This window comes from Oikopleura dioica, chromosome 1, assembly GCF_907165135.1.
Source record: "Oikopleura dioica chromosome 1, OKI2018_I68_1.0, whole genome shotgun sequence".
NCBI lineage: Eukaryota > Metazoa > Chordata > Appendicularia > Copelata > Oikopleuridae > Oikopleura > Oikopleura dioica.
Window position 1 is genome coordinate 712,359 of NC_137291.1, and position 251,487 is coordinate 963,845.

At 39.2% G+C, this 251,487-nt stretch overlaps 57 protein-coding genes, 3 long non-coding RNA genes and 1 other non-coding gene across 66 annotated transcripts; 32 read left to right on the plus strand and 29 right to left on the minus strand.

Annotated features, from left to right (window-relative positions):
• Positions 1–75: 75 nt before the first annotated feature.
• On the minus strand, positions 76–955 carry LOC145703961 (uncharacterized). The gene is made up of 3 exons (XM_081781379.1): positions 698–955; positions 306–649; positions 76–260 (listed from the first exon to the last, which is right to left on the minus strand). Exons 1-3 carry the CDS (start codon positions 906–908, stop codon positions 87–89), a joined length of 729 nt encoding a protein of 242 aa, XP_081637505.1. The 5' UTR covers positions 909–955; the 3' UTR covers positions 76–86.
• Positions 956–20,221: 19,266 nt separating this feature from the next.
• On the minus strand, positions 20,222–22,277 carry LOC145703771 (uncharacterized). Its single transcript, XM_081781161.1, has 6 exons — positions 22,115–22,277; positions 21,310–21,531; positions 21,045–21,262; positions 20,745–20,993; positions 20,619–20,682; positions 20,222–20,406 (listed from the first exon to the last, which is right to left on the minus strand). The coding sequence occupies exons 1-6, from the start codon at positions 22,242–22,244 to the stop codon at positions 20,222–20,224; spliced, it is 1,068 nt and encodes a 355-aa protein (XP_081637287.1). The 5' UTR covers positions 22,245–22,277.
• A 360-nt stretch (positions 22,278–22,637) lies between these two features.
• Positions 22,638–23,826, minus strand: LOC145712106 (uncharacterized). Its single transcript, XM_081789796.1, has 3 exons — positions 23,695–23,826; positions 23,017–23,646; positions 22,638–22,974 (listed from the first exon to the last, which is right to left on the minus strand). Exons 1-3 carry the CDS (start codon positions 23,698–23,700, stop codon positions 22,657–22,659), a joined length of 954 nt encoding a protein of 317 aa, XP_081645922.1. The 5' UTR covers positions 23,701–23,826; the 3' UTR covers positions 22,638–22,656.
• A 117-nt stretch (positions 23,827–23,943) lies between these two features.
• LOC145703781 (ketohexokinase-like) lies at positions 23,944–26,025 on the minus strand. The gene is made up of 6 exons (XM_081781172.1): positions 25,829–26,025; positions 25,563–25,662; positions 25,299–25,532; positions 24,824–25,146; positions 24,536–24,630; positions 23,944–24,496 (listed from the first exon to the last, which is right to left on the minus strand). The coding sequence occupies exons 1-6, from the start codon at positions 25,957–25,959 to the stop codon at positions 24,387–24,389; spliced, it is 993 nt and encodes a 330-aa protein (XP_081637298.1). The 5' UTR covers positions 25,960–26,025; the 3' UTR covers positions 23,944–24,386.
• Positions 24,679–24,751, plus strand: TRNAV-AAC (transfer RNA valine (anticodon AAC)). The gene has a single exon. It is a non-coding gene; the product is annotated as a tRNA-Val (tRNA).
• A 598-nt stretch (positions 26,026–26,623) lies between the features above and the next one.
• LOC145703814 (uncharacterized) lies at positions 26,624–29,551 on the plus strand. Its single transcript, XM_081781209.1, has 9 exons — positions 26,624–26,692; positions 26,840–27,576; positions 27,620–27,901; positions 27,944–28,034; positions 28,076–28,242; positions 28,285–28,589; positions 28,634–29,030; positions 29,074–29,339; positions 29,382–29,551. The coding sequence occupies exons 1-9, from the start codon at positions 26,624–26,626 to the stop codon at positions 29,483–29,485; spliced, it is 2,418 nt and encodes an 805-aa protein (XP_081637335.1). The 3' UTR covers positions 29,486–29,551.
• A 28-nt stretch (positions 29,552–29,579) lies between these two features.
• On the minus strand, positions 29,580–31,988 carry LOC145703916 (uncharacterized). Its single transcript, XM_081781328.1, has 5 exons — positions 31,787–31,988; positions 31,316–31,559; positions 30,895–30,989; positions 30,323–30,816; positions 29,580–30,223 (listed from the first exon to the last, which is right to left on the minus strand). The coding sequence occupies exons 1-5, from the start codon at positions 31,834–31,836 to the stop codon at positions 29,799–29,801; spliced, it is 1,308 nt and encodes a 435-aa protein (XP_081637454.1). The 5' UTR covers positions 31,837–31,988; the 3' UTR covers positions 29,580–29,798.
• Positions 31,989–41,011: 9,023 nt separating this feature from the next.
• On the minus strand, positions 41,012–42,226 carry LOC145703871 (uncharacterized). Its single transcript, XM_081781273.1, has 5 exons — positions 42,097–42,226; positions 41,690–42,055; positions 41,271–41,641; positions 41,102–41,227; positions 41,012–41,058 (listed from the first exon to the last, which is right to left on the minus strand). The coding sequence occupies exons 1-5, from the start codon at positions 42,138–42,140 to the stop codon at positions 41,012–41,014; spliced, it is 954 nt and encodes a 317-aa protein (XP_081637399.1). The 5' UTR covers positions 42,141–42,226.
• Positions 42,227–54,311: 12,085 nt separating this feature from the next.
• LOC145699940 (uncharacterized) lies at positions 54,312–56,511 on the minus strand. Of its 2 annotated transcripts, XM_081777217.1 has the most exons (7): positions 56,016–56,502; positions 55,783–55,974; positions 55,365–55,740; positions 54,916–54,991; positions 54,762–54,876; positions 54,592–54,714; positions 54,312–54,550 (listed from the first exon to the last, which is right to left on the minus strand). In XM_081777217.1, the coding sequence occupies exons 4-7, from the start codon at positions 54,981–54,983 to the stop codon at positions 54,395–54,397; spliced, it is 462 nt and encodes a 153-aa protein (XP_081633343.1). In that variant the 5' UTR covers positions 54,984–54,991; positions 55,365–55,740; positions 55,783–55,974; positions 56,016–56,502; the 3' UTR covers positions 54,312–54,394. The 2 variants fall into 2 exon arrangements, with proteins under 2 accessions (XP_081633343.1, XP_081633334.1); XM_081777208.1 differs by lacking the exons at positions 54,312–54,550; positions 54,592–54,714; positions 54,762–54,876; positions 54,916–54,991 and having other exon boundaries at positions 54,999–55,740; positions 56,016–56,511.
• LOC145699955 (uncharacterized) lies at positions 56,475–57,609 on the plus strand. The gene is made up of 3 exons (XM_081777227.1): positions 56,475–56,807; positions 56,854–57,032; positions 57,319–57,609. Exons 1-3 carry the CDS (start codon positions 56,675–56,677, stop codon positions 57,559–57,561), a joined length of 555 nt encoding a protein of 184 aa, XP_081633353.1. The 5' UTR covers positions 56,475–56,674; the 3' UTR covers positions 57,562–57,609.
• Positions 57,596–61,289, minus strand: LOC145699929 (dynein axonemal intermediate chain 4-like). The gene is made up of 12 exons (XM_081777196.1): positions 61,163–61,289; positions 60,678–61,099; positions 60,618–60,636; positions 59,507–59,786; positions 58,993–59,460; positions 58,701–58,954; positions 58,566–58,657; positions 58,296–58,522; positions 58,154–58,255; positions 57,956–58,112; positions 57,744–57,917; positions 57,596–57,703 (listed from the first exon to the last, which is right to left on the minus strand). Exons 1-12 carry the CDS (start codon positions 61,203–61,205, stop codon positions 57,611–57,613), a joined length of 2,331 nt encoding a protein of 776 aa, XP_081633322.1. The 5' UTR covers positions 61,206–61,289; the 3' UTR covers positions 57,596–57,610.
• Positions 61,290–61,521: 232 nt separating this feature from the next.
• On the plus strand, positions 61,522–62,939 carry LOC145703981 (uncharacterized). Its single transcript, XM_081781402.1, has 5 exons — positions 61,522–61,777; positions 61,868–62,135; positions 62,329–62,466; positions 62,511–62,688; positions 62,732–62,939. Exons 1-5 carry the CDS (start codon positions 61,522–61,524, stop codon positions 62,915–62,917), a joined length of 1,026 nt encoding a protein of 341 aa, XP_081637528.1. The 3' UTR covers positions 62,918–62,939.
• Positions 62,940–63,863: 924 nt separating this feature from the next.
• Positions 63,864–66,886, minus strand: LOC145702122 (monocarboxylate transporter 14-like). Its single transcript, XM_081779333.1, has 10 exons — positions 66,456–66,886; positions 65,875–66,136; positions 65,614–65,759; positions 65,409–65,566; positions 65,093–65,357; positions 64,911–65,052; positions 64,758–64,867; positions 64,536–64,704; positions 64,044–64,249; positions 63,864–63,998 (listed from the first exon to the last, which is right to left on the minus strand). The coding sequence occupies exons 3-10, from the start codon at positions 65,720–65,722 to the stop codon at positions 63,946–63,948; spliced, it is 1,212 nt and encodes a 403-aa protein (XP_081635459.1). The 5' UTR covers positions 65,723–65,759; positions 65,875–66,136; positions 66,456–66,886; the 3' UTR covers positions 63,864–63,945.
• LOC145702143 (uncharacterized) lies at positions 64,744–68,270 on the plus strand. Its single transcript, XM_081779355.1, has 8 exons — positions 64,744–64,880; positions 67,244–67,368; positions 67,415–67,501; positions 67,542–67,618; positions 67,659–67,792; positions 67,835–67,914; positions 67,958–68,092; positions 68,143–68,270. The coding sequence occupies exons 2-8, from the start codon at positions 67,326–67,328 to the stop codon at positions 68,232–68,234; spliced, it is 648 nt and encodes a 215-aa protein (XP_081635481.1). The 5' UTR covers positions 64,744–64,880; positions 67,244–67,325; the 3' UTR covers positions 68,235–68,270.
• Positions 68,271–68,294: 24 nt separating this feature from the next.
• LOC145702132 (uncharacterized) lies at positions 68,295–69,925 on the plus strand. Its single transcript, XM_081779343.1, has 8 exons — positions 68,295–68,395; positions 68,445–68,642; positions 68,702–68,823; positions 68,863–68,996; positions 69,042–69,268; positions 69,311–69,439; positions 69,486–69,542; positions 69,618–69,925. Exons 1-8 carry the CDS (start codon positions 68,334–68,336, stop codon positions 69,823–69,825), a joined length of 1,137 nt encoding a protein of 378 aa, XP_081635469.1. The 5' UTR covers positions 68,295–68,333; the 3' UTR covers positions 69,826–69,925.
• A 5,150-nt stretch (positions 69,926–75,075) lies between these two features.
• Positions 75,076–77,020, plus strand: LOC145707741 (uncharacterized). Its single transcript, XM_081785350.1, has one exon. It carries the CDS (start codon positions 75,105–75,107, stop codon positions 76,866–76,868), a length of 1,764 nt encoding a protein of 587 aa, XP_081641476.1. The 5' UTR covers positions 75,076–75,104; the 3' UTR covers positions 76,869–77,020.
• A 4,560-nt stretch (positions 77,021–81,580) lies between these two features.
• LOC145696459 (sodium-coupled monocarboxylate transporter 1-like) lies at positions 81,581–83,943 on the minus strand. The gene is made up of 6 exons (XM_081773505.1): positions 83,820–83,943; positions 83,181–83,779; positions 82,247–82,841; positions 81,996–82,204; positions 81,748–81,953; positions 81,581–81,707 (listed from the first exon to the last, which is right to left on the minus strand). The coding sequence occupies exons 1-6, from the start codon at positions 83,893–83,895 to the stop codon at positions 81,689–81,691; spliced, it is 1,704 nt and encodes a 567-aa protein (XP_081629631.1). The 5' UTR covers positions 83,896–83,943; the 3' UTR covers positions 81,581–81,688.
• An 850-nt stretch (positions 83,944–84,793) lies between these two features.
• On the plus strand, positions 84,794–87,096 carry LOC145698746 (D-alanine--D-alanyl carrier protein ligase-like). The gene is made up of 9 exons (XM_081775967.1): positions 84,794–84,890; positions 85,048–85,129; positions 85,178–85,289; positions 85,433–86,150; positions 86,190–86,295; positions 86,335–86,506; positions 86,555–86,608; positions 86,688–86,773; positions 86,824–87,096. Exons 1-9 carry the CDS (start codon positions 84,836–84,838, stop codon positions 87,077–87,079), a joined length of 1,641 nt encoding a protein of 546 aa, XP_081632093.1. The 5' UTR covers positions 84,794–84,835; the 3' UTR covers positions 87,080–87,096.
• Positions 87,097–87,353: 257 nt separating this feature from the next.
• LOC145704061 (uncharacterized) lies at positions 87,354–88,071 on the plus strand. Its single transcript, XM_081781494.1, has 3 exons — positions 87,354–87,365; positions 87,514–87,883; positions 87,926–88,071. Exons 1-3 carry the CDS (start codon positions 87,354–87,356, stop codon positions 88,069–88,071), a joined length of 528 nt encoding a protein of 175 aa, XP_081637620.1.
• A 54-nt stretch (positions 88,072–88,125) lies between these two features.
• LOC145711397 (uncharacterized) lies at positions 88,126–89,155 on the plus strand. Its single transcript, XM_081789103.1, has 5 exons — positions 88,126–88,174; positions 88,212–88,352; positions 88,391–88,510; positions 88,551–88,654; positions 88,808–89,155. The coding sequence occupies exons 1-5, from the start codon at positions 88,134–88,136 to the stop codon at positions 88,972–88,974; spliced, it is 573 nt and encodes a 190-aa protein (XP_081645229.1). The 5' UTR covers positions 88,126–88,133; the 3' UTR covers positions 88,975–89,155.
• Positions 89,156–89,209: 54 nt separating this feature from the next.
• LOC145695468 (uncharacterized) lies at positions 89,210–89,616 on the plus strand. Its single transcript, XR_014133735.1, has 3 exons — positions 89,210–89,293; positions 89,367–89,437; positions 89,478–89,616. It is a non-coding gene; the product is annotated as an uncharacterized LOC145695468 (long non-coding RNA).
• Positions 89,617–89,865: 249 nt separating this feature from the next.
• LOC145695320 (uncharacterized) lies at positions 89,866–90,482 on the plus strand. Its single transcript, XM_081772319.1, has 3 exons — positions 89,866–90,047; positions 90,156–90,209; positions 90,258–90,482. Exons 1-3 carry the CDS (start codon positions 89,878–89,880, stop codon positions 90,370–90,372), a joined length of 339 nt encoding a protein of 112 aa, XP_081628445.1. The 5' UTR covers positions 89,866–89,877; the 3' UTR covers positions 90,373–90,482.
• A 4,385-nt stretch (positions 90,483–94,867) lies between these two features.
• On the plus strand, positions 94,868–99,182 carry LOC145707159 (uncharacterized). The gene is made up of 6 exons (XM_081784652.1): positions 94,868–96,207; positions 96,268–96,679; positions 97,557–98,092; positions 98,136–98,318; positions 98,525–98,713; positions 98,760–99,182. Exons 1-6 carry the CDS (start codon positions 95,058–95,060, stop codon positions 99,167–99,169), a joined length of 2,880 nt encoding a protein of 959 aa, XP_081640778.1. The 5' UTR covers positions 94,868–95,057; the 3' UTR covers positions 99,170–99,182.
• A 477-nt stretch (positions 99,183–99,659) lies between these two features.
• LOC145706589 (uncharacterized) lies at positions 99,660–102,063 on the plus strand. Its single transcript, XM_081784013.1, has 10 exons — positions 99,660–99,710; positions 99,811–99,876; positions 99,920–100,317; positions 100,359–100,673; positions 100,717–100,927; positions 100,970–101,100; positions 101,142–101,279; positions 101,324–101,410; positions 101,451–101,685; positions 101,732–102,063. The coding sequence occupies exons 4-10, from the start codon at positions 100,516–100,518 to the stop codon at positions 101,810–101,812; spliced, it is 1,041 nt and encodes a 346-aa protein (XP_081640139.1). The 5' UTR covers positions 99,660–99,710; positions 99,811–99,876; positions 99,920–100,317; positions 100,359–100,515; the 3' UTR covers positions 101,813–102,063.
• A 260-nt stretch (positions 102,064–102,323) lies between these two features.
• Positions 102,324–104,874, plus strand: LOC145702688 (uncharacterized). The gene is made up of 6 exons (XM_081779951.1): positions 102,324–102,584; positions 102,662–103,012; positions 103,060–103,581; positions 103,772–104,197; positions 104,256–104,512; positions 104,560–104,874. The coding sequence occupies exons 1-6, from the start codon at positions 102,539–102,541 to the stop codon at positions 104,863–104,865; spliced, it is 1,908 nt and encodes a 635-aa protein (XP_081636077.1). The 5' UTR covers positions 102,324–102,538; the 3' UTR covers positions 104,866–104,874.
• A 200-nt stretch (positions 104,875–105,074) lies between these two features.
• On the plus strand, positions 105,075–107,190 carry LOC145699892 (zinc finger Y-chromosomal protein-like). Its single transcript, XM_081777154.1, has 3 exons — positions 105,075–105,226; positions 106,476–106,868; positions 106,908–107,190. Exons 1-3 carry the CDS (start codon positions 105,107–105,109, stop codon positions 107,142–107,144), a joined length of 750 nt encoding a protein of 249 aa, XP_081633280.1. The 5' UTR covers positions 105,075–105,106; the 3' UTR covers positions 107,145–107,190.
• Positions 106,911–109,187, minus strand: LOC145699887 (rhomboid-related protein 2-like). Its single transcript, XM_081777139.1, has 5 exons — positions 108,920–109,187; positions 108,183–108,326; positions 107,914–108,112; positions 107,519–107,868; positions 106,911–107,466 (listed from the first exon to the last, which is right to left on the minus strand). Exons 1-5 carry the CDS (start codon positions 109,050–109,052, stop codon positions 107,255–107,257), a joined length of 1,038 nt encoding a protein of 345 aa, XP_081633265.1. The 5' UTR covers positions 109,053–109,187; the 3' UTR covers positions 106,911–107,254.
• Positions 109,188–109,389: 202 nt separating this feature from the next.
• Positions 109,390–110,160, minus strand: LOC145704092 (calcium-binding protein LPS1-alpha-like). The gene is made up of 3 exons (XM_081781530.1): positions 109,681–110,160; positions 109,561–109,635; positions 109,390–109,517 (listed from the first exon to the last, which is right to left on the minus strand). Exons 1-3 carry the CDS (start codon positions 109,874–109,876, stop codon positions 109,390–109,392), a joined length of 399 nt encoding a protein of 132 aa, XP_081637656.1. The 5' UTR covers positions 109,877–110,160.
• A 3,743-nt stretch (positions 110,161–113,903) lies between these two features.
• Positions 113,904–116,750, minus strand: LOC145700259 (inositol-trisphosphate 3-kinase C-like). Of its 2 annotated transcripts, none has more exons than XM_081777517.1 (5): positions 116,642–116,750; positions 114,819–114,900; positions 114,606–114,782; positions 114,144–114,536; positions 113,904–114,099 (listed from the first exon to the last, which is right to left on the minus strand). In XM_081777517.1, exons 2-5 carry the CDS (start codon positions 114,897–114,899, stop codon positions 113,944–113,946), a joined length of 807 nt encoding a protein of 268 aa, XP_081633643.1. In that variant the 5' UTR covers position 114,900; positions 116,642–116,750; the 3' UTR covers positions 113,904–113,943. The 2 variants fall into 2 exon arrangements, with proteins under 2 accessions (XP_081633643.1, XP_081633637.1); XM_081777511.1 differs by lacking the exon at positions 116,642–116,750 and adding an exon at positions 115,115–115,346.
• Positions 116,751–118,675: 1,925 nt separating this feature from the next.
• Positions 118,676–122,153, minus strand: LOC145710965 (ly6/PLAUR domain-containing protein 6-like). The gene is made up of 4 exons (XM_081788676.1): positions 121,968–122,153; positions 121,034–121,132; positions 120,275–120,411; positions 118,676–118,876 (listed from the first exon to the last, which is right to left on the minus strand). The coding sequence occupies exons 1-4, from the start codon at positions 122,047–122,049 to the stop codon at positions 118,721–118,723; spliced, it is 474 nt and encodes a 157-aa protein (XP_081644802.1). The 5' UTR covers positions 122,050–122,153; the 3' UTR covers positions 118,676–118,720.
• A 7,381-nt stretch (positions 122,154–129,534) lies between these two features.
• Positions 129,535–130,020, minus strand: LOC145695238 (uncharacterized). The gene is made up of 3 exons (XR_014133671.1): positions 129,818–130,020; positions 129,683–129,773; positions 129,535–129,644 (listed from the first exon to the last, which is right to left on the minus strand). It is a non-coding gene; the product is annotated as an uncharacterized LOC145695238 (long non-coding RNA).
• An 804-nt stretch (positions 130,021–130,824) lies between these two features.
• LOC145704730 (uncharacterized) lies at positions 130,825–132,371 on the plus strand. Its single transcript, XM_081782202.1, has 7 exons — positions 130,825–130,903; positions 130,961–131,152; positions 131,197–131,272; positions 131,316–131,839; positions 131,883–131,963; positions 132,007–132,089; positions 132,133–132,371. Exons 1-7 carry the CDS (start codon positions 130,887–130,889, stop codon positions 132,330–132,332), a joined length of 1,173 nt encoding a protein of 390 aa, XP_081638328.1. The 5' UTR covers positions 130,825–130,886; the 3' UTR covers positions 132,333–132,371.
• A 202-nt stretch (positions 132,372–132,573) lies between these two features.
• On the plus strand, positions 132,574–133,613 carry LOC145704132 (uncharacterized). The gene is made up of 5 exons (XM_081781573.1): positions 132,574–132,602; positions 132,675–133,125; positions 133,161–133,271; positions 133,309–133,418; positions 133,457–133,613. Exons 1-5 carry the CDS (start codon positions 132,574–132,576, stop codon positions 133,611–133,613), a joined length of 858 nt encoding a protein of 285 aa, XP_081637699.1.
• A 33-nt stretch (positions 133,614–133,646) lies between these two features.
• On the plus strand, positions 133,647–133,995 carry LOC145695569 (uncharacterized). Its single transcript, XR_014133750.1, has 3 exons — positions 133,647–133,720; positions 133,761–133,865; positions 133,907–133,995. It is a non-coding gene; the product is annotated as an uncharacterized LOC145695569 (long non-coding RNA).
• A 1,571-nt stretch (positions 133,996–135,566) lies between these two features.
• Positions 135,567–136,551, plus strand: LOC145704177 (uncharacterized). Its single transcript, XM_081781619.1, has 5 exons — positions 135,567–135,648; positions 135,690–135,745; positions 135,784–135,979; positions 136,019–136,141; positions 136,357–136,551. The coding sequence occupies exons 1-5, from the start codon at positions 135,567–135,569 to the stop codon at positions 136,497–136,499; spliced, it is 600 nt and encodes a 199-aa protein (XP_081637745.1). The 3' UTR covers positions 136,500–136,551.
• A 76-nt stretch (positions 136,552–136,627) lies between these two features.
• Positions 136,628–138,227, plus strand: LOC145710063 (long-chain specific acyl-CoA dehydrogenase, mitochondrial-like). The gene is made up of 6 exons (XM_081787752.1): positions 136,628–136,839; positions 136,883–137,388; positions 137,467–137,643; positions 137,682–137,779; positions 137,826–137,908; positions 137,954–138,227. The coding sequence occupies exons 1-6, from the start codon at positions 136,684–136,686 to the stop codon at positions 138,188–138,190; spliced, it is 1,257 nt and encodes a 418-aa protein (XP_081643878.1). The 5' UTR covers positions 136,628–136,683; the 3' UTR covers positions 138,191–138,227.
• A 191-nt stretch (positions 138,228–138,418) lies between these two features.
• LOC145704188 (uncharacterized) lies at positions 138,419–140,024 on the plus strand. Its single transcript, XM_081781630.1, has 5 exons — positions 138,419–138,506; positions 138,564–139,174; positions 139,215–139,524; positions 139,572–139,878; positions 139,925–140,024. The coding sequence occupies exons 1-5, from the start codon at positions 138,446–138,448 to the stop codon at positions 140,022–140,024; spliced, it is 1,389 nt and encodes a 462-aa protein (XP_081637756.1). The 5' UTR covers positions 138,419–138,445.
• An 828-nt stretch (positions 140,025–140,852) lies between these two features.
• Positions 140,853–152,703, minus strand: LOC145711069 (pleckstrin homology domain-containing family G member 3-like). Its single transcript, XM_081788798.1, has 12 exons — positions 152,556–152,703; positions 147,034–147,195; positions 146,080–146,358; positions 145,051–145,120; positions 144,802–144,999; positions 144,260–144,383; positions 143,965–144,101; positions 143,802–143,921; positions 143,638–143,758; positions 142,183–142,275; positions 141,234–142,095; positions 140,853–141,188 (listed from the first exon to the last, which is right to left on the minus strand). The coding sequence occupies exons 2-11, from the start codon at positions 147,186–147,188 to the stop codon at positions 141,776–141,778; spliced, it is 1,617 nt and encodes a 538-aa protein (XP_081644924.1). The 5' UTR covers positions 147,189–147,195; positions 152,556–152,703; the 3' UTR covers positions 140,853–141,188; positions 141,234–141,775.
• Positions 152,704–157,412: 4,709 nt separating this feature from the next.
• Positions 157,413–158,421, plus strand: LOC145697188 (uncharacterized). The gene is made up of 5 exons (XM_081774355.1): positions 157,413–157,502; positions 157,550–157,737; positions 157,779–157,973; positions 158,057–158,176; positions 158,222–158,421. Exons 1-5 carry the CDS (start codon positions 157,468–157,470, stop codon positions 158,365–158,367), a joined length of 684 nt encoding a protein of 227 aa, XP_081630481.1. The 5' UTR covers positions 157,413–157,467; the 3' UTR covers positions 158,368–158,421.
• LOC145697177 (guanine deaminase-like) lies at positions 158,370–159,827 on the minus strand. The gene is made up of 7 exons (XM_081774346.1): positions 159,548–159,827; positions 159,402–159,487; positions 159,146–159,361; positions 159,037–159,109; positions 158,845–158,994; positions 158,537–158,806; positions 158,370–158,493 (listed from the first exon to the last, which is right to left on the minus strand). Exons 1-7 carry the CDS (start codon positions 159,777–159,779, stop codon positions 158,405–158,407), a joined length of 1,116 nt encoding a protein of 371 aa, XP_081630472.1. The 5' UTR covers positions 159,780–159,827; the 3' UTR covers positions 158,370–158,404.
• Positions 159,828–160,664: 837 nt separating this feature from the next.
• Positions 160,665–161,639, minus strand: LOC145711336 (uncharacterized). Of its 2 annotated transcripts, XM_081789054.1 has the most exons (5): positions 161,620–161,639; positions 161,365–161,577; positions 161,147–161,320; positions 161,048–161,105; positions 160,665–160,861 (listed from the first exon to the last, which is right to left on the minus strand). In XM_081789054.1, the coding sequence occupies exons 2-5, from the start codon at positions 161,422–161,424 to the stop codon at positions 160,746–160,748; spliced, it is 408 nt and encodes a 135-aa protein (XP_081645180.1). In that variant the 5' UTR covers positions 161,425–161,577; positions 161,620–161,639; the 3' UTR covers positions 160,665–160,745. The 2 variants fall into 2 exon arrangements, with proteins under 2 accessions (XP_081645180.1, XP_081645181.1); XM_081789055.1 differs by lacking the exon at positions 161,620–161,639 and having other exon boundaries at positions 161,365–161,601.
• A 134-nt stretch (positions 161,640–161,773) lies between these two features.
• LOC145704392 (uncharacterized) lies at positions 161,774–162,424 on the minus strand. The gene is made up of 4 exons (XM_081781843.1): positions 162,409–162,424; positions 162,286–162,365; positions 162,158–162,213; positions 161,774–162,116 (listed from the first exon to the last, which is right to left on the minus strand). Exons 1-4 carry the CDS (start codon positions 162,422–162,424, stop codon positions 161,906–161,908), a joined length of 363 nt encoding a protein of 120 aa, XP_081637969.1. The 3' UTR covers positions 161,774–161,905.
• A 4,324-nt stretch (positions 162,425–166,748) lies between these two features.
• Positions 166,749–169,282, minus strand: LOC145712172 (kunitz-type serine protease inhibitor bitisilin-3-like). Of its 2 annotated transcripts, XM_081789869.1 has the most exons (4): positions 168,322–169,281; positions 167,208–168,282; positions 166,897–167,004; positions 166,749–166,855 (listed from the first exon to the last, which is right to left on the minus strand). In XM_081789869.1, exons 2-4 carry the CDS (start codon positions 167,437–167,439, stop codon positions 166,818–166,820), a joined length of 378 nt encoding a protein of 125 aa, XP_081645995.1. In that variant the 5' UTR covers positions 167,440–168,282; positions 168,322–169,281; the 3' UTR covers positions 166,749–166,817. The 2 variants fall into 2 exon arrangements, with proteins under 2 accessions (XP_081645995.1, XP_081645987.1); XM_081789861.1 differs by lacking the exons at positions 166,749–166,855; positions 166,897–167,004 and having other exon boundaries at positions 167,450–168,282; positions 168,322–169,282.
• Positions 169,283–171,897: 2,615 nt separating this feature from the next.
• On the minus strand, positions 171,898–172,672 carry LOC145704403 (uncharacterized). The gene is made up of 3 exons (XM_081781853.1): positions 172,482–172,672; positions 172,269–172,443; positions 171,898–172,009 (listed from the first exon to the last, which is right to left on the minus strand). The coding sequence occupies exons 1-3, from the start codon at positions 172,555–172,557 to the stop codon at positions 171,898–171,900; spliced, it is 363 nt and encodes a 120-aa protein (XP_081637979.1). The 5' UTR covers positions 172,558–172,672.
• Positions 172,673–176,098: 3,426 nt separating this feature from the next.
• LOC145695807 (uncharacterized) lies at positions 176,099–178,868 on the plus strand. The gene is made up of 5 exons (XM_081772838.1): positions 176,099–176,254; positions 176,494–176,595; positions 176,727–176,829; positions 177,394–177,600; positions 177,669–178,868. The coding sequence occupies exons 2-4, from the start codon at positions 176,494–176,496 to the stop codon at positions 177,534–177,536; spliced, it is 348 nt and encodes a 115-aa protein (XP_081628964.1). The 5' UTR covers positions 176,099–176,254; the 3' UTR covers positions 177,537–177,600; positions 177,669–178,868.
• A 71-nt stretch (positions 178,869–178,939) lies between these two features.
• On the minus strand, positions 178,940–180,199 carry LOC145695644 (uncharacterized). The gene is made up of 4 exons (XM_081772649.1): positions 179,864–180,199; positions 179,723–179,824; positions 179,258–179,683; positions 178,940–179,196 (listed from the first exon to the last, which is right to left on the minus strand). The coding sequence occupies exons 1-4, from the start codon at positions 180,126–180,128 to the stop codon at positions 178,994–178,996; spliced, it is 996 nt and encodes a 331-aa protein (XP_081628775.1). The 5' UTR covers positions 180,129–180,199; the 3' UTR covers positions 178,940–178,993.
• Positions 180,200–182,542: 2,343 nt separating this feature from the next.
• On the minus strand, positions 182,543–183,400 carry LOC145704420 (uncharacterized). The gene is made up of 4 exons (XM_081781878.1): positions 183,270–183,400; positions 182,924–183,051; positions 182,773–182,876; positions 182,543–182,735 (listed from the first exon to the last, which is right to left on the minus strand). The coding sequence occupies exons 1-4, from the start codon at positions 183,334–183,336 to the stop codon at positions 182,543–182,545; spliced, it is 492 nt and encodes a 163-aa protein (XP_081638004.1). The 5' UTR covers positions 183,337–183,400.
• Positions 183,401–186,390: 2,990 nt separating this feature from the next.
• Positions 186,391–188,385, plus strand: LOC145704451 (synaptotagmin-7-like). The gene is made up of 10 exons (XM_081781911.1): positions 186,391–186,425; positions 186,469–186,631; positions 186,842–186,988; positions 187,029–187,122; positions 187,162–187,250; positions 187,303–187,383; positions 187,432–187,546; positions 187,592–187,791; positions 188,179–188,240; positions 188,331–188,385. Exons 1-10 carry the CDS (start codon positions 186,391–186,393, stop codon positions 188,383–188,385), a joined length of 1,041 nt encoding a protein of 346 aa, XP_081638037.1.
• Positions 188,386–193,686: 5,301 nt separating this feature from the next.
• On the plus strand, positions 193,687–194,925 carry LOC145704474 (uncharacterized). The gene is made up of 4 exons (XM_081781929.1): positions 193,687–193,815; positions 193,856–194,171; positions 194,209–194,520; positions 194,558–194,925. Exons 1-4 carry the CDS (start codon positions 193,705–193,707, stop codon positions 194,923–194,925), a joined length of 1,107 nt encoding a protein of 368 aa, XP_081638055.1. The 5' UTR covers positions 193,687–193,704.
• A 26-nt stretch (positions 194,926–194,951) lies between these two features.
• Positions 194,952–195,610, plus strand: LOC145695768 (chymotrypsinogen B-like). Its single transcript, XM_081772789.1, has 2 exons — positions 194,952–195,221; positions 195,262–195,610. The coding sequence occupies exons 1-2, from the start codon at positions 194,957–194,959 to the stop codon at positions 195,459–195,461; spliced, it is 465 nt and encodes a 154-aa protein (XP_081628915.1). The 5' UTR covers positions 194,952–194,956; the 3' UTR covers positions 195,462–195,610.
• Positions 195,493–197,653, minus strand: LOC145695704 (uncharacterized). The gene is made up of 4 exons (XM_081772707.1): positions 197,314–197,653; positions 196,274–196,538; positions 195,707–196,009; positions 195,493–195,665 (listed from the first exon to the last, which is right to left on the minus strand). The coding sequence occupies exons 1-4, from the start codon at positions 197,373–197,375 to the stop codon at positions 195,537–195,539; spliced, it is 759 nt and encodes a 252-aa protein (XP_081628833.1). The 5' UTR covers positions 197,376–197,653; the 3' UTR covers positions 195,493–195,536.
• Positions 197,654–202,822: 5,169 nt separating this feature from the next.
• Positions 202,823–205,713, plus strand: LOC145695719 (sperm axonemal maintenance protein CFAP97D1-like). The gene is made up of 8 exons (XM_081772731.1): positions 202,823–202,993; positions 203,379–203,465; positions 203,836–203,912; positions 204,413–204,460; positions 204,507–204,694; positions 204,735–204,816; positions 204,858–204,922; positions 205,524–205,713. Exons 2-8 carry the CDS (start codon positions 203,388–203,390, stop codon positions 205,601–205,603), a joined length of 618 nt encoding a protein of 205 aa, XP_081628857.1. The 5' UTR covers positions 202,823–202,993; positions 203,379–203,387; the 3' UTR covers positions 205,604–205,713.
• Positions 205,714–205,729: 16 nt separating this feature from the next.
• LOC145695606 (uncharacterized) lies at positions 205,730–210,191 on the minus strand. Of its 2 annotated transcripts, none has more exons than XM_081772600.1 (9): positions 209,977–210,191; positions 209,065–209,205; positions 208,045–208,256; positions 207,186–207,322; positions 207,008–207,092; positions 206,397–206,621; positions 206,226–206,353; positions 205,945–206,183; positions 205,730–205,899 (listed from the first exon to the last, which is right to left on the minus strand). In XM_081772600.1, exons 1-9 carry the CDS (start codon positions 210,188–210,190, stop codon positions 205,742–205,744), a joined length of 1,539 nt encoding a protein of 512 aa, XP_081628726.1. In that variant the 5' UTR covers position 210,191; the 3' UTR covers positions 205,730–205,741. The 2 variants fall into 2 exon arrangements, with proteins under 2 accessions (XP_081628726.1, XP_081628734.1); XM_081772608.1 differs by lacking the exon at positions 209,977–210,191 and adding an exon at positions 209,414–209,513.
• Positions 210,192–210,989: 798 nt separating this feature from the next.
• Positions 210,990–212,753, minus strand: LOC145704496 (uncharacterized). The gene is made up of 8 exons (XM_081781952.1): positions 212,644–212,753; positions 211,942–212,129; positions 211,821–211,900; positions 211,760–211,779; positions 211,560–211,625; positions 211,435–211,521; positions 211,168–211,384; positions 210,990–211,125 (listed from the first exon to the last, which is right to left on the minus strand). The coding sequence occupies exons 1-8, from the start codon at positions 212,693–212,695 to the stop codon at positions 211,002–211,004; spliced, it is 834 nt and encodes a 277-aa protein (XP_081638078.1). The 5' UTR covers positions 212,696–212,753; the 3' UTR covers positions 210,990–211,001.
• A 2,021-nt stretch (positions 212,754–214,774) lies between these two features.
• Positions 214,775–216,160, minus strand: LOC145695655 (uncharacterized). The gene is made up of 5 exons (XM_081772659.1): positions 215,943–216,160; positions 215,631–215,856; positions 215,439–215,552; positions 215,102–215,398; positions 214,775–215,057 (listed from the first exon to the last, which is right to left on the minus strand). The coding sequence occupies exons 1-5, from the start codon at positions 216,114–216,116 to the stop codon at positions 214,885–214,887; spliced, it is 984 nt and encodes a 327-aa protein (XP_081628785.1). The 5' UTR covers positions 216,117–216,160; the 3' UTR covers positions 214,775–214,884.
• Positions 216,161–224,959: 8,799 nt separating this feature from the next.
• On the plus strand, positions 224,960–228,317 carry LOC145695587 (cGMP-dependent protein kinase 1-like). Its single transcript, XM_081772579.1, has 14 exons — positions 224,960–225,278; positions 225,511–225,618; positions 225,768–225,930; positions 226,037–226,191; positions 226,243–226,378; positions 226,566–226,726; positions 226,769–226,994; positions 227,043–227,137; positions 227,183–227,320; positions 227,359–227,480; positions 227,522–227,638; positions 227,680–227,848; positions 227,889–228,048; positions 228,089–228,317. The coding sequence occupies exons 1-14, from the start codon at positions 225,163–225,165 to the stop codon at positions 228,251–228,253; spliced, it is 2,031 nt and encodes a 676-aa protein (XP_081628705.1). The 5' UTR covers positions 224,960–225,162; the 3' UTR covers positions 228,254–228,317.
• Positions 228,318–228,468: 151 nt separating this feature from the next.
• Positions 228,469–230,940, plus strand: LOC145704528 (uncharacterized). Its single transcript, XM_081781985.1, has 6 exons — positions 228,469–228,561; positions 228,605–228,686; positions 228,726–228,838; positions 228,877–229,671; positions 229,713–230,776; positions 230,818–230,940. The coding sequence occupies exons 1-6, from the start codon at positions 228,477–228,479 to the stop codon at positions 230,938–230,940; spliced, it is 2,262 nt and encodes a 753-aa protein (XP_081638111.1). The 5' UTR covers positions 228,469–228,476.
• Positions 230,941–231,894: 954 nt separating this feature from the next.
• LOC145695598 (uncharacterized) lies at positions 231,895–233,720 on the plus strand. Its single transcript, XM_081772588.1, has 3 exons — positions 231,895–232,390; positions 232,432–233,396; positions 233,438–233,720. The coding sequence occupies exons 1-3, from the start codon at positions 231,910–231,912 to the stop codon at positions 233,639–233,641; spliced, it is 1,650 nt and encodes a 549-aa protein (XP_081628714.1). The 5' UTR covers positions 231,895–231,909; the 3' UTR covers positions 233,642–233,720.
• A 203-nt stretch (positions 233,721–233,923) lies between these two features.
• LOC145695748 (uncharacterized) lies at positions 233,924–236,338 on the minus strand. The gene is made up of 7 exons (XM_081772767.1): positions 236,163–236,338; positions 235,464–235,547; positions 235,301–235,417; positions 235,020–235,119; positions 234,583–234,644; positions 234,344–234,475; positions 233,924–234,298 (listed from the first exon to the last, which is right to left on the minus strand). Exons 3-7 carry the CDS (start codon positions 235,412–235,414, stop codon positions 234,134–234,136), a joined length of 573 nt encoding a protein of 190 aa, XP_081628893.1. The 5' UTR covers positions 235,415–235,417; positions 235,464–235,547; positions 236,163–236,338; the 3' UTR covers positions 233,924–234,133.
• Positions 236,339–243,085: 6,747 nt separating this feature from the next.
• On the plus strand, positions 243,086–244,744 carry LOC145695797 (uncharacterized). The gene is made up of 2 exons (XM_081772825.1): positions 243,086–244,050; positions 244,218–244,744. Exons 1-2 carry the CDS (start codon positions 244,008–244,010, stop codon positions 244,565–244,567), a joined length of 393 nt encoding a protein of 130 aa, XP_081628951.1. The 5' UTR covers positions 243,086–244,007; the 3' UTR covers positions 244,568–244,744.
• Positions 244,745–248,166: 3,422 nt separating this feature from the next.
• Positions 248,167–248,707, minus strand: LOC145695815 (uncharacterized). Its single transcript, XM_081772849.1, has 2 exons — positions 248,339–248,707; positions 248,167–248,295 (listed from the first exon to the last, which is right to left on the minus strand). The coding sequence occupies exons 1-2, from the start codon at positions 248,601–248,603 to the stop codon at positions 248,255–248,257; spliced, it is 306 nt and encodes a 101-aa protein (XP_081628975.1). The 5' UTR covers positions 248,604–248,707; the 3' UTR covers positions 248,167–248,254.
• Positions 248,708–251,487: the final 2,780 nt, after the last annotated feature.

The following is a 251,487-nucleotide window of genomic DNA, read 5'->3' on the forward strand; positions in this document are numbered from 1 at the left end:
CAATAAATAAGAAAAAGATTTTTAAAAGAAATCTGACGATTCAATACAAAATATTTATTAAAAAGAACAGAATTATGATTTTGCATTCAGTAAGGTGGATAATAGTCGTACGAGTCCGAATCTAGAGAGCCCCATCGATAGGGTACTAGTTTCGCGACTTCAATTGGGCATTGTCCGATCGGTTTTACCAGTCCATTGCTGCAGCATTCCTTCGTCCGTTCATTATAGATACTTGCGGGGCCAGCTCGGGAATTGCAGCACTAGAAATATTTTTTTTTAATTGGAGAAACAGCAAAATTTACAACCTTGGGTATCATCTGACCACGTTTTTTTCCGAAAGCACAATCTGTTTTTGGATCCCATCCAGAAGTTGAGGAAGAAATATTGAAAAAATCATTGAACTGATGAAGACTATCGGCATGCTTTGCGGCAAACATCGCATCGCACTCGCAAACTGCTCGAACGCAAGTTCCAGGTCGATCGCGACACTTTTTTCTGTCAATATTCACATTGTAGTTTTTGATATCATCGATGCAGGATTCACCGTGAATTTCTCGAGCACACTTGAGGCAGTCTCTGTACAACTTACAGGCGTTGTCAAGATCATCAACAGGAGTTCCCTTTCCACGCTTGACGATCACACCGTCATCTAAAGGATAGAAGAGTGTTTGTTTATATTTTAAGTTTTCTCGTTTACCCGATCCTTGAATAAAGCAATTGCAACCATAGTTCCAGTATTTTTCTGGCGTAAAACTCGGATTGTAAAATTGCATCCATCCAACGAGACCTATATTCTCTATTCTATCCTGCCCGAGAAGTTTTCGATAAGGGTCATGTTTCTTCTTGTTTTTCACAGGTCTTTGGATTCCAGCACTGAGGGAAATCAATGTAGCCGACAGAACTTTCATTTCCAAAAAAGGTTATGATTAAAAGCGTGTTAACTATTCTAGGTCAAATTTTATTTTCAAAGAAAACTGATTGATTTTTTGACGGATCTTCATTTATAAAATAAAAACATAAACAGCGGAATGGAGGGCGCACAAGAGTTCAGCTCCTCCACCGTAATTTACGGATCAAGATTATCCTTTCGAATTTTCAAACACAATTTCGAGGGTGAAGAATTTTTTATCATAGAATGGATTCTCAGGGGTCAAAATTTTGAATTTTCGAAAATCTTTTTTTCGAAAAATCTTGACGAGGGGAGGGGGCCATAAATTCTCAAAAAAAACGGTTCGGTGACTACCAGTACAAATTTCGGTACTATCAGCACCAATTTGAAAACTTCGAGTGAAAACGCAAGATTTAAGACGGGATAATAAAAATGTATCTTTCCCAAATCACTAATTTGTCGGAACTAGAGTGGTACTGGCAGTACCAACTGGTACCGGGAGTCTTCCGTTTTCCTCAGATACAACAGAGCGTCATTCTGGATTTTGATAAGCTTCAGCAGGTTGCCCCTTTGGTAGAGGCCATCTGGTATGGTTATTTAATCTTGATCTTTAAATTATAGTTTTCGACTGAACATTTCAATACGACACTTGAAATTGTTAGAACGATGGCTCCAATACGATTCCCGTAATCTTGCGTAAGCGAGCAATTTTATTTTTAGAGCATCGATTTACGAGCGGGATCTTCTGAACGAGTCAATAATTACTGAAACAGCATCCCCGTAAATCTCTCGCGCCGTAAAATAAATATGGCATCATTTGTACAGAATGAATAGGGTAAGTCACTAATTATTAAGCTTCTCTTCTAGCTTAGTAAGGTGGGAGTAAAATACAGCTTTAGAATCTCTAGAAGCTGGGGATCATTTTGACTATTGATAGTGGGGGGTGATCGCGTATTCTGAGGGCATTAAGGTTCCTCTGAAGTCCTAAAATCAGGCCAATTTCAGAAATGCGAATTGCCAGATCTTAGGACTTCAGAGCCTCTGAATCAGAGGTATCTAAATGCCCTTAGGGCACGAGATCACCCCCCCCCCACTATCAATAGTCAAAATGATCCCCAGCTTCAGGAGATTCTAAGACTGTATTATACTCCCACCTTACTTAGCTAGAAAAAAAAGTTTAATTATTAGTGATTTACCCTAAGAATGAATTAAAGGTCCAGAACTTGAGTTCGGCGGTCGGGTTTTCATATAATTCAACTGAGGTCGGCATTTGACTGGTGCTTTCGATGACTAAGTCAAACTTATCTCTTGGCCCGAAGGAATTATGAGCGTCGATTTCAATCTGTCCGGTTATTGAAAAGGACAGAATAGAACAGTTTTTTTGGAGGTCATTTACTTTCGGAGCAAATATTCTTGAGCAAGTCAAACTCATTTGAACTTATTTCCGCCAGCGCATTAATTTTCTTTTCAGTCTTATCGCGTGCTTAGTATAATATTGAAAAGTCGTAAATTTGAATGGATAAGATCAGCAGAGTGATGAATTTTTCATATCGCTTTACGAACAAATGACCCCTCTTTCTCGATGTCGTTGATCAATGATCGTGGCTTAGGGATTAATATCCCGGGATTTCGCATTTTCTCATCTTCATTTTTATTGAGTTTCGAATTTAATCGTCACAATAGGAGACAATAATCGGATAAAATGCAAGTTATGAATCCTTAATAAAGATATTCTAGATAAAGTGTTGCAAAGTCGATGGACTTCTCATTCGATAAAATGCGAATATCAATCTTAAACTTATTTTTTTATTGTGATTCTTTCAAAGTCTCCTATAAAATTCCAGTCGAACAATATCCTGAGCCCCATTCAATCGGTACAAATTTAGAAGAAATCAGTGAAGAGACATACCCTCTGCCAGTCAAAAGAGCCCTGTCTGCTAAGCAATCAGCTGAACAAGATGTGCGCAGGGAAATCTTCGCTGGATATAATCGTTACAGTGCTCCACCACAAGAGCCAGTAGAGGTTGAGGTCTCGGTTGAGCTTGAATTTTTAGCAAAAATTGATTTTCGAAACAGTGCGATGAAATCGCTGATGCTGCTCCATACAAGTTGGCTTGGTAAGTGATATATCGTATTTGCTTTATTATAAAGTTTATGAAATATCCGTATTTTCGAGTTCCTTGATTGAAAGGTTTACAAGAATTCCATGAAACCAAATTGATGATTAGGGTAAGGGTGTCAAGGTCGATTTTAGGCTAGCTTATTAACCGGTCTAAGATTCTTTCTACTCACATTATTAGGGGGGTATTTTTCCGGAACGCCGAAGTTTTATTATAAAAATCTTTATGAAAGAATTGTTCTATAGGAGACAAGCTTAAGAATCGCTTAAATTGGTTAAGGGGGTGTTGGTCGAGAACTATAAAATGATTTTTAATTTTCAACCATAACTTACAGTTATTCAATAAAAAACAATTCTTCAACAGATTCTCAATTCTTAAGAGGTAGATATCAAGAATCGGGATTTTCTGGCACGAACTAAAATAGGGAAGTTATAAGCTAGGAAGTGACAGCGTAGGAGCGAACAAGAAAGTATCATACACGAAAGGATCAAATAAGAAAGTATCATACATGAAAGTATCAAATTAAATAGGATCATGCATTAAAGGATCGAATTTTTTTGGAACCAATAAGATTGCCGTATAAGGCCTACCGGCCTATAAGAAACCCATCCTCAATCATTTTCAAATGTATGCCCGATCCAATCTTCCACGATACTGGCTTGGATCTTCCATTATAATTTGATCCTTTCGTGTATGATACTTTCTTGTTCGCTCCTACGCTGTCACTTCCTAGCTTATTACTTCCTTATTTTGGTTCGGCCCGATTTTCTGGCAGACTTTTCTCCCAATCCTAACATAGTGACCGATGATTTTTTTTTGTTTTAATAAAGAGTTGAGGCCCTTATCTCGTGCCTATGGGAGGCCGATTTTTTAATTTCCAGAAAAAAATCGTAAAAAATGGCGTTGAAAACTCGGAAATCGCTAAAAATGACCATTTTCTTGGCAGACTTTCCTCGAAACCCTTATATAGGGCGGAATTTATTTTCTTCTGAGAAGTAAGATAAGACCCTTGTCTAGATCCTATGGAGGCCAGAATTTAAAATTTCAAAAATTTTTTTAACAAAAAAATCGATTTCCTGTTTTTCACGATTTTCAACGAAAATATATAATTTTGAATTTTTATTCAGTAGTATTAAAATCATTCTATAAATGTTCCCAGGGGTTTCTGTTAATGTTTTTTGGACGAAAACTAAGTAATAACTTATCTAATTACTAATAATTGGTCGATCTATCATAAAATGTGCAAATTTTCGAGATTTTAGAGGCGATTTTGTGAAAAATCACGTGGTCCAATCGAAAAATTTTTGCTTACAAGTTTTCTCCTTGACCTCGGAACTATACGTAGAAAAAGTTTGAGGCGAAAAAATGGAAAATTTTTTTTGATATCTACCTCCTTAAGGAGGTAGTACCCGGTTTTAAGAAAATCGGAATTTTCTTAACATATTTGGAAAGCCCGATAAACTTAAAACCTTGTGCTGATCATTTTATCTAAATATACGAGGATAGCCCCAAAAACCGCCGGTTGAAAAGTTAATTTGAGATGAAAAATCTCAAAAACTGTTGATTTTTGTCTTTTTTATCCAAAGTTATAGCTTTATTTCGAGATGACCTCGAGATTATGTGAATAGTTTTTCAAAAGTCTTTAATAAAGATTTTTAAAGATCAATCTTCTCTAAAAATAGATTGTCAGTGTTGACCTCTCATAATGATTTGATCCGTAATTTATTTGGGGTACGCGTTTCGGCGACTATTGTGCCTTCATCAGCCCCTAGTACAGATATAAATTTCACAGCTCAGAAAAAAGAAAGAATACTCTCACCTAGAGTTGGACAATTTCGAATGAGATTGAAAGTTGAAAACAAAAGATGAAAACTCGCTTTCGCGGCAGATGTAATGGAGCGCCAGAGAAAGCGAGTTTCACTTTCGAGCGGTTTTCACTGGTGCGAGGTGCGACAGTATTGGCCGCAGAATGCGTGCTATTCTCAAGAAAGTAACTCCAAAATTCTTTCTAAGACTCTGTTGGAAAACAGTGAGAATAGAACAATGTCTGCATCCAACCTGGAAGCGTCCGGTCCCGATTGAGCAAAAGAGTGGGGTCGTTTACCACTATAAATGCCCTTGTGGCAAAAATGATTATCAGGGTGAAACAAAGAGGCAGCTTGGAACAAGAATTCAGGAGCATTTTGAGCCCAGATATCGTAGCCCTATGTTCTTCCATACTTTGAGGTGTCCAAAATTCAGGGAACTTTTTGACACATATTTAAATGAGCCAGACACTCCTAAATACAAACGACTTCTAGAGCTAGAATCAAAACCAATTTCTGCTTCAAACACAAACTCGTTTCTGTTATCTCCAATCAACCGTACTACAAAGACCGTTTTCTTTGTGAAGCGTTTGCAATGAAATTAAGGGGGTGGTGGTCGAGAAATTTTTTTTCGGCTTTTAAAAATTTTGATATTATTTTTAGATTCCTTGATAAAAAAGGAACATATTTGGTCTCTAGCTTTTTTTGATTGGACCAACTTTATTTAAGAAAATTCTCGATTTTATGCTATGAAATCGCCATTTTCGGGAATTTTGAAACGCTTTTTTCGTACGAAGACTAATTTTAAATTGATTTTTTATTGCGAAGTAATGGTTTTTGATCATATTTTTATTATAAAAATCTAAAAAATTATAAATGATAAGGGGATAGAGTTTTTTAGGTCAAGAGATGGGTCGACTTTGAAGAAATTTTTCATCATTTTTTCCGAAAAAATATTTTTTTCAAATATAGCCGCCCACATTAATTGGACCCTTTTTAACTTATTTTTAATTATAGAAAAAAAAATTTTTTTGAAAAAATTTGAGTTTTTTAGGTAGAAAAAAGTCTTAGTCTCGACCACCACCCCCTTAAAAGATCCAAGCTTAAGGAGGGGGTCGACGAGAAAATTTTTCTCGCTTTTTCAAAATTTTGGTTATATTTTTGGATTCCTTAATAAAAAAGGAGCATTTTTGGTCTCCAGCTTTTTATGCATTGGTTAACTTTTTTTAACAAAATTTACGATTTTGTGTCTGGAATTCGAGATTTTACAAAATTTAAAAGTTGATTATTTCACCCAAAAACAATCTTAATCCGATTTTTTTTTACTAGATACTGTTTATGAATGGTTTTATTATTATTTTCAGTATAAAATTCCGAGTCTCGGCGCTTTTGGTGAAATTCTCCGTGAAAAATCGCATATTTTTAGTCAAAAGAAAAATTTTTTTTAATAAAAGCAGCCCGTTATATATTGTCGCCGCTGTATTTTTAAGGGTTTCAACTTACTATTTATTTAATTTGACAAAGAAAAAAAAATCCCGTTTTCGAGATTTTTTGGTTACGAGTAACCCCCACTTTGACCCAATTTATTGAAAAATTTTCCAAAAATTTTTTTCTAGTTTTCGCCGCTGTTTTTTTCAAACACTTTTCTTTCTACCTGAAAAGTCAGAATTTGCCTATCTAAGCAGGTTTTTCCGGATTTTTGGTTACAGAAATCCCGATTCTCGTCGACCTCCCCCTTAAATAAGCAGATCAAGTTCGCTGAAGTTAAATTTCTGTAATGGAGCATTTGAAACTCGTTTTCTCTGGCGCTCCATTACATCTGCCGCGAAAGCGAGTTTTCATCTTTTGTTTTCAACTTTCAATCTCATTCGAAATTGTCCAACTCTAGGTGAGAGTATTCTTTCTTTTTTCTGAGCTGTGAAATTTATATCTGTACTAGGGGCTGATGAAGGCACAATAGTCGCCGAAACGCGTAACCCAAATAAATTACGGATCAAATTCTCTAAAAATCTCATTTTTCATGATTTTAAGACCCCAGCCTGGGGACCCCAGGTTTAATCGATGGTTTTACAGAATGATTTTTTGAATTTTTTTTTCGCTCAATTCAAACTTAGAAGAAGGAACAGTTAGTTTCCAAATTTCCGGAGTCCGAATTTCCGGACATTTTTCAGATTTTAAGGCATGTAAGTGGGACAATTCAAAATCGACCATTGTCCAAATTTCCGGACTTTTTTCAGATTTTATTGATAAGCCATCATTTTCTCTAAATAAAAAATCACTCTACGGTTAAATTAACTTCTTTTTGGGCGCAAGCTGAGCTTGTTCGCGAGGTTGAAGAAAGGGAGTAAAACTTAGGGTCGTTTAGTGGTTTTTCTTTCATAATCTCTTTGTATTGAGCCCGTACCAACGTTTTTTAACGCCGGAACGCATATCGACCCGTTTTTGGGTAATGCGCTCTTTAGACCCTTATAACTCAACTTTTCCTTTGTATAAGAAAAAATGAACCCCTGTTTATGGAGCTACATTTCGATGAGGAAGTCAATTCTAGTTTCAGAAAAAAATAATTTCAAAAATTATAGATTTTAGCTATTGAATGAAATTTGATAGTCCCATGAAATTAGTGTATTTTAACGATAATTTATTCAACGGCATTTTTTTCGCGTTCGGAAGAAGGCATATTACTCAAAGCATATTTTATCATATCCATATCCAATCAGTTCTATATTGTAGTTTAGAGCCTAGTGATCAATTTTCTATAAAATTTAATCTCTTATACAGTGTGCATATGGCGTAAAAGGTGCTTACCCAAAAATGGGTCAATATGCGTTCCGGGAGAAAAAATTTTTATGCGATCCTGATTTTTGTTATGTGAGCAAAGATGGCTAAAACGAACCAATTTGTGAAATTTTGAAAATTTTCTCAAAAGCGGTGGCATTTTTCACCGGATTTATCTTTCACTCTGTAGTTGAAAATCCAAAAAGTGTTTTTAAAAATTAATTGTAAATTTTTATAGGTGAGTGTTCAAGCTTTCCAACGATATTTATTGTAACTTTTTTCCTTGCCGGAAACGCAAGTTTGAGCTAAAAGTCTTGAGCGCTCTTTATCACACTCCGAATTTTGCGCGCCGCGCGGGGCTGAATAATGCATTGTGGTCCCCTCACCCGACCCCGTGTTTTGAGCGCTTAGTCGCGCGCCCGTGTATTGAGAAGTTAAGAATACTTGGTGGGACATACAATTTTTTCCTGTGACTCAAATTTCCGGACATTTTTTTCGAAACCAGGGGACAAAATTAGTCAGGAAATTAGGAAACCAACTGTATGATTTTTCGAAAAATAGAATTGGATTGAATTTTTGAAACAACCTCTTGATTTTAGGCGCGTTTCAAAATCGGGCCGACACTGACTCAGGGTTCGAAATTTGCTTTTCACTCAGAGTGAACAGAGATATTTATCAATGAGAATTCTTCCTTCAGATTATATATGAGTCATAAAATATGATTAAATCGTGCATTCTTTAAAAAATTTCAGACTCTCGTTTTGTTTGGAACCCGGAGGATCATAATAATATTACAAGTGTATCAATTTCCAGAAAATACATTTATGATATTATTCCAGAAATCATCAATATAATTGGAGGTTACAGGGGTTATATTCATGCGTCATCTGTGGACTTCAGGTTTGCAATAACGATGGAGAGAGTAATTTATTATCAGGGGCATTATTAAAACTGTGACACGAATTGATGTCATTACTCGATGCAGCATGAATCCTTATCTTTACCCTTTTGACTTACAACAATGCTATATTGATCTTGCATTCCCTGATTTGCCAACGGAAAAAAGTCAAGGCTCAAAAAGTTTATATCGCCTAAAAGTCGACAATATACATTAATTACTTGTTTTGAGCTTTCTGACAGAATCCTTAAAATAGATAAGTGGAAAGAAGCGAACAATATAACAAACATTCCTGATGATAAGATTGAGTACAAAGGGAAGTTATTATTTTGCCGTTATATTAAATTAATTCCCTGTACTAAAGAAAAAAGATAAAACTTTATTTTATCTTAATCAAGTCGCAGATCGTGTCTGTATTAGCCCAGATAAGCTGTTTTTCAATCAAAATTTACCTAGGTTTTCCCCGCAAAACCAAAAGCTGGGCTAACCCTTATCAATTATAATGTTTATCACATTTTCTTGTAGCTCTTGAGATGCTTATTCGGAATCACGAATAAATATTTTCTTGGCAATGGAAATTTATATGAGATAGCTATATATGTCGAAAGTACACCGGAAGTCCGGTTAAGGGACCACCCGCACCGAGCTTTCATAAGCGCAGAAGTATCCCTTATCTTCCTCAATTTTTTATAAATTTATCAGATCAAGTGTAGTTTTTCCTCCTCTTTCATCTCCAAATCCCTTTTTTTATATCATGATTTTTGAATTCAGGAGAAAGAAAAAGTGAGGCTCAACTTCAAAAGGCATCAGCTCCTTAACTACTTCTTAGTTGAAGTTATAAATACCCTCATCGAAAAGCGCATTAAATTTTGACCAGGTCTACGTTCGCGTGGTCTTCGAATTTCGCTTATATCCGGTCAAAATCAGGGGATTAGTACAGTCACTCAATATTGCAAATTCCCGGCCGCGCGAAGGGTGTTCTTTGATAAATCCCCGATTACGATCGTATACAAACAAAATTTGAAGACCACGCGAACGTAGACCTAGTCAAAATTGAATGCGATTTTCGATGATGGTATTTATAACTTAAACTGACAAGTAGTTTAGGAGCTAATGCCTTTGAAGTTGAGCTTCACTTTTTCTCTCCCCGAATTCAAAAATCATGATATAAAAAATCGAATAGGAGATGAAAGAGGAGGAAAACTACACTTGATCTGATAAATTTATAAAACTTCTGCGCTTTTGAAAAGCGGCGCGAGCTCGGTGCGGGTGGTTCGTTAAGGATATAGCCTATGAAATTGAACTTTCATAGCGCCTAAATGCGACGTCGGATCAATTTTTTCAAAAGCAATCCTACCTGAAAATGTACGCAGAACTCGATTCTGGTACTTTTTTAAAAACTTTTATTTGAATGTTTCTCTGTAGAGCGTTTTGAAATCTTACGATCGCGATTTCTCGAAATTTTTCGCTAAAACAAAACCTATCACTGCAATATTAAAATGCTAAACTAGAATATTGTGGCTGAAAAATTATCAAATTCGGCTAAATTTTCATTCTAGTGCTTTCCTCTTTCTTGCTACTGTTTTTCTTCCATGCGCGCTTTTTTGGGTCCAACCAATCAGAGCGCTCGTTCAAACGCGCGCACTCTCTCGGGAAAGAGGAGTCGAGAGATTGAGCACCCAACGCAGCGCCTTTTACACTATTCATGCGCGCTGATTGGTTGGACCTAAAAAAGCGAGCATGAAAGAAAAACAGGAGCAAGAAAGAGGAAAACACTTGAATAAAAATTTGGCCAAGTTTGATAATTTTTCAGCCACAATATTCTAGTTTAGCATTTTGCTAATGCAGTCATTGGTTTAGTTTAAGCGACTTAATGTAAAAATTTCGAGAAATCGCGATCGTAAGATTTCAAAACGCTCTACAGAGAAAATTCAGATGAAAATTTTTAAAAAAGTACCAGAATCGAGTTCTGCGTACATTTCTTGATAGGATTGCCTTTCATAGGCTATATCCTTAATCGAGATTATTTGCAAGCTGGCTCGCGCCCCTCTTCGCGGCGCTGTCAAAAATCTCATGCTTTCGGGAAATTAATCAAAGTTGGCATGTCTGTCAAGCAAAGCCTTTCAAATTTACTCTCACTTTTAGAATTTTTCTATGACCACTTCAAAAAAGTTGCAGCGCCGAGAGAAAGTGCTGTTATAAAAATCTGCCCAGCTCAAACGGCTCTTCGCACGAAGAAAAAAATAGCCTTTTAGAAAAACTAGTGTTTTTCTTACTAAAGTTACATCTGCGCATATCAAAATTTTGATCAGGCTTGGTTTGCTAAGCAAATATGTCAGAATTTCCTGTCGCGCTGGGCCATCTCAAGCTGATTTACCGCCTTTTCGCGCGAGCGCAGCGGGATTTTTACCCTTAATCTGATAATTAGGACTTATCAGTTCTAAATTCCAAAAATGCGCCTTTGATAAAAAGACTACGACCTTTCCAGTGAGACTACTTATGTCTTTCTCCTATGAGCCATTTGAGCTAGGCAGATTTTCGTAACCGCACTTCCTCTCAGCGCCGCATTTTTTTGGAGTGGTCAAAGAAAAATTCTGAAAGTGAGAATATATTCGAAAGGCTTTGCTTGATAAATTTGCCACTTTTCATATATTTCCCAAAAGCAAGAGATTTTTGACAGCGCGGTGAAAAGGGGCGCGAGCCAGCAATTGTTTACGCGGAAAGCCTAAATATACGGAATATAATATACCCTTTGGGGGTGAAAGAGTCAAGATAGACGTCTTTTGTCCTTTTACGAAGGACAAGAATCCATTTCCGAGGTTCAAAAAATTTTATTTAGGAATTTTTTTTCTTAGAGCTTTGCGGAAATGGCTGTATTTCATGGGTAAATCCCAGCTTGTGGAGATGAAGCTTTTTGGGAAGTGAAGCCTACTCAATGGTTCGCCATTCAAATTTACTTGAAAAAATGAAATTTTTTGTCGGGATTTTTTGTCGATTGAAAGACACCTCCCAATAAAACGGCTTTTCGATATTCCCTCGCAAAGATACCAATATTTCCACATTGTTTGCTATGTTTTATGGTGAAAGTGATGAATGGAACCTTGTCGGAGTCAAATTCGGAAGCTCTTTCGTCGAAAATAATCAGGGGGCGAATTTTTCTTTGGTTCGAGTTGATTTTGCCCTGAATCGGAAAACAGCGAAATATGGTTTGACGTTGCTTTTCCCTATTATCTGCCTAAATGTTTTGGTTTGTGTGGGGATGTGGATGCCTGTGTCAGGTGGAGAGAGTATTGGATTTCAGATTACAGTGCTCCTCTCAATGATTGTTTACCTGGATGTTCTCTCTAGAACAGAGTTGCAAATTTGCTGTGCTGAGTGAGCTGAGCTAGCTAAGTCAGGTAAGAGTGTCGCCCAGCTCAGCTCAGCTTAAGTATTTTCAAAAATGATCTGGTCTGCTCAGCTCAGCTCGAACAATAATCACTCATTTCAGCTCAGCTCAATCATTTTTGGACATGATCTTTTCTGCTCAGCTCAATCAGCTTAGTTTTGCTCCTAAAAGGGTCTGCTCAGCTTAACTACCTCAAGAAAATGTCTGCTCAGCTCAGCTCAGCTCGACGACTTCTACAGTGATGTGTGGAATCGCTGCACCCTTAGCGAGTGCTGCGTTGCTGCACCCCTGACTCGCATTTTTTCTATTGTTTTCTTCTAGAAGTAGCAAAAGTGAGTGCTGCGTTTCTGCACCTTTAACCCGGAGTCTAGGGGTGCAGCAACTCCACACACCACTGTAAGAAAGGGAAACGCTCGGTTCGTGTACCAATAGGTATTCGAATACCAAATCTCCTCAAAAATTCAAAATTTGCTGCACCCAAAGAGTGCCTATGTGCTTCGCGCCTGTTAAAATTTTGTTAAACGAATCGAGCGTCCCCGCTAAGCAGAGTCTGAGTGACTAGACAAACAGGGCCGCCCACGCAATTTCCGCTCGTTCGGACAAATTTTGCATTGTAAAATGTCCAAACGACTTGAGACTAAGTCAGTCAGGAATGATAATCGCGGTAGTAGGGTAGTAACGTAGTAATGTAGTAAATTACTACATTTTACTACATCATGTGGTAGTAATGGTAGTATGTAGTAGCATTCTCAGAAGTATGTAGTAATGTAGTAATACTACATTACTACATGCAGTTCTAGAGATAAATTTATTTTTGGGAAATATGCCATTTTTCGCATTATTCTATCCAAGAGAGACGTCTAATTTTTTCTCACGTTATCTATGTTTCTTTTCATTTTTTAAAAGTGTTAATTAATATACAACTAATCTAATTTGACTTCAAAAATTTTCAATTTAAGTTATTTTGTTGGTAGTAAATGGTAGCAAACTCGTTACTACATACTACTTACTACAATTTTTTGTAGTAATGGTAGTATGTAGTAGCCGTTTTTGGAAACCGAGGTAGTAATGAAGTAATGTAGTAGGGGTATTATTGAGCGCTGTATTCTGGTGGTAGTAATGGTAGTATGTAGTAGCAACATGTTACTACATTTCTTACTCTGCCGCTAAGAAAGCCTCGCTCAACTCAGCTCAGCTCAGCAAAAAAAAGCAAAATTTGCAACTCTGCTCAAGAAAGGGACAAGATATAAATGAGATAAAGATATAAATATAAAAGATATAAAAATAAAGGTATAAGCTTTTTGGCAAAAGCTATCAAAAATATACCCTTAAAAAGATCGATGCCCGTCTTTGACAATCTTGAAGTCGCTCCTCGAATTCTTTATTTATTTCTTATCAGTGTCATTGGAAGCGTATGCGCACATTTAATCATAAGTGAGTCCCTTCTCATGATTCTATGCAATAAATTCATTAAGCACGAACATTGTGGTATTACGACGGAAGAAACGAAATCGTCAAAAGCTTTTGTACTCGTCGGAGTAGATTTGCTTACAACCTGGCCAGATTTTTCCAAATTTTCAAAACTGACAATTATGAAATCCCAAAGCTTATTCGTTTGAAGGCAGATCCAGTTAAAAATCAAGATATCAAAGGTTTTTGAAAATCAATGCTCAGTTAAATACGATTATGAGATTATAAGATGAAAAAGAAACACTACAATGCTGCGTGGCAATTCTACGGCAAGATGATCGCGAATTTGTGGGGAGTTATTTTGACTGTTGGCATTTTGACATCCACGATTTGGATTTTGATCGATATTCGGCTGGAGAGTGACCGTGTCACCGAGGAGATAATGAATGAATGAAAATTTCACCTTGTCGGCAACTACAATTTTAATTTTAGCCAGAGTTGCAAATTTACTGAGCTGAGCTGAGTGAGCTGAGCTAGCTGAGTGACTGCTCAGCTCAGCTCAGGGATTTTTGAAAGTGATATGATCTGCACAGCTCAGCTCAGACAATCTTCACTTTGCTTAGCTCAGCTCAGCTTTATTATTTTTAACACAATTAAACAACTCAAGGACCCCCCCGTCAACAATTTTCCTCAAAAAATCGAAAATTTCAAAAAAGCCATATTTCGGCTTCTGAGTGTGCCTGGAAGTTTCATACATCATAAAACCTGTTCGGAGCTCTTCTTGACCAATAAAATTCAAAAATTTTTAGCAAAATTGGGACTTTTCAGTCATTTTTCGCCAAAAAGTCCAATTTTCAAACGCGATTTTGAGGGTGTTAGAGTCGAGATAGACCCCCAAAAAATGAAGCCTCAAAATCGTTTTTTGACCCGTAGAATTCATTTCCGGGGTCAAAATTTTAAAATTCCGAAAATCAATTTTTCGAAAACTGTTGACGGGGGGGTCCTTAAACCACAATAAATATAGCTCAGCTAAGCTGAGCTCGGTCAGCTCAGCTCCAGTTAGGGTTTGCTCAGCTCAGCTTAGCTCAACTACAAAAAAAACTTCTCGGCTCAGCTCCGCTCAATGATCTCTGAAAAAGACCAGCTCAGCTCAGCTCACCTCAAAGAAATTATTACTAAGGCGGACTCGTCTCAGCAAAAATAAAGCGAAATTTGTAACTCTGATTTTAGATGAAATTTGAATGTGATCCTTGTTAAATTGCATGATTTGAATAAAAATAAATAATCAAACATTGACTCCTTGAAATTGAAATTATAATCAATAAGATGATTTTCCGTGTTTAATCAAATGAATATTCAGAATGAAGAATTTTGTTCTTTGTGCTGAGAAATAAATATGGCATCATTTGTACAGATTGAACGGGTTGAAGGTTCAGAACTTGAGTTCGGCGGTCGGGTTTTTATATGTTTCAACTGAGGTCGGCATTTGACTGGTGTTTTCGATGACTGAGTCGGACTTATCTCCTGGCCTGAAGGAATTATCAGCATCGATTGCAAATTGCAATATGTCCGCAAATTGAAAAGGGCGGAATAGAACACTCATTTTTAAGGCAATTTACTTACGGAGTAAATAACCTTGAGCAAGTTAGACTCATTTGTATTTCTTTTCGCCAGCGCATTAATTTTCTTTTCAGTCTCATCGCGTGCTTAATATCATTTGATTCATATTGATAGGGTGTTAATTTTAATGAATGAAATCAGAAATCGGAGCACTGAATTTTTAATATGGCTATACATTCTGAGTACCCCTGCTTCTTTAGGGAGATGTCCTTGATCGTGACTTAGGGGTTAATTTCTCGTTGGAAGTACCTCTCGATTCGTGTAATAAATAACCGGGTTCACAGCGGAATTCAGCCAGCCAAGCCAAATTGAGAAGCCGAAGCATTTGTCGAACAGGGCAGACTCAATCTCGATCCCCGACGTTAGGTAGACTGATCTGACAGTACTTATTCCAGGTTTTTTGTCATAAGTATCTCCGGCATTTTTAATATTTAGGTCAGACGTCAAAGTCTCCTCCTTGATTTTGATTATTAAAAAACCTGGCTTAGAACAACAAAGGGAACCCAACAGACGACAAAGGCGAGACTAAGTTTGACGCAAGTCATCGTCAATTTTATTTCGCGAGATTTTGCGTATTCTGCTCTTCTTCTTCATTTAGTTTCAAAATACCAGCTTTCAGTCGATTCTGATGAGATTTGAAACATTCCTGACACTTTTTCGAACATCTTTGCCCTCGACTTTCGGCTGTCTTTTGATCGTGTTCTCTCTCAATCTCAGTCCAGTCTTTGCTATGCCAACATTCGCCAAGATAATTATTATTCCAGGGAGAATGAATGAAACGGCCGTCGAGGAAATTGTCATGATTGGGTTGAATGATGCAATGCACATGGTTGTTCCATTATTTTCTGCTTCTGAAAACACTGTTTTTATTAATAAAGTATCGTTTATTCGGCTAGGTGCGAAAACAAGGGATAAATAAAAAATTGAAGTGATTTTACGAATCAGGCTTTTGATTGGCCGGAAGGCAAGAAACAGCAATCTTATTGGCGAATCCAAAAATTTACTTCCATTTTTTGTTTTAGTGAGAAAATTAAGCCGATTTTCATAAAAATTTCTAGCCAATCAGATATCCGCATTCGGCCAGTAGGCCGATCAGATTTCAGTAAAAATTCATGCCTTTTTTATTCATTTTCTAGGTCAAAATTGACAACCTAAACTTGACAGATTTTCAGCAGTCATTAAGAAAATGTTGTCAGTACAAAGCCTCATTCAAAAAACACCAGCTACAAAATGAGTGAACTCCAAATGGAAATGTCAACCTCTTTTTTAAAAAGAGACCTTTTTGAATAATCATAAGCAAAATTGGACAAAATCAAATATCCATCTAGTTTTTTTACAGTTGCTCAATTATTGCTGCCGTTTCGGAGGGTTTCTTTTTATTTGGAAAGATACAGTTTTTCGTTTGATTGAGTCAACTGTACTCTTTTTGACTGGAGGGGATTGAAAGATTAATGGATCTACCTTTTATATCGACAGAAATGAGCGAAATCGGACTGAGCGTCACCAAGGCCAAAACGATTGAGATGAGCCACATGAAGCTTATGATCAATACTGAGAACGAGTCGTTGTACCATGAGGGCGGAATAGGCTTTACGCACATAAACCAGCGGTCTGAAAAGAGCTGAATTATTCACCCGTTCGCAGCGTACTTTCCAGAAAAAAAGGGGAAACCGTAAGAACTCAGATGAACTTCAGTACTTACCAAGCGAAATGACCATAAGCGACAAGCAGGAAACCGTGCAACATGTCACATCAGTTCCAACCCAGGAAAGACTTATTTCGGGCTCTACTCATCCTCGAAAAAGAACAGTAATGCAACAGTTATGAGCTCTGATGAGCGAGCCCGTGACATGGAACGTTCGTCGGCCAGCCCCAAATATGCTGGTACAGTGCAATCGGGGTGATGAACACTCCAATTAACATGTCGGCAACCGAATTGCTTAAAATAAGCTTTTGAAGGACAAATGACGCCAACAAAGATAAATTAACAAAAGGATGGTTGAACCCTTATTTTTGAGAGTCAAAATAAAAGTTCGACCGAAAAATAAAAATAGACACTTTTAATTTTGGCAGGTGTTAGGAACAGACAAAAAAATTCGACAAATTAAGCATTGAAATTTTTAACCAATCAAAAGCCTGAATAAACCGGCGAATCATCAGCCAACAATCCGCCCACGCAAAATTTATCGAAATTTTTTGTCGGTTCCCGATGCCACCTCCTTAATTTTTCCTTTTTCATGACTCATTAATTACGATTCATGAATCATGATATATAAATTATGAGTCATTATTCTTTTTTTCAAATTAAAAGATCGAACTTAACGATAAATATCTGTTCATTTTGTACCTGAGTAAATAATTGAAAGTAATGCGTTTTCGCTTCTCAGACGTAACAAAGGATATTGCATGCTTTGGCCGACTGTATATTAGCCCAAGGATCGTGATTGTATTTCCCATTATAATCCAGCTGATCAGGATAACTTTAAGCCGGATCAAACGAAGCAAAGAGAGAAATCAGATCGCTCTCGACAGAGCTCGTTCTTTTAGCGGTTAATTTTTATTGCCGATCCGGTTCCTGCAGCGGAAATGCCGAAAAGAAAGCTGGGCGAAGTCTGGTTTGCCATTTGAAAGGACTCTTAAAATGCAAACTCTCTTTTTTGAAACCTTCTTTCAACCTTCATTATTTCAATTTTCGCTGCTTTCTCAAAAGTGGGTTCAATTTAATAAGCATAATTGCTTTTTTTCGCTCTGTTTTTAATTTTTCCTGTTTTCTTATTTTTTCAAAGGCGCAAGGAGGTAACTGTATCATTTGTAAATGCGCGACCGAATTCAGAAGCAGGATGAATATTTAAAAAAGGAGAAATGGAATATTTACAAATTCAAGATCGAAATTTCTTTTTTTATGAAAATTTAAATGAAAAAACTGATAAAAATGAACGTTTTATTGGTCTTATCTAAAAATTTGAGAATTTTGACAAATATTTTTGGTGCCCTCAACCGACAAAGAAAAATTCGACAAATTTTGCCTGGGTGGCTTCTCGGCTGCTGATTGGCCTATGAGCCGAATTCAGGCATCTGATTGGTTAAAAATCTCAATCTAAAATTTCTCGAAATTTTTTGGTTGGTTCCAGACACCCATATTTTTGGGGATGTAAAGACCATAAGATGTTTTAATTTGGGGGGAGGGGGGAGGTGTCAGGAACCGACGAAAAATTCCGACGAATTTTGCGTGGAAAATCAACCAATCAGAAGCCTGGATTCGGTCAACTAGCCAATCAGCAGCCGCATATCCCCCAAACTCAAAATTTGTCGAGATTTTTTCGTCGATTTATGACACCACCCGGATTTGGCCAAAAATTCATTTTTTTGAGATAAGAACATATTCTGAAAGCCCAAGTCAAAATTAGTCGATTCCTAAATTTCTAGGGCTCAATGACGTCATTATGACGTCATTTATGATGAATTAATGTCCGAAAAGGCTCCAAGTTCATGAAACTTTGGAACGCTTTTTGAGGCGGTTTTTGCTTGGAATAGATTTTTCTATTGGTGGCATTTTGTTCGCCATGAAAAACTACGTAGGGACCCGAGGTTTATTTTTCGAACCGACCGGTTTCAAAAATTGAACTGGTCGGTAATGGTTGATATTCAATGGTTTGATCCCGGGTCCCTACGTCGTTTTTCATGGAAAATCCGAATCCGTCAAGAAAAATAAAATCAGAAAACGTTTTCGGCTCGAAAAAGCGTTCCAAAGACAAAATTTTCAAATCAGCCTGATGACGTCATAATGTCGTCATCTGACCCTAGAATTTTGTGATTCTGTATAACTTTTAACGGGCTTTTAGAATATACCAATATCTCAAAAAAAATTTTTTTGCCCGAAAAATTCTTATAGTAATTCATCTTTCATAAAAAAACATATTCATTTTGATATATCTTGGTAAAAAGTCAAAAATTCAAATCAAAAAACCCAGGCGCAAAATCCACAGAAAAAATCGAGATTTCGGAAAAGACAGTATCGACTTACGCAGAGCCCCGTCATAATGCTGTAACATCTTTTCAATTTCTTGTCAATGCTGTCTGCCTCTAACTGTCTCTTTTATTCAATACAGGCTCGGTTATTTCCGAATCGACTGTTCTATCGATAATTAACGATCAAGTTCATCTTTCTCAAAAAAAAAAAATTACGAAAGATTTCTTTCGAAAAAGACTTTTCTTTTTTCAACAAGCGGCTACAACATTAGCGGACAGCTCAGTGGCACCACAACTTGTCAAAGATTTATAACGCGCCCTAGACCACTGGTGAGCGGCGCAGGATAAACCACAAAAGCTGAATACAATTATGCAACGCCGATTCGACGTGACAATATGATTCTGCTGAAAATGGACTGAAACAGAAAAGCTGTCGCAATCGCTTCTTGACCTACAGTAGTAACAAAATAATCAAGTTGAAAAAATGCTAGCCAAATACAGAAATCTTATTGGTCTAAAATTTTTGCGGAATTTTTTTGTCAAAATTGTCCCGAAAATTTCGAAAAATTATGCAGGGAAATTTTCAACCAATCAGAAGCCTTGATAGGGCTAACCGGCCAATCAGCAGCCTAACCCCTTTTTTACTCGAGTGTAATCCCGGAAAATGCCGATATAAAATAAGGGTGTCAATATGATGTCTATCGCTTAAAAATTATAAAAGATATTTTTGAACACGGGAATTATGAGAACTTGATTCTGATTCACTTACATTTTCGCACTCTTTTTGCTTTAAAAAATAAACTGAAAACGCTTGATAAAGATTCTCTTTGTCAGTTTTGGGGTATCGAAGACTGCGATGAACTATTTTAGCTAAAATAAAGACTGACGGTTCAATAAAAAGTCATTTTTTCAGACGTAAGGAGGATCACTCCTTCGCGTCTTAACCTCTGCTCAGAAAAGTTACTTACTTTCGGAAAAGTCATTAAGCAAAGAATAAAGCCTTTTATCCCTTCTTTTAATGAGCATAAGTTTTCTCCAAGGGTTAAATTAGAACGCCCCTACTCACCATCTTTCAGCTCCATAAATCTTCTTTCCTTCTTGCTTTCAAAAAAAGTCAGACTTTGACAAGAATCTGAATAGCCAGTTACTCTTTTGAGCGAGGTTAAACCCAGCGAGCCGTAATCACCTGATGCTAAGAATAAGAAGCCTTCTGGACAATTGCTTCATTTCCAAGGACAATTACAGGCTCATCAGAGTCTGATGATCAGACCCAGTTTTCTTTTTCTGCAAATAAGCAAACCTGATTCTCAGAAAAAAATTAAGACAGACTTTCAGTGATTTTAATTTTTATTGCTTTTTGGACATTTCAGAAAGGAGCTTTTCAACTTTTGCGAGGCCAATTTTAACAGCTTCTCTTTTTGCATCATTGTGGAAAACAGCTCGAATGAAGCCTCCGGAAACAATCAAAATCTTCACTTGAACTCCTTCACTATCATCTCCGCATCGCTTGATGAATTCTTCCTGAGAATGACCTAGATATTTTCGGTCAGTTCTGAAAATGTCACGAACGTCACGAATATCGCGAATGTCGCGAATGTCACGATTTTGCTGAAAATGTCACGAAAATAGAAGGATGTTTTCGTAATATTCGTGACATTCGTGCCATTCGTGACATTGATGACATTTTCAGCATTGTCGATATTTATATTATTATTTTCAGATCCTGGCGCGAAGAGGAGGTTACCTTTGAGCTTGAATCGAACGATATTTGAGTGGACCATTTTTACATCGATTTCGACAAAATCAAACTTTAAAAAGAGGGTGACCCGGGTTTCCGAAAATTGAAATGAGAAATAGTCATCCCTTTTTCCTTCGAAACGACATTCGCCAAAGCTTTCGCGTTCTCCGTATCTTCATGAATTCTTTTCGACATTTCTGTGAGTCCATAGAGCGATGCTGCTGCAATAATTCCCGCCTGGCGCATTCCTCCGCCAAGAGCTTTTCGTACTCGGTGACATCGCTTTATCGTGGCTGCGTCAGAAACAAGAAGAGATCCGACCGGTGCACCGAGGCCCTTTGAAGTGCAGATGGAAACGCTATCAGCAAAGGCGCACAATTCCTGAAAAAGAAAAACGAGTTTAATTTGTTCCAAGGCATTTATTGGGGTTACCTTGATCCCAATGCCCAGATGTTGAAGAGCATTAAAAGCTCTGGCGCCGTCCATATGAACTCTGAGCTTGTGTTTGTTTGCGAACTCGCGAACTTTGCACAGCCACTCGAGGGACGGAACAGAACCACCCATCATGTTGTGCGTGACTTCGACGACGATCGCCTTTGCTCGTGGAAAATGAGGGTCGTCGACGGTATGGATCAGCGTTTCAAGATAATCTTAAACAAAAATTTTAAAAATCGAAAATTTTTTTTTTGGTTCAAACCAAGATCAAAGCTCCCATCATCGTTATTCGGCACTGTCCTGACCATGACTCCTCCCATTTGCGAAACATTTCCCTGCTCGTACAGCGCGATATGGGATTTGTCGCCAATGAAGATTTCCGCGCCACGCTCCCAGCAAGTTCCGAGGATTCCGCAAAGATTGCTCATTGTCGTTGAAGCAAGATACAGGCCCTTTTCTTTTCCGGTCATTTGAGCAGCGGTTTCTGAAAAGTAAAGCTTGATATGATATTTTTTATTGATTCATATCCTCAATGTTTTCCAAAAGAAAATAAACAGGAAACGCTGCCAAAAACATCTGAGAAAAAAAAAATCATCAAAATTAATCTTATTTTTTTTCATTTCGATGGCTGATAGCGAGGATTTTCATCGTTCCTCGCCTTCTGATCAGAATAACGCGAAAGAAAGAGCGCATAGAGATTCAATTGACAATATCAATGCAGCTGAAGAGCAGTACAACTGGATTCTAAAAGACAGCACTGACTACCGCCCTGGTACTGTCGCCTTGAGAGACAACGACGCAGAGAAGCCTGAAGGATCATGAGGTGTCCGAGAAAGATGCGACCTTGTTTACTCTCTGATCAATAAACTGGGCTTTGATTGACCTTTTTGAATCCTGTCATGGAAAATTGTCTCGATCGTCTATTACTAACAGTAGACAATAAACATGTTAGTCAGGCGAATAAGAGAAGATTCTCATAATATCTGATAGACAGTTAATAAGAGAAAATCATTAGCAGTTATCTTTTGACGCAAAACAAAGCTATTAGCAAAGCCCTCAATTTTTACCTTGCAAAAGATTCACTGTCGGATCTTCTCCAAAAACATCGTCGCCAACTTCAGCTTCGGCCATGAGTTTCCTCATCTCCGGCGTCGGCTTCGTAAAGGTATCAGATCGTAAATCCAATATCATCACCATTTTTTCTCTGTTTTTTTTCAATCAAATTTGCGGCAAATTTGAATTGCGCGAGAAAAATAATGAGCCGCAAGGCAAATACGACAAAGCAAATAAAAATTGATGAAATCATGGAAGATCAGAAAATTATTCTAGAAAGCGTTGTCGTTCAATGTCACCCAATGTCGAATTGGTTGATAAAAGATTGAAGAAGCTTTTTGGCTTCCGACAAGTGACCACGTATCCTCGACCACTTGTCGGCTGAATTATTCAAAAGGCTGAAGCTCGATGCTTTCCGCGAGGGTTGATTAATTTTCAATCATTATTTATTTGTGTTTGTCCGAAGATAACTGTCATTTCTGCAATTTTGACTCCAAAGGAAGTGAAGAAAATTTGCGGTTTTGAAAATTGATTTTTGAATATTTTTTTGTTTATTTCAACAGTCGTTTGCAGAGTTGTAGAAATTTCTGATCTTTCTCGCAGCTCGAATGATTTGGCGATAGACCTTGCCTCGACCGACACAGGCGTTGTTTCTAGCCCAGCTGTTGAGCGCTGCGTTCACTTGAGAATTCAAAGTGCACGTATTGCTCTCGTGGAAAACTTGAACATCGTCAGAAGTGTCACTCGCTCCGAAGCCGTTTTCTTCGTAGCAGTTTTCGCCAGTCGCGGAAGATCGGGCCTTTGCGAGGATTTTATGGAATCGGTTCACAAATCGGTTAAATTTTCTCTCGTCTATGATATTGCCGGCGATTTTCTATGATTATAAATAAATGACAGTTTCTTTGGTTTTTCTTACCCCAAAGTAATATTCAATAATATCAAGTCGATCGGCTTCCACGAGCTCGAACTCGAAACCGGCGAATCGATTCCAATTTCCGTCGAGATCTACTCCGTTGGTAAAGTCGGTTGTCATGCTCACAGTGGCATCGCCACCCAAGACGAACATTTTCTTGAAGCCGTCTTCGCTGGCATTGACAAGATCTGGTGTCCATTTTCCTCCTTCTTCCTTTGTGCCTTTTCCAGCCTCTGATGCTACACCTAAATTGGTTCCGCAGAAATTGCTCTCGACGCCGTTGGCGATCACCTTGACATGATCGAATGCGCAGTTGGGCTTAGGACCATGGTCAGGGAGATCATAGCCTTGGCCGTCGTGCCAAAAGCCAATCGACTCGATGTCAAATGTTTTTGGCACGATCCAGAAGCCAGCAACGCCGCGAAGGGAAATGTCCCAGGTGCAGCTCAGGTAGTTTTGGTAGCTACCAGAAGCGAAGTCTGGGGACGAGAAGGTCTTTGGCCTTCTGATGGTGCCACCACAGTTGGTTATTCGATCGGGGGTGGTCCAAGGCTCGCTGTTCATTGTCGACATCGTGTATGCTTCAGTCGTCTCGTAAGAGGAGGCAGCAGCGCCAGCAACGAGGGAGAAAAACTTAGGACAATTCAGGTTATGGACAAATCTCTATCTCTTGGACTTTACCTTCATTTCGCAGTTTTAAATCAAACTGTGTGATAATAAAAAGGAGCACCAAGAGCTCCTTCCTTATCAACGGCTTTCCCTGACCTTTCCTCTAGGTGGCGATGCGAATTAAAACTCGATTATATCATATAACTTCTATTGAAAACAAGAAAACACGATTGTCGTTTGGTGTCCAAAAAGGTTATGAATAAGCAAAGCCGATGTAATAAACGATTGAGCAAATGTTTTACGACAACATTCTCACAAGACAACTAAAATATATTTCGAGAAATGCGATGACGGAAACATGTTTTTCCTCAAGCTAAGATGAGGGCTCTAATTTGAGCGAATTTCCAATATCAAGTGATTTTTTTGCATGAATTTGTTCTAATTTTTTGATTTCTAAAGAATGAAGCAGGAGAAAGAGTGCAATTAGAATTCGTACAGGACCAATTCTTCTATAATAAAGCTAGAATTGGTATGATACGAAACCTTTTCTCGGTTAGGGGTTAGGGAAAGGGGGCCGGAAAGTGCCGTCTTTGGGGGTGCCGGGGCGGGGGCGAAGTGAGGCTTTAGGGTTAGGGTGATCATACCAATTCTAGCCAAATTGAAGAAGAATTGGTCCTGTACCATTTTTAATTGCATACTTCCAAACAGGAAAGATCACCGATTCAGACTATATAATATAGTCTATATTTGATTCAGAAAACACATTATTTCGGAAAAGGAACATCTTTGAGTCCCATTATTCCGCACTTGGCGCCGGCGTATTTGCAGGAAAACTCGATCGTGTCTTTCAAGGACATTCCCTCGCTCAATTTCGCTTAAAAATCATTATCCAAATGTCCATCATGGGTCCTACCAATCGTAGCTCCAACAAAAGAATCGCCAGCGCCGATCGTATCCACCACCTTTTCCGGGCTAAAAACTGGCGAGGAGTAAGTTCCATGTGCATCACTAGAATTTGTGGTCAGATTTATAAACGACTCATGAAAGCAACTTCAAGTTTCCGTAGTGTAGTGGTTATCACGTTCGCCTAACACGCGAAAGGTCCCCGGTTCGAGCCCGGGCGGAAACAAGTTTTTTTTTGCGGGCCAAAAATGAAAGTCGGTCCGAAGGTCTGTTTACCTGGCAAACGCTCCCTTATCTCCCCAGGGACAAATAAGCATCGCATCTTTTACAATCTTCTCTCTTCAAAAAAGATCCAAAATCATCCATTTCTCTTGCCAAAGTGCTCGATTTCGACCTCTTCCTGAATTTCTTGACCATTTCATCGCCACTTTCGCACCCAAATTTGCCGGTAAACTCTTTGCTGACAAAGACCACATCAGCTTCTGTCCCGAGTCCTTCAACTCCTTCGTATGTTTTTTCAAGCTCAACAGAAACTTTGAAATCAAGAGCGGGGTTTTTCTTCCGTTCTTGAAGAGCATGAGCGATCATTTCTGAAACATCTGGTCTTTCTCCTGATTTTGTCTATTTTCGGTTCGAGTTCTTTTTTCCTTATTTGTAATTTTGGCAATTCATCTATAAAAAATATTAAAAGAGACGTTTAAAAAATTATCGAGTCGAAAAAACGTCTCTTCTAGGAAAAAAACGATGATGTCCATAGTTTTTTTATCCCGAACCCGTGCCCGTCCTTCAAAATGAATCCATTTGTACTTCGTCAAATCGAGTTTTTTGAAATCTTCAGTTGTTATTTCCGGCATTCCGCCCCGATGATGCACAATCGTTCTTGTCCCATTTTCGTTGTTCAGCAGGATAATCGAGCTCGGAAGAGGGTGGGGAAATCGAACGCAGTTTTCAAACGCGATTTCGAGGGATGAAAGATCTTGTTCCGCGAATTTTGATGCGACGTCGTTGTCTTCCTTGATTTCAAAAAAACGAGTTGGATGAAGATTTTTTGCTCGATTTTGAAATTTTCCTAAAGAACTCATGGCGCCGAAGAATTCACAGGATTTTTGGAGATTTCGAAGAGTTGTACAGTTATTGCTAAAAGAAGGTTTTTATAGCGAGCCTATCATTTGTCACAGGGGAAACAAACTTTGAGTGATCGAAATTTGAAGGCTCAGCTTTTCTTCATCAGATTCTTCCTGTCCGATAAAATCGTCAGATGAAATCAGATGAATTATTTCAGATATTTAGATCAATTTTTTACCTGGCATTCCCGCCTCTTCGCCAGCTCATCCCGGCTGATCGTTGGTCCGTATCTTCTTTTGGAAATCCAGCGACTTCCGTAACTATATCCAGGCAAGTTAAGCCAACGCATAAGATCCGCTTTTCCTCCATTTTCTCTTTCACTTTCAAAAATATGGCGATTTCTATCCGTGACGAGCGCTTATCTTGCGGCGAGCACTCAGCTTGGAGAGTCAGCTCTTCATTTTTTATATTTTACTACGGTTGATTAGGAGGCTAGCATTAAATTTTATTTGAGGAAGGAAGGGTCTTTTGATGGTCTAGAAAATATCAATAAGGATTCGGCGACTAAATAAATAAAAAAATGAAATATATTAAAATATTTAAATCATTATTATATTTGTATTAGATAATATATTTTTTTTTTAATTTTGTAATTATATTATATATTTTTTTTATTATATTTATATAATATTTAGATTATATTTTATTATTTATTTTAAATAATAATATGATAAAAAATATTATATCAATAAATAATTTTTAATTAAAAAATATTTCATTTTATGACAAATCTAGACAGAGAAAGTGACCTTGACCAGAATCCAACTTGTCAAAAAATAATGCTTTACATAGCGAAAAACTTCTATTTGCGCCGCAGTCGCCGGGAAAAAAACGATTTGGTCTGTTTGTTCACTTCATCTTTGGAGCTTTATCTGGACTTGGCAAAAACGCAGCACAAACAAACAAATTAATAATTACCCTTTGCCGGTAGAAGGTGCTTTATTTTGCTCCAAAAAGCACATTCCAGTTCGAGATGAGATTGTTGCTGCAGCTCGCGCTGGCGCTCAGCGTCGCTGACGCGAAGATTCACAGACGAAAGAGGGTTAACAGCAATCCGAGAAGCAGTGTTGGAGGATGGTCCTATGAGTTGCAGGAATGGTTGAAATTTTTCATTTTGACTTTTTCCGAAATTAAAAGTTTTTTTTCTCAGAAATTGATAAATAGAAATAGAAATTTCGACCTCTGAAAGGCCGACGAAGCCGATGTCCGCGGCCCTCGACCAAACCCAGTTTCCTACAACTGCGATGCCAACACCGCCCTTGGAGTTCCAGTCAATTCCTGGTGCAAGTGCAACGAAGTCAGCTGCCTGCCCCTCCAGACCTGCGTCGTCGTCATCGTCCAACTCGGCTGCGACATCCGAAACGAAATCGGTGCCATCGCCAAGACCATCCGAACCGTCGTCGATGAAGTCCACGATGCGGGCGTCATTCCTGGAACCCTCAAGCTCGGTTTGATCCGATACGGTGTCAAGCGCAACATCAAGATCGACCTCACCCTCATCGATGGAATCAACTACTTCGAAGATGTCATCTCCGACGTTGTCCTCCGATCCGTCGACGACATCCAGCCAATGAACAACGCCCATTTCATCCCTGCTTTCTACAAGGCCTTCGACATGTTCGAGGAGTACCGTCAATTCGCGCAAAACCAGCACGATGACCAGTTCGCCCAGTGCGAGGAGAAACTCGTCTACTACATCACCAACGGTCATTTGCAGTGCGAGGATTGCATTTGCATCTCCGAGTTCGAAACACCCCTTTCCGATCGAAGCGAAGTCAGCAAGTTCAACGATTATATCGACCCCAAAAAAGTGGAAATTCTGAAGAAATGGCGAGGAACTGCCGGCGGCGATTTCTTGGAAAATATTTGCTCTGACTATTTGACTGAGCAGAGAAACAAGTGCTGCTTGGACTTGTCTTCTCCTTCGTAAGTTAGCTTTCTTTCTGGCAGTTTTGACCTCCATTTCTAGATGCGTACACACCGTACAATGCTCCCAAAGACAAATCGTCAGCTGCTCAGATGCAAAAACTCTCGAGGAGTTCATTCGCCGAGATGTCCTCCAGCCCCTTCCATGCCACAGTATGACTCCGACTGTTTGCGTCATGCGAAACAAGGTCATCTCCATGTTCAAATTGATGGAAATCCAGTGCAAAAACCAAGATGTCAAGCTTCTCGTCCAGAGCCCCAACCAAGTTCCCTGCTCGTATTCGAAGCATCCCTTTGAAAATCGACGAATTCTCACTGACAACAGGTAAAACACTGCTCTAGAAATTTTTTTAACTTTTTTTTCTAGATTTGAGGATTGCTACAATCCAACTGTCGTCGATGTCTTGAAGAACTGGCAACGAGGAATCACTTTCGAGAAATGCCGAGATATTCAAGCTGTAAGCACTTTTTCTCATTATAATTTCAAACAACGATTCAGCTCATGATCGAAAACGGAATGGAAGTCCGAGACGCCTCCCTCTTCACCCGATTCCAGGGACGACAACCAAAGTGCTCCGCCTACGATCAAGCCTCCAACCGAGATTCTTCCGTCAAAAACCAGGCTGTCACTGACTCCATCGCCGACTGTCTTGTCCATTACTCTAGGTAAAGAAGATTTCTGAATTGCTTACTCAACCCTTTTTATAGCAACAACAAGATCGAAAACTGCGGAAGCCGACGATGCGATTGCGACATCTGGCTCAAAGTCGCCGCCTGCGACTTCCAAGACCCCAACATTTGCACCAAGCGACCTGAGTGCTGCTCGAAATCTGGCTGCTGCGGACCCCGAGGTCTCCCTGGCCCCCGTGGTCTTCCTGGTCCAAATGGTCCGCGAGGAGCAGCTGGCTCTCCTGGTGGAATTGGTGCTCAAGGCGAATGCGGTCCTGCCGGTCCCAAGGGTCAGCCCGGACCAGTCGGTCTTCCAGGCGCGAATGGTCCTCAAGGACAAGCTGGTAAGAGAATCCCTTGTGTTCTTTTACTAAAAAAATGACCAAAGGTGCTCCTGGCAAAAATGGCCTCCCTGGACGACCCGGAAGCCCTGGCGCCCCCGGAAATCCCGGAAAACAAGGTGACCGTGGACAAGCTGGCGCTTCTGGCGAGCCTGGTGATGCTGGCCTTCCCGGAATCGGCGGACAACGAGGACCACCCGGTCCACGTGGACCTCCAGGACCACGAGGTGCTCAAGGACCTTCTGGTGGACCCGGACGAGGAATCGAAACTGAGGAATACTACCGAGCGTACGTCAGGAAGCTCCGAGAGACTGTCATGACAAAGCTCCGCTCTTGCCAGCAAAATGGATATGCTTGCAACGATCCTTTGGTCAAGAAGCTCGAGGGAATTCTTCAAGGCGCTATCAATGAAGTCTGCAAGTGCAACTGCCAGTTGGACTCAAGGTTAAAAAAAGTATTGAAAAAATGACCTCCATTCCAATTCTAGCTCCGGTTTCTGCCCCAGCCTACCCGACCGAGGATACGCTCCAGTTCGAAATCCCATCAACGATCAATGCCCAAGCTACGGCACGAACTATCCGGCACCAACTTTCGCGCCTACTTACCGACCACCAGTAGTCCCCAGCTGGGCACCTCAGCCAACCTGGAAGTCAGTTGTCAGCGCAGTTCCCTTCTACGAGCCATCTGATTCCGATGATAGCGTTATCAGCTTCAACCAGAGTGGAGAGCCAGAACCGGACAGCTCTATCTCAGGTGAAAATTATTTCTAGAGAGAAACTTTAACAATTCTTTCAGACTCTGACTACGACTATGCAAGCAGTTCGGATGACGATCTCTTCGGCGAGGAAAAATGGGCTCAATTCGACCGAATGCGTCGAAGAAAACGAGTTCATCAATAACAATGCTGAAAAATCCTGACTATATTACTAGTTCAAATTTCAAATAAACAATTATTCGGCCTAAGATTTTTTATCAAAATTGAAAAGCGAGATAAAATTTTTTTGAACTTTTATTTCATAAATAAAAAAATTGTACAGTTTTTAAAATAATAAATATTAACAGTGATAAAACCGTCCAAAATAGCCCATTTTGAACAAGGTGAAAAGCGATTCACATAATTTTTGTACTTTTTCGCATCAGAAAGGGGATAGATTCTAGAAGTTCGCTTCAGGCAGGAATTGACAGTTAATAAGGGGCAGTTTACAGTTAGATTTAACAAGGTTTTCCGGACTTGGCAACCATAAATAAAAGCTTTTTAGCAGCAGATATCGTGCTGGAAGCCAGAATCCGAAGAAATATTTCGCAGAGCAATATCAGCAAGTTTTTGGCGAAGTCGAGCCTTTTCGGCTTCGGAGAGGCTTCGGGGTCGACGGTGAGCGCTCGTCGCAAGTCCTCGTCGTTGACAACGATGTTGATGCTGTGGCCGGAGGCGGCGCCGCTGTCATCGCTGGTGTTTCCAGCGCTGTGGCAGGGCGAGGCTGATGGGTCGGAGGAATGGGCGTCCTCGGAGATGTGATCGTCGGAGATGACGTCGACTTCTTCATCGACCTCGGGGCAGTCGATTCGGACGGTGTCGTCTTCCGATTCGCTGTCCTCGCCGACCAAGGCGGAGATGGAGAAAGAGTGTTTCTTCGGCTCTGAAAAGAAAGAATTAAGAATTTTTTCGATGAAAATATTTAAAATTTGGAGTTTTATTATATAAATTTTTGTTGACTGAATTTGTTCTGTATATTTACTGTTAGTTTGTGGCGCATCGGAGATCATGCTGGCGATGCTGTGGTTGGTCGACTTGACAACAGGTTTTGGCTGAGCGAGGCTGTGCTGGCTCATCGAGCGGATGAGCTGTTGCTGCCAGGCGGCTTGTTGCTGTTGCTGCTGGGCTTGGAGCTGGTATTGCTGCTGGAGCTGCATTTGGCGAACGTAGTTGAGATTGTTCATTGCTGGGTTGTGGTGAGCAGCGGCCATTTGTCGCATCTCGAGGACGGACTTCAATGCGGCTCTGTTGGCCAGATTGGCTGGTGGATAGGCGGGGTAGGGAGTGGCTGGGGCACCGGAGGCAGCGGGGAAGCCACGGCCAGGAGTGGGGATCATGTCAGCTCCGCGAGGAGAAGCGTCCACCTCGGCAGGGGTCTTTCGGTGCACTTGACGCTGGTGGCGGCGGAGTGAGTTGATGTGGCGGAACTTTTTGAGGCAGATTCGGCACTCGTAGGGTTTTTCGCCGGTGTGGATTCTAGAGAACAGGTTAATAAATGAGTCGCGGAAAGGGAAAAGGAAAATGTTTTCTTCCTTGATTTCGATGATTTCTTACCTCATGTGGACAGTCAAGGAGCCGAGTTGACTGAATGTGACATCGCAGTAAGTACATTTGTAGGGTTTCTCGCCAGTGTGAACTCTCTCGTGCACCTAAACAGAGGCTGTTTATTACGGAAAAGGGTTTAGTGTCTCTTTAGACGGGGTTTTTACTAAGGTGCGGTGGTGCTGTGTGCTCGCGTGGTGTAGTAAAAACGTAATTAATCAATTGACATTTGTCAACGTGCGGGGCAACGTGGTGCACCGCACCGAGTTACCACACCACCGCCAAAGCGCGCTCCACCAAGGGAAAATTGCTTAGACGAAGTTGCGAAATTTGAGCTTTTTCAAGCGGAAAAAGTCAAGTTTCTTCAAGTTCAAAAGCATTTTCTTTGATTTAAAATTAAAAATTTTCTTAAGGGTCTCACTTCGATATTTACCTTAAGGTGACAGAGGTAGCAGAAGGTTCGGTCGCAGTATCGGCATTTGTAAAGGTCTTCTTTTCGCTTTCCGTTTTCGTCGAGCTCGACATTTTCGCCATCGAGGTTCATGTTTTCGATTTCTTCCAAGTTTTCGCATTTTGGATGGGTCGGAGAACCAGTTCGGTTGGATTCGCCATCGGAGCCAGAATGGCCGAGGCCTTCGTCCGATTCTTCGGAAGTGCAGCGTCTCTCCATTTGAAGTCTAAAAATCGTAATTAGAAAAAATTTTTTGAGAAAAGGGGTTGAAAAACTAAGGGTTGCCCTAAGGGTATCTTTGGTGGTGCTTGGCGCGAGGCCAAGGTTGGCGCAGGGCCGACCTTGGCCAGGTACCAAGGGCAATTCCACGAATTTACCCCGGCGTTTTTCGCGAATTGGCACATTTTGTACCACTCGGTTCAGAGGGGTTAAAAATTTTTATTTGATGCTTACCGAGCAGCTTCGTACTGTCGAAGATATTCTTTATGGTCGTCGTTGCACATTGTGTTTTTTAAGGGTCTCTCTTCGTATTCTGCTGTTTTTTCAGAATTAAGGGTGTCGTCTTCGTTAAATCTCTGTTTTTTTTGAAAAATTGGTTCTTTTGAAATTGGTAGTGTTATGTAAGACTATTTGCAAAGTGTGTTCACTGGTTCTTGCAAAGTGAGGATCTGACTGTCGCAGGGCTCGTCACAAGAAGAACATTCGGTTGGGGAGGGCGCGCGCGCTAAGGTGAGGGCGCCGCTCCATGCTCGCGCAACGCGCGCTTTCGCGGAAGCCTCCCCGAAATGAACATGTCGCTGCCAGCACATTGAGCTCGTTCTGATAAGCTCACGTTATGCAATCGCCTGACGCACTAGAAAATGAGTTCAACACTTGTTATCGAAGTGATATTACGATTAAGGGCTTCCGTAAGGGGCTTTTTAGACGTAAAAAAGCTCAACTCTCCCTACTTTTAGCTCTTTTTTTCAAAAGAAATAGACAAAAATCATTTTTTTTTAAATTCAAGATTTTCCTGCATAAAACCGCTGCTTTTTTTGAATAAAAGATAAAAAAGGATTTAATTTTTTGAAAATTAAAAAAAAAATTTTCAAAACCCAACTTTTTAAGTTTTTTTTAATAATTTCTTCTTTTTGGCAGATTTTTTTTGAGATAACATGGTGACACCCTTATTTGCACCCTTAATTTTGAGAAAAAGAGAAATTTTGTCTTGCTGTTTTTCTTTTTGTTCCGCGATGCGTTAGTTTCACTCAATGGAACCTTGATTTTTCGGCGAAAGGCGTTTCTGGTGTTTGATTTTGGAAGCTCAATTCTGAAAAATTTGCGCTTGACGATGCGCGCTAGGGCCGCCGCTTTAGAGGTCAGCGCGCGCTCGGCCGAGACCGAGTCCTCTGATTTACAGCAGCCCGGTTCCATGAAGAAACAACTCTTCTGTAAACCCCAGACTAAACAATGAGCTCGATTTGGGGGGCAATAATTTAAGGGTTTTTGACACTGCTCAAAATCGAGGGAATTTTCTTTTTATCTGATTCATAAAAGATGCTCAATATTGACCGTAATTTTTCGATCAATTATCATGGAGATACCCTTATTCTATCGAAAAATTATTTTATGAAATTTTTGGCAAGAATTTATCTGTTTCGTGTACAGAAAAAATAAGGGTATATCCAAGCTAGAAGCTTCAGAAAAATCGTTCTGAAATCTGAATTTAATGCTGGTCACCCCCTTAATATTAGGAAAATACTTAACATTTTGAGAAAATTTGAAAAATAAAGGTGGTTAAAAATTTAGGGTGTCACTTTGTTAACCCTTAAAAAATCCGAAAAAATAGGGAGAAATCAAATTTCTTGTTCCAAAATGAGCTTTATCGGCGAAAAAAATTATTGCCAATGCGATAAGGGGCGCTCATAATATCGGTGTTCTATTTGTCGACTCTAAACGGAGCCTGTTTAGGCAACGCAATGTTCCACGAAGTCGGCGCTGACACGGTGAGCGGCAACGTGAGGCCGCGCAACTCGGCCCCGGTCTCGTCGGTCTGGTGCAGTGTGGTGCTCAACTTAGACGCGCAAAACACACGTTAATTACCACACTGCACCACCACCATTGCCAGGACACTTCCTGGAGCTAAATCCTCGACACCAGAGCACCTTGCAATAATTCGCGCAAAATGGAACTACCAAAGACGCTTTTCATCGAATTAACAACATAAACAACTCGCTGGAAGAAATTTAATCAAATTTCATCTTTAGGCTCATGAAATCTTTTTTCGGGATGTTAGGCGAACCGATATAAATTCTGCATGAAAAATCAAAATTTTCGGATAGTTGTTTTCTGAAACCTGATTGGCCTAAAAACTTTATCCTGAAATTTTAGGGGTGGTAACGATTAGGATTAGGAATTTGGTCTAATTTTATTGTCGAATTTTGGGGAGCTGTCAAGAATCGAAAAAAAAATTTCGGTGAATTTCGCGGGGGCGGCTTCTCGGCTGCTGATTGGTCGGCGAGCTGAATCGAGGCTTCTGATTGGCAGAAAATTTCCACGCAGAATTTTTTGAAATTTTTTTGTCGGTCTCTGAGTCAGAGTCTGACACCTTCTCCAAATTCGACTCTTCAATTTGACCAAATTTACGGTCAAAACATTTTTACCGACTACTTTTTTTTATAAGCTTTTAGCCAGCTTTGAAATTTGAGTCCCCTGACACAAATTAAAGTAATCGACATTTATCAAAATAATTATCTTGCGTCAAGATTCTTGACTCTTTGGAATTGTCTTTTTGACAAAATGAGTTTTATCTTTTTTAATACAAAATAATTGTATTTGATATCGAATCATGAGGATCGTTTTCGAACGTTTTCGTTTATTTAAAACATCATCAGGAGGCTTTTTGGCCTCCTTTGCGCTCGACTAACTTTCGCTTGTATTCCTTTTTCACTTGTTTTCTGCTTTTGAAAATTTTGATTCAGTTAGCTATCTGTCCAGCTTTTTCACACACCAAGTTAGTTTTCTTTCTTTTTACTGTCGTAACAGTTTTTAGTTTTCCTGATGATGTTTTAAATAAACGAAAACGTTCGAAAACGATTCTCATGATTCAATATTAACGCAGTCAATCTCAACAATAAATCAGGGTGGGGAATGTCTTAAGAAAATTTAACGGCACCGGCACGGCACGGCACACCAAAAATTCCTGTGCCGTGGCACGGCACGGCACGGCACGGCAAAAAATTTAAGAACGCGTGCCGGGACACGGCACAGCACGGCATGGCACAGTTTTTTTCTTTTTTTCTCGTAAAAAACACTCAAAAATTTTTGAATGTAATTTTATTTAATCAATTCGTCTGCAACGTAGGTATCGACCGAGAAATTTCGTGAAAAATTATTTTCGAAAAATTTTGAATTTGTTTTTGAAATCTGAATAAAAACCATAATTTGAATTAAAACCTGGATAAATTGTATTTTAACAGTTAATGGGGGTGGGTGGGATTTGGGAAGTAACTGAAATTGATCACCTCAGAGTTCCCTGCCATTGTCAAGCCCCTTAAATTTAAAAATCAAGGAACGGGGCTGAAACGGCCCGAAGGGCCGTCAAGCCCCTTAAATTTAAAAATCAAGGAACGGGGCTGAAACGGCCCGAAGGGCCGTCAAGCCCCTTAAATTTAAAAATCAAGGAACGGGGCTTCGCCTAACCCTAACCCCAGTGCCGCGGCACCGTGCCGTGTCCAAACTGAAATTCACTGAATGGAACGGCACGGCACGGCACGTGCCGTGCCGTGTCCGTGCCGCAGTGCCGTGCCGTGCCGTGCCGTAGACCTTTCCCCACCCTGCAATAAATAATTGTATTTGATGGTTTTTATCGAGATGATAAATTTTTACAGAAAACTTTATTCTCAAACAGAATTTAGAATCTTCGCTCAAACCTTTTTATTCCTTCTTCTTTTCAGAGAGTCGCAGATTTCCGATTTGCAAATTGAAAGAAAGAGAGTCATTGAAATTAGTTTTGAAAAGTGGTTTGAGTAGGCCTCGCTGGTTCCGTGTTAATTGCGTCAAAGCTAAATTTTTGACGAGGAACTTCCCAAATCCCTGCTTGGCGATTAATATTCACCCGCGATTTCCTTCTTTTTTGGAAAAGCTCACAACTATCGTCGGTTTTCAATAATTCAAGAGCACGTGGCCGGCCACGATAGCCCGTCCGGAGTTCTCAATTTTTAAAAGGCGAAAACGTTCGACGCTTGTGAATTTTTCAAGCTACAGGCCAAAACCATTTCCACTTTGAGCAGAAATATCTATTATTCAAGCAGAGCTTATCATTTGCATCCTTTTTGGGTACAGACCCAAAAATCTGGATCAAATGCAGTTATTGCTAAAAATAGGGTTTGCGGTTGGTTAGGGTTAGGGTTAGGCTTCACCAAAGTGACTCTTTTGGGCGAAAAGAGACTCTTGGGGGTTAGGGTCAGGGTTAGGGTAAGGGGTATCATTATGTTAGTTAGTAAGTATTTTTTTTTTAATTTATATACTGATCCCCTAATTTTATTTCTCAAAAAGACAAAACGAATTTTTTTCTTTGAAAAAGCTTTTACACAAGAATTAAGGGGGTAGAACTAGGTTTTTCCAAAATAGCAAATTCTAGACCGACGCTCAAAGCCAGGCAAACTTAGATATTCAAATTCTCTCTTCGGCTAAAGATAGAGTAAGCGTAGACATTTCTCTTAAAAAATTTTTTCGTCAATAGATTTTTGCGGAAGAAAGCGGAACGTCAACCCATCTCTTCAAAAATAGGCTTTTTTAAATAGCGATTTTAGCTAATTTTCGTCCTCAAATTTCTCGAGTCACGTGACTAGCAAATTTTTTAAATTCCATTTTAAAATAGTTCAACCCTTTTTTCTAGCAACATCCATGAGGAAATTTCCTTATTATAAGTAATAAAGAGATTTTCTTATTTAAAATTGCTCTCGAAAATTATTTATACTCGAAAAATCTAGTTCTACCCCTTTAATATTATGACACCCTTATTTTAATCAGCCAAAATGGAGACTTGTTTTTGCAATATAAGCTGCTCATTTTTTTTGAATCATCAATCATCATATAAAGATATGTCGAAACGAGCTCCAGAGTCTACGAGACGAGCAATGCTACCCCAAAATATCAAGTAATTAAACCCCGTTTCAACGATAATAAACAAAAATTATCAATTTTACCATCTTCCCTCATAACAAACTACGATCAATATATTTTACCAATGCAAAGTTTTACTTGACGCAAAATAAGACTTATAATTTGATCATAAAAGTCCAGAGAGAAGAGATAGAGAGAAACTATCTTTGATGAACTTTTGTTAGTCTCAATTTGTGAAATTACTGTTTTGTCCTTTCAGAAAGCGCCAAAAGACGATTGGCATTTCGCGGCTGCAGAGCTATTTCACGCTTAAAAAGTGCAGGTGAAGTACTTTTTCTCGAGGAAAAATCGACAAATCTAACTCGGATATATTTAATTTTTTTTTCGATAAAAAATATAAGGGTGTTACTATGTAAACTTCGATTGAGAAGCAGGGTTCGGCAATATCAGTCTAATACTTGAATACAAGCTTTTCTCAGGCCCTGAGTCAGGTTTTGGACAGAGGTTGTTAACGCCGAAACGCAGGGCGACCAATTAATTGGTACAAGGCCCTTTAATGCCTCATAAATCAACTTTTACTTTACGCTAGAAAAAAATGAACCCCCACTTTTGGAGCTACTTTTTATCGAAGAATTTGATTCCGGTGTCAAAAAATATTTTTTTTTTGAAAATTTTTGATTTTAGCTATTGAACGAAATTTTGTACTCGGATATTTGTTTATTCTTTCAACAATAAATTGTCATTACATCGTCATTCGACACATTTGGAAATAGGCATATTTAGTCATATTTATGTTATGATATGGGTATAATATGGGGATGAAATTGAAGCTTAGCGTCTGAGAATTATTTATCTCTATCATTTATTCAGTAGACTTATCAGTTTCATAGTTAAAAAGGGGTAAAAGGTGCATACCAATTAATTGGTAGATCTGCGTTCAACCTTGAAAAAATTTTATGCGTTCCGGCGTTAAGGGTACTACCTTCGAGTTCCATTAGGTGTTGGGAAAATCGCAGGTTGTACCCTTAGGTCAGAAAAAATGCAGAAAAGCTCGATTTTTTAAAAATTCTACGAGCTTGAAAATTGCAATCGAAAGTTTTTACACTAAACGCGTCAATTTGCAAAGATCCATTTTTCGAAAATGTCAAATCTATCTTTGTCCCGACAGGTGCATATTTATTCTTTATGAAACGCAGCTAAACAGCGCCACGTTCACGATAATCGCCAAAAGTCATGGCCAATTATTCATTATTTTCAATTTTCAATTAATGATTGTTTTCCTGCGCGCGAAAACCGCATCTCCGGCGAGCACCTTTTGGCCCCACGTTGTTTCTTGACTTGTGCAAGTGCCCGGGGCTGCGACTCGGTGAGCACGAGAGGATCCTGTTCATCGAAATTTCCAAGCACTTTCCAGAACTCATGCGCGCGCGCCAACCCTGCCCCCTCTCTTTTCGCCAATTTGTTATATAAACTAGCGATTTTTTTAGTTTTTACCTGAATCATATTTTTAAAAAGGATTTGTTTTGACGACATAAATATGAAACAGATAAAGAAATAGAGAATCATAATATGAAAATACAAGGATTTTTAAAATACGATTTTAATTGATAAATTTAGTAATTTAATTATGATAAAATATTAAATAATTCTATATAAAAGAATAATTTTTTTTTTAATAATAAATTTAAATTAGATAATAAAAAATCATATTATTTATTCATTTAATAAAAATAAATTTTTCTAACAATTTTTTTTAACTTCTCAAAAAACAAATGTCATTTTTTTTTGATGATCTTGAAGAAAAACATTCTGGCCAAAAATTGAATCACATGTTTGGCCGTAAAAACGCTTGGAGTAAACAAAACGCGCTCCATCAGATAAAATTCAATAAATCAGAGCACCGCTTTATCGCCGAATATTTCTTCGATACAGGGTCGCCATCGAGGTCCTTAAATTTTGAGGAGACGAGCAGTTGACGTGCCGAATTGAACCTTCCGGCTTATTCGTTGCGCGCTGATTTGGGCGATCTTACAATTTTTTCTCATAGAACAAAAGAGAGACGAAAATAAGTCGGTTTAAGGAAGTGAGACCCTTAATATTTTCTACTCAAATGAAGCGTTAGTACCTTCGTCTCATTTTTGAGCCGACTTTGAAAAGATGAAATAAGGGTGTCCCCATGATAATTCTTGATTTTCGAAGCAAAAATTGAGAGCCCCATATTTTTTTCTTTCTATTTTTCGGCGCGCAACAGGTTGATCCCTTCTTTTCACGTCTTTGCCCCTCGTGTCTAAAAGTGTTTAACTAAGAGTACAGTACTCGCTCGTGAACACGAAAGAGAGCGAGTCATCCCGCTCTTCTTGCAGTTCGCTCTCTTTTTCTCTTAGAGCGCGCGAGCGGGTGGGGTAATTGGCGAGTGTGGTGGAGCTGAGCTGGTGGCGGGTACTTATCATAACAGCGTAAACGAAAAACGCGTGCTCCACCACCGCCGCGTTCGCAGAATGACGCAAATTGAAATTACGCTCCGTTCACGTTACTCAAGCCGCCACCGTAACGCAACACCTTTGCACGAATTCCCTTCGCCTTACTAGGAATTCTTCTTAGGCCAAACTCCAAAGGGCGAGTGAATTGACCCCTTTACACGGATTTATTCAATAATAAATGATTTTTATGACGGAGGAGGGTGGAAAAAAATTTCAAATCATATTCTTTAAGGATGCATGGTGTCTGAAACCGACAAAAAAATTTCGACAAATTTTGCGTAGGCGGCTAATCGGCTGCTGATTGGCCGCTAAGCCTAATCCAGGCTTCTGATTGGTTAAAAATTTCCACGCAAAATTTGTCGAAATCTTTTTGTCTGCTCCAAAATTGAAAATGGGGGGGGGGGGTCCTTAAAAAATTAACATTTTCAGTTTGTTTTATAAAAATTTTTATAGAAAAAATGTTCGTATTCTCATTTCTCGAATGTATTTTCGGAGAAATCTTGAGAAAAATCCCATCTGCTTTTTCCTTCTACGAATCTCGCAAATTCCAGGATTCAGAATAAAAAGCGGAAAAGATGACTATCGAGTTTTTCAAGAATTTTCTCATTCAGGTAACTCCGAAAATAAATAAATAGAATTGATCGTTCTTTAGATTCTTCGAGTTCCATCGACCGTCTTTTTAGACAATTTCACGCTGATGTTTTGAAAAAAAAATCAAATCTGCCGAAATAAAAGAAAAACTCGAAATTTTTTTGGCGAAAATTGTTAACCTCAAAAATCAGGTTAATAAATTTCCTCTTTTCTTCGAAAACCATTGTCCTTGTCGGCCAAAAAAGAGGAGTTTAAAATAATGAGCGTCGTGTTAACGAGACAGGAGAGTTATTATCTTATCAGTTCTGGGCTATTATCGCCCTGGCCGTGAACTTTTCGACTCTGATTTTTTCGGCTAATCACTGAGACTCTCGGCAAGTGACTTGGTGGAATGAAACACCGCCAACGCCACCGCCAAGCCGCGATTTTTTTTTCACTACACCAGGAAGTCGATTTTTAAGCGTGACGGGCGGAAATGCTTATCGTGATTTTCGCGTTATTTTTGGTTCTTTTATTGCAGGAAATTTATTTTTCGCAGCAGGCTGATCCAGTTTTCGATGTCTTTCTTACTGGTCTTTTTTGCGAGGCTGATAAGAGCAAGGGTTCGGGGCCCGAAAGGTCTTTTCTTTGGGTTAGGGTTTGAGATTGAGCCAGGGTTACGGTTAAGGGGGTAGATATCAAGAATTGACTTTCCTTGCAGTCTTTTTTTCCATTTTTTTACCATAGTAACCCCCTTATTTTTTCTGCTCAAAATTCATTTCAGTTAATAACTTATTTGCTTTGTAAAATTTAGATTTCTTGAGATTTCAGGGTGCCGAAATACAAATTTGGCACTTTCGATTGTTGTCAAAATGAGACTTTAAGCAAAGTTGAAATCTTTGATGATGAATTCTGTGAAAAAAAATTTTGAAAATTTTAATTTTGGTTTCGATCGGAAAAAGATAAAGTTCTTAATTTTAAGTTTCCGGAGAAAAATAAGGGTGTCATTATGTTAAATTTTGGAGAAAAAGCTGCAATGGCGATTTCTGATATCTACCACCTTCAGGTAGTTTTTTATGGAATTTCTGGACATCAAATTTCTGGACATTTTTCGAATTTTAAGGGGTTTAATTGGGACACTTTTAAAAAGCAAAAGAATCAAATTTCTGGACATTTTTTCTCAAAAAAGATTTTCGACTCCGAAATTTATAGTCAAATTTGAGTTATGAAAGGTTATTCTATTTACGAAGAAGACTTTTTCTTGTAGAATCTTAGTATTTTAAGCAAAATTCGCTGCTTCATCGCACTTTATTATTGTTTTTAATCAATTTTTTGAAAAAAAAACGTTTATTTTTCCTCCGTGAAAAATTTTAAGCAATTGTGGTGGGATATTTTTCTCAAGGTTATGTATCAAATTTCTGGACATTTTTGTGAAAAGTGTGCGACAAAAAATGTCCAGAAATTCCATAATTAACTGTATTTAGTTAGGGTTCGGGTTCGGGATCGCACATTTTCTTTATTTTCAGCCTCGATCCTCGTGATGGTAAATGTAACAAAAGAGAATTTGCTCTGAAAGGCGTTATTAAGATTATTGATGAAGATGTTTGATTACCTATGAGAAGATAAGGAGCAAATACATTTACTTGAGCACGTATCTGATCGAAGAAAGCGATTGGATCGGATGTGTTGATGTAGGATGAGTACTTGCGTAAGAAATAATTACTTTCTTCCGGTTCATCTTAATTCTCAATTGTTTCAAATAGAAAAGAGCTGTATTTTACCCAAAGACTGATTATGAAGAAGAAAATAGCAAAGATCCCAAGCTCGGAATCCCCAATCGGCATCTCCAAAGTCAATAACATACAGCTCATCCCCTTTTTGAATCAAATTATCGCCCCAAATGTCATTATGGCAGAAGCAAATGTCATTTTGGTCCACATCTTCAAGAATTTTCAGCAATTTTTCGATCGTTTCTTCTTTTTGGATGTTCACAGTTTTCTCTAGAAATTGCCAGGAGGGGTTGAAGTCGGGGTGTTCAAGATGAGCCCGGAAATAGGGGCAATTGATGTTGGTTCCAGTGATTTTTGAGAGAGCTTCCCAGCGGGATTTATCGAGTTCTACGGGGGTTGACTGGTGGATGAGGGCCATTTGCCTGAATTTTGAAGAAAATAAGGGTGTCACTTTGTTATCTGGAGTTTACCTTGCGATTTTGTCGAGCCGTTCTTTTGTATGAACCCCTTTTGGGACTGATTCTCCCTCTAGAAAATTCTCGATTTCGACCGGCACAAAGCATTTTCCTTCAGGATAAAAATTTCTATTCGAATATTCATAAAGTCTTCGACCAAGCTGATCCTCGAGAACTGCCTTTCGAATTTTATAAGAGCGCTCGTCATATTTTCCGGCTTTGAGAATTTTTATCGCTCTATCGCCAAATTTGTAGCAAAGGGTGTCGAATCCTTCCCCGACGAGTTTTGGGGGAGAGTTTTGGGGAGGAAGACGGGAGGAGATTGAGAGAGCTACTTTGTCAAAGTCTGTTTCCTCTTTATTACAGAAAACTTCGCCAGGTCTGAAATGATTCAAACGCTTTCTTTTTAATATTTCGATTACCGCAGATGAAAAGTTGAAGCCGCCTGTTTCGCAAAATTTCGCATTTTCTCTTTCAAAAAATATTTGTCTCTTTTCTAAGCGAAAATGGTGTCGATGATGGTAAATTTACTCAATTCTTTCAAATGCAAACAGTGACTTTAAGCAATCTGAAATCATAGACGAGAAAGCAAGCTTTTTTTAGGGGCGGATCTAGAATGATGATTCAGGTCTATTTTATGACCAAATTTTTCCTTTTAAAAGTCTTTTTGCAAATAGAAAAGTCAAAGAGGCCATCTTAGATAAAAGGGCAAGCCGTGAAACAGAATTTTATCACCATTGCTTTATCTGGTACAACGTAAGTAATAATAATAATGATTATAAAGGGAAAGTTTCCGTGATTGCTTCCTTGATCGGTCGACTCAATTTTTTTTAAATTCGTTTCAAAATTTAAATCGAGAAAATGCGAGATCCAAACACAGAATCAGATGTGTATCTTTTTCTGAAAGCAATAGCAGCGAGGAGAAAAACTGTCAATGTCAAAATCGATTTTACCTCGACAGAAATCTACAAAACAGATGACCAAAAAATGCATCAAATGTTTCAATACCCAATTACTTATAACAGCTGGAGTGTTCAATTTTATATAACTCAGAACATGACACAAATCGACGGGGGGTACTGAATTGTGCCGCCCTGCGCCGCCCTGTGCCGCTCGGTCCGGGACCAATCGACTCTCATTCGACCAAACCATGACCTAGGAAAGAGTTCTGAACAAGAGCGAGAGTTGGGCCCCGCCAACCCAATGAGTTCTCTACCAGAAAATGCACGCGTAAGGGCCTTTGGCACGTCACGTGCTCAATAAATCAGTGATTTTATGCAAGATCATAATTTGATTGAGAACTACGCTACTACCTCGGGTACCTGATTTAGTGTCGCTTTTTTGGTCCTGAAATTCCGAAAAAAACGACACTAAATTGGAATCGAATGGTTGCCGATATGAAATTCGAATTTGTAATTACTCCATATTTTTTCTAGTATCTTTAGATATGTTTCTGGTTACTGGCACCAATTTTGAGCCTTATAACTCAGAATAAAGCGCCTCTTAAATTTATTTGGTAGAAACTTCGCAAAATAGTCGTTTTTGCTTATCAAAATGAATTTTGAAGTGACTCATAATACTTATAGAGAGGAGTTTATAGAACATGCTGTTTTGGGTTTTTAAAATTTAAAAAATTGCAATTCTAGCGAAATAAGGTGGCACAAACAGTGTTGTTCGAAAAAGCGACACTAAATTAGAATTTGCGGGTTCCCGGTTTTTGAAAAAAATGACACTAAATTGGGCGACACTAAATCGGGTACCTGAGGTACCACCCTTAATTATAGGTTCTACTTATTTTAACATTTTGACTACATAAATAAGTGAGAATAACTAAGTTGACATAAAAAGCTTAAATTGTGGCCTTTGAAAGACCAAATATCTTCAAACCCGGTGAGGCTGGGCGGCACAGGGCGGCGCAGGGCGGCACAATTCAGTGTCTCCCAAATCGACTATCCTGAAGGAAAGACATAGCTGAAGTTGGTCTCTGTAGGTAGAGTTGGAAACAAAGCGACAGCATGCAAAGTCTCGGAACTTCCGAGTCGGAAGGGTGAAACTGATCAGCTGCAATGAAAATTCCTTTCTATAATTTTCCAAAACAAGGCGTAGAAATCAACAAAAGATGAATAACCATAAGAATTTTTTGGCCGAATATTTTTTTTTCTGAGATTATGGTATATAATTTACCGTAAATCCTTAAAGCCCTTAAAAATTTAGCCAAGTTGACCAAATTCTAGGGCCAAATGAGGGAATGACGACTAGGTTCGTGAGGACTAGGTTCGTGTGACTAGGTTCGTGGTGGGTTCTGCCAGAGTATTGAAATGGGCCTATATTTTGGGGCAGTAAGGGAAATGGGTTGATGACTAGGTTCGTGTGACTAGGTTCGTGAAATTTTAAATAGAAAAATTTTTGGGGCAGTAAAGGAAATGGCTTGATGACTAGGTTCGTGTGACTAGGTTCGTGAAATTCTATATAGAAAAAATTGTTGGGGCAGTAAAGGAAATGGCTTGATGACTAGGTTCGTGAAATTTTATATAGAAAAATTTTGGGGCAGTAAAGGAAATGGCTTGATGACTAGGTTCGTGTGACTAGGTTCGTGAAATTCTATATAGAAAAATTTTGGGGCAGTAAAGGAAATGGCTTGATGACTAGGTTCGTGAAATTTTATATAGAAAAATTTTGGGGCAGTAAAGGAAATGGCTTGATGACTAGGTTCGTGTGACTAGGTTCGTGAAATTTAAAATAGAGAAAATGTGGGACTATATTTGCCAAATGAGTAGCCCACCCCCAACCCCCCCCCCCCCGTATGAGCCGCTAGGCTTAACACGCAGCATAACATTCTAAAAGTAAATAAAATTAAGTTCTATAATAATCTTTATTCAATAAATTCGAATCAAGTAAGAATCATTCGTCTCTCTCGTTGTTCCTTAAACAAATGAGTTTCTGTAATAATTAAAATTTGTACTCTATTAAAATCCAAATTTCACGAATTAGTCACACGAACCTAGTCATCACGAACCTAGTCTTCACGAACCTAGTCCCACGAACCTAGTCTTCACGAACCTAGTCTTACGAACCTAGTCATCACGAACCTAGTCATAAACCCGTTTCCCTTACTGCCCCAAAATTTTTTATATTTAAAATTTCACGAACCTAGTCACACGAACCTAGTCATCAACCCATTTCCCTTACTGCCCGAAAATGCTGAAAATACAAAAATACATATAAAAATCCAAATTCCACGAACCTAGTCACACGAACCTAGTCATCACGAACCTAGTCTTCACGAACCTAGTCACACGAACCTAGTCTCCACGAACCTAGTCTTCACGAACCTAGTCACACGAACCTAGTCATCAATTCGTTTCCCTTACTGCCCCAAAATTTTTCTATTAAAAATTTCACGAACCTAGTCATCAACCCGTTTCCCTTACTGCCCCAAAATTTTTTCTATATAAAATTTCACGAACCTAGTCACACGAACCTAGTCATCAACCCATTTCCCTTACTGCCCCAAAATGGAGAAGATACAAAAAATACATATAAAAATCCAAATTTCACGAACCTAGTCACACGAACCATTTTTTCCAACATGGCACCCACGAACCTAGTCACACGAACCTAGTCCTCACGAACCTAGTCATCGGTCTCAAATGAGGGAATGACGACTAGGTTCGTGAGGACTAGGTTCGTGTGACTAGGTTCGTGGTGGGTTCTGCCAGAGTATTGAAATGGGCCTATATTTTGGGGCAGTAAGGGAAATGGGTTGATGACTAGGTTCGTGTGACTAGGTTCGTGAAATTTTAAATAGAAAAATTTTTGGGGCAGTAAAGGAAATGGCTTGATGACTAGGTTCGTGTGACTAGGTTCGTGAAATTCTATATAGAAAAAATTTTGGGGCAGTAAAGGAAATGGCTTGATGACTAGGTTCGTGAAATTTTATATAGAAAAAATTTTGGGGCAGTAAAGGAAATGGCTTGATGACTAGGTTCGTGTGACTAGGTTCGTGAAATTCTATATAGAAAAAATTTTGGGGCAGTAAAGGAAATGGCTTGATGACTAGGTTCGTGAAATTTTATATAGAAAAAATTTTGGGGCAGTAAAGGAAATGGCTTGATGACTAGGTTCGTGTGACTAGGTTCGTGAAATTCTATATAGAAAAAATTTTGGGGCAGTAAAGGAAATGGCTTGATGACTAGGTTCGTGAAATTTTATATAGAAAAAATTTTGGGGCAGTAAAGGAAATGGCTTGATGACTAGGTTCGTGTGACTAGGTTCGTGAAATTTAAAATAGAGAAAATGTGGGACTATATTTGCCAAATGAGTAGCCCACCCCAACCCCCGTATGAGCCGCTAGGCTTAACACGCAGCATAACATTCTAAAAGTAAATAAAATTAAGTTCTATAATAATCTTTATTCAATAAATTCGAATCAAGTAAGAATCATTCGTCTCTCTCGTTGTTCCTTAAACAAATGAGTTTCTGTAATAATTAAAATTTGTACTCTATTAAAATCCAAATTTCACGAATTAGTCACACGAACCTAGTCATCACGAACCTAGTCTTCACGAACCTAGTCCCACGAACCTAGTCTTCACGAACCTAGTCTTACGAACCTAGTCATCACGAACCTAGTCATAAACCCGTTTCCCTTACTGCCCCAAAATTTTTTATATTTAAAATTTCACGAACCTAGTCACACGAACCTAGTCATCAACCCATTTCCCTTACTGCCCGAAAATGCTGAAAATACAAAAAATACATATAAAAATCCAAATTCCACGAACCTAGTCACACGAACCTAGTCATCACGAACCTAGTCTTCACGAACCTAGTCACACGAACCTAGTCTCCACGAACCTAGTCTTCACGAACCTAGTCACACGAACCTAGTCATCAATTCGTTTCCCTTACTGCCCCAAAATTTTTCTATTAAAAATTTCACGAACCTAGTCATCAACCCGTTTCCCTTACTGCCCCAAAATTTTTTCTATATAAAATTTCACGAACCTAGTCACACGAACCTAGTCATCAACCCATTTCCCTTACTGCCCCAAAATGGAGAAGATACAAAAAATACATATAAAAATCCAAATTTCACGAACCTAGTCACACGAACCATTTTTTCCAACATGGCACCCACGAACCTAGTCACACGAACCTAGTCCTCACGAACCTAGTCATCGGTCTCCCAAATGACGTCATTATGACGTCATCAGGCTCATTTGAAAATTTTGTCTTTGGAACGCTTTTCAGAGCCGAAAACGTTTTTGAATTATTTTTTCTTGGCGGATTCGAATTCCTCATAAAAAACTACGTAAAGACCCGGGATCAAACAATCACTACCAATCGGTTCCAGACAACGGTAATTTTTGAAACTGGTCGGTTCGAGAAATTAACCTCGGGTCCCTACGTAGTTTTTGATGCCTTACAATAGGGTCGGAAATTTCAGGGCCATGATCACGGTAGGTGCCGATATTTTTTTGGGTGAACCAATGGGAGGTACTCTTCCAGAAAATACACATGGCCCTCGCTTAACCCAACATCGACAAGCAAAATTTAACCTTTTTTTGAAAATTGCTTTTTTCACAAAAATTATCTATTTAAATTATTTTTTAAGATTTTTTATGCGTGTTAAATCAAATAAATAAAGTCAAAAATAATAATTAACCTATTTTCGACAGGGATGATTTTCGAAAAATTTTTTCAAGCCAAAAAATCACTTTTTAACTGTTAGTGCCATCTTCTCCGCCGTAAAAATTCGAGTCGACTCATATAGGTTCGGGTCGGTAATTCTAGAGTTTTAGGTACTTCCGGTCGATTTAAAAAAAAAACGTAATTCCGCTGCCGTTTTTGATACAGTTATGCTGTAAAGGCATGTAATATATCAAAATGATCCTCATGAAACAAGGAATGTAGGGGTACCAAAAAAACGTACTTAAGTTAAGAAAAGTACCAAAAAAATTTTTTTTTCATTTTAAAGTTTTTCATTTTGATTAATTCTAACAGCGTTCCTGCTTGAATTTATTATTTTGTTCGATAAATTTATTAAAAAAATCTTTTCTCCCACTTCCGGCCATTTTTTAAAAACCGGAAGTTCCTTTTATATAGTTTGCATAACATTATGCATATCAAAATGAAGGAAAATTTATTTTAAACTCGTTTTTCAAATTCAAAATCGAATAAATCTTCATATCAACTAATTAAATTTTATAAAATCTTTTGACAATGAATCTTAGAATTAAGCCACTTTACGAGTATATTTAACTTGTAGGTTTAATTTGATCATAGATTCGAAATGTTTAATCGGTAAAACCTTTAAACGTCAAAGAATAAGTCATTTCAGATCTCTTAAAATCAAAATAAATTTTCGTCGTACAAAATAAATAAAATTTTATTGGGACCCTCAATTTTTTACATCCTCTCATAAAAAAGGTTGAATTAGAGTTATTCGAATTTTAGAAGGCTCCTTTTGTACTTCAAATGGACAAGATTTTTGTAAATTAGCGCAGCATTTTCTTATTTAAGCATTGAGGTACCTAAATAATAAAATTGGAAATTTGCATATTTTTTTCATTAAAAACTTTGGTTTGCTCTTTTTTTATTATAATTTTAATGAATTGAAAATAAAAATATAGAAATTTGCCTTTAATTCGGCTGATAAAATATTTAAGGAGCCGTCCTCCTTAAGTCTGTGGACAAAAAACTCTTAAAAAGGGAACGGTCGTTGCTTATGGCCTTAACTTTATGCTGAAAAATTAAAAAATTAAGGGAATACCCCAACTAAAAACCCAAAAAAACCTGCACTAAGCAACCTTACTTTTAAGGGCCTGTATAACCTTAAGTTTGATATCGAGAGATAATTAGAAGGGGAAAGGTTGCAGGCAAGGGCTTGATCTAAAAGTAGCAATTGAAAGTAAGGGTTTGCCTCAGATAGTTTTTGAGAAAAATGTTCACTGAACCAAATTTTCACGATTCTTGATGGGGGGGGCGTCCTTAACCGTTAAAACGTAAAAGTTTCAGCTCTTTGAAACCATCTGACGTCATTTTTGACGTCATTCTCTAGAAAATAACGAATACGATTTTGTCGAATCGACTCAAAATTGATCAGGCTTTCTAATTGGCTGTAAATCTGACCAATACAGTATTTGTACCAACAAATTTTTTAAAATCATCATGATTAAATCATGATACAAAATTGAAAAAATTAAAAAAAAAAATTTTTTTTGGTACTTTACTATAGTAAGGTACTTTTTTTTGGTACCCCTACATTCCTCGTTTCATGAGGATCATTTTGATATATAGCATGCCTATTGATGTGAGTGACATGATGTCCTCAATCGGTCTCCCGTCGAGCTTAGATAGATAAGGCCGTTTCCGCCGAGAATCAACTGTTCTCACTTCCTATCAGCTGTTTTCCCTCAACCTTTCTGTGCACGATCCGCAAGGATCACTCACTCATGCAATAGTTTCTCTACAAAACACACACTCAAGCAAAGCCCAGTGTTTTACCCACTGTGTAATAAATACGCTACAGTCACATCGAGTCCAGTACATTGAGCACGGCAAAACTCATGTCACTGGTGACTGTACGGGTAAAGAGCCCCGCCACGCCCCGAAGAACCGACTGAAAAAATAGCCTGGAAAGAGAGATCATTTCGACTTCGATGGACAACGTCAACGACGCGCAGTAACGACGACTCCGGACCCTCGTTGTAACTTCACTCGTCAATGATGACCTGAATGAACATGGGAAGGCGCTCACCCTGTTCCTAGACCCAACCAAAACGAATTGCATCTGCTTGTTTATCAACCAACAAAAAAAAATAACCTGGAAAGTCGACAAAACAAAACCTGGAAAAGAGAGAACCCTTCAAGTTGGAAAAATCAAATACGCGCAGCAACTGGAATACAGAAGCCTCGGAGCAGCTTCACGCGTCAAAGATGATCAGGGATGGCGGCAGATCCCCGACGAACACGACATGGCACGAGTCCTGTTCTTCATCTGGAACGATCCGAATGTGCGCTCCTCTTCTCATCAACAGTTCTAAGTGAAAATTCTTAACTTTCACTGAGGATTCGTTTTATGATGGGCTCATAGATAAATAATTGTAGGAAAAGAAGTTCTCGATAGATAGGTCTAAATAATTTTCGTCCTCAAAGCCATAATCAAAGCCTGACATTTAATTGCTACGGCCATGGGGTTGCGTCATGGGGTGGCTTTAAATATCGTCTTTTTGTTGTGATCTAGTACGCTAAGACCGTTGATATAATCGGCACCGAAGTTTCACCTATTTTGGCTTAATGAATTTTGAGTTTTAGAGGTCATAAAAATGGACAAAGGATATGAGAGCCATGTAATTAGGGAATTATTAGACCTGATTTTGAAAGAATTGCTTTATTCATTTGAATAGTAAATGAAGGCTAACCTATTCATAATGTTAATTTTTCCATGCTTTATCTGTAAGCGAACCAATCCTATGATGAACTTATGATTGATGTTAATGATTCTGATTTTTCTATCCTTCTGTCATGAAAAGGGGGAGGAAGAATTCTTGAGACAAAGAATCTGACTTTCACGAAATAAGTCATTTTGTCCTCTGACCTACCCCAAATATTCTCTCCACATTTCAGTGTTAACTTTTATTACATATCCGATATCCTTAATTACCGCTTATGCCAGTCAATACCAGATCCAGAAAAATCTTGTGTATAACCTCTTAAACCTATTTTACCTGTGCACAACCTAAGAAAGCTGGGGGTGGGTGATGTGAGTGACATGATGTCCTCAATCGGTCTCCCGTCGAGCTTAGATAGATAAGGCCGTTTCCGCCGAGAATCAACTGTTCTCACTTCCTATCAGCTGTTTTCCCTCAACCTTTCTGTGCACGATCCGCAAGGATCACTCACTCATGCAATAGTTTCTCTACAAAACACACACTCAAGCAAAGCCCAGTGTTTTACCCACTGTGTAATAAATACGCTACAGTCACATCGAGTCCAGTACATTGAGCACGGCAAAACTCATGTCACTATATTGCATTACTGTATCAAAAACGGCAGCGGAATTACGTTTTTTTTTGAAATCGACCGGAAGTACCTAAAACTCTAGAATTACCGACCCGAACCTATATGAGTCGACTCGAATTTTTACGGCGGAGAAGATGGCACTAACAGTTAAAAAGTGATTTTTTGGCCTGAAAAAATTTTTCGAAAATCATCAGGGTAAAATTAACCAATTTTCAAAAAAAAAAATTTTTTTCTTTAAAAAATGATAAATTTATATTAAAAAATGCATTTTATCCATAACTATTCAATATAAAAAATAACACGCCCTTTCACGGGCAAAAATATCAGTAATATTTATTCTAATTAAAATAAAATTTGCCCCGCGAGTTCATGGGAATATAAATCAAAGAATTGAAAAAAAAGGGCCGTCAAGCCCCTTAAATTCAAAAATCAAGGAACGGGGCTGAGGCGGCCCGCATTAATTATAAGTTTTAATAGTTAAAACATGATTTTTGCGAATTATAACAAATTTTTCCAAAAACAGGTTAAATTTTTACCGCCGATTATGGGTTAAAAATATATTTTTGAAAAAATTTCTGATTTTTACGCATAAAAAAGGGGAATTAACAGTGAAAATACATAAATTTTGTGTAAAAAGGCCATTTTCAAAAACAGGTTAAATTTTGCTTGTCGATGTTGGGTTAAGCGAGGGCCATGTGTATTTTCTGGAAGAGTACCTTTCATTGGTTCACCCAAAAAAATATCGGCGCCTACCGTGATCATGGCCCTAAAATTTCCGACCCTACCTTACAACCTCCCATAAGCAGAAAAATGTATAACCTGCAAAAACCGCCTCAAAAAGCGTTCCAAAGTTTTGTTATTCAGGACCCTTTTTGAACGTTAAATCATCATTAATGACGTCATAATAACGTCATTTAGCGCTGGAAATATGAGGTTTGCTTTATTTTGATACGGGCTACCAGAATACACCATGTATACCATAATCTCAAAAAAAAATTTTCGGACAAAAAATTCTCATGGTAATTAATCAAAAATTCTGCATCGCTTTATGCTTATTTTCCAACTCTTGAAGGTGCTGAGCAAAAATATGAGAATAATTTTTCTTACAAAATGGTCCTGAAATCTCCTAAAAGAAGAAAATTTGAGATTCTTCCGCAGTGTTCTGACCCTGCAGAGGAACTATTGGCAATAGTCTATTGCAAAAGTCTTCCATGCACGAGGAAAACGAATTCGGCGAAAAAATTTGTGTTCACGAAAACACTGTCTTCGGCCAAAAGACGACACGCATTTGGATAACAAAAGGCACGAACTAAAATAGGGAAGTAATAAGCTAGGAAGTGACAGCGTAGGAGCGAACAAGAAAGTATCATACACGAAAGGATCAAATAAGAAAGTATCATACATGAAAGTATCAAATTAAATAGGATCATGCATTAAAGGATCGAATTTTTTGGAACCAATAAGATTGCCGTATAAGGCCTACCGGCCTATAAGAAACCCATCCTCAATCATTTTCAAATGTATGCCCGATCCAATCTTGCACGATACTGGCTTGGATCTTCCATTATAATTTGATCCTTTCGTGTATGATACTTTCTTGTTCGCTCCTACGCTGTCACTTCCTAGCTTATTACTTCCTTATTTTGGTTCGGCCCTAACAAAAGACGCGTCAGCGGATCCAAAGGGACCTGGTATCAAATCATTTCCAAAGCTACCAATCACGTGGACAATCATACAAAGACCTTCCGAAAATTGACTTCTTTAAAAACGATTCAAATTGTTCGGTCAGATAATACGTATGAATCTCCTGAAACATCAAAATAAAGTTGACAAAGTTTAATCTCGTGAATAAGCAAAATTGGTCGATGAAAGGAGGAAGAAATGAGACTGTCGATTTTAAGATTGTTTCAAGCGGTAGCGAAAGAGTGCTCCGAGGTAGATGGTGATTTCGATCGAGGAGGAGGACGAGTCGGTTACAGACTAGCGTCATGCGTAGTTTTCTCCAGCGCTTGGTTCATTTCCGAAGAAGCAGTTTTGATTTGTGCTCTCTCGTCTGCAGCTAAAAAAGAATTTAAAAAGGGATAGCGGCGGGAATCGACAATTTTTGGCCGACAATTTTGGCATAAATTTTGAGATTTTTATCTGAAATCTGATAGCTCTTCCGGCGGAATGCGGAAATCTGATTGGCCAAAATTTTTTTTTAAATTTAACTCAAAATTGTCGGCTGAAAATTGTCGATTCGAGCCGCTATCCCTTTAAAAAAGGATCTTTGTTGGCGCTTACCCTTTCAAGAGTCTTGAATCAAGACGCAAATGCAGTGAACTATACTTGTTTTGAATAATTTTTGTTTGTTCAATTATTGCTTTGTTTTTGCTTTCAAGAAAGCCCTTTCGTTTTAATAATCGTTTTTCATTTTTTTCCAGAAATTTTTCAAATTATGGAAAGCCTTTTTATGAGTCTGTTTTACTCAAAAGGGCAAGCTATGAAAACAATTTTATTACCATTGTCGTCGTTCTTTTCTTTACGATTTTAAAGGGAAAACTTACGTGATCAGGCGTCTTTTATTCAATTATTTTCTGAAATCTTCAAAAATGACAGAACAAGATGCCGATAATGAATCCTTCAAAACTTGTGACGAAAAAACATATATGTCAGAGAGTGAAATAACTTATACCCACGAGACTTATGCATCAGAAGAAAATCGTCCAATGAGCCACATTATGAGATTACAGAGTACTATCGCATCTCTACAAGAGAGAGTACAGCAGCTAGAGTTGCAGAAAAGAAGTGATTTAACTCAAGACGATGTTCAAACTTTGTCTACGAAGAATATGCTTCAAAAAATCGATACTTATGAGCAGGGGTGACGCAATTTATGTTTTTAATAGTTATGAATCATAACTAATGATCCTTAAGTCTAAAGTTGAACCATTTTTCATAAGTCATCCTTAATATTGATTCAAGAGAATCGAGTACGAGCACAGATGTCTTCCTCTTCCTAAAGGCACTTGCAGCTGGTAAGAAGGTTGTCAATGTGAAAATCGACTTTTCATCTCCAGAAATTTATCGTTCAAATTTACCATCAACATATCAAATTTTTCGATATCCCATTACCTACAACGATTGGAATGTTCAGTTCTTCATAACTGAAAATGTGGCCGAAATCGAGTTTCCAGAAGGAAAAACTTGGTATCATTGGATTCTGCGGGGTGTTGAGCGAAAGTATGAGAATACCTTTGCATATAAAATGATTCTAAAATCTCCTGAAAATCGATCTTTTGAGATTGTAGCGCGATCTTCAGACCCTCTCTTAGGAGGGCCTGTAGAACAATTGGAACAAGAAACTATTACTTATGAAGAAATTGAGTTTGGCGAAAAAATATATGTTCACGAAAATAATGCGATTGGGCGTAAAAATCGAATGGTTTACAAACAATCATATCTTCAAGCACTCGGATCACCTGACATTAATTGTTTTCCAAGATTACCAATCACCTGGACAATCATTCAACTGCCTTCTTAATTCAAAATCACCAAAGAAAATAGCGAATACCATGCGAATAAATTATTATAAAAAATTGCATGCTTATTTATCATTGCCTTCTAAACTATGCTTTGAAATTTAATCTCATGATTGAGCAGAATTAGTTGATGAGAGAAGGAAGAAATGAGACTGTCGATTTTAAGATTGTTTCAAGCGGTAACGAAAGAGTGCTCCGAGGTAGATGGTGATTTTGATCGAGGAGGAGGACGAGTTGGTTTCAGACTGTAAGCGTCATGCGTAGTTTTTTCCAGCGCCTGGTTCATTTCCGAAAGAAGCAGTTTTGATTTGTGCTCCCTCGTCTGCAGCTAAAAATAATTTCAGAAAAAGGATCTTTGTTGGTACGAACCTCTTCAAGACGCGAATGAAGTGAACTATACTTGTTTTGAATCATTTTAGAATGTTCCATTATTGCTTCGTTTTTGCCTTTTAGAAAGCCGGTTTCGTATTCATAATCAATTTTCATCTTTTTCTTAAAAAATTAATACATAGAAAGGGCTAAAAATCAGGTTATTTTACCTTTTCTTGCTTCAATTTTGAAATTTCTTGCCTCAGCAAATCCAATTCTTTGTTTTTCTCGATGTTCTTTGAAATTCCATTTTCTTCTTTTAAATTTATCTGGCAAGTTGCATCCCTAAAAATGACGAAAACGATGATAAAGAAGTCGATTTACTTTTCTGATCGTTGTTTTTTCTCTTTTCTGGCTTTATCTGCGGCGAGCGACATTTTCGGTATTTCCATATAAATGGCTGAAAGAAAAGTTTTTGCAAATAAACGCAGCACAAAGCAAACAAGAGAAGATAATTTACTCCTGAGCCAATTCACGAGCTTAGTCAGATGCTCTCTCTCTCTTTTGTTAACGCGGCCAGATAGAGGAAGTATTACTAGTCGAGCCATTGTTTTATTTTCTTTCAAAAATGATTTACTTTCACTTAATAAAATTATAATTATTTGATTTAAACCCTAAAATAAGGGGTTAAAGCAAAATATGGAAATGATTTGAGTGATCAGGGTCTTGATTGGCCGATAGGCGAAATACAAAAATCTTATTGGTTATCGAAAAATAAACGTCCATTTTATGGTTTCGTCAAAGATAAGTAACTTTTAGGAGGTTTCTTATACCTAAATCCTCCTTGATATCAAGCTCCAAATCTTTGAACACATTTTCTGATCCTCTATCAATGACTTTATCTGATTCTCAAAACAAGGAGCTCCTTAATTATCATCTGTTTAAAGAAAGAACCATATTCTGTAGCGATAAAATCAACTTCCTCAGCGATTTTGTCCCGCAACCGTTCTTTCGATCGGATTCTCTTGCCATTTAGGAGGATGATTCGATCTCCCTTGTTGATTCCATCTGATGATTCTTCGAAGCGAAGATTGCTATCCAGCTGATTTCTGAAGGCCTCGAAAGGGAAATCGTCCGTGAGCTGAATTCTGATATTTCGAGGGGCTCCAAAAGGTGACCAAGCTTTCCAGACATGATGGACAGGAAGATCTTAATAAATATGAAAAAATAAGGAATAAATACTGTTCTTACCGTCAAGTTTGTTGAAGTCAATTTGATTGAGGAAGTCGCAAGAAAACGTAACAAATATAACATGATATCGAAACATCTTGACAAGGCTGACAATTGATTTATTGCGTAGACCGATCGCAGAAACACCATTTATTTCGATGATGAAATCTCCTTCTTCAAGCCCAGCAGACTCGGCAGGCGAGTTCTGGTCAACTGAAAAAGATGATGATGAAAAAACTTATCATCATCATTACCTGAGCTAACCATGGTCAAGTACCCCCTCTTGGTCTTCTGCGATCTGATATGAAAGCCAAACTCGATCTCGTCATTTCTGAGCAGTCTGGACGCCTTCAAGTAGAGCCCCTCCATTTCGGCCCTCTCTTCTTCTTTGTAAAAAGTGTCAAACTCGAGCTACTCGACAAAGCATGAGTATTTTATCTTCTCTCACTTCCACGCGTCTTTGTGTCTTTTATCGTTTCGGTTTTACTCTAAGTGGCAAGCTCTAAATGTAAACAAACCATGGCAGAAGATGACAGACATGTTTGCCATGTTAACGCGCGAAATATGGGATCTTCAAGAGCATCCAAGATCGCGGATCACAGAAATTTAATATCATTAAACAAATTATTTATCCTTCTCGTGTATTTAATTTTTTCAAATTACCCCCATCCTCCCCGAGTTAAGGTTTTCTTGCTTTTCGAACCAAAATTCGCTTTATCATCGATCATCCCTCATTCATGCCCTGGGGTATCTCGCTTCGCCCCAATGGCCAAGATCAAGTCATCTCTAAACTGGTGAGTCACTTAGGCGTCTCACTCGCTTTTGTTCAATTTTGCGAGTTTACCTAATCAATAAAAAATCGGCTGACTACTCATCCAGTTTTTAAAACCGTCTGAAAAGAGAAAGAGAAAAAATGGGAAAAGATAAAAATCCCCAAAAAGAAAAAGCTTTTGTGCACAAAATCGATGACGCAGTGGAAACGACTGGAAAGGCTGTTGGAGGCGTTGGAGGAGGTCTTACTGGGGCTGGGGCCGGTGCAATCATAGGTAGAGATATTTCGACTAAACAAGGGTTTTCATGATTTTCTTAAAGGAACGGTCATTTGCCCCGGAATCGGAACAGCCATTGGAGCCGCTGCAGGAGCCGTCGGTGGCGGCGCTGGCGGAGCTGCTCTTGGAAAATTGACTGGAAAAGTCGTCACGGGAGTGCGAAAAGTCGGAAGTGGAGCGCTTCGAGGAGTCACTGGACAGAAAAAGACAACCAAACAAGAGGTACGATTCACAATAGTTTTTTATTCATTTGCTCGGTTGAGGCGAGAGAAAGCCAGTAAATCTGTTTTAAAATTTTGATTTCTGATTCGCGTTTTTCGAGATAATCATTGATGAACTTCTCGTTCTTCAGTGCTATAAATTTGATTGGGGCAGCTTTTCGCCGTAAAAGCTCACTCCGCTCATTTTCGATCGTCTTTATTTCGGCAGTTTTATGATGAACATGATCATGAAATGCATTCTCTTTTCGGGTCATCGAGAAAAAAATGAATTTAACGTATTGTTAAAGCCCGGAGACCAGCGTCAACTCATCGAAGCTTCTGCCCCTGATCTTGAAGAACCACCATCTCGACCACCCCAACCAGCCGTTGTTTACCCCGCCCACGCTCAGCAACCACATCAATCGACTCCTTACCCAACAGCTGCTGATCCAAATGCACCACCGCCATACGCTGTACATGACGATTTCTCCTCCCCTCCACCATATCCCGCCAACTCCGCAACATCTGGCCTTTACCCAAGCTTGCAATAATCATAACATGTGATAAAATAAAGAAAGAATGAAGAATAAATATACGCGTTTATTTTGAAACATCTTTTTGGCTCTTGAAAGTATTTTGAACAAGTTCGAGAAAGACCTTTTCCGCGTCTTCTGCGCTTCTGATTCCAACCGTCTAAAAACTAGAAAAACAGAAAACAAAGCATAAGAAATACCTTTTTAACAAAAACTTTTCCATCAGAATCGCCCAAAAATATCGAATCAGAATGAGGCGCAAAATTAATTGATTTCGATGGCGAATTTAAGGTCGTTGAAGAAATCGGGTCCAAAATCGACTTTGAATAGTCCCAAATTTCTAGCGTTCGATCATTTACCGACAATAGTTTCGTCTAAAAATAAGAAAAATTGAAATAGAAAAGGCATGAACCTGAGCATAAGGAGACCAGCAAATGTCAAAAACAGGTCTTTGCCCGGCGGTGAGGAGGATGGCAAGGGGGTTTTCGTGTTTTTGATCCCAAATTCGAATGCTCCAGTCTTCAGACGCACTTGCGAAGAGTCGATCTACAGTTGGATGCCACTCGATACTAAAATAGAAATAAAATATCTGGAGAAAAAGTTGAATCACCTGTAAATAGGCCCACCGTGACCCTTGTATGTATCCAATGTCTGTTCATTGTACGCGCAGCTGCATCGATGAATCAACCCTTCTTCCGTTCCAACAAGATAACTTTAATGAATGAAGATAAATATTTCAAAACTCTTCTTACGTTTGGTCGTTTTTTGGCGAAAACGCAAGCGCCGTGTTTGGAGAAAAGTGCGATATCTTCGTATTCGAGCTTTTTTTCTCCCTCGTTTTTCGCGTTTTTGGCTGAGAGCGCTTGACCTTCATCAAATCGAGGAATTCAAGACCTTTTCTGATGGTCCATTGGACGACTCTGCCGTCTCCAGCGGCTGAGACAAGGACTTCTTGCTTTTCGTCTCCGCCTCTCTCTCTCTACAATGAAGAGATTGAGGGAGAGATCCTTAATAAACCATACCTTGATCCATTGAAGCCCCCAAACAGGGCCCATATGTTTTCCCTGAGAATCAACTGTGTTCAACATCGAATCCTTTGCTTTGATATTTATCACTAGAAACACATTTTTTTCTGCTTGAAAGAGAAGATTCTTGACCTGAGATTTCTCCACTGTACAGTCCAACAGCGAGATAATTCTGCAATTCAGCAAATGAAACTTTGCAAACTGGCGAGTTGAAGGAAAATAATCGGGTTGGATGCTCGAGATTGGCGATCGTCCAGCAGGCGACGAGACCACGTGATCGAGATTGATCTTCTTCATCGAGAAAACCGTACGCGACTGCGATCAGATCCGGGTCTGTTGGATGCCAGGTCACGTGGTTGACGACCAACCCGCTTGTTTCCGCACAACTAAGGGATGATAATGGTTCGATAAGACGATAACCCACCTGTATTCCCAGAGAGTATGAAATCCAACTTCATTCGGCAAGCTCCAGTTTTCTCCCATGATATCCAAAGCGCTTGAATTTCTGAAAGTTCCGACTTGCGCGTTGTGAATATTTTGCGAAAGGACTCTTTCCACCAACTTCAGTGAATTCGAAAATTGAGAGGACGAGAGAATATTTTTGAAGTTTTTCTCTTGCTCGATCTTCGCCGCTTTGTTTCTGGTACTGATGACCGCTGATTTTGAACTGGCCATGGAAGCGGAAGCGGTCGACATCATCATTGATCCGACTTTGCCGCTTGATTTTGTCAGGTCTTCCTCGTTGATTCGATCAGGCGAGGAGAGTAGCGGCGTTGGGTTTTCTGAGGATGACTCGTTGATGTTTTCAAGGAGATAGTCGGACACTTGGGAGCCGGCCTCGGCGAAGGTGATTTTGTCGGTTTGGATTTTTTGTTTGATTTCCGTCGATGCCCTTAAATTGACGGTTTTCTAATTTATTCAGCGAGCAGGATTTTTACCTGACTCCAGGAAGCGGCTTCATCATCGGATTAAAAGTCTGCATCCCTCTCTCCATAAATTTATCCTCATTTCCTTCTTTGCTCTTCAATAATTTTTCATACGCATGATTGACTTCTCCAATCAGCTCAATATTTTCAACCTCATCATTTGCGACATCTCCTTCATGGCGGAAATAGAAGATAGTTTCGGTTTCCACGAGCTTTACGGAAGTCATTATTTCTAGCTCGGAAGGAGTAAGTTCGATGGGTTTTGGGGGAGATTTTGGTCGCCAAACTTCATCAAATGCGTAGGCTTACCGGACTAAATTTCGGCACATTTTTCTGGCTTAATTTGGGGGTCATATCACATATATTTAGAAAGCCCATGTCCTGAGCTTTCATTTGGGCACAGAATCAAGGGGTCTGAGTCATGCCCCCAAGGCAATCTATGGGACCGGAAGTCCCAATATAGGCACTAGAAGTCTTCAATCAATTTTTTCGGTCCGTTTAGGAGCTCCTGAGCCTTTAAGAACGGCTGGAATAGGAAGCTCAGACTCTGAGCTTTCTGTAGAGCCCATAAAATCTAGCTGCCCTTTGGTCTAGCGGCCTCTAGTGGTCAAAGAAGGTGAGAATATGGGTATTTTTCGACAGGAACCCGAAAGGAAATTGAAAAAAAACCTTCCGGTTCTACCGCGGTTCAATTACTAAAGACTGATATATTGTCTATAATTGTTTTATAAATATAACAAGAAAGTTAAGAAGTCGGAAATTCGACTCGAAACTTGAAGATTCTCGACTTAAGCAATCATGAAGTCAACTTCTAGGGCCACAAGAGGGCGCTAGACCCGATGGCAGCTAGATTTTATGGGCTTTACAGAAAGCTTAGAGTCTGAGCTTTCTATCCGAACCGCTCCTCAAGGCTCTTGAGCTCCTAAATACATCGATAAATCGATTGAAGAGTTCAAGTGCCTATTTTGGAACTTCCGGTCACATAATTTGCCTTGGGGGCATGACCTAGACCTCTTGATATTGTGCCCAAATGAAAGCTCAGCTTCTGGGCTTTCTAAAACTGTATCATAAGACCCCCCAACTAAGCTAGAAAAATCGGCTAAAAATCAGTCCGGTAAGCCTACAAATGCGACGGATCGGGACTGAAAAATAGGTTCAACAGGGAAAAGAATGAGTCATCAACCTGATTTTGCTGAAAGGGAGAAGCAACATCCTCGTCCTCGGGCGCTTCCGACCTGAGCAAATCCGTATCAATTCCTGATTTAGTCGATCTCTCCAAAAACGACCGCCCAAGCGTCACAGATGTTCCTCTTGTTGTTGCCCCCAAATTTCCGCCAAAAGTGCCAGTCATCGAAGTCATCATCGACTGAAAGTTCGGGACAGTTTTTCCATCCTCCAATCGCAGCCGAGGATGTGTGCTGGAAGCGTCGATGAGAAAGAGGGGCTTTGGGGTAATTTCTTTTCCATTTTCGTAAATTGGTTTGATGCGAGGGTTGATTTTCTGCTCAGTCGGGGGTTTCGGCACTCGAGAGCCTTGAGCTGATCCGAGAAGGGTGCTCCGAGACTGGCTGCGGGTTAGGCTCTGGGATGATTTGTCGATTGGAGCTTGAAAATTTAGATGTAAAAATAGAAAATTGCAAGAAATGAAATCCTTAAAACAAAACTTACACAAAAATTTTGAGTTTCTCCGACTCTTCTTAACTTCCACCATTTTCACCAAAGTTCGTTACAGTTCTCTTTTCATCCTTCAGCTTTTAGAATTGAGCGATCAGTAAATGATAGTTCCTTTTTTTTGTTGAATTGCTCGATTCGTCACCTTCGTGTTTCCATAGATACGCGCTCTCGCTGACCGAGGTAAAATAATCGCTTGCCATGATAATGGGTAAACGGGAGATTTTGTCCATGTCAAAATCATTTTGGTAAATTATTTTACAACAATATTGTCAAAAATTTGAGCTTTTTCAAACTTTTTCTAGAAAGAAACTATATTTTTGTTTGAATTTCGGAAGTCAAATTAGTTTTGAAAAATGTCTTATCCCGGAAATGAGGGATCTCAAGATCCTTGGGGGGCATCTGCCGCATCTCCATTTGGAAGTGCTCCTTCATATTCCTTCGGAGAACAATCTATTTATCCTGCTGAAGATCCGGTAGCAGGGTCTCCTTCATGGCAAGCTCCGTTGACTCCATCGTATGCGGAGCCTGCACCAGCTTACGCTCTTCCACCTGTTGCGCCGCAAGCTACTTCTCTTCGGGATCCAAAACCAATTAAGCCTGTCCTTAAGCGTAAGTCAGTGATCAAAAAGACAATTTAATTCTTTAATCATGATTCATTGCTTTAAATTTGAATTTGGATTTTTTGATATTTCGTTTTAGCGAAAAAAAGAAGACGGGAAAGGGAACATAGGTCCAATGATCACGATGATGACGACGAGTGGTGCTGTCATCCTTTTCTTATTGTTATGTGCATGGGCTTCACTTTCCTTGGCAGCACGATTATCTACGGAGTAACAACTGCTAATGACTATGTCCCACCTCAACTTGGCGATTGCGTTCCTGCATATGATGGATATGATTACGACTACGGGGGACCCCCTAATTACTATGGAGGCTACGGTGGATCACCCTCTTATTATGACTCTGGGTAAGGGTTCGAATTCTCTCTCATTCTATAAAACTATCAAGTCACCCTACAAGGGGGTCTTTCAACAACGACCGGGCTGATTTCCATGATTGACCAATCAGAGCACCGAAAAATGCTTCATGATGGGAATCGCCCCGGCCGTTGTTGAATGACCCCCTTGTAGATAAGTGAGTGTTTCAAACCCTTTTGTTAGCTATACTAGCTACTACCTAAACAATGTTCCTTTTGACTTTGCTACAAGTCTAACTAACCAGAGCTCATTGGATTCCCAGACTGTTGGACTTTGCGATGGAGATTACGAATACTCTGTGTCAACAAGTGGAACCTTTCAGTGAGTGAATTTTTTCGGCAGAATTCGCAATAAAGAAAATTAAGGTCTCCAAATTATCCAAACAACTACGGCCCATGTTCTCGATGCACAAATAGATTTGCTTCTTCTTCTGATGGTATAACTTTTGACTTGATTGCTTTTCAACTGGAAGCGTGTTGCGACGCCCTCGTGTTTCGAAATGAGTATGGAGCAGAATTTATGTTGACAGGACACAAACAGACGGTATGACTTTCATCTCATCTACTTCTTACCAATGAATTTCAAGCAAACTCGATTTTCGTTCGAAAGCGCATTCGTTGATGTTTATTTTCATTCCGATTCGAGCCGGTCGAGAAGTGGCTTTTCCATCGACGTTTTTGATGGATACGAATCAAACAACGATATCAACAGCGTTTATCCAAGCCTCAAGTTTACCGGAGAAATTCCGAAGAAAAAAATTCACCGAAATTAATAATTAAATAAACAAGAATAAATTTCTGCGAAAAAAGGCATCTTTTTAAGGACCCCCGTCAGCTTTTTCCTTCAAAAAATGGAAATTTTTAAAAATACCACATTTTTGGTTTTGCGTCCTGAGGTTCAACTTCCTTCAAAAACTTGATAGGAGGAATTTTTGACCAAGAAAAATCAATATTTATGCCAAAATTAGAGCAAATTCGTCATTTTTCGTGAAAAAGTCCAATTTTCAAATGCGATTTTGAGGGTGTTAGAGTCGAGATAGACCCCCAAAAAATGAAACCTCAAAATCGTTTTTTGACCCGTAGAATCCATTTCCGGGGTCAAAATTTTAAAATTCCGAAATTTGATTTTTCGAAAAAAGCTGACGGGGGGGTCCTTAATTCTTGATTTCTAGAACAAAGGAGATTAGGGGTATTTATCCACGTACCCACTTTAGTTAATTAAATGTCTTATTGGGGAAACGAAGAACAAGACGATCCGTGGAAGTCCTACGGTAATAACCCTTCATATTCTTTCGGAGATCCGCACGCACAAACGGCTTCTTCATTGAATCCTTGTCAAACTCCGGTATCACAGAGTCCTTCATGGAACGCTCCCACAACACCAGCGCCACCACTTACACCAACAACACAAGCTTTTCCGGCTGCTACTTTGGGAGCACCTACGGCCATTCAACCCTCTCTCTCTCAACAAGGATTTTGTAAGTTCTTTCAATTTTTAGTCGTCAATCGAAGAATTTTTTAGCAGCACCATCACCACACGTGCCGTATCAAGCAGCAGATAGAAGCGGTGAGCAGCTGAAAGGAATAGCTGTCCTCATAATCATCATCGTGGTTATATTGGTGAATGTTATCCGAGCAATAACTACAGTTCAGCAGCAGTGAGAACATGGGACAAATTATGTTTCAAAAAATATTCAAATAAATTCAAGAATCATCAAATAATATTCTGTCTTTTATTGTAAGTCGAGGCAAAAATGGATGAGCACATGTTTGCAATTTCAAATTTCAAAATTTCTATAATTTATAAGTCTAGAGATCTTCTTTGAGCCCGCATTATCGGAAGCAACAGCAGCGCTAGAAATTTCAACTCAAGATCATCCTTCTTTCACTCATTCTTACCAGAGAGGACCAAAACAGCGCCAGAAAGATAGAACGCCAAATTGTAGCTTCCAAAAGCATCATTTGCTTTTCCAGCTAGAGGCGATCCTGCAATCACGCCGACGGCTTCAATAAAGAGGAGCATTCCGTAAGCAGCGTGGAACTTTTCCTCGCCAAGGGCATCTTGAGTGATCACCATCATCAGCGCATAGCAGCCAGAAAGAAAGCTGAAATTTCAAAGTTTATTCAAAGAAAATAAAAGAAATTGAAGGTGTTGGATATGTCACGAATATCACGAAATGTCACGAAATGTCACGAATGTCACGAAATGTCATGAATGTCACGAAATAACGAAATGTCACGAAATGTCTCGAAATGTCGCGAAATGTCTCGAAATGTCGCGAAATCTCATGAAATGTCACGAATTTCTCTGTTTTCGTGACATTTTTAGCAAAACGGTGACATTTGTGATATTCGTGACATTTTCAGTACTGACCGAAAAAATTTCATTACCCGAAAGAAATGGCAAACAGAATCAACGATCCATACGTCGCGCAAAAGGGCGCAAGCAAAATACTGACGCCAAAGAGAATCTGAGCGATGATAAACACATTTGTTGATGACAATTTGGTTCGCGTGACGATCATGCCGAAAAATATTTTTCCCGCCGCGGCGAACAAACCTAAATGGGTTGTGGTTAGGTTTTCAGACGACGCTTTTATGTGGGGGTGTTACCGAGACTGGAGACTAAATTTGCGCCTTGTCCGTCTGCGAAATCGAGCTGAGAGGCCATTGTTGGCAGGTGGTGGTAGGGAGTGAGTTGGACAAGCCAGGAGAGAAAATCGCTGAAGACGAAAGGTTAGGAAGGAAAGTCTGTTTCGTACGAACCTGAGGACGAGGAGCAAAAATCGCCAGTCGCACCAAAGACTTCCATAGAGTCTCATATTTTCCGCGAAGCTCATTTTCTCACTTTCTGAAATTTCTGAATCCGGTGTTTTCAGCGGAGCCCTGCTTGAATCTCGCGAAATTGCTAAAAAATAAAAGAATGATCGCCTCCGATTTTCCCATACTTGAAGAATCGCCGCTAGAATAACTGACATCATGATCCGGTTTTTTCTTCAGCCCTTGCTGCAAGAAAATTCCCAATTTCAGCGGCTCGACAAAGAGGACACCGCAAATGCAGAGGTTTGCGCTGATTCCGCCCATCACCAGCATCGCGCCCCGCCAACTCAGCTCGTCGAGAAGGTATCGCTCGACCTTGGCCATGATGAAACCGCCGAATCCGCAGCCCGCAGAGCCGATTCCTTGCGCCAGAGCAAGTTGCGCATCGAAATACTGAAAGTCAAAAATATGCAAACTTGTAAATTTGCTTTTTCAAAAACGTACCTTTGGGATGATAACGACACCGGCTAAATTTACGATTCCACTGCCAGCACCAGCCATAACCAGGGCCGCTCCAAGCTGCAAAATTGAAACGGCAAATCTTGCCGCAACAAATCCGGCTACTGAAATTATCGAACCAATCACCACGGACCATCGGCATCCTAAAATTTTCCACATTTCCACGAACAACTCCATCCTTATGGCATACCTAGTCGTTCAATGACAACACTAGCGACCGGACCAACAAGGAGAATGACACCAGTGGCGCTAGAGAGCACCATCGAAGCGGTAAAGTCGTCTACTCCGAAGTCGGACATCCATGTCGTTTTAAAAATACCCAGCGATCAGGAAAAGCTTTATATTTTTCATTTCAAACGATTCTATTGTTTGGCCGGCTTTTTTAACCTTGACCGCTGCTTCTACTTCCTAGTGCTATCAAAACAAGAATATAAAGCCGTGCCGAAAAGACGGTTCCAAAAGTCACGACTCTGCAAATGAACGAAGCGAAAAGGATCACCCATCTGTACCAATGTCGATCGCGCACTTCTTCGGCCATGATTTTTTTTCTCTTGAAGTTCTCGTTCTTGAGTTCGTGGGTGAAACTCGCTGACTGGCCAAATATTTGAACTTGTTGAATTGCCCTTTTCTTCGTTTTTCTTGATATTTCTCGGATTTTAGTTCTGGTGTAGTAAAATTCGTCAGAGCACTATTTTTGTATGTTTGGCCCTAGGCTAAACGTAACATTCTCAGACCGGAAATATTTGAGCAACTTAGAATATCGTAAAATGGCGCAGAAATAAGGGTGTCATTCTGTTAACTGCTCAAAAACTCTTGAGATGTTGAACTTTAGTTTTCTTAAGCAATTTTTAGGAGTTAACGGAATGACGCCCTTATTTCTGCGGCATTTAACGATATTCTTTCTTGAAGAATTAAGGGTATCACTCCGTTATTTCCGAGAAAATCGCAAAGTTCAATCTCTAAACAATATTTTGGAGTTAACGGAATGACACCCTTATTTTTTTAACTCATAGAATTAATTATTTTTTTTACCTTTTGTTCTTTTTACAAATTTTAATCTAGGTCAGATTTGAACTACTCTTTTTCTTAAAAAGCAAATATAATTTTTCTCTTTGAAAACAATTGTCAATTCAGAAGTCAAGTTTTTTCGTTTGGCGGAAAATTCACAGACACATCAGCATTGAGACATAGGTCTCAAAGTAAAAAATGCGGAAATTGATTGATTTTTACAACCTGGGTGGATGAAAAGGAAGATTATATATTTTGTAATATCAAAATTGGGCAGGATTTAAAATAAAGCTTACGTAATAAAATTGATTGTGGGAGGATTAGCCGGTGGAATTTTATCGACGGCGAAAAATTAATATTAGGCCGGTTTTGAGAAATAATTAGTTTTAAAGATTTTTTAAAAGAAAAAGAAAAAAAATATTTAAATTAAAATTTATTAAAAGCCTTTTATTATTTTTTCACGAAAATATTTCATCAAAAAACATTTCAAAATGAAGAGAAAAAGCCCCAAAAAGTCAGACAACCAAAAATAACTCGAGATCTCAAGACTCAATTCTTACCTTTTTCCCAGACTTTGCGACAAAGTAAAAAGCGACAGTTTAAAATCTTTTCTCAATAAAGCGATCAGAAAACGTAAATGAAAAATGTCTCAATGTATAAAACTTTGCCACCCCCATTTCATAATCGCGCGGCGAAATCGTAAATCCAATGAATTAATAATCGACCCATTTTCATTATTTCAATACCTGGCGGTTTTGGCTTGTCTCCGAAAAGTCGACCAGCTCATCACTTTCTTTCCTCGATGTTTTTAGAGGCCCCCAACCGGCGCTCGTCCCTCATTATTAACCTTCGACAAGCAAATATTCACACACTTCCAGGCTTTTTCGACAAGAGATGCGGCGGCTTTTTCTTCTGTTTTTCGTGTTTTCTAGAGCTGGTACGATCGTTTTCAAGTAGAATTTTTTTTTTCTCATTTTTTTTAGAAATTTGCGAGAATTATGACTCGTACAAAGGAAGAACCCAGCTGACAAAGATCATGAGCGAAGTTTCTCGGACCAAGGCGTACCAAGGTCTTATTAACGAAAAGAAAAAAAAATGAAAATTTTTAAGGTTCACGTTGCTGGCCTCGTTTTTCGAATTTTGTCTGCGAGACCCCTTCTTCGCAATTCAACTCGGCGGGGGACGAGGTATGAGCTTTATAAAGACATGCGAAAAATGATTTTAAAGTTGTCGCGAAAAAATTGCAGAATGACGATTTCGAGCCATCAAAACTACCTTGGAGAATATCTCGAGACGAGTGGCCCGCTCAAGGAGTGTTTTCTCGAGGCATCCATAAGGACTTATGTTCCAGCTGATAAGAAGTTAGCGATAAGAAGAGCAACATCCTCATAACTTGATTTTAGGAAGAAGAAGAGAAAGATCATCGAAGAATTCAACCACTTTTGCGAAATCATCGTCAACGCCCCTGGCAGCATCTTTTCAGGCTTTTTAATTCTTCAAATTTTAGCGCATAACTCAATTTACAGATTGCGATGATATTTCAACCCAACAAAGTGAAAAACGATCAAGTTGCTTCAGGAAAAAAATCGAGAACCTCTCGACTTCCAGCGAATCGCAAAATGAAATCATAGAAGACCTACTCGACCGCCTCGATTTACTCGGTAAAATTATTAAAATTTTTTTCTCTTCAAAATGAAAAAAATATTTTCAGGGTCTGAATTTGAATCCCTCCATGAAAGCTTCTACACCCGCCTTGAAAAACTAGAAACAGAAAAGAAAAATCTTTTGATTTCCTGTCAATAAAGCCCCTAAAAACTGGCAAACTAAAAATTTTCTCTAGAAACTCTTTTTTGTTTTTCAAATTTTGAAGGCCAAAGCGTCATTTAAAAAAAAGACTTCAAAATGCGCGGACGACTTCGCAGCAAGAAGATTTTTTCCCCTCTCAAGCTGATTTTATTTCTCGTGTAAGTTGAAAATGATCGAAAAAATAAATTCAGAAAAAAAATTTTTTAGTGTATTTTCATTTCTCTCGAATCTCTTCCCTTCCGAACTGATCAACCCCTCCTACGAGCGTCGGACTTTCAAGACCTTTACCTGGCTGAGTGTCAAAAACTCAAGAAAAGGAATTTTCGATCAAGCCAGAGAGTACGTCGTGGAAAGCGTTGGCACTGATGTCTTCTACGTTCTCTTCAATCTTGGCCGTCTCATCTTAGGAAAAAGGGCTAGAGCGCATTCTAGCATTTTTCAGGAAGAAAATTCTAGCCCGGAAAAGCCATGGTTTTAAAAGACTACATCGCGGACCAAATTCCATATTTGAAGACAAAAACGGTTGGTCAGAAACTCGTCAAGACAATGCAAATGCAACTCAATGAAGAATCTTCCGATGAAGATGGTGAGTAACCGTTGTCGTCTTCGGTCATTTATTCTTCAGTTTCCGGCCGGAGAATAACAGAGGTAGAATTCGCCAAGCAGAAGAAGGCTCTTGGAGCAACAGGAGCAGCTGCGGCGACAGGAGCTTCAGCAGTCGCCGTCAATTTGGTTGGATTTGTCAAGAACATCATCAGCGTAGGAATTTGTTTAATTGAAAACTTGTTAAAAAGAAAATTCTAGACGACAAAGATGATGGCGAAGTTCATCTACTACATCCTCCGAATGGTTCTCATGGCTGTCTTCATGGTCCTCAATCTCCCTCGACAAATTCTTCTCGGAACGCTGACCGGCCTGAGCGCGGCTGGAGTTATTCCCGAAGAATCGAACTTCCACCGCATTGTGCGAAATACGACTTTCAAGGAGATCTTTGTCGATGGCGTTGCTGAAATGTTCCATGTCTCCGACTCGTAGGTTTATTCAGTTTTGCTGTTTTCTAGAAAGAGTTCTAGTGATTTGACGTCGGAAGATTTGATGGTCATTGGAGCACGTGACTCGCAAATTGGACTGAACGATTGGGACTCGTCGGATTCCGAGGATCATAAATGCGCTGATGGAACATGTCAAGTCTGCGAACAAACGTTAGCTACAGTAACTCGATGTATGAAAACAAAATTTTTAATTCAGGAGACCAAGAAGTATTGTTCAATCAGGTGACTCATCGACAGTTTTGAATAAAAATCTAGGAAAGCTTCAAAATATAAACACACAACATCAAAACCGAGTTTTCGGAAAAACTCACTTTTCTGAAGCTTCAAAAGGCCCCTCCGCGGGATTCAAACGAATTTCCCCGAAACGAAATTCCCGCGCCTCTTCCCGCGCTTCTCCGACCGCTCAAGCTCGGCGAGAAACCGTGGTTAGTCCTCGATCCGTCGCTGGAACTTCCTTTGTCACTGCACGAGACATGACCGAGGATCAAGAAATGAATGATCTGCTCGAGTGGGCGCATCAGCACTTCAAGCAATAATTCGAAGATTCGACTTTATTGAAGAATTATTTAAAATAAGGAGCCACTGAACTGCCTAGTCATGTGTTAATCGAATCTGATTTTTTGTAATAAAACTTTTTATTTAAAAAAATTCTCACTTTATTTTTCAGTTCAAGAAATGCCGCCATTTTGAATGCCTTTTGTACCAGCGCAATATATTTCGAGTTGTAAAATAATAACTCGTTGTTGGCTGGAAATATGGCGTTGAGGTTGTCCAGGTTGTGCTTTCTTGGGAAGTGGTTTCGGCCTCCGTTGTCGTTGGCGCCGGTTTGGAGGGCGATGTTGAAAATGATTCGGTGCTGGTTGGATGAATTTCTTTCGTTAGAATTTTCTTTGGAGCGGATCTTGTCCAAAACGTTGTTGTCGTTTGCTGACTTGGAGAGTCTGTTGTGGTGTTTTCTGTTTCTGGCTGCGTTCTTGTTTGAAATTCTGTTGTCGCCATTATTTTTGTCGTTATTGTTGTCTTCATATCGTTTGTTGTCGAAGCCGAAGGATTTTGGATCGATTTTGTTGTGGTGGCTTCTGTCGTTGTTGCCGAAGAAGTGAGACCTTCTGTAGTCGACTTTTCTCTACAATTGCACAGAAGAGTCTCTTCAATCCAGGGCATTCCTCCGTTCAGTTTCATAAAAATCTTTCCTGCATTCTCATACTCGTCTGCTAGACAGACTCGTAGAGCAGTTTGCAATTCCGATTGGTCCAAAATGTACCCATTCTTGATTCCACCCTTGACTCCCAGCGGCTCAAGATTTCCGGAAAGATACAGCTCTAGAAACCAGTTACTGTCGATTCCCCAGCCATCTTAATTATGATGTTTTTGGGGAAAACAAATGGAATTGCTTACTTGGGAATTTGATGTCAATCACGTGATCTCCGTCGAGCAAATGATCCGAAAACTGAGCGAAATTGCTAACAGCAGTGCAAAATCGACTCTTGCAGAATCCACACTTCACATCGGTCAAATCGTCGAACCAAGTCGTTGTTTCAAAAGTGGTCGTTGGCTCGGCAGTTGTCGTCGTCGATGTAGTTGTGGTGGTGGTGGTTTTTGAAGTTGAAGTTGTGGTTGACGAGAGAGTTGATGTCTCATTACCCATTTTCGAGAAGCGATAAGAAGACCAAAAAGACCGCGGTTGAAAACTCGGTTCTTTTCAAATTTTCGCAAATTTATTCTAAATTTAAATTCGGGTGTTTTGAAAATTTCCTGCTCGCTTACTGCTCACTTCGCGATTTTTACCAAAACCATATGTTTTCGAACCCCAAATGCTATTTGTTCCAGGTCGCGCTCGCTGAGCCTCAATTCTTGGGTGGAAACGATTCTCTAAAAACAATATCTCTCTTATAAAAAAGAAGATTGGCTTACTTCCCCATAACATTTTTGCTTCGATTGATAATTTTTGACTGAAATGAGCGTACAAAAAAGACGGATAAGTCTTTTTAAGTTTTATATTTGTTTTGGTTTAACTGACGCGATGTCACTTTGTAAATCATAAGATAATTAAATGGTTATTTTCATCATAAATATGCCCTACTTTTTACCACGTTACATTTTTTTAGACTTTTTCGAGACTTGACTAAGAAAAGATGACTTCTGAAAATAATATTTTTGCTTTCTTTCAGACAAAGATAACTTTATTATTTATAAGCTTCAAAAATGTTGTATTGCTGGCGCTGAAATCTTCCGGACACGATTCTTTCGCAAATTCGTACATGCTAAAATTTTTTTTCCAACAAAATATTTCGCCGAGACCTACCTGTTTTCGTCCCGATCATAAAATGAATGGAAAAAATTGGCAAAAGCGTGATCTTTGCCGTTATTTCCGTCGGTTAAATCTGCTTTACTCCAGTCAAAGCTGGTGTAGAAATCCGGTAGATCCTTGAAGCCAATGAAGAGAGTAAGTATGTCTCCGAAGCAATCAGGAACATAAATTTGCGTTGGCGTTTCTTCTAGAGCACTGAGCCATGTTTCTTGAGGATCGTAGCTAAATTTTTTTGCTGATCATTTCTGATTCCTGTTTTTCAAACCAGCACTTGGCAGTTGGAACATTTTTCTTCCCAATCGAGAATCCTTTGAGTTTTGTCTCGAAAATCTGTGTAACGTCGTCGGAAAGATTTAAAAATACTTTGTCAAGGGCGATTTCGAAGAAGCTTGAAACATTTTTCGTACGAAATGTCATTTTTTGTTCTGAAAATTTGCGAAGTTTTATTTTTTCAATACCAAACCTTTTGAAATATCATTGTTTGTACGGATAAAAGAGCTGTTAATCGGCGAGTATGAGTGGTCTTTATTTGGTTATTTAAGGACCCCCGTCAACAATTTTCGAAAAATCTTTTTTCGGAATTTCAAAATTTTGACCCCGGAAATAGATTCTACAGCTCAAAAAACGATTTTATGGCTTTATTTTTTGGGGGTCTATCTCGTCTCTAACACCCTCAAAATCGTGTTTGAAAATTGGACTTTTAGCCGAAAATTGGCGAAAAAGTCCATATTTCGGTAAAATTTTAGATTTTTATTGGTCTAAAATTGCTCCGGACAAGTTTTCTTACTCTATTAAGCTTCCAGGGACACTAAGAAGCCGAAATATGGCTGTTTTGAAATTTTCGATTTTTTTGGAAAAATAGTTGACGGGGGTGGGTCCTTAATGATTGTAGTCGGAAATAAAGATAAGAATAAGGATATTTCTATGTTTTAATAACCCTCCCTTCATTCACCAAAAAGACACAGCCAAGATTGATGCCGACGCCAATTATGCCTTAAAATTTTTTTTTTGACAAACAATCGTTAAACTGATCAGCTTAATATATTTTGTCGAGAAGAAACGGCCAGCGCGGCCAAAAAGCCGGAGCAATTAATTTCATTACTTAACGAACCCAGACTATAAAAACTATAAAACAGATGTTCCCAAAGTTAAGGTGAGCATCAAAGCGCCCTTTTGCTAAGGTCAGTTGAGGCTATTGGCTTACATTCGCCGGGATCTCCATCGAATTCCTTCTCATCAAAAGTAAATTTTCTCCGGACTTCTGAGTCTTCAGCATCAAATTTGAGATTTGTCAAATATTCTTGGCAAAGGTCTCTTGTTCTTATTCTTCAATAAAGTTTAATTTAAAAGGACCCTTCCCGAGAATGGCGGCATGGTAAAAGACGAGCAAAAAGTAGGAAACAAATACAATAAGAGCTCCGTAAACCATGTCTCGATTTGGAAAGCACGTACTGAAGGTAAGTCTTTTGGTCAACGGACTGATATACATTTCTTAAAATAGAAGGAAAGAAACAAAAGAAGGTGTTCCATTTTTAGAATTTGCAATAGAAAAGAAAGCCACGTCTTCAATTTGAAAAGAAAAGATAGATAAAAGTCAAGAGTCTTGATTTCAGACGTAAATCAGGTTACGAACGAGTTTCAGAAAAGTCTTATTCTGTGCGCTGTAATATTCCGGACAGGATTCATCTGCGAACTTATTTAGGCTGAATTTCATTATGAAAATAACTGTCAAAGAGGTAGTAGGGTTTATCATTCGAGCTGCGCCTAAGCCGAATCCTAACCAAGCCCCCCCGGGACCCCCCCTAAGGCCTAAGTAAACCAGAGGGCTTCGCCCCCCCCCGGACCCCACTTAACATTTCCCAGTCCCTAAACTTAACCCCTAGCCCAGATTCTTGAGATATTTAATGGCTCAAATGATAGGCTCGAATGATAGCCCCTCTCTACGGTAAAAGAGTCGTACCCGTTTTCTTCTCGAGCAGACAATAAATGAAAGAAGTTCACAAAAGCTTGATCTTTATCGGTAGGTCCATCGAAAACTGCTTTTTCCCAATCATAGCTCGTGTAGAAATCTGGCGGATCCGTGAAGTCGATATAGAGTGTAAGAATATCGCCGAAGCAATCAGGAATATAAATTTTTGTCATTTCCTCTTCCAAAAAACTGCGCTTTATTTCTTCAGGATCATAGCTGAATTTTTATATTGTCTTCGACGAATATTATTTTACAGACCAGCATCTTGCAGCAGAAGTATTCTTCTTTTCAATCGAGAATCCTTTGAGTTTTGTGTCATAAATTTGAGGAATATCGCCAGAATGGTTCAAAAATGCTATGTCGAGGGCGATATTGAAGAAGTTCGAAACGTAATCTGCACGATGGGTCAGGTTTTGCTCTGAAAATAATCTTCTATGTGACATAGACTATGTCACATACAGATTGTGTTTGATGTCTAACCTTTGAGAATATCTTCATCTGCCTGGAAGAACGATCCGTCGATTGGCAAGTAAGAATTGTCTTTATAAGGCTGTGAGAATTCGGTCGCTTATCTGCTAAAAATTTCTAATGAGGGTGTCGTCATTTTATTCTGAAAGGGAATTGTTTCTGATCTTAACATAAACAACCTTTTCTTCATTCACCAAAAATACACAACCAAGATTTATGCCCACTCCAATAATGCCCTAATCTGAGGGTATAGATATTGAAAGCAACTCTCAAATCATTTCAGCCGGAAAATGCTCGTCATAAAAATATCGTCTCTTGAAAGCGGGAGCAATAAATTTTATTGCTACCCAGCTTTTCAAAGGCATTAAATGAGCATTCTCAAGGTCAACCTAAGCATCAAAGCGCCTCTCGAGTCAAGAGTTTGCTTAGGTCAGTTAAGGTCGTTGACTTACATTCGCCCGGATCAGCATCAAATTCTTTCTCGCCAAAAGTGAATTTCATCCTTGTTTCCGAATCATGATCGTCCCTCAACGATGACAAATACTCTTGCTTAGGATCTCTTACAACACTCTAACAGTCAAAATATAATGAGAAGAGACCCTCTTCAAAAATAACCGAATGATAGTAAAGGAGGAAAAAATAGGTAAAAAATACAACAAGAGCTCCGTAAACCATAATCTCGATTCGGAAAGTGACCACTTTTTAAAAAGCCTTACAATTTAAGGCCTATTATTAAAATTCTATAATTAGAAATATAAGAAATATAGCAGGGTTTCTATTAAAGGGACCGCAACCTAAGCGATAAATTATCTACGACAAAAAACATTCCAAAAATATCGAACTCAATAACTAAATAACAAATAAAGCATAAAAAACATAAAAAAGCTGATGAGACGATGGAGCAAGTTCTGACGGCAACGCCTCATAAAAACCATATAAAGGAAACCCATCAACGTTGTGTTTCTCAGTCTGAGTTTTGCTTCGAAAAAGGTAAAAGACAGATTATCTATCATAGATATCTTACAAAAGAGATTTTATTGAAAAGTCTAGATTTTGAAGAAGCCAAAATGGATCGCATCCTTGCGCTGAATGAGAGCTTGGTCAGTTTGCTGAAAACCCTTGGTGTGAATGGAAAAGAGATTGTTGTGACTGATGATGGCAGTATTCATGAACCAGAAAAACTAGAAACAGAGACACTTGAACCAAAAAACGATCCAACACCAGCAACTAAACCTTCAGAAGAAAATGAGTCAACAACGGAGACGTCAACCAAAATTTCTGCTGAAAATCAGCCTACGACCGAAAACGCTCCCGAGACTGAGCCATCGACCGATATTGCTCCTGGGACCGAAGAATCGACCGAAGCGGAGCCTTCGACCGAAACTGCTCCTATGACCGAAGCATCGACCGAAGCGGAGCCATCGACCGAAGCTTCTCTCGAGACTAAGCCTGCGCCCGAAACTGCTCCAGAGTCAGAGCCATCGACCGAAACTGCTCCTATGACCGAAGCATCAACCGAAGCGGAGCCTTCGACCGAAGCTGCTCCTAAGGCAGAGCCTCCGACCGACACTGCTCAAGAGACTGAGCCTGCGACGGAGACTGCTCCAGAATCAGAGCAATCGACCGAAGGTCAGCCATCGACCGAAACTGCTTCTGAGACTCAGCCTGCGACCGAGACTGCTCCGGAGTCAAAGCCATCGACCGAAGCTCAGCCTTCCATCGAAATTGCTCCTGAGACCGAAGCATCGACTGAAGCGGACCCTTCGACCGAATCTCCTCCTGAAACTGAGCCATCGACCGAAGCGGAGCCATCGACCGAAACTGCTTCTGAGACTGAGCCTGCGACCGAGACTGCTCCAGAATCAGAGCCACTGATCGAAACGGAGCCTTGGACCGAAACTGCTCCAGAAACTGAGCCTTCAACCGAAACGGCTCAAGAAACTAAGCCATCGACCGAAGCCGCTCCAGAAACTGAGCCTTCGATCGAAACTGAGCCTTCGACCGAAGCTGCTGAGGAAACTGAGCCTTCGACCGACGCTACTCCAGTGACTGAGCCATCGACGGAAGCTGCTCCAGAAACTGAGCCTACGATCGAAGCTGCTCCAGAAATTAAGACCTCGACCGAAATTGAGCCTTTGACCGAAGCCACTCCGGAAACTGAGCCTTCGACCGACACTACTCCAGTGACTGAGCCATCGACCGAAACTTCTCCCGAAATTGAGCCTACGACCGAAGATGCTCCAGTGACTGAGCCATCGACGGAAGCCGCTCCAGAAACTGAGCCCTCGACCGAAATCAAGCCTTCGACCGAAACTGTGCCTTCTATCGAAACTGTGCCTTCTACCGGAGCCGCTCCGGAGACTGAGCCATCGACCAAAACTGAGCTTTTAACCGAAGCCGCTCCAGTGACTGAGCCTTCGACCGAGGCACAGCCGTCGACGGAAAGCCAGTCATCGACCGCAACTGCTTCAGAGACTGAGCCACCGACTGAAACCGATCCAGAGACTAAGCCATCGAACGAAACTGCTCCAGAGATTGAGCAATCGACCGAAACTCAGCCTTCGACAGAGACAACTCAAAAGACTCAGCCGTCGACCGAAAAAGCGCCAGAAACTCAGACATCAATAGATGCGGCTCAAGAAGCTCAACCGACTGTTGTTACTTCTCAATCAACTTCGAGTGATCCTGTCATTTCATCGGCTGAACCTTCAACGGAATCACCTGCGACATCAACAGATTCATCTCAAGATCCTGCTTCACCATTGCAGCCTGTGTCTGTTCAAGATCCTATTTCTCAGACTCAAAGTGAAAATTCATCCAAAAAACAGTAATTCTCTTGTTATTGGAAAATAAAATAAATATTGCTTTGACGTAACTTATATTTATTCGAAAAGTTATCCTTGAAAGGCAAATATTTCAGAGTCGTTTCTTACATCGTTCGATCTTAAATAAATTTTCAATCTGGATAGTTTGTGATAAGGATTTTTACCTGACTTGTTCTTCATCGACTTCTTATGAAAGAGCTCTTTCGATGCCTAGCTATCTTTTATCGCGAAGAATTAATTCTATTTTATAAGATTAATCTTGAAAATACAAGAGCGCCGATCCTTTTGAGAGCAAAATTCCCTTGAGAACAAGATAAACCACCGCAAAAATCGCCAGCGAAGTAACTCCGAGAATCACTTGAATCATCAGCCTCATTTGCGCCTTGTGCTTTGCATTTTCCTGGCACTTCTTTACTTCTGAATTTTGAGTTTTACAACATCAGATTTCTCTGAAAAAATAAACCGGATGTCGAGCACAATGGCCCGACCTACTCCCGCATGAGGGCGACAGGTGCGCGGAGGACTCTGAATCCTCCGAACTTGGCGAGTCCAGGGAGAGCTGATGAGTTGGCGATAAACCCCAAATACGCTAAGCGAGCGTAACACCTGGGAGTGAGCGCAGCAGGGGCGGACGGGATATTTTTGTTCTACCCATGCTAGTATCAACTTTAGTATCAATTCTAGAGGCGAGTAGGAGTGATGGCGTTGTTTCTATGGGACATATATATATCAGAAGAAAGCTCTTCGCACACAGAACATGGATTTTACGGAATTAAAAGACAAAGTTGATCGTATACCTGAAGATGCGGGAACCAAAGATAAACCTATCATTTTTCACATCGGCCCAGGAGCAAAACCAGAAAGCTACGCTTTTTATCTGCAGTACGGACAGAAGATTGAAGGGAAATACCAAAGGGAAATACTGCAAGTTTGTGACGGAAGGAGTGAAGAACCCGAAGCCAAGGCCGTACTACACGAATCTCAAGTCGAATCTTAAGTCCCTCTTTAGAACAACGGATGTAATTTCGGATGACGTTGGAATTTCTAAGCGACGGGAAAAGTATTCTGTCGCTCAGTTAAGTCGAATTGTCTTGAGATCGCACTCAAGATTGGAGACATTCTCTCTCCTCCAGATCCGTCCAAGCCTTACAAAAAACATCGCACTTTCTCCTCTTTTTCTTTCCCTGTTATTTCCCACTAATTTTCTACTGCTTCTCTACTTTATCTGTGCAAAAAAAAAATTGAAAATAAATGTTATCATCGAAAGTAAGTGTTTTTGACTCTATATTTAGATTCAGCGCGAAATTTCACTCTGGAAAAGTTTTTCTAGTTTATAAATAACTTCATAAAAATATGCGCGAAAAATCAGTCCAGCGAAATTTTGCTCCTACGGGGGGTACTCCGCAGTCAGAAATGATGGCGGTGTTTGAACAGAGATTGACACACTTCACGCTGGGATTAGGCGGCTTCGCGCTCCCTTCCTTACTTGCCCACCCGCTGAGTAATTCATGGATAGGGCTTCCGTATAAAAAAGTGTTTCTGATTCCGTTCATTGTTTCCTTAAATAATTATGGGAGGGATAAATCAATATAAGAAAAGGTTTTCAGGGGCAAAAGAAATAAAAAAAAATAATGTTATATATCAAAATTATATAAATAAAAATGGTGATTTTTCATTTGTGCGTTGTCACTTGTCGATTTTTTTTATTTTTTGATATGTTATAGAGAAACATCAAAAACATAATATTTCTTAAAAAAATTTTTGACTGGCCATTTATATTATCAGAAATAGTAACTTTTAGTAAAAAATTAACTTTGTTATTGTTAAAAAGTCCTCCGGAGGACTTTTGCTGGAAGAAACTTTTTAAAAGAAGACATAGAATTAAATTTTTCAAAAATATATAATATTTCAATATTTAACGCAAAAACCATAATTTGCAAATAAACAAGGACAAATTGAATTTTAATAATCATGGGTGTGGGTGGGGTTGGGGACATAACTGATATTGATCAACTCAGAGTTCCAGGCCTTTGTCAAGCCCCTTGAATTTAAAAATCATGGAACGGGGCTGAAACGGCCCGAAGGGCCGTCAAGCCCCTTAAATTTAAAAATCATGGAACGGGGCTGAAACGGCCCGAAGGGCCGTCAAGCCCCTTAAATTTAAAAATCATGGAACGGGGCTGAAACGGCCCGAAGGGCCGTCAAGCCCTTAAATTTAAAAATCATGGAACGGGGCTGAAACGGCCCGAAGGGCCGTCAAGCCCCTTAAATTTAAAAATCATGGAACGGGGCTGAAACGGCCCGAAGGGCCGTCAAGCCCCTTAAATTTAAAAATCATGGAACGGGGCTGAAACGGCCCGAAGGGCCGTCAAGCCCCTTAAATTTAAAAATCATGGAACGGGGCTGAAACGGCCCGAAGGGCCGTCAAGCCCCTTAAATTTAAAAATCATGGAACGGGGCTGAAACGGCCCGAAGGGCCGTCAAGCCCCTTAAATTTAAAAATCATGGAACGGGGCTGAAACGGCCCGAAGGGCCGTCAAGCCCCTTAAATTTAAAAATCATGGAACGGGGCTGAAACGGCCCGAAGGGCCGTCAAGCCCCTTAAATTTAAAAATCATGGAACGGGGCTGAAACGGCCCGAAGGGCCGTCAAGCCCCTTAAATTTAAAAATCATGGAATGGGGCTGAGACGTAGATTGACATTCTTCTTTATTCTTAATTTTTCTTCTTTATGTCTTCCACCAAAAGTCCTCCGGAGATCTCCCAGAGGTCCTCCGGAGGTCACATGATAGCATTTTGTTTTTATAAATATACATTATTATTGTTGATTGATTTGTTAAATTATTTTTAATTTTTCCATGTCTTCTTCATAAAAGCTTCTTCCAGCAAAAGTCCTCCGGAGGACTTTTTTTAAACAATAAAATCTTAATATCAATATAAAATCTTATTTTAGATGTTTTCTTGCATATGCAATTAATTTTTTTTAGGAAATCTTGGTTTTTGAGTATGCCCTTTCACATATCTAAAAATAAAAAAAATCGACAAGGGACGAGACGAGAAAATCAGTTTTCTCATTTTAACAATCACGTGCGTGGATAAAAATTTTTTTTTCATGATGAAAATTTTTCTCCACTAAAAAAACATTCCCTCCCCGAATTTCAAACAATTCGGTCAGCCCAGTTAAAATTTTGTTTTTTTATACGGAAGCCCTATTCATGGAGGTTCTCCCTTTGCGCTCCTCTGCGCTCTCTCCTCCGGCGCCATGCTCAGAGCGCTCTTCAACCTCATTTCCGCTCTTCCACCTCTTTTTCCGCGCGCCCTCTTGCGGATGTAGGTCGGGCCATTATGCATTACATGTACCCCAATAAACCAAACAAAGAAACAAGGGTAAAAATAGAGAAACATGCGGCAATCTGTGACTTTTAAGCTGATTTCAAACTCTTTCTGAAACCACGTGCGACATTGAGCGAGCTCTAGAGCGAAATTCGCCATCGGATAATTCACGTTCTGAGCCGGAAAAGGAGTATGCTGGGCTGCGAGGGGCGACTGGTGTCAGCTGCGACTATTAGAGCGGATTTCGAGGCGTTTTAAAGCGAAATTAAGAGGGTTCTTTTTCTCAATCCGTTTCATACAAGAAACATTATCTCTTTGATAAGCATTGACATAGAGACTCTCTTTCTCGAGTTTTTCTTCTTCTCCGTCGCTAAAATCAAAATGAAACGAAAAATTCTGGGATGGTGTCTGGAACCGACAAAAAAATTTCGACAAATTTTGCGTGGGCCGCTACTCGGCTGCTGATTGGCTGGTAAGTCGAATCCAGGCTTATGATTGGTTGAAAATTTCAACGCGAAATTTGTCGCAATTTTATGTCGGTTCCAGACACCTCCCCACAATTCTACTCCTTGATTTCAAACCGTAAAAGCTTCTCTTTCGTGGATCCACTATCTTTGTCACTCATTGTCAAAAACGGCAGTTCTTGTTGAAAAAAAGGCAGGAAAAGAGGAAATCTCCGTCGCTCGGATTTAAAATTTATCCGCAAATTAAAAAATAATCGTCGCAATGCAAACATGTCAATCTTTAATTAAGGTCATTTTCTTGATTGTAATACTGTGTTTTAAGTAGCAATGCTTAAACTTAAGTGTGGGTACCTCGATAATTAAAATATGGCCAAGAGTATTTTTTCGATGATTCTTTCTTTTGAATCATTTTCTGTCCGATCCGCTTTCAGCCAGATAAATATTGAGAACTCGTTAATAATCCTATTTATTCCACTCAGATTGGCCACGCTTTCTCTAAGAAAACGGTAACACAGTAGAAACCACAAAATGCGATTTCTCTTCTTCTTCGCTCTATTTTTACTTTTTACAAAAGAAAAATTGGCGGCTTCAAATTTTGCTGCGATTAAGAGAGATGATTTGGCGGATCTTGCGCACCAGCTGTATTTTAATTGCGAAAGAAGTACGTTTTTTAATTTTAAACCCTCAATATATCCGTAAACTCAGATGCAGTTGCTCGTCTGGAGCGAGAGCCAACGCCTCTTGAATATGAAATAATATGCAATCAGTGCGAAGAAGTACCATTGTGAGTCAAATTAACTTGCACCGATCATCCTTGATTTTATTATTTTAGACTTTTTATCAACATGGCGAACACTCCAAGAAGATGGTTCACAAAGAGATAAATTCTTTGTTTATTTATTTTTTAAATAAATGATTCAAATTCAAAGCTTTTCAGTCCTTTCTTCTTGATTTTTGACGGTTTCTTCTTTAGGAATATACTGGGCTCCTCGATATCGTTTTTCCACAAATGGGTGCAAAACGCCTTCATTCAGCCTTTTGGTCGGAGCCTCCAGCGGGTTATAGTCTATTTTGACAACAAAAACATACCTTGGGATAAGAGAAAGTAAACAACCTATGATGACTGTCGTGAAAAAGCCAATAGCTCCGAGCCACATGTAGGAGACTTCGTAGAGACTTGCGATTCCGGGTCGATTATCATCGACTGGAGCGTCGCACCAAGGTACTGACGGAAACTCGCCAGTGTTAGGATCAGCAATGCAGGGCTCATAGTTTGTTATATTGCAGCCAGAAATCTATTGAAATTTTTCATTTTCATAAAGGGTAAAATTGCTCACTTCAAGATGCATTGGTTTAGTAAACTCCGGTCCAGGTGGATAAATTTTTGACCCAATAAAAACCCACACCGCAATTCCGATCCCAAAGAGATATGAAATGACTGCTGTCGCCGAGCCAACCCAAGGGTTGAAAAATGAAAGAACAAAGAGAGCCGTGGTTGGACCCCCAAGCATGGAATTTATCGACATTGCAGCTTGCAAGACTCCGCCTAGAATTCGATGAATCGTGAACTAGAAATCATGATGATTACCAAGGTTATCCGCGATATAAGCAAAAGCGATGCAAAGCAAGCCAATGAGAAGCGCGAAAACTTTCGATAATATCCCCCAAGTTCTTTCGCTCAAACTAAAGTACGGCTGCAAAAAATCGGTGACAAAACAGGTGCTCATCGAATTGATCCCCGAGGAGGCCGTGCTCAATGTTCCGGAAAACGCGCCGGCGACGTAGAGCCCCGCGACTCCCGGATAGTCTTGGAAGATTTCGACCGTCAAATATGGCAGAAGCGAGTCTTTTCGTTCGACGAAACCAGCTTTTTCCGGGTCGCAGCATTTGAAGTACGAAAACGCAACGATCCCGGCAAAGAGGGCAACAACACATTGCATGCTCGTCGCAAAAATCCAGCAAGTATAAATCGCCTTTCGCATGTCTTTTACGTTCTTTGTCGCGAGCATTCTCTGGACAAAAGCCTGAGAAGTGCAAAAACTGTTGCCCCAATTTCCCAATACGCCGCCAATGACAATTGACCAAAAAGTATGGCGAACTCGAGGGTCGAATGAGAAATCGTCCCAAACGTTTCTGCCGCCTTCTCTCCATTCGGTAATCATTTCGTCGTATCCGCCATGAAACTATAAAAGATGATCTTCTCAGTTCTTATATAATATGAGTCATATTATATGACTCATATTATATGACTCATTTATTATGACTCATATTAAATGACTCATATCATACGAATAAAATTATTGACTCATAGTCTATGAGTCATAGAATATGAGTCATATAATATGACTAAAAAGTTTTGGATTAAATTTCCATCTTGGAAATAAAGCGGCTTCGACTCGAAGCCTTCGAGTATAATGAGAAAAATGAGCGCGGCTCAAATTATTTTTTGACTGGAAGCCGCAAGCGCCTTCTCGATTTACAGCTTATTTTTTATAAGAACCCTTATTATAAAAATCACTTACCGAAAATCCTTTGGCAATAATAGCAATAAGGCCTCCAAACATGCACAAAATCTGAAAAGAATCCGTCCAGACGACCGCTTTTAACCCTCCGAGCGCAGTGTAAAAGATGCAAACTCCACCGGTTAGCCAAACTCCTGCCCAGACATTGAGACCACTCACGGCTTCAAGCGCTAGGGCAGGGGTGTAAATAACGACGCCGACGTAGAAGATGGTTTGAACGATGAATTCGGCTGTAGCGACGAGTCGGACGAATCGATTGTATCGGAGCTCCAAATATTCGTACATCGACGTCAGGTTGAATTTCTTGTACATTGGGCCGAAAAACTCCGCGGCCAAAATACAGCAAATCAAATACGTAATCGAAAAGTAGAAAAACATCGTTCCAAAGCGATAAAACTCGATAGGCGTTCCGAGAATCGTGATGGATGAAAAGAAGGTTGTCGCCAAAGAAAGAGCGATTGGATAAGGACTGACTTCCCTGCCGCCCATGAGGTAAACATCGTTGGACTTTTTGCGATCTTTGAAGGCGAAGAAAAGGCCGATGCAGGCGGAGAACGCGAGAACGACTCCGAGGACAACGTAGTCGCCAGTTTGAAAAGCTCGAATTTACATAAGAAAAACCTCCTCAAACAACTTTACCTGAAGTAAACTTCGAAATCGTCCCTTCCTGCCCCTCACAAGAAGCAGGAGCTTGAAAAGGCTCTTCAAGTTCCATCTCTTATAAATCTGGAAAAAATGAGCTCTTCGCTGAAAATGGGCAATTTCATCAAAGCAGGAACTATTTGATCAGCAAATTTTGGATAAGGACTGCCGTTTGCGGTTCCTGTTCATCGGTAAACAGTGCACGCTTTCGTCAATAATCGAGATGAACTCAAGAAATGTCGCTCAGACGGCAGTTGTTACATTTTGCTGGCAAAACGGATCATGTTAAAATGAAGAACAGTTTGTTTTCAAAATTTGGGTCAAAAAAATAGAGTGACATTAATCGAAATTCCGCGACATTCAATGACATTAAGCGACATTCAGCAATACTCGGCAACATTCAGCGATATTAGGCGACATTTCGCGACATTCAGCGACATTCGGCGACATTTGACGACATTCGGCGACATTCAGCGATATTCGGCGACATTCCGAAACATTCAGCGACATTCGGCGACATTTAACGACATTAAGCGACATTCAGCGATATTCGGCGACATTCGGCGACATTTGACGACATTCGGCGACATTCGGCGACATTTGACGACATTCGGCGACTATCCAAGGGCGCCCGAATATCGCTTATAAAAAATATTTTTCTGAGGAATTACTTTTATATTTTCCCGAAAAAAAGAAACAAAAAGCAACTTCGGTAAAAATGTAGGAAACTTTCTATTTCAAGATGAAAAATAAGACAAAATTTCTTCATCAATCATGATTTTTAAAAAAAGTTTGTCAGAAAAATGTCCAGATAAAAGCCTTTTTGACATTAAGTTCCTTCCCCCGATTATGGATGATCATTGATCAATTATCAGGAAAAACCCTGTCGTAAAAAAAAAGATAGAAAATTTTAAATTTGGCGCCAGAGATCAACACCACAAAACCGAAAGAAGCAAAATCAAATCAGCAGATCGATTTCTGATACGAAGGCGAAATATCCCCAATTTTATAAAATGACAGAGAATGATCCGAGAAAGCCGGTGGGAAAGGCCTTTTTGGAAAATATCAAGGGAAGGAGTTTTCTTTTTCTAGAAAAAAAAAGCTGCTCGAATTTATCGCGAAATTTCTAGAAAATTTTATTCTAGAGATTATGTTTTTTGGATTTTTTTAATAAAAATTTCGTTTTTGAAATTTTCAAAAAAAAGGCAAAAGAAAACTCCTTTTTAGGACGAAACTTTTTCGGCCCAAAAAATCAGCTTCGTTTTCCGTGGAAAGCTGAGCCAATACAATCTCGGAGACGTTGACAAGTAGATTCTAAATGAGATTGATTAGGGTAACAATTTCGCATTTTTCAGAGAAGCGGTGAAAATCGCCGCGCACCTCATAAAAAATGGAATCGTGGACCGCGAAGTCGCCTTGGTGGGTGGCTTCACAATTACTTCAACGGCTCTTGTTTTGGCGATGCTGGTACGGCTTTTGTTGTTTTCCCTTTTATTCAAAATCATTTTTGAAAAATGAAAGTTGAACTTTTCTTAAACCGTTTTAATCCGCGCTGACGGTGGTCTTTTTTCCCGAATCGGATTTTTTTTCACGAAAAAAGCCAAAAAAAGATGACAAAAAATCGAATGATCGTCCTTGATTCCGCCGAGCCGGATAGATTCTCCTTCATCGAGCGAATCAACGCCGAAGCCATCTTCCTCGATGAATCATCTCTCCGGTCCGACATCACGCTCAACCACGGCGTCAAGGACATCTTCTCCTTCGGCTCCAGCGAGTTCAAACTCATCTCTGAAGCGAAAGTCACCAAGGTCGAAGCTGAAGAAGACAACGAAGCGAGGGAAAAGATCGAGAAATTCATCGACGAAAACATTGTCTTCAACGACATTGGTTTTTACACAACGACTTCGGGAAGCACGGGAATTCCAAAAATCATCAAAATGAGAAACTCCACGCCTTCTGCGAATCTCGTCTGGGCGACAAATCCAGCTGGCCCGGAAGATATGCCAAAACTCGCAGCGAAATTCGGCGCTGATCTTCCAAACGTCATGGGCCACATCAAAAACGTCGCTGCTTTCGGCAATTTCGTCGGACACATCATGGTCCTTTTGATTAGCATGATGATGGAAGGCCCTCACATGCGAAGAAACATTCTCGTTTGCGACCAAAAAGATCTCAAATCGTCTCTTTCTGCAGTCGCCGTTGAAAAATGCGGTGGAATTTGGGGATATGTTCCGAAGATCATCGAAATCTCCGAGTCGCAAGAGTTGAAAGATATTGAGCTGCCGACTGTTTCTCTTTTTGTCGCTGGCGGAGCGAAAATCACAGCAGGTAGAGAATTTTTCTGATAAGAAGTCATTTCTTTGATAGAACATATTCGACGAGTTCGTGCGAATTTCGCTGCCGCGCAAAATGGTCGAAAATGCCATGTTCTCAAGATTTATGGCGCCACTGAAATGGGTCCCTTCCTCTTCCGGTAAGCCCTCTTCTCAAAGTCCTTCGCTGAAAATTCTAGAACCGGGCTTCTGGAACCCGATGAGTTGATCGAAAGCACCGATGGTATTTTCGTGTCGAACCCGGGCTACGAGTGTCAAGTTCGAGACTCGGAAGGAAAGGCCCTTCCTGCTGGAGAAGTTGGGGAGATCTTTGTAAAATCGCCGGATCTGATGCTTGGATATGTCGGCTACGTAGGGATTGTCTTTTCTGATCATGATTCACTTGAGGGTTCTTTTTAGCCGGAGCAAGGAGAGTGGTACGCGATGGGTGATGAGGGATATTTAACAGGAAGGGTTCAAAATGACTCATTTTAAATGATGATTTTGATGATGAAAATTGAGACCAAATTCGTTTCAACCCTTCGAAGAGGAGAACCGCGTGGTCGTCCTTGGTCGATTGAAGGAGCAAATCGTCCTCGTCAACACGAAGAAATCCAACTCCGTCGAGCTCGAAGACCGGTAAATTGCCCCTCTCTTTTTTTTCTTGGAGACAACAAGGACTATTTCAGAATGTACAAAGCTGGCGAATTCGTCAAATCCGTCATCGCCCTCGCAAGGCGAAATAAGAATGCTTACGACGACATCTACTACATCGTCTACTGCGACGAAGCTGATGATGACAAGGTCATGAAGCACGTGGAAGACGATATTCTTCTCCTGACAAAAGAAAAGCCAAACGTCGTTTTTGTTCGGGAACCTTTCAAAGTGCTTGAAAATGGAAAATTCGACAAGAAATTGCTCGCTGCAAAATATATTCCTGAATAAAAAAACGAATAAAAGCATGAACAAAAAAGACTCTTAACAAGACTTCTAGCTTGCAAAAGTCAGCAGAAATCAATCTGGGTCCATTGTCTCAAGACCCTTGAAATCGGCCTTTGTCCAGAATCGACCACTTTCTATAAATAATGTTTGACAGGAGAGGGTTACCACCTAAATTAGAAATTTCATCGAATTCATGTATTAAAAACTCGAAACAGAGAAAAAAGAGAATGCGATTTTTCAATTGGTTCAACTCCAGCTGAAGTTGGTCCGGGAAAATATGACTTGGATGGTAAACGAAAGGAATACGGTCTTGATTTCTTGAGTTAAATAGTCGTATTGTCGTAAAGATGATTGCTTGTATTTCTTTGAAGGGGGTAAATCAGAGCAAGTTAATGTTCTTTCATGGTTGAGCTCATGTTTTAATAATACTTGATAAGATCAATCTAACATCGAGTTTGTATTTTCATAAATCGAAACCGAGTAAGAAAATAAAAGGAAAGTCAAATGCTTCGTTCGGCATTTCCTCCGAGCGAACTTCCGCCCTGCTCGCTCCAACCTTCAGCCCCGGGCCTGGGACTTACCTTCCCAAATCCCAATTCGACAAGATTCCGGGCGGCAAGATCGCTTTTCAAAACGGCCCTCGACTCGCTTACACAGGCTCTGTTGAAAACTCGCCGGCGCCAGATGCGTATTTCAGCGATGAAACGCTTATCGCGAAGAAAATTGAAAAGTCAGCGACGAAAAAAGAGGTGAAAAAGATTGGGGTTGTGTTCAAGGCGACTGTTGATCCGCCGAGTATTCCTACAGGTCTTATGAATTAAATAGGACTTTGGGAAGAAAAATTTTTAGCGAACTATAGCTTCGGATACGAAGTCATCTCTCCATCAATGATAAAACAACAGCCACCACCGAGGAAAGATCAGACTCTTGGTCCAGGCAAGGGCTTTTCATTTGACTCGAAACCCCCTTTTTCTTGCAGTAAGGAAAATCTCTGAAAGCATATTACTCGCCGAAATTGCACTCACTTCGAGAGGCTCAAGGCTCAAGATGGTCGAAAATGTCCGAATCAAGAATTCTAGAAAAGAACCCTCAGTTCCGGTAACTCATGTTCTGTATATTTTTATGAACGTCTAAGAATCAATATGTCAACTCCTGGAATACCAGAAGAAGAAGAAGATGAGGATGACATCACTCAAGTCGTCTTCAAACCAACTTTTGGAAAACAACCTCGCTTCGCAGAAAAAACTGCTGAAAGTCCTGCTCCATCAAAATACAAGTTTGTTTCGAAGAATAATAATAGTCTATCATTTGAAGGCTTGAGAGGTTCGGGGACAAAGTTACAGTCGACTGCCCTTCATCAGCTTTTCACTCAAAACTCGATCGGTTCAAGGCAAAGATTCCCGAAAATCCTCCTGTTGGCTCATATGATCACAGGTTTTCTTTTGGGCTTGATTCAGAGCGAACTCTTTTTCAGATCACTTCTTGAAGAAAAAACTTCATTCCGACAAAATGCTGACAAAGCACCATTCGACAGCTCCTCGGTTCGATTCAGGCCGAATTTTACCTCTCGCGACCTCGGTGAGAAAATATTCTTTTGAGGAGATTTTATGTAATTAAAAACCGGCTACTCAAAAACACTATTGCGCTATCTGTCCTCTAAAGCTAATCTTTTTGAGGTTCATTTTTGAAACGCTTCAAGGAACACTGATTTTTTACAGGACTCAATTTTAGGTCCGGCTACGTACAATCCTCCAGCAAACTCGTTTTCTCTCGCTTCTATTCGGGATGCGATACGGTCGAAAACAATCAAGGGCGGCTTCGGCAGCAATTCTGAGCGAACTTATTCTTATGCTCGATCGAAATCGACGAATGATATTCCGAGGCAAAGTTTCTTATAAAAGTACCCCTTCCGATTTCGACTCTAGCCCTGGGCCAGGAGCATATGACATTGGAAAGGCAAAACCGAAGCAAATCACAACAGGATCAAGCTCTTTTTCATCCCTTTCAAATCGATTCTATTCAATGAAATCTGATGCTCCGCCACCGACTAGCTATTCGGTTGACTATCATTCAATAAAATCTGAGGCAAGTAATTAAATAATCATAATTTATTAACGGTAAATCTTTTTCTAAAGGTGATCAAAGGAAGAAAGAAGAAAGCTTTCTCATCTTCAGTCTCAAGAAAAAATATTTTTCCAGCTTCTGATGATGTCCCAGGTAGAGTTATTCTAGACTCTAGAATCTTCTTCTTTTATTCTTCTCGTTTTTGAAGTTTATATCTCTATTTTAGGACCTGCTGATTACTTGATCAATTCTGAAAGACCGACTGGTGGGGAGTTTTCCAAGCTGATCAGATTCAAGGTAACAAAAACGAATGAAATTTATCTCAACCGTTTTTCAGCCTAACAAGCGATTTACTCCCTCCCCATCAACATACCCGCTGAACGCGATCGAAGAAAGCTCAACACTTTTGAAAAAGAGCTTCAACAAAAAACTCGGCTCTCGACCGGCTCCGATCATCATCCGAGAAGAGCTGACATCTTCAGATATTCCTTCCAACAATTTGCTAATAAACACTGTGGCATAATGAAAAAGCTTTTATCCAGTGGTCTAGTAGTGAATCTAGTAGCTTAAATCTTGCTGGATTACACCACTTTTCTCTCAGATTTGATCATAATTACAGAATCAGGGCGCCACAGAACGCCCTGGACCAGAAAATCCTTCGATATATAATCGCGTCTACAAATCATTTGCTCCATATCTTTCTCTTCCTTCTTCGTCGGGATAGGCTCATAGGACCAATGAAGCTTTCTGGATCGCGTATTCTTCTGTTTCTTGCGGGATATTCCGCGGGAACCCGAATCGACCTGCAATCTCGATTCCAGCGGCCTCCAAGGTCTTTGGTTGAACAAAAGAATGGCTGCAAGTGCCCAGTTGAACCTCGGCCTCAGTATCATCTTCAGGGACAATGGTTAGTTTCTGCTTCTCGTCGATAATTTTTCTGGTCATAATTTTACTTTAGAATCACGCTTAGAATGAAATTTAACTCCAAATTGATCATTAAAAAAATAATATTAAGGTTTCTGAATCTTCGAACATGCGATCCCAATGGCAAGCTTTTCATCCGCTCTGGGTAAGAGCTTTTCCCCTTTTTATATTCTCTAGATAATTCTTTATCTAGAAGAAGCTCTCCGAGGTCAAAAGAATGCATCCCAACTCAGTTTGGCTACGAAAATCACCCGAGCGGAAAATCGAATGATCAAATTCTCGTCATTACCAAATGCGGCTGTGCATAAAAAAGTTCTTTTGCGAACTGTCAAGATAAATTTAGATTAGCCGTCCCTCTTTTGTGCAGGAATAATACTGTGTTATTAATACAAAACGAAAAAAACTTGAAATACTCGAAATGTAAAGGGCATTCTTTGAACGTTCAGAAAGTCACATGCTTTGTGAGCTCTAGAAAAGGCACAAATATCGCTTCCGGCAGTTTCTTTTCCCCACTTTGTATGCAGTTGAAACAAAAAAGAGAGGTCACTCGTGACAAAGTGCTCAATCACTTATTGCAAAAAAAAAAAGAGAAAAGTAAAAAATGCCGCTCGGTTTTGATGCGAAGACAGTTTGTGTTTCACTTGCTTTAGGAAAGGCTCTGAAAAGATTTTTTTCTTGATAAAGAGCTCCTGGTATTTAAAAAGCCTTTTCTAAGCTGGAACCCTCAAAATTGGGCTTTCACTTCGTGAGAATTTAGATTCAGAAGAAATTGCAAAATTTCCGGAGCCCCTTAGAAACCAAAGGAACAAGACTGAGAAGACAGAGAACACTGAGAAGTCTATTTCTTCAATTGAAAATCCAAGTGTAGAGATCCTTGAAAAAGAATTTGAAGCTCATGCCGATGAAAAACTGCAGGCGAAGATCTCAAAAAAGAAACTCCAACGAACTTCGAATCTGAATAAAAGACGAATGTCTTCTCAGACTACGTATATTGTTCTGCCGCGCAATAATAAATAACCAAACGACCATAAAGAGTATTCATTTTCCCTTATTTACGATCTTTTTTATCCATTTTTATCGTTTTGGAGAAACTGATCATCCAAAAAAGGCAACTCAACTCAAAAATATTGAACCATAAAAGTAAATACAAGCGAAACGATAAAGAGAAAAGTAAATATCGTCGCCACATAATTTCAGCGTGAACAAACGCGCATTTTCCCTTTTTTCAGAGAAAAATGGAGATTGAAAAAGAAGATATTGAAAAATGGCTTGAAGGATTCCTCCCGAAATTAAAACGAACAACAAATAGAACAGCTAAGGATCGATTTATTTCATCAGTCGATCGCCAAATTTTTGATGACGATGATTATGCGTTGAAATGGGATAAAATTGGTCTCAAACCTGCAAGTGACAATTTTTATTTGAAAAATGAAAACTGGATAGAATATTTTCAACTTTCAACATATCAAAAAGAACTAGCTGATCAAATTTTTGAGGAAAAAAGGCAGCTTGAGAAAAAAATTCTTGAGAAAAATTCAAAAAGAAAAGAAGATAAGGAAACGAATCTAAGAAAAAGACCGCGAAAAGACGATACAAAACTTGAAATTTTGAAAAGATCAGACTTGGAGGACGAAAATGACGAATGGAAACTAGACGGACTGATTAAAAGAAATGAAGGCGGCGAAGCGATTTTATTGTTTCAAAAATTTAAGGAGGAAGAAGTGGCGATTAGAGTGCAATGCTTCGACCAAGCACTTTTTACAGAGGATTTGCCGAAGGATAAGATCCACTGTGAGATCAACTTTCATGAGGAATTCGAGAGAACGAAGCCTTTTGAAGAGGACGAAGATGAGACCATGCCGAGGCATGATAATGTCATCAAGCATTTCGCCAACATCGAGCTTTTTTACAGTAAAGAAAAGGAGAAAACGGACTGTTTAGGAACAGAGTTGCAAATATTAATTTTTTTCTGCTGAGCTGAGCTAAGCTGACCAGAGTGAAAATTTCAATGAGCTGAGCAGAGCTGCCCTTTTCAGAGGTCATTTAGCTGAGCTGAGCAGACATTTTTCAATGACGTGCTTTTTTTAAGGTTACTGTATTTATTTCTCCCACTTACTACTTTGAATACCCAGAACACCATATATATTTGGAATCAGTGCAAAAAATCTAGAAACTTGACCATAACCGATTCTCAAAAATCACTCCCGGTTACGATTCTAGAGCCGGAAATGTAAAAATCATGAGCTTACGGTACCTATAGAACCCCTAGACAATGGCATATCAAATTGAGTCTTGCGTCATTTTAGATTTGTCTGTGATATAATAAAGGCTAAATGAGCTCTTTGTCGATTCTAGAGCCAGTACCTGATGAAATTTTGTGATATAGCAACTTCTGATTTTTGAATTTTATCAGTTTTTGCCTCTAGAACCGATTAAAAAAAGCTCATCTTACCTTTATTATATCACAGACAACTCTAAAATGACGCAAGACTCAATTTGATATGCCATTGTCTAGGGGTTCTATAGGTACCGTAAGCTCATGATTTTTACATTTCCGGCTCTAGAATCGTAACCGGGAGTGATTTTTGAGAATCGGTTACGGTCAAGTTTCTAGATTTTTTGCACTGATACCAAATATATATGGTGTTCTGTGTGTTCAAAGAAGTAAGTGGGAGAAATAAATACAGTAACCTTAAAAAAAGCACGTCAATGGAGCTTAGCTGAGCTTACCAGAACAGACTCCTCTTAGAGCTGAGGTGAGCTGGTCGAGCTAAGCTGTTTTCTACTGTATTTTTACTAGTAAGTAAGTCCTAGCTGAGCTGGGCTAAGCAAGGCTTGTCCTTAAATCATTGAGCTGAGCTGAGCTGAGTGATAATTGTCTGAGCTGAGCTGAGCGCCTGCTCAGCTCTCTCAGACGGCTCAGCTTACTTAGCTCAGAATATTTGCAACTCTATTAAGGGTGGATAACGATTATGGAAAGAGGCGAAATCAGCTTATATAAATATCTTCAGCGGGATGACATTGATATCGACGAGAGGAAGAATATTCTAAAAGGAATTTTAAAAGGATGGAGTTATCTTCATTCAATCGGCATTGCTCATTATGACATGAAATTGGAAAATATCGTTCTTGTTGACGATGATGGAGAAATGGTACCTAGAATCATTGATTTTGGTTTATGCTGGGATACTGGAACACAAGCGGTCAATCAAGGATTCAGAAAGATGGGGTACATACGGAAAGGAAGCAAATATCGCGTTCGAGAAGCTCGATTGGATGCTGGAACTCCCGGATTTTGCATCGGAACTCAGATTCATGATGGCTATCATAGGCGGGTGGCTTGGATGAATCTTGCAGTTTTTATTCTTTGCGACTGGAAAACAGCATGGCTACTTCTTTACGAGCCGGTTAATCATTTGGATGAGGCGGCAAAAGCGATTTTCAACCGATGCAAGAATATTGATGAAAATGATGAATCTTGTCCAGAAATGGACTTTCCCTGCTTTTATAATCTTTATCAAAACGAAGTGCTGGACTCATCTGATTACACAAGTGCTATTGACAAAATTGAGAAAATCTTCAGTGTTGCCTTTGACAACAATGAAGCTGAACTCAATTTCGAAGCACCGAATAAGTCTATTTCTACGTCTGTCGTTCGAAGCTCTCTAAAAGAAGACATATCGACATGGGAAAGAGTAGGACCCATCGTGGGAAAGCTTGACAAGAGTTACACTGAGCTCTGCGTTCCATTATCAGGAAAAATCTTAAATCGAATCAATTGCATGCAAAAAAACTAACGCGGGTTAACAAAGGGGTATCTAAAGTGTAATATTCCGGTGAATCGTAATGAAATGTATGGCATAGTAACAAATAGTTGGATAGCTTAGTGGTAAAGCACTCGACTCATGAGTAGGAGGTCCCAGGTTCGATCCCTGGTCCCAGATGATTTTCGAAAAATTTTTTCAGGCCAAAAAATCACTTTTTAACTGTTAGTGCCATCTTCACCGCCGTCTCAAACCGAGTCGAACGGTACAGTCGGAGTCCAAAATAAGGGACACCAAGATAAGGGACTTTTTGGCTCAAAATGCCGAAAATCAGCGGCAGAAAAAAATCCAATTTAAGGGACTTTCTGAGATTAGTAAGCTTTTTCGGTTAGCTGAGAGCCAAAAATGGTATCAATTACCTTGATTTCAACCAGTTTTGCCGCAAACTGAAGTAATTTCCATTTCATTATATGGTTCCCTCTTTCAAAAATGTCATAAAAGCCACAAAAACAATGACTTCAGCTTATTTTGCCCCAAAAAATATACTTTGAAAAAATTTGGCAGCGACATATTTTTTGCTTTGATGACCCAATTTAAGGGACTTTTTTCGAAAATTTTGGAACAAAAAAAGTCCCTTATTTTGGACTCCGACTGTATATGTTTCCCTTGAAAATTCTAGAGTTTTGGGTACTTCCGGTCAAATTTACGAAATTCTAGTTTTCCACTGCACATTAGGTTTTCCGCCCCCAAGTCGCAAACCTAACAAAAGAATCACACGGCTGATTTAACATATTGACCAGTCAGAGCGTGAAGGAAATACTTATGAATCAGCCCAGTCGTTATTGAACGACCCTCTTGTACAGATTATCTCGAGTCTTGGGTCTCCGGACCTGGAGAATTCTCATCAAGAAGCGTTATTCTGCCCTCTGATTGGTCAATTATGAAAATCAGCCCGGTCGTTGTTAAAAGAAACCCTTGAAGAATGACCTTTGGTTTTTGGGATCAATACCAGCTACAGTCGGAAAATTATAAATGAAATGATAAAGAGTTAAAGATTCCTCTGAGCTTGCTCATTATTTCATCATGAGATACTAAATCTCAAAGAAGACATTGAAAGTGAAAGCGGAAAAAATCTCTTTTCTCTGGATAATATTCTCCGAATTTTCATTTTGATTTGCTGTCCGAAGTTTTTGGGCGGTCTTGGACACCGCGGAAACGAAACAAGCTCTATGCTGGACATCGAGAGCATTCTAGAGCGGTTTACAAGAAAAACTCATCTTTTGGAAGAAGGTTGGCGAATTATTGCAAAGCAGCTCTTGCCACACAAAATTCAAGCTGATTACGAAGTTGATTTTGGTTCCGTTGACCTGACTTCATTGGTTGTTTCTGAAGCTCATTTTCCCGTATCAGTAACCGGAATGTACTATTCTGAAGATGGAATAAATACGCACCAGCTAATACTTCAACAAATCGAAGAAGGGTATTTTGTTCTTACTCTTCGAGCTGATCAAGATCCGAAAAAGGGTTCAATTCGGATTCCGGTTCAGAACAGATTCTTTTTGAACTCCGAGGACGAGCTTGAAGACTATCCAAATCAAAATATTGATGCATTTTATGGTGATCCTAGCGGGATAGAGCAAGAAACTTGGTACATTTTCCCAACCGCTTATTTCTTGAAAATCGATAAAATTAACAGAAAGCCGATTGAAGAAAAAATACGAAAATTCAATGACGCTTCAATTGACATGCTTTCTCGAGTTTATACCAAGCGATTTTCTGATTATACTGACGATGCGATGCCGTACTTGCTCAATTGTCTTGAAAGAACTGAAGCATTCGACTGGAAATTTGTCAAATTCGAACGAAACTCTGATATCATGCAAGTCACGATGCCCGATGACACGAAAAAAAAACTCAAACTCACCCCAATCATGAAAGAAATCATCAAAGATCTTGAACAGAAAAATCATCCAAAGCTTTATGGACCACCCTTGAGTCGAGAGGATTTGAAACGAGTCCAGTCGTTCTTTTTGATCGAAACTGTTGAAGATGTCGTCGAAATAGAAATGCAGAATCAGAAATGGGAAACAGCCTATATTTTCGAGCGGAACAAAACTCTTTATCTCAAGATTCGTGGCAGAGAGAGTACGAGAGAATTTCCTCTTTCAAAAGAACAGGCCCTCGTTTTCACAGACTACAAAGAAGAATTCCAAGGAGAAGCGATCATCAGCAAGACTTTGATTGATCGAGGAGGAGAGGGTCTCGTGATGGAAATGGAAGTTGATGGAGTAACTTACGCTGCAAAAGCTCATCTCTTTGATCTTTCGATTCTAAGCCATGGGAAGAAAGTCACGGACTATATAATTGACACTGATATTTGTAAGTTCGAAATTAACGAAAAAAACATTTTTTTTGAGAAATTATTTCAAAATTTTTTAGTTGATGATCCTCGAAACGACCTTGTCCAACACAGAAACATCATCAAGCATGTTGCCAATTCACGAATTTTCCACAAAGACGACATCGAGCGAACTGACTGTTTGGGCTGGATAACATTTATGCCCAAAATGAAGCAGAATTTGTGGAGAGCGCTCGAAAATGCAGAACTTGGACCTGACGAGAGAAAGCGTATTGCCCGATCGATTTTTGAAGGAAAGCGATTTTTGCTGGAAGAGTATCGCATCGTTCAAACTGACTTGAAAGCGTCAAATATGTTTGTGACTTATGATGATTCAGCAATTAAAATTGGAGATTTCGGCCTTGTTATCGGTCAAGGCGACCAAGTTCATGGCAGTTATCAGATAAGATGTCACAAGAAAGAGAGTATTTGGACAAGAAAACTCGGATATCGGTAAGGATCAAAAACATAATTTCTCAAATATCCATTTGACCACCACTCGATCAAATTACCAGACACTACGGGGCGGGGGGTGGTGTCTGGAATCGACGTAAATTTCTACGTGGACGGTGGTATGCGGTCCCCTGGGTTTTCAAACCCAGAGTCGCAAAATGCCCAGCCTGGGTTAACCAGTCCCAGATTGTCAAATTCATCAGCCTGGGTTTTTCAAAACCCAGGCTCGCCACTTCTGAGAGTCTAGATTTGGCAAACCATGCATGGATGAAAACAGATTTTAATATGTCTACAAACAGAAATTCTGCCTATACTCTGCGATTTTGGCCCGAGGAACATTCAGCACTAAAGCTTATTGGTACTGGCAACACCGTTAATGGCCTTCTTAGTGAAGGCGCGAAAGGAGAAACAATTGACTAGCTTAAGATTGAATTTTCCTATCGAATCAGGCGCGGAGCGCACTCCAGTCGTATTTTTTTGCCTTCTCACATTTTTCTGGACTATATTTTGAGCTGACAGTACAAATTAGTACCGGTAGTTTAGTCAGGCTAAGGTAAGCTAAGGCCACATAAAACCAGATGATCAGGATTCACACAAATCTGAACATTTTCTGAACAAAACCCAGGCTCAACGATTTTGTGTCCTGGGATTAGAAAACCCAGGCTAGACACTTTTGCGACTCTGGGTTTGAAAACCCAGGTGACCGCCTACAACCTACGTGGACGGCTCCTCAGCAGCTGATTGACAGATAAGCTGAATCCGGGCTTCTGATTGGTTAAAAACTTTCCCGCAAAATTTGTCGAGATTTTTTTTCGGTTCAATACACCCGTGGGGCACCATTTTGTCAGCCCTGTTTCACTGTTAAATTCTTCTTTAGACGACCCCATGAAAAATTTCTCAACGAAGAAAGGCTTCTTTCTGGTACCCCTGGATTTACCTACAGCAAGGCATTGAACAATCAGCCAGTCGCTGTCTCTCCCTTTAGGAGGCTTCTGATCTTCCTTACCTGTGAATGGTTCACTGCTTGGAACATCAATTTTTTCACATCAATCCCTCTTGAAACGATCAAATTCAACTTTCAACAATGTGGACTTGATTTCGAAGTTTTCCTTGCCCCGCTACGCCTTCATGAGAAAGATGCCAAAATCGACATTCTGCAAATGAAATTCGGCCAAGCGACGGATCCACACCGCTCAAGAATGCGAATGATTCACGAAGTCATGAAAATGAACCGAGTGGTTCAAATAAGCCTCGACTCTTTTGGACAACAAATTGAAATTTCCAACAGAACCGCGAAATCGGTCGAGATGCTGAAATGGAAAGAAGATCTTTCAAGACACAATTCTTATGATTTCCAAAATGTTACAAAGCATGCAATCGATCAGAAAAGTTCTGAATTGTCAGTTTCCATTTGTAAGCTTTTTCTCCTTGATTATGATTCATATGATATTTTAAGCTGTGACGAATTTACTACGATATGCAATCAAGGAAAGACTTCGTGAAATTAACCCGAATACTGTTGATGATCAAATGAAGCCGTACACCTTCGATTTTCTTTTGAAAACATTGATATTTCACATTTATCCGCGAAATTTTGATGGAATGGACCTGAACCCATCCCCTAGAAGAAAGTACAAAGGTGCCCCCCTTAATTTGGGATGGTGTCTGGAACCGACAAAAAATTCGACAAATTTTGCGTAGGCGGCTACTCGGCTGCTAATTGGCCGGTTTGCCAAATCCAGGATTCTGATTGGTTGAAAATTTCCACGCAAAATTTGTCGAATTTTTTTGTCGGTTCAAGACACGTCCCCCTTAATTTTTGCCAACCCTTATCCCATTATTTAGCCCAACAAAATATGAGTGTCGACAAATTGCTCCGTCGACTTGAAGAGAAAAATTTCATGTTTTGCATTCCCGTAAGGAATCAAGAAACAAATGAAATTGAATACCCGTTTTTCGAAGGATGGAAACAGCTTCTTTTGTTGATAAAAGAGCAGGACTTCATCGCTACCTCAAAGTTCTTTTTTAACTCAGGTATCTTTATTTGAATTGCAGAAAGATTTTTTACTTATATGTTTAGTTGAATTGAATGAGAATTTCGTTTTCGACCGACCTCTGACTGTTTCTTGCTGTTACATAACACAAGATGAAAATCGAGTTCTCCACGAAAACTGGCATCAGCTTCTTCTTGATCGCGTCGACACCGTTAACAGACAGTACATTCTACAAAGCTCCCTTGTTGATGAGTCATTCCCTGAAATGACTGCTTGTGTGAAAATCCCAATGGAGCGACCGTATTATATGCATAACGACTTTTTTGTGCGAAATCAATTTGTCCAACAAAATAATTACCAATACTTTGACCCAGCAGCTAATGTTTTCATGAAGCTCGTCAATGTTGAAGTTGACTGTGGCATCAAGACAAATATGTGGTATCTTTTCCCAACTGCTTATTCTATTCAAATCATTGATAAAGAATTATATGTGTAAATAAACTCAATGCATGTCGAAAATTCAACTTGCTTCGGAGACTTTTTAGGAAAATATTCTGAAAATTAATAAAAAAAAAATAAAAAAAAAGCTAGTAAAATGAAGGACAAATCAGTTTTGGAGACAAAAGCGGTCATGACGTTCTAGATCTTCTTTGGGCACTGCGTGTAGTTTTTGATTGGTCAATGGGAGCGTCCAATATTTGCGGAGAAGTGTTTCTTTGTTCCGCCCTGGGGCAGAGTGACCAGCAAAAGATTTTGATTTTTTTTTGTTTTCGGGCGATTTCGGCAATGCCCGCAGGCGCGTGAAAGAATTTTTTGCAAGAGAAAACTGAAAAAGAAAAGGAAAAGAGAAAAATTTTCATGAAGAAAGAATAAATATTTGGAAAAATGATGACAGGAATGAGTTTAAAGAAAGCGAAAAACTGATATCAAAAATTTTACTTTGAGCTCTAGAAAATTTTTCCTGAAAAAAATTCTCTCAACTCAAAACAGATCGGACTCCAATAAAATCCCATGCAGCTTTTTCAATTCACTACGAGGTAAAGTCCTTCCCGACTATTTTCTTCCTCGTTGCCAAGATCATTTAAAATTAATTCTTCGAGAGAAGAAGTCAGAATTTCTAATGAGCGTCATTTTCAGTCATCGTCAGAGAGCAGCAGCGATGGATTTCGCCTCAATTCCGCGTCAAGTTCCGAAACTATTCGGGTAAGAAAAGAGCTCTTCCGCTTGCCCTTCATTTTTCCCTCAGCCTTCCACAGCTGGTTCCTCGACAGAAACCCTGAAGCCAGAAAACGAAGAATCTTCGATGACCCCTTCGCGTCAGGAAATTCTGCTCTCAGGGTCCGACTGGTCGCAAGACAGACATTCTGACTTTTCAACAGGCACTTCGGGTTGGTCCTCAATCGATGGAGATTACGATTGTGATCGAAAAGGAACTGGTTCTTTTTGAAAATAAGCGGTTTTAACGACTCTTTTGAACCAGGGAAAAGCTGCGTTGACGGTGACAAAATGCTTGGTTACGATAGATAAATTATTGTTCGGAGAAGAAATCAACAACGAAGAGCAGCAGTTTGTTTCTGAAGAAGTCAAGGAAGAATGCAAATTATGGAGAGAGAATTTTACGTATTTACGGCTCTCTGGAAACAGGTAGGCTTTTTCTATTTTTCAATCTCGCAAAATCATTTAAGAATCTGCCCCTCTCGATCGACTGACGGGCTCGAATACTTCCCCCGATCAGGAGCAGCCGTAGAAGACGACCCTGATGAAGAAATCGATCTTCCTCCAGTCGAAATTCAGCCAACAAAATCTGCCGAATTCGATCAATCGTCTTTTCAAAAGCCGGACATGTCCTTGAATCTCGAAGGAAAACGAATGATTCCAAAGGTGCCAGCTGCTAACGCGACTTATGCCGAAGAAGTTATCGAAAGTCATGGAATTGTGGAAGAATTGATAGCGTCGGATAGAAATCAAATTGCAGTGAAAGTGAAGAAACGACCGAAAAGGTACTTTCATCTGTTCCGCCAATAATTCTAATTTTCACTCAAGCTCCAGCGGAAAAATCGAATACTACCCGATCAAATACCCCGACCCACTAACGCCCGAAGGTGTTCCGAATACTCGGGTGATTTACGAGCGGCCAAATCCTCCCGCTCGAGCAGCAACAGTCCTCTCAAATGCGCCAAGTACTTCGAGACCATTTCAGTCGACGAGAAATGCTTCTAGAGCTAGTGGTGACTATCGAGGCCAGTTCAAACAGGTAATGAAAAGAGACATTTTTCGAACCAAAACGCTCTTTCAGAATCAAGAGAAAGAAATCCAGCTGCAAGAAATGATGCAAAAAGGAATCAGCTCACTGAAAGTCAAGGGCTCATCTCACTCCCTAGACTCAAGACTGAATATCAATCGAGAAGCAACAGATGTTTTTCCTTCGTAATACCCTCACTTTTTCGACTCTCCATAACGAATTCTAGATTGAAAATGAAGGAATCATTCCTGAACCGCCCAGCAACGACACAATCTCGACAAAGAGAAGGCTCTAGAAATCAATCGAGACCGAATAATCGAGTTCCTTTGAAAAAGCATCGTCTTGAACCGCTCGCTCCGAAAAGGTACCCCCCTTGCATTCGCATTCGAAAGCTAAAACTCTCCTCAGTCGACTCCAATCACGCCAAAATTACGATAGCAGAGGCCTTGACCAGCTCATGGGCCATTCTATCAGCCAAAAAGAACTGTCAAAAAGGTCAGAGTTTCCTCATTATTTTCTCTTATCATTTTTTCAGCTATTCGTCGATTGAGAGCCGCGTTTCTCCAACAAACAACACCTCTTCCTCGCGTCTCTTTTCCCGACCTTCGGATACTCTCGTGCGCATTCCCGAATCCCGACCGGATACCCTTAACGATTATCCAATCAAGCACAGTGTTTCTTCGCGACTATACGACCACTCTTCAGAACGAGCAAACTTTTCCCAGGCGAGTCGGAGACAACCCCTGACGATAGCAAATCAAGTTTCAAAGGTAAAAGGTTTACATTTGCTAGTGAAACCCTTAATTTTCCCTTTAGATGAATATCATCCAAGGAATCGAAGGAAAACCGCCACCAAAGCAGAAGTACCACTACCACCACCGCCATCATCACATGTGACAATCGAAAACCGAAAACCTCCTTTTTTCTATTTATTTCCAACTGTCTTCAAACAGCAGACAGTTTTTTCTCAAACAAACCTCAACCATCAGCTCATTTCTACCTTTTTTCTATTTTCCGCGCACCACTTCTGCTTTCACAAAAAATATTTGTAAAATATGTTTTTATATTTTTCTCTTAATTTTTGACAAATATCGATGATCTCTCCTCTTTTTTATATTTTTGTACACGACGAAATAAATTTTTGCAAAACAAAAAATATCCATGAAGAACTTTTGTCTCTTTTAACGGGTCTTTTTTCCATTAAAAGAGACGTTTTCTTATCACTTCAAGCCCCAAATCTTGTCCTCCCGCAGCAGGGTATTAGAGAGACGATTGCAGGAAATGTTGTGTAGCCAGGCATTGATTTCATTTATCGGTGCGTGTCCGGCAAGAGCGATAACAGGCGCGCTCACCTTTTCCGCGGCGAATTTGATTTATTTCCCTTTCTTTCTTTCCGTGCTGGCCGAATCGAAAATCACCGAGCACGAGCACCGCAAAAACGCCCCAGGGCTACTAGTACAAACAGTTGTGAGATAGATAAAAACTGCGATAGAAGAAAAGAGAAACAAGATATTGAAGAGATTATATAAAAACCTTTTTAAGAGAGACAAAACTTCTGTCGAAAAAGTCTCTTTTCTATCAAGTGATAAGAGACAATCAGAGAGAAGAAAAAAATAAAGAGTAATGAAAACCCTGGCAATAGCTGCTCTACTAAACTCTCAATCTGAAGGTATGAAGCATTCTTTTTTATTCGAAGAAATAACAAAGGGACACCCTTAATTTCCTCCACTCATCATTTTTTCTTAGCGGTTCTGGCAGATAACAACTGGACCGAATGGGAAGCCATAACCGATTGCACCGCCGATTGCATCACCCAAAACGTCGGAACATTAATCTACCAGCGCTCCCGGCTCAACTACCTGGTCGACGATCTGAACAACTCGACGATTCCGGAAATTCAGAATAAGACAGAAATCTGCACCGCGGATTCTTTCTGCCCGAAATGGTCAAAATGGGAGAACGCGCCAACTCCTTGCTCAGCAACTTGCGGTGGGGGCACTCGAAGTCAGATTCGAAAGTGCATCAATGGGCAAATTGGCCAGGTTGGATGCCAAGGGCCTGTGCAACAGCTCGTCGCTTGTAATGAAGATCCATGTCGTAAGTAAAAGAAAGAATTCAAAATAAGCAAACCGATCTATCTTCAGCCTCGTGGAGCTCGTGGTCAATCGATTACGACGGCGGTCAAACCTGCGGTCCATTCTGCAAAATGACAAAAACACGCTCGTGCAAGAGTGGCGAGAAAATTCTTGTTGAAATTCCAGCGCCGTGTCCTGGTCCAGCCCGGCTTGACACTGGTTGTTCTCCCTGTGGAAGTTGGAGTGATTGGAGCGAAGGGGAGTGCTCGGAGACGTGTGGGGAGGGAAAGATTTTGGCTGAGAGAGAGTGCTTGACGGAAGAGGGCATTTTTGCTGACGATTGCCCGGGGCAATCCGTGAAGGTTGACAGTTGCAAAATCGCGGATTGTCCAACAACAGTCCCTCGAAATCTCGAGTCGGCATCAAACACAACAACAACGACAGTATCAACACCTACATCAACACCTCTCTCAACAAAACCAGCACTCAATTCAACAACAATTCAAAGCACCAGACCTCGATTCGTCCCTTCCACTGTTTCCTTGTTGTCTCCAACCCCACCTCAAAATATTGAAACACTCCTGGCCGAAGGTACCACCCAGTCTTCCCCGACAGGAATGGTTTATTTTTTATAACCGAAAACAACTCTGGAAGCAATTAACCGAGAAGCATCTTTTTTACAATTTTTTTTCATTTCTACTACCTATCAGTTGAACTCAATTGATCACGGAAAAAGCAAATTTTTATGAATGAGGATGATGATTCATTTTTTTCGAAAAAGATTTCCACTGCGAAGAAAATTGGGAAAAACTTCGGTTTTGGGATGGATGGAAATGCGTGATATTCTTTCAAAACCCCCGACCCTGGGCTTATGCCAACCGCGATTGCAAAGGAGAAGACGCTCATCTTCCGATTCCGCACAGTAGCTTCGATCAGTATCAACTCTACGAGCTCGTTCGAAAAGCAAAGTTGCCCCTTCGAGCGACTTGGTTGGGTTTGAAGCGGAATTGGGACCTGACTTGGGTCGAGGATCACTCGACAGTCAACATCGTCGACTTCAGTTACGACAACTGGCACATTGGCTATCCAGATCCGACAGACTTCTACGCTGCAATGCGGCAAAGCGATGGACTTTGGTCGACTGGAATCGGAAAAGCGTCCTTGAGATTTTTTTGTTTTAAAAATGCGTCTGAGATTCAACTGATAGGTAGACTCCTCCCTCGATTTTTTTCCTTTCCGAATGATTTTGTAAACCAATTTTAAAGACCTGGATGCGCCGATGATAACGGCGGATGCGTTGTTGACAGTTTTGGATAATATGCTCGAGTCGAACCCGGAAGAGATTGATCTTGAAGAAATTGTTGTTCAAGCAGCATCAGAAGCAACAGACACTCCAAAGCTCAATTCAACCGTTTCGACAACAAGAACTTCTTCAACAACATCTCCCCAAATAACAAGACCTTTACAGCAGACAAGTCAAATTGTCCAAAAATCACTGACGTCAACAAGGAGTACAACAACTGTAAGCTAAAACTTACCGTCGAAGTCAATTTTCTTCAATTTTTTCAGATTCTTACGACGACAGCGACAAAACCTCTTGAAACAAATCCAATTATTGAATCCCTACCACCAGCATCGCCCAACATTCCCGAAACAACAGCAGCTTCTGACATGGTTTTTGACACCCCTTTTATGTCGCCAGAAATCCAAACAACAGATGTCCAAGAAGAACTTCCAGACTTTCTGCAGCCGGCAGAGGAAGCAAGTACTGTCTCTCAAACAGTTCGAACGAGGGAGAGCAAATCGTCTACCGGAAGCGATGCAAGGATTCTTAGGGCTTCAGTGTTGGTTCTTACGGTTCTTTTGTCTTTGTAAAGTTTTTGATTCCTGTAAATAAAAGTTGGAATTCTTACGTGTATATATATTACCAATAAGATTGCTGTATTCGGCCAGCCGGCCAATCAAAGCCCTGATCAACCTTGCCGAGCCGAAATTTAATCTGTGGTTCGATTGGTAGTTCGATCTAAGCCGAACCAATTTTTCTCCCTGATCTAATGAGTCGATAAAGGCCAGATTGCTCCTCATTCGCTGAATCGAGAAAAAATTATCGTTCAAAATGACGAAAAAGAGAAAATCGTACACTCGTATAATTTGCAAAATTTGTGGCAAAGAATTAGCTAATCAATCTTCTTTGAACAGACACGAACGGGTTCATACCGGAGAAAAACCTTTCAAGGTAATTTTTTTTCCTTATCTTTTTATTACTTTAAGGGGGAGGTCGTCAATATCGGGGTTGCTCTTGACCAAAAAAGCGGGAAAAGCTGATTGGAAAGAAAAAAATCAAAAAGATAGGGGGAAAGAAAAGGGTTGTAAAAATCGACCGGCGCAAACGAGAAAAAAAGTTGGCCAGAAAAAATCGGTCAAAAATGCCGCCAAAGTAAGGCCATTTCGCGAAAATTCACCAAAATTGGTCATTTTTTTCACAAATTTATCGATTTAACCCCCAAAAACTTATTTTTTACTAATAATTTTAGGCGCAACAGACTCGTCAGGATCTGTAGATTCCAAAAATATATAATTCATATGCGCACTTTATGTACAAGTGGGATCTTGATCACCCCTGAAAATCCATATTGACGACCCCCCCTTTAAGGACCCCCTCCCCCGTCAGCTTTTTTCGAAAAATCAAATTTCGGAATTTTAAAATTTTGACCTCGGAAATGGATTCTACGGGTAAAAAAAACAAACATTTTTTGGGGGTCTATCTCGACTCTTTCACCTCCAAAATCGCATTTGAAAATTGGACTTTTCGCCGCAAATTGACGAATTTGCCCTAATTTCGGCAAAAATATTGATATTTCTTGGTCGAAAAATCCTCTCATTAAGTTTTAACCTGGGGACGCGTTATGAACCAAAAATATGGCGTTTTTAAAAATTTCAACTTTTCGAAAGAAAAAGCTGACGGGGGGGGGGTCCTTAACCCCTTTACGGGAGGTGTACAATTTTTGTCGATTTCGGGATATAATCGCCAGCCAAATGGAACTGGTGAATCGAAATGACCTGAAAACTCTAACGAGTATTTGCACACGCGAGCACTGCACAAGTACCGTTTTTCTCACCTAAACCCGCGCGCTCCGAGGAAAGAAAAAATGACTGCATCTTTTGGAAGTCTCTGAGGTCTCGTTTATAGTTTATTTATCGGTTTTTAGGTATGTAGAATTCAAAAATCGTACTTTTAGAGTGATATCATGAATATTTAACAAAAAAATGGCAGAATAAATAGATGAAAAAAACAGATTCTAGCGCTAAATCTTTCGTTTTCGAAAAATCTAAAAGTGCAGTTTAAAAGAAAATATTCGTTTATGTATAACCTTCAATTTTCAGAAGATTATCTCAAGAGAAAGGCCAAATCGACAAAAATTGTACAGTTCCCGTAAGGGGGTTTTTTAGGCGCGCTCCCGTATAGGGGTTAATAAACCGTTTAGTGCGATCTATGCGAATACCGAAGCAGTTCATCTTGGAACCTTGCAGAACATCGAAGAAAAGGTCGTCATCAAGAAAGAGAGCCAGAAATTCCGAAACAAGATCCTTCAAACCTTTTTTGCGAAACTTGTGGAAAACATTTTTCTACCAAATCTTCTTTGAACAGACACGAACGGGTTCATACTGGAGAAAAACCTTTCAAGTGCGATGTCTGTGAATACCAAAGCAGTTCACCCTGGAACCTTAAAACTCATCGAAGATTTCGTCATCGAGAAAGAGAGATTGAAATTCCTGAACCGGTTCGTTCAATTTGCAAAACTTGTGGGAAAACATTTCACAACAGCTCGAACTTACGAAGACATCAGCGCATTCATACTGGAGAAAAGCCTTACAAGGTATTTTTCTATTGTTTTTTGAAGTTCGATTTATTTCAGTGCGAATTATGCGATTTCCAAAGCAGACATTCTTGGCACGTCAGAAAGCATCAGAAAGCTCGACACAAAAAAGCCTTAGAGGCGCTGAATCAAAAACAACTGAAACTCCGTGCGAGAAAAATAATCAATCAAGTGGTGCATTATCGAATTGACGAAGAGACTTGGGTGCCGATTTTCGACGTAGAAGATTTTGAAGACGTCGTGGAATTTGAAAAATTCATGAGTGGAGAAGTTTAAAATCATATTTTTGTCAATCTGCGACTAAAAAAATCGACTCTTTCAAAAAAAAGTTTGTCAGTGATTTGATTATTGCAAAAAAGCAGTACATGTAAAAGAAAAATAGCAGATTAGCCGTAGAAGTCAGAAATGAGGCCACTTTCTTTATGAAACTCGTAGTTTTTCGTGCCGATTCCGCAGGGATTTTCAGATCCAATAGCAAGCAAATATCCAGCCATTGACAGGAAGAAGACGGCGAAGCAGATTGTTGAGACCCATTGAAGAGTTTTTTCGTAGGGAAGCTTTTCAAAGTTTTTCAGGGTTACGATTCCAATAACCAGGCCTAAATTTTCATGTTATGGTTTTTCATTCCAAAAATCAAGTCAATTTTTCACCTGAAATCGCGCCACCAAGATGAGCCGCCCAAGAGACTTGATATCCCGACGCATGGAGCTCCATGTAAACGGTGTACCCAACATCAAAAACCATAAAGATCGAAATTGGCAAAAAATGAAGCAGCTTTACGAGTAAGTCCATTACGTCCATGTTCATGATTCCATTCGCGATGAAAGAGGCCATTAGCGCGTAGCATCCGCCGGAAGCGCCGACTAGGGATTGGCAGGGGGTGACGCAGAGCGCTAGAATTCCGCCGGTGATGACGCCAGTCGTGTAGATGATGGCGATTCTGACGGGGCCGTGGATCAGCTCTAGAATCAAGCCCAGGATGAGAAGAACAACGCAGTTTCTGAAGAGAAAAATGAGGGAAAGAAACGCTTGTTTTTCCTTTTACCCAATGATGTGTTCCAGCCCCGAATGCAAAAACTGATATGTCCAGAGTCGCCAAAGCTCGGCCGAGTTGTAGATTTTTGGCTTCAGAATCAGCGGCGAATTGATCATCGCTCGATAATTGAACTGGTTTAACTCGCATCCGTTCGCGGGGCAGCGATCACCGGTAAAGTAGTAAATGTGCACCGAAATTATGATCAGCACTTAACGAAAAATTATAGCCAAAATGGACTTATCGAAATTTTCCGCCTGATTTTTGGGAGCCTGACTTACAATTGATAATTGTGAAAAAGGGAATGTAAAGATACGGGCCAAGGTAGATTCCACAGTAGCTTCGCGAACGATTTCCTTTGTGCACCAGCTGAGGAGCTGTTCTTTCTCCTTTTGGGATTCCATCGACTTCTGCACCATCTTGAACTGAAAAGAGACGTTTTTAAGGGGAATGTTGAAGAAAAACAAACTCAATTTAGCAATATAATTTGATTGGTAGCAACAGAAATACATTTCCCAAGGACTTCCGTTTTCAAGATTTTTTATGTATTTCCGAAAGAAATTCTAGAGATTCTTTCTTTTTGACCCGGAAATCTCGGGTTTTTGCGTGTATGTTTCCTTTTTGCACTCTTGCTGCTTATATACCCCCGAAAATTCATGAAGCGTAAATGCAAGATTTTTATCTTTTCAGCTGAAAAAACTCATGGACGAGGCGAAAAATGGGACTTTTTGGCAACGAACGGGTAAGAGGGAAAATGTGCGAAGGGTTTCAAATTACTCTTGACGAGGTTTCTTTTCGGACACTTTTCCTTTCAAGAGCTAGCGGAAGTAAGCGAAAGAAACTCAAAATTCTCGCTTTTTTAACAACATCACGATGAATTCCGTTGTTAAACCTGAATTGAAATCAAGGGTTTTTGCCCAAAAATGAATTTGAAACCATCAAAATCCCAAAAATATAAAAAAAAATTTTCTGAAAATTTTCATTTTACCCTTTTTCGATCCCCGTCTTTCGATCTTACCTATTCTTCCTTCCAGAAACCCGTCTTTCTCTCTTCTCAAAATGTATCTGCTTCTTGGATGACCAAATCTCAACAAATTTCTCGAAAAGCGCTCCATTCTGTTTTCCTCGCTTTCAGGAACCAGTCTCGTCATGTTTCTTCTTTTATTCTCTCAACTCCGGCGACAAAAGGAACAAAGGAAAAAAGCGCCGGATATTTTTCCCTGACAATCTTTCAAATAAGTCGTTTCCAGTACGCGTGTAAATTGATGATTGAGCTGTTTTTGAGAGAGAAGTTTTATTGAGCTGAAAAATGAATGCGCGTTTACGCATGGGTGAGCCGAAGGGCGAATCTAGTGGCTAGTGAGTCAGAACGAGTCAAGGACTTCTAGTGCCAGTGGATCGATTTTATTCGTTCTCTATTGAAATGAATCTTTTGATATTGCAAAAATCAAGTGTCAAAATAAAAATTTTATGTAAAAAAAAAATTATTCAAAGTGTTTTATTGATAATTTGCAGCTCAAGATCTGGCAATTTGACGAAGAATTCGGTAAGAGTAATCTTCCCATTCCGATCCGTATCGACTTTGTTGAAGAATCGCTTGACTTCAGAAAGCAAATCTAAAGAAGATATTAAAAGATTGAAAAATCAGTTTATTATTACCATTTTTGGTCAGTTGATGCTTAATTTTCCGCTCGAGAAGATATTGGCAGCACTCGGAAATGCTGATAAACCCGTCTGAAAACCATGATTCTTTTTCCTTAAACCGGACGAGAAAGTTACCTCCATTTTTGTCGATTTTGTCGAACAGAGCGTAAAGATCCGCCCAAAACTTGACGAATTCATCTTCGCTCAGCTCTCCTGGTTTTTCTTTTCCGTAGTTGAGTTTGTTCAGATACCGGGTCATGGAAGCATTGAAGTCAGAAATCGAGTCGTCGGAGTTTTTGATGAAACCTTTTTTCGCAAGGAACTTTGACATTTCGTCTTTTTTGACTTCAGAGAAATGATCGAGCTAAATTCAAATCTTTCTGAAATCGATTTCCTACTGAAGCAAAGCCACTTTGATCAACATCCAGCTTTTTGAACGAGTTTCGCAGTTGAGGACCGTATTTGATTCTAGCCTCATTTCTGAGACGATTGCCTTCTAGAGTCGACATATTCTCTTTTTGATCTTTCTTTTCTGAGTTTGATTTCAAAATGAAATATTTGCCTGCGGAAAGACTTTAACAATTGACTTTCGTGCTCATTATAAAGCAAGATAAAACGACGAAGACAAAGGTCTCTTTGCTTAACTTTTATATTTAATTAGAAAGTAGAATCGTAGAATCTGTAAAATCCGTTCAGATACCGATCACCGATGCCCTTTCAGTAAAATGTGTGTAAGCAGTTTCGGCAACCATTAACTTCTCTATACACGGGCGCGCGACTAAGCGCTCAAAACACGGGGTCGGGAAAACCGACCACCAAGCATTATTCAGCCCCGCGCGGCGCGCCAAATCCGGACTGTGAAAAACAGCGCCGACTATTTGGACCTCTTATTGATGTTTCCGTCGAGGTCATAAGTTCAAAATTATACTCTTAGAAAGCTTGAACACTCAGCTATTCACTCATGCTATTTTAAAGGTAAAAAATGTTCCAATTTTTCTATAATGAGCGCGAAAGACATCTGTTGTAAAGCGCCATCCCTCTTGAGAAATTTCACGAAATTTCGCAGAGTGGTTCGATTTGTTCATATGAGTGCACATTGCAAAAATTAGGTCGAATGGATTACCACATTCGAAGTAATTGAGGTCCAAACTCGCCGTGGTCGGTTTTACCGACCACGTGTATTGAGAAGTTAAGAGCTCTTGCGCGCAAATTCTGGTAGGGAACTCATTTCTGAAGGTGGCCAACTTTCTCTACTCTCGCGCCTCCTTTGATAAAAGTCGTTTTTCTTATATACAGAACTATTCTGCATGCAGAATTATTTCGTCGGAAAACAGCCCTTTTTCCGACGAAACTATTCTGCATTTTGCAGAACTATTCTGCATGCAGAATAGTTTCGAAGGTTTCCCATTAAGAGCGCGTTTAAGCGCGTTGTTAAAAGTAAAAAAATGCGTGAACTTTCAAAAACTATTGGGTGGATTTTGTTGCCAATTATTCCATTTACCGATTCCGTCATAATCGTCTTCGTTCTCATAAAAAGAGCAGAATAAAGAAGAAAAGTAAATTTATCCGGAGCAGCAATGTTTCAGAGAGCATAAGCTGATTTAAAAGGATTTCGAAACAGCCAGAAAAAACTCTGCTTTAGACTAAGCAAGTTCAAACCGAGAATATGGATTCAAGTTCAATTGATAGTTCAAGTCTTTCTGAGAAAAATTTCACGGAAACGACTCAATATCCTTCTGAGCTGGAGGAAGAAAAAGTTGAGACTTGGCTGGAAAAATGTCTTCCGAAATTGAAGAGAACGACTTCTCGGACTCAAAAATGTCGACTTTTGGAATCTGTTGAGAGAGCTTATTTTGAAGATGATGACAATGCTTTTTGGTGGCAATTCGTAGAATTTAGTCACGACGATTTCAGAATTATAGATAAGGAAAGAAACGTTCTAGAAAGTATCAAGACGACCAAATTTCAAAAAATGATCCTCGAAACTGAAAAATCACTCGTCGGCGAGAGAATCGAAAGATGGGACATCAAGGAAGAATCTGGGGGATGGAAATTGACTGATGATCTAGAAGCAAGATTGATTTCAAAAGGAGGAGAAGCACTTCTTCTCAAAGAGCATTACGATTGTTTCGAAGCTGTTGTGAGGATTCAAGTTTTTGACCCTTTTCTTTTTACAGAAAGTTTTGAAGATAAAGACGTTTTATTTGAAATTCACGTCTCAAAAAGTATTAATTTGTTAAACTTCCGTGTTCTTATATTTTCAAAGATTTTAAGAGAGCGACTGAAGTAAAATCTTCAAACAACGATCAAATTCCGATGCATAAGAACGTTATCTCGAATTTTGTGAATATTGAAATATTTCACTCAAAGGACAAGAAAAAAGAAGATTGCTTAGGATGGATAACAATTATGGAGAAATGCGATGCAAATTTGAGAACGTTACTGAAGGAAGAAAAGCTTGATCTTAAAGAGAGAAAGAAAATCGCCAATGAAATTTTGGATGGATTTATTTATCTGTGGCAGAAATGCGGAATCGCGCATAAAGATCGAAAGCTGGAAAACTTTGTCTTTGCTGATGGAGTCGCAAAGATAATTGACTTTGGGCTAGTAGAGGCAAAGATTGGAAGAAATGGGTACAGAAAAATGGGATACACAAGAAGAGGGTCCAAATACAAAGATTTTAATTCTCTTGGTAAGGACTATTTCGTTATTTTTGGAAAAAAACTATTTATCTTAAATTGAAAGCTGCTGGATCACCAGGATTTACGGAACACTTTCAAATTGCAAATGGAGAAGGTTATGATGCTGATAATCATTTTTTCTTTCTATTCTGCGACTGGAAAACTGCCTGGGCCCTTTTATATCGACCAATAAATGATGATGAGACAAAAGAGATTGATCAATTAATCGAGGTATAGATATTTTGTCAAAATTATTAAATCGATCTTTGGATGAGAGGCAATTTAATGAGGCAAAACCTGTAATCTTAAAGGCTTTAAAAGCTAAGATCTTTTCATACTTGAGGAGTATTTGAATTTTAAGAACTGTGGTGCATCGGAAATGAAACACTTGGACACTCAAAGTAATGATTCTCTTCGAAATTTCTTCAACAAAGTCGAAAAACTTATCTCGATTGAAAACACCTCGTCATTTTTCTGCCTCGATGATGAAAATTTGACTGAGTCGTGCAGAATGTCAAGTTTGAGGCAAAACGCTACTAAATGCGTCCAGCAAGAAATGCAAAATTTAACTATAAATGTATTCGATCAAAAAAGCAGTCAGCTTTGTGTTCCCATTTCCGTGACGACGCTTCTTCGACACGCGATGAAGAATGACCTTCGCTACGAAGATCAGTTTAATGACTTTACTTTTGAAGCGATTCTTTCGACTTTGACAATGATTATTTTCCCTCGAAGCATGGCTGGGCTCAATTTAAATCCGAACGAGAAAGAAAAAGAGTTTCAGAAAAATGAAGTCGAGATTCTTCTTCAACGACTTTGCCAGAACACTTATCTTATGACCTCTGGTTGGAATATTATCAGTCAAATGAGCCCAAAAGACAAAAGACCCATCAGTTCATCCTGCCATTACAATTCAGGTAAACAAATATCACAAACTTAGATATATTTGATTTTTAACCCATTGAAGTAAATCTCAACGAAAAATTCATTTTCACTCGACCATTAACTGTAACCGGCGCTTACTTATATCCTTCCGGTGAAATTCTCTTCCACCAAATGACCCTAGACAGAATTGAAAACGACGAGTACATGCTTCAGAACAACGATTTCAAGGAACACTCTCCAGGTTAATATTTTTTTCTTCAATCTGATCAAATATTTTAAAGTTCTTCGAATTCCCCTCAAGAACCCATATTATGCCGCTTATGAGTATTTCTGTGATATCTATTTCAAAACCCAATGCAATTTATACGAAGACGATGAAATCAAGCTACAAATCGTGAATGATGAATACGGAAACATGGATGAGAATACTTGGTATCTTCTTCCTGAAGCATACACCCTCGAACTCATCCCAACTTTTCCCATTGAGGATGTTATTAAAGTCAAAAGCAATGCAAAAGATCTCGCCGATAATTTGAAAGCGGTAAGAAATTGGATAAGAAAATATTTTCATCAAGAATCACAAACAAAGTTTCATGTACTTAGATGGGATTCGAAAATCAAGCAATTTGTGATGCGGTCTCCTGTTGCAAGGGGGATATTGTCAACGCAGTCGACTTGCTGATGGCAGCCACGATAAATGGCGAAAATAAGAATTCGATTTTGTAAAACTTAAAAAATTCGTATCAGTTTATGCTCCTTATATGCTTGTCTCGACACCAAAAAAATCACTAATTGGAAATAACACTCAAATTTTTAATGGGCGAAAAAGTTGTCACTGTTCAATTTCAGAAATTAGGTTGTCAAGGCCGGTTCTCCACGAATCATCTTTTTCTTCTTCCGATTCGAACTTTTTTGATTTGGCAAAGTCAATAAGCTTGAGCCTCAGGGTTTGAGAATCAGCAATGAAAAGTAAGCTGCAACCAATAAGCTAAAAATTCCAGTCAAAATTTTAAATTCTATATTCTTTTTCACCTGGTGATTTTTGAGATATGAAGAATCTGTAACTGCTTGTCTCAAATTTTTGAGCTTTTCAAGAACCTCGCTTTTTTCCAGCTTGTTTCCATCGACGAATTTTCCAAAATTTTCAAGCGCCGAATCTTTCGACATTCGCTGAAGCTCAATTTTCTCCGGTTTCTGAAAGGTTGATTCGACGTCTTTTGAAAAAGAAATTCCCTCGATTCTGAAGCCGTACATCGATGTTGTTGACAGATCATCGCGGAATTGAAGGTAGCGGGATTTTGTCACAGTGCCTGAGGAGAGCTCTTCGGGAGTGAGGGAGGTAGGGTCGAGTTTTTGCATTTTGGAAAAGAGATCTGCTCGCTCGGCGTTGTTTTTTGGATCATGGATGAAGGTCTTCTTCCCGAGCTAAAAAAATGATGACTTCATTTCAATCAGGGTCATCAAATACAGTAAAAAATTATTCTTTTGATCTACCTTAATGTCCATTACAGAAGGAGATTGGCAATCCTCCGTGAGATTTTCTAGCTCCAGATACTTCGATCCCGAAATTTCCCTTATTCCGTAAAACTCCGCTGTGTAAGGTCGAAGAGGATCATCTGACGGCAAATTTGACAAAAACTCTGGCTCGTTTGAGTTTTCTTCGTGAAAGATCTGAATTGTCAAGAATTCGTTTCGATCAAACTTTACCTTCAAAAGATGGCCATTTTTTGCTTTCAAAATTCCTCCAGAGTGACCAGCAGCTCCGGCAAAGCTTTCAAGATCGCTCATCCTTAATTTTTAATTGAATTTTATACCTTTTTTTTTTCTCGTTACTTGAAAAATAATCCTCTCTTTTTCGCTTTCTTTGAGTCTACTAATGAAAAACAAGCAATAAATGGCTCGAAATTTACGAGTTCTTTTTATTAGGTCTTTTTTCTTGACTCCGAATGTCGTTAATGACCTTTCGTCGTTTTTTTCTTTAATTAATTTTTGCTGAAAATCACCTGGTTCTGATTTTTCGCTTTTTAAAAATCGTTTCTTTCGCCCCGTCAATTTTTATTTTCCTCTTTCGATAGGTCGACGAGTCCTGTCTCATATCTTTCAGCTTTGTCTTATCAGATGCTCCTTTCATTCTCAAGAAAAGGATGCAGAAAGAAAAGATAGAAAATTGCTTGTCTTGTGCAAAATTTGCTGTACGTACTAGATAGGGAACGTGACTGTTTGCAGAGGGACCTCATAATATCCGTTGCCGTCACAAATGTCTAATAAAATGCCGCACTGACGTTTTATTCACTTCGGTAACTTTTCAGTCATAAAAACATGCAAAAACGCTCGATCATCAAGCGCTCCTTATTTTCGAAAAAAAAGAAACATTTTTAAGATGAAAAATACTTACGAGTTGGCTTTGATCTTCGTTTTTTTTCTCTCTTTTGACGTAAAAAAATCTCTGATTCCCAATTATCGATTAATAAAAAAATGATGCGTTGATACTCAAATCAAAAGCGAAAAAGCGGGAGAGCACGCCTGGGCAGGGCTCTTAATTTGAGGCAAAAATCAAAAGTCCGGTCTGTCCAGGTCCGGGCACTTGGCCGAAATTTACAAGTCTGGTCTGTCCAGGTACGAATTGGAAAACCCGGACTTTAAGTCTGGTCTAGTCTGGGAAAAGTCCGAAAAAGTCTGGTCCGAGAAAAAAGACGAAAAATCCGGTCTGGTCTGGTCTAGTCCGAAAAAATCCGAAAATTTTTCGTATAAAATACAACAAAAACTCGATTTTTTCTTCGAAAATTTTTCGAATTGAAAAACTTAGGTATTATTTTCGAAATAAATTCGAATTAGAAAAATCGTAACTTACTCATCAGCAGAGTTGCAAATTTTCGATAGTTTTTTCTAAGCTGAGCTAGCTGAGCTGAGGTCGAAATTGAGCTGAGCTGAGCTGAATTTTTTCAAAAAAATTGCTGAGCTGAGAAAGCTGAATTTTATTTAGTGGTTCGATCTTGGTCAGCTCAGTAGACTGAGCTGAGCTGGCTCTTTTCGAAAAACTATTGAGCTGAGCTGAGCTGAGCCGACCCTAACCTCAAAATTGCTGAGCTAGCTCACAAAATTTGCAACTCTGCTCATCAGAAATTTAACAACGAAGATTCAAGATTTGGTTCTAGAGAAAAATGAGTTTTTCTTAGAAAAATGAAGACTTTTCGGACTTTTTCGTACTTAACTGGTCTGAAAATAAGTCTCTAAGTAGTCTGGAAGTGGTTTAGTCTTCTCGGACTTTCTCGGACTTCTCGGACTTTTTCGGACTAAGTCCGGGGACAAAGCCAAGTCTGGTCCGGTCTAGTCCGAAAATTTTCTCAGCCAAAAATCAGAAGTCTGGTCCGTCCGGCCGGACTAGACCGGACGGACTTCGGACTAAGTCCGAGCCCGGACTAGTCCATTTAGGGCCCTGCGCCTGGGAAAAGGCGATGACTCATCCCTTGAATATCGACCAGGCAAAGTAATTGTTCAACTTGAACTTGGGCCTTGACTTTTTAACTTACCGATTTTTTTTTCGGCTTTTTTCGCTTTTTTTCTTTCTCTCTTTTTTTTTTCGCTGAAAGTTGAGCGCAAAAAAGTGCACTGGTCAAACACTTAAAAATTAACGAAGATTAAGGCTCAGCGGTTAATAATAGCGGCCGTCTTGAGATCCCGCTTCAGGCGAGCTTTAGTGTCTGTCTTTTATCATGATCTTGGCAGCTTTGACAACAACGAGGAAAGATCGTTTCAGCCGGCACAGAAAGTTGAGATTTGCAAGTTTGAATCGCAAATTCTCTAAAAATGATAGTTGTTGTTAGTAAAATTACTCGAAAGAAAATTAGTTCAAAATGTCTTATTTTAATAATACCGATGGATCGAGCAACGATCCTTGGGGGTCATACGGAAATGACACCTCTTATTCATTCGGAGATCAATCGACTCCAGCTTATCCGACTCAAGATAATACCGCACCATCATTTACCCCAGCACCTGCTCCGACTTTTTCTGCAATGAATTCGACTCCACAGAGTACTGATACTCAATTTGCTTCTTCTTTTGCTCAAGCAGCGCCAATGGCACAAAACACAGGTAAAGATGATTACAGTTTTTTTCCTCTTTTATGCACCCCAATTTTGTGGACATTTTCTTTATTTTAAGGGTTTTTAAGGGACACTTTTGTATGGATAATATTCCACTTTTGTGGACATTTATCCAGCCGAGTAAATTTAAGAGGAAGAGAAACTGTGTAAATTGACCAAAAATGGTAAAACAGGCAAAAAAAAAGTCGTTTCGATGATAAAATTTGCCATTTTTCGAAGAAAAAATTAGCGTAAAAAATTTTAAGGCCCTACGGCGTGACATTTTTTGAAGACTCTTGCCCACTTTTGTGGACATTTTTATGAAAATTTGGGACAAAAAATGTCCACAAAAAAGGAAAATAACTGTATTCTTTTATTGTCGTGGGTAATTAAAGCTTCATTCTAGCTATGCCAGCCCAAGCTCTGCCGATGGAAGCCCCGAATCACAATATTCGCGGATTGGGAGATGGAAAGAACAACGACAATCGATGGAAAATATACCTAACTCTTTGCAATCTCGTTATCTTAGTGTTCTTTATCTTGCCGACTGTGATAATGGATGGAAAGAATCACCAAGAAACGACCACATCTGGAACAACAACTACTTCAACTCCGAATGCCGGAATTGTTTTTTGCGGCTCGAGTCCTAGATTGGGTTTGGAAGATGATTTTCGTTTTAATTTTCATAGAGCTCAATTTTCGGTCCTCCAAAAAGTCAGTCCTGCGCCAATATCATTGCTCCTACAACAACCTCTTTTGCGACTACTTTTTCAAATCGCGGTTCAATCGATGGCTCGTACGCAAATTTTGACGATTACGACGCCGATGCAAAAGAATATTCGGTTTCTTCCTCGGGCAACGCTATGTTAGTAGACTAAATTTTTATCGAGCAAATTAATATGTTTTCAGATCTTTGTATTATGGAATCAGTGGCTACGGAACTGGTGGCTACGCTCCGAACACCGAGAAGAGCAATCGGTTTACTTCGACTTCTGATGGAATCACATTCGACTTTGCCTTCTTTCAAGTCGATACTGGCGGCGACTTCTTGGTCTTCCGAACACAAGATGGCCAAAAGTATTTTTTCACAGGCGACTTGACGGTAAATCAGGACCTTTTTCTAGAGAGAAAAAATTTTGAATTCAGGGAACTCGATTTTCGTTTTCTTCATCATACGTCGATGTTCATTTCACGACCGATGGAAACGATCAAGAGGTTGGATTTGATGTTCAAATCATTAATGGATATCAAGCGAATAACGACATATCAAATCTTCAAGTTTAAAAATGCAAGAATACTTTTTCTGATCAAGAAAATGGGGAGGTGTATGGAACCGACAAAAATTTCGACAAATTTCGCGTGGTAATTTTCAACCAATCAGAAACCTGGATTCGGCTCATCGGCTAATCAGCAGCCGAGAAGCCGCCCACGCAAAATTTGTCGAAATTTTTTGTCGCTCCCAGACACCATCCCAAGAAAATGAGTCATATGTACAAATAGTATAATTATCAAGCTGAAAGAAATTTACAATAAAAATAAGGCAGTGATAAAAACCACAATTGTGGAAAAAAAATTTCTTGCAGAATTGAAGCCGATTTCAATCAGCATTTCTTCGAATCGCTCATTCGATTTCGGCACAGCGAGATTGCAGATTTCCCCCTCGCAGCATTCTTTGCAGGTCTGAAAAAAGGAGCTTTGAGTTTTGGAATTTATCTGTTCTGTCAAAGGCCCGTCAAGTGTGGAGCAGGTGAACGTGTCAGCCGGGGCAGTGAGCGATTAGGTTGAGAAATTTGAGCGCGCACTTTGGAACACTTGTTTCTTTGAAAGTTGATACCTTTTTACATGATTACCGACTTGTTTGCGACTTGATGGATGGTGATTTGGGCAAATGGGGAGCAAGAAAGATTGACAGAGCAGAAAATAAATGAAGATTGTCAACAAAAAAATATTATAATTTTTTGATTAATTATTCAATAAATTATTAAGATTTTTAAGTTTATATTGAATAAATTATTTTAAAATAAAATATATAATCACCATTAAATATTTTTTGTTTCTTAAAATTACGAATCTCTTATTCTTAAAATTTTAATAAATTTATATATTAAAAAAATATTGAGCCGTTCCGTTGACCACTTCTTATTATTAGGATTTATTAAAAAAATGTGAATAATTAAAACTCACAGCTCTATTTTTTTATCTTATCCTCGAATTTTCGAAATTTCCTCTTTTTTTTTTTAATTGGTAGCCTAAATTGACAGGGTGCTCGCGTTTAGCCGCTGCTTCTGACAGCTCCACCTGGCTTGTTGAAAATTTTGACAAATTTGGACAGGCGCACTTTTCGAGAGGAAAAAAATTTTCCCGAAACATCCGAGCTGATCACTCAAGTACTCAACGAAAAAAATCAGAGCTCAATTGGATCATTTTCGTCTTGTTTCGCCGCGAAATCGGAGCCGCGGCCCGGTGGCCAGATAGTTTTGGAAATTCCCTTATTATAGTGTCGAGTTTCACAAAAGCGCGTTTTTGAAAGCGAAAAGTACCGGAAAAAATACGACTGAAGATTAAAAAAATTTTAGCGATTGTTGGCGAGGGTCCAAATTGTAGTTTTGTAGTAGGAAATGTGTATTGAAATGTCAAGGTCTTTATACCCCCGATGAGCGAAAGCAGTAAATATTTAGCAGCTCGGAGATTTTAATGACCAAAAAGGGGATCAAACGGAGAACGTTTTAAGGGTCATTTGAAATCGTCAAAGAAAGGGGGGGATTTTAAATGTTGATTTTCGGGGGAAAAACGAGAAAAAGAGGTGATTTTCTGGATCAGGGTTTTGATTGGTCGGTAGGCCAAATACAGCAATCTTATTGGTAATTCAAAAATTCACTTCATTTTCCCCGAAATAGGGCACAAACCAAGAAAAAAGAAGCATTTTTGACAGACCAATAAGATTGCTGTATTTGGCCTACCGACCAATCAAATTCCAGATCCAGAAAATCATTTTATTTTTTTCGATTCTGCCCCGAAGAAAGGGGGGATTTCATGTTGTTGATTTTCGAGGCGAAAATCTGTTTTTTTTGTACTTACAGTGAGTCCAGTGATGGGATCAGTGTGGCATCCTAGCTGCTCCTGGTGGCACTTGTTTCGTGTCATGCAGCTCTTGCGGACTCTAATCGAATCTGTTTCTCCCGAAAAGACATGTTCGGTAAAGCAGAACTCCGTCTCTGAATTTTGACATTGAAATTCGAAAAGAAAGAAAAGAGCCTGTTTATAGCGAAAACGAAAATGGACACCCAGCTGATGAGCACAAGCAATGAAAAGTGGCAATTTCCATTTTCTCACGCCGCAAAGAGAAAACTGCCCCGGCGCGTTTATTTTCAGAATTTTGTTTTGGGAGTCAATATCAGTTTTTTTGTGAATTATACGGAGCTCGGCGCCAGTAGAAAACCTGAGTCAGGGTTCTAAGTTTACCTGAGTCAGGGTTCCGAGTAAAAACCTGAGTCAGGGTTTTGGGTCGAAAACCTGAGTCAGGGTTTAAGTCGAAAACCTGAGTCAGGGTTCTGATTGAAAACCTGAGTTAGGGTTTTAGGTCGAAAACCTGAGTCAGGGTTCGAAAAAGCCGAATTTTCCGATTTTCGAACCCTGACTCAGGTTTTCCACATTCCGATACAATTAAAAAGCCCATTTTTTCACCCCCTAAGAATGACTCGAAAAGCCGATAATGGGAAAATCTCGGTGGCACTCGAGCTGACTCAAGGATTTTTCAGATGAATGACGGCCGCTTCCGAGAGCGCTCAATCAAAAATTCTCTAATTTTTGAATGAAATTTGATCGAGTGAGCATTACCTGCTGGACAAAAGATGTCAGGAGCGTGATTGTTGCATTCGTAGTTGTCCACTGCGTTTTCACAGGTGAAACATCTGAAGGCGTCGGCGTATGGGAGGACTAAAATGGAGAGTTAAGGGGGTAACCAATGATATTCTTCGATGGTTACTTCCAATTGTTTCTTAGGGTCTATCTCCTTAAAATTTTCAATAAAAACATTTCTTGAATTTCCGGTCAAATAAAAAAAATTGACAAAACAGATCAATCCCCAGCTGAATTGGACGGAATCTCTCACGTGATTCGAGCCCTAATCCACAAATATGGCCGACGGCCGCAGCGGGTACCCAAATTTTATGACCTCTAATAGCAAATATGATGAGCGCGAATTTTTGACACTCGATCGGAAGTCGACCAATTTGGGTTAGATTTTTGGATGTTTCCGGAATTCAGATTTTTTAAAGAAAAAAAAAATTCTCATTTGTCAAATTTCCGCTGATTCGACAAAAAAGTGGGCAGGTGTCGCCCAGACTTGGACAAAGCAGGAACGCTTCCGGAACTCCACTCGGCTTTGATCTATCTGCCCACGTGACACATTGTTTGCTGGATCAAATCAGAAAAAGAAAAGAAGATGAAACTTGCAAATCTGACAGGTAAGCCTTCCTGGGCCATTTGTTGACGATTAACACAAATAAACAATTCGAAAAGTAAAATGATGGTTCTGTTTAGGATTTCCGGATTTTTGAATGAATTTATTTTGCGCATAAATAATGAGAAAATATTTTTCATTCCAAATTGAAAACTCAGGGCTTCAAGAAAGCTCGAAAACCTGAGTCAGGGTCCTATGCTCTTAATTCATGATCACTCAGGACCCTGACTCAGGTTTTCCACACAGGTTTCCGCTCTTTTAAGCTGTGGACTAAAGTTGTGACACCCTTAAAATTAAAGATTTTCTTACCTCTCTTGTAAATATGAACAATATCAGCTTCAGTAAAATCTCTAGAAAACACGATTCCCAATAAAACAGCAATAATCTTCATTTTCCCGAAATCTCTTCAAACAAAAACTCAAGTCAGCAATTTTTCTCTTGTTGATTTTAACTCAGAAACTGTGAAAAAATATGTAAATTTTGAGAATAAGGTGCGATCCTCGCTCTTTTTGATTTATTTCGCGGCGGAGGAGCGCGCGCCGCGAAATTCGCGCTCCAGAGCGCCACGATCATTTTTTGGTGCTTTGGGATCATCAATCAATTGATTTTCGTGTGGTTTTGAGGGGAAATGAGAAATTGAAGATTGTTAATTTTAAAATGAAATCAATAATCAGTTCCGGATGGGAATTGTTTATTGCGCATCAGGAATTTCTTCATCTTTCTTGAGAATTTTTGCTTAGGGCTCTTAGCATAGGGTAAGGATTGTCGGGGCGAAAATAAGGGGTGGTGTAAGGAACCGACATAAAAATTTCGACAAATTTTGCTTAGGTTTTTTCTCAGCTCCGTACTGGCCGGTTCGCCGAATCTTTGCTTCTGATTGGTTGAAAATTTCCAGGAAAATTTATCGAAAAATAGGGGTTTCAGCTCAACTTTTCGTTTTTTCTTCCAAAAATTCGGATTTTTGAACAAAACTTGAATCAAAAAAATCAAAAATCTGTGAAAAAGGCCATGAAAATTGTTTGACGAATTTGTTAAAATAGGGATTCCCTATTAGTAGGGTCCGCACGCAAAAAAGGGTCGGATCAGTGCGCTCAATTTTTTCAAAAAACGGCTTGGATAGTATGAAAGAGCAACTCAAACTGAATATTTTTCATATTGAAAGTTTTTCACCGCCACTGACTTTTCTGCCGGAAATGGTCAGGTTTAACACCGGAAATCGGTACTTTTTCACGTTTCTGGCCGGCTCACCTTGATCTCATCGTGATAAGATATTGATAAGGGGCTCAAAAGAAAGCTCGTCGTCTGAGCTTTCTATTGGTACCAAAAAAAAGTAGTCACTTAGTTCAAATTTTTGGCGCTAGAAGCGATTGAAGGTGCTCAGGGTGCTCAAAAATTGCTTAAAATCACCGGAACTAGCCGGTTTCGGTCAAAAACCTCATGTAACCCCTTACATATGAATATCTTTCGATAGGACTCTTTTCTCTTGACAAAATATTGACCGGTTAAGAGCTCAACCAACCGGTTCTCAGGCCAAAACCAGCCGGTTTCTCTCCAAAACCACGTGTTTTCTATTACATATGGATATCTATCGAAAGGTTTTTCTTTTTTGAGTACAAATTGACCGGTTCAAAGCCGGCTAAAAGGTCAACTTTGGTCAAGTTCGGCCGGAGGACCTCCCTGGTGGAAGACCATCCGCTGGAAGACCAGTATTTAAAATTTTTAATATATGGCTATGCTCGGTCAATATATGGCCACGTATGGTAAACGTTGGTCAAGTTTGGCCGGAGGACCCTCGGAGGACCTTTCTGGTGGGAGAACATCAGCTGGAAGACCAAAATTAAAAAATGAAATAAAATGCCTTGGTGGGCTAAGAATAAACACTTTCGGCAAACTTTGGTCACTTTTTGCCGGTAGACCCCCGGAGGACCCCTTCTAACGGAGAACAATCAACTGGAAGATCATTAAATAAAAAATTAAAATCAATCACAGTCGACTTAGTGATTATAGGGGCATCGCCGACCAAAAGCTATGTGGCCACATAATTCAGTGAGTGACAAAGAAAAGCCGTCAAAAAGAGAAGGCAACGCCCGTTTATTCGAACCGAGATAAGGCCAAGCCTGTTTATCCTTTTGAATAAGAGTAAGGGCGAAGCCGACCCGAAGGGAGGCCACGCCCGTTCATTCTTTTCAATCAGAATCAGGGCGAAGCCGACCCGAAGGGGAGGCGACGCCCGATCATTCTTTTCAATCAGGGTCAGGGCGAAGCCGACCCGAAGGGGAGGCGACGCCCGTTCATTCTATTCAATCAGAGTCAGGGTGAAGCCGACCCGAAGGGGAGGCAACGCTCGCTCATTCTATTCAATCAGAGTCAGCGCGAAGCCGACCCGAAGGGGAGGCCACGCCCGTTCATTCTTTTCAATCAGAGCTAGGGCGAAGCCGACCCGAAGGGGAGGCCACGCCCGTTCATTCTTTTCAATCAGAGCTAGGGCGAAGCCGACCCGAAGGGAGGCCACGCCCGTTCATTCTTTCAATCAGAGCTAGGGCGAAGCCGACCCGAAGGGGAGGCAACGACCGTTCATCCTTTCAATCAGAGTTAGGGCGGAGCCGACGCGAAAGGAGGCCACGTCCGTTCATTCTATTCAATCAGGGTCAGGGCGAAGCCGACCCGAAGGGGGGCCACGCCCGTTCATTCTTTTTAATCAGAGTCAGGGCGAAGCCGACCCGAAGTGGAGGCCACGCCCGTTCATTCTTTCAATCAGTGTAAGGGCGAAGCCGATCCGAAGAGGAACCACGCATGTTCATTCTTTTCAATCAGGGTCAAGGCGGAGCCGACCCGAAGGGGAGGCCACGCTTGTTCATTCTTTTCAATCAGGGTCAGGGCGGAGCGGACCCGAAAGGGAGGCCACGCGCGTTCATTCTTTTCAATCAGAGCTAGGGCGAAGCCGACCCGAAGGGGAGGCAACGACCGTTCATCCTTTTCAATCAGAGTTAGGGCGGAGCCGACGCGAAAGGGAGGCCACGTCCGTTCATTCTATTCAATCAGGGTCAGGGCGAAGCCGACCCGAAGGGGGGCCACGCCCGTTCATTCTTTTTAATCAGAGTCAGGGCGAAGCCGACCCGAAGTGGAGGCCACGCCCGTTCATTCTTTTCAATCAGTGTAAGGGCGAAGCCGATCCGAAGAGGAACCACGCATGTTCATTCTTTTCAATCAGGGTCAAGGCGGAGCCGACCCGAAGGGGAGGCCACGCTTGTTCATTCTTTTCAATCAGGGTCAGGGCGGAGCGGACCCGAAAGGGAGGCCACGCGCGTTCATTCTATTCAATCAGAGTCAGGGCGAAGCCGACCCGAAGGGGAACCACGCCCGTTCGTTCTTTTCAATCAGAGCTAGGGCGAAGCCGACCCGAAGGGGAGGCAACGACCGTTCATTCTTTTCAATCAGGGTAAGAGCGAAGCCGACCCGAAGGGGAGGCCACGCCTGTTCATTCCATTCAATCAGAAGCAGGGCCTTGTATCAAATTTGTGGACATTTTTCAGATAACGAGGGGACAAAAAATATCCACAGAATCCGTCAACAACTGTTTTAAGAGAACCCTAGCCCTTATTTTGACTTTATTTAATGAACGAAAATGCAACCTCTTACAGATTAAGTTTTAACGACGGTTTTTTCGAGATATAAAAGTTTTCGATTTTACTCTGATTGTGAAGAATGATTTGGCGTGGCCTCCCCTTCGGGTCGGCTTCGCCCTGACACTGATTGAAAAGAATGAACGGGCGTGGCCTCCTTCGGGTCGGCTTCGCCCTGACTCTGATTGAAAAGAATGAAGGGGCGTGGCCCCTCCTTCGGGTCGGTTCCGCCCTGACCCTGATTGAATAGGATAAATGCGCGTGGCCTCCCCTTCAGGTCGGCTTCGCGCTGACTCTGATTGATTAGAATAAGCGAGCGTTGCCTCCCCTTTGGGTCGGCTTCGCCCTGACCCTGATTGAATAGAATGAACGGGCGTTGCCTTCCCTTCGGGTCGGCTTCGCCCTGACTCTGATTGAATAGAATGAATGGGCGTGGCCTCCCCTTCGGGTCAGCTTTGCCTTGCTTTTGATTGAAAAGAATGAGCGAGCGTGGCCTCCCCTTCGGGTCAGCTTCGCCCTGACTCTGATTGAAAAGAATGAACGGGCGTGGCCCCCCCTTCGGGTCGGCTTCGCCCTGGCACTGATTGAAAAGAATGAACGGGCGTGGCCTCCCCTTCGGGTCGGCTTCGCGCTGACTCTGATTGAATAGAATGAGCGAGCGTTGCCTCCCCTTCGGGTCGGCTTCACCCTGACTCTGATTGAAAAGAATGATCGGGCGTCGCCTCCCCTTCGGGTCGGCTTCGCCCTGACCCTGATTGAATAGAATGAACGGGCGTGGCCTTCCCTTCGGGTCGGCTTCGCTTGACTCTGATTGAATAAAATGAATCGGTGTGGCCTCCCCTTCGGGTCAGCTTCGCCCTGACTCTGATTGAAAAGAATGAACGGGATCGGCCTCCCCTTCGGGTCAGCTTCGCCCTGGCACTGATTGAATAGAATGAACGGACGTGGCCTCCCTTTCGGGTCGGCTCCGCCCTAACCCTGATTGAAAAGGATGAACGGTCGTTGCCTCCCCTTCGGGTCGGCTTCGCCCTAGCTCTGATTGAAAAGAATGAACGGGCGTGGCCTCCCTTCGGGTCGGCTTCGCCCTAGCTCTGATTGAAGAGAATGAACGGGCTTGGCCTCCCCTTCGGGTCGGCTTCGCGCTGACTCTGATTGAATAGAATGAGCGAGCGTTGCCTCCCCTTCGGGTCGGCTTCACCCTGACTCTGATTGAATAGAATGAACGGGCGTCGCCTCCCCTTCGGGTCGGCTTCGCCCTGACCCTGATTGAAAAGAATGATCGGGCGTCGCCTCCCCTTCGGGTCGGCTTCGCCCTGATTCTGATTGAATAGAATGAACGGGCGTCGCCTCCCCTTCGGGTCGGCTTCGCCCTGACCCTGATTGAATAGAATGAACGGACGTGGCCTCCCTTTCGCGTCGGCTCCGCCCTAACTCTGATTGAAAAGGATGAACGGTCGTTGCCTCCCCTTCGGGTCGGCTTCGCCCTAGCTCTGATTGAAAAGAATGAACGGGCGTGGCCTCCCCTTCGGGTCGGCTTCGCCCTAGCTCTGATTGAAAAGAATGAACGGGCGTGGCCTCCCCTTCGGGTCGGCTTCGCCCTAGCTCTGATTGAAAAGAATGAACGGGCGTGGCCTCCCCTTCGGGTCGGCTTCGCGCTGACTCTGATTGAATAGAATGAGCGAGCGTTGCCTCCCCTTCGGGTCGGCTTCACCCTGACTCTGATTGAATAGAATGAACGGGCGTCGCCTCCCCTTCGGGTCGGCTTCGCCCTGACCCTGATTGAAAAGAATGATCGGGCGTCGCCTCCCCTTCGGGTCGGCTTCGCCCTGATTCTGATTGAAAAGAATGAACGGGCGTGGCCTCCCCTTCGGGTCGGCTTCGCCCTTACTCTTATTCAAAAGGATAAACAGGCTTGGCCTTATCTCGGTTCGAATAAACGGGCGTTGCCTTCTCTTTTTGACGGCTTTTCTTTGTCACTCACTGAATTATGTGGCCACATAGCTTTTGGTCGGCGATGCCCCTATAATCACTAAGTCGACTGTGATTGATTTTAATTTTTTATTTAATGATCTTCCAGTTGATTGTTCTCCGTTAGAAGGGGTCCTCCGGGGGTCTACCGGCAAAAAGTGACCAAAGTTTGCCGAAAGTGTTTATTCTTAGCCCACCAAGGCATTTTATTTCATTTTTTAATTTTGGTCTTCCAGCTGATGTTCTCCCACCAGAAAGGTCCTCCGAGGGTCCTCCGGCCAAACTTGACCAACGTTTACCATACGTGGCCATATATTGACCGAGCATAGCCATATATTAAAAATTTTAAATACTGGTCTTCCAGCGGATGGTCTTCCACCAGGGAGGTCCTCCGGCCGAACTTGACCAAAGTTGACCTTTTAGCCGGCTTTGAACCGGTCAATTTGTACTCAAAAAAGAAAAACCTTTCGATAGATATCCATATGTAATAGAAAACACGTGGTTTTGGAGAGAAACCGGCTGGTTTTGGCCTGAGAACCGGTTGGTTGAGCTCTTAACCGGTCAATATTTTGTCAAGAGAAAAGAGTCCTATCGAAAGATATTCATATGTAAGGGGTTACATGAGGTTTTTGACCGAAACCGGCTAGTTCCGGTGATTTTAAGCAATTTTTGAGCACCCTGAGCACCTTCAATCGCTTCTAGCGCCAAAAATTTGAACTAAGTGACTACTTTTTTTTGGTACCAATAGAAAGCTCAGACGACGAGCTTTCTTTTGAGCCCCTTATCAATATCTTATCACGATGAGATCAAGGTGAGCCGGCCAGAAACGTGAAAAAGTACCGATTTCCGGTGTTAAACCTGACCATTTCCGGCAGAAAAGTCAGTGGCGGTGAAAAACTTTCAATATGAAAAATATTCAGTTTGAGTTGCTCTTTCATACTATCCAAGCCGTTTTTTGAAAATCAAGAGATTTCAGGTGGTCGATTTTTGCGTGCGGACCCTACCTATTAGGGAACCCCTAAAGAAAGGTTTAAAAATTCGATTTGCAAGAAAAAAAGCAACAGCAAAATCAAAAAAAGTAAAAAGCTCTCCTTTTTCCCAGCAATTACAAAGATAATGAGTAAAAATTATAAGCCCGTTTTTGAGCGATAATTTATCACTCCTCCTGTTTTTGACAATTCAAAAGTGCAACTCATAATTGCCCCGCTTTGAAAACAGAAGCTTATCTCGTGTACTTAGGCCAAAATCACCTTTTTGTCCAAGAGGATTTCCGAGAAACAAGATCTGCTCGAAGTGAATCACGTGATTTTCGCCCGAGATAATTTTCTTGAGAACGAAAATTTGTAAGTTTTATTTGCATTTTGATTTTTGTTCGAGTGGGGTTCCGTTTGAATGGGCAGGAAGATAGGGATATTCAAAGATGAGAAGAGCGGGAAGAAGGGAGAGAGATTCATTTTGAGTGGGTCACGTGAGCCAACTTGAGCCGCTTCAAAAAGCAACGCCGCCGCCTATCACTTACGAGAGCAAATATACACGGACTCAGCGCATTTGGGCGAGAATTGCTTGATTTTGGGTGCTTTCTAGTTGTTCAAAAACAAATAAAATAAAAATCGAAATCGATAAATATATCAAAATATTTTCGAAAAAAAGAGCCTTTGAGACAAAATTTCAACCAATCAGAATCGAGTTTCGCGTCTCATAGCCAATCAAAGACCATCATTTTGGCTTCAAAGTCCACTTTTTTGATATTTTTCTTCAGCCAATCATAAACCTATTTTTTGTAATTTTCACACTCTTTTCAGGAAAAAACCGTGTTGGTCCTTAAAATTCAGAAGTTGTTTAGGCGGCGTCACCTGATCAGAGTCGATATTCACGATAGGGCGCGGATTATTCATTTTGAAAACTTTTCAACTCGCGTCGTATCAGTTGTGTGTGTATAAATTCTCTTATCAGTGCTTTATCGAGGGTGAGCTTTCCCAGCAGGAGATCTTATGTGAGCCGCCGTTTTTTCCGAAGAAATGATCTCTTTATTTCTTCACGAAGATTTTTACAGAAGAAAATGACGCTAACGGCAAGAGCTCTAAAATTTTCAATGAAAAAAGAAAGAATTTTAAGGGCGTCGACCTGATAATCGTCCAAAAGCGAATTTCCAGGAGAATATTATCAGGACGATTTCAATTAGTCTTTTTGTTGGTTTTGTTAATTTTTTCCACATTTTCAATAATTAAGGGTGTCAACGACGATTTCGTCAAAGTTATGAGACCCTTAATGATCAAAAACCATTTTCTAGGGATCATCATCATAATCGTATATTTGATAGTTTTCTCTTGATCTTGGAGTTTCTCAAACATGGTCCGCAGAATCTTCATCTTGCTCTTCATCTCTTCGCCATTATCTAAAGACTCACTATTGCAGTTCTTCTGAAAACAGTACCTCCAAAATCATCGTCCTTCGACCTCAAATAATTGATCGAATATCCGCCGAAAAAACCAACAAGAAAAGAAGCAATAATCGAAAACACCGCCTAAATCATATTTTCAACCCCTTTACCACCCCCTTCATTTTTACCCAAATAATTGCAGCTTGCAAGCACCCTCTTGATTTTTCATTAACAGCATTGATAGCCAGCGGCCCAATAATGATCCCCGGCGAAATTGCGGCTATCCCAAGAATCGCAAGAAGAAAGAGGGAGAATCTGTAGCAGCAGATGTTTCTACCGAAGCACTTTTGAAATTTGATGAGAGCATGGTCGACTGGGCCGTAGTAATCTTCTTCTGGGATCGGCAACCTGTGTAGAGAACCTGAGTCAGCCTTTGAAGAGCAAAAATGAAAAGCCGCGTAGCGGCTTTTTTAAAAACGAAGCCGCGAAGCGGCTTCGCCAATATTTCAAGATAGATAAGAGTAATTGCGTTTCGAAGCCGCTAAGCGGCTTCTTTTTTAAAAAAGCCGCGGCACGGCTTTTCATTATAGTTCTTCAAAGGCTGACTCAGGTTCTCTACACAGGTTGCGGAGCCCAGGTCTTCCTCTGATACGGAAAGGCGGTCGTTGAGTAGGAGAAGGATTCCGATGTAGATGATGGCGAGGGGGAGGAGAAAAAGGCAAGAAATCAACAAGGAGTACCGGGCAAATTGTTCGATTGTAGCTGTGTCGCTTAAAATTTCTTCAGCTGTTTCGTTGAAACCTGAAAAAAATCCTTCTTTTAAGAAAAAAAAAAGTGAATCAGATAAACCGTTTTGATGAAGAAAGCTTTCGAGATTCTCGACCATTAAATTTTATGTCTCTTTGTAAATTTGTGGTTTGGGCTGGTCCAATTTGCAAAAAGTGACGATTACAGTTTATTTAACTTTCATCAGCGCTTAAAAAATGATGTGCGAACAAGCTGCGCGGAAACGCCTGGGCTTGATTGCGTGCTGCAGTTGTCCCAAAATAGACACTGTAGCTGCTTGTCCCTTGTTTTAACCTAAATCCTTTAAAATATATTTTCCTCCAACTAGAAGCGTAGGAATAGCGGAACTCAGGTCGCATTATCCTTTCAAAAAAGCAAATAAGATCGAGAATGCTCATTGTTACGAATTAATTGTCTCTGGATTAAAGTTCCAAAAGTTTTTCCTTTGGTCGCAGAGATAGGAAATCAGAGATGCGAGCGTTTACTCTGGAATGGCTTTTTGAGAAAATAATTTATATTTGAATTTTTGATAAAGGCCACTAAAAGACTTTCTTCATTACGAGTGCATTTGCGAAATGCACTCTTTGGCCAGGAGACAATCGAGATGATTTATTTTTGTCTCCATACGATCAATTTGATAAAATAGGAAGGGATTGCTTTGGCTTTGAACAAGATACGACGATTTTGGGGGACATCGCAAGATTGTTTGATGTTATTTACGGCCGGGGCTACTACAGGTTTCTTCGTATCGTAAATATGTTAGATCCAATTTTTTTTTCAGGTCTTGGTCTGGTCTGGGAAGATTTTATAGCGCTCTTGACACAGAAGAATTATTCGAACGAACGATCGAGACAGATGTAGGCTTTCCTGAGCATTTAACAAAATACGCAAATTTTCTAGTTCGTTCTTGCTGGATATTACTTGCTGGACGAGTCGACTACATCTTCGATCTTGAACGGATCAGAGGTCGGCTTCGTCTCTTCGCCAATATCATCTGTCGTCAATCTTTTCGATTGGCTCTCTTATGGAATTGTTGCCTTCGAAGCATTTGAGCTAAACTATTATAACGACGAGAAAAATCTTCCTTTGGAAGAACTGGTCACCTCCATGCGCGACTGGTTCATGGGAATCGTCGATTTTCTCAATAGATATTACATCGATCAGATTTCTACGATATCGGCCATTTTTCTAAGCAATTCTTCACCGGACGTTATCGCTTTGAAAATTCTCTTCTTTGAATTGGACTATTTCTTCAACTGGCTTCCATCTATTCTCCTCTACGATTTCACGAGGGTTCAAACTGCTTATTTTGAGCTAGCGAATGAAATCGCTTATCCTCCCCATTCAAACTCCACTTATTTTCATGAAGAATATTGGCCACAATATATCAACAAGATAACAACATTATCTCACAAGCTTTTCAGGTAAATCTTATCATTAATAATTTTAAAGAGATTTTCTATTCAGAGAATTTTTCATGCTGATTCATGAGCCATTCTTACGTTACCATACTTGCCCTGAAACTGATGAAAAATGCTCTTTTATAAGGTAAATTAAAATTATAAATTTAGATTTTTTTTATAAATTTTAGATACTTGGAAGAAAATCTGCAGGGAAATATATTGTACTTATATTTGGATTTTATGGCAAGTTTTGAAGACGGGCTTATCTATGGTATGCATTTCTTGGTATTATTTCTTCATCCTTAAAATTTCAGTTGATAATATTTTCGTCGCTCTTTCAACAATAACATGGCTGGGAAGTTTTGCCGAACGATTTTTCCTCTCGATCGGAGACATCGTTGAAATCATCCTCGAAATCGACGATATTGTCGTCGAGCTGGCTCTAGAATTTGCACGAGCCTTTGGTCAGCTTCTTTCTGATCTGCTTGCTTCGATTCTCTCTTCTGCGGTTTAGACCTTCCTCTCAACGCAAATAAATTTCTTTATCTCTTTTCTTCTGACTTTCTCCTCTTTTGGAATCTCGCCAGGGTTCTAGGTCATCAAGGTTTATGTACTTTTCTGATAAGTGAAAGCTTCGCTCACATTTCGATTTTGGGGTAGAGAAAAATGAAGATACTTATTTTCTACTGTCTGTTTCAGTCAATTTTTTCGAGAAAACATAAACGAAAAAGAGACAAAAACTTTGATATAGCATCATGGGCCGGAAAACAAATGTCAAATACAGGTTTTATCAAACAAAACTTTGTTTTCAACCGTATCCCCGAAATATTCATTCAAAAAGAAACCTTCGGAAAAGCCTCAAAAACGCGGACGATCTGTACATCGAAGAACTTGCCTTCTCCAAATCCAACACCATTATCGACATCTACGAGAGACTCGACAATCTAACCCTCACCTTCGAAAGAGTCTTCACCACAATCGAAGCCGTCGACCAGAAAATCGAAGCCCTAGAAGTAAAAATGGAAAACATGGTCTTCCAGCCAAAGCCAACCCCTCCACCAATCAACTATGCTTATTCTCGAATGCTTGTTATGTCCGCGGATGAGCCGAATTCGAGCTCGGACATGATCAATTTAAAAACGCTGTCAAATGTGAATTTTCAAATTTCGTTCCCGAAATTGCAGTGGCATTGCTTGGAGAACTACTATGGAAACGTCTATTCTATTGGCGGCCGACACACGGAATATGAAATTTACGAGTTAGATGGAAGCTGCCGATTTCAACGAATGGATATTACGCTTCCGAAGGTATTCTTCCTTGATTCCAATTGAATGATTTTCAGGGCTTCATAAATCACCAATGCGCGCTGCATGATAATGTGATGTACGCGTGTCCTGATTGGTCGCGTGGGGACTCTTGCATTGGGATCAAAAGGGATTCTAGTGCTCTAACGGTAATAATTGTATTCAAGCGGTTTTGAACCTGATCAGATTTCTGGCGATTTTCGACTCAAAAAGCCTCGATTTCATGCAGCAGTTGTGAGCAGCTACCGCGGTTTGATGGTCATTGGTGGTAAAAGCTCTTCAACTGAAATTTTAGTGTAAGTTGATTTCAATTTTCTTCCTTCAAAAGCTTTAGAAACGGGAATTTTATCGAGGGCCCAAGGTTGCCGATCCCAATTGGCGATGCTGGAGTCGTTCAAATTCATAAGAATGTTTATGTTCTGGGAGGATTCAATTATTACACAAATCAGGAGCTTTCAAGACAGAGTTTTTTATCGTTTGCCTATCTTTAGATGTTTTTCCACTCGAAAAACTCAAGAAAGCATGCTCATTCTATCGGAAGGCGCACAGTACTGGGCAAAAATTGGAGATATGCCTTCAAGAGCGAAGAATTTTCAAGGTCGGATTTTCAAGACAGAGATCTTCAACATCTTTTTTAGTCATCAGTGCGGTGAAAAACGAAGCCTGGCTAGTTGGAGTGGAAGAAACAAAAATCCTGGCCTTCAGTGGAAATCGAACGGAAATGGACACTGTTGCCAATATCGGTAAAAAGAGCTATGTTTCTTTCGGAAAGATGACTTTTCAGGTCGAAAATCTGGCGTCCAGGTCGCGTTGGTCCACGATGCCATCTGCAAGAATCTCCTCTGAATTTTGAAATAAATCTTATGTCCTCAGAAACTCGACTCATTCCTCAAACAAAAACCATGCCAAATTATTCATCCCTTTTCTGATGAATCAATTCAAGAACTTCAAAGTAAACAATTCTTGACAAAGCGCGTCAAACCCTTTTTTTCTCGTTGAAAATGAGTGAGACCCTAAAAACGCGACTAATCCCAAGAAATTTTCGAAAAAAGAGAAAACGATCGTCCAAAGACGATGTAAACGACGACTCAGTTTTTTGCCTCCGAAAAAGCCTCAAGAATTCCGAATGGGGAAAAATTCTTTCAAAAATCGAAGTCGATGAAGTGAGACTAGCAGATATTTCGAAGCACTGTACTCTGATGCCGCCAAAGTATTATCAAACGATTCTGGATCGAATGATTCGACCGAAATCGGGACATGATGACTTTGAGTCGGAAGATTTTACGATCGAGTTTAATTTTGATTTCTTCGGGCAATCTCAAAACTCAGAAAGCGCTCAATTCTCGACTCCAGAAAAGGGTTTTTATTTAAAAAATTCTTCTGAGGAATCTATGAAAAAACCTAGAAAAAGAATGTTTTCCTCTTTGGCTTTTATCCCAATCGAAGGCTCACGAAGAAATCATCAGTCATCCAGGAAGGGTCTTCATTTCTTATCATCGAAATTACAAATTTTAGCAAAAAAGGGGGTGGTGTCCAGAAACGACAAAAAATCGACAAATTTTCATCCAATCAGAAGCCTTGATTTCGCTTAAGTAGCCAAGTAGCCGCCCACGCAAAATTTGTCGAAATTTTTTGTCGGTTTCTGACCGAATCCCAAAAAATGACCCAAAATTAGCAATTGGCGTTTTTCTTCAAATAAAATGGAATCGAATTCGATACTTTTACTTCACCGACATTCTTTTTCAACTTGTTCTCGCTGTTTCTTGGCTTTACTTCACGAATTTCACGATCGCCAATTTTTCCGACGATCAGCCCTGGCAAAACTTCATCCCCCTCGCTCTCTCGATCTATATTTTTCTGAGAGAAATGCTGGACATGGGAATTTTCGGGCTGAAAAGTTATTTTCTCTCGGTGGAAAATTGGCTTTCTCTGTCTCTGGCGGGGATGGGGATGATTATTTTTTGCGCGAAAAATGGTTTTCTTGAAAATTCGCTGCCAAAAGAGAGGCAGATTTTGATTCTTTCTTCTGGAAATATTCTCGCGTTTTTGGTGGTGATGCTCCACTGCAACAGGCATCCGCTCTTGTCGGTTTACACAACCAGGTTTCTTGAGCTCCCCGCTCTAGAATATAATCGCTTTTCAAGGACTTTTGCGGTGATAGCGGCAAAATATTTCACCGTCCTTCTGTTTTACTTCCCAATTTTTCTGGCTTTTGCGGTCAATTTTCGCGTCCTACTGACTCTTCCAGATGCGTCACTAGAATCTCGAGAGTTTTGGAATTCCTCAATTATTTCAATTTTTCGGACATTCACGATGCTCACCGATCCTGACCCAGGTTACCTATTCGGTGACAACCCGCACTAAAATATTCTTTAGGAGATGTCTTCCCGGAATTCTTGGAAATCAGCTCTTTTTCCATCAGAACTTATGGTTTTCTGATCTACATGACGTTCTATTTCTTCATTTCCGTCGTTTTCATCAATCTTCTCAATGCCTATGCTGTCGCAAATGTCACAAAAATCGAAGGTTGTTCCCCTCCTAAAAGCTCTAGAAAAATTATTCTTCAGCAAAAGCCGAAAATTGGAAACGCGTCTCGAAAATAGAAACCGTCTTGTTTTTCGAGGTCCTTTGGCCAATTTTTCTTTCATAAAATCTTTTAAGCGATGCACCCAAACCGTCCTAAAAGCCTTCGGAAAATTCGGCGAGCGACTTTGGCAGAAATCCTTCGTCTGCTCCAAGCAATCTGATAATACTCGCCAATGCAAGCCAAACAGCTACAGAAAATTTCAAAACGCAAAGATTAAATCGCAGTCATCCGTTCTTCAACTCTTGACCTGGTGTGAGAAGAAAACTCCAGGTTTGGGTTTCCAGGGAGTTGAATGGTAAATGGCTTCAGAAACGACGGCGATTTGTGATTTGCAGACGATGCAAGATGCTAAGGAGCGCCTTATTCGGGAAAATTTCAAGTCGGAATTGACGAATATCAAAAGAATCAAGACGATTTACGACAAACCAACTGGTAAGTCTTCAAAATAAAGAGGAATATTTGGTCAGATTTCTATAGGAATTTTTTGGCCAAAAGTTATTTTCGGAATCCATTGGATTAATTGGTCGGATGTTCTTAAGGAGTCGGTTTCAAGTTTTTCAAAATATATATATAAAAATTAAGAAAGAAACACAGATATGGTGATTATTTCTGTCTTCTAGAAATATAGTCAAAATAAATTTTTTAAGTGGTAATCGAAGGAAAAAACGCTGAAAAGTCCGAAATACCAGCTGGAGTTATCAACGCGAATAGAACCTTCGATAAACGACTGCGGCTGCTTGAAGCCAAACTCGACCATCTTTCCCGACAAATCGGCCGACTGTCAAAATGAAGCTTCTTTTAAATTCGTTATATAAGAAATCAAATTAGTAGGCCACGCCTTTACACTTTGCCTGCATTTATATTTACTCTGACCGTGGCAAAATGCAAACAATCTCTATTACATTATTCAAATAAAAGTTCGCTCTTTTTTGCGTTCCGGTACTGCTCGAAGGTTCCAAAAATCGAAAAAAAAGATGCTGAGAAAATCGCTGGTTTCTTCAATTCGAGCCGGTTCTAGAGCTTTTCGTCAGGAACCCTGGCAGGCGGAGAAATTGACGGATATTGGGACAAGAGGGATTTTTAATGAAGATCATGATATGTTCAGAGAATCTGTTAGAAAATGGTTTCAGGTAAAAAAGAGATCTTTTAATGATTGGCTTATTAATTCAAAAGGATAATGTTCCCCGAGATCTCGAAGAAAAATGGGAAAAGCAAGGCCATGTCGACCGGGATGCCTGGCTCAAAGCCGGTGAAATGGGCCTCCTCGGCGTTGATGCACCAGAAGAAGTCGGCGGCATTGGAGGCGATTTCCTTTCCGCCATGATTGTCAACGAAGAACAAGCTTATCACAACTGCTCTGGCCTTGGCTTTTCTGTGCACAGCGACATCTGCCTTCCTTACATCTACAAATACGGAACTGCCGAGCAGCGAGAGCTGATTCCGTCCTTCGTCAGCGGCGAAAAAATTCTGTGCATCGGGATGACCGAGCCGGGGACTGGATCTGATCTTCAGGGGCTCAAGACAACGGCGATCGCGGACGGAGACGATTACGTAATCAACGGATCGAAGGTCTTTATCAGCAACGGTATCATGGCGGACTACTGTATCTTGGCGGTGGTGACTGATCCAAATGCGAGCAACAAGGCCGGAGCAATGAGCCTCTTTTTGGTCGACACATCGCTTCCAGGAACGCTCAAAAAATGCTCATGATAACTCATGATATCTATTTAAATATGCGCATATTACATCTTTTTGAGAAATTTTGAGCTTGAAAAAGGCTTCAACCGAGGGAAGAACCTGAAAAAGGTCGGAGTCAAAGCCAATGACACCGCAGAACTTTTCTTTGACAACTTGAGAGTTCCCAAATCTGCCGTTCTCGGCGGCCCAGACTGCGTCAACCAGGGTTTTGGATTTCTGATGAACGAGCTTGCACGGTAAAAGATGATTTTTGACTCTTCTTGAAAACATTCAGTGAGCGACTTATGATCGGAGTCCAATGTACTGCTGGCCTTGAGAGCATGTTTGAGCAGACCAGAGCCTATGTGAAGGAGCGAAAGGCTTTTGGAAAAGGTATGTGGGCTTTAAAATGATGGTCACATTGTGTTTTGAAATTTAGAACTGATCAAGCTCCAGACCATCCAACACAGACTTGCCGAAGTCAAAACTGAAGCTGCTTTTTGCCGATCTTTTGTCGATAAGGTCAGTTTTTCCGACTAAGATTTTGAGATTTAGTCAATTTTTTAGGCGATGGAATTGCAGGTCAACGAGGAACTGGACTACACAACTGCTTCTATGGCGAAATACATGTGCTCTGAAAAAGCTCACGTGAACATTTCCAAAATGCTTCAACTCTTCGGCGGCTGGGGATACATGTGGGAGTACCCGATCGCCAGAGCGTATGCGGACTCTAGAGTCGCGATGGTCTACGGAGGAGCGAATGAAATCATGAAAGAGCTCATTGCCCGACCCATTCGATCATGATGATTTATTGTGACATTATTTATTGAAATAAAAGATTTCCAAAACATATTTTTCCTTCATCGGCCGGCAGGAAAAACGCAAGTTGGTACAATTCTAGTAGTCTATTTGGTTTTCACAGGTTTCCCAAGGAAGGTCAAAATTCATTGCTCCTGCCAGAAAATGACTCTAACTGTGACATGGGAATGGTGCGCCCGGGCGGCTTTTTAGAATCTCAGCAGATCATTTTCTCGATTTCACAAGAGAAAAAATCAGATAATGGAAAGTATCAAATTGAAGGATGAAGAGGAAGTGACGTGCATCGTCTGCAAATCTCAAGGTTTTTATAAAAAATTGTCTTCTTTATAAGGAGATCAGTAAAAAAGTTTTATTTTAGGATATCTACGGCAGATCAAAAAAGCTTGTTTTCTTGTTCCAAATGATATCGGCGGGCTCTCAAGCTACGACTATCAAGCAAAAAAGGGTCAACCAAAAAATGGGTTTACAACAAATAGAGTTACTGCTAAGTACCTCGTCACAGGAACTATATTTTGGGTCGCGGTTATGGTAGCGGCAAATTATATCACAAGTGCCATGAATCGATTTGTCCCCGGACACGGATCATTTTGCATCAAAGGTTTTAAACGATGCTCTGTTGAGGAAAACTTCGACTGGTGCGCGAGCCAGCTTTATTATTGCTTTTATGAAGATTTTGGCAATACAACTTTCCAGTTTCAAGAGGCTCCTACGATTCACCAAGAAAAAGTTTCTAGAAATATTGATCGAAGAAATTTTACTGAAAATGAACAAGTCGCCAACAAGGATCAGTGCTTGTATTATTCCAGCATTGAAGTGAAAATGTGCGAGACCCTGTGTGACAGCGAAATTGCCAAGGTTTATGATTGTTATGGCATTTGCATGGCCCTTGGAGCTTCTGTCAAAAAGGAATACTGTCCGTTTGAGAAAAATTGTCCTCATGGTTGCCCCTGCCCATATTATCAATGCGAGGTGAAGAAAAAAAGAGCGCATTTAGAAACGATTCATTTAGACCGGGCTTGCAATAACAGAGCCAATTTTTGTGGAAGAATCAGAATATTATTATGATGATCAATTAGGATATTGGAACTCTCGAAAATTTTATACTTTTCTTCTTGCGTTTCTTGACAGCAACAAAACTTTATCAACAAAGCCGTATCCTCTTAACTTTACGGAACCGGGGTCTGCTTCTTTTTGTTCGGAAACTTACAAATCGCAACATTACATTTTCCACGGATATTCGAAAATTCATTTTGATGAAAACTATACTTTTCTTGGGGAGACCAATCATCTGGAGATTATTCAAATCGACGAAGAAAGAGGTTTTCGAGTTCAAAAAGAATTATTTTTCTGAAATAACGAAAATTAGGTGTTGTTCGCAAAGAGATCGAAGACATGAAAGACAGATTTGAATTCGGAAAGGAAAGACCATCAGTTTGCGGTTCAGGATTTTTCGCAAGACGAGATGGGAAAGATGAAGATCGAATATTTTTATGCGCGCCGGCTACTGATCAAGCATCGTGTTATTTCTTTACTCCAGAAGATTTTACACTTCAGAAGCTTCGAGAACTAAAGCCGTTTCCATATTTTACAGTTTGGTGGCAAGCAGACCCATATTTTACTTATCGAAAAGATGGCTATTTTACGATTTTTTCGTGCAATGTTGACAGTCAAAGGTTTTCTGTTATTTATTCTGACAAAATTCAATTATTCGAATAATAGATGCAAAACAGACTCTTTCATGGGTCATCGCCATGGTTGGAAATCAGAGTTTTTCTCAACAAAAGGTTTATCCCTCGCTAAGCTTAGCTCAGCTCCGTGATTTTTGAAAATGATCTGATCTGCTCAGCTCAGCTCAGTTCAGACAACTTTCACTCAGCTCAGCTTAGCTCAGCTCAATGACTTTAACACAATTTTACTACTAAAACACAGTAATAAACAGCTGAGCTCAGCTCAGCTATAATTAGGGTCCGCGCACCTCAGCTCAGCTCAGTAACCTCCGAAATAGGCCAGCTCAGCTCAAAGAAATTTTTACTCAGCTCAGCTCAGCAAAAATAAAGCAAGATTTGCCATTCTGATTTTAACGAATTTTAGACTCTGGTAAATTAAATTATGAAGGGGCAATGGTGGTCAAAGCTTTCGAAGATAAACACGGAACTAACTTGATCGTCAGAAAGACAGGTTTATCTGGTTGATTGTGTTTAATAATTTATCTTGAAATTAAGCTACCGTGAGCAAAAGTTTTTCGTTCTTCAGGCTCTATGAAGGACACTGGATTGAGCTTGTTGATGACCGAGAATTCAACTGCTACGAAAAGAACTTCTTTTTTGACATGGATTCTCATGAACAAATAGATCCGATTCTTATCTCGGGGAAACTTTTCATTCTTACTCCGTATTCGTTCACTCCTATGGGCGGAGGAGCACATTATTTTTAGCTGAAGTTGATCTTAAGGATGTGTCCTCTGGAAAGACTACTAACGGCACTTGCCTTGAGATCGAATTCCCCAAGCGTAATGAGTTTTCTTACTTGAATATTTATGTTTAGAATTTTTATTTGAAAACTGTTTAAATTTTCATTTTCTCTAATAGTTGTTTCGTTGGATTTCAAAAAATAAAAATAAAAGCCAGAAATCATGGCGTTTGTTTATTTAAATTTATTAAACAAAAAGCAAAGAAATCAGAGTTTCTCATCAATTTCCGAAAAGTCATCGTCATTTTCAATATGAGACAAAATTTCCAGCGTCGCATCAAAAAGCGTCGAAAGATGATCTTCATCTTGATTTTCTTCCTCTTGTCGTTTTACTGCCCTTCTGTTCTTTCTGGCGAGAGTAAAGCTTGCCGATTGATCTTCATCTTCTGAATTGGAGTCGTAGTAAACCGAGTTGATCTTGCCGCGATTGGTGGAGGAAAATCGGTGGAGAAGGGCAGCGACTTTGCCGGTTTTGATGATTCCGTCGGTTTCTGCTGCGGGTCTTCCTTGGCGACTGAAAATCCATTGATAAGAAAAGTCATAGAGGAGAGAGATTTACCTTGGTCTCCTATTTGATGAATCAAACGACAACCGCGGAGTCGCCGGAACTGAAACTGTCACGAAATCTGTCTTTGTCGTCGAGTGAACTTGTTTCGGCGTTGTTGGTACTGAGGCGCTCAGAATATTCCCCGGCGCTGATTGAGTACTGCTTCTCGCCGACTCGGATTCCTTGATTTTCTTCCCATTTTCTGTCTTTTCGGAAGTCCTCCTTGCTGTCAGCGGCGCGGAATCATCATCGGAAAGGATTCTCAAGTCCTCTTCTTCTATCACTTCCTCGAGAGAGCTTGTTGAGCCGCTTGAGAGGCGAGAGAGGGAAGAAATGGGGGAGCAAATTGGAATTGAAGGAGAAAGAATCGGAGTTGGAGGGGGAGGAGGGCTGAAAGGAGAGATGACTGGAGTTGGAATCGTCGGAATTGTTGGCGGCTTGGAATTCAGTGGAGAACAATCGACGCTGGAACCAGATGTTGAACGGATTATCTGAGAAGGATTTCGATGATTGGTAAAAATGGAAAAATGCTGAGGATGTTGTCATGTTTTCAATCAAAAGACCCTTTCCTGGCTTGAAAAGCGCCTTGGCGCAATCGGCGTCCTCGCTCTCGAAAGATCATCCAAAGACTTGTCTTTTCGATCTTTTATTCGATCATTTATTTTGTCATTCTGTTTTTCGGGAGTCGCCAGTTGTCTCGAGTCACAGCTGATTGATGCCGATTTGATGTGAAAACTCGAGGAGCGTTTGGGAAGGCCAAAGATCGGGACGCGAGGCGACTCGCAAGGAATGGTCTTCATATTGGTCAAATTGTGGCTCGGGCGAGGGAGCGAGTTAACTTGACGAGCCGGTGATTGGGCGACGCGGCTGCGATCTGGAAATAGAAAGTGTTAAGAATCCAGATGAGTTGGAGCAACTCTATGAGTTGTTCTCTTCGTTGATTTCGATGGTCGAAACTGACCTTTTTTCGATTTTCGTTTTCGCTCCCGATCCAAAATTGGCAATGATGACATTCTCGTGAGTCGGTTGTTTCGTGAATTTCGCATTGCATCACCTAAAATCATTCATTTATTTCTGAAACAAAAATGTTCAAAAAATTTTTAGTCAAAAATATCGATTTTCCAATAATTCCTCTGGTCATTGAAGTCTATGAAGAATCCTGAGTCAGGGTTCTTTTTCAATTTTCAGGACCCTGACTCAGGGTTATTCAGAGAGTTAAAATAGGTGAAGAAACGAAAAATAAGTCAGAAATGTTCTCATAACAATCAGCGTATTTTGATCACCTCCGCTGTAAAAAAAATCGTGTGTTATCATCTAGCTCGGCTGGGTGCCAAAATAATAATGTTCAAATCATGTGCTGAAAATAATTCTAGAGCAAAGTGCGTCTGATTGCGATCTTGTCTGATCGCCCTTTGAAAATTTGAGACGGGCCGTATCACTCTGTTTGGGTTGGAGCAGGGCCAGAATTTCAAGTGTTTGATTTTTAAATTTCGCGTTATCAGTTGAATTGTTCAGCTGGAGTACTTTTTTGAACATTCTGAAATCCTCGAAAATTGGGTTTTTTAATTTGGATTTTTTCCAAAGAACATAATTTCGGCTGATTTGTCTTCTTGAAAATTCCAATTGTTAATTTTAACTGTTTATCTAGCAAATTTCTTGGCCGTGCGCTTTGTTTATTTAGTTTCTATTTTCAGAAGCTTCATTTTTTCTGAGCTGCGGTTCGGCCTTTTGGGCACACGCCAACTCGCGGACCTCGCCCGGAATAGACCGGATATTTGAATTTCGCCTTCGTTTTTACCATAAACTCGGTGATAGAAAAGTTCAAAATAAGCGACTTATCGTTTTTTGTCGAAGTTATGAATTTTTGAAGGAATCGTGTGAATAAAACCAATTTGCACTTCCGGGTCAATCAAAGGGTCGGCCAACTCGTCTGTGGTCAGAAAAAATGGCTCAGATCCAAATTGTGAGTGGGGAAAAAGGTCAAATCATATTTGACCAGTTCAAAAGAGTGTTTTTTTAGTATAATTTATTGAAAAAAATTTGTTGAAAAAAATTTTGAAAAAAAATTTGGGAAAAAAATTTGGGAAAAAAATTTTTGGAAAAAATTTAGGAAAAAAATTTCGGGAAAAAATTTTAGGAAAAAATTTTGGGAAATAATTTGACGAAAAAATTTAAAGATAATTTTTTTAAATCACAGATTTTCCCTGCTTTTATGAACTAAGCCGGCGGAAAATTCAACCCCAAGGGAGGTTATCTCCTTATTATGCAGCCGGGCAGAGATTGCAATAAGGTCAGCTTTCAACTAAAATTTCGAGCACTGAAATCTTGGCCCCAGTCCAAATTTTGCTTTTTCGCGAGAGAGATTTTCACGCATGTTTAGTTTCGTCAGATTTGAATTTCAAGAAAAAGGACTTACAGTTGAGAATTTTGTCTTTTGCATCGTTTGGTACTGGAGCTGGATGATTCTCCATCATCAGTCGTTTCAAATGGTGGCAGAAGAAGGACTTGTCTTCCAGGGTTATCGCGGTCAGAATAATCTAAAGAATGATTGATTGGAGCTTGGGGAAATCCTTCTTGTACCTTGCTTTTAATATCATCAAATGGCATGACGGAAAAAGTACATTCTTCATCTTTTCGATCCTGGACGACCAAGTTTTGAGTTGGAATCTGGACTTTGACTTCAAATCTGTCGTGATGTTTCTTAACCGGAAGTTAGGGGTGAAATGGGAAAGGGGAATGTTACCTTTAGGAGAATAAATAATTTGTGGAAGAGAAGGACATGTCGTTGCTGGCGACCTTGATAGACAGGCGCGTCTATCACCAGCTCGCCTAGGCAGGAAAGATCTGGGCCAGAGTAGTTGAGCAACTGAGACTGTAGTTCTAGAAACAAGGGTCAGGCAATGAATGAACCAATGAACCCTCAAGTGAACCCGCGATTTTCGACTCAACTCTCTTCTCCTTTTTTTGGGGTCTGTTTATCGGACGCGGCCACAGCCGTAGCCAGTGTTTTCAGAAACAGATGTGTCGAGTGTACAAACCTTGAAGTTTAAGTTGGTCTTCGTGTTGCCGCTTGACCTCGTTGATGTGGCTAGCCACGGTCGACATCGATGCGAGGGCTTGTTCGACCAAGGGCTCGTTCGGGGACATCTTCTTACATAGCTTCTTGAATTTTGATAAGAATAAAGTAAAGAAAGGTTGAAATATATAACTGAAGGGGTAGAACCATTGTCTCGAAGACCTGTGTTGGAAACCTGAGTCAGGGTCCTGAGTTGCCATAGCGACTTTTCAGAAACCTGACTCAGGTTATCAACACAGGTTTTCTGAACCCACGTGACGTCTCTTTTGGCTGAAAAGAGACGATTAAAAATGGTGGATTTCTTTGAGTGCCGACAATTAGATGGAAATTGGAAACGCGTTGGTTTATAACCTGCCGGAAATCTCGCGTATTTACATGCAAGTGGAGATTTACGGCTGGCGCGGGGCCACACTTCCGACGCCCATCTCAACTTTATGTCGCCAGATCAAGGTCACCGCCTTCTTTCGCATCCCTTTTACTTTCGACACGCCCTAGTCCTCCTACCTGCAAGATGTCGGGATATTTGCAGACTCTCTGGAAGGGTTTGAGCAAATAAGTCGACAGTGGCAGCGGGTGTCCGAGCTTTTTCTGCAGCTCGGCGAGAGCGGATCTGACGCGCTCGCGCTCTAGAATGTCGACGAGCATTCCGTTCGAATGCGGGAGGTTTGTACAGTAGTAGGTGTAGATTTTGAACTCTTCGGACTGAAATTGAATCGATTATGGATCATTTTTCTTGTTGAAAATGTCGCTTACATTTTGAATAAAGACATTTGCGATGCTGGCAAGATTTTCGTGACTTCGAAACAGCTTTTCATAGATTTTTCTGAAAAATTTTTAGGGTTTACTGAATTTTTTTTGGATTTTTTTGAAATATTTTTTGAGATATTTTTTGAAATATTTTTAGAAATTTTTTTTTGAATATTTTTGACTTTTTTTTTGAAATTATTTTTTTTTTTGAAATTTATTATTGAAATTTTTTTTAATTCCTTTTCAATAATCCTTGAACTTTTTCAGCGGCGCTAAAAAAATCGCCCTTGAAATTCAATCCTCTCGAAAGAATCAAATCCGTGTTAACAAGCATGTTAAACCTTTATTTTGCTTTTTGTTTCTGTCATAAATCTAATCACCCGTGAATCGCCCAGGTGGTGATCAGCGATCGCCTTTCTCATCCCTCTTGACATATAAAATCGCGAAAAACGAGACACCCTTAATTTCAAAAAACCCACTTTTCCCGCCAAGAAAATTTTCATTTTTCAAGTGCGAGTAGCGTAAAAACTTCCGAAACTCGTCAAAAGCCAATTTTCTAAGGTCATTTTTAAGGTCGGATAATCTTCCGCCAATTTCCTGGAAGTTGCTTGCTTCCTGGCAAAGAAATGGGAAATTTGGAATAATGACCGTTTTCTCTCGATAACGAGCTTTTTCTGAGTTTTCATGAAAAACAAACGGCTTTATGAAGATCAGAGCCGCAAAACTTTCATAAAGCCGCTTTCATAAAGCCGCTAGATTGATTTTCATGAAAACTCAGGAGAAGCTCGTCATTAAGAAAAAACGGTCAAAATTCCAAATTTTCCTTCAATAACGAGCTTTTCCTGAGTTTTCATGAAAAAAAATCAAGCGGCTTTATAAAGAAAAAAGCCGCAAAGCGGCTTTGCCAGACATCAAAATTTTATTTTACTTTTTTCAAAATCTCGAAAGACTCTTCCTTGGGTTCTGTGAGCCCCACAATAATGACTTGGTAATAGTGGCCTTCAAATTGATAATGATCGTTTTTTGTGTACTTACAAGTGAAAAGCGGCAATTTCCTCGAGATTGAGAAAGATCACGTCGATCTCGGCCATTGTTAGCGGAAGGGCGTTTTTGGTGACTTCGAGGCGCAGTGGCGTCAGGTAGCCGGTGATCACTTCTTGTAGCGAGTTCAAATATGCAAACTCGGTTTCGATCAGCTCGTTGATTACTTGTTCTACTGCCACGGGTAGGGGACGGTGTTCCTCTTCGATCAGGGCTCCTAGACGGAGGGAGTCGGATAGGTAGGAGCCGCGGGAGGAGGCAGAGGAGACAGAACTAGAAATCGATAAGAGTCGAGCTATACAGCCTTCTTATTGGTCAGTTGTGCCAATTAAGCCTTTTGATTTGTCGGTATATGAAATTTTCTGGGGAGAAGTCTGAAATCGACAAAAAATTCGAAAAATTTTGCGTGAAAATTTACAACCAATAAGAAGGTTGGATTCGGCTAACCGACCAATCAGCAGCTGTAAAGCCGCCAACTCAAAATTTGTCGAAAATTTTGTCGGTTCCTGAAGCAACCCCATTTTTTCCCAAAAATTTTTTGCATTATTTGATTCTTTTTTTGGAAAATTTTTATTTTGAAACCACAATTTTCACACTTTTTAAAATTGATTTGCGACGAGAATAGACAAGAGAAAAGCACTTGAGGGGGAATAAACAAGTCTTTGATCTATTTTCGCAGATGCGCAAAAAAAACTCAGGGTGAGGCCCTTATGCCACCCCTAAATAAAGATTTGCGCTTCTCATCTCAAGTGCACGAACAAATGAAAACTGAAAAAAAAATATTGCGATTCAATTTCTGAAAATTTTCAAGACAAAAATTGGCGCAAATCCGAGGCGGGCGCACTTGATATTTTTGAAAAAATAGAAAAGCGGAAGTGGAAATAATCGGATTTTGAAAATGAAGTGGCTTTTCGAGGAATTTCAAAATTTGTCAAATTTGAATTTTACCTGTAGGAGGTGGGGCGCGTCGGCTTGCCAGTCCAGCTGGGCGGCTTTCCAGAGTCGGTCGAGCCCGTGTCGAAGTCATAGGTGTGCGAGGCCGTCCACGTGACACCCGGGTCGACTTTTTGACGCGCGTCCGGCGGACGGTTCCGGGTGATCATTGCCTGACTGAAAAGAAATTTGTTCATTTTTGCAGAAAAATAAGGGAAGGTTGAGGGTAATCTCAAGAATATCGGGAAACCGGAAAAAATCGACAAAAAATTTCGACAAATTTTGCATGAAAATTTTAAACCAATCAGAAGCCTGGATTTGACTAACCGGTGATTCAGCAGCAGAAAAGCCGCCCACGCAAAATTTTTCGAAATTTTTTGTCGACTACTGACGCCACCCTAGAATATCGACGTCAACCCTTAGAAATAAGTGACCACTGGATAAAAAAAATCTAATTAGCAAAATGTCCACATTCCTCGTCTGTCTCGTTCAAATCTTCTCTTATCGTATGAAAGAGGTTTGCTTTGCTGTGAGCCAATAACAACTAAATAACGTCTTATCATTCTCAACACACCGGGGTGGTCCAAGATCCGCGCCGCTATCAACCACCCGGTGACGTCCTACAGACGCATGAGCTCAACTAGCGCTTTCAAACTTGCGAAAACAGGCGGTTTTAGGTTAATTTATTGAAAAATGGTTGTTGTACGAATGAAAATATGAGTTGTTAAAAAAAGCTCAAAGGTCAGGGAAATAAAAGTGGCGGCACCAGTATGGCGATTTCGTGTAAACGAGTCGGCTTTTATTTATAATACTTTTTGGGTCAATCAAGTTAATTTCTATGCTGATTTATTCGACCAGATTTAACGAAGTGACACCCTTAAATAACCTTTCAGAAAAAGGGTTAGGATAAGGTTTGGGTTACTTATTCCTTTACCTTAACATAACCTTAACCACAACCTATTTTCCGAGAGAAAAATTAAGGGTGTCACTTCGATAAATCTGGTCCAACAATTAAAAAAACATAAGTTTACATTATTTCTTAAAAAAACCGGACTGTTACCTGAATCAGGCTCCTTAAAAGCGCTTGAAAGGTTTGAAAATTTTCTCGATCAAAAAATAAGGGTGTCACAATTTTATCATACAAGAAAAGATTGCAAAAAGTCTTGGCATTGAGCCTCTTTCTCGACCCCCGGAATTTGTCAATTTGTAATCCGCCCAAAAAGTGCTTGACACAGTAGAAATTTCCGAAAATTGTTCCCCACTTGACTGTGCACGTGACCATAAAGGCAAAGCTCGCGCGGAAGGGGGGTGATCACTCATTTATAGTGTTTATCCTCGCGTTGGTGCCTTTTTGCGTGTGAAAAGCTCGCTCGTAAAACACTTTTTTCGTGAAAACGTGCGGTAAGCGAAATTGCAGGAAATGCAATTTTAACCTCGAGCACGTTCGCATCAACTTGTGAGGTATTTGCGGTTTTTGAGAGGTTGAGCCAAGTTTAAATGATTTTCTGATTATTGCTTACATAAATCTAGAGCACTTGCACCCCATAAACTCATCCTAATCAATCTTCTCTTTATTGAAAAAAATATTTTTCAAGTTTTTTCCGATGAGAAATTCAGCTACTATAGAAAACTCAGCCATTTGATTCATTTTGAATGAAGCAGATTCAGTCATACAAAAAGCAGTAAAAATCTGCTCTCGAAAAATCAGTGACTGTCTCCAAAACAGTGGATAAATATGTTTCCAAAGCAAAGGGGGGGAAGATACTTTTTGGCTTCAAAGAATAAAACTTTTAAGGGTGTCGCGTCCCTAAATTTTCCATTTAAAAATAACGGTAAGGGTGACCTTAAGGGTACCCGAATTTCAGAAAGTGAAAACTTATCGACAACCTTATCGCTTTTTCAAATTCGGGTACCCTTATTAAGGGTCCCTTAATTTGAGGGTCTTAAGGTCACCCTTAACGTTATTTTTAAAATGCACAATTTAAGGACGGGACCCCCTTAAAAATTCAATTCTTTGAAAACTAAAGGTAAGAAAAACAAGTGAATGAGGGGACACCCTTATTATTGAAATAAAAAATTTTTATCAATTTTTTTGTGAAAAAGTGGCAAGAAAAAAATCGCGACCTTTGGTTCTCAAGTTCTTTTCAAGAAGCAGACAATAAAGAACTTTTTGGCAGAGGAATAATATAATACCGCTTTTGCACTGGAATGGCGCCAATATGAACTGATTTTCAATCAGAAATTCTCCGCATCGCTAATCCGCGAGTTTTTTGTTTCCGCAAAAATACAAAAAAATGGAGAGCGGCGGCACCAAAATCCGCTTCTCTGAAATTCGTTGGGTTCAGTTAAAAATCAACTAACAAAGAGACACCCTTATTTTCTATTAAATGAAAATAAAATAAATAAGGGTGTCACCATCAAATTCATTTTCTTCGTTTTTATATCTTAAGGATATCAAAAACGATTTTGGTAAAGAAAAACCCGAGGTCAATCGTTGTTGACACCCTTAAAGGGGTTCTAACATCTTTGATTTAAAATAAGGGTGTCATCTTGTTAATTTTGACCGTGAGAAAAACCAACTTTCTCGCGTGCTCTAAAAAAGAAGCAACCGGATCAGGTTTGACCGGTGTTCGATCATCGAGAAACAAAATGATCAAAGGGGAGAAGCGGCCTTGTCCAGATTGAGAAAGAAAGGATTATCTCCTCAATTAAAAGCGCGAGAGCGCAGTGATAACAGCATCCACTTTTTCCCTCATTATTTTCTTAGAAAAAGCCAAATAAGGCGATCATAAGATGTTTTTGCCCTCTTTTTGACAGAAAAAAAATTGCAAAATTTTGGCGAAATTTCGTCGAAAGGTTAACTTTTCGAAGAAAAAATTAGAAAATCGAGGGAAAGCAAAAATCATGACAGGATATTTATGAGTCATAAATTATGACGATTTAACTGTTTGATCCAGAGTTGGTAAAAAATTATACTTCCCCTCGCCCTTCAAAAATCTGCAGGGCGCCCTTCATTCTTGAAGGGCGGTGAAGTGTACTTCACGCGCCCTTCAAAGCCCTGAAGTATACTTCAGCTATCGGTTCATCCAGAGTTGGTAAAAAAGTATACTTCACTCGCCCTTCAGAATGAAGTATACTTCATGAAGTATACTTCAGGGCGTTGCAGGGCGTTGAAGGGCGTGAAGTGTACTTCCGCCCTTCCCTCTACTTCAACCGCCCTTCCGCCCTTCACTCTACTTCAACTTGGTTCTGTCGGCCATCAGAATCCATCCGCCAGAATTTTTTCAAATTTTGCGCTTATTGGCTCTCAGGCGCCATGATTTAAATCACGCTGATTGTGGCAGATGAACCGATAGCTGAAGTATACTTCAGGGCTTTGAAGGGCGCGTGAAGTACACTTCACCGCCCTTCAAGAATGAAGGGCGCCCTGCAGATTTTTGAAGGGCGAGGGGAAGTATACTTTTTTACCAACTCTGGGTTCATCTGCCACAATCAGCGTGATTTAAATCATGGCGCCTGAGAGCCAATAAGCGCAAAATTTGAAAAAATTCTGGCGGATGGATTCTGATGGCCGACAGAACCAAGTTGAAGTAGAGTGAAGGGCGGAAGGGCGGTTGAAGTAGAGGGAAGGGCGGAAGTACACTTCACGCCCTTCAACGCCCTGCAACGCCCTGAAGTATACTTCATGAAGTATACTTCATTCTGAAGGGCGAGTGAAGTATACTTTTTTACCAACTCTGGTTTGATCCCTTGACATTTTCGCCATGTTGACTTTTCCACGCAAATTTTGACTTACGTCATGACATGTGCAAAGAGACTACCTGCCTCTACCGGGTTAAGGGTCTCAAAGTCCTTAGCTCTGATTTTTTCCATATTGTTTTCGGCAAATTTCGCGCCGCTGATTTCAAAAAAAAAGGCGCTCGATAATTTTCTCGCCATTGATCAATTAAAATTAGCAAACAAGAAAATCTGACAAAAACGACCTTCTGTTGCATATTCCTCCCCTCGCGCGTTTGGGATTGAATTTTGACGATCAAGGAGATTTTCAATCAAGCTTAATTGATCTTTTTTTCCTAATTGATCCCTTGTGATTTTTTGTTTCGAGGCAGGAGATGATGCTAAGTGGCAAACAAACAAAAAGATACTGCAAAAAGGATTAAAAAGGATAATATCTGTTGGATGACTCCTTCTGGAAATAAATTAAGGGTGTCAAGTTGATATTTTTCCGGAATAAAATAAGGGTGTCACTTTGATATTTTTTTAGAAAAGAATAAGAGTATCATTTCGTTTTTTTTTTAGAAATAAAATAAGGAGGTCACGATGATATTCTTTCAGAGTTTCAATAATGGTGTCACTTTAATATTTTTTCAGAAAAAAATAAGGGTGTCACTTCGTTTTTTCCGGAATAAAATAAGGGTGTCACTTTGATATTTTTTTAAGGAATAAAATAAGGGTGTCACTGTAATATATTTTAGTTTTTCAATAAGGGTGTCGCTATGATATTTTTAAAAGAAAAAAAACTGGTTTTAATTTTGACTTTCCTGGCAAAAGAACCCATTTTTTACTCTTTTTTTCAATTTTTCTCTTATTTATTTCAATAATTTCAATAATTTTCCGTGATTTTTGAAAAGTGTCATTTGCATTAAACAACGCTAGATCGTTTACTCTTTTGATTCAATATTCACTCACTCAGAGCGCGCGGCCTGTGTGTGCCCAAAGCTTCTGCCTGTTTACCCGGCCGCGCAGGAAAATCGCAAGTCCACTGTTTCAGAAAGACTCGGCAAGGACAAAAATCAAAAAAGCAAAAAAGAAAGAGCAAAGTCCAAGTTTGAGGTCGAGGAGATTAATTGCCATGGGAAGAGAGAGGAAAATTTTAATGGGCTGCAAACAATACTAGCTCTTGATTGAAGCAGTCCTTATCAGCTGATTGTGAAGGACCCGGGAATCGAAAGATCAGTGAAGTGGATTATTTTAAAATTTAAAAATAAAATTCATCTAAAATTGAAAATATAGATATTCTTTGAATTATTTTTTAAGGCTATTTTCAAGTTAATTTATAATTAATAATAAAATTATATTAATTCTGATTTTAATAAAATTAAAATAAATTTTAATAAACCAATAAATAATTTATAATAAAGCCGTCTCAGCATTGTAAAATTAAAAAGTACACTCATCGGCCCTATTTCATGGGAACCTCGTCACTCTCGATAGTCAAAAATAAGCCAAGGTTATGAAAACACGATTCTTGCGCAACCAAGCCTTATTTATAAATAAACTTTCATTCATTTTCAATAAGAAATCTCCCGAAATGAATATTCGTTCTTTTCTTTATTTAAAATATTATATTTTGAAAAGTTTCCTAAAAAGAGGTGCTGCTAAAAACTAAATTCAGGTGTCGTAACAAAAGCACACCCGCCGGGTAGGGGCTTTTGTTTGCGATCATCGTTTATGTCGGTGATTACTTTTTTATTCTTTTTGAACTTTTTAGGTGAAAGGGTATGAAAGCTCAAATTTTTAAAAATTTAAGGACTTACTTTTCATAAGATTCCAGCGTCGCCGCTTTCTTCAATTCTTCCAAAATCGTAATTTTCTTTTCTTCTTTATCTCTTTTTTCTTCAAAATAAATCTCTATTATCGCTTAACCAAAAAACACTTAGTGTGATTTTTAACTCTTGAAAGGAAATAGTTGCAAACCAGCTTCAAGAAGACGAGATAAAAAAACGCGCAAGGCGGTAGCGCAGCGGGGATTTTCGCGTTTCAGATGCGGAGCGCCGTCTAGCCGCGAATAGCGCTGGCCCGATCCGACCCGGCCCAAGTTCGAGCAGAATCGAGCGACACAAGAGCCGCTTGATCTTCTTCAACAGCTTCCGGTCAAGGGGCGAAGTCAAGAATTATTGGCAAGGGCGACTTAGGGAGCTCTTTTTCGAAGGCGTGTTTTTTCGAGTCGAGAATTTCTGGCCTCCTGCTTTAAAAAAAATTTAAATTTAAATTTAATAAGGGTGTCACTTAGTTAACTCAAATTTTTTGATTATTGAAATAAACAGTAACTGCCCCTTTGAAAAAAAAATTCGACCCAAAAACACCTGCTGCCGGATCAACCCTTTTTTCAATCAAGGCCATCACGTCACGGATATTTAGGTGATAATCGCTTGCTCAAGATCAGCTGTTTATGAGAATCATCTTTCTCAAACTCAAAAATAATTAGAAGAAATTTGACTTGAACAAGTTCAAGCTCGTTTCTTTCTAGAAGAAACCGTGGATGACTCTTTCCGGGTTTTCGTTCAATCGGGAAGTGCGGCCGCATGAAATCACAAATTTGCCACGAGCTGGAGCGATGCCAGCGGCGGCACATGTACCTCGGCTTATGAAATAATGCAAGTGTGAATAAGCTGACCCTGTCTTTTTGGCTACTCCCGCATTTCCCAAAATCCTGGATTTCCCAAATCCTGGATTTCTCAAAATCCTGAATTTCTCAAATCGCCAAATCAGGATTCTGCCGATTCTGGATTTTGGGAAATGCAGGATTGGGAAAAGCAGGATTTTGAGAAATTAAGGATTTAGCTTAAATTGGTCTCCGTTTGCCCGAAAAGAAGCCGATTCTGGCTTCTTTAACCCCAATCCTGGCTTCACCAACTTCAATCATGTCTTCTCCAATATCATTGATATTTTATCAATCATGGGTTCTCCATCGTCAATTCTGGTACATCGTCAATCCTAGCTTCACCGACTTAAATCATGGCTTCTCCAATGTCAATCCCGGCTTCATCGACGTCAATCCCGACTTCTTCAATGTCATCATTTTCAATCACGGCTTTTCCAACAATAATCTAATCTTGGATAAGCCATGATCGACATTCAAGAAGCAATAATAGAGAACTGAGAAGCCGGGACTGACATCTGAAAAGCTAGGATTGAAAAAAGTGACGACCGGATCGGATTTAAAGAAGCCGGGATAGACGCTGGAGATGCCAAGATTGACGTATGTAAAGCTAGGATCGAAATTGTTGAAGCCAGGATTGAAGTTGGTGAAGTCGGGATAGACTGTGGAGAAGCCAAGAAATAAAAGTTATATGATCAATCAATTCAAATTTGGTAAAGCAAGAAAACTGACTCAAAAGAAAAAATAATCCCGCATTTCCCAAAATCCTGAATCGGCAGAATCCTGATTTGGCGATTTGAGAAATTCAGGATTTTGAGAAATCCAGGATTTGGGAAATCCAGGATTTTGAGAAATGCGGGAGCAGCCTGTCTTTTTGGGCTACGCAACCTGTGCAGAAAACCTGACTCAGAGACCCTGACACAGGGACCTTGACTAAGAAACCCTGACTCAGGGTCTTAAAGACCTTAAATTAAAAGCCGCAAAGCAGCTTTTTTTAATAACGATTTCGCTATGCGGCTTTTGATTCAAGGTCATTAAGAACCTGAGTCAGGTTCCTGAGTCAAGATTCCTGAGTGAGGGTCCCTGAATCAGGTTTTTAAAGATTTGAAATCCAAAGCCGCGTTGCGGCTTTTTAGAAAATGAAGCCGCTACGCGGCTTTTGATTTACAGTCTTTAAGACCCTGACTCAGGTACCCCAGGTTCTTTACACAGATTGCCCAGAATTCTTTTCGATTCGGCAAAAATAACGCGGTTTAATTTCTGTTTTCTCAGAAATCGTGAGAATTTCCCCGAAAATCAAAAATCACCGAACTGAAAAAAGAGGATAATAAAAGGGCAAGCGCGCGAAAATCGTAAATAACGAGAATTGAGTGAGGTTGATCATTTCTATTTGCGATCATCTTAAAAGGAGAAGCTTCACTTTCCCAGCTCAAGGGGCGATCCATCAGAGTGTTGAGTGAGAAAAGGCAAAAAGACTTATTTGAACACTTCAAACGAAAAAGGGAAAATCAATCATAAACTCATCTCTCATTACAAACTCGGACACTTCTTTTGAAAAAGTGACCATATGCAAGATCGAGTTTGGGACTCATCATGGCCGTCTCTTTTGACGGTGAATTTTTAATTGAGCATAATTGCGAGTATTTTAAAAAGCTCGAACTTTGCAGAAAAAAATGATAAAATTATGAAAGTGAAAAAAGTGAAGAAAACGAAAGTTGTTCCGTTTCAAAAGTGCTCAACTCCAGTCGAAAATGATATTCGAGCCGGAAATTTGGAAAAATCAACGATTTCAAGTGCCTCGAGAATTTCTAGCTTTCCTTCATGGAGCTCATTTTCTTCCAGGTGAGCTTTTTTGGGTTAGCGTTAGGTTTAAAGTTAGGGTTAGGGTTAGGGTTGTCCCAAAAAAATTGAGGGAGGTATCTGAGATACGGTATCTCAGATACTGTATCTCAAACCGACAAAAAATTTCGAAAAATTTTGCATAGAAATCTTCAACCAATCAGAAGCCTGGATTCGCCTTATCGGCCAATCAGCAGCCAAATAATCGCCCACGCAAAATTAATCAAAATTTTTTGTCAGTCCCTAACGCCACCCCGAAAACTGGCCAATGGCCATCTCTTAAGGAGGTAGTCCTCGCTTTTTGCGATTTCGGCGCTTTTTGAACAGCGCTCACACAAAGTTGGGCTTATAAAGGAGGATGAAAACTTCTGTTTTAGAAACGTCTATCCTAGGTCTAGAGTTGCCAATCCACAAAAGAAAATTATATTTATCTAGCTAGAGAGCAATTTATTAAGATATCTCTGCCGAAATCGTCATTTTGACCAATTTTTGAACACGCGTAGAACCATCAAAATACAATCGCAAATTCGAGCCCTATTTATTTTTAGAAAGTTTATACGCTGGTCTAAAGTTGCCATATAATAAAATTAAGAAATTCAAAAAAATTTTTATGTAATACGATCGATCAAACCATGAGTCTCGAAAACTTGAAAAAAATGAGTTTTTGAAAAAAGGTTTATCTTATATTACCTTCACACCAGAGAGATTATTTATCATTTTCATACTCTTGAGAATTTCTCGTTTTTAAAATTTTTCATCAAAATCTCACTTTTCATTTGCGATTTTGGGGGCTTTTCTCTGACATTTGAAAAAACTGACCAACACAAAAATTGTAACTTTTCTTACGAGCATTCAGAATCTGGAAAGAAAATTTGAAAATTCCGATTTTCTCAAAAGCGAGGACTACCCCCTTAAAGGGTTAGGGTTAAAATTAGGTTATGAATCATAACTTATGATAAAGATTTCAGTGTTGGCAACTCCTCTTTAAAATTTCTCAGCAGCATCAGAAAATACTTGGACGAAAAATACGCCCCTGGAAGTTGACCGAAAAATGCATCACCTGTTTTCCTTCGCGCTTTTATCTGAGTAATAAATAACAAAGTTGAGATTTATGCTCCCTAATGCGTGTCATCAGGCTCTGTAAATCCTGATTAACGCCAATAGCATCCGCGTTACAAAAAAGTTCCTTCTTCAAAAGAGAGGATGAATTCTACTGAAGCAAATGCGTTTTTTCACGGTTTCGAGAGGGATTTATGCTATTGTTCTGGAGACTCAAACATAGAAAATGATCAAGAATATTCAAAATTGTCTTTTTTATGCTTTTATTTATCATTGAACAAGACATTCCCGCTGGATACAAAATTGTGCTCGTCGAAATTGGGCGCCAATTTCTATAGAATAAGAGTGTTTAAGGACCCCCCGTCAACAATTTTCGAAAAATCTATTTTCGGAATTTCAGAATTTTGACCCCGGAAATGGATTTTTCAGGTCAAAAAACGATTTTGAGGCTTCATTTTTTGGGGGTCTATCTTGACTCTAACACCTTCAAAATCGCGTTTGAAAATCGGACTTTTTGACGAAAAATGACGAAAAAGACCCAATTTTGCTATAATATGATATTTTTATTGGTTAAAAAAGTTCTCCGAACAAGTTTTTATGATAAATTGAACTTCCAGGAACACTAAGAAGCCAAAATATGGCTTTTTTGAAATTTTCGATTTTTGAGGAAAATTGTTGACGGGGGGTCCTTAAATTTGAAAAATCAGAAGCATCCGAAAATTTCTATCATTATTTTCTTCAAGCTTGTTGGTTTTCCTTGCCATCGCCGGAGTCTTTTACATGCTGCATCCTTATACAACTCCTGAAAACTGCAATGCCTGCAAGACGATGATGATTTACAGAATGACCGGTAAACGACCTCAAGTGAAGCAAAATATTCTTCAACGAAGGAAATCAAATTTTGAAATTTAAAAAATTCATTCTGAACTTCTGAAATAAAACGAAATAGCAAAATTTGATCGTTTTTTCTATTGAAACTTCCCATATTATATGCCAAGGAGATAAATATAGATATTTCATCAGCATTTCAATCATCGATTTGTTTCGCCCTGGGCCAGGGAAATTGTGGGAGGAGACAGCCGGGTAAGCTCTGATCAAAAGTCCATTGCCAAAGTGTCAAAATTTTCTGCTCAGAAAAAAAAAACAGAGAGAAAAATGAAAAATTGAAGATGACGGAAAACATGGATTTCATGCTGCTTTCAATGTAAAAAATGAATCAATTCGTTGAATCCGCGAAACTTTTGTTTTCAGGCTTTTAAAATGCAAGAAAATTGGAAACAAGGAAGAATTAAAGAAAAAATTTAACGAAAGTAAAGCGAAAATTGAAATTGCGCAAACAAAGCGACCGGAAAAACGAGATCGGAGAGAAATTCTTGAAAATGGTCACATGATCTCTTCTTCCAGGAATTTTCTTTCTTCCAAAAGAGCTTATGTTAATGGTATCAGCTCTTTTATTCAACATAATCTGTAACATCTTTAGATTATCTGCCGCGAATTTCCTCGACACCAAAACGCATCCGAACTTCACGAACAACTGACAGAAGCAACAGTTATTCGTTACCAGAGCCGATTCTTGAGATCAGCGAAATTCGTCCTCCGACTTTTGACTCCCGAATTTCTCCGGTTCAAGAAGCAAACAATGATTTCAAGCCGCCCGTTTTTGAAGCTCCAAAAGGTAGGGGGCTAGTTCAGTCAAAGGGAGTTAGAAACAAGTCTCAAACGGGAGCCTGTGTTTTGTAACTGAGCATTTCTCTCTAGAAATCACCACAGAAGCAGCAGAAACTCAAACTTGTTCATCTCTTAATCATTCATCAACACAGACTGACGAGCTGAACGACATCGTATTTGAACGAACAATTTCAGAAAACTCTACATCAGGTCATTTTTCTTTCTTATTTTTCCTTTCTCATCGTTGTTTTCTAGATGCTTCAACATCAACCTGGTTCCAAATGATCGAACTCACCCAACCAGTTCCGCCAGAAATGGAAGAAATAGAAGCAAGAGATGCGTCAACGCAAACTGAAATCAACGAAGAAAATACGAGAAAATCTTTTTTTGGACTCTTTTGAGATCGAAGTGAATACTTTATTAAAATAAAAAGGAGAATTAGGAAGAGAAAACTTCCTTGCCTCGAACAAAGACATTTTTGATTGATCTTGGATCAGCACAGTGGATGAATCTCTCCAACAGCTCATCTAGAAATAATGAAGTCAAAAGACACTAAACAAGACTTTTTACCTGGGCTGTCATTTTCCAAAAACGCAGTCTCCAAACTCGCCCCAACATCAGCAATAACAGCGTCAAATTCTTTTCCGACTTCGAGTGATCCAACTTGATCGTCGATTTTGAGAGCTTTGGCGCCGTTTAGTGTTCCAAAGATAAAGGCTTTCTTGAAGTTCAGGTACGAAGTTGTTTGCTTGTTCTTGATCGTGTTGATTTTCGAGGAAAGCTCAGCATATCGCATCGCATCGACCATTGAAGCAGATGTTCCGCCGGAAACATCGGTGCCTAGAAAATGCTCAACCCATTCAGTGTGAGGTTTTTACCCAAAGCAATATTGACATTTGCATCATCTGCGACCTTGTGGTCCAAGACACCACTCATCAAGGCAAAATTCGAATCTGGGCAATGAACGATCGAAGCTCCTTTTTCACTCATCTTCTTTCTCTCAGCATCTGTCAGGTAAATACTGTGGGCTACAGGGAGATAAGATGATAGTGTTAGAAAACTTTTCTTACCAAGAAGACATCGATCAGAAACAAGGCCGTACTTGTCGTAGACATCAAGGTATCCATCGTTCGGAAAAAGTTCCTAAAAATTTGAATACTGGAAAGCCGAAAAAATCACCTTCATCAACTGAATTTCGCCTTCATTCTCCGAAATATGCGTTTGAATCGCCATATTTTCCTCCTTCGCCATCTTGCCCAAGCTTTCCATCAGAGATGGCGAGCAAGAAACGGCAAATCTCGGCGTTATGATTGGCTCGACCAACGAATTTCCCAACCCACGTATTTCTCGAGCGGCCCAGGCGGTATCCACAACCGACTCAGCTGTTTTCTCCAACTAAAGGAAAGGTTTTTTTTGAAAGACCAAAAGTTATTACGTAATAAGTCGCGAGGGGATTACTGTCGATATTGCATTTTCCGACGTATGCTCGCTGGCCTTGCTCGGAACATTGAATCGCCAGGGCTTTTGATTGGCCAAAAATGAAATTTCAACCATCCGGTAAACGGAAATTTCGCCCAATTCCTAAAGCATCATCCTTATAAATCGTCCCAAAATAGCAAGCCGTTGTCGTTCCGCGAGAAAGAGTCGATCGAACCACAGCAGCGTTCATCTTTTCCGAAAAATTCTTGTCCGCGAATTTCGACTCGAGAGGAAAAGTATATGTGGTCAACCAGTCGAGGAGGGGGAGATCTTGATGCGCGCCGATGTTGCCGAATTGCGGGGCGTGAAGATGGGCATCGATAAAACCCGGCATCAGAAGAGAATATGGACCGAGCTTTTTGACGGTTTTTTTTGGAGTTAGGGTTATGCTAAGGATTTATGCAATTCGTGAGCGATAAAACTGATTCCTTGATGATTTCACCATCGTATCTCGCGACGATTTCATCCTTGTTTCCAGAGGCGTTTATGATTCCATGAGAGTCTTTTCAGAGGTTTTTCCTTAGATTCTTGAGTCTTTGAAGAACTTGATTTTTAGGAGGATTATCACCCGGAACTTTTTTTCTAATAATTATTGAAAACCTTTTCCTACAACAACAGCCCAATCATTTTTCGTCAATTCTCCTGCCGGATCGGTTCCAACCACAATTTTCCCGACAAAAATTTTGTCTCCTTCGCTCGCCATGATTTTCTCTTTTGCAAAGTTTTCTCTTCCTACCGCAGCTTGAAATTTGCCTGTTTCCCGTAAAAGAGGCTTTGAGAAATTTTTATTCTCTCGAAGAATACTTTTATTTTCTTCGTATTTGATCCGGTTCGAGAGGGAAAGTGGCTTTTAGATGGATTTGAATTTGGTTTTGTTTTTTTATGTAATTTGTCGAATGGAGAATCGCTCATTTTATGGTACTCAAACATGTCAATAAAAATGTTTATTCAAGGCCAAATGTTCAAAAGTCGCCCCTTGCTGATCTTCCTCAAAACGAAAATTCTGACCCAGTTTCTTTGAAAAAACGCGCACATTTTCTCGAGTTTCCATTTCACGAAATTGAGGAAAAATCGATACGTTTTTTCGGGCGATGAAAACATGATCGTATCGCAGTGATCTTTTTTTGCATCTTATTTTTGAACACAAAAATTTCTCAAGCCAACTTTCGTGAATGAATTTCCGCAAATTTATTTGAAGTAAACTATTTATAAGTCGCAATATTTTATTATTTATTGAAACAGTTTTCTAGAAAATAAACTGGGGAAAAAATCAATGAATATTTTGATATCTTGCTGTCTTTCATATGGTGCCTTCGTATGTGTCAATCATCATCGCAACCTCGCAGTCACCAAATGAATACTTCCATCCGAAGGCGCAGAGAATAGATGCATTTACCCCGATGAATATCTCAAAAACTGAAAAAATAAAAAATTTTAAACTCATAATAAAAAATGGGAATTAACCAATTTTTCGATTTGCATTTCTGGATAACCAATAAGATTGCTGTATTTGGCCTACAGGCCAATAAAAACCATTTCCATAAAAATCAGATCCAAAAATTGGTTCTACCCAAAAAATGAGCATAATTCAAACAAGCTTACTGAAACCACATAGGAGGCCGGTTTCTCCAGTTAATATATTGCAGACCATAAGTAAAGTCTGAAATATGTCAGAAACAAAAATAATTAAGGCTGTTATACCGTTAAAGCAAGAGTAGCACAAATGAAAATTGTGACTCCGACGGAGTAATTAAGCATAATCGGTCGCCAGCAATATGTGAGTGAGCTGTAGCATGTTTTCAGTTTGTTGTATTTCCCAAAGAACACAGATGGCGTCACCACATCGAAATGGACATATTGAACGATTGAAGCTTTCTGTATGAAAATTATAGCAAATTACCACTTTAAGTGTTTTCTACCCGACTTGTGTCCAAGTCAGACTCGAACTCTCGGCCACAGGTATTTGGATGAGTATTCATTAATTTGATGAGGCGCTCAAGACCATTTTCTAGCGAAAATTTCAGATATTAAAGAATTCGCAACTGAGTCAGATTGAAACTAGATCTTGCCTTCAAATTATCGATTCGGATCTTCCGTCAAAGCAGTCTCATTTCCGAAAAGCGTCAAATTGCCTTAATAATTCATCCGTTTATTCGGAAAATTGAAAGGAAAACCTCTAAGCGGATCAGCAAAAGCTATTGAAAAAAATAATAAAATTCGCATTTTCGCGGGAGCGATTCCGTACCGACAGAATTAACCACTAGTATCAGAAAATATGATCTTATAAATTTGCGTTTTGTATTCAAAGTTATCTATTTAAATGTCACGCTTTCCTCAGACAGGAATTTCCTGAGAGAAAGTTTTCCGTTCGATTCATGAACTCAAAATGCAGCACAAAGACATTAAATATTCGAAAAATTAACTTTTGTCACTCATTTTCAAAAAAAAGTATATTTCATTTTATTGTGAGTTATTTTTTCTTTCAGTCGCAAAATATTCAATCTTCTTCGAGGAGGAGCAATCTGAGGAGAATGAGAATCTCCTTGGGTAATCAGGGATGAGCCAGTCATTTTCTGATCCAGTTTGCGTGTCTTTAAATGATTTTGTTGTTTGATTTTTGGATTGAGTCGGTTTACTAAGGCTTTCGAACATTGCGACCTTTTCGCAGACTCTTAAAAAGATTGGAAAATGAGATTCAAGGGATATTCATACGTCCATGAAGTAGGAGAGCTGCATTGTGGCTTCTGATTCTTATCGTTTAGAATTTGCTGTTGGAAGTTTGAAAAAAGATATTATTCTTAAAGTGCTTCATTTTTTTCTTTTTTTTTTTAAAACACGACCTGAACTCTTTCAATCATCAAAAAATCGTCTGTCTGGCATGGTCGAGAATAGAACTCTTTTGTGAATGCTTCTTCTTTTGCTAAAGAATAATTTCTCGATTAAGAATTTTAAAGGAAAAGTACCGATATTCTCGCCCATGAAAAAAAATGCTCTGTTTATTCAGCGACTCGCGGGAAAAATTGATAGAAACGTGGACAATAATCGCCGGGGATCGATTTTGCTGCACTGCGCGTAATAGCCACACTCTTTTCACTTGTTTTTCTTATTAGTCCTTATTTATAGCCAGCGATGAATATCGACGTTTCCATTTCAAAAAAATTATATAATATATCCATGCCATGTTTGCAAGATAAGTTTCTTTAAGGACCCCCCCGTCAACAATTTTCCCTAAAAAATCGAAAATTTCAAAAAAATCATATTTTGGTTTCTTAGTCCGCCTGGAAGTTTAATACATGATGAAAACTTGTTCGGAGCCCTTTTGACCAATAATAATCTAAAATTTAAGCAAAATTAGGTCGTTTTCGTCATTTTTCGGTTTTGTTATTATTTTCATAAATTTATCGTCTCTAGAATGGTCACATGATTGTCACGTGTTGTTTTTAAGGATGGGGGTATATAAACAAATGTTGACGGAAATCTCTTCATTATGAGACTTTCTCTCCTGGCGGTAACCAGTTGGCAGTGAAGAATAGTTCTGACAATTGAGAAATTTAAAGCGATTGTCAGCTATCTCCACTGTTCCCTGGAAATCAGCCCCACTCGACAGAGATTCGTGAAATTCTTCCTGTTCGTTATTATCTTGCTGTTATTGGGTGCAATAAAACTCATCTTCATCACATTTATAATAAAGAAAAGGTCAGTTTTACGACGGTTCTGCATTGAATCAAAAGCTAAATTAATCAATTGATTTCTTGTTTTGAAAGTATAAATTGGTAATTCGAAAATCTTATACTCACAAATTAGAGAAAGAGAATTATTAAAATGATTGGAGAGGATTATCAAATGGAACATTTCGACGAGAATTTTGAAGAAGAAGATTATTTGCTAGATGATGTTGACACAGATGTTGACACAATAGAAGATGACGAAGATAAGCAGAAGGATGAAAGACCAGTTTTAAAAGAAGACAAAGCAGAATGCAGGACTTTGGGGATGAAACATTTGACGCAAAATACTCGCAATCAAAAGTAGAGTGAACCCTAGTTGTTCCCCTTTTAAAATTGTTTTTAAGAATCTCTCAGCCACCTGAGCTGAGCAAAGATAAAATAGAAAAATGGCTGCCCGGTTTTATCTCGAAGTTAAAAAGGACAACTTCCAGGACGACGATTTGTCGATTGATTGAGTCGGTCATGAGGCAAGAACTCAAAGATGATTGGAATGCGTATTTGTGGGAAGTGTTCGGATTTAAGGGCAAAAAAGGCTACATTTTCCGTCCAGACAGAGAAGAAATTGAATCTTTCGAAATCACCGCTTACCAAAACCATCTTCTCTCGACAGAACCTCATCTCAGAAATATTTATATAAATAGATCTGATCTGAAAGAAGAGACTGGAGAATGGAGTCTTCATCCTGATCATGTACCAACAAAAATTTCTGAAGGAGGTGAAGCGCTCATTCTAACACAGAAATTTGGGAAGAAAGAGTATGCAGTTCGGGTTCAGGTTTTTGACCCCTATCTTTTCAGTGATTATTACGATCACAAATATGTTCATCATAAAATTCATTTAGCTTCAGGTATCATGCTTTCTTATATAAAAAAAAACTAAGATTTAAGGTTATATAAGAGCTATAGACCGAACATCTTCTTTTCCAGAAAAATCCGAAAATGAAAAACAGATTCCAATTCACGAAAATGTCGTGAAAAACTTTGTCAATATTGAGCTTTTTCATGGCTGTGACAAGTTAATGACGGATTGTATTGGCTGGATAACAATTATGGAAAAATGTGATAAAACTATTCGTCCTTTATTGAAAAAGAAAAACCGACTCGACTTGGAGCAAAGAAAAAAAATGGCTTTTGGTAGGCTTCGTGATTAAGGATCCCCCGTCAGCTCTTTCCTTCATAAAATGGAAATTTTAAAAAAAATACCATATTTTTCGTTCTTAATGCGTTCTCTGGTTAAATTTGCTTCAAAAACTTGCAAAGAGGAATTTTTGACCAAGAAAAAATCAATATTTTCGCCATAATTTGGGCAAATTCGTCAATTTTTGCGAAAAATCCAATTTTCAAACGCGATTTTGAGGTTGTTAGAGTCGAGATAGACTCCCAAAAAATTGTTTTTTGACCCGTAGAATCCATTTCCGGGGTCAAAACTTAAAAAATCCGAAATTTGATTTTTCGAAAAAAGCTGACGGGGGTCCTTAAGAACATTCTATAAAACATATTTTGTCATATAATAAGAATAGGGCTAGATTTTAAGCTGCATAAGTTCATTTAGAAATTTTAGAAATATGGAGTGGGCTTGATTATTTACGGTCGATTGGGATTGATCATTTTGATCGAAAATTGCAAAACTTCTTGCTTCTAAAAAAAGTGGTCAAAATATGTGACTTTGGACTTGTAAATGAACGAAGTGGACGAATCGGCTACCGCGAAATGGGTTATTCTAGGAGAGGTTCCAAGTTTAGGAATACCTACGCACTTGGTGATGTTCATTTGATGTATTTTATTTAATTTTGATTCTAGCCGCTGGATCACCAGCCTTTTCTTGTCAATGGCAGCTGACTCTTTCAGAAGGGAATGTTATCCAGCCATTTGCATATTTCCTGTTGGGCGAATGGAAAACCGCTTGGACTCTGCTATTTAAACCAATAGATCACAGCGAACGAAGAAAAATAGAAGAGAAGCTTAAGGTTAATTTAGATTTAAAAAAATTCATAAAAGAAAAGTTTTTTTTTTAGAAATTTGGATCGATGAATATAATTGATCTTGCAACAGATAAAAAACAGTGTAGGTGCCAATATTTTGTGAATTGTCAATTATACGAGAACTTCTATTCCGGGTTAAACGACATCATATGTCTTCAAGATTTAACATCTGATTATTGTTTGAATGATCCGAACCTCACCAAATCCTGCCACATGGCCGCTCTTAAACGAAATATGGCAGAATATAAAAGCTTCAATTTGACGATGAAAAACCTGTCTCGAAATATCCTCAATCAGAACTTCAGTAACCTCTGTGTCCCAATTTCAGTCACGACTCTTATTCGTCATGCGATGAAAAATGATCTTGGTTTTGTTGAGAAAAAGATAACTCATTCGTTCGAACAAATTCTAACTATAATCGTGATGCTTGTTTACCCAAGAAGCATGGCTGGTTTGAATCTTAACCCGAACAAGGAAGAAACTAAAAATCAACTCACTGCGATTGATGATCTTTTAACACGGATTTGCCGAAGAACATATTTGATGGATTCAGGTTGGGAAATTATCAGAATGCTCGGACCAGATAATCATCCAAGACCGGCGAAATCAAATTGCATATGCAAACGAGGTCGGTTTTACAGTCAAGCTTTATTTTCAATATCGTCTTTTAAGTTTATCTCAATGAGAATTTTAACTTTACCCGACCGGTTACCGCTACTGGCGTGATTCTAACTATTGATGGCGAAATTTTCACCAAATGACAATCGACAGAATTGAGAAGAACGCATACGTTCTTCAAAACTCGGATTTTAATGAGGAAAATCCTTTGAAATCAGTCAAGGGTTAAAGACTTTTTGATTCTAAGAGTACCGATGAAAATTTAATAACCTGATTCTCCGGAAATTTCGACAAGAAATGGCGGAACCAGTCAAAATTGAGAAAAGATAAACCCCTCAAAAGTTATCCGAATCAAAAAGACCAATCCTTATTACGATAACTACGATTTCGTTCGACAATATTATGACGACCTAACAAGAATTGCTCTATACGAAAACGATAACTTGAGATTAAAACTCGTGAACGAGCATTCATCTATCGGAAATATCATATTTCAAATATGGAAGTCAATACTTGGTATCTTATGCCGATGGCGTATACTCTTCATCTTGAGAAAGTTTAAATAAAAGAAAAATGTTTGTCTGTTTGTTTCTAATTGCAGTTGATTTATAAAAATTAGAAGGAACTTTTTAAAAGAAAAAATTATAACTTATAATTTATAAGAGAATGACTTTAAAGTCAATTCTAACGACAGAAACTAATTTTGCTTGTAGCCAAAGGAGATTTAAAGAATTGAAATGGATGTTAGGATTTTTGCTTCTCTAGAATGGTCATTTGATGGTTACGTATCGTCATTAGGGATTGGAGTTTTGGAACAATTATTGACGAAATTTTCTGCATTGTTTTTTTTTTCCTTCCTGGCAGTAACCAGTTGACAGTGAAGAATAGTTCTGGCAATTGAGAAATTGAAACCGATTGTCAGCTTACTCCACTGTTCCCTGGAAACTGACCCTTCTCATCGAAAAAGAAGATATTTTTGAGTTTGATTATCATTTTATTTTACAGAATAATACGGGTTCTAGAATCGATCGTTTTCTTTTCATCATCAGGGTCGCTTCTTCATACAAGCAGTTTTGCACTCGTCTTGAAAAAAGCTATCATCGAGTTTTTTCTAGAGTTTCTACCTTTTGTCGCGAAGGAATTGCAATTTCCGAGCTTGCAAAACTGGCACTCCGTCGAGAGGTAAATGTGGCACTTGCCGTCGCTTTTGTCAAAATAGAAGCGCGTCGCCACTAGAAATTATAAATGTTACTCGCTGCGGAGATAAGCTAAACTCAAACATTCCATTATCTTTTTCTAGCGCCAGAGCATGTCTATCTTTTCTTTTTGAACTTTAGGATTTCGAAATTAAACTCTTGCTAGCACAAAAATCGACCGAGCTCTTTACTGTCTAGCAGACAAAATGTCTCCTAGACAATTTTTGTTCAGAACTTACTGTTGGCGAATCCACAAGAAGATTTCGGCGGACTCTGGTCGCAAATATCCATCATTTTCGGCGCCAAATTGAGTCTTCTAGCGCTGCTGGGGACAAGAGCATTATCCTCGTCGTCATTTTTCATGCAGACTTTTGCGCACATCTGATAAGTGACAAATCGGTTATTGTTGCCTCCCGCTCCTCTCCAAAGAAATGACTCGCAATCGCCCGATTTTGAGTTAAAATACCACATGGCTGTTTTTCTTCAACGAATTTCAAAGAGAGCGAGATCAATTAAAAGACCTAACAAAAAAAGCTTCCTTTTGAAATTTTCCTGAGAATTTGAGCATATCCTTTGTCCATCGGCAAGTGGCAGGGATTTTCTTGTTCCAAAGTTCCAACTGGAACGGCATCGAACTGCATCATTTCCATTTCATTTGAGCCCCCGAAAGACGGTCTTTCAGAGGATGCATATTCAGAGAAAAAGACATATTCTCATCAATAATCCTGGAAATACCGGAGGCGGGAAAGACGGTATACGGTATACGCCTGGATTAGTGTTAACACATGTTGGACACATATTGACAAGGAACAAGTTGCATTATTATTAGGGGCACCCTCTCCTGTCCCCGACGAAATACGGCTGCATAATCGAATAGATACTGGCGAAGGGACTGAAGTGGTTATTTGGATTGATGCCTCCTGATGGACCCATTCTTTTTCCAGTTGAAAATTGAGATAGAAGAGACGATTAAGGGTTTTGACTTGTCTCTTTTCTCTATTTTAGCCGAAATGAAAAATTCAACTTGTCCTGTTTACTCCGCGCCATTCCAAAATCTCAAATCCACCGAAGCTGTTTTCGTTATTTGCTGCTTCCATGTCGTTTGTTGATTCTTCTGGCTCTAGAGCCTCATGGGACGCAGGAACATCAGTCGTTGAAATCAGCTCGGGTGTGCAGATGGAACGGCAATCGTCGCGGCGGGAGAACAGGTTCAGGTGGTCCTTGACAGCGAGGAGATCATCGAGTAAATCCGGGCACAGTCGGCGGAGAAAGACTGGCTTGCAGGCGCCTCTGCTTTTGTCGTACGAGAAAAATCTTGAAAAACGTTAATTGAGAAATGTAAAATAGACTCACTTCTTCGGCGTCCCGCAATTAACATGATCAAAATTGCAGCAGGTATGGAATCCATATGGATCCTTGAGCTTAATGCTTCCATCTGCCATGGTCACCGTTCTGATCTTCTCCTGCGCAATGAACCTCGACGAGCATTTCTCATGGCTCAAGTCGTTTAAATATTCGAGTACTTGTTGCTCCGGCGTTTGAAATCGAGCCCCGAAACGGTCGCCAAAGCCTGTTTTTAAGGGATGAAATGGAAAATGGAACATTCAAGTGCTGAGATGTTCATTCAAAAGTGGCAATTAAATTTGAGACAACATGAGACGCGGCTGATTTAAACTTATTTATTCATTCATTTTTCGGTACCTTGCGGTGGAAGGTAATTTCCTTTTTGAATTTTCTTTATCTTTTTTTCTTTAATCTTCTTTTTTTTATTTTAAAGTCATTTTCATCCATCTTTTTTTTGGAAAAAAAAAACAAAAATTAGGGTTAGGGTTTGGGCTAGAGTTAGGCCCAAAAGAGACGATTTTTTGGTTGGGGTAAGGGTTAGAGTTAGGCCCAAAAGAGACGTTTTTTGATTAGGGTTAGGGTTAGACGGCTTGACTTAGGGTTGGTTCGAAAAGAAACAGACTGTTTTCATTTATAACATATGATATGTAGATAGATCGGTAAAGATGCTCAAGCAAATAAAGAAATCTCTCCTTATTGAATAGATGATGTAAAATTAAACCTGCGTTTCCCTCTCCTCCAATCTTATCTTATCCATCTCATCCCGCTTCCCGAAGCCTTGGACGGCGGCGATACATCCAATTCCAATTATTTTCTTATCAATCATCTTATTCCTCTTTTCTCTCTTTTCTTCCTCGGTTGATCTCTTTTTTCTGCTTGTTTTCTGTTTCTTAGGCTTTAACAATTTTTTCTTCTTTTTTCAAAAATGAATGTTTCTTTTCAGAAAGCCCGGTGGTGGTTAGTAGCGCTCCCCTAGCGCTAAAAAATATTATGCTGATAAAGCGCAGCGGGGCATCACGCGAACATCGCGAAGGCGCCACCATTCTTTCCATTTTTTACGAAAGTTTAGTTCTTGCTTCGAGTCTATGACTCATCTTGCCCAGATCTATTACCTCGCTTATTGCATACAGTGTTGTACAAGAAACAACAGTCAAGAAACTACGTGTAACTACAGACAACTCAGCAACTTGGTTTTTCAAGAAGCGCCCCTGATATCTTTAATTTCTAATAAGAGTGATTGCTTTACATGAGTCTTGTATTTTTAATATTTTACCTCTTCAAGTGAAGTATTGAAAGAAAAACTTAAAAGAGCTCCGTTGATGGGTTTAATTTTAATTTCAACAAGACAAATTTAGAATAAAATTTAGAATAAAAATAGAAGAAATTTTTTTCGGGAGCGTGTATCAAATTTTTGGACATTTTTGAGAAAATTGTGCGACAAAAAATGTCCAAAAATTCCATAATTAACTGTATCAATTTTTCGCTAAGAAATAAATATAAGAATTATCTTTGAACATCTTGGCATGAATATTGAAAAATGCCGGTTACAATCATGGTCTTTGTTGACTAAAATTTAAACAAATCAAAGCCTTATTTTTAAAGCTTAGGGCAAGGATTATCTGAACCTGTGTAAAAACCTGAGTCAGGGTCAGGCTCTCAGAGAGCATTTTTAAACCCTGACTCAGGGTACTACAAAGTGAGGGTTTGGATCTTGATAACCTGCGAAAAACCCTGAGTCAGGGTCCAGAAAAAGCTTCTTTTGAAACTCTGACTCAGGTTTATTCGCAGGTTTTTGAAATTCAACCCTAACCCAAACTTTGTAGAAGCCTAAGTCAATGTTAAAATTATGCTCTTTGAAAGCCTGACCCTTATCAAAGCCCTGACTCAGGTTTCTACGCAGATGGACGAGCCAAGGATGTGGTCTGCTCTTGAACTTGACCTCTTTCTTTTTTAAAGACCAATAATTTATTAACTCAATAGTGGTACTATCAAATCAGGATAGATATTCTTTTTTCTCTATTGAAAGATGCGGTAACCTAAGAGAGATAGTCGCATCAGATGATCTCATGAGCTTAGTCCGCGATTCATATTCTAACCAGAATCAGTAAGAACGCCTTAGAGACGTCTTAAGGTCGTGACTCTCTCAAAAGCATATTTCTTATTTCTAATTCAAACTTGCGTCAATTTTGGTTGTTTATATTTTTTTAATGCCAATATGTTTCGTTTTGTCTGAAGAAAATTATGTCACGTGTGAATGCAGTGCTAAGGGTAGGAACGTTAAACGGCGCCCGAAAATGCGCTGCTACAAGTGGGTCGCCTCGTTAGAGCCTCACGTGTATTTTCAAAGCTAGAAACAGCAGCACTAGAATTATGAAAACGATGACGTCAATTTAGAAAAAGCGCGACTTGGCAGCGCGCCAGTTTTTCAGAAGATTGACAAGGCTGACCCTTATCTACCGCAGAATAATAATCAGCTCGAAAAGAAACGGTCACGAAAGTTCTAGCAGCGTTTGAAAAAATGATGAATCATCTTTTTAATAAGAATGAAGAGACACTTATAGAACATGCTGTAAAACCTGTGTTGAAAACCTGAGTCAGGCTCTTAAAATTTTATGCAAGCTAAAATACACCCTGACTCAGGTTTTAAACGCAGGTTTTCTAGCCAAAATTACAGTTATGTCTTAACTGAAATCTCTGTTCGAAAACCTGTGTTGAAAACCTGAGTCAGGCTCTGAAAATTTAATTCAAGCTAAATCAGACCCTGCCTCAGGTTTTTAACTTCGGATTTTTTGAGCCAAGATAACAGTAAAGACATCACTGTATAATTTCCCAAATCAAACAAGCAAACTATCCATTCCAAAAAAGCGAAAAAGAATCCAAGCGCCAGCTGAGGGCGCCGCGCTCAGAAATTATAAAAAAGGAAAAGAACCGCTTTCAATACAAAATCCAAGTTCTCATTTCCTTTTTAGATATTGAAAGACTGTATTTGAGTATGCTGAGATACCTCTTTGCGATCTTTGCTATTGCTTCAGCGATAAGTCCAAAATTTTTTGAGTAAGTAGATGTTTTTTAGTGACTTTTTATCGTAAGAGATACCCTTAAGATAACGGATTTTATGATATATAAGGAGATTACCAATTTTTTTACCGTTTATTTTACGGAGTGAGACCCTTATTTTTGTTATTTTCTAGTCTTAAGGCTGTCGACATCGATTTGGTTAAGGTTTGACCCTAACCCGAAATCGATGTTGACAGAACTTGACACCCTTAACCGCTTTTTAATAGCAGCGAGCACCCTATTTTTTTTTCTTTCTTGTCATATATTTTCCCGATAATCATAAAGGGAAAATATCAAAAAAGATACCCTTGAGAAAAAACGCTGTCGTGATTTTTATGAATTCTTGATTTCAGTTCGCTCCAGCTGCAGAATATTGCGATCCCGAGCGACGTGGAATACAAAGCATTAGAATCAAAAATGCTCAACCAATTACTCAACTCAAATTTCAAAGGATTCGACAAACTCGGCTAAAAGGCCCTATTTTTCGTTATAAAACTCAAAAATAAAAATCTTTCATGAAAAGTTTTTTTATTTATTTGTGTTTGATTTGCAGAGATAATTGGATGAAGGGAGAATTTTTTGACCGCAGATTTCGTTGACGATCATTTTGACGGTTTTCTGGACTTTGTTGTATTCCCTCCTAAAAAGTGTAGGTTATGCTTAGAGGCTCCAGTTAAGGGGAGTTGTCAGGACCCGACAAAAAATTTCGACAAATTTTCCGTGGAAATTTCAACCCATCAGAAGCCTGGATACGGCTAACCGGCCCATCAGAAGGCCACGCAAAATTTGTCGAAATTTTTTGTCGGTTCCTGAGTCAGGAATCCTGACAGCTCCTAGTGAAGGGCGAAAAGTGAGGGTGTGACAGTTTCCCCTGACTCTTCATGAATAATGAAGCTCACCTTCTTGGAGATCTGTCAATTCCAGGTTCGCCTTTGAACCCCCTCGGACCCGGCTCTCCCGGTTCGCCTCGCTTCCCATTTTCTCCATAGTCTCCCGGGTCGCCTTGTCGCCCAGGTGGCCCTTGTCGCCCCGGACGGCCTTTGGAACCCTTGTAGCCGATCATTCCCGTTTCACCTGAACTCATCTCAATCATGAAAAATCTGCGGCTTTACCAGGATCTCCAACAGGACCTCGCAAGCCAGGATCACCCCTGGAACCCTTTTCGCCTTTGAATAAAATCGCTGGCATTAAATTTCAAGCCGTTTTTTTTTCATTGAAATCAAGGAAGACTTTGACGCTCGAAATTCCATTCCTGGATCCTGAAAATCTGCTGATACAAAGAAAATAAGAAGAAGAAAAATTGTTTTTATCATAATTTGTCTCTTTTTTAATTTTGTCTCAGGTGAGAATTCTTGAGTGCAAAAGATCAAAGGTCATCATGTTCAGAAAGTTTTCTTGAATAGGATTATCTTTCATACCCGGCTCATACCCGACTGAATAGACTTATTAGTCGAAAAGTCGAAAACCTGGAAAACTATATGAATTTAGTCGAAAAAGTCGAAAATAAGTCGAAAAGTCGAAAGAAAAGTCAAAAAGTCGAAAGCAAGATAGCGATTCTTTCGACTAGATTTTCGACTTTTTCGACTAAATTTTCGACTTTTTCGACTAGATTTTTCGACTTTCTCAGCAACATTGCTTTCGATTTTTTCGACTAGTCGGCAATGTCGCTGACTAATAGGGTCAAGTCGAGTCGAGTCGAGTCGACTTATTTCCACAAGCAATCAAGTCGAGTCGAGCTAGTCTTTTCGGCTAAGATTCGACTAGACTTCGACTTTAGTCGAAACTCGACTAGTCGATTTAGAACCCTGTACCCGGGGTCAGGTTTTCAACACAGGTTTCTTGATTCTGTACTCATTTCTTTTTGACTCGTGTTCAATTATTCAATATTCTCAAAGTCATTATTCATTTTCTTTTTGATTTTATTAAATGTCAATGCTGCATTTTGGAATTCATTGCCGGCATTGATCATGGTCAAGCATTCGAATTGAACTTCAAACCTTCCGGAACGAAAAAAATGGAAATAAACCGTCACAGAGATATAACTTGCTTTTTCTTTCTTTTTTGTTGGCTTTTTCTTATTGTGTTGCATTTCGGGACTTCTGATGAAACTCAGGATTACTTCCAAAAAGCAGAATCCCAGTACAGTACAAATTCTTCAACAAGCGATGATGATTATCAAGAGTCAAAAGCTGAAAAGGGCAATGAAAAAAGAAGAGTCGTTGTTGGAATTTTAGCGTAAGAATATTTTCTTAAGGGGGGGGGGTCGACGAGAATCGGGATTTCCTTGACCAAAAATGCAGGAGAACGTGATTAGATAGGAAAAATCTGATTCAATTGGTGAATAGAAAAGGGTTGAAAAAATCTATCGGCGAGAAGTTGAAAAAAATTTTGCCAGATAAAGTCGGTCAAAAATATTGTCAAAGTAGGGCCATTTTCGCGAAAACCAAAAATGGTCAATTTTTTTACATTTTTGTTCATTTCATCCCCTAAATCTAATTTTTATCAAATGATTTTAGGCTCAATAGAGCCTCAAAAATGAGATTAAGGGGTGAAATTGAGAAAATTCTGAAAAAATGACCATTTTTGGTGCATTTTCGCGAAAATGGCCCTGCTTTGACGGGATTTTTGACCAATTTTTTTCTGGCCAAAATTTTTTTTTAGTTTTCGCCGCCTGATTTTGACAACCCTTTTCTATCCACGAGTAAAATCAGATTTTGCCTATCTAATCAGGTTTTCCCGCATTTTTCGTCACGGAAATCCCGATTCTCGTCGACCCCCCCCCCTACTTAATATAATTAAATTATATTTAAGAACATTCGAAAATTATGAAAGAAGAGAAGCTCAGCGAGAAACTTGGCTTTTATCATCAGAAATCGAGCATAAATACATCATCGACAGCTGGACCCCTGAGTGGCGTGCCGAAAATGAAATCTTCGGAGACATCGTTTCTATCAATGCGAGCTTCAGCGGGTATTCGAAGGGATTCGGAGAAAAAATGTACCACTGGTTTCAATATGTCGCTACTAATTATCCGGAAGGAACGATTGTGGGAAAAACAGACGATGATTTTTATGGTTGTTCGAATCTCTATCAAACAGTAATGGGTAGAAATTAATCATTTCCGAAAATGATCCGATAATACGTAGAAGAAATTTCCATACCCAACTGAAGTCCTGGATAAATACAGCCCTCGAATGTATTTTGGCTGGTGGCATCCTGACTCCGACATCCAAAAACCAAGTTTGCAGAGTCGCCCTGATCTGGGCTCGGCAACCTGTGCAGAGTTGCAAATTTTGGTTTATTTTTGCCGAGCTGAGCTGACCTGGTTGAAAAATTCTCGTAGCTGAGCTGAGCTGAGCTGGCCTATTTCGCAGCTAAATGAGCTGAGCTGATCTGAGCTGCCCTTTTTCAGAGGTCATTGAGCTGAGCTGAGCTGAGCAGAGCCTGATTAGAGCTGAGCTGAGCTTAGCTGAGCTGAGCAGAACTGATTATGTTCGAAAATTATTGAGCTGAGCTGAGCTGAGCTGAGTGATACTTGTCTAAGCTGAGCTGAGCTGAGCAGATCAGATCATTTTGGAAAATCACTGAGCTGAGCTGAACTCAGCCAGCTCAGCTCACTCAGCTCAACAAATTTGCAACTCTGAACCTGTGTACAAAACCTGAGTCAGGTTTTAAATTGCTTTTATGAAAACCAAAATAGCAGTTTTTTAAATAACGCAGTCGCCAAGTTCCATTAAAAAAAACCCCGTGCGGCTCTTTATCTTAGCGATTTGAAAACTGACTCAGCTTTACAAAACAGGTTTCCAAGCCCAGGCCCTGATGCCGAATTCGTCCTTATAAGTTGGGATCTCATGACGGAAATTCTTCAAAAGCCTCGGCTCGGCAACCTGAGTAGAAAAACTGAGTCAGGTTTTGATTTTTGCTCTTCAAAACCTGACTCAGGTTTTCTACTCAGGTTGCCGAGCCAAGTCAAAAGCCATATTGCCACCATGTTCGAGACGCATCTTTCTGCACAGAAAAAAATACGAATGTCCGATACGGATCAGACTTTGGAGGAACTTCACTTGGCCACTGGCTTGGCCAAATCGGGAATATAACGGGAATACGAATGAATGACAGAATGGTTCATACGATTAATTCGAAGAAATGGCGATCTCCCGTGATAAAACCTTACTGTGGGCCGATGATTTCTTTTCACAAGGCGACTCCTGCTCTCCAACGGTATTTGGAGTGCTTCGATCAAGATATTCCTGCTTCAAAGAAATTTTGCGAGAAAGCTCAAATCTTGACGACATATTCAGTAAAGAAGCACTAACCTGAAAAAAAAACTTAGTTCTTGAATAAAATACCTTTTTTTTTCATTAAGAAAAATGTCAAAAAGCCTTGTTCTTGCATATTTACTGTGAACCTCGGCTGGAAACCTGTTAAAAAAACCTGAGTCAGGGTCTGAAAGAGGGTCTGACAGACCCTGACACAGGTTTTTTCAAAGGTTTCCGGGTCCAATTTTTACAATACAGCAATAATTAAAGACGATTCTTGATGGTGTTTCGACTTCAGATGTTATTTTGCGTCAATATGTCAATAAAAAAATTCAAATAAAAAGCACGTGATGGCCATCAAGATTTCGCGTGAGCCAACTTCTAAATTTCGCGTGATCTAAGGCCACGTCCAACTTGTGTGTGACGCATTTTCATGTTTTTTTGCTTTGTCCCAGAAGAGCATCACGAGTTGGTTCGATCCGGGCCCGAGCGCGAAGAGGATTGGTTAATTAAGGCTAGCCTACGCGCAGAATACTCAGCGCCGTGACGACTCGAAAAAAGGCTTTCATTCTCAAAAATACAAAAAAGACTCGACAAGAGACGAAATTCTTAAAAACGACCAAAATGTAAGCAAAACTCATTTTTTTTCAAAAAAAAATATTTTTTTTTTAAATAAATTTTAATAAAAATAAGGAATTTCATGATTTTCGATTTCAAAAAAAAAAATATTTCTGAGATTTTCTCATGATTTAAGAAAGCGACACCCTTATTTTATCATGCAAAAAAGTTAAACAAAATCTTTTTTCAAGGATAAAATAAGGGTGTCGCTTCGCTAAATTCATCTTTGCTTATTTGTTGTTTTTAGATGTTCACTACGATTAAATCATTCTTCGGCTACTCCGTTGAGGAAGAACGAGTCCCTGCGATGGAAAAGAGCGAGCTCGAGGGATGGGAAATTATTGATCACGTGAGTTTTAAATTCGATCAATTTTGATCGCCTTATTTGGTCTTTTCGGCTCTGGTCGTAAAATACAAACCTGGCTGGTTCATAAATATGCTAATTACAAAATTGCTTCAAATTGACAAACGATTCTTTAGGAGCAACAACAGAACGAATCGGAATCGGAAACTCCCTCGGTGCCAGTAAGGAGGCCGGAAAACAACAAAACCGCGGTTCGCAAATCGGCAAGGAGGATTCAAGGTATTGAGAAACGCGAATTTTCAATCTCATCAACACTATTTTTTCCCAAATTTTCAAACCGAGAGCCAAATCGATAAAAAATTTCCCGAAAAAAAAACATCAATTACACCGTGCCCCAGGGGTCCCGTGATGCTTCGCAGATGTTTTGATGTTGTCATCACTTTTTTTCAACTTTTCTGAGCGATTATTTTGAGGGAAAGGCGCTCTTGGACTTTGGCTCTTTTGATAAATTAAGACAGCGAATTGCTTGATAAGTGCTTTTTGTGATTTTCAAGACGAAGTGGGAAACATATTTTTCGACTGTCTATTTCTAGGGCAAATGTTTTGGGAGTTAATTTTGATAAATGAGAAATCACGTGATGGTTTGCTCAGCTTTTTCTTCCACAAGACTCAATTTAAAAACATAAAATTCTGAATAATTTTCTTTCAAAAGGATTCTGATCATTGGCACGTGACCATTTTCTATTCATACAAACTCTTCGTTTAAAAAATTGGCTCTTCGCCAGGAGATTCAGGCTCTCTTCGTTTTTGATAGATTTCCAAAATTAACCCACCCGAATTCAGATTTGATCCCAACGATGCCCAGCGACAAGTACCAAAAGCCCTCGAAGAAGACGAAAAAGGGTTCCAAAGTTGGCCGCACTATGATGACCCGCTCAATGAGGCAGCCAATTCAGCAGCCACGATCCAAGTCCTTCCGCGCCTAAACCTTGCTTACCTCATCCAATTTCCTCTCATTGTATAATTTTCAAGTGAAATTCATTTTCACAGGTACGTTCAAAAATTAAGGGCGCCCCGCCTATTCTCCTTATAGAAGTCTTATTAATCCTCTTTTCTAGCCATCTATGACCTTGGGATCAAATGTCTCGTCCGCTCGCCGCTCGTATCAATCGTTTTAAAGAAAACCATTCTTCGTGGATCATATTTTCCGGCAAAGAAAAAACGAATATGCCTGGTGATTATCCTCGTTCACGCAACTTTTTTTTTACATTTTTTTATATTCAAAGTACCCTTTTTCAAGCCAGGTTTTCTGCTCGTTTTAACGATGAATTCCTAGCTCATTTTTTTCTTAAGGATGTCGACACGAAAGAAAACTACAGTTTTTATATCGTTGTTGCCATCCTTAAGGTTCAAATTAAGGATCTCAAGAGCGATAAATCTCAAGAATTTGGGTTTTCCCGGTCCTTGAAATTTATCGCTTGTGAGTCCCTTAATCCTTCCCGAACCCCAATTATTTCATGTCTTGAAGTGGTAAATCCTCTTCGCATCTTTTTCTCCCATTTTTTCCTTCATGAACTTCTTGTTTCTCAACCTACATGTTTTCAACTTCGTTATCATTCAGAAATTGTTCTATGTTCAGTACGCGGTCGATTTCTTATCGTCGCAAAATTCAACCTTCCTTATTTCTTCTTTTCACTATTCGAAACCTGCTCTGAGAACTTTCAATTTTGACTGTTTTTCTTGAAGTAGGAATCAAGGGAATCAGTCAAGGAAGGTATTCTAGAGCTAGGTTTCATTCAAGTATTCTTTTTCATATGTAAAGTTATGCCTTGCCTTAGTTCATTCATATATTTCTAGTGATTATTCTGACTTGTTTTCTTTGTCATTTTTGGGTTCTTCTTTTAAAAACTGTATAATTATGGGAATGATTTTATGATTCGACAAAGAGCGCTCCAGAAAATGACAAAGAAAAGAGGTCAATTTGTTCACTAGAAAATCGAAGATCTGGTTTATTTTTAAAAACTTGCTATCCTGTGCCGTCGGACGCGGCATTTGCTCTTTGAGGTCGCATCATTCTCTGTCGATTCATTCGACAAAACTTTGTTTCTAGAGCTACGTTATGATTCTCATTGTCCGATGCTGTATTATTCTCAATTACAGGGTCGTTCAATTGTGACTGAAAAAATCTAAACCGAAAAATTCTAAATTCTTCGCTTAAATAATTTTTTTAAAAAGCTCAGAACTTTAATAAACTGTTTCAAAATTTTTTTTTTCAAATTCAAACCGTCAATTCTTGCGAATAAAAGAAATCAATTATTCTTTTTTCTGTTGATTTTTATTTTGATTAGAAAATAACTGGTTGAGATCATCATTGATTCTTGAAGGCAAAATTTTATATTTTGAAAGATCAGAGCAGTTTGAGTAAATTTCAAAAGCAAAAAGGTCAATTTTTCGTTGAGTTTTTGATAGTTGTGTCAAGAATGAGCTTCTTTTTAAGATTCACTTCGGTTTCGCACATCGGAGCAAAATTTTCACAAGGATATTTGACAGCTGGTTCTTCCGCCATTTTTCGGGCAATCACAAAAGAAAGCTTGAGTATGTCGAGTTTTTTATCTTTCGAAGCCAAAACGATAGATTCGTTTAGCGCTTGAAAACAGTCATGAATCATGAGATAGAAAATGGACGATCGAAAAAATATTGAAATTACCTTTGAGAAAAATTGATCCATCGTCTTGATGGGCAGAAGTCTGGAATGGCGACGCATGAATGATGATTGTATTTGGTGGAATTTCTGGCGAAGGCGAACATTCAGGTTCAACCGGTTTTTCTTCGTTGATTTCCTGATTTGGGATTTCTGTCATCTCTTTTCTGTCATTTTTATTTTGGTTTCTCTTCGGCAATGCACTTCCAGCACCTCCAGCGGCCGGTGAGCCTCCAATAACAGGAGGCTTGTCCGTCGGCGTAGCTGGATCTTTTGGCAAAGTTGGAGGACTAGTCGTTGGTGCTTTGGGACTTTTTTCCCGATCTTCCGAATCTTGTTCCCGTTCGTCTTTTTTGCGTCGCCACGCATTTTCTGTATAATCACTGTTTTTGCCATAGCAGTTGTCGGCGAAAATAATTTTTGGAACGTCATCTATGTCAATTTTATATTTGCATTGAGGTTAATGCTTACCATGAAGGATGTTTATCAATTTGTTGAGACTTATATCCCCATGTGAAAGGCATATTTTCTTCCCTTGTGCATCATAATAACCATGTGAACTTATGTAAAGAACTGAAAAACTATGAGATTCGAGTCATACGACATATGTACCGATTGGACATTCTTGCTCATTCTTGAAAGATTCTAGCAAATTCTTAGCTTCTCCCACTGTGACCTCGTTCAAAAGTACATTCCAAATTTCTGAATTTGTTTCCTTTCTTATCAATCTGTAGACATCGTCATTTTCTCTCATCTCTGGTGGATTTGTTTGATTTTTGATCAGGGCTCTCATCAAATCCCTGCCGTCATTATTCTCGATAGGAACTGGGTTCTTTCTTGTACATGTATTGTTTTGATGGTCATCTATGATTTCCATTTGCCAATTAAATTTTCCAGCAATTTGAAAATGTTTGAAAGTTTCTCCAAAGTAACCATTGACAATTTTTATAAAATCTTGAAGAAAAAAAAAAGTTGATATTATCAATTACCGAATTAAAAATACCTCTCATGTCATTATTATCAAGACAGGCATCTCCGACCTCCTCGAAATTGTTGACAATAGCAAGAAAAATTGGAGCATAAGGAATATTGTACTCATAATCATCATCATCGGAGTATGAAGAATAAGCTTGTCCATCAGCGCGAAATTTCTCTATATTGACGAACCCATTGTCCCAAAGGAGAGAATGAGTGAAAATAAATGATTCTTTGGACGGCTACTGCAGAAAAAATATCTATGAAGACTTCGGTTTTTTAGAGAGAGATAAAAAATTTTGAGCCTGTCCTTGGTATAAAATTTTATTAAAATTTCTTTCATACTTTGTTTTAGCGAACTCCAATATCAAATCCATACATAAATTGAGACCTTCATCCAGAGTTCGAAATCTGAAAGAAAATGGCGACTGCCACTTTACTATTACAGTGAAAACCCAAAAATTGCCCACCAAAATTTGGCCGCTTTTTGTCAAAATCCACCTTTTTTCGAACCTGAAATCAACCGAAAATTTGGCCGCTTTTTCAAAAATAAAAATTTTCCATCAGAATTGGGCCAAAATGATGCTATTTCTGATCATTTTTAGGTTTTTTCAATCTTTTTTCAAGTGTTTATATCATTTAAAATCACTCAAATCAAATAGGAATGTCTTAAAACAAGCAAAAATTTGAATAAAATTTATCAAAAATGTAAAAATCATGCCGATTTTCGAAAATTTCGAAGCTTAGGTTTTTGAAGGGGAAACTTGGCTACCCGGCAAAAAACCAAAAATTTGGCCGCTTTTTTCGGGAATTTGTATCTAAAAACCGGCCAATTTTCGGGTTTTTACTGTATACCCATATTACTTATAGAATTTTTAGTCAAACAGAGTAAAAAACAGTTTTTTCGACAAGTTGAACATATAAAAGAAACGTTTTTCGAAATATGAATGTCTCTTTTGATAGAAAAATGAAAGAAATAAGGTCTCGGGAGGAAAATTTGATCATTGACGTTATATTTCTTTGTCATTCTAGAAGAAAAATAAATATCTTCCGAAATGGCAGTAAGTTGGCAGCTGCCAGTAACTGCCAGTATTCTTAAAACTGCCAAGTGACTGCAAAAATTGGCAGCTGCCAGTAGCAGTCGTGGCATTTTTGAAATTTCGAACTCTGCCTTCATCAGTGTCTTTTGCAAAAACTTTCATCGTATTTTGTCTTACACTGTACGCATCGAATTTCTTCAATAACTTCTTGCTTGTGCTAAAGATATTGGTCCTCTTCTTTGCCATCCTCTTTTCATCTTCAATGGTTTTTGTCAAACCTTCTCCAAAAGAAGTCGATTCATAAAAATTTCTTTAATTTTTCATTAAATTTGATCTACGAATCATCAAACCTCGGGTAAAAAGAAACAACCAATAGATGATTGTCTATAAAAATATTTAAACCAATAAAAGAAACATTTTTATGTATCTTAAATTCGAAATATTATGTTAGCTTACATTTTGTGTCTTTGTTTTTCATGATTTCCTTAAAGAAGTAATGCAGCTTTGTTTAAAATTTTTTTGTTGATGGGAAAGGGGGGGGGGGTCCATGAACCGACAAATTTTTGTTATCCCAATTTTTCAACCAATCAAAAGCCTTGATTCGGCAAACTGGCTAATCAGCAGCCAAGAAGCCGACAAATCAAAATTTGTCGATTTTTTTTTTCGTGTCTGCAGCCAAAAAAGCTGCATAACAATTCCTTTAGAAAAAGACCTAAATGACATTCTTTGTTCTCGAAAAGAACAATTTCTCCTTCATCAGATGTTTTTCCATCAGTGAGGAGAATGACAATCAGGTTTTCAACGTCACAGAAATTTTTCGGACCATAGTACGAATCATTCAATTGCTTTTTCGCATGGGCGAAATTCGATGTGTGTATAATTTTCGGAATAAGGCGATGCTTCTCCATCCGTTCAATGATATTTTTCTTTAAATAATCTCCAGTTAGAAATATTTTTAAGCAAATAAAACCTTTTTTATGTCGTAGTTTTCTTGAATTTCTCGATCTTTGACGGACATACCACAGTTTATTTTGTCTGGTGCAACAATTATAACACCACATTCATTTTTATATCTTTTGGTCTTTTCGACCTCTTTTTCCATGGTCAAAAAATAATTATGGTTCGTCAATAAACGCTCTTTCAAAAAAGCATTTTATGAAACTCAGCGAATTTAAGAGCATCGTAGATTCATTTCCGAGTCGACTAAGTTTCCGACTCAGTTTACGACTCAGTTTTGTTATTTTCAATCATAAATTTTTTTGTGATTAATGTTTATTCAAATAGTAGGAAGAGCACTTCTGACCATCATTGATTTCCGAACAAAGGCAAATTCTTGTTCCGGATGGGCCATGACGTTGTGGATTTCTGATTTGTCGATGAGGTCATTTTCACCCCAGAGTTTGTAGAGGATTTTCTTGTGGGCCTTTTTGCGCTCTGGGAGGCGGAGTTTCGATTGACTGAGGATGTACCTTAAACATAAAATTCGTTAAAAATTCCGAAAATTACCTGAGATCTTGGCATCTATCAATGGGATCCTGCAACTTCGAGAAATCAAACGGGCACTCGTGTTTCATCGGCATCTTCCGAATTTGATTGATCACAATAAAAATCTAATTCCGATTAGCTCTCATAAAATCCTTAATTACTTGGAGCTCACCCAAACTGTCCCGACAGCGACGCAAACAGCTGCGATAAATTCAAGCCCTGTGAGAAAATCGGCAAAAGTCCCGTCATCACTGTTGAGGTTTAAGGAGATGTCTTCGCTTCCGGCGCCACCAGTAGTTCCTATGTTTGATATTAATTGAAAAAGGATGATTTTTAGTGAAAAATTTATAAAAATTTCAATTTCAAATGGAATTATTTGAAATTAATTGACTAACAAAGCAATAATCTATTAAATAAAATGGATTCTATTTGAAATGACTGTACCTGGATCCTGTATTCCTAGAAAAGGGAAATTCAAAACTCTTCCATGATTTCAATTTTCAAAAAAAAAGTCAAACCTTTCGCTCCACTTTTTCGACCGAAAACTTCGTCTACAAAAAATATGAAAACCGCCAATTTCTCCATCTCAAATTTTTTCTCTCCCACTGAATCGCAAAATAGAAGCAAGAAAAAAGAGTGCAGCTAGCTGTTATGGTGCACCTGCGCGGTAAAAAGACAACTCTTCATTATCGATTGTAAAATGTTACTTCGGGGATTTATTATTTGCGACAAAATGGGCGGAAGCATAAATCATTTGTGAAACTCTTTAATCAAATTTTACAATTTCGACCAAGACAGACCCTGACTCAGGTTTTCTACACAGCTCGCTGAGACAGGACATCATCCTAGCATATTCGACCTGATGAAAAATAAGAGCGGATCCCTCCATTTCTATCAAAAGAACGTTGATTTTCGCCACTTGAAATCAATTTATCATTCATTTCTCGTCGGTTGGTAAAAGAAGCAAAAAGTTCACCGATCACTTCATTAGCTTAAAAGTAAGAAAATCGCAGCGCATTTGTGAGTTCAAGCTGAAGAGAAAATCATCATTTGGAGATGCGGAAAGATTCGCTTTTCCTGACGCCAAATGTTTCGAGAGCGTGCTCAAGAGCATCGAGTACCAGGTCAAATAAATCGACGGCTTCGAGTTTGGACGAGAGAGCGCATGAGTATTTGAGGCGAAAGTTCATGGTAGCATATTTTTCTACTCAAAAGAATTTCAAAAAAAGATGAGTTTTAAGGCTATTATAAGAAGGTTTTCTGGTCACAGCCAAAAATTCAAGTGATTTTTAAATAAGCAATAAGATTGCTATATTCGATCTACCGGCCAATCAAAACCCTGATCCATAACATCACTTCCATAAATTGATAAAACCCGGTCTTTTTGGCCCAAAATTCGGGCAGAACGAAAAATATGGAACTGATTTTATGAATAAAGATTTTGATTGGCCGGTAGGCATAATACAGCGATCTTATTGGCTATCGAAAAATACACTTCCATATTTGGTTTAGTCTTGGTTTTTGTTTTTTCTAGCTAGAATTATCAATTTTTAAATGACATGCAAATCACTGTCAGTAAAACGAATATATCAAGCTTCAAGTGAGCATCTATTTTTCAGAATCAAAAGTCAATTATTTAGCCGTCAAGGATCGGCGCAAGCTTTTTTCTTGCTGCGATGAAGAATTCATCCATTTCACAGCATTTAGTTGCAAGTTTTATATTCCTAATTTTCAATTTGCACTTTTTAATTCGAAAAAATGAGAGATTTTAACGGAGAAATGAACTTTGAAAAGAACTCGCGAAACCGGTTTTCTTTTTCTTCAGCTGCAAGCGACGATCCTTACCATCAGGGCCGGTTTGATTCGAAAAAATGAACGATTTTGATGGAGAACAAATCTCGATTTGTATCCAACAATCCATTAAACCCATTTTTAATTTGAGTTTTTCCTCCGCCTTTGCCACAAATCGTCATAAATAACTGATTATTTCACAATTTTACATGTTTCTTTTCTGAAAAATGCCATTTTCACGAGATTTATCGCCGAAAAACAACCTTTTTTCGATTTATTCACGAGTTCATGATGAATCGCTCTTTTCCTCGACAAAGTACACCTTCTTTTTTTCGTTCCTCAATTATCAATTTTTAAGCAAAATCGCTGCAAGAGAGAACAAGTAACCTGAAAGTCGAGAGACCAAGAATGGCGAGCCAAAAACTTGATTCTGAGTTGCGAAAAAGTGGGAATATCGATGATGGATTTTTGGAATTGGAGCGGATTGAGAACCAAAGTTCAAAATCATGAATTTGTAATTGGAAAGTTCAAGTTTAATGAAGAGGGCTTAGGGTACTAGACCGGGCAATTATCTTTGATGAGATCTGTTTTTTATCGAACGATCTTTCTAACCTCCTTTTTTCTGCAAAAAAAGAGAAGAGGAAGCGATTTTTCGGGCTTAACCAATTTATAGAAGTGATTTTGTTGATCACGGGTTTGATTGGCTGGTAGGCCAAATACAGCAATCTTACTGGTCATCCTAAAATGCACATTTATTTATTGTTTTAGCCCCCATTTTGAACCCAAATAGCTTCAATCTGAAGACAAATTGAAACTTTTCTTAACACTCGAGAATAGAAATAAAGCATTTATAATTGATCTCATTTGTTTTGGAAAAGCTTTAATGCAACCTGCTGGCGACGGGGAAAGAATCTGTCATCAGCAGATTCAGGGTGCTCTTTTTCTTAACACTTGAGACTTTTTTTCGCCAAAGAAATAAATATTCAGAGTATTTTCAAAAGACTCCCTTCAAAAGGGCTTAGATAGGGAGATAGAAAAGGTAGAGAATACAAATCTTTGACGAAAAAAATACATATCAGTCGATAATTGGATTTATATGCAATAATCGTTGGTAGGGGCGTAATCTTAAACGAACGCATCGAATCAAACCGATTAAAAGGGATCAGGATTTATCAATGCATCGAGAAGATTGTCTTTCGCGCTAATGTCACGTCTCAGGATTTGGTTCAAGGATGAACTTACATGAAATCAGCCAAAAATAACACACATTTTTAAAATAAGGTTCTGAGATCTGACTGGCCTACCAAAGGAACGCAGACATCTGATTGACCCAAGTTTTGGTCGAAATTGTCGCATCTGTCATGAGCCAATAAAAAATTTCCGACAACCTTTGCGTTAAAATTTTCAACCAATCAGAAGCCTTGATTCGGCTGACCGGCCAATCAATTGCCGAGTAGCCTCCCACGCAAAATTTGTCGAAATTTTTGTCGGTCCCTGACGCCATCCTGAATAAACGGCTTGGCATTTCATTTTGGGTAGAATAAGGGTGTCATTATGATATTTTTATAGTAAAAAAATCAATTTATGACTGTGATCTCTTCCTTTCTATTCAATCGCAAAGTCTGAACCAAAAAACAGCAGCCAAGAAAACACGCCTGATCCAGTAAAAATCAACAGCACCTCTATCTCGCCTAATCCAAGTATAAGACACGCGTTCGTTCAATATTATCTTCCTCCGCAATATCTTACATTTCCGCGCCGCTAGAAGGTGCTGCTAGCGGCTAAAAATTGGCACTGGTTCCTTTTTTTTCAATCAAATCAAAGCGCCTCCGAAAATACAATTTTAGCATGAGTAATGATGAAGAAGAGGAATTCGTCTTCAGGTTTCAAAAATTGAAAATTCGAGCTTGAATTTGATTTTTCTAGCGATAAATACAGCCCGGAATTTATCGCGAATTTGCGGGAAAAATTTAAGGAACGCTGTAACAGACAAAATACAGGAACAATCGGATCAACCGAAGATTCAGTTGGAATTCTTGGAAAAATAACGGCCGGACTCCAGTCTGTCTCAGAGACAATAAATGATATCGTAAGCAAGAAAACGAGGATGGTGTCTGAAATCGACAAAAAAATTCGACAAATTTTGCGTGGGCGGCTACTCGGCTGCTGATTCGCCGGTTTTCGGAATTCAGGCTTCTGATTGGTTGAAAATTTCCACGTAAAATTTGTCGAAATCTTGTCGGACGAAACCGACGGTTCAAGACACCTCCCCAAAATAAGGTCTGACGAATGTTTTTAGAAAGATCAGCAGAAGACTTATGGTCTTGGAACACTCAAATTCAGCCTGGCTTATGATTTCGCTAGCTCGACGTTTATAGTGAAAATCATGAAAGCAGATAAACTCCCCGCTATGGACATTTCCGGCACCTCCGATCCTTACGTCAAAGTATGTCTTTCTCCAACCCCTTTTTCTGTTCATTCTAGAGGTATGCCTGCTTCCCGACAAGAAAAACAAGCTGGAAACAAAAGTGAGGAGGAAAACTCTCAACCCTCAGTGGAACGAAACTTTGGTCTTTCAAAGTAACCGAGGGCTGGTTTTCTCCGATGATTAATTTTAAGATTACCCCTATGAAAAGATTTCCCAGCGAGTCTTGTACCTTCAGATGATGGACTGGGATCGGTTTTCAAGAAATGATCCTATCGGCGAGGTAGGTCAAATGATTAATAATTTTCGGTTCATGTTTTTCATCTTAAATTAAGGTCTTCGTTCAACTGAATCGAATTCACCTATCATCAGACGCCCAAATCTTCACCGAGCCCCTCGCTCCCTGCACAGCTACAGTAATAGCCCCCCTTCTTCTCCATGATTTCTTTATATAAAATTCTCAGCAAAAACGCGGCCAGCTATTAATCTCGCTCATGTATGTCCCTCTTGAGGGCCGTCTCGTCCTGGGGATCATCAAAGGCTCAAACCTCCGCGCGATGGATCTCAACGGCTCATCTGGTGAGGATCAAGTCCCTTTTTTCGAATCATAATCAATCGTTTAAGATCCTTATACGAAGATATGGCTTCATCATCGAGGGCAAAGGATGGAGAAAAAGAAAACTGCTGTCAAGAAGAACACGCTGAACCCGGAGTTCAATGAGCAATTCGAGTTTTATATCCCAATGGAGAAGTTGAAGGACTATACGCTGGAAGTTATTGTGATGGATAAGGATAGAATCGGAAGAAACGAGTGTATCGGAAAGGTAGGAATATGTGGAGGAGCAGAAGTGATGTAGCACTCTGACGAGTCTGCCAAGTTTGACGAATTAAGGTCCGACCGGGCTATCGGTCGGGCACCCAAAAATAAACTGATTGGTTGAACCCTTTTGTCAGTTAGGGGTTAGGGTTAGGGGACAGTGACCACTAAATAGGGGTTCTGGCCCAGAACTTCTGGGGGTTGAACACACCTGAGTTAAGCCTAAGGAGGGGGGCGTTGGGGGGGGTAGCCCCCTGTGGCTAGGCCTTCGGGGGCAGCCCCCTAGATTAGCACTTATGGGGGAGGGAGTAGCCCCCTGGGTAAGGCTTAGAATAAGGGGCTGCCCGACCGATAACCCTACTATCTCGGAAGTGTTACCGTTATGTTGTTTCAGGTCATCCTCGGTCACAAGGGAAGCTCTTTGGAAAGACAACATTGGAGAGATATGATTTCAAGGTAAAGAAATAAATTTCTTCAATAAGCTGACGGGAGGGGTGTCCTTAAGCTAAGCCTCTCCTTAGGCCTTGCCAATCTCAGTTTTTTCAGTCCAAAGCTTCCGTCATCGCAATGGCACGTCCTCAAACTATCAAAATCAAACTGACCACAACTTCATTTTATCATAATATTTGTCCAATCTGTATGCCAAATAAAATCTTCTTTTTAATAAACGAATCGATTTTCAAATAACAACATTTATTGAACAGTTAGTATCGTTGATGTTTCTTTGGCTCGTTGGGGAGCTGTCACATGAGTAATTGTGAATGTTCGCTGTCACGTTGACGTTTATTATTGGCTGAAAAGAAAATTGAGGTGGATTTTGAACGATGAAAAAGTTAACCTGTAAATTTATCTCCTGATTTCCACTCGATCGACTCTGAATCGCCGGAATGAGCCCTTCGTCGGTAAGTACTTTGTCAAACGAAATTATTCGCGGTTTTTCGAAGCATTTGTTAAATTGACTGTGCGAGGGTGTGGATGAATGGCGCTTTTGATAAAGCTGACGGGTTTGGTAAGCCTTTGAATTTTCGTAAGCCTCGAGTCGGTGAGCATCGGATTTGTTGCCCGAGAGGACTTTGTGGATTTTGAAGAAGCCGAAGTAGACCAATGGGGAGACGCAAAAGTAAGAAACGACCAGGATTCTGAGATTTATATAATATATGTATTTTTCTTGAAAAGGCGCCTTTATGATTTCTGTATTCTGTTTCTAGAGTTCATAATAAGATAATTACTATTATATTTTTTATCCAAAAAATCTTTACCTTGAAACATAGAGGCAAATGTGCAAAATATGCTCCACCACCCAAAACGGCACTAGCTCCTTAACCACATCGAGAAGATAAAACGGCAAAAAGCAGATTGAATAAATCGCCGAATCCATCTTGTTGTATTTATGAAGTTTATGCTGAAGACAAAAATCATGAAAAAATTGAAAATATTTTCTTACGAAAAATTGCGCATCCTTTGCATTGACAGTTCGTCTCGGACCACTTTCTTGTCGAAGTCTTGCGTTTGTGATGACAGAGTTCAGGATCAAGCTAGGGTTAGCGTTAGTTTAGGGTTGGGTGGGGATAAGGGCTAAGGAAAAATACTATGGTGCAGAATATGTCGCGAATGTCACAAATGTCACGAATGTCACGAATTTCACGAAACTCACGAATCTATGTCTCAGTTAACGTGACATATACAGTCAAATCGTGACATTCGTGACAGATTCAGTACCGACTAAAATACGTACCTGACGATGATAGGAAAAACGAAGAGAAAAGCGAAGATGACAAAAGCATAGACATTTCGGGCTAAAAATAAATTTTCAAAGAATTTTAGGGCGTAGAAATCCTAATCATTCAACAAATCATGACTCTGATAGGCTGGGGGGACAAATAAATTCATTTAGTTGCAAAGTCCATGAGAGTGAAGTAGAGAAAGAAAAGAGAAGGGATTTTGAATTGCCGATTCAGAATTGGGCAGCTCTCCAGCGAGAGTCTTGCTCGCGAGCGCTACTCAGCGAGGGCCTGTATCACGGTGTGGTAGCTTGGCCAGGAGTTGGTGCTAGACTTTTGTCCCGATTCCCACTCTGATAGAAGACTAGAGAATCTGATTTACACTTGACGCATAACAGTACTTTGTCAATTTGCTGAAAAATGGTTCCGATCGTCGGACTATTAGTACGCTGACAAAAGCAAATAAAGGGCTTTTCTTCCGGGATAATCATTCTTTCGCACACCTCCCAATCGATCAGCTGGTGCATTTAGTACTAGAGATGACGCCTAGGAAAAGACGTTTTTGCGAAAACAAATGGTTTATTTGGATCAAAAAGCCTCTTTGGATTCTTTTTGTTCTGGGCTTCTTTCCTCATGGCATTATCAGGTTAGATAAAAGCTGTTTGAAATTATTGTCAAAAAAGTAGTTTACCAGCGGAATTCATAACGACTTCATTATTGCTGGAAAAATTAATTGACACCGAAGTGGGAGAAAACATATTTCTTGGCCCTGCTGATTATGGACACTTATTTTTGGCATTTTATGGGTTGATTATTTCAATATCCGCCTCCATTATTTTCGGCATTTATGATAATGAAACTGACAATGTAGGTCAGAGACAAAATCAACAAGGAGTCATTAATCAATTTTTCAGCTTTACGGAATTTTATGCAGATTGTATATTTTCTCATCTGCGGTATGCTTTGCTCTCCTTATCTACTATATTATCTACGTTTACGAGAGAAGTAAGTCACTTTAGAGAGTCATCCTAATTTTCCTCAAAAATAAAATTAAGCCAGAATGTACAAAGATCTGCGTGTAGCTTACGCTATTCTCTCGTCCCTCGAAAAAGAAATCGAAAAGCTTGGACCTCAAAAACAAGGCGACTTTGTCTTTGTAGAAAAAGAAAAAGCTCATCCAGGAGTAAATATAAACGATGAACGTGTTCAGAAGAAACTTATTGGATTTACTATCTATAAAAAATCCTTGGAGAAAGCATTATTTAAAGGTATGAAAATCGTATCATTAATTCATAAACCCTTTTAGCTCAATATTATTTCCTCGACGATCTGCGCAAGAAACTTATTGAATTGAGCGAAGATACAATTTGATCTCTGTAACAAAGAAACAAAAAAAATCTCATCAAAAAAACCTCAAAACCGGGCTTTTCGCAAATACCTGCAGTTATTGATGGTGACAAAGCTGGCATACACAGTCCGCAAATTTGATCGTGAAAGAAGAACAGCGGCGTTGCTACTGCGCAAGGAAATCCGACGATAAAGCATTTTACCAAAATTTTATTCGTGCTCGAGCTGAGAAATTTGCTTCTGTTTTTCTTGGTTCAGCAAGGTTTGGGTGAGAAGGAATTTAAAACTGGGTCAACCGAGTTCCTGAGAAAAGGCTTTTTGATTCCAAGGCATCTATCAGCCATCATTGCTACATTAGACATGATATTCACGCCAGAGCAGACGTAGACCTAAGGGATTTAAATCCACTGTGGTATAAGAAATCGGTCATTAGACCTACCCATAAATTTATAAATTTGCAACTGATGCGTGTTCCAAGATCAAATCCACCAAAAAAGAATAAAAAAAGCAAAAACCAAGAAAAAGAAGTCATTTTTTGAAGAGCCAATAAGATTGCTGTATTTGCCTACTGGCCAATCAAAACACTGATCCATAAAATCACTTCAATAAATTGGTTTAACCCTAAAAATGGCATAAACTAAGGATAGGAAGTGATTTTTTGAAGAGCCAATAAGATTGCTGCATTTGGCTTACCGGCTAATCAACACCCAGATCGATCAAATCACTTCCTTTTCTTGGTTCTGCCGATAAAAATGGAACACGGTCCTGAATCGTCCCCAAGTTGTTGTTTCCAACTGTGTTTCTCCGCTCAAAATCGTCAATATATCCCGCGATGTTTGAACGATCAAATAGCTGAGGGCGAAAATCGAATTGAGCTGCATCATACTTCTCGTCCAAGTTTTTCGGGAAGGGCGACAGTACATGATGAATAAAATCAGTCCGTGGCCGATGATTCCGCCGATTGAAATCAAACCGATAAGGATGGCGACGACCAGGTCGATTGGTTGAACCCTTAATTTTAATGAAAAAACAAGGGGAGAGCAGGTAAAACTTGAAGTTTTTCTCCCAGTTCTCGGTATCTTCGTGATTGTAGTCGGCATAATCGGCATAGTTTTGATAGCTGTATTGGTAGTATTGAGAGAAATAGGAGGCATTGTAGTCACTTCCAAATTCGTTGCCAAATTCGCCTAATGAAGGATAAGGGTTAGGGACCTTAACTTAGGGTTAAAGATTGAGTAAGACAAATTTTTGGGGTTAGGGTTACGGCTTGAGAACATGAGAAAAAATTTCAATAGATTTAACATTTTGAACCAATCAGAATCCTTGATGCAGCAAACCGGCCAATCAGGAGCCGAGTAGTCGCCCACGCAAAATTTGTCAAATTATTTTGTTGTTAGGGTTAGGGTTAGGGTTTTAGGACTCGAGAAAAAATTATTTAACCAATCAGAATCTACGATTAGGCTTACCGGCCAATCAGAAGCCGAGTAGCCGCCCACGCAAAATTTTTGTGGGTTTTTGACGCCACCCCAAATTTTTCAGGGTTTTTAAGGTGTCTTATTCCCAATCGCTTACCTGGATGATATAAAATATTGCACTCAAGGTCTTCAGGAGAATCGCTCATGATCTGATTTCTCTTCAGCTTTTTTACTTATGGCAAGTCAATAATTGACCTCTGGAGTGGACTTGGTAATAATTTCAAAATAAAAATCAATCGATGCTTAAACTTCTTATCACTCATTTATTAATCTTATGATCGGAGAATAATCGATAGCGATTCCTTTTTTGTTTTTAAAATTTTTATAAAAGCGAAGTAAAAGTCTTTGAAATCGCATGTTTTGGGAGAAAAGAAAAAGTTCGAGTATTGGGTTTATCTTTGATTTGAAACTGATCCGACAGATGAACGAACTATTTTTCGCAAATTTAAATCCGTTTCCAATATTGTTGTCCGAATAATAAAATGACGGGGGTTTGGCGGCTCGAATTCGCGAAAAATCGAGGCAAAATTACGATTTTTGAAATTATTTTTTTTACTGAAATCTGATTGGTCAACCAAGATCTCGAAATTTTTGCGGAAAATCTGATTGGTCGAAATTCGATCTTACTCCCCATATTTCATATAATAGCTATTTTTCAAAAAGTCCTTCCTTGATTTTCTAATTGTCACATGATTCGGATCTCTTCATTTTCGACGAAAAAAATCTTGAGATTATGTTTCTTATATCGGTTTCAGGTGGAATGATGTGCTCATATTGGAAGAGTGCTATTGCCTTAATAATGTTGGACAGATGACCACATATTTCGTATGAATTCGACCGCGGACTAATACTCTAACGCATTCACCTTAATATCACAGCACTCATCGTCCCGTCAAAAATAATCTAAAAAACTAGGCAAAAGTCAATTTCAGGAGTTAAGAAGACTTGGAGTAACAAAATCTGGAGCAACCGAAATTTTCAAACCGATTTTTAAGGTTGTTAAAGTCATAATTAAGGGTATCTGACTCGGTCAAAAGAAAGCCCGGGCCCAAAGCCGGGTTTTCGCCAGGGTTTGAGGGGGCCGGGAGGCCCTTAACATCCTTAAAAATCGGTTTGAAAATTTCGGTTGCTCCAGGTTTTGTTACTCCAAATCTTCTTAACTCCAAAAATTGTGTCGAGCCAAAAAACTACTTCGTTATATTCGCGCAGGTTTATGAGAAGTAGGATTGGAACGACAATTTTGAACTCTTGAAAAAACTTCTTGATAAGTCCAAGTTTCAAAAAAAAACTTGCATGAGAAAAAATCAGTCTGTCGACTCAACACTGGAACAAATTTACCACTCTCTATCATTCTGAAAATTAAATTTCTCAGAGAAAATGAAAATTTCGACTGTTCTCTTCGGAGTTACAGTAGGTGACTATTTTTGGACAGTTGAGGATCCAGCTGGAACCATCACATCAGTTGGCTATCCAGGGGGATATTCAAAGGTAAGAATTTATTGATCGATTCTGCATCAGAAAATCTCAGAGCGAGCAATGGAAATTCCGCGCCCCAGGGGCGGCAAAATACACTTTCATCTTTGAAGACATCGATCTTCATCCCGATTGCAACAGCTACGTGAATGTCTATGACGGCGGCTACACTCCTCGTTGGACGCTTTGCGACTCTGACACTGGAAAAGTCATCACAGTCAATCACTATCGGCCGGAAATTTATCTGCAGAAGGGATATGGATACATTCCGCCAGAGAAAAGAGGGCTCAAATTTAGCTTTTACATCAATGATGAGTACGTTTCGACGACAACGACGACTACGGAAGGAACAACGATCACCTACACGACAGGTATGTTTATTGTTCAAATTCTTTCTCAATCGATAAGGCGACTCAACTACTATCGACTCAACCACAACTCCCATTTCACCATCCTCAACTGAATCCACAACAAGCACGACAACCGAGAGCACCACTTCCCCGCCTCCAACAGACACCACATCCACAGAATCATCCACAACCACTATGACCACCGCTTCTGCCGTTCCAGATCATACCAATATCGCTGGATACCCAACACCTCCGCCTTACCCAGCTCCTGGATCAGGCAACTTTCCCCCCGGAGATTTGACCGCGGACGAAAGCTGCGGAAACTCAGTTTTTGAGCCGGTCATTCAAGGATTCGACTATGTTGCTCAAGGTAAAGCTGACCTTTTCCACCAGAAATCATTTTTAAGATCGTTATGTCCGAAACGGAGAAGAAGGAAGATCCTCATTTTTCTCAAACGACCGCGTCGTCAACGGAGAAGAAGCCGTCCCCCACTCCTTCCCCTGGCAGGCTGGAATCGGAACGCAATACAATTTCTACTGTGGCGGCACTGTTGTTGCGCCAAATTGGGTGGCAACTGCTGCTCATTGCGGAGAACTGGTATTTATTGGCTCTTACTCGAGTGATATCGCTGTTGCTGGAGCACATGATTATCGAAACGATAAGACGAACCAGCAAAGTCAGGAGATCAAGGAAGTGTTCATGAATCCAAACTGGGAGAAGAGAGGCAAACAACAAGGAAGGATTTTTCAATGCATTTTTGAGCGCGATTTCTAGAGCTTTGATAAATCCGTTGAAAGATGTGTGCATGCTCAAATTGAAAGGCTCCTTCACATTCAACGACTACGTCCAGCCCGCTTGTCTTGCCCACAAGGACTGGTCTCTCCCAGATGGATTCCTGTGCGTCGTTTCTGGCTGGGGCATGACCTCGGAATCATCCTCCGGCGCTGGCTCCCCGGTTCTTCGACAAGCAGCGTTGAACTACATGAACGATGATGACTGCCACAAGCTGTACAAGGAAGGCAACGGACTTGAGACCTCTGGTGACATGCAATGCTTCGGAACACGGCCACGTAGGTTCTTTTCTTCAATCAAATTACAGTAAATTCTCAGTGAATCCACCAAAACAAGGCGCCTGCAATGGCGACTCCGGCGGGCCGCTTCACTGCTTCATCCACGGAAAATGGTACTACTCCGGCATCGTATCCTTCGGAGCTTCCAAGTGTGATACTAACATCGCTTCCGTCTACGGAAAAGTCTACAACTACAAGATTCATGACTACATTCTCGATACAATGGCGCAAAATCCCTGAAAAGAAAAAAATAATTTGAAGAGGCAAAATGTTCTAAGATGATAAAATTTTTATTTTATACTAAGAAAGGCCGAGTCAAAGATCAGAAGGTTTTCTGCTATAAACTCTTGTACAGCTTATATTTTTATCAAGCATCGTCGTCGTCAGGTGTAGTTTAGAATCTATCATTTGAATGTTTGTTTGCGTTGTCCCTTCATGACCTCCCTAAAAATGATCAAAAATCAGGATAAAATCGATGTCCTTACCTTTGTTTTAGCAATAATATCATTGAAGCCAGGCCTGAACTCGGCAACAGACACGACTTGATCGCCAGTCGGACTTTTGTGCTGATAAGGCTGGTCGAATCGAAGAGGAAATTTCATTGGCGGCCCGATGGTCAGATAAAAGGTGGACTGGTAGACATTGGGCTCGATCTTGTTGTACTCAATGTCGCATTTCATCTTTTTCGCGAACATTTTGTAGAAGATGCTTCCTCCCTCGGCGTCAATGTATTCGGCAACACCAGTGGAGGATTCTTCTTGCCAGCGGCCGAGGAAATTGTTGAGCAGCTAGTAGAATAGACTGATAATTCAAAAAGAGACACAGAGATTAATTATATAACTTGTCAAAAGAGTCAATCCTTCGAGAAAAGACGGAGCAATAAATCACGATTCATGAGGTGCTCCTTAGATTAAGACTTGGTTCTTGGTTCCGGAAATAATAAATTTCTCCCTCACACCTCTTTAAAAAAAGCCTTTAACAAATATCAACCTTTGAACTCTCCTTCAGAAAAAAGTCTCTTTTGAAAGCTAGTTATATAACTTGTGACTTACGGTTTTTTCTTGGGGCATTTCCGTCGTTTCTTCTTTTCGATTCCTCTCTTCCAAAATGATGATTTCCTCGACTTCGACTTTTAAAACTGACTCGTCGATTTTTGGTCTGCTGCTTTTTCCGGGTTTTGTTTCAGTCGTCACTGCGCCGCCGATGAGCAAAAGTGCGAAAATCGCCAAAAAGCCGAAAAGAAATTTTAAAAGAAGCGTTTTCGTGTCTCTTGATGCTCGATTCGAATTCGCGCGGCGGGATTTGTCGGTCAGCTGGCTTTCCTTTCATTTGGTTCCAAGCCAGAAAGTTTTGCTAAAGGGATTATCGAGGCACCGGTTAATTTCAAGCTTGATGATTATAGCGTCCTAACACTAGGTCATGTGAAAAACCAGGTTAATATTGCTAAGACGAACTAAATTCAGGTGTTAAAAACGGATTTCAAGTTGAAGGCGACACCTTAGTTTTCAATTTATAATTTTTCTTTAAGAAAGGGGGCAATTTTCCAACGAGTAAATCCAAAAATTGGCCGATCTCTTTGACCAACCGAATTCCATTTTAACGCCGGAACGCATATACGACCCATTTTTGGGTAATACGATTTTGTTCATCAAAAAACCCATATTTTATTTGTTATACGTATATAATATGACCACGCTCAAGTTATATTTTTGTAGCTTAGAGTCCGTTTATCATATATAAACCCGGATTTTTATTCTCTTTATGCCCAAATCGCGACAATATTGGGTTAAAAAATGGTCAGAAATTGGCAAAAATGGCCATGCGTTCCGGGGTTAAATAAAGGGGGTGGCGTCAGGAACCGACAAAAAAATTCGACAAATTTTGCGTGGGCGGCTAGTCGGCAGCTGAGCCGAATCCAGAGTTTTGATTGGCAGAAAATTTCCACGCAAAATTTGTGGAAATTTTTCAGTCGGTTCCTGACACCCCCGAAGAAAGAACCCCTTTTCTACTGAGAAGATTTGAAGTTTTTTTGATCGAAGAAAATAAGACAGTGACAACTGAAAAAATAAGTTTAATTTATTTCTTCTGGAACCTTTCCTGATCAAAAGTCTTCAGAAATTCCTCTCTTGAGTCTCTACTTCCTTCTATTGACATTTCTTTCTTCTTTTTTTTTTAGTTTGTTTATCAAAAAAGTTAAAGCGGAAACTGCCTTTTTCTCTGCGCTTGTGTATTTTTCAGTTCACAAGTGGGGTCAACTGAAACCGTATTTTTTCCTCAGCACGGTTGATAAAAATCGAGCTCAGCAAGGGAGCACTCGAGTTTATTATATCGAGGGCGCCAGAGATCGTAAACGCGCGGTTCAGCGTCGCGATATTGAACTAGAATAGCTTTGAAAACTTTCCCTATCTGGAATTCTTATGTTAGGATTGCATCTCAATGATTCTCCTGAAAAAAACTGGACCTTCGCAAACAAAAGCATTAAAATCTTTCGCAAACTATTTTCACACCTGCAACAGAAAAGTTTGTCCGCGAATAACAATTGTAAATAATTTCGTAAACACTCTCTTTGAAAATTTTCGGCGCGTTGAGATTTTGCTTGAGCTGTCGCTTTTCTTATTTCTCATGGAAGGATGCAATAAGCCAGGCTCCAAGATCTGAAAAACTTAATCAGAAGTGATGCCCGGGTCGAAAAATCAGTTTCATTATTAAGGTTCCCCCCCCGTCAGCTCTTTCCTTCAAAAATGGAAATATTCAAAAACACATTATTTTTGGTTCTTAACGCGTCCTCAGGTTAAACTTGCTTCAGAAACTTGTTAGGAGGAATATTTGACCAAGAAAGATCAATATTTTTGCCAAAATTAGGGCAAATTCGTCAATTTTCGGCGAAAAATCCAATTTTCAAATGCAATTTTGGTAAAGAAATAGTCGAAATAGACCACAAAAAATGAAGCCTTAAAATCGTTTTTGACCCGTAGAATCCATTTCCGGGGTCAAAATTTTATAATCCCGAAACAAGATTATTCGAAAAAAGCTGACGGGGGTCCTTAATAATTATTGATTATTATTTTTCTGCTCAAAATTTAATTCAAACGATTATTCCTTCGGGACCCCCGCCCCTTCAGCTTTTTTCGAAAAATCAAATTTCGGAATTTTAGAATTTTGACCCTGGGGTCTATCTCGCTTCTAACACCCCCAATATCGTATTCGAAAATTGGACTTTTCGCTAAAAATTGACGAATTTGCCCTTATTTTGGCATAAATATTGATTTTTCTTGATCAAAAATTCCTCTTATCAAGATTATGAGTTTTTAAACAATGGTCTAAATTTATTATTTTTATTTTGGTTCTTTGTTATCATTAAATCAAATCTGATTTCCTAACAGATAGTTATTTGGGATAATTTATTTCCTTTCATTTGAACATAACTTATGTTACATAAGGTATAAAATTCAAGTTCTGATTGGAAATGGACCACTTCAAATGGTAAAAGCGTTCAAAAAATTATTACGTAAGCGAGGAAAGGGTCAGACAGGTATAACTTGATCGATGGTGCCTTTAATGATACCGGTCTGAAACCCAAGAATTTATCAGACTCACGTGCGGTTTGGGGGCATTTGAATGCAATATCTACCTCAGTACTTCAGTAGGGAGTAAAAATGTGTTTGGAAGTAGAAAATCAATCTTGAGGGCGATAAGAAAAACTGATTATTCTCTTCTTTCGACTCGGGGAGAGATTTCTTATCTTGATAAGATGTTGAATTTTTCCGTATTTTTTCAAGAGACTTAGTCATATCTTCAAGTTGAATCGTATTTTGTCGTCTAAAATGACGATAAATAGAATTATGCTTATCCATGTAACATGTTCTTGGCAAGCAGCCAGAATTCTGTAAAAAAGGTTGAAGTGTTTAAAGTCTACCAGGAAGCCCCAAACAGTTCTTATCTTACCACCAGACCACGTGGTTGGTCATTCCCGTTGCGCTGTTCTGACGTAACAACATCTGAAGCTCAATCATCTTGGATTTAAATCTTCATTTCATGCACCAGTGGCTTCGATAATGTTTTGACAGGTTTTGAGTTCATAGGCTGTTTTTTTCAAAGATCTGGTAATCGGATTAAATCGCATTCGACACCTTCATTTTCGACAAGAAAGAAAAAAGGCAGAATGGAATATTCAAAAACTTACGTGATCGTTGATGAACCAAGAAAATAGTTTTCGACCCGACGCGCACCTTTTTTCGTCAGTACCTGATTTAAAATGCTTTAGCCAGAATGGCTTTACAATATGATTCTCCAATCCGCTCAAAAATTTATAATCACAGAGCTCACTCACTGTCAATTATCAATTCAAGAAGCTATATGTCTCGAATCAATTTGAGAAAAAGTCGTTTTTAGTGAAGAAAAAGGTAAAAAAGGGTAAAAAGGCGTTGTTCTTATTCGTAAAAAAACTCGTAAAGTATTATATAATTTTTTCATCAAAAAAAAAAAAAGTTCAAAAAAGAAATGTCTCTCCGCGGCAGATATCGTTAATTTTTATCGTCAATCAAATCAAAGCGCACCTGAACATTGCTGATTTTATTGACCTTGAGTACCACGGCCCAGCTTTCGTCGTTGAGCCTAATTAATAAAACTCATGACAATTATACGATAACACTCCTTTCCGGGTGAAATAAAAACATCCAAGGGTTTATGACGGTTCAATCTTACCTAACAACATCAACAGAAAAAATATTAAATTTTATAAATTTATTTAAAATGTCGCCAAATGTCGCTGAATGTCACGGAATGTCGTCGAGTTATATCAAAAAAAGAAAACAATAAAATGTCTCAAGGCCAATAGTAATTTTCAGAAACCAATTTCAAGCCCGTATTCACAATATCCTGTTATGACAGAGAAGGGATGACACTTTTAATGTCGCCGAATGTCATCGAATGTCGTCGAATGTCGTCGAATGTCGTCGAATGTCGCCATTTTTGCTTTTTATTTAACAAAATTAGGTGACATTCGATGACATTTGGGGATATTCGACGACATTCAGCCACATTCGGCGACATTCAGCGACATTCGGCGACATTCGGCGACATTCTTCGACATAATTAGTATTACCTCTTTTTTGCCATTGAAGGATATCATGAATACGGGCTAACGATTGGTTCCTGAAAGCTCTTATCGGCCTTGAGACAGCCGAGGGTTCAGCAAGAAATGTGCTTATCTAGTAGTTAACTGTGAGGTTTTGTCTTGTACAAAAAAGACGGAGCGGGCAAAAAGCCGCAGAATATGCGCTCAGTGTTGAATATTAAAAGAATGATGGCATATTAATTGGCCCCTGTTTGTGGCGGGGCTTCGAAATAATTCTGTTTACAGAACCATTCTGTAGAAAACAGAACTATTCTGTTTTAGTAAAATCAAAGAATGGGTGTGCGCTTCGCGCCTGTTTTTCAGAAATCTCCAGAATGGAGAGTATCATGTTTTTTGACACTCTCTTTATATTTTTACCGCCGCAGTTACCCATTTCGGGCAACAATCATGCCTTATTTAAGTTTTGTTAAAACAGAATAGTTCTGTCAAACAGAATGGTTCTGTCAACAGAATTATTTCGAAGGCCGGCCCCTGTTTGTTGTATTTCGCTCAAAAACAACCTTGAAAAAGCCGTCAAAAGAATAATTTAGGGCGAAAAGGACGAAATTGGAATAAGAGAGGGAGAAGAGGAAAAATGGAAGGATGCCTTATTACTATGAAGATCATATGGATCATCTGGCGATGTTGATGATTTTTCCCGTTGTTTTGATTGTTCTGCTTCTTACAGGAAAGAGACATGAGAAAATGTTTAGGGGCTATGGTTAGGTTTAGGGTTGGGTAAGGATAAGGGTTAGGGTTAGCCATATCCGGTTAGGGTGGGCGGATTTTTCATTCTCAAAAAAGGTTGCTTCTTTGGTTCATCGAAAATTCTCCAACGAAAAAGCCCTCCTTTCGAAAAATTCGAGTCGAGTCACTGCTGAAGAATCAAAATCTTTCCCGATCAGAAGATTTTCTGGGAAGGAAAGTTGAGTTCGTTGATCCAACCTTATTCTCATCGCCAGACACCTTTCGTTGTTTGAAGTGTGAAAAAATTGACGATTCTTATCGCTTTATTGCCTGTTATAAAACCGCAGCATCCGCGGCAGACTTGGAAATTCTCAGCAAGTCATCTAAGGTTGCTCTTACATAATACCTACCGATGGGGTGTTGGATAGCGGAAAAAATCTCATCGGAGCCTGGGTTGGGCTTGTAAGGCTAGTTACCAGACATCCCACTGACGGGCGCTCTGATTCGTCCGTTTAATTTTTCTCGAATTTTCCATAAGACTCACGTAACCCGTTTTTCCAACATCTGACGAATCAGAGCGCCGACCAAGAAAATGTGTGGTAACTGGCCTCACTAGCCTAACTCAGGCCCGCTTGAGATAGGCACTCTGATTCGCCACAGCGCTCTGATGGAAATGGGGTTCTCCGCTTTGTGTTGGTGCTAAAAACTCGCAGTGGCCAAGTACAGGCAGGTGTCAAGCTGTGCAAATAGGATGCAACGGGCACACCAACACGCGCAGCCTGCTGCGATGTCCTGCAGAGACTGGTCCTAGCACCAATTTCGAGCAACGCTCGGTGTGAGATGGCTTCAAAATCAGCAAGCTTAGCCGAGGATAAGCTCAAAAGTGAATTTGTAAAATAATAAAAAATTGGAATTTCATAAAACTTTGTAGAGTAATTTTTTGTAGATTTTAATTCTGAGACCGAAAATATATTTATCTGACCATAGGCTTTGGTCCATAGGCTATGGAACATAGCTCACCTAGCCTGCCCTTGACAAGAAAGTTCGGGTACCAATTGGTATTGTCTGCTCAAAATATAGTCCAGAAATAGTCTCAAAATGTGCTAAGGCAAAAAGAGCAGATTATAGATAGCGATTCCGATTCTTATATTTTTCGATTCTCATAACTTTATTATGACCAAGGGAATCTAGATTTTTTTATGAAGATGATTTTGGGCTTGATAATCGAAATCTCCGTAATAGGGCGAGATTTCATAAAAATTCAATTTTTATTCTTCTATATCTTCATTTTTAACCGGCTGAGCTTGATCCGAGTTTGCAGATCAGTTCCCCTTGTTTGTGTTAACTTTTGCTCAATCCATCTCACACCGAGCCTTGCTCAGTGTTGGTGCTAGGAGCAGTCTCTGCGGGACTTCGCAGTGGGTGGCACATGTCGGTGAACTCCTTGCATCCTATTTGCACAGCTTGACACCTTGCCCGTACCTGGCCACTGTGAGTTTTTAGCACCAACACAAAGCGGAGTGAGCCATGGAAATTCCGCTATCAAACACCCCATCAGTAGTAGCTAAAAGAGACGAAATTCATCCTCTCTTTTTTTCTAAAAAACGGTCTCTTTCGAATAATAGAGCCTTAATTTTAGCAATTTTATGAAACAATCTTGACCAAAAGAATTTTCTTGAGAATCTTTGAAGATTCAAATCGGAATCAGCTGTATACTGAATAGTTCGAATAAAAAGGCGCTGCATTGTGATTATTTTGTCGTTTTGATTGTGTCTTCAGCACTTTGCATTGTCTCCGGCTGGCGTCGTTATAGAAACTTCCTAAGGGCGACACCTCAATTCAGAGTGCTCCTCCCGAAGCCACGTTCCACGGTCATTAGAAGATACGAAAATACACACAACTTCGACTCAGACTGTAATCATCCACCTGAGAGATCCTGCGCGAAAAAAACGAAGAGGTTCAATTCCAGGTTTGCCAAAAAGTCATATTTCATATTCATGAGCTAATAGCTATCCATTTGTTAACTTATTCGAATAAACTGTCAAACAGACTGTTTTTGATCAACTTGACTGAACCATTTTCTAAAAGTTGAATTAGAACCATTATCTTGGGGAAAATAAGGGGGAGGGGTCATGAACCGACAAAAGTTTCGACAAATTTTGTGTGGAAATTTCAACCAATAAGAAGCCTTAATTTGACCATTCGGCCAATCAGCAGCCGAGTAGCCGCCCACGCAATATTTGTCGAATTTTTTTTGTTGGTTTCCGACGCTACCCCGAAATAAGGAGGTGTCGATAAATTTCAAATTCGATAAGGGTATCATCATTTTTTGGATATTTCCATCACAATTTTAGGAATAAAGCATGGCAGTGGCACAGCGACATAAATCATTTCCACTCATCACTCCGACAAACAACCGTTATTTGGCTTTCAAGTGGGACAGGAAAGAGTTCATTCTAAATGTCTGGAGTCGAGACTTTCACAACCTTGTTTCTCAAGTTTATTTTAGTTGATCAAGGTTCAAATTCAATTTTTGACATGTTATTTTTGGCGCTGACGGCTGCCGCATAATCTCGTTTTCGACCAAGTTTTCAAACAAAATGATAATTTGATGTAGTAGACCCTTCTAGAAGCCATTCATTTTAACGCAAAAATCTGAGGGAAAAATGCATTATGGAAAAATCCTTATCGCTCCCATTTTCTATCACTCGGCAAATAAGATTGATTGACAAACTTTGACGCTCCGTATCAAAAGTACATAAAGAAATGCTTAGAAAAGAACAGGAAATATTTGATATTGACTCTGTTGAAAGCCACAAATACGATGTCCACAGGAATAGAATCGCCAATATTCGATCGACTGTCGATACCAGACCGCCAGTAACTGCAAGGAAATGCTTGAAATTAATTCATTTATGAGTTTAATCGGGTTCACGTAACAGTAAGGGTATCACCGATTAAGAGGGCAACCTCCCTTATTTTGGGGACACTGACTATGTCGCCAAATGTCGCCGAATATTGCTGAATGTCGCCAAATGTCGCTAAATGTGGCCGAATGTCGCCGTATATAGCCGAAGATCCCTGAATGTCGCTCAATGTATCCAAATACCGCCGAATGTCGCTGATTAACGCCAAATATCGCCGAATATCGCCGAATATCGCCGAATGTCGCTGAATGTTTCCGAATGTCGCTGATTTTCGCCGGATGTCGCCTAATGTCGCTAAATAATGCCGAATGTCGCTGAATACCGCCGAATGTCGCCGGATGTTGCTGAATGTCCCTGAATACCGCCGAATGTCGCCGGATGTTGCTGAATGTCCCTGAATGTCGCGGAATGTCGCAGTACACAGTCAGTGTCCCCCTTTTTTTATCTTTTTGAGCATCTTAAAGAACTATTCCTCCAACAGCTCCTTCTCGAAAAAGTCGAATTTCTCGGTGAGATTTTTTTCTTCTAAGTTGCAATAACAAACTTGGATTTTAGCGAGCGAAATTCTCAGATCGAGAACGAAAACGTCAAACTTCTGAAGAAAATGGTGCGCATCAACGAGACAGGAGGACGCGTGGACAATCGCAATCAGAATCAGTTCTCACGGAGCTTGAACTCGTGGAAACGCAAACAGGAACTTGATAGAATCGAAAGAGAAAATATCTCTATTCTCAAAAGAATCGGTACTTTTCTCTTCCAACCGCTTATCTTCATTTTTTTTAGCCTTACGGGAGCCAGAATACGATCAACGATTGTTCGAAGAAGATTGGCTTGTTCATGACCAACTTTCTGCAGCTGTAGCGAGGTAAGCAGTGAGATACCCTTATTTCGCTTAAAATCGTTCAGGTACCCGAGAAGATGGTGGGAGTTCCCGAAAAAATCTGCACCTGATCTTGATCGTCCAAACACAGGTGCAAAACTGCTTATTTAACAAATCAACGTAGAAATTCCAAAATAAGGAAGTCACTTCCTTATTATTATTTTTAGAAAGAAAATTAAAAAAGCTTCCACAAATAGTAAGAGGTTTCGTTTTTGGGTGAACGGTGATGGGATCAGAAAAATAATCATCAAGTAGGAATCCTTGACTGCATTTGTTTTTACAGTAGCTTGGGAGAGTAGACAGGCCATGACGTAATCAAAAAATATAACGTCGAGGAAAACGATATTTCGGCGACTGTATGATTGATACTTTGAAAACCTGACATATTGGAAACAATCAGCAAAGTTCAAATTTTTGTATCTCCTAACTTTCGAGTCGAAAGTATTGCGCAAGAGGCTCAACTCATGACGGACTTTTATGACCTCCGGAAGCTTATGTATGTAAGTCAAGATGCGGGCACTTGACCACATCAAGTTTTAAGAAGATAAGGATGTTTTTCTTTTTGCTCGTGAAAGCTCATTTCTGCTCGCCAACGCCCCCTCCTTTCGTTGCGCAAGGTTTTGCAACCGTTTTTCTCCATTCTAGAGAGTTCTTCTGTAGAAGCACGGTAAAGCTGACAGAATTTCTTTCAGGAAGCCATACATACATGCGTCGACGAAGAAGCCAGTCAACTTCCAGCTCCCGTCCGAACACATCCGCCAAATCCCGTTGAGCAAACTCCACAGTTCGTCACCAGTCAACTTTTCAATCGCACTCCTTATATACTGTACATTTAGTCATCTCCGAAACCATAGCTTCAAATACAAGTATATCGTTTTCAAATCAAAAACTGCCTCATCAAATTTATTTATTAAACTTTGATAGAAATAGAACTTCCATAGCGATCAGAGAAAATTGATGATTTGGGTCGCTGGGCTGTGGGCATATATTTTTTCATTCGATTTTGTCGCTCAAGCTGGTCTTTTTTCAAACGAGCGGTTCTTTCCAATTCGACTCGGCGGATTCGATCTGAAATTTTAATGAATAAGGGAGTCATCCTCTTAAATGAAAAACCTTTTTCGTATTCGGTGATAGGAATCGCGCTCTTGGAACTTTTTCTTCCGACGACATTATTGACCGCATTGTAGTTTTCGTACTGTTTCAGGATCAGCGGCTTTTCCGGCATTCGTTCGCAATTGAAAGCGCTTTTGGTTCGCCAACGAACAGATGTCGTTTTTGGTCGCTTGACCATTGGTGGTCGCCGACTGGAGAGACTCGACGATGTTCTGTAGGACGTCTGGGTCGTATGGCATCTAAGATCTTGGTTGTTTTTTTCAGAGAGCTGTTAAACTAACCTGATGATAGGATCGACTGCTGTTTTGTCAGAAATCGTCGATCGAGTAGATTTCGCCGACGTTTTTCTGCTGATTGCCAATTCTGATGCTTGCGATTCCGTCAAAGAAACTACAGAAGAAACGGCGGACTGAACAAAAGTCTAGAAAACGACCCACTTTCCCGCCAAAAACCTGAACTCTGGACGCGACAGGAGTTGGTTCATTTTTGTCTTCTTCCTTGATTTCAATTTTGGGCGGCTGCTCAGAAATGGCGGTATCGGTAGCATCGGAATGGCCCTCATTATCATGATCTTCTACGTCAAATATATCGACTTCTACGTCATCATCGTTGTTGACAGTGACTTTGTCGACGTCGAAGATTGCTTTTGACAGCTTCATAGTTTCTTCATGCAGCCTCTAGAATTGTGTCTTGAATATCAATTTTTTTGTCAAATTATCAATTACACGATGTACGCGATATTCTTCGTTCTATGGTTTGATTTTCTGTTATCAAATGAAAGTACTCAAAAAAAAGATTAATTTTGAAAAAAAAATCTTTTTCTTATTGCTAGGCATTTTTAGAGCTCTTTTTGACTTGTTAAATATTGATCTAGAAAAAACAGGCGCCGAATGAAAAGAAACCCGCGCTTCCTCCATGGAGACAGAAGTACGTCACTATTGACAATTGGACTTCCGTATCGTTGATAAGAATATTAAGCGATGTACTTTACGGGTCAATCAAATCCATCAAGAGTCCAATTTTTAAAAAGCCCTTGTCCTTCTCTGCCCTCATTTTTTTTTACCTGGTAGGAGAGCTCTGGGTAACTAGCAGTCGCCAAAAGGGTTGAAACTGGCGGTCGATTTTCGTTGCCAAAATAACTCGATTCTCTGAAATCCAAGGTCGAAAATGAACAATCGATTCGATAATGACGTATCCAAATGGACATTAAACAAATGTCAAGGAAATTTGGCGACCTTCACCTTTGAGAAAGATTTTGATAGAAGTCCATGGGAGGATTGTTGTTTCGCCAGCCGCCGGAAAGTTGACGAGTTGCTTTCTTGAAATCGGTGACCATTTCTTTTGTGATTTGTCGGGTATCAATGTGGATCAGTTTCGGCTTAAAAATATTTTTAGTTGGGGGATTCAAGTATTGGGAAAATTTTTAAGGGCCTCACCTCCGGTTTCACGAATTTTTCTCAATCGGAGGTCAAATAACGAAAAAAAAATCGACTTTTTATGATTAAAAAAATTAGTCAGGGTTAGGGTTAAGGTAAAGAAAAGGAAATTATTTTATATGGTAGGAACCGACCGAATTTCGACAAATTTTGCGTGGAAAAATTTTCAACCAATCAGAAACCTCGATTCGGCCAATCGCCCTTACCAGCCAATCAGCAGCCTAGAAGCTGCCTACGCGAAATTTGTCGAAATTTTTTGACGGTCCCTGAAGTCTCACTAATTTTTTTGGATAATCCTTGATTCTAGAGCCTAGAACTAAGGATTAGGGTTTAGGTTGGATTTTGATAAATTGACCCAAACTGGTTCAAGTTTTGCTGCGACGGACTGGCGCCTGTGCTCAGAAATGGGTTAAATTTCCACCGAAAATCCTTTTCTCAAGAATATTTTACAATTTTAACCCTAGAAACTAATCTCGCTCCAGTTCTTTTCGGGGCATCTTGGATCATTCCCTGCTGGAAACTTTTAACACCCCGGGCTCGCAAAACCATATCTCGGAAAACATTTGATTTGGCATTTTTCTCTTTCAAATTTTTAAAAGACATTTTTTTTTCTCGATGCGGGAAATTCAAGAGGGGGCGTCGACGTGAAGAAAAAAGAACTAACCTCGTTACTTTGTCCATTCTTTTGTTGCTCCTTCCATCGCTTATACCTCGCACTTTCTCTTCTATATCTCACCTGGCCCACTGGCCTGAGCCGATCTTTGTCCAAAGTTTCATTGTAGATTTTTATCTGATCGTCGAAATTTTTCTTTAGGTCCAGGACGAATTCTTGCTTTCGCTGGGCAATTTCGCGCTCTTTTTCCCGCTTCTCGTAATCTAATTTTTTGATGAGTTTTTTCGTCCTTTCGCGCGAGAACATTTTTTGATAATTTATAGATTTGGATGAATGACAGGCCTAGAGCGATTTCGGAAGCAAGAGCATAAGTAAATAACCAGCTCAATTTGCGGCGGCAAGAATAATCAGAAAATGTCACGATTCCTAGATAGCCCTCTGTTTACTTCTCAATTCTATTTCAACAAACGTTTTGTGGTGATTTTTAAGGACCCCCCGTCAGCTTTTTGTTTCGAAAGACGGAAATTTTTAAAAATACCATATTTTTGGTTCTTAATGGGTCCTCAGGTTAAACTTGCTTCAAATTCTTGTTAAGAGGACTTTTTGACCAAGAAAAATCAATATTTTTGCCAAAATTAGGGCAGATTCGTCAATTTTCGGCGAAAAGTCCAATTTTCAATTGAGATTTTGGGGTTGAAGGAGTCGAGATAGACCCCTAAAAAATAAAGCCTCAAAATCGTTTTTTGACCCGTTGAATCCATTTGCGGGGTCAGAATTTTAAAATTCCGAAATTTGATTTTCGAAAAAAGCTGACGGGGAGGTCCTTTAACCATATGAAAACCATAAAAATCATTTAAATCGAATGAGACTGCAATTTATAAAAATAAGCAATTTGAGAAATTTTATCAATTTAAACAATTTGTTTCGGACTTTGAACTTCTTTCGTCAATATTGCTGCCTTTAGATTTGAAATCCGCCCCCTCGATAAACCCCGGGTAGAGCTCATGGCAGCTCAGGATATGATCGAGGTACCCCTAATTAGATCTTATGATCATATTTTTTCTTAGTTACCTAATCGAAGATTCGTCTTCTCAATTGTCAATTTGTCCTCTTCCTTGATTCTTGCCTCCCTCTTTGTCGCATAAATTTCTCGCTCAATTATGTTGTTTCGCTTTTGAAAAATCTTCTTTTCCGAATCAACCGCCGAAGCTCCTAATTTTGGTGAGTAAAATTCGATCATTTAGCGAAGAAGAGAAAACTGAAAACAGTTACAGTCAGATTTTGCGGGCGGAAATACTTAAGTCCGGAGTTATCGCTTTATGGAGAAGGTGAGTCAATATGAAGATGGAAATGAAGACATCTTACTGACGCCAAGCTACTGTAAGAAGCAAAAAAGCCGTTCGAAATCATGAAAAATTACCAATATCATCTGCAAACCCCATTTTCTCTCTTCAAAAATCGAGTGAAAAAGTTAGTTTCTCAATACAAAATTTACTCTGGCTCAAGAATCAAGAATGGCCAGCTGAAATCTCAAGGAGCGGCTTTTCTTTGTCCCGGGGAAGGTGCGTATTCACCCAGCTCATCCAGACCGGATTATTCCACGACAGAAGGATTTCCGCTAGAATTAAAGAACGCTTTTCAGATTTGACTCAAAAGAGTCATGAATCTGCCGCAAAAATAGATTCTTTTCTCTTTCCTCCTATGGCCTTACCTTAGTCAGATTCTAAAGAGCCTAAATCAAAAGCCGCGTAGCGGCTTTTTCAATATTTTAGCCGCGGAGCAGCTTCGTAAAATAACCCTTTCAATCTGTTTACAAATTTTTGCAAAGCGATTTTTTTGCGGCTTTTTTTAAAGCCGACTTTACCGCCTTCGCGGCTTCCAAATCAGGCTCATCAGAGCCTGACTCAGGTTTTTTACACAGATTGCGGAGCCGGGACCCTTTTGAAAGAGCTTTCGGACCCCTTTATCGTCTTAATTTCTTACTGATTTGAGTCGTCGTCTGAGCCTTCAACTTCATCTTCGAGGGGTTGAAAATCTCTTTGGCCGTTTGTTGCAGCATTCTCAAATACTTTCGTCTTCTTGCTCTGTACTCGTTGGATTTTTGGTAAGCTGGAATAATTTTATTAACTGATGATGGCATTTTCTTTGCGGAACGGTCTGTTTGACTAGGAACCACAAATTTCACACTGATAGTCATTCTTTTTTTGCTTCTGAAAAAATCAAATTTATTTTCTCTTCAAAAATATTAAAAAAAAATCAGCAAAAATTTTCTTTGATAAGCGAAAATCTTGCAAGTTTTTGATTTTTCATGCTTTGAAAAACAAAAAGAACTAAAAACTAATTGGCGATAAGGAGACAGAAGTCAAGGTGCGGACACTTCAACTTGTCCATATTTTCAAATAGCGTATTCAAACAACTAAGCTCAGTTTATTCTGCAAAAAGCTTCCTTTTCACCAACAGCGTTTTTTCTCAGGCCCATTCTGACAAGTTATAAAAACATATTCTTTGCGAATTTCTAGTTATTATAATAACAATTCAAGTTTTCTAGATGCAAAGACCATATGATACAATTCATCCCTCTATTTATATATTTTCTTTTACTTTTAACGTCATCCGCAAGCACTGAGCCAGTCCGGTGCCCTCTTCTTTATCGAGTAAGAACCATGAAAGAATGACAATTTCTTCTTGTGGGGCTTTTTGATTGACTCTTCATTATCATAGGATTGCTCTCTGCTGCTGGGAAGACGAAGTTGAATTCAACTTTTTTTAGTGCTCGGAGTGTGTTGATGTTGCCAAAGACAGTCCTACAATCATCATCTTTTGTTAATCACATCTAAAAGATCAGGGGAAGATACACTAGCTGTGGCTGAAAAATGGCGAAATCGATGTTGACACCCTTAATCAAGCCATTAAAAAAAAGATAGTTGCCATTTGCCAAATTTTTGAAAAACACAGTCATTTATTGCTTCAGAATATAGTCAAGTAAAAAAAACATCCATCGAAATTGATTAACAGGAGCCGATAGCATTGACAGAACCATCAGAGCAGCACTCTTTAATGCTCGAGTCGTAGATTTTCGACCCCGCGCAGCATTGGTTTCCAGAACCGTCGTTTGCAAACCGCATTGGGAATCTAGAAATGACAAATAATACATGGCCTCTTCGACCCTCTCACCTGTTGGGAAACTCTCCGCAGCACTGTTTGAAATGATTTGGCGATCCGTGATTCGTGTTCATTCTTCCAAGGCACTTGGTTCGGCTATCGAATCCTCCGTAGAACGCATGGTGGGCGGAATTCCATCCATCATCACTGGATGAAGCGGGGTCGAGTCCCATGGCAAGTGCTTTATCGCATTCACAAGTGTTTCGTCGGCAGGAACCTGGTCTGTTTTCTGAAAGTTTAATTTGAAATGATACCCTTATTTTAGCAAGAAAAACTTACGGCATTCAATTTCGGGCTTGCCAGTTACGGAGTCGTAGAATGCTCTGAACTTGTATCCGGTTTCTTCGGGCACACAAGAAGACGACTCTTGGAAAAATGAATCATTGAAAAAATGTGGGTTTTACCTCCTGCATCAGCTTTGACACAGGCGTAACAATCTTTGTGGTGCTTGCAAGTTTTATCGACGTTATCTTCGAGAAGATTGAAAATTTAAAAAACCATAAAAAGATTTAATTTTTTGCTCTTTTGTATTTTCAGGAATATAAAACGCTGATTTTCTAAAGATAACAAAAGATTCCGCAGCGACCGCACTATAGGCTATAGCCTATAGGAATTTGTGAACTACTAAATTTGATATCAAAATATATTCAATCTGTCCTTGAGGCTTTCCACTTCCCTGTCTAAGCGGGTAGTCACCCATCTGAAAGCACCAGCAGCCATAAGTCCAGTATCTCGTGATATTGCTCTATAAACACCTCTCATTTACTCGCAAAAGAAACCTTCTACCTGGGAGTCGATAAAGTTGATCATACTCTCCATGTGAGAATATCTTCTGAGCAAATTTGGCGAGAGAACAGATCGCAATTCTGGCTCGTCAAAGATGGAAATTTTCGGGGTTCCTCGGCCGGTTGGACCGCCGGAGACGGGAAATTCGCCCTGGAATCGGGGTACTTTTTCTTCCGCATATCGCGCTCCTATGGAAATTTATCAGTTTTAAGGGGGTCCGGATTGGTTTCGGAGAATATAATATAATATAATATAGAAAACCAATGGGGACACCCTTAAGGAGCCCCCCGTCAGCTGTTTCCTTCGAAAAATTGAAATTTTTAAAAACACCAATTTTTGATTCTTAATGCGTCCCCAAGTTAAACTTGCTTCAAAAACTTGATAAGACGAAGATTCTAACAAGAAAAATCGATATTTTTGCCAATAGTAGGGCAAATTCGTCAATTTTCGGCGAAAAGCCCAATTTTCAATTGCGATTTTGAGGGTCTTAGAGTCGAGATAGACCCAAAATAAGCAGGGTCAAAATCGTTTTTTGACCCGTAGAATCCATTTCCGGGGTCAAAATTCAAAATTCCGAAATTTTATTTTTCAAAAAAAGCTGACGGGGGGTGGTCCTTAAGGGGGTCCCCATTGGTATCGAAATATAATATGATATAATATAAACGGATTGGGACACCCTTAATGATATCTCTTTTTCTTTACCTCGTCCAGCAGCGACGACACCCAGAAGAAGGGTTTTAGTGGTCAAAATCATTCAGTGATTTCTATTTTAAAAAAAGGGGGAAGAAGAAAAAGTGAAAGCTTCTGAAAAGTGTTTCCTTGTTTTTAAATGGCTGTTACTTTAGCCGTGCGCTAATCTGGCTGGATTGAAGCAAAAACCGGTCCTTCTGAAAATGGGTTACGATTTCAAAGGAGCTTTTGTGAGAAGTAAAAGAGGAACGGACCGACTACAAGTGATATTCTTTTAAAAAAGGGTTTAGATTTTATGGGACGAGATTTTGAAAGAAGCTTCTGAAGTTATTTCTTCTCTGTTACCTTCGTAAATAAAAATGAACGATAAAACAGCTCTATTTTCCTACAATTTCCTACAGACTTGCCATATAAATTGCTTCGGTTAGCTTATAAGCTTAGTTAAGTTTATAACAAAACTCATTTTCTTGCTTTTTTTCTCAAAAAATCAGGATGACAGAGGAAGTGAGAGAAGAAGAGAACGTTTCAAAAGGGGTATTTTTGATAAAATCGGTACAATTAGCAAAATAATTAAGATTTTGGCGAAGTTTCGGACGATCATCATCTCTCAATGGGTTCTACTAACAGGTTATTATTTATTTTGAAGATTATTATAAAATATAAATTATTATTGAAGAGAGGTTCGATTTTCCGTAAATTCGATTTTCCGTAAATTCGATTTTCCGTAAATTCGATTTTCCGTAAATTCGATTTTCCGTAAATTCGATTTTCCGTAAATTCGATTTTCCGTAAATTCGATTTTCCGTAAATTCGATTTTCCGTATATTCGATTTTCCGTGAGTTACGGAAATTATTGAAAAGCATATTTTAAGCTTCCATTCCTTTGACGATAACCAGCGTCTGCATCACAAGTGAAAGCAAATAATCTGTTGAAAGGAGAGATATTGAAATATTTTCTTATCCCTATAAGAATAAAATTCATTTTTTATCTTTTACAGAACGACTCGGTGGCCATCCTATTATTCTTAGATGCATTATGCATCTCGTGAGCTTTGGTTTTATAAATAGCAAAAATTAAATCTCTTTTTGTTCCTTTCAAAACCAAAAAGAAGTAATATGGACTCTTACTCTTTCCGCCGCTATCTTACGAAAAATACCTGCTCATCACGAACAGAACTTGATGATCTTCGTTTACCGGATGATCTCCCTGCAGAACATGATTTTAGACAAGAAAACGAATCAGAAAGAAGGCGAAAAGAGAAAAAATGTCCAGCGATGTCGGTCAAGGATCGGATTATTTTTTAAAGAGTTATTTATCAAAGACGTTTTTAACCCCGATTTTATCCGTAACGAGTTACACACGGCTCTTATGATTCTTGCGGGTGGTCGTGTAACGCAACGTGCAAGTCGAAACGACATCAGAAAGGAAGCAGAGGCCATCTTGATCAGAGATTTCCGAGTCAGTAGAAAATTTTTCTCCACTGATATCGGATCAAGGGTGGTTGCTTAATAAGCTTTATTCCTTTCAATTTTTCTTTGAGTTCTGCGCGTATTATTTATTATAAAAAGCCAAATATGCGATCTCGATGAGAGATGCAACCAATTCAAAGATTTGCAGTCCGTGCTAAAAATTATCGAAAAATTACTTGACATGGCTTACCTTCAGATGTTATTGAATCTAATCTCCATTCTAATTGGAATGATCTCTTCGGGTTTCGGAACATGTATTTTCATGGCTAAACCTGAAGTCCCGCTGGCAAAGAAAAAACTTCTCTTCAACATTCATGTAATAATCAAAATTGAATTTCTGTTGGCTGAATTTTTTATTTAGACAACTATTTTCATCGTCGTGAGTGTTGGAAGCCTTTTATTCGACGTTGTTACTTTTGGTCGGAAAATGGCAATTTATATTCCATTTGGAGGTGAAGCCGATCTTTTATCAAAGATTCAGCCCGAGAGATATTTTGCAATTCGAAGTCTCCTGCTTTCTTTAAACTTAGCTTCTATCATTCTTGCTGCTTGGGCCCTTTCAATACAGGTTTGATAGGCGCTCTTATTTGTTGATCGCTAAAGTAATTTACAGTATGGTTGCAAGAAGAAGACCTCAGTCAACAGCTCAGAAGAAAATCCATAATTATTTTCTATAAATAAATGAGTTTATTAATTCGATAACCAGTAAAAACAGTATCAAATCTCGTACGATGGACAGATATATTTTCGAGCTCATTCTCGAATATCGCTTCTTCATTTGCTCTAGATGGCGCGAACAAGTTTTCCTTTTCGGACCTTAAATTTTGTCGTCTCGACGAAAGAAGACTTGTTGGATTTTTTGAGAATTCGTTCAGCTTCGATGGATCGGAGAGGGTTGGAGTTGATGCAGGTTGCGTGGAAGTGGTCGAGTTCTTCGTCCCAGAAATAGGCATGGACTGAGATAAAGGGGTAAGGGTGAGGGTTGCTTAAGATTGCTTACCTTGAGGATGAATGGACATCTGATCGCAGTAAAAGAAGAAATCCCCATTCTCCAACATGGCACTTCCTCTGAGCGTATTTGGCGTGCCGATTTCGTCGCTTCTGATCAAGTAAATCATCTCCCCGGATGGTCGTGATCCGACTTGGAAGGTGCTTGGTCCCCAAAATTGGCAAGTTCCGTGGGTGATGCTCATCTGAAGGCCGACAGTCCAGGAGTTTGTGCTTGTCAACGATTCTGGAACGCGGACTTGGTAGAGGAAACCAACTTGGCCGTTTTTGTTCCAGAGGTCGAGGCGCGCTAGAAAAGGGGTGAATTAGGGGGAGAAGGGTTGAAATACCGAGAGTGTTGGAATAGCAAGTGGGGCTTGGGCATCGTTTTTCAGATCCGTCGTACCAGAACTTTGGGATCGTGCCGCTGTAGAAGTCTTTTGAGCAAGTCGAGACATCAGGGTCTTTTTCGGATTGAAAAATTTCATGAAAAATTGTGATTTAGGATTTTTTCTCTTATTAGTAAAAATATAAATCCGTTCCTGGAGTGCTGTTAGGAGTAGTCGAAGAAGTTGTCGAGATGGTTTCATCGCAGTGGCATTTGAAGGAAGAGATCTTGTCGAGAACGAGTTTGCCGAGGGTGATGTCGAGACGGTTATGATCGTAGCTGGTGAAGTTGGCGAGATGTTGTTCGAATCGGTTGCGGTTGAAAGTCTCGAGCTGGCAGGTCTGGTAGACTTCCAAGTGCTTGATGTTGTTGTTGTATTGCTAGAAAAAAGGATAGGAGGAGGATAAATTGCAGTTAACATTGGTTTACCATGGTTAACCGCCGTTTGAAACCAAGAAACCCTTACCTTGTATTTATCTGATCGTCTCATATTGTCAACCTCTTCGCCGCTATAAATGACAATTGCAGATCCATCGACATCATCACCACTGTTCGAAACAGTCGCACAAGGAGGACCGAGCTCTACGTCCGCTCGAACTCCACTCGAAGCAAGAAGCGTCAAAAAATTTGCAAATTTCATTTTTTTTTGTTTTTTTTCTGGTATTCAGAAAAAAATGGAGAAAGAAAAAGTTCTTGTTTGAAAAATCTTGAGTGCGACCTGGTTTTATACTTTGATAATCGAAGACAGCTGGGGTCATCAAAAAGCTGTACGACCTCGGACTCTCGTGGCGACCGTAATTATGAAAGAGAACTTTACGCAGAATACGTAAGCCAGGCGATAATGGAAATTCCTTACGTGTGAGTCAAAAATTTCTGAAGTGGACTTCGAACTTTGAAAAATATATTTCAAGGAATTTTTCAGAACTAAATTGAGTAAAGATTTTTTCCATTAAGGAGGTCGAATAATTTTTTTTTATTAAAAAGTAAACTGCTTAAAAGTATTGTCGGATTTTATTTTTACATCAAATCACATGAACTTTCAATTTTATCATCTGAATCAGATTTTGATGGATTTATAAGGGTGATGGAGTAAGCTTGCGGAAGAAGGTACCAAGTTTCTGTTTTCATGTGTTGATAGTGTTCATTGACGAGAGCATTGAACATGTTATCTTCGTTGTAGACATAATCGTTAAATTTTTTTAAACAGGCAATCATCATTTCTTCTGATACGTAATAGGGATTCGTCAACGGAATTTTAAGTTGAGCCGAAGGAATGTTAATCAAACTGTTTGAGATGATGAAGTTTCTGTTTTCGACTCGATCGAGAACCATTTGGTGAAAATCGACCTCGCCCGTAGGATGTAGAAAAGCGCCTGTTACTGTGAGAGGTCGTTCGAATACAAAATTGGTGTGGAGATGAACTTAAAAATATTTAGATCATAGTAAAATAAAGTTAAGAATTATACTTTGTTTGTAGGAGAAAACTGGTTTCGAGTATTCATAAAAATAATTTTTGTTTGAAGTGTTTATGATGTCCCATCCACTTTTCATAAGATACGTCTCGAATTTAAGTCTTTTAAGAAGTGTCTCAATATCGTTGCATTGGAAGTCTTGTTCACGTTTATTGGGATTAAGATTAAATCCAGCCATGCTTCGAGGATAAATTATCATTGTCAAAATAGCCAAAAGCTTCTCCAGAGAAAAACAATCATCCAATTTATCAGCTGGAATGTTTAGATCATTCTTTATTGCCCATCTTAAGATCACACTGACGGATATCGGAACGCAAAGATCGGTTTCCTTCTGATTCAAAACTCTTCTGGTGACATTTTTGAAATCGAAATTAAGATGTCTCGACAACTGCTGTTCTTCTCGACAACGATTGTTCTTTCAAAGAAATGATCTTCGGTATGTGACATAACATGGCAACTATGTTCTTTTTTGTAGAATATTATTGTCTAACTTCATAAGCTTTTCCAAACAATTTGAGTCTTTTAAGGACCCCCGTCAACTTTTTCGAAAATCAAATTTTAATATTTAAAAATTTTGACCCCGGAAATGGATTTAACGGGTCAAAAAATAATTCTGTCGAAAAATTTGATTTTTCTTGGTCCGAAATTCCTCTTATCGAGTTTGTGAAGCAATTCTAGCTTGAGGACGCTTTGAGAACAAAAAATTTGGTGTTCTTAAAAATTTCCATTTTTCAAACGAAGAAGGTGGGAAGTCGATGAAATTACTCAGATAAATCTCGAATGAATCACAAATTGTTTATCCTTATCATACAGCCGTATTTGTCATTTAACCAATCAGGCCTTCGGCACTCTGGCGAATAATTTCGGGTTACCTTAACATTTTAAAAAGTATTTGAATGAAATATGTAATAAGTACAATTATTTTCCTCTTTGACATTTTAGGTCCCAAATTTTCATGAAAATGGCCACAAAAATGGGCAAGAGTCTTCAAAAAAATATTCCGCCGTAAAGGCTTAAATTTTTTTCTTCGATAAATGTCTCTTTTGAAAATGGCAAATTTAATCATCGGGCTGTTAATGTGTGGGCTGCTAGGTTTTAGAAAAAAATTGTAGGGACAAATGACGAGATCGAGCGTCAAAGTCGACCTGACTAAGTGTTTTTAGCTATTTTAAGTCGACATTTTCCGATTTTTGGTCATTTTTGGCATTTTTTTGAAGATGATTTGATTCCAATGTGATTTTTACGCTAGAAATAGATTGTTCGAGAAAAATATTATTTTATTTCATAGACTAACTGTAAGTTAACGCCGAAAATTAATAATCATTACTTAATTCTTGACCACCACCCCCTTAAGATGAAGAAAATGTCCACAAAATTTAGGTCCACAAAAGAGGAAAAACAATATCTAGTATATTATTTGTGTCAGTTACTTTTATAATCTCCGAATGTATTTTTCGTTTATCGGATTTAGTAATAGGTTTGTAAAGAAGGCTCCATGCTGTTTTCCAATCGCAAAATAGGAAAACATATATGCTGCTTATATGACCGTTTGGATCAGTTTCACTTCCCAAAAGTTTCTCTGACGATCGAGAAATAATTTGAGGACTATTACAAAATCCAGGGGTTCCCGCGACTAAAAAATAATCTTGACAAATAAACGGGAAATCAAAGACCTTACATAAGTACTCCTCTGATCTATATTTGCTTCCTCTTCTTGCGTATCCCATCTCAAAATAACTTTCCCTTATAGTTCTGATTTCAACAAGTCCGAAGTCAATCCATTTTGGTTCATTTTTGAAAAGAAGTATATTTTCTAGTTTTTCGTCATAATGAAGCAATCCAGTCCGATAAAGATAAATATGTCCATTTGCAACGCCGTTTGCAATTTCGATCCTCTCCATTATTGATAAATCTTCATTTTTTAGCCTGGACCTTAGATCAGAATCGCATTTTTCCATGATTGTTATCCATCCAACACAATCATCATTTGAGTAAATTTCGACGTTAGAAAAATTTTTTATGACATTTTTATGATAAGGAATAACTTTTTCTTTATCCTTTTTCTTAGGAATATAAAGATCAGGCAAATCGTCTTTAAAGGATTGATCATCGTAAGCGTTATTTTATACTTATAAATTCTCTAAACAATATAAGTACGTTAATAAAACTTGACTCGTTTGAGAAACATCAGGTGCTGCTTATCGATTCAATAGATAAGCTCGCGAGGTAGAAAGATTATTCCGAGTTGAAAAGCAAAGTCGCAGCATTAGAAGAAGAGAGAATGAAATAATTATTGCAAATGATTATTCTGATAATTTTTCTAGTTTACAAGAAAGTATTTCCGATAAGATATCAAACCCACTCAAAACTTGTTGATTCAAAAGGACCATCTTTAAAAGGATAAGGCTTCTCTGCCTCTTTCGCAATTTTGTAATCTATGTAAATTTGAAGACTAAATCGCATGAATTATTTACCTTTTGATAGATATGTGCGAAAAGAAAGCGTCTTATCTTTCTTTGAGAAGAGAGTTGTATCAAAAGTTTGAATTCGAATCGCAACCTCAAAGCGGGAGTTACTGAATAGCGCCGCCTTTTCAGCAGTTATGAAAGATTTTCGGCGTTACAATGAAGATTTTCTGTTTTTTATCAAAACTCATATTTAAGTTTATACATATACAGTAGAGAGTAGTTAATTGTCAAGAGTCGTAGTCTAAATTATCTTCAGATTTTGGCATAGATGAACACTTTATAAAGCACGTGACAGGCAAGAGGCCTTATCGCGCGCATTTTTCTGGAAGAAAACTCATGAGTTTGGCGTGGCCAAACTCACACCCTTGATCCGAATAATTTGTTTTGGTATGAATGTGTTTTACGAGACCCGGTTTGTACCGGACCGGGCAGTGCAGGGCTGCGCAAGGCGGCGATATTAAGTACCCCACTCAAGACCATCGATCTCCTGTTGAATAATAAGAGCTTCCCCACCAGCCGATATGATTTTATCTTCCAATGCGTGATCCAATTCCCAATCTCCACTTTCTTCATTCAACTGACTACGTTGAATTTTTTTCCCTTCAAGATAACGGTTTTTCATGAGTATATTTTTTTGAAACGGTGTGGCTCTCCATTCGAAAGATCTCCTTCTATATTGCTCAGTTTCTCTCGCTGAAACTTTTCCTATTCCATCTTTGAACGTAACCTCTTCCCATAGAGCGAGAGTGTCATCGTCAAAAGTCATTCTTTCAACTGACAAAATCAATCTGTCCATATCATTTCTGCTCGTCGACCTTTTGATTTTCTCTAGAAAAGGATGAAGCCATCTCTCAATATTCTCCTTTGTCAATTCTTTTGGATGATTTTCGATAGAATATGGGTCGTAATCTTCACCGAAGAAATTTTTGAAATAACTCATTTTTTAAAAACTCATCTATGAATCTCTAACGAAATCTTTGATGCTTTGCGCCGCTTCCTGAATTCAAAAGTCTTGAAAGATGACAATTCAAATATAAGCATAATGAGTTTATGGCGTTTACAAACTTAATAGTCAACATATTCTCGACATGAAAAATGATTTTAAGTGTTTGTCAAGCCGAATTGAAATTTTACAAAATAGAGCATCTGTATATATTCGCATGTTTTATATATAATTGAAAACAGCAAGTCCGAAGAAACAGCTCATCTCGCCCAGGTGTGGCTTCTTCTTTGAAAAATTTATTGTTTCCTGTGAGCCATTTTGTTGAAATCCCTTTCGGTGCAAAATTGACCTTTTTATCTCGGAATTATCGTCCTTATCCTCGCTTCCCACATTTTTTCAGCACATTTCAAGACGATTTTCAGCAAGAAAAAAAGTTGATTTATGCTTGTTTTATTGATGATTATAAGTTGTAAATTATGATGCCAGCAGAGAAATGATCAAAGAGCACGAGTGATTAAGCGATTTATTATCTTAGCTCGTTTCTTTCATTCGACTTACATATTGAGAGAGAGAGGGAAAATGAGAAGCTGCTTCCGGACCGGAAAAAGGAGAAAGTAAGTGATGTTTTTCTTAGTTTGGTAAGCTGCCTTTTTGACGATGATTTTTCGTAATATGAGGCTTTTTTGAAAAAGGAAAAAGTACATGTAAGCAGGGGTACTCCTGCGGAGAGTGACTGTTTGCTGATAAGAGTTTTTCGCTTGCCTTTTGGCATTGACCATGGCAAGATTAACAACTCAAGAGTCTTTTCCATATGGTTCTGAGTGGGTCGCTGCCAACTTGCACGAATAGCGGAATTAATAAGCCAATAGAGAATTTCAGAAAATCAGAAATATTCAATAAGGTAGGCCCTTTCCTGGCAGACATGGACTTTTTGGTTTCGGTTTGGTTTTCAACATTGAACAGAAAAATTAAAATCGCGACTTCAAAAGTGTTAAATATATTATGGTTGCCTGTTGTCTTCTGAGGTTTACAAGCGTTTTACCCTTGAAAAATACAGTATTGCGAATTTTCGTTTTCTTATCAGTTAATATCAGTTTTCTAAGGATTTTCGAAAAAATTTTACTTCAATTATCGATAAAAAAATTATTTCATAATTTAACTTATATATTTTTCAACAAAAAAATTTTAATCAGCTAATTGCTGGAAAAATCAATAATTCATTTAAATTGAAGATATTCTTTATTTTATTCATTCAAAATTCAATTATGATAATTGAGGTTGATAGGCATTGATATATTTTGAAAATGGAAATCATAGAAGAGAGAAAAATCGTGCCCAAATCGACCCTCTTCTTCCTCCCCACCTATTCCAGCGGGAAGTTTGAAAAGCTTCTCAAGTGAGCGAGCAAAGTGCAAATGCATCTCTTTAAATCATCGTCGTGTCCAACGTTGATGACGCTGCTCAGCGTGAGACGATGATAGGCCACAGCCCAAAGCGTTTTTCTTAATCCCCGAAGCCAGTTCAAAAGGTGCCAAGGCCACTTTTATTTCCAATCACCTGCCTCGAGATATCATGTACTTTTATCAGCGACAAGATTTTTGATCAGCGAAAAAGAGAGAGAATAAAAATAAAAAGAAGCAAATATGACAAGTAGACCGACTTCCGCTAAAACAGGAAAAAGGGGATAACGCTTTAATTTCAATAAGCAAGGAAAAATGCTTGTCCTTTTTTCAAAAATAATATTTTCAAAAATTTGTCGACAAAATTTTTTGTCGCAAAAACTTCAAGAAATTTGTCGACAAATTTGTCGCAAAGATTTTGAAAAAATGTCGACAAATTTTTTGTCGCGAAATATTTCAAAATTTGTGGGCAAATTTTGTCTTAAAGACCTTTAATAATTTTTTCTTTGAATTGCCAATTATTCGATTCCCTTTGATAAGGCGGCCGGCCTCGCCCAAGCAGCGGAAAACACAAGTACTCTGATGGGCGCCGGGACTCAGCCGAGTTCAACCTCGAGCGGCAGAGCGCCTCGCCCGTCGTTCGCTTTCACCAGATTCAAGACACTCGCAGAAAGCTCTCTAAGCCACTCGGGTCTAAAAATAGCCGCTCTATCAGATTCTAGCTTTAATTTCTATTTTTGACCTGTTGAAAGGATAAGAAATCAACCACTTTCTCAAGCAACATTTTCGACATTGTCTTGAGCAACACCAAGCAGCCTGATCAAAAGACAATTGAGTACTTTCAGAATAGACCTAGTCTTGGATTTTGAACTCCTTTTTCAATTTTAAGGGTGTCCATTCGGAAATTTGGCTTGCAATTTCGCTTTCCATTATAGTTAGGGTTAAGTTTTATAAATTATGGATTGAATTTTTTCTTTGGCTAAAAGTCGATTGTTCGGGCGCCTTGTTTTTAGAAAAAATTTCAAGTGAAAATGACCAAATCGAGCGTCAAAGTCGACCTGTAATCGCGTTATAACTAATAATAACTTATTAGGTATTTTTAGTGGTCATTTTCCGATTTTTGGTCATTTTTGGTCTTATTTTTAAGCCGATTTGCTTCGAACATGATTTTGGCTCTAGAAATAAATTGTTCGAGAAAAAAATATGTTATTTCATCGACTCACTGTAAGTCAACGCCAAGAATTGCAAATCATTTTATAATACTCGACCACCATCCCCTTAAAAATCAAAATCAACAAATAATTCTAGATATTATCGTTTCACTTAAAACTCGCCGTAGAAACAAGAATTGTGATAAAATCGTTAAAAATAAATAATTTTCAATATTTAATTATCATGATAAAAATATGTCACTCCTACCTTTATCGTATTCCGACTCATAGCATAAGTAAATATATTTTCGAGGAGATAAAACCGATAAAATAAGGGTGACCATTTTGTTCAAAGTGTTCAAGAATTTTTAATATCAGCAAACTTCATTTACTGTCAAAAATACTCTCTCTTCTATGATTTCAAAATCCATTTCCTCAGAACCGCGGATTCCCGACCGACATCCGCCAGTCGCCACTCCTCAGTCGGATCTGATGCGAGCATTAGGAATGATTAAAAAGAAAAACTATCAAACTCGAATATATTGTCTTCAAACAGGAGACTGTCAGTGAGGCAATAATTTCTCCCTTTTGTCGGGAGAAGAAAGAAATAACGCGCCTCGTTTACGAATTAGCACATTTTGAAACTTCAATCAGAGTCAAATCAGAACTCAAAAATTGGCAAAAAATAATCTAAAAAAGCGGGAAACCAAAATACAGCTCTTATTTTGAATGCAAACGGGCCATGGTCGAGCGCTCGGTTCTGAGCCCCACTCCGCGGCCGGGCTCGTCGATGAGCATCGCCAATTTGGCGAAATCGTCCATTTCGAGCGCGGATCAATATTACCGAAATTCTATTCAGTCGAACAGCTCTGGAATCAGCTCCACCAACGCGCAAGTTTATCATCAAGGAAATAATAAGAATACGAATATGCGATGCTGGCCTTTCAATAAAGACGTCAAGGAGCGGTCAAGACTTATAATAAGGTGAAGACATAAGGTGGTAGGTATCAAGAATCACAATTTGGCTACAGCTTTTTTGAAAATTTTTCGTAGTGACACCCTTATTTTTCTTCGGCAACTATAAATTTAGACCTTTGTTATCAAGTACTGAATCTAAGAATCTAAACATAAAACAGATCGGATGTTTTAACTGTTCTTAATCTGCTGACATTTGACATTTGGATCTTGAAATTTTGTCGTTTCCTGGCCAGCTCGTCCGCGCTGAGCACACAGCGAGGCGTCGAATGCCCCGTTATAAAATTTCAAGAGCAGCCAATTTCAATAATCTCAGACGGCGCCCGATATTGCCATTTTACAAATCGTTGGAATCGATCTCCGTCGTATCCGGGTCAAATTTTCTCCTTTTCAGAAGAATTTAGTTCAAAAAATGATGAACGCTGGAAAAAGAGCGACTAGAATTGAGAGAATATGAAATCTTTGAGAAGAGCTAGTGGGTCGGTTTTTGATTTACTAAGAAGAGAAAGAAGAAGGATTGGATTTGAATTTACATTCGCTATTTTGGCCCCCAGCTGGGGTCGGGTTTTGGGGGTTAGAGTTGGGTTGGGTTGGGTTGGGTTGGGTTGGGTTGGGTTGGGTTGGGTTGGGTTGGGTTGGGTTGGGTTGGGTTGGGTTGGGTTGGGTTGGGTTGGGTTGGGTTGGGTTGGGTTGGGTTGGGTTGGGTTGGGTTGGGTTGGGTTGGGTTGGGTTGGGTTGGGTTGGGTTGGGTTGGGTTGGGTTGGGTTGGGTTGGGTTGGGTTAGAGTTGTTGGGTTGGGTTGGATTGGGTTGGGTTGGGTTGGGTTGGGTTGGGTTGGGTTGGGTTGGGTTGGGTTGGGTTGGGTTGGATTGGGTTGGGTTGGGTTGAGTTGGGTTGGGTTGGGTTGGGTTGGGTTGGGTTGGGTTGGGTTGAGTTGGGTTGGGTTGGGTTGGGTTGGGTTGGGTTGGTTGGGTTTGGTTGGGTTGGGTCGCGTTGGGTTGGGTTGGGTTGGGCTTGGTTTGGTTGGGTAAAAGGTAAATTCATCAATAATACAAGATAATCCGCAAAAGAGAAGGAGTTAATTTTAACCCATCGGATCTTGACCGCATCAAAAGCCCACACAAAATGGAAACTCAAGCGATTCCGGAAAAGTCGACTCTCTTTTGTCCGAAATCGAGAGGCTCAAAAACGTCATTATCGACAAAGATAAAGAGATTGAAAAGCTGAAAGAAAAGCAAAATGAAGAACTCAAGTCGAGAGAAGAGACGATCAGAAGAATGCAAGACATTATCGACAAGTCTGTTGGGGGAATTATTACGCTGAATCGGCAACAAAGCAGAGATCAACAAAATCAAGGCGAAAAAGGCCCTCCCATGACCAAATACCTCGAAAGGTAAGATTCTGACAGTAATTTGTGGTAGACAGTAGGGAGACTAGTGACTAGTCACGCGAGAGTAGCAAAATCACTCTGATCTTGGAAACAGTAAGCACTGCTTGCGAGAACATCTGGGCAAACAACGCCTGCCATGGCGCTCGTAAATTTGCAAGCTCCTGTCAATTTAGATTTCCCACATTTTTTCAGAATTGACCAAATATCAAATTGATTCTTCTGAAAAAATTTTCAGACCAAAGAAACAACGAACTGGAATCTCAGCAGAACCATTCAATGAACGAGTTATTGTGAATACAGATCCAAAAGTGAAGAAGCCCGTCCATACTCAAGCTTTTCTTCTAGGGATCGGTCAAAATAGGAACCATCAGAGAGAACATCGAAAAAGCAATTTTCAATTTTATTTCGGAAAACAACTCTGATTAAATTTATAAAATTAAATTTATTGGTAAACCAATTTAACGGTCAATCACCATTTTTGACCAAAATAAAAGCTGCACTGAAAAGCAATGATTTCGTCAAAAGTCTGGAGAACGAGCAGCTTGAACAAATCGTCAACTGCATGCAAAAGAAGATTTACGACCCGAAGACAGATATTATAGTTGAAGGCTCTGTGGGAGAGCGGCTTTATGTCCTCGCTGCTGGAAAAGTTCAGGCAAGGCTTGAATAAACTGATTATTTAAAGTTTAAATTTTAAACATTTATCGATGATTGAATTGTGGGGAAAAAATTTTCCTCTATGATTTCAAGCCCGAATTCAGGTGCTTCAAAATGAACGGGTCGTACATAATCAAGGCTCGGATACAGGCGGAATCGTTCTTGGAGAACTCGCCTTACTGTACAATTGCAGAAGAACAGCTACAGTGCGTGCTCTCACGACTTGTACCCTTTGGTTCATCGACCGATCGACTTTCAGGTTGCTCAAAATTTATATCTTCAAAAATAGTTATACAAATATATAATTCAGACAAATTATGGTGTCTCATAATCAAACCCAGCGGGAAATGCACAAATTATTCCTTCGAAAAGTATCGCTGCTCAAGACTTATTCCGACAGAAAGATAAACAAACTTGTCGATGCGATGACAGTTGAAGAGTTTCAGGTAAATTCTTCATTTTTAAAATACCATAATTATATCGATGAATTGGGCAAACGGTTTTTATTTCTTCAGGACAAACTCGAATAATTCTACTAAAATCCTTCCTTCTCCACAGTAGAGTTTAGATTGCCACACGATCCTCTTCAATTAATCATAAAACTCTCCACTATAATTCTCACCAATGATTTAGGATAATGACGTCATCACCCGTGAAGGATCATACGGTGATGTTTTCTACATCATTCTCGAAGGCCAAGTTGAAGTCACGAAAAAACAAGTTGGCTTTATCCGATCCCTCTCCGGCGGTGAATATTTCGGAGAAAAAGCCCTTCTGAATGAAGCCTCAATCAGGTACCGCTCTTGAAAGACGTAAATTTTCTACAAGAGCTCTAGAACAGCAACATGTACGGCGATCGGCCTGGTGAGATGCCTGACACTTGACCGTGACGCTTTTGTGACGCTTATTGGAACAACTGCCGAGCGAAATTACGACGACGATCATAAGCTGTCGATTTCATCAAATAGCTCAGCTGAGTGTCTCACTCCACTGACGCCAACGGGCGCCATGATGATCCAGAGTCTACCAAGCTTTTCTGATGTTCGGCTTACTGATCTCAAGGTGTGTCAAAAGAGGCAAATATAGAAGAGATATTTCTTAAATTTCTAGCCCCTTGGAACTCTCGGAGTTGGTGGATTCGGGCGAGTTGAACTTGTCAAGTGCCTGAGGGCATTGCCCAATAAGGGCACAAAGCTCCCCTCAAGGTATTTCTCTTCGAAATCATTTTCATGATATTTGGATTCTTTTAGCTTCGCACTGAAAGTCATGAGAAAAGAACACATCGTCGAAACATCTCAAGAAAAGCACATATTCAACGAGCGGGACATTCTATTTTCAATAGATACAAAATGGGTTGTCCGTCTTTACAGAACCTTCCGGGACAAAACGTAAGAATCATCTGATACCCCCAGTATTCATTTTTTAGCTTCATATACATGCTGATCGAGCCTTGTCTTGGTGGAGAACTCTGGACAGTTTTGAGAAACAAGGGCAGTTTTGCTGAAAAATGGGCGCGATTTTATACTGCTTGTTGTGTTGAGGGTCTTGGTATGGCTTTCATCAATCGCTTGTTTTATCCGTTTTCCTAGCATATCTTCATTCGAAACACATTATTTACCGAGATCTGAAGCCGGAAAATCTGGTTTTGGACAATCGCGGCTACCCAAAGCTCTGCGATTTTGGCTTTGCTAAGAAAATAAAGCCAGGTAAAAATCCTTTCAAACCATCCTCCCATCAAAAATTTCAGGACACAAGGCTTGGACTTTCTGCGGAACACCCGAATATGTTCCTCCTGAAATCATTCTCAACAAAGGCCACGATTTTTCGGCAGATTTCTACGCGCTTGGCATCTTTATTTTCGAACTTCTCACTGGCAATCCTCCTTATAATTCCGCAGATGCTATGAAAGTTTACAGGTATCGCAGTCGACATGACATTTTCTGAGTAAATTTTCAGGATGGCTTTGAAGGGCTTGGAGTCGTTCCCCTTCCCTGTTGATAAAATCAGCAGATCAGCGTCGCAGATTATCAGGCATTTGGCGAAAGAATTTCCTTCAGAAAGATTGGGCAATGGAAGAAATGGAATTCAAGATATCAAACGAAATAAATGGTTCACGGTGAGTTTTCCTTACTTTTTGACAGAAAAATAATTTTCAGGGCTTCGATTGGGAAAGTCTTTCGAGTCAAACAATGGAGCCACCATATCTTCCCCAAGTTTCATCCGCAACCGATTTGACGAATTTCGACCAGTTCGACGATCCAGAAGACGACTTCATGGCTGGAGATAACGCTGAAGAGAGCGGCTGGGACAAAGAATTCTAAGCGTGATACTGTCACTTGTATATTGACCACTGTACATAACGGATAAACCCGAATAAATCCAAATTGAGAGATCTTGACATTGTGAGATTATCGTTGTTTGATGTGTCAATTTTATTCTGCGTTAATCAAAATAAAGAAGCACGGGAGAAGCGATGAACCAAAGTTTATCTGTCTCGAAAGGTACACAGATAGTTTGAAAAAGACAAACTTTTTGAAGTCGAAAATGAAAGTTGAACAGGCCAGATCGAACTTATGGAAAATGAGAGACGAAGTTAAAGTCAAAATAAAAATTGCACTTGCTGTATTTTGTAAGTTCTTTTCTTTTTCTTTTTTTTTGATATTTTTTCTTAGTTGGGTTGAGTGCCCTGAGCAGCACAATAACATCACCAATTCTTTATGGCAAAAAGTCGGAAAGAGCTATTCGCAATTGCCCGTAAGTCTCTTATTATTGAAAAACTAATCATTATTAAAGTGACCAAGATCTCTATAATGAGTGTTACTCCGTCTGCGTCAATAATTTTGGACAATGTAAGATTCTTTGCGAAGCGGAATATTGCTTATCGATTTGCTCAAGAGAGTTTGACAGTATGAGTATTTTTTGGACAAAAATCTGACTGTATTAGATTGTAAGGATAGTTGCCCCTGTGGGGAAAAATGTTTGGACGGATGTGTTGATTGCGAAAATCCGATCTGTTTGACAATCGAGTCGACAAATGCAGAACTATCAAAGACCACAAAGTTTGAGGCAACCACGAGCCCATCAAGTCTGTTTTCAAGTCAAGTTCATCTTACTCAAACGGAACCGATCACAATTACTGTTGGAGATGGATTAACAGTTGCACATTCAACAACTAAAACAGGAACAAGAACATTAACTACTACAGTGGAAAATCCCGGAAAACCCGATTCGACAGAAGCTCCTCCATCAACAAAACAAATTTTTATCACTCAAGTTCACACAATGGTTCCAGAAATTCCAGACGTTCTTGAGACAGAACAAACGGAAATATCGACTGAAAATCCTCTCAGTCCTTTGGTGTCAACTGCTAAAATTCCTTTTACGTCTCCGGAAAAAACAACCAGTACTGTCATTCCCGAAGAAGAAAAAACTGAAAAAGCAGAGACATCATCGACAGATCAAATTGTACCTCTTTCATCTACAACAGAACAACTTCTTCCGGTGACAACAACTGCACATCATAAAACCCCACCGATTCCTACGACAAAGAGTACTTGTGAGCCGAAGCTTTGGTTTGTCCCTCACTACGAGGAGGATCTGCATTTTTACGCGATGGAGCGAATATGCAACTTTGAGGCACTCGAATTCGAAAATACTGTCGGTTATGTTTCATTTTTCAGAAATGAGACAGAATTTGAAGATTATCGAAGAATGACTCCTCTTCGTAAAGAATATTTGGGTACTTACAATTATTTTTTTCTATTATCTATTATTAAAAAGGTTACAAACAGAGAACAGGTGATAATGCTGTTTGGTTCAATGCTGACGGATCTCCAGCGACGTTTACGTATTGGGATGACTTTCTTTCCATGGAGCAGCCAGATAATGTTAATGAGATTTGCGTTCAAGCAGGTTATATTGATGGTATTTACTTCTCAGGTAGACGTTGGCATGATGTCGACTGTGAAAACACGGGCTACTGCGGAGATGCCCTCTTTAGCTGTCGACTTGAAACGATTTGTCCAGATTCGGAAGTCACTACAACGACAAAACAACCGACAACAACTGAAAATCCTTGCGATCAAAAACTTTGTTTGAATGGCGGATCCCCGCTTATCGATGGAGACAATTGCGAATGCAGCTGTCCTGATGGATATTCTGGTCAAGTCTGCCAAGAGACTCCATGTTTACCTGATCCCTGCAATCAACATGGACAATGCCTAACAATCGGGTCAGATTATAAATGCAACTGTTATGGCGATATAACTGGTAAAAACTGTGAGATTTTACCGTGTGATGTCGATCGATGTTTAAATGGCGGAACTTGTCTCAATTTTGGGAATTATTTTGTTTGCACTTGCGTTTACGGATACTCTGGGGAAATATGTGAAATCGATATTTGTGATCCAAATCCTTGCGATAATTCGGGAGTTTGCTCGATCGAAAATGGAGATTTTAAATGTAATTGTCCGAATGGTTTCACTGGCAAGAGTTGTGAGATAATATCGACAACTCCTACAACAACAACTTTAATAACAACAACACCAACAACAACAACAACGACTCAGAAAGAAGATTTCAATTTGATGTTGGAAGGAAGAGGGATTGAAGAAGTGAGCATTTGGGTCGGCGACCAATTTTGTCTTGCTGCTTTGAAGAATCATCGAGGGGAGAAAATTAAATTTGTGAACATTAATAGAAAAAACAATGGTCATTTTACGGCCAGAATTCAAACCGTCGACCGACAAAATAATAAGCAATGGGCCTGGGTCCCTGGTGGTGGAGAAATGATTGAGTTGAAAAATAGCGGTACTACATGGAGAATGGTTCCGCATCCAAATAAAGTTTGCAAAATTGTTTGATTTTTTCGATAATCATTTTGTAGCCAAAAACTTATCAAATTCATGCAAATGACAAATGGAGTATCGGAAACGGCTATGAGCGATTTGCTTTAAAAATTGGGTACAATTTATATGATGGCTACGATCTCTTAGTAGGAATCGATTAGATATGACATATGCTTCAGAAATTTAAATATATAATCATTATTTATATCGGAGAAAGCATCATACATTTCAAAACCGGAGTCGGAGAAAATGGAAGACGATATTTGGCTTTGGACATTTCAATAATAAGTTCAGAATTTTCTATTTAGAAGGACGCTTATCAACAACTGTATTCACAGTCTTGTCAATACTCTTCAGTGATTTAAGTCATTATTTTATTACAAAGTCATTTACTTTTCCGAAAACAACTCGAAATTTCAGTAAATTTCAAATGGAACAGTGTTTTTCGTCATCTGTACAATTTTTATTTGTTTGTCAAGCATTGATTCAACTGATTTTGTGGCGGTCTGAATTCAGCGAACACATTTTATTTTAAAAGTTTTCAAATAAGCACAAGTCGTAATTCTTCCTTATTAAAGAAGACCGACTTGTTTGAAAGAAAGAGAAACAGGCTTGAGCTTTAGATTTTTGATTTGCTTCTCGAGGTCTTCCGAGTCGATGTCTGAAAGATCGTCCAAAGATTCGAAGGACTTATATTTTTTCATTTTGTAAACTCAACTCAGATCATGATATCTTTATAAAGATAAAAAACGAGAAATTCAAGTTTCTGAAATCAAGGCATCCTTGTGAATGACATTATCGACAGATGAGTTAAGAATCAAATTTACTTTCTGACAGTGATATTCCGGAATAATTACCATCTGTTATCCTGACAGTATCAAAATCTTTGTCAATTTGATAAAATCTCGGTACTGGTCGTTAATATGAATCAAAATTGTCTTTTAAACACATCCAAACGGGGGAAATGATCGATTTTTTGAAACGAATTGAGAGGAATAAACGAAAAATATGTTTTATATTTGGTAAGAGATAAGGTTAAATAAGCTGAATAAGTGGTCAAGATCAGAAATTCGATAGTCTTTAAAAACCGGTGTCAAAATATTTCAGTTGGTCTTTCTTCTCTCTGCCTTATGATTACAATTCCGATCGTGTACAAGAATTCAAAAACAATTACGACAACTTCAACTTACACAGAGTCTTCTCTGTCAAGTATTCAAGACTCAACTTGTTTTACGACTTCAGTTCATTCTTTATCTACACCAAATATCAGACCAACTCTTCTTACAAAATCTTTAAAAACGACACCCGAAACGACTTACACACCAGCAGATCAAACTGTTTCTCTTTCTTCAACAACAAAACAACTTTTTCCAGAAACATCAACTGCAGATCAGATAAACACACCGATAACAATAACACAAACCTCTTGCGAGCCAAAGCTTTGGTTTGTCCCTCGATACGATGAGAATCTTCATTTTTCCGCGATGGAACGAGAGTGCTTTTTGGAGGCACTTCAATTCGATGATACCGTCGGTTATGTGGCATTTTTCAGAAACGAGATAGAATTTGAAGATTATCGAAGAACGACTACTCTTCGTAAAGAATATTTGGGTATTTATTATAATCTATTTCTTAAATATATTATAAAATAGGTTATAAACAAAAAAGTGGTAATAATGATGTTTGGTTCAATGCTGACGGATCTCCAGCGACGTTTTTGTATTGGGATGACACTCCTTTTATGAAGCAACCAGACAATGTTAATGAGATTTGCGCCCAAGCAGGCTTTACTGATGGTATTTATTTCTCAGGCAGACGTTGGCATGATGTCATTTGTGATAACAAGGGCTATTGCGGAGAAGCCCTTTTAAGCTGTCGACTTGAAACGATTTGTCCAGATTCGGAAGTCACTACAACGACAAAACAGCAAACTATCACTCATAATCAATCTCCGTGTTTTCCTGATCCCTGCAATCAAAACGGACAATGCCTTGTTATTGAGGAGGAATATAAGTGTAACTGTTTTGGGGATATAAGTGGTGAAAACTGTGAGTTTTTACCGTGTGATGTTGATCGATGTCTCAATGGCGGAACTTGTCTTAATCTCGGGAATTCTTATGTTTGCAATTGCATTGAAGGATACTATGGTCAAAACTGTGAAATCAAATATTGTGATCCAAATCCTTGTCTTAATTCTGGCGTTTGCTCTTATGAAAATGGAAATATAATATGCGATTGTCAAAATGGTTTTACTGGCAAAAATTGTGAATTATTGACAATAACAACAACAAAAGCTGGAACAACACAAACGACAACAATTACTACTTCAACAACGACTCAAAAAGAAGAGTTTAATTTGTTGTTAGAAGGAAGAGGGATTGAAGAAGTTAGTATTTGGGAAGGCAACCAATTTTGTCTCGCTGCTTTACAGAATAATCGAGGGGAAAAAATTAAATTCGTAGAGATGAATAAACAAGACAACGGTCATTTTACAGCGAAAATTGAAACCGTCGACCGTCAAAATAACAAGCAATGGGTCTGGGTTTATGATGCTGGAGAAATGATTGAACTAGGAAATAACGGTACCATGTGGAGAATGGTTCCGCATCCAAATAAAGTTTGTGATATCTATCGTTATTGTCGATAATGATTTTGTAGCCAGAAACTTTTCAAATTCATGTGAATGACAAATGGAGTATCAAAGACGGCAATGAGCGATCCGCTTTAAAAATAAAATATAATACATTTGATGGCTACGATCTTTTGATAGGAATCGATAACATATGTTTAAAAAAGAAATCAAAATTATTGACGATTATTTATATCGAAAAAAGCATCATATATTTCAAAACCGGAATCTGAGAAAATGGAAGACGATATTTGGCTTTGGACTTTTCAATAATATGTTATATGTGACATATAATATATATGACATATAATACCGCGGTTGGCATTTCTGACTGACTAATTTTATTTTTCTAGATAGGTTACGAGGGCCTAGTAAGCACAAACGCCCTATGTTTTAGCGTTGCGAAATGTGCTAATGAAATATGCTTTAGTCAGTCAGAAATGCCAACCGCGGTATGTCATATGTTAAGAATTTGTCTTTATCAACAATACAGTATTTTTATTATTCTTCACAGATTACAATAAATTTTTTCTTAAAAATTTATTTATTTTTCCGAAAACAGTTTGAAATTCAAGCAAATTTCAAATAGAGCAGTGTTTTTCGTCATCTGTACAATTTTTATTAGTTAGTCAAGCATTGATTCAATTGATTTTGTGGCGGTCAAAATCAAGCGAATACGTTATCTTTCTATAAAAAGGCTTCAAATAAACAAAAGTCGTCATTTTTTATAAAAGGAGACCGACTTGTTTTTTGGAAAGAGAAACAGGCTTGAGCTTTAAATTTTTGATCTGCTTCTCGAGGTCTTCTGAGTCGATGTCTGAAAGATCGTCCAGAGATTCGCAGGACTTACCTTTTTTCGTGTTGTAAACTCCGCTCAGGCCAAAAGTCGACTGAAAACAAAAATTTCTTAAATAATTTTTAGGTGTTATTCTTACTTGATAATATTGTTTTTTCGCGAGCGTTGAAATCTCCTCGCCGATTTTCTCCTTCGCCGTGACAAGAGTTGTTCTAGCTTCCAGCTGCTGCAGCTTGGCAGTGACGGAATGTTCCCGCCGGCTGACGTTGCCCTGAAAGGTTAAAGTGTTAAATACTGGTCAATCTCCGGACCACTTCAGATCATCTTCGAGGAAATTGAATGATTGAACATGAATTTCAATTAATTTAAACTACCAACCTCTTCATGACGTAGTGCTGCTTCATGATGTCTGACAACTTTCGCCTTTGCTCGTAATTTTTCTGTTTCTGTATGAGCACTGTCCCCTTAAGACTCGCCGCTCCCCGGGGTTCTACTTTCCGCCGAGTCGGAAATACCTCGCTCCAAAGAAGGAGGCATTACAGCTCACAAAAATATTTTCCCTTGAACCGTACTTTTCATTTTTGTACCAAAACAAACAAAATTCGGCGAGGTGTGGGGAACCGACAAAAAATTTTAACAAATTTTGCGCGGAAATTTTAAACCAATCAGAAGCCGGGATCCGGCGAAGCATCCAATCAGCAGCCGAATAGCCCACGCAAAATTTGTCGATTATTTTTCCTGACACTCTTCAAAAATTCTACAACTGTATATCTCTCTCTTTGTCGATGGAATATTCAAGAGGAGCTCACACATTCCTTCGCGTTCGGAGATTTGTTTTTCAAAAGCTTTTAGTTTTCCTTCGCGATCTTTGAGTTTCTGCTTTCGCTCCTTTAATTTGGAATGGAGATCTTCAAGCTAAACAAAATGATTTTGAAAATTGAAAGCAAAGAAACCATAAAAAATTAATGAGTGATCAAAAGTGGTTTTTAGGAAAAGCCATTTTTGACGACAACTTTTTTGTAAGCTTAAAACGTCTATGCGTTAGCCAAGGATTATCTCCTTTTATTAATAACACAAGAACTGCATAAAAATTTACCTTATTTTTCCGAACAGTAAGTCTTGCAGCAAAATCAGCAAGCTTTCTTTCTGAATCTTCGACTTTTGCTTCCATCGCTCGTTGTTTTCTTTCTTTGGCCTTGATCCTCAGCATTCCCTGAAATATTGTTTCAAAAGCGGCAGAAGAGGGAAATGGAACTCACCGCAAGATCCTCGATTTCGGACTCGGAGGACGTCTTTCTCTTGGAATTAGAAGTTACCGAACTTCGCTCGCGCTTTTGTTTTCGCTAGAAATTTTAATAAGTTGTATTTAATAAAAATTTAAAAAAAAATTATTTCTTTATTCCGATAAGACGAATAACGCTTGTGAGAGTAGGTTTGTTTACCTCTGTTCAATTTTACTAGGTGCGAAAATTACTGATAAAGATTCATTTTTTCATAATTATAGTGACTAGAAAATAAAGTTCTAGAGATCTCGAGATAAGACAAGTCATTTTACTTTCAAGTTATTCATAATCTTTAGTGAGAATAATTAATCGTTGAATCTTAAAAATCAATTTTAAAAAAGAGTTTTCGATCGTACTAACAATTCAAATGATAGCTAAAATTTTAGTTTATTACCATTTGACTGAGATTATTTCAAATATAAACATGAAAATTAAAAAAGAAGATTACGGTTTCTTGAAGAAATAAGATAGATTATAAATAATTATCTGTTATTCATTTACTATTTATGTATGTCTTAGTAGCAAACAGATACAGAACCTGTTCGCTTACGAATATGAAAAAAAAATATGATGACGTAGAATTTAGAAATAAACTTTTACGCTCCTTTGCGCAAAGAAAATTAATCACACGAAGTTAGATTTGGCGAAAGTATTTGGTGGGAGCAGGTGACATACCGAAACCTGCTTAGCCTTGATAGAATCAGCGTCGGAATCGGCCGATCCGCTCTGGACTCCGCTCGAACTGGTTTCGCCGAATTCGTTGCGCTTTTTCAAACTGCTTTTTAATGGCGCAGATCGGTCGCTTTTTGGAGAGCTGATCAATTACAGTTTTCGATTTTGCAATTTAATTTTCACAATTCTAGAGCCGAAAAAACACTTTTTACACCAAAAAATTCGCCGCTCAAAAACTGTTCCTAGAATCGGTCGCCAATTTTTTCGCAAAAGAAACGCAATTTTGCGATTTCGACTTCGATTTCGCCGATTTCGTCAATTTTTCCAGCGCCCTAGCGTCTACTTCTTCCGTTTTCCGCCTCTGTTCCCGTCTTCGTCTTCGTTTTTCAGAAGATTGCTCGACCACGAGTCCCCGATCTTTCATTTCGCTGTGCAGGGAGCGCAGTTTTTTGCGATCGTGCGAGGGTTCATCTTTTTTGCCCATTCAGGAAGAAATTTTCGAAGATTTTCAATGTCTAAAAAGAGGATTAAAATAACAATCAAACAGAATTTTATCAAAATAATTAATTGTAGAAAAATAAAAATTTAAAATCGAAAAAAATTAATTTATTTTATTTAAAAAATAAAATAATTAAATTATTTAAAAAAAATTAATAAAAAAATAAAAATTTACTTTTTAAAAACCATCCTTGAAAGAAAAAGCGTCGTTTTGGGCTGAAAACCAAAAGACAAAACCACAACGACGTCTTTGAGCAAACGTTGGGCTCCCACGTCGGTCTCGTATCTCCTTCACCCACAGGCCGGTGGTAACGTTTTTTCCGCCAAATTCGAGCCGTTTAATAATAAACTCCTCCTTTTTCTTTTTCCAAAACGTGAGAAGAAAGGACTGAAGACATTTGTGAGATAATTCGAAACCTTGAATAACCACCGTCTGACAGCCCGGATTTTGAAGCCGCTTATTCCAGCATAAATATATGCAATTACTTTCGAAAAGTTAGGAAACTTTCGAGCCTGCAAGAAGGGTCTCAGAGTTCTTCACTGAAAAGCCGCGCAGCGGCTTTTGAAAATACGAAGCCGCGAAGCGGCTTTGCCATAAAATCTAAATCCTTTTGAAACTCGATTTTGTAAAAGCCGCGAATCGGATCTTGAACATTTCAAGTAAAAAGCCGCGGAGCGGCTTTTTCAAAATCGAAGCCGCAAAGCGGCTTTGCAAGAGTTTGGAAGAGGTTCCAAGAGTTAATTTGTTAAAGCGGCTTTTCGGCTTTGTATTTGAAAAAGCCGCAAATCCGGTCCAAAAGAACTTTACTGAAAAGCCGCGCAGCGGCTCTTAGAAAATCGAAGCCGCGAAGCCAAAATATCTATTCTTAAAATTTTTAAAATTCTGGCGAAGCCGCTTCGCGGCTTTCTATTTAAGAAAAGCTGCATCGCGGCTTTTCCAGGAAACTCTAACATATCCTGACTCAGGTTCTCTAAACAGGCTTAACAAACTGGAAAATGCAAAAGGCTTCTGCCAATCGCTAAATGAAAAACCAACTTCACCACAAAAATTCAAATCCCTTTCAACCGGATTTCGCCGGGCCCGTCCGCGATATGCGCCGGAGCTCCTTACTTAGCGACGTGCAACAAACAACTCTTCCAAAACAAAAATATTCGATTCGACAAATTCTCCTTTTAGAAAGAAATTATTGAATTTCGGAAAATGAATAATTTCAAGTGCTGGCTTATCATTACAAGGCGATATAATAATTTGCAGTTTGAAGCGATGTGATAAGCGGCAATCACGTTCCGCAGACTTTTAACTGGACGGACATGTGTTCCGCTAAGTCACTGAATTTTTCGAGATTCGAGGATGCAATTTAAGACCTCAAGCGAGAATCTTCTAAAATGACTTTTGAATATTTCCTTAAGGACCCCCCCGTCATGTTTGACGATTTTCGGGAATCGATTCTCTGAGTTCTGAGGATCATTCATCTCTATTGTCGATTCTCTATTTGCCCATTTTTCGGTCGATCACCAATCTTCAAACCCTTTTTTCTTAGTGAAACCCTTAAGGTATCATCATACACTTGATGCGGTGCCCCCGACAAGGGTCTCAGCTAAATTTTCAACATACAAAAATTTTGATCAGTTAAGGTGATCATAATGATAGCCATGTTTGAAAAATATTTTCACTTTAACATATCGTTGCGACACCCTTAAGAGACCTATGAGCTTGTTTTCCTTATGGTGCCCTAGAGCAGCTATCGAGCTACAAAATACTCAAAAAATATATCAAAAATCTTAAGGGGATCAACCCGATATCCCTGTTTGAAAAAGTCATTATCACATGACGGAGGGGTCCTTAAAAATCGGTTAAATCATATCTGGCTCGGCTCGGCAACTTGTCAAGAAAACCTGAGTCAGGGTCTGTAAGAGCTCGAATGATAAGCCGCGCAGCGGCTTTTTTTAAGAACGAAGCCGGCTTATCATTCGAGCTCTTTAAGTTCCTGACTCAGGTTTACTACACAGGTTGCCGAACCCGGGGTTTTGAAAGGCTTTTGATAAAAGCCTCAATAGCGGATTTTCCTTAAAAAACTAAACTTGACCATACCTACTGTACTTAAAATGATTATTACCGCAAGAGGAAGTGGACTTTTTCAGAAAATCTGTTTACACTCACAAAAGAGAAAAAGATTTGCACACTCATTTTCTAGATAAAAGAAGAGAATGAATAATACTCGTTTCATAATTTTTATGCAAATTCAAAAAACATTAATGAATCAAAGATTTCGCAAATAAAGGAGGTTGCTGACGCGCCGCCTTCGTACGAAGTCTGCATGAAAAATAATGCCCACTGGGCTTCAGGTAAATTAAAACATGGGAAAATCAAACTCATCTTTAGGAAGCTCCGATACCCAGTCCTCCTTCTTTACATAATGTTCCAAATGAGTCGGAATCTGCTTTACCAGCAGAAACGATTTGTCCAAACAGAAGCAATTTTCAGACAAAATTGCTTGCCTACTGTTTCTTGTTTGTTACTTTGTTAATTTTTGTATCGCTCATTATTGTTCTTGGCTTTATTTATTTAGAGTAAATTTAATGCTTCTTGACCGTTATTTTTCAATTTCTCCTTAGAATAAAAAATCACCGTCGAAAAAATGCAAACCCAATTTCAACTTCTCCCGGCCGCAGCTCACAGATTTTCTGTCCCGCTTTTTCGTGGGAACGCAAAAAATTTTATAAAAAAAAACCAAAAGGGCCCGTGATTTCAACCTTTTTAAAAAACGACAGCGCAGATGCGACATGAGAGAAGAAAATGTCACTCGGTTAAAAGTTTAAGAGTGACGTGCCAATTATGGCGGTAATTGACCAGAAGAGGGCTTTTTTGGTGGATTAAGAAAAGATGAACTTTTAATTCTTTTTGCGTTTGCGTTTTTGCATAATTTTGAGAAAAAAGCTTCAAAAAAGAGAGACGCCCTTATTAAGGGATGGCGTCTGGAACCCCCCAAAAAAAAACTCGAAAATTGGCTGCTGATTGGCCGGTTTGCCGAATCAAGGCTTCTGATTGGTAGAAAATTTTGCCTGGATTTTTCAGCCAATCAGAAGCCTAGATTCGTTAACCCTGCCAATCAACAGCCGATTAGCCGCACACGCAAAATTTGTCGAAATTTTTTGCCGGTTCCTATCGCAAGCCCCTTATTTTGCCTTGAATTATATTTCCGGGGAGCTATTGATTTGATGATTATCTCAAATCTTCAGACAAAAATATCAAGCGCGATTTTAGTCCCCATTTTTGGTTCCGATTCTAAAGCGAATCAAACTCGATTTCCCGACCAAAAATATCAAGCCCTTCCCCTTACTTTCCTCTCTGAAGAAGCACTTAATTTCAAAAGAAAAAGTTCTTAGAAGAAAGAAGGCTGATAAATGTGGGAATTCGCGAGTCAATTTTGTGTCAGAAGTGATGTCAGAAATGTCAGAGACCAGCCGGTCGGTTTGATAAGGAGTTATCTGCTATCGCGCTGAATACACAGCGGGGGAGGAAGGTTACGTAAAAGTTTAAACGGTCTGGTCGACTGTCAGTGTTTCGAGATACTGTATTTTCATTTCGGAACGCTAGAATTTCCAAAAGAACCTTTCTAGGGCTATTTTTTCAACAAGAATTATGGGACACGTCTGAATCGGAATCCGCCCATCCCGCGTAAAATTTAAATAATCCGAGTAAAAAATGCCCCGAATATTTTTTGAAACTCAAGCTAAGAAATAAGAATTTTGTGAACTTTCTTTTCTAGAGAGACGTTGTGGTGAAGTTGTAATTTGTGATCTAATAATACCTCGTCCGGGGTTGTTTTGACGCGCTTTCCGTAGAAAAGATAGGGCGTTGGTTTGATACTTAGAGAGGTACTTAGAGAAATGAATCAAGAAAGGGGAAGTTTTAAGGGGGTAGATGTCAATAATCGGATTTCCTTGCAGTCTTTTTTTCCAATTTTTATCAAATTAACACCCTTATTTTTTCTGCTCAAATTCATTTTAGGCAATTAATGAAAGCCAAAAATTATGATTTCTTGTGCAAAAAAAATCAGGAAATATTTAATTTCGACTTCGATACGAAAAAGATAAGGGTCTGAATTTTTAGTTGCCGGAGAAAAATAAGGGTGTCACTTTGTAAAATTTTGGAGAAAAAGCTGAAGCCAAATGCCGATTCTTGATATCTACAACCTTAAGGGTGTCCGAAAACGATTTATAATATTATACTTTTAATATATGAATGATATACCATATGATATGCTCCATATCAATTTGATATTGACAATATAATTTATTTCGGATTTTTGTCACAAAACATTAAATCCCTAAAACACCCTGGGATTCTTTTTAGAAACCGCAGAACATAAGTCGAAGTGTTGGGAATACTAATTGAGGGTTGTTTTAACGATAAGCCGAAAATTATTTTTCCTCAAACTCCGAATAGCCCCCTCAAAACAACTCTGACCAAGTACCGAAAACATCGACTTTTGATCAAATCTGGCTCATTTTGCTCAATTATCAAAAATGGCGCTTGAAATCTATACGGCTTTTCTTTAAAGTAAGACCATCCTTGATCTCCGTGGCGGATACTTTAGGCCCTTCGCTTCTTCTTAGCGAAAGAAGTATCAATCAGGTTTCAATAAAGAAGGACTGACGCGGCCGGAAACGAGGCTCTTGAGGATTTCCGCTGCGCTCTGTGTTCTACATGAGCACGGATTTAGGAAAGCTCAGTTGCTCCTTTTAAATAAGAAGGGTGATTTAAAGGGGTTCCAAACGAATTAAGGGGGCGGCGTCAAGAACCGACAAAAATTTTTCGACAAATTTTGGATGGGTGGCTACTCGGCTGCTGACTGGCCGGTTAGCAGTATCCAGGTCTCTGATTGGCTGAAATTTCCACGCGAAATTTGTCGAATTTTTGTCGGTTCTTTACACCGCCCTGCTTCTAGGGCCTTTCTGAACTATTTCTAGAAAAGTCAGAAGAAATCATAGATTCTCGCGGCTGAAATTAAGTCAATTATTGGTTATATCTTTTTTATAGCACTCCCTTAATTTCGATTGAGCTCCACAGCCAATGATCAAGACCTTTAGCAGCGTCAGATTGATTTTTACGAAAAAGGGTTCAAAACGTGAGGAGATGAAAAATTTAATCCGTGTCAGCTTTACGGGGAAGTTTCTTTTATTAACAATTTATTATCGTTATCACGCATCTGTCGCTTGAGTTGTTCGCCGCGGTCTCCTGCTGTGTTGATAAATATTTGGCTGATATCCCGCTCAGAATGAATAAGACCCCATGTCTTTGTCAGAGGAGAGACAGCAAGTCATGACTGATAAGACTTGAGCGCGAGAATTCAAATGGCGGATTTTGACAGATTAAAAGATTGAGAAGATTTTGGAGTTTTAGAAAAGATAAGATTTTTTCGCAAATGGGACGTCAAATCGACTTGGTTGAAGAATTTACTGAAAAGCCGCGGAGCGGCTTTTTCCAAAAACGAAGCCGCAAAGCGACTTCGCCAGAAGTCTTGATAGGTTGAGGGGGAAATATTTCGAAGACGCTTTGCGGCTTCGTTTATAAAAAAAAACAGCTCAGCGGCTTTTCATTTTAGAGATTTCAAATCCTGACTCAGGTTTTTTGCTCAGGTTGGTGATCCATAATAATAGCACCAGAGTGTTGAATTTCGGTTGGCTTTTAGAAGTCGCGACAAATCGTAGAATGAAACGCAATACAGTGCGATTAGTTCAAATTTTCTGCGTAAAAATCGATGGCGACGGAAGTAGATAATCTCGGGTGATCTTAAGAGAAAACGAGTGCTCCGTGGATATGTAACGATTGAGCGTGGCATGCCGAGCTCAAGTGACGTGAATCATGAACACTTGCCGAAGTCATAACTAGCGCATTCCGAATCGTTCAAAAAGACACGGCCGCTGCCCCAACTCTGCCAAACTCGCGGTCGCTTTTTGTTTAGAAAAAGACATGCCGCGAGAAATGGACATCTTACAATTAGAAAATTACTCCGCGGAAAATAGAACTCAAGCAACACATCTTTTTTTCAAAAAAAAATTTTTTTTTTCGCGAAAAAATATATTTTTAAATAAAATATTAAAAATTATATTTTCATTCATTAATGAAAAATATTTTAATGAATTATTAAAATAAAAAAAAACTTATTTTGATAAATAATTTTTTACTTAATAATTTATTTCAATACTGATAAAATTTTTCATAATTAAAAAAAATTAAAATAATAAAATTAAGAAAAAATCTGACACAAAAAATTGTCTTTTTCTTTGCTTGGTTGAGCGAAATTTTTCGTGAAAAAAAAAACTGGACAAGTTAAAAATAATTATTTTTGCTTGGCGCTAAGCTCGGCTCCTAAGATAATCAAAAAGGCGAGTGCGGCGGGCCACGTTCCCACCATGAAATCGGCGGACACTTTGCACAAAAGAGAAGTGTTCAAGAGAAGATCTTTAGAAGAAGCCCTCGCAGAGAAGGGCAATTTAATTATATTAAGAGTCTTTTTCTTGAGTTTTTTTTTCAATTTTTCAAGAAGAAAAATTAGAAAATAGACGAAAACGAAAAAGTAGAAAAACCTATTCACGAGCATTTTTTCTGATATCTGATTGGCCTAGGATCTTAATGCAGACATCTGATTTGTCTTAAACTTGATATTTAAATTCGTTATTTTTTTTCGATTTTAGATTCGAGCCGGCTACCAAACTGATTTTTTTCATCAAAAACCATAATTTGAATAACTTTTAACAATTCGTTTATTGTTAATTTGACTTTTCTATTGAGAATTTACTTACAAAAAAGTCTTCTTTGTTTTTCTTAATTTTTCGTTGTCGAAATCTCTCGTTTTGTTCGAATCTCAGGTTTGATTATTCAGAATATTGAAAAAGTGTTTAGTTCAGCGTTTGCAAAAGGGAAGGATACTGAGGTCTTTACGGCGCAGCAGGCGGCCGCGGGGCGCGGAAAATCACGAAAACGCGCTCTCTAGCGCCGCCGCATCAAAGAAAAGTAGTAAAGCGCTTAGTCACGAGTTCTAAATTTACTTGATCCTATGAATACGATACAAACAGGGTTAGAAGCGGCGACGGAAAACAAGGATGATTATTATAAATCGGCGATTATTAATGTTCAACCCAAAATACTGCATTTTCAAACGCAATTGCTGAAGAAACGCTGCGGAAAGAATATTTGAGAGTCATTTTATGATTCACTTGAAAGCAAATTTACTTTGATTGCTCACGCGTTTTCCCTTTTTCTAATCGTAAAAAGCGGAGCTTGCGTCAGTCGGAATATTTTCAAAACAGAAAAAAACTGCTTTTCTCGAGAGAATTTTGAGGATGCCCAACGTTCTTCGTGAATCCCACGAACGTTTTCAATTAGGTAAAAGAACCCACAATGCAATTTTTAAAAGCAAAATCGCGCATTTTTTACGAGCTCTTTACACTCAGAAGGAAAAGGGCGCTGTGTAAGAGCACATAAAGTGCGAGATTATGGATTTTAAGACGTTCGCCAAATTGATTGACCAACCTTTTTTAAAAAATTCTTAGCTCGAATATTCCACCAAAACATCATTAACACCACCCATGCCTCCCGAATCGCCCAAAACCCAGAAGATCGAGCCCAAATAGTTGCCCTTGATGATGAATCACAAGCAAACATTGACTCACTCCCAGCCCTTTTTGTCGATTGTGAGACAACGCTGAAAGAGCAAGCTGACAACATGAAAGTCATCGGAAAAATCATCAAGGAGGACAACTTCTACAACACCGTCGAGGAAGACACTGCTCAAACAAACATTGTTCAAAATATGCTTGATGGCTTCAAGTACACTTTTGGTCTTCTCAAAAATGTCGAGTGGCTAGGAAGAACCTTACCTGGCGTAGAAACAGAACTGTGAGAAAACTCTTCCTCTGTTTTGGTATTAATTTATTTATAAAAAAATAAAAAAAGGGAAAACAGCTCGGATCTCGCTCAAACCTCGCTCAGCTATCATATTTTTTGCCCTTGAGCGAGCGAGCGACTGAGCGGTTCTCTATGAAAATCAGTTGAGTGAGCGGAGCGTGAGCGATCGCTCGCTCGCTCATCGCTCGCTCACGCTCAGATGTCGCTTAGCGCTCAGCCAGAATTGGAACCCTGGTAGCGACAATTTTCAAGATTTTTGAACCAAAATCTTTGTCGCTTTCTAGGCCCCTTATAATGGCCGAACCCGAACCTTAACCATGATCCGAACTCGAACCAGAACCTGAGCTCAAAAATGAACCCAAACCCAAGCCCAGACTATTGCCCGAAAATGAATAAAAGTGGAAGAAACCGAAATGATGACGGAGAGAAAAATGGGTGTTGGAAAGACGTTGTACCATATATGGCACATTTGGCGGCGTAGGGTTAAGGACCCCCGTCAGCTTTTTCCTTCAAAAAATGGAAATTTTTAAAAATTTTCTCGAAGATGACATCTTTTATTGAATTGATTTCGTTTATTTTTGTTTAAGCTTTCGGACTTGTTTGTCCATCTTCAGAAACAGTGAGTGGCAGAGATAAGAGTGTGCAAAATTGTTATCTCTGCCACTCACTGTTTCTGAAGATGGACAAACAAGTCCGAAAGCTTAACCCTACGCCGCCAAATGTGCCATATATGGCACAAGGGCTTTCCAACACCCATTTTTCTCTCCGTCATCATATCGGGTTCTTCCATTTTTACTCATATTCGGGCAATAGTCTGGGCTTGGGTTTGGGTTCATTTTTGAGCTCGGGTCCTGGTTCAAATTCGGATCTAGGTTGAGGTTCGGGTTCGGCCATTATATGGGGCCTAGGACGACGGAAAAGATGATGTGCCATATATGGCACATTTGGCGGCGGGGGTTGAAATTTTAGTTTGGCGGCGTAAGGTTAAACAAAAATAAACGAAATCAATTTTTAAAAATACCACATTTTTGGTTTTAAATGCGTCCTTTGGTTAAACTTCCTTTAAAAACTTGATAGGAGGAATTTTTGACTAAGAAAATCAGGGGAAATTAGGGCAAACTCGTCGATTTTCGTGAAGTCCAATTGTCAAATGCGATTTTGAGGGTGTTAGAGTCGAGATAGACCCCCAAAAAATGAAACCTCAAAATCGTTTTTTGACCTGTAGAATCCATTTCCAGGGTCGAAATTTTGAAATTCCGAAAATAAATTTATCGAAAATTGTTGACGGGGGAGGGGGGGGGTCCTTAAACCATTTGTCAGGCTTTTTTAGAAAATCATATCTGAGCATCAAAATTATTGGTTGACAAAATATGTTTAATAATCCGTTCACGCGAAATGATTCACAAGCCCCTCGATTTATGTTTAGCAAACTGGCTAAACACGATAAATTGGGCGGCGGCAAAATTTCGATTTTTTTTTCTGAAAATCTTAAAAATCCTCAAGTTGATAGTTTGAGCGCCTACTGAATTGAATCACTGGTAAAATACAAGAGCGCACGTCAGATTGAAATAAAAAGTTAATGTAATTTACAAGCGCAATGTCTAAATTAAATTAATTAATGAGAAGCCCGCATTCCAAAAATGAAAATCAATAGACCCGATATTGAAGATAAAGAGAGACTCCACCAGGCAGATATTTCAAATTGAAAATGTTAAATTAAAAGGAAAAAAATGAAATGAAGAGAAATTATGAAAGTTTTGCGAAAAAACATAAAAGGAAAGATTTTTCAAAATAAAGTAAAATAATGAATTTGAGATCATTTTTTCTGAAATCTGATTGGCTGACAGGCTAAAAACGGAAATCTAATTGGTCATTAGTCAAAAAGCGGAAATCTGATTGGCCAACAGCCAACAAGCGGTTATCTGATTGGCCGACAGAAAAATAGCGAAAATCTGATTGGCCAACAGGCAAATAGCCGTAATCTGAAAAAAAAGAACATTAGTTTCCGAGATTATTTTAAAATCTTTCCCAAGTTTGCATCTGCTTGACTCTTCTATGTTTTCTTTTGGTCAGCAATTATTTTTTCTTCCTCTCCGACCTTATTTTGTCCACTGGAGTGTTGTTTGAAAATGGCGAGCTGATTTATCTTTGCACGATGCTAGAAATCCTGTCTGTTTCTGCTGAAATGGTTCATCAATTGAGCGAGTTATGGTTTTATTTTTACCCGAAAAATCGGCAAAAAATGTCAATTCCGATTTTTTCGTAAATTTTTTTCAAAAAAAATGCCCGTAACTCTAAAAAAAGAACATCCCGTATTACGATAATCAACGGCGGCTGATCATACAATTTTTGACAAGCGGCTCTGGCGTTTTCTGCTCTTTATCTTCGTGCTTTCTCGTCTACACAACCCGTATCGCTAATGATGACGAATTTAGACTTTATCGGGTAAACTCAATAATCATCATTTGTTTCAATAATCATTTTCAGTCCTGCGATGGTGCAAATTTTTCAATAACAAATTATCTCAAAGCGTGTTATTATGGCGTCTCTTGTTTGGTCATACATTTGGCGACTTTTTGCTACCAGAGTTTCAATCTCCAAGAAATCATTTGCCAATCTCAGTGAAAGCATTGAAATCATGGAAGAGTTTTTAAAATATATTTGGTAAATGAAAATAACAGTTCATGGAAGTTTATTTTTGACTACTTGGTGGGATTCACGAAATCAGCAGAAGCGCTATTTTCATGCAATTACGGAGAAGAATATTATTCCGAAAATAATCATTACGAAACCCGAATAAATACAAAAGTTCAGACCTATTTCTCGTTTTTCGAAAAATTAAAGATCTTGTTTTGAACAGTGAAGAAAGTAGTTCTGAGAAAATTGTGAGGAGTCGGGTTATTTTTGAAAAAGATATTGAAATAAACATAACAAATAAATCATAACTGATTCATTACTTATGAGATTAAAAAATCAGAGAAAACAGAAAAAGATGAGTCCGGACTAGAACCATAAACAGAACCAGATTGAAGATAAACATCAATTTTATCATTTGCTTTTAGATCAAGAACCGCAGCTGCTGTTATTGAGGATTGAGAATCCTAAATACGCATGAATGATATTTAGATGTAAAAAAAAAAAGATTTTTTATTCGTGAAAACTTACCTTAGATTAAACATGTGAAATTGATTTTGAATTATCTCGTACCATGAGATTTTTTTCTAAAGGGAGATCTGAGAATCTGAGGGTCCTAAGCCCTCTGGGACTCTCAGTTTAGCCGCGCGCGCCTAGCGCGGCTAACCAATCAAATGAAGGTATTCTTCCGCAGTGCGCCGCACTCTAAATTCTTTATTCTGAGGTACCCAACAGGAGCTGAAAGAAATTTCTAGACTTCCCCGAAAGTGAAACGGGGAAGCGAGGCCAGGGGCCTTCTCCCTCTCTAAAAAAATCTCATGGTATCTTTATCCCAGTTTGACCATTCGCCTTTTTGGATTTCAAATTACATGAACATTCTATCAAATAAAAAATACTTATACAAGGAAGACTCTATATTTTAAAATTAATGATACATATAAATAATCAGCGAAAACCAATGCCCAAGCGGCAGCAGTGAAAGAATATAAGCCGTCGGTTGGTGCAGTGAAAATGCCAGTACCATGATCAGGATTGATATCATTCAAATTCATAAGAACATCATTGAAAGGAATGACATTCTCTTTGGACCTGAATGTTTCTGCTCTAAAAGCAACTCGTGGTTTTGGCTCACATGCTTTGCCTGGCTCTCCTTGTTCTCCAGGTTTTCCAATTGGGCCTCGCTCGCCGATAATACCAGCATCTCCTTTCAGTCCAATAGGGCCGGGCTCTCCGATTCCGATGTCGCCTTTTTCACCGACAGGGCCCCTCGCGCCCTTTTCTCCAGTAAGCCCGTCTCGCCCGTCTCTTCCATCTCTTCCTCTTAAAAGATAACCACCAGATAAACACTGGGTCTCATTGACTCTTGTCTCAAGAAATCCCTTTTGCGGCCTTGACATAACACCACATTCGTTGATCGCATCGGTAAAGTCCGCAGGACATTTTCTTGTGCATTCGAAATTGACGCTTTAGCAGATTTTAATATCTCTTCTATAATTTTAGATTTGTTTAAAATCCGTGTATGGCAATTAGATAGGCATGATTCCAGCACTTCTTCAGCTGAATTTGAGTCAACAAAGGGGTTTATAAATCAATATGTTACTTTTCTCTCTGCATCTTGCTCGAATGTCCTGACAAAGACTTGACACTACAAGTAAACTTAAAATCAACAATCTCATTTTTAAAACTGAGGAAGGATCAGATAAAGTACTCGTTGTAGAGCGAGAATTATTTCCTCAAATAAGATGGAATCAAAACATTATGAAGCCAAAAATACCAGAGGCTCTGGTCAGTTACTGTAATGTCAAGCTTTAGAACGAAAGAACTTATTCTGAATAAGTTATTCATCGGAATCAATTTTTGCTTCCTGCTTCATTACCAAAAATCATCACCAACTTTTTCGATAACAAAATATCTCAAAGCATGTTATTATGGCGTTTTTTGTTTGGTCATTCATTTGGCCACATTTGGCCTACCAGAGCTCCAATCTGCAAGAAATCATTTGCCAACAACAGTGAAAGCATTGAAATCATGGAAGTGTATTTTAAGAATTTTGCAAAATGAAAATAACAGTTCATGGAAGTTTATTTATTATTTATTATTCGCGAAGCCAGCAGAAGCGCTATTTTCATACACTTACGGAGAAAAATATTATTCCGAAAACAATCATAACGAAACCCGAATGAATATCAAACTTCAACATTTTTTTGTTCAACTTAAAAAGTAAGCCTCGAGTGAGAATCTATTACAGGATGTGAGCTGAAGGCAAAGAATAAAGGAAATCGAATAACCAGAAAAATATGCCATGTAACATCGGCTGTTACTATCAGGGCTTGCAATAACACGGTTTATGGCGAAAACCCGGAAAATAATTTGTACTATTAAGTGAATTTAAGGAATTTCAATCACACGGTTTTAAGGGATCCCCCCCCCGATTTGTTGTTGCGGAACAAAAATATGTGATTTTCTGAATCTGGGTTTTGATTGGCTGGTAGGTCAAGGACAGCAATCTTATTGGCTATCCAAAATCACTTCCATTTCTTGGTTTGTGCAGTTTTAAGGGAAAATCTCAGAAAAAATCAGTAAAATTGCAAACTCTGACTGAACATGGGCCATGTTTATAGGCAACAGCTATTATGAATGAAGAAATCCAGAAAACATTGAATATGTTTCAAATTCTGATGAATGAGAGTTAGAGGCGTAAACACTGCCTGAATTCAGAATGACATCAACTTTATCATTCTCTTCAAGTACAAGGAACAAAGAAGCTGTAAACGTTTCAGATTTAGTCTAAACAATCCTGAGTTATTCAGATTTTTTTATCCTTTATTCAACCTCTGCACGGGCAAATGCAGCATTTTTTCCATTGTAGCGAATTCTGAACATAGAAGACGAGCTTTGACTCTTTTTTTTTGTTCATTTTATAATTTCGTTTAATGCAAACTGATTTACAGTCGACTGCCACAATTAGGACTGCCGCAATAAGGCTCTTTTTGGCAAAACACCAAAACTTGACTGGGTGTTTTTAGAAATTAAGAAAGTTTTTCTATAGAGGACTTAATTCTGCCAGTCGACTCTAAACAAATTAATAATTTTACAACTGTTTTAGAATGGATTCCTTTAACCCCTGCCCGCATATCGACCTACGCGTAGGTAAATTGACTTTTAAACGAAATTATGCTTTCGAAAAAACGACATTTGTTGACATTTGATATTTGATATATGAAAATTGATTATGTCCAAAAGATAGCTCAGACTTTGATCTTTCCCTCTATGTCCTTTAAAAAATTTTATCACGGCCGAAACACCCTAAAAAGGCCCGACCTACGCGTAGGTCGATATGCGGGCAGGGGTCACAAATTTTCCATGCGGGCAGGGGTTAAAAAACAGTCCCTGAAGACTAGCAGTAAAAAAATAGATACCGTCTACGGGGGCAGTGAATATGCCAGTTGAAGCATCATACGCACCATTATCAGGATTGATTTCATTCAGATTCATAAATACTTTTTTGAACGGAATGACTTTGTTGGTAGTGGTGAATGTGCTCGTAAGTCCAGCCCTGAAAGCAACACGAGGTTTTGGCTCACATGCTTTGCCTGACTCTCCTTTTTCTCCAGGTTTTCCAATTAAACCTTGCTTGCCAATTATACCAGCATCTCCTTTTGGTCCGTTAGGGCCGGGCTCTCCGATTCCGATGTCTCCTTTCGCGCCAACTGGTCCTCTTTCTCCTTTTTCTCCCGGCTGACCGATAGGACCAGGCTTTCCGATTCCAATATCCCCCTTTTCGCCAATTGGGCCCCTTGCCCCTTTTTCTCCAGTAAGTCCATCTCGGCCATCCCTTCCATCTCTTCCTCTTAGATAATGTCCAGCAGAAATGCATTGTGTTTCATTATAACTCTGCTCCAGAAAAGGGAGAGTCGACCTTGACAAACCGTCACATTCATGAATTTCATCCGTGAAATCTGCGCGGCATTTTCTTGTGCAGTCGATATTTCGGCTTTATTGATTTTAATAAATTTAATAAAATTATTCATCTTTATTTTAAATCCGCTTATGACAATAAGTTAGGCATTTCTCCAGCTTTTTCTCCGCTAAATTAATTTGAAAGTATTCGTATTTTTAAACTTTCTCTTACTTATTTCTTTGCATCGGGATAGAATGTCCTGACAAAAAGATGACCAGGCGAGCAAAATGCAAAGAAGAAATCTCATTTTTAAAACTGAGGAAAGACCAGAAAAACTTCTCATTTTTATGTGAGCAAAATTTCCTCCAAGAAAGATGGAA

What these genes read in the sequence shown, in the direction of transcription:
- LOC145699940 (XM_081777208.1), bottom strand. Translation starts at nt 56,130, where the DNA reads ATGGAGGGGCTCTACTTGAAGGCGTCCAGACTGCTCAGAAATGACGAG. An exon ending in CTTGACCATGGTTAGCTCAG is followed by an intron (nt 55,975 to 56,015) that starts GTAATGATGATG and finishes CATCTTTTTCAG; the next exon opens with TTGACCAGAACTCGCCTGCC. An exon ending in TGACTTCAACAAACTTGACG is followed by an intron (nt 55,741 to 55,782) that starts GTAAGAACAGTA and finishes ATATTTATTAAG; the next exon opens with ATCTTCCTGTCCATCATGTC.
- LOC145703871 (XM_081781273.1), bottom strand. Translation starts at nt 42,140, where the DNA reads ATGCGAAATTTTGCGAAACAGGCGGCTTCAACTTTTCATCTGCG. An exon ending in TCTTCATAATCAGTCTTTGG is followed by an intron (nt 41,228 to 41,270) that starts GTAAAATACAGC and finishes TTGAGAATTAAG; the next exon opens with ATGAACCGGAAGAAAGTAAT. An exon ending in TGCTCCTTATCTTCTCATAG is followed by an intron (nt 41,059 to 41,101) that starts GTAATCAAACAT and finishes AACGCCTTTCAG; the next exon opens with AGCAAATTCTCTTTTGTTAC.
- LOC145697177 (XM_081774346.1), bottom strand. Translation starts at nt 159,779, where the DNA reads ATGCCGGGTTTTATCGATGCCCATCTTCACGCCCCGCAATTCGGCAAC. An exon ending in ATCCCCTCGCGACTTATTAC is followed by an intron (nt 159,362 to 159,401) that starts GTAATAACTTTT and finishes CCTTTCCTTTAG; the next exon opens with TTGGAGAAAACAGCTGAGTC. An exon ending in AAATGTCAATATTGCTTTGG is followed by an intron (nt 158,807 to 158,844) that starts GTAAAAACCTCA and finishes AGCATTTTCTAG; the next exon opens with GCACCGATGTTTCCGGCGGA.
- LOC145695655 (XM_081772659.1), bottom strand. Translation starts at nt 216,116, where the DNA reads ATGAAATTTGCAAATTTTTTGACGCTTCTTGCTTCGAGTGGAGTTCGA. An exon ending in TACTCCTAACAGCACTCCAG is followed by an intron (nt 215,553 to 215,630) that starts GAACGGATTTAT and finishes AATCCGAAAAAG; the next exon opens with ACCCTGATGTCTCGACTTGC. An exon ending in GATGTCCATTCATCCTCAAG is followed by an intron (nt 215,058 to 215,101) that starts GTAAGCAATCTT and finishes CCTTTATCTCAG; the next exon opens with TCCATGCCTATTTCTGGGAC.
- LOC145704392 (XM_081781843.1), bottom strand. An exon ending in TGATGATTGAAAGAGTTCAG is followed by an intron (nt 162,214 to 162,285) that starts GTCGTGTTTTAA and finishes AACTTCCAACAG; the next exon opens with CAAATTCTAAACGATAAGAA. An exon ending in AGCTCTCCTACTTCATGGAC is followed by an intron (nt 162,117 to 162,157) that starts GTATGAATATCC and finishes AATCTTTTTAAG; the next exon opens with AGTCTGCGAAAAGGTCGCAA.
- LOC145695815 (XM_081772849.1), bottom strand. Translation starts at nt 248,603, where the DNA reads ATGTCAAGGCCGCAAAAGGGATTTCTTGAGACAAGAGTCAATGAGACC. An exon ending in AGGAGAGCCAGGCAAAGCAT is followed by an intron (nt 248,296 to 248,338) that starts GTGAGCCAAAAC and finishes AGAAACATTCAG; the next exon opens with GTCCAAAGAGAATGTCATTC.
- LOC145711397 (XM_081789103.1), top strand. Translation starts at nt 88,134, where the DNA reads ATGTCCGAATCAAGAATTCTAGAAAAGAACCCTCAGTTCCG. An exon ending in GAAAAGAACCCTCAGTTCCG is followed by an intron (nt 88,175 to 88,211) that starts GTAACTCATGTT and finishes TGAACGTCTAAG; the next exon opens with AATCAATATGTCAACTCCTG. An exon ending in CCTGCTCCATCAAAATACAA is followed by an intron (nt 88,353 to 88,390) that starts GTTTGTTTCGAA and finishes TATCATTTGAAG; the next exon opens with GCTTGAGAGGTTCGGGGACA.
- LOC145710063 (XM_081787752.1), top strand. Translation starts at nt 136,684, where the DNA reads ATGCTGAGAAAATCGCTGGTTTCTTCAATTCGAGCCGGTTCTAGAGCT. An exon ending in CTGATGAACGAGCTTGCACG is followed by an intron (nt 137,644 to 137,681) that starts GTAAAAGATGAT and finishes GAAAACATTCAG; the next exon opens with TGAGCGACTTATGATCGGAG. An exon ending in GCGAAAGGCTTTTGGAAAAG is followed by an intron (nt 137,780 to 137,825) that starts GTATGTGGGCTT and finishes TTTGAAATTTAG; the next exon opens with AACTGATCAAGCTCCAGACC.
- LOC145704132 (XM_081781573.1), top strand. Translation starts at nt 132,574, where the DNA reads ATGGGCCGGAAAACAAATGTCAAATACAG. An exon ending in AAAACAAATGTCAAATACAG is followed by an intron (nt 132,603 to 132,674) that starts GTTTTATCAAAC and finishes CCTTCGGAAAAG; the next exon opens with CCTCAAAAACGCGGACGATC. An exon ending in TGGATATTACGCTTCCGAAG is followed by an intron (nt 133,126 to 133,160) that starts GTATTCTTCCTT and finishes AATGATTTTCAG; the next exon opens with GGCTTCATAAATCACCAATG.
- LOC145699887 (XM_081777139.1), bottom strand. Translation starts at nt 109,052, where the DNA reads ATGACGAGACTGGTTCCTGAAAGCGAGGAAAACAGAATGGAGCGCTTT. An exon ending in GTTTCTGGAAGGAAGAATAG is followed by an intron (nt 108,327 to 108,919) that starts GTAAGATCGAAA and finishes GTCTCTTTTCAG; the next exon opens with TTCAAGATGGTGCAGAAGTC. An exon ending in CTTTTTCACAATTATCAATT is followed by an intron (nt 108,113 to 108,182) that starts GTAAGTCAGGCT and finishes TTTTTCGTTAAG; the next exon opens with TGCTGATCATAATTTCGGTG.
- LOC145699929 (XM_081777196.1), bottom strand. Translation starts at nt 61,205, where the DNA reads ATGGTGGAAGTTAAGAAGAGTCGGAGAAACTCAAAATTTTTGT. An exon ending in GGGGGCTTCAATGGATCAAG is followed by an intron (nt 58,523 to 58,565) that starts GTATGGTTTATT and finishes TCTTCATTGTAG; the next exon opens with AGAGAGAGAGGCGGAGACGA. An exon ending in CACGGTGGGCCTATTTACAG is followed by an intron (nt 58,113 to 58,153) that starts GTGATTCAACTT and finishes TTTCTATTTTAG; the next exon opens with TATCGAGTGGCATCCAACTG.
- LOC145695704 (XM_081772707.1), bottom strand. Translation starts at nt 197,375, where the DNA reads ATGTCAATAGAAGGAAGTAGAGACTCAAGAGAGGAATTTCTGAAGACT. An exon ending in AAGACTTTTGATCAGGAAAG is followed by an intron (nt 196,539 to 197,313) that starts GTTCCAGAAGAA and finishes ATGAAAGGAAAG; the next exon opens with CCAGCTGACCGACAAATCCC. An exon ending in AAATGCCCCAAGAAAAAACC is followed by an intron (nt 196,010 to 196,273) that starts GTAAGTCACAAG and finishes CTATTCTACTAG; the next exon opens with CTGCTCAACAATTTCCTCGG.
- LOC145712106 (XM_081789796.1), bottom strand. An exon ending in TTATTGAATATTACTTTGGG is followed by an intron (nt 22,975 to 23,016) that starts GTAAGAAAAACC and finishes TTATAATCATAG; the next exon opens with AAAATCGCCGGCAATATCAT.
- LOC145699892 (XM_081777154.1), top strand. Translation starts at nt 105,107, where the DNA reads ATGACGAAAAAGAGAAAATCGTACACTCGTATAATTTGCAAAATTTGT. An exon ending in CCGGAGAAAAACCTTTCAAG is followed by an intron (nt 105,227 to 106,475) that starts GTAATTTTTTTT and finishes TAAACCGTTTAG; the next exon opens with TGCGATCTATGCGAATACCG. An exon ending in CTGGAGAAAAGCCTTACAAG is followed by an intron (nt 106,869 to 106,907) that starts GTATTTTTCTAT and finishes GATTTATTTCAG; the next exon opens with TGCGAATTATGCGATTTCCA.
- LOC145707159 (XM_081784652.1), top strand. Translation starts at nt 95,058, where the DNA reads ATGCTGGACATCGAGAGCATTCTAGAGCGGTTTACAAGAAAAACTCAT. An exon ending in ACAAGAAAACTCGGATATCG is followed by an intron (nt 96,680 to 97,556) that starts GTAAGGATCAAA and finishes ATTCTTCTTTAG; the next exon opens with ACGACCCCATGAAAAATTTC. An exon ending in AAAGTTCTTTTTTAACTCAG is followed by an intron (nt 98,714 to 98,759) that starts GTATCTTTATTT and finishes TTATATGTTTAG; the next exon opens with TTGAATTGAATGAGAATTTC.
- LOC145704451 (XM_081781911.1), top strand. Translation starts at nt 186,391, where the DNA reads ATGAGTAATGATGAAGAAGAGGAATTCGTCTTCAG. An exon ending in CGAAACTTTGGTCTTTCAAA is followed by an intron (nt 187,123 to 187,161) that starts GTAACCGAGGGC and finishes ATTAATTTTAAG; the next exon opens with ATTACCCCTATGAAAAGATT. An exon ending in TCGCTCCCTGCACAGCTACA is followed by an intron (nt 187,384 to 187,431) that starts GTAATAGCCCCC and finishes TAAAATTCTCAG; the next exon opens with CAAAAACGCGGCCAGCTATT.
- LOC145695587 (XM_081772579.1), top strand. Translation starts at nt 225,163, where the DNA reads ATGCAAGACATTATCGACAAGTCTGTTGGGGGAATTATTACGCTGAAT. An exon ending in TTGTTGTGTTGAGGGTCTTG is followed by an intron (nt 227,481 to 227,521) that starts GTATGGCTTTCA and finishes CCGTTTTCCTAG; the next exon opens with CATATCTTCATTCGAAACAC. An exon ending in AACGAAATAAATGGTTCACG is followed by an intron (nt 228,049 to 228,088) that starts GTGAGTTTTCCT and finishes AATAATTTTCAG; the next exon opens with GGCTTCGATTGGGAAAGTCT.
- LOC145704092 (XM_081781530.1), bottom strand. Translation starts at nt 109,876, where the DNA reads ATGTCAAAGTTCCTTGCGAAAAAAGGTTTCATCAAAAACTCCGACGAC. An exon ending in CAAAATCGACAAAAATGGAG is followed by an intron (nt 109,636 to 109,680) that starts GTAACTTTCTCG and finishes CATGGTTTTCAG; the next exon opens with ACGGGTTTATCAGCATTTCC. An exon ending in GCATCAACTGACCAAAAATG is followed by an intron (nt 109,518 to 109,560) that starts GTAATAATAAAC and finishes TATCTTCTTTAG; the next exon opens with ATTTGCTTTCTGAAGTCAAG.
- LOC145696459 (XM_081773505.1), bottom strand. Translation starts at nt 83,895, where the DNA reads ATGGAACTTGAAGAGCCTTTTCAAGCTCCTGCTTCTTGTGAGGGGCAG. An exon ending in TTATTGCCAAAGGATTTTCG is followed by an intron (nt 82,842 to 83,180) that starts GTAAGTGATTTT and finishes CATCTTTTATAG; the next exon opens with TTTCATGGCGGATACGACGA. An exon ending in TTATATCGCGGATAACCTTG is followed by an intron (nt 82,205 to 82,246) that starts GTAATCATCATG and finishes ATCGAATTCTAG; the next exon opens with GCGGAGTCTTGCAAGCTGCA.
- LOC145712172 (XM_081789861.1), bottom strand. Translation starts at nt 168,572, where the DNA reads ATGTTCCATTTTCCATTTCATCCCTTAAAAACAGGCTTTGGCGACCGT. An exon ending in AATTGCGGGACGCCGAAGAA is followed by an intron (nt 168,283 to 168,321) that starts GTGAGTCTATTT and finishes ACGTTTTTCAAG; the next exon opens with ATTTTTCTCGTACGACAAAA.
- LOC145695768 (XM_081772789.1), top strand. Translation starts at nt 194,957, where the DNA reads ATGCTCAAATTGAAAGGCTCCTTCACATTCAACGACTACGTCCAGCCC. An exon ending in ATGCTTCGGAACACGGCCAC is followed by an intron (nt 195,222 to 195,261) that starts GTAGGTTCTTTT and finishes GTAAATTCTCAG; the next exon opens with TGAATCCACCAAAACAAGGC.
- LOC145703981 (XM_081781402.1), top strand. Translation starts at nt 61,522, where the DNA reads ATGTCTTATCCCGGAAATGAGGGATCTCAAGATCCTTGGGGGGCATCT. An exon ending in CCCTCTTATTATGACTCTGG is followed by an intron (nt 62,136 to 62,328) that starts GTAAGGGTTCGA and finishes CCCTTTTGTTAG; the next exon opens with CTATACTAGCTACTACCTAA. An exon ending in TCAACAAGTGGAACCTTTCA is followed by an intron (nt 62,467 to 62,510) that starts GTGAGTGAATTT and finishes AAGAAAATTAAG; the next exon opens with GTCTCCAAATTATCCAAACA.
- LOC145695797 (XM_081772825.1), top strand. Translation starts at nt 244,008, where the DNA reads ATGCCCAACGTTCTTCGTGAATCCCACGAACGTTTTCAATTAG. An exon ending in CCACGAACGTTTTCAATTAG is followed by an intron (nt 244,051 to 244,217) that starts GTAAAAGAACCC and finishes AAAAATTCTTAG; the next exon opens with CTCGAATATTCCACCAAAAC.
- LOC145699955 (XM_081777227.1), top strand. Translation starts at nt 56,675, where the DNA reads ATGGGAAAAGATAAAAATCCCCAAAAAGAAAAAGCTTTTGTGCACAAA. An exon ending in TGGGGCCGGTGCAATCATAG is followed by an intron (nt 56,808 to 56,853) that starts GTAGAGATATTT and finishes ATTTTCTTAAAG; the next exon opens with GAACGGTCATTTGCCCCGGA. An exon ending in AAAAGACAACCAAACAAGAG is followed by an intron (nt 57,033 to 57,318) that starts GTACGATTCACA and finishes GTATTGTTAAAG; the next exon opens with CCCGGAGACCAGCGTCAACT.
- LOC145704528 (XM_081781985.1), top strand. Translation starts at nt 228,477, where the DNA reads ATGAAAGTTGAACAGGCCAGATCGAACTTATGGAAAATGAGAGACGAA. An exon ending in AATTGCACTTGCTGTATTTT is followed by an intron (nt 228,562 to 228,604) that starts GTAAGTTCTTTT and finishes ATTTTTTCTTAG; the next exon opens with TTGGGTTGAGTGCCCTGAGC. An exon ending in TGGTTCCGCATCCAAATAAA is followed by an intron (nt 230,777 to 230,817) that starts GTTTGCAAAATT and finishes ATCATTTTGTAG; the next exon opens with CCAAAAACTTATCAAATTCA.
- LOC145702122 (XM_081779333.1), bottom strand. Translation starts at nt 65,722, where the DNA reads ATGTCCGACTTCGGAGTAGACGACTTTACCGCTTCGATGGTGCTCTCT. An exon ending in TTCTAGCGGCGATTCTTCAA is followed by an intron (nt 65,053 to 65,092) that starts GTATGGGAAAAT and finishes TTTATTTTTTAG; the next exon opens with CAATTTCGCGAGATTCAAGC. An exon ending in CTGTTTGCCATTTCTTTCGG is followed by an intron (nt 64,250 to 64,535) that starts GTAATGAAATTT and finishes TTGAAATTTCAG; the next exon opens with CTTTCTTTCTGGCTGCTATG.
- LOC145695644 (XM_081772649.1), bottom strand. Translation starts at nt 180,128, where the DNA reads ATGGAAATCATAGATGACCATCAAAACAATACATGTACAAGAAAGAAC. An exon ending in ATTGATAAACATCCTTCATG is followed by an intron (nt 179,684 to 179,722) that starts GTAAGCATTAAC and finishes AAATTGACATAG; the next exon opens with ATGACGTTCCAAAAATTATT. An exon ending in TGGATCAATTTTTCTCAAAG is followed by an intron (nt 179,197 to 179,257) that starts GTAATTTCAATA and finishes ACTGTTTTCAAG; the next exon opens with CGCTAAACGAATCTATCGTT.
- LOC145695598 (XM_081772588.1), top strand. Translation starts at nt 231,910, where the DNA reads ATGATTACAATTCCGATCGTGTACAAGAATTCAAAAACAATTACGACA. An exon ending in TCTTCGTAAAGAATATTTGG is followed by an intron (nt 232,391 to 232,431) that starts GTATTTATTATA and finishes ATTATAAAATAG; the next exon opens with GTTATAAACAAAAAAGTGGT. An exon ending in TGGTTCCGCATCCAAATAAA is followed by an intron (nt 233,397 to 233,437) that starts GTTTGTGATATC and finishes ATGATTTTGTAG; the next exon opens with CCAGAAACTTTTCAAATTCA.
- LOC145710965 (XM_081788676.1), bottom strand. Translation starts at nt 122,049, where the DNA reads ATGAAGATTATTGCTGTTTTATTGGGAATCGTGTTTTCTAGAGATTTT. An exon ending in TGTTCATATTTACAAGAGAG is followed by an intron (nt 121,133 to 121,967) that starts GTAAGAAAATCT and finishes TCTCCATTTTAG; the next exon opens with TCCTCCCATACGCCGACGCC. An exon ending in ATCCCATCACTGGACTCACT is followed by an intron (nt 118,877 to 120,274) that starts GTAAGTACAAAA and finishes TCCTTTTTTCAG; the next exon opens with ACCTGCAAAGAATGCTGCGA.
- LOC145695606 (XM_081772600.1), bottom strand. Translation starts at nt 210,190, where the DNA reads ATGACTATCAGTGTGAAATTTGTGGTTCCTAGTCAAACAGACCGTTCC. An exon ending in CTGTCGCGTCCAGAGTTCAG is followed by an intron (nt 206,354 to 206,396) that starts GTTTTTGGCGGG and finishes ACTTTTGTTCAG; the next exon opens with TCCGCCGTTTCTTCTGTAGT. An exon ending in GCAGTCGATCCTATCATCAG is followed by an intron (nt 206,184 to 206,225) that starts GTTAGTTTAACA and finishes CCAAGATCTTAG; the next exon opens with ATGCCATACGACCCAGACGT.
- LOC145711336 (XM_081789054.1), bottom strand. Translation starts at nt 161,424, where the DNA reads ATGAATACTCATCCAAATACCTGTGGCCGAGAGTTCGAGTCTGACTTG. An exon ending in CTGACTTGGACACAAGTCGG is followed by an intron (nt 161,321 to 161,364) that starts GTAGAAAACACT and finishes ATTTTCATACAG; the next exon opens with AAAGCTTCAATCGTTCAATA. An exon ending in CGGCCTCCTATGTGGTTTCA is followed by an intron (nt 160,862 to 161,047) that starts GTAAGCTTGTTT and finishes TTATTTTTTCAG; the next exon opens with TTTTTGAGATATTCATCGGG.
- LOC145698746 (XM_081775967.1), top strand. Translation starts at nt 84,836, where the DNA reads ATGACAGAGAATGATCCGAGAAAGCCGGTGGGAAAGGCCTTTTTGGAA. An exon ending in CTCTTGTTTTGGCGATGCTG is followed by an intron (nt 85,290 to 85,432) that starts GTACGGCTTTTG and finishes AGCCAAAAAAAG; the next exon opens with ATGACAAAAAATCGAATGAT. An exon ending in CGGAGCGAAAATCACAGCAG is followed by an intron (nt 86,151 to 86,189) that starts GTAGAGAATTTT and finishes TTTCTTTGATAG; the next exon opens with AACATATTCGACGAGTTCGT.
- LOC145711069 (XM_081788798.1), bottom strand. Translation starts at nt 147,188, where the DNA reads ATGATCACCCGGAACCGTCCGCCGGACGCGCGTCAAAAAGTCGACCCG. An exon ending in TTGATGATATTAAAAGCAAG is followed by an intron (nt 143,759 to 143,801) that starts GTACAAGAAGGA and finishes ATCATTCTTTAG; the next exon opens with ATTATTCTGACCGCGATAAC. An exon ending in AAAACGAAAATCGAAAAAAG is followed by an intron (nt 142,096 to 142,182) that starts GTCAGTTTCGAC and finishes TTCTATTTCCAG; the next exon opens with ATCGCAGCCGCGTCGCCCAA.
- LOC145702688 (XM_081779951.1), top strand. Translation starts at nt 102,539, where the DNA reads ATGAAAACCCTGGCAATAGCTGCTCTACTAAACTCTCAATCTGAAG. An exon ending in ACTAAACTCTCAATCTGAAG is followed by an intron (nt 102,585 to 102,661) that starts GTATGAAGCATT and finishes ATTTTTTCTTAG; the next exon opens with CGGTTCTGGCAGATAACAAC. An exon ending in TGAAACACTCCTGGCCGAAG is followed by an intron (nt 103,582 to 103,771) that starts GTACCACCCAGT and finishes TTTTCGAAAAAG; the next exon opens with ATTTCCACTGCGAAGAAAAT.
- LOC145703771 (XM_081781161.1), bottom strand. Translation starts at nt 22,244, where the DNA reads ATGGTGATGATATTGGATTTACGATCTGATACCTTTACGAAGCCGACG. An exon ending in TGATGGGAGCTTTGATCTTG is followed by an intron (nt 21,263 to 21,309) that starts GTTTGAACCAAA and finishes TTTTTGTTTAAG; the next exon opens with ATTATCTTGAAACGCTGATC. An exon ending in TGGCGAATGTCGTTTCGAAG is followed by an intron (nt 20,683 to 20,744) that starts GAAAAAGGGATG and finishes CTCTTTTTAAAG; the next exon opens with TTTGATTTTGTCGAAATCGA.
- LOC145700259 (XM_081777511.1), bottom strand. Translation starts at nt 115,242, where the DNA reads ATGAAAGGAGCATCTGATAAGACAAAGCTGAAAGATATGAGACAGGAC. An exon ending in AAAATGGCCATCTTTTGAAG is followed by an intron (nt 114,783 to 114,818) that starts GTAAAGTTTGAT and finishes TTGACAATTCAG; the next exon opens with ATCTTTCACGAAGAAAACTC. An exon ending in CTTCTGTAATGGACATTAAG is followed by an intron (nt 114,537 to 114,605) that starts GTAGATCAAAAG and finishes TCATTTTTTTAG; the next exon opens with CTCGGGAAGAAGACCTTCAT.
- LOC145704177 (XM_081781619.1), top strand. Translation starts at nt 135,567, where the DNA reads ATGACGTTCTATTTCTTCATTTCCGTCGTTTTCATCAATCTTCTCAAT. An exon ending in AAATGTCACAAAAATCGAAG is followed by an intron (nt 135,649 to 135,689) that starts GTTGTTCCCCTC and finishes ATTATTCTTCAG; the next exon opens with CAAAAGCCGAAAATTGGAAA. An exon ending in AAACCGTCTTGTTTTTCGAG is followed by an intron (nt 135,746 to 135,783) that starts GTCCTTTGGCCA and finishes AAATCTTTTAAG; the next exon opens with CGATGCACCCAAACCGTCCT.
- LOC145704188 (XM_081781630.1), top strand. Translation starts at nt 138,446, where the DNA reads ATGGAAAGTATCAAATTGAAGGATGAAGAGGAAGTGACGTGCATCGTC. An exon ending in TCAAATCGACGAAGAAAGAG is followed by an intron (nt 139,525 to 139,571) that starts GTTTTCGAGTTC and finishes AACGAAAATTAG; the next exon opens with GTGTTGTTCGCAAAGAGATC. An exon ending in TGCAATGTTGACAGTCAAAG is followed by an intron (nt 139,879 to 139,924) that starts GTTTTCTGTTAT and finishes TTCGAATAATAG; the next exon opens with ATGCAAAACAGACTCTTTCA.
- LOC145703781 (XM_081781172.1), bottom strand. Translation starts at nt 25,959, where the DNA reads ATGGAGGAAAAGCGGATCTTATGCGTTGGCTTAACTTGCCTGGATATA. An exon ending in CGAAGAGGCGGGAATGCCAG is followed by an intron (nt 25,663 to 25,828) that starts GTAAAAAATTGA and finishes ACCTTCTTTTAG; the next exon opens with CAATAACTGTACAACTCTTC. An exon ending in ATCGAGCAAAAAATCTTCAT is followed by an intron (nt 25,533 to 25,562) that starts CCAACTCGTTTT and finishes ATCAAGGAAGAC; the next exon opens with AACGACGTCGCATCAAAATT.
- LOC145695719 (XM_081772731.1), top strand. Translation starts at nt 203,388, where the DNA reads ATGGCAGTGGCACAGCGACATAAATCATTTCCACTCATCACTCCGACA. An exon ending in ACCAGACCGCCAGTAACTGC is followed by an intron (nt 203,913 to 204,412) that starts AAGGAAATGCTT and finishes TTGAGCATCTTA; the next exon opens with AAGAACTATTCCTCCAACAG. An exon ending in CGAAAAAGTCGAATTTCTCG is followed by an intron (nt 204,461 to 204,506) that starts GTGAGATTTTTT and finishes CTTGGATTTTAG; the next exon opens with CGAGCGAAATTCTCAGATCG.
- LOC145704403 (XM_081781853.1), bottom strand. Translation starts at nt 172,557, where the DNA reads ATGCCAGCGATTTTATTCAAAGGCGAAAAGGGTTCCAGGGGTGATCCT. An exon ending in AGGTCCTGTTGGAGATCCTG is followed by an intron (nt 172,444 to 172,481) that starts GTAAAGCCGCAG and finishes AGATGAGTTCAG; the next exon opens with GTGAAACGGGAATGATCGGC. An exon ending in ATTGACAGATCTCCAAGAAG is followed by an intron (nt 172,010 to 172,268) that starts GTGAGCTTCATT and finishes TACACTTTTTAG; the next exon opens with GAGGGAATACAACAAAGTCC.
- LOC145702132 (XM_081779343.1), top strand. Translation starts at nt 68,334, where the DNA reads ATGCGCGGACGACTTCGCAGCAAGAAGATTTTTTCCCCTCTCAAGCTG. An exon ending in AAGCTGATTTTATTTCTCGT is followed by an intron (nt 68,396 to 68,444) that starts GTAAGTTGAAAA and finishes AAAATTTTTTAG; the next exon opens with TGTATTTTCATTTCTCTCGA. An exon ending in AATCTTGGCCGTCTCATCTT is followed by an intron (nt 68,643 to 68,701) that starts AGGAAAAAGGGC and finishes CTAGCCCGGAAA; the next exon opens with AGCCATGGTTTTAAAAGACT.
- LOC145695807 (XM_081772838.1), top strand. Translation starts at nt 176,494, where the DNA reads ATGTTCACTACGATTAAATCATTCTTCGGCTACTCCGTTGAGGAAGAA. An exon ending in GATGGGAAATTATTGATCAC is followed by an intron (nt 176,596 to 176,726) that starts GTGAGTTTTAAA and finishes ACGATTCTTTAG; the next exon opens with GAGCAACAACAGAACGAATC. An exon ending in ATCGGCAAGGAGGATTCAAG is followed by an intron (nt 176,830 to 177,393) that starts GTATTGAGAAAC and finishes ACCCGAATTCAG; the next exon opens with ATTTGATCCCAACGATGCCC.
- LOC145695320 (XM_081772319.1), top strand. Translation starts at nt 89,878, where the DNA reads ATGAAGCTTTCTGGATCGCGTATTCTTCTGTTTCTTGCGGGATATTCC. An exon ending in TATCATCTTCAGGGACAATG is followed by an intron (nt 90,048 to 90,155) that starts GTTAGTTTCTGC and finishes AATAATATTAAG; the next exon opens with GTTTCTGAATCTTCGAACAT. An exon ending in AAGCTTTTCATCCGCTCTGG is followed by an intron (nt 90,210 to 90,257) that starts GTAAGAGCTTTT and finishes TTCTTTATCTAG; the next exon opens with AAGAAGCTCTCCGAGGTCAA.
- LOC145702143 (XM_081779355.1), top strand. Translation starts at nt 67,326, where the DNA reads ATGCGGCGGCTTTTTCTTCTGTTTTTCGTGTTTTCTAGAGCTG. An exon ending in TTTCGTGTTTTCTAGAGCTG is followed by an intron (nt 67,369 to 67,414) that starts GTACGATCGTTT and finishes CATTTTTTTTAG; the next exon opens with AAATTTGCGAGAATTATGAC. An exon ending in CGACCGCCTCGATTTACTCG is followed by an intron (nt 68,093 to 68,142) that starts GTAAAATTATTA and finishes AAATATTTTCAG; the next exon opens with GGTCTGAATTTGAATCCCTC.
- LOC145703814 (XM_081781209.1), top strand. Translation starts at nt 26,624, where the DNA reads ATGAGATTGTTGCTGCAGCTCGCGCTGGCGCTCAGCGTCGCTGACGCG. An exon ending in TGTCTTGTCCATTACTCTAG is followed by an intron (nt 28,243 to 28,284) that starts GTAAAGAAGATT and finishes CCCTTTTTATAG; the next exon opens with CAACAACAAGATCGAAAACT. An exon ending in AACTGCCAGTTGGACTCAAG is followed by an intron (nt 29,031 to 29,073) that starts GTTAAAAAAAGT and finishes TTCCAATTCTAG; the next exon opens with CTCCGGTTTCTGCCCCAGCC.
- LOC145703916 (XM_081781328.1), bottom strand. Translation starts at nt 31,836, where the DNA reads ATGTGCAACGACGACCATAAAGAATATCTTCGACAGTACGAAGCTGCT. An exon ending in GCTACCTCTGTCACCTTAAG is followed by an intron (nt 30,990 to 31,315) that starts GTAAATATCGAA and finishes GCCTCTGTTTAG; the next exon opens with GTGCACGAGAGAGTTCACAC. An exon ending in TCCTTGACTGTCCACATGAG is followed by an intron (nt 30,817 to 30,894) that starts GTAAGAAATCAT and finishes CCTGTTCTCTAG; the next exon opens with AATCCACACCGGCGAAAAAC.
- LOC145704061 (XM_081781494.1), top strand. An exon ending in TCCGCCGAGTATTCCTACAG is followed by an intron (nt 87,884 to 87,925) that starts GTCTTATGAATT and finishes AAAAATTTTTAG; the next exon opens with CGAACTATAGCTTCGGATAC.
- LOC145704474 (XM_081781929.1), top strand. Translation starts at nt 193,705, where the DNA reads ATGAAAATTTCGACTGTTCTCTTCGGAGTTACAGTAGGTGACTATTTT. An exon ending in AACGATCACCTACACGACAG is followed by an intron (nt 194,172 to 194,208) that starts GTATGTTTATTG and finishes TCAATCGATAAG; the next exon opens with GCGACTCAACTACTATCGAC. An exon ending in ATTCGACTATGTTGCTCAAG is followed by an intron (nt 194,521 to 194,557) that starts GTAAAGCTGACC and finishes ATCATTTTTAAG; the next exon opens with ATCGTTATGTCCGAAACGGA.
- LOC145706589 (XM_081784013.1), top strand. Translation starts at nt 100,516, where the DNA reads ATGTCCTTGAATCTCGAAGGAAAACGAATGATTCCAAAGGTGCCAGCT. An exon ending in CAAAAAGAACTGTCAAAAAG is followed by an intron (nt 101,411 to 101,450) that starts GTCAGAGTTTCC and finishes TCATTTTTTCAG; the next exon opens with CTATTCGTCGATTGAGAGCC. An exon ending in TAGCAAATCAAGTTTCAAAG is followed by an intron (nt 101,686 to 101,731) that starts GTAAAAGGTTTA and finishes TTTTCCCTTTAG; the next exon opens with ATGAATATCATCCAAGGAAT.
- LOC145707741 (XM_081785350.1), top strand. Translation starts at nt 75,105, where the DNA reads ATGGATCGCATCCTTGCGCTGAATGAGAGCTTGGTCAGTTTGCTGAAA.
- LOC145703961 (XM_081781379.1), bottom strand. Translation starts at nt 908, where the DNA reads ATGAAAGTTCTGTCGGCTACATTGATTTCCCTCAGTGCTGGAATCCAA. An exon ending in TTGCTTTATTCAAGGATCGG is followed by an intron (nt 650 to 697) that starts GTAAACGAGAAA and finishes TCTATCCTTTAG; the next exon opens with ATGACGGTGTGATCGTCAAG. An exon ending in GTGGTCAGATGATACCCAAG is followed by an intron (nt 261 to 305) that starts GTTGTAAATTTT and finishes AAATATTTCTAG; the next exon opens with TGCTGCAATTCCCGAGCTGG.
- LOC145697188 (XM_081774355.1), top strand. Translation starts at nt 157,468, where the DNA reads ATGACGGAAAACATGGATTTCATGCTGCTTTCAAT. An exon ending in GATTTCATGCTGCTTTCAAT is followed by an intron (nt 157,503 to 157,549) that starts GTAAAAAATGAA and finishes TTTTGTTTTCAG; the next exon opens with GCTTTTAAAATGCAAGAAAA. An exon ending in TTCAGAAAACTCTACATCAG is followed by an intron (nt 158,177 to 158,221) that starts GTCATTTTTCTT and finishes GTTGTTTTCTAG; the next exon opens with ATGCTTCAACATCAACCTGG.
- LOC145704730 (XM_081782202.1), top strand. An exon ending in AACGAACGATCGAGACAGAT is followed by an intron (nt 131,273 to 131,315) that starts GTAGGCTTTCCT and finishes CAAATTTTCTAG; the next exon opens with TTCGTTCTTGCTGGATATTA. An exon ending in TTATCTCACAAGCTTTTCAG is followed by an intron (nt 131,840 to 131,882) that starts GTAAATCTTATC and finishes TTTTCTATTCAG; the next exon opens with AGAATTTTTCATGCTGATTC.
- LOC145704496 (XM_081781952.1), bottom strand. Translation starts at nt 212,695, where the DNA reads ATGATTTTGACCACTAAAACCCTTCTTCTGGGTGTCGTCGCTGCTGGA. An exon ending in CTTAGACAGGGAAGTGGAAA is followed by an intron (nt 211,780 to 211,820) that starts GCCTCAAGGACA and finishes TATCAAATTTAG; the next exon opens with TAGTTCACAAATTCCTATAG. An exon ending in CAAGCCCGAAATTGAATGCC is followed by an intron (nt 211,385 to 211,434) that starts GTAAGTTTTTCT and finishes TTAAACTTTCAG; the next exon opens with AAAACAGACCAGGTTCCTGC.
- LOC145704420 (XM_081781878.1), bottom strand. Translation starts at nt 183,336, where the DNA reads ATGGAGAAATTGGCGGTTTTCATATTTTTTGTAGACGAAGTTTTCGGT. An exon ending in TCGCTGTCGGGACAGTTTGG is followed by an intron (nt 182,877 to 182,923) that starts GTGAGCTCCAAG and finishes AATCGGAATTAG; the next exon opens with ATTTTTATTGTGATCAATCA. An exon ending in GATAGATGCCAAGATCTCAG is followed by an intron (nt 182,736 to 182,772) that starts GTAATTTTCGGA and finishes TTTATGTTTAAG; the next exon opens with GTACATCCTCAGTCAATCGA.
- LOC145695748 (XM_081772767.1), bottom strand. Translation starts at nt 235,414, where the DNA reads ATGCTGAGGATCAAGGCCAAAGAAAGAAAACAACGAGCGATGGAAGCA. An exon ending in TTACTGTTCGGAAAAATAAG is followed by an intron (nt 235,120 to 235,300) that starts GTAAATTTTTAT and finishes CATTTTGTTTAG; the next exon opens with CTTGAAGATCTCCATTCCAA. An exon ending in CAGCACTACGTCATGAAGAG is followed by an intron (nt 234,476 to 234,582) that starts GTTGGTAGTTTA and finishes TTAACCTTTCAG; the next exon opens with GGCAACGTCAGCCGGCGGGA.